The sequence below is a fragment of the Heterocephalus glaber genome, unplaced genomic scaffold (genome assembly GCF_053883595.1).
Source record: "Heterocephalus glaber isolate CG9 unplaced genomic scaffold, H.glaber_assembly_v1.0 deba00001608, whole genome shotgun sequence".
NCBI lineage: Eukaryota > Metazoa > Chordata > Mammalia > Rodentia > Bathyergidae > Heterocephalus > Heterocephalus glaber.
Genome location: NW_028258379.1, coordinates 39282675 through 39523982, shown reverse-complemented (window position 1 = coordinate 39523982; position 241308 = coordinate 39282675). Strand labels below are relative to the sequence as shown.

At 51.6% G+C, this 241308-nt stretch overlaps 6 protein-coding genes, 2 long non-coding RNA genes, 1 other non-coding gene and 1 pseudogene across 26 annotated transcripts; 4 read left to right on the top strand and 6 right to left on the bottom strand.

Moving 5' to 3' along the window:
• Window positions 1–2039: 2039 nt before the first annotated feature.
• On the bottom strand, window positions 2040–12324 carry LOC147822876 (uncharacterized). The gene is made up of 2 exons (XR_015445185.1): window positions 12129–12324; window positions 2040–10314 (listed from the first exon to the last, which is right to left on the bottom strand). It is a non-coding gene; the product is annotated as an uncharacterized LOC147822876 (long non-coding RNA).
• Window positions 12325–37758: 25434 nt separating this feature from the next.
• On the top strand, window positions 37759–39707 carry Ankrd9 (ankyrin repeat domain 9). The gene is made up of 3 exons (XM_004836922.4): window positions 37759–37820; window positions 38228–38305; window positions 38644–39707. The coding sequence occupies exon 3, from the start codon at window positions 38705–38707 to the stop codon at window positions 39629–39631; it is 927 nt and encodes a 308-aa protein (XP_004836979.1). The 5' UTR covers window positions 37759–37820; window positions 38228–38305; window positions 38644–38704; the 3' UTR covers window positions 39632–39707.
• A 2186-nt stretch (window positions 39708–41893) lies between these two features.
• Tecpr2 (tectonin beta-propeller repeat containing 2) lies at window positions 41894–117892 on the bottom strand. 6 transcript variants are annotated; one of them, XM_004836916.4, is made up of 20 exons: window positions 117763–117892; window positions 109412–109700; window positions 95840–95968; window positions 95294–95425; window positions 91381–91538; window positions 87815–88127; window positions 85329–85461; window positions 83851–84183; window positions 82207–83186; window positions 80697–80880; window positions 78036–78209; window positions 76134–76314; window positions 74823–74964; window positions 73221–73461; window positions 72439–72528; window positions 70812–71045; window positions 65410–65558; window positions 46039–46180; window positions 45465–45614; window positions 41894–45168 (listed from the first exon to the last, which is right to left on the bottom strand). In XM_004836916.4, exons 2-20 carry the CDS (start codon window positions 109682–109684, stop codon window positions 45014–45016), a joined length of 4293 nt encoding a protein of 1430 aa, XP_004836973.2. In that variant the 5' UTR covers window positions 109685–109700; window positions 117763–117892; the 3' UTR covers window positions 41894–45013. The 6 variants fall into 6 exon arrangements, 5 of the variants coding, with proteins under 5 accessions (XP_004836973.2, XP_004836974.2, XP_087051730.1 ...); XM_004836917.4 differs by having other exon boundaries at window positions 117461–117812; XM_087195604.1 differs by having other exon boundaries at window positions 87815–88095; window positions 117763–117785.
• Cinp (cyclin dependent kinase 2 interacting protein) lies at window positions 117874–123775 on the top strand. Its single transcript, XM_004836915.4, has 5 exons — window positions 117874–118011; window positions 119299–119467; window positions 122010–122139; window positions 122927–123056; window positions 123294–123775. Exons 1-5 carry the CDS (start codon window positions 118005–118007, stop codon window positions 123494–123496), a joined length of 639 nt encoding a protein of 212 aa, XP_004836972.1. The 5' UTR covers window positions 117874–118004; the 3' UTR covers window positions 123497–123775.
• On the bottom strand, window positions 120407–139091 carry Znf839 (zinc finger protein 839). Of its 4 annotated transcripts, none has more exons than XM_004836924.3 (8): window positions 138775–139090; window positions 133039–133794; window positions 130984–131190; window positions 128351–128443; window positions 127858–128007; window positions 127141–127269; window positions 126884–127013; window positions 120407–125951 (listed from the first exon to the last, which is right to left on the bottom strand). In XM_004836924.3, the coding sequence occupies exons 1-8, from the start codon at window positions 139048–139050 to the stop codon at window positions 125233–125235; spliced, it is 2460 nt and encodes an 819-aa protein (XP_004836981.2). In that variant the 5' UTR covers window positions 139051–139090; the 3' UTR covers window positions 120407–125232. The 4 variants fall into 4 exon arrangements, with proteins under 4 accessions (XP_004836981.2, XP_004836980.2, XP_021099669.2 ...); XM_004836923.3 differs by having other exon boundaries at window positions 127132–127269; window positions 138775–139089; XM_021244010.2 differs by lacking the exon at window positions 127141–127269 and having other exon boundaries at window positions 138775–139091.
• Window positions 139092–139257: 166 nt separating this feature from the next.
• LOC147822875 (U6 spliceosomal RNA) lies at window positions 139258–139323 on the bottom strand (annotated as a pseudogene).
• Window positions 139324–141902: 2579 nt separating this feature from the next.
• Trnai-aau (transfer RNA isoleucine (anticodon AAU)) lies at window positions 141903–141976 on the bottom strand. The gene has a single exon. It is a non-coding gene; the product is annotated as a tRNA-Ile (tRNA).
• A 15268-nt stretch (window positions 141977–157244) lies between these two features.
• Mok (MOK protein kinase) lies at window positions 157245–171956 on the top strand. Its single transcript, XM_021248183.2, is given in 11 exon segments — window positions 157245–157346; window positions 162411–162505; window positions 167959–168057; window positions 168171–168219; window positions 169004–169065; window positions 169067–169098; window positions 169101–169179; window positions 170158–170239; window positions 170241–170269; window positions 171312–171342; window positions 171344–171956. Coding segments are annotated over 11 exon segments (759 nt in total). The 5' UTR covers window positions 157245–157289; the 3' UTR covers window positions 171488–171956.
• Window positions 171957–172245: 289 nt separating this feature from the next.
• Window positions 172246–231897, bottom strand: Wdr20 (WD repeat domain 20). Of its 10 annotated transcripts, XM_004836926.4 has the most exons (4): window positions 231436–231741; window positions 191679–191861; window positions 188525–188617; window positions 172246–174144 (listed from the first exon to the last, which is right to left on the bottom strand). In XM_004836926.4, the coding sequence occupies exons 1-4, from the start codon at window positions 231682–231684 to the stop codon at window positions 172867–172869; spliced, it is 1803 nt and encodes a 600-aa protein (XP_004836983.2). In that variant the 5' UTR covers window positions 231685–231741; the 3' UTR covers window positions 172246–172866. The 10 variants fall into 10 exon arrangements, with proteins under 10 accessions (XP_004836983.2, XP_087051734.1, XP_004836985.2 ...); XM_087195608.1 differs by lacking the exons at window positions 188525–188617; window positions 231436–231741 and adding an exon at window positions 231874–231897; XM_004836928.4 differs by lacking the exon at window positions 188525–188617 and having other exon boundaries at window positions 231436–231740.
• On the top strand, window positions 174144–183027 carry LOC110345700 (uncharacterized). Its single transcript, XR_015445182.1, has 2 exons — window positions 174144–175316; window positions 175411–183027. It is a non-coding gene; the product is annotated as an uncharacterized LOC110345700 (long non-coding RNA).
• Window positions 231898–241308: the final 9411 nt, after the last annotated feature.

The following is a 241308-nucleotide window of genomic DNA, read 5'->3' as shown; positions in this document are numbered from 1 at the left end:
CTCCGCGTGCTGGGCGCGCGATGCGAGGGCGACTCCCGGCGAGGTCGGGACTACTTTCCCGCGCGCGGAGGACTACAGCCCGTTTGAATGGGCTCTATACAAAGACGGGAAACTAATTGGAGAAACTAATTGCGCCCCCGCCTTTCCCAGGGGACCCGGGGGTTCCGGGGACGGGGGCCGCGGAGCGCAGGGACGGGGCGCCCAGGGGACCGGGTCCCGGGGAAGACGGGCGGGGCGGGCTCGTCGGGGGGCAGGGAGGAGGGGGACGCCTCCCGCGAGCCCGGTGCGCCCCTCTGGGACGGCCCGCACCCCACGGACGCCTCGAGGATCTGGGCCCGGGGAACGGGGATGGGCCGACCCTGCCAAGGGACCCGGCTGACAGCTGCCGGGGGGGGGGGGGCGTCCCTGGAGCCCCCAGGCCGGCCCCACGGGAAGTCGTTTCTTCTGTCTTTTCTTTCTTGTTTCCTTTTTTCGCCGTGGATGGCTATTTTTCGTTCAGGTTATTTCAGGCCTGAGCTTCATATAGGAACGGTTTACACCCGCTCAGGCTGTAAATAGCTGTAGAGAGAAATCGGGAGTTTATGGTTTTAAAGCCTGAGTAAACAAACAGGGTTTTCTCTTCCACGTTTTCTGCAGCTCGAACCCGTCATTATTAACTTGAGTAAGTGACCTCCTCGCTTCTGCCTTAGTATAAGAAACAAGGCCCAGGAGCCCACTCAGGAGAGAAGCCCTCGCCCCGGCACGTTCGTGCGGGGGTTCTCCCAGGCTCCCCTCCAAAGGGCGCCTTGTCTCTGGAGAGCCTGACCGCTGCAGCTGTTCGCCCCCAGGGAGCTGGGGAGGGGGCACCCAGGGTGGGCCTGGCAGAGGCCTCCAGGCAGGGAGTGGAGTCCCACCGAGCTTGTGCCTGTCACCAAGATCTTCCCCAGACAGGAGACAAGGACCTATAGGAGCAGGAACAGGCAGGCCCACCACACACACAGTACCCGAGCTCAAGGCCACTTCCTGCTGGGTTAAGACTGTAGATGCTTCACTGGACCTCCCTCCCTCCCTCCCTTCTCCCTGCCCCCGGTGGTGCTGGGGATGAACCCAGGACCTTGTTCCTGCTCTTCCCCCAAGCTCCAACCCCAGACACCAACCAGCCTTTCATTTCTTTGAACAAATGCACACCTGACAGGCAGCTTAGCCAGCTCTAATTAGACGTCAGTGACTCGGAGACTGCATTAGGCTGTAAACTTTCAGCTTCCTCCTCCATGAAATACAGAAAATGGCACCTACTTCCTGACCCTGTGGATTTTTGTAGTCCACCTCCCCGACCTCTATCCTCTGTCATTGAGAACCCTAACCTGGAGGAAGCCCTATTTCCTGTTGCTGGGATGGGCGTCCACATGGCCCTGTGTGTGTGTGTGTGTGTGTGTGTGTGTGTGTGTGTTGGGACAGGCTCTAAATTGCCCAGTCTTGCCCCAGACTCGCAGTCCTGCCTCAGCATCCCCAGTAGCTGGGACACCAGGCAGGTGCCCTTGCTCCTGGCCACATGCGACCCACCCAGCAAACCTGGGACCACACCTTTGCGCTGGCACCCTAGGCTGCCCCAGCCCCACTTGGTTTCTATCTTCTCCCCTTGCTCCTGCTGCAGCCCCTCCACCAGTTCCCTGCCAGGCATCCTCCTCTCCCTTGGCCCCTCACTCCATTGCCCCACTGCCCTCCTGCCCATCATCTGCCCTCTGGGTCAGCGTTTTCCCTGGCTCCCAAGCTCCTCCCCTCCTCAGAGACCCATCTGCACCTGCTTCCCTCTCCCTCGTGAAGTGCCTCACCTCTGCTTGCTTACTGGGGTCACCCACAAATCCTGTGGGCCCCCCCTTGGTGGCACCAAGCCTCTCAGCAACACCTGAGTAGGCTGCCAGCAACTCCCTCCCTCTGGTCCCCAAGACCCCAGTCCCCCCTCCATTCCTGCCCCTCCACACACCTCTTGCCCCGGCTCCTTCACAGTCTCCACCGTTTCTGTTGTAGTCAGCAAGGGAATACATTAAATACAGGACACATAACTTACAAGGTTATTTTATGATAATTACCCAAAGAGTCAAATCCAAAGGAATGCAAGAGATTAACCACACACTAGAAGCCCAGAGGAGTCACCTGAGGGCCTGGATCCCAGCAGTTTCCCACACAAGTCCAGCTGAAGGCCTAGAGTCCAAGGCAATGTCCTCAAGTCCAGCCAGTGGCCTAGAGCCCATGGCAATGTCTCATGCTTGCGCGTATTGAGGCTCTGCACCTGGAAAGCTCAAAGGCCAGTGGTGGAAGCCAGGAAATCTATGATGGTGAGATGAAGGATTTCTGCCACCAAGCTGAAGGACCCACAGTGGAGCCAGGAAGTGATGCTCACGGTGAAGATCAGAGCTCCCCTGATGAGAACAGCAGCCATTCCCAGCGACAGTGAGGCCCCAAGCTCCTCCGATGAGAACATCCTAGTTTGCATCAGGAAAACCATCCGCAGCAAGCTTCTCCTAGCAAATCAACAGGGCATGATCTTCCCCTCCAGTTCTCTTTTTATGAATATTGTTAACAATCTTCAGGTGGATGCTCTACAGTGAGACCACGCTAATTCAGTTCAGCTGGGCAATACAAGTTGACCATTAGTCAATCCACCACACCCTCCTTCCACCCTGCAGTTGCTGGGTTCCTGCTCTGCCTTTACTCCTCTGTGCTGGGGGCATAGTTGTTGGGTGAGGAAAGGTTGGGCAGGTGGGTAAATGGGCAGGGATAAGTGCGCGGATGGGTGGATAGGTGGATGGACAGGTGGGTGGGTTAGGTAGGTGGATGAGTGGACAGGTGGGTAGGTGAATGGATGCATAACAGGGAATATAGGCTGCTGTGGGTGCTCAGCAGGGCCCCCTGGGGGAGGGTCTCTAGAACAAGTGAGGTCTAACAGCGGAGACACTGAACGCACTGTATAGGGAGGACGGACGGCTGGTCAGCCCAGCATCCTTCCAGAAGAAACACCCAGCCCCCTTCCTGGTGGCCAACTTCAAGGTCCTTGTTCCTGACCAGCTCACACCCCAGGCCCCTCTTCGGGGAGTGAGTCAGGCGTGGGCACTCGGCCCATACAGGCTTATTAAGGCTCTTTGGAGAACTCAGCAAAGTCCCTCCTGCTTCCGAGCTCAGGAGCTAGGAGTGGGAGAGCCTAGGGCCCCCAGAGCAGTACAGAGCACACTAGGCTTTCAGGCTCGAGGAGCCGGTGGAGGAGGAGGTCAGCTGGGAAGCAGAAGACTGGGGCCACCCCACCTCTTGCCCTCCCTGGATCAGGCCTGAGACCCTGGCCTCCAATCAGGTGCTTTGCGTTTCTGTGGGTACCGAAGAGTCCCAGGTGACACAGATGACTCAAGCCAGGGCCAGAGCCAGCAGGCGGGGGAGACAGCCTCTGGGGCCCAGTGGTAGCCGGGACCTGGGTGGTCAGGTGAATGGGCACTCTACCACTGAGCTGCAGCCCCAGCCATTTTTACTCTTTTTTTTTTTTTTTTTTTTTTTTTTTGGTATCAGGGATCGAACTTGGGTCCTTTTGCTTGCAGAGCAGGCGGCGGAACCACTGAACTAAATCCCCAGCCCTTCCCGGCCATTTTAAAAAATTGTTTATACAATTTTTGTGTCAGTACTGGACACAACCCAGGGCCTTCACACTGCGTTACAGCCCTGGGCCTTTTTTTTGAGGTTAGACCTGTATTGGAAATAAAGAGAAGGAAAAAAAGCTCCCGGTTTGTCCAGGATGGAAATCCAGAAAGTGGAATTTCCACGTGACCCTAGGTCCGGAACGTCTCGTGGATAAGTGGAGCGCAGGAACTGCTTGGTGGCTTAGTGGCACCTATCCCAGGGGCTCTGTGGGTTTACAGTGACCAAGTGGAGCACAGGTCCCTAACCCAGGTGCTCGGCATGTAGCCCTTTTTATTTCAAGACAGTCCAGCTAAATTGCTAAGTTGCCCGTGCAAGGCTCAAACTCACCATCCTCCTGCCTCGCTCCCCTGCAAGTGGCCAGGATTATAGGTGTGTGTGCCACAATAGCTCCACTGTGTACCTGCTTCTGCCCTTCGTACTGAGATGGCCTCTTAACAATCCCAGTGGTAGATACAGGCATCCAGCATCCCAGCTTGTACATAAGGAAACCAAGGCACCCAGAGGTGGCACTAGAGGTGGCCTGACCTGCTTGGAGTCTCGCACTTGGTGAGGGGAGCAGGGCACATCCAGCCACAGGCTCATGTCACCTCCTGCTCCACCCAGAGCCGCCCTGGGAATGCTGGGAACATGGGAGGCGAGGATGTGCACAAAGACCTTGTCTGGTTCTAAGCGTAGAATGTTAATTTGTATTACTCTCATTATTATTACGATTATTTTAGATAGCTTGTTAGGAAATTCACAGAACCAGGCATGGTGGTGCAGGCCTGTAATCCTAGTACTCAGGAAGGCTGAGGCAGGAGGATCCCAAATCCCATTCCAGCCTGGGCAACTTGGCAACTTAATGAGACTTTGTCTCAAAAATAAAAAGTGTAGAGCCGGGGATTTAGCTCAGTGATTCCACTGCCTGCCTCACAAGCACAAGGTCCCAAGTTCTATCCTCAGTACCAAAAAATAAAATAAAATAATAAAAATAAAACTGTAAAAAGGCCTGGGGTTTTACCTTAGTGTGAGGGCCCTGGATTCAACCCCCAGCATCTTCCCTCTAAAAAAATGAAAGAAAAGAAAATTCTGCTTGGCAAGGAATAGCTTCTCCAGGACTGAGGGAGGCAGAGGGAGAGCCGGGGCTGAGGGTAATGGACACAGAGCCCTGAGGTCATCCTGAGAGGGCCTGAGCCCTGAAGACTCTTTGAAAACCAAGGCCTCCACAGGAAATGTCGAGATCCCAGGAGTCCTTGCAGTGGGGTTTAGGGGGAGAATTCGGGGGTAATGCTAGCTTTCTCAAATTCACCTCTAACTGAAGTCTAGTATTTTCCTGTTAGGAAGGCAGGTGAGTTAAGCATCCCCTACAGCACTGCGCCTCATGGGGCAGGTGGAGATATCTCAGCCTGCATCTGCACCCCTCCACAGACCTGGGTGCTGCCGGAGCCCCGCTGCCTTGTTACTGGACATGTTAGCGACTCAACTCCTAACAGGAGTCACAGACCTAATGGTGAGAGTGAGAACCGTAAAGCACTTAGAAGAAAACCTCCGAGTCTTCATGACCTTGGGTTGCCGGTCTCATTCTGCCCTAAGCATAAAGAATAACAACGGCGACAACAGTAAGGTGAATTGGACTTCATAAAAATTAAAGAGTCAATCCTGGTGGCACACACCTGTAATCCTAGCACTCTAGGAGGCTGAGGCAGGCGGACTCCAAGACCCTGTCCCAAAACAAAAATAAAAAAGGGCTGGGGATGTAACCTAGTTCAATCCTCAGTACTGGAAAAAAAGCGAAGGAGGGAGAGAGGGAAGGAAAATGGGAGGCATTATTTGCAATATGTCTGATAAAGGACTTTAAGATGCATAAAGAGTTCTCACAGCTCAATAACAAATTAAGGCCCAGGCATGGTGGTGGCACACCTGTAATCCCTGCACTTGACAGGCTGAGGCAGGAAGATTGCCACAATTTCAAGGCCAGCCTGGGCTACATAGTGATTTCAAGCCTAGCTTGAACTGCATAGGGAGACCCTGTCTCAAAAAAAAGAAAAAGGGCCGGGGATTTAGCTCAGTGGTGCTGCCACCTGCCTTCCAAGCACAAGGTCCTGAGTTTGATCCCCAGTATAAAAAAAAAAGAAAAGTGATTCAGTTTTCAAGGGGGTGAAGTCTCTGAATTGACCTCTCCAAAGAAAACATAGACATGGCCAATAAAGATGTGTAAAGATCATTGACATGAGCCATCAGGGAAATACAAATCGAAATACAACAAGGAGCTGGAGCCCTGCTCGGGGCCAAATGCTTCTGTCCCCAAAGTTAGGGAGGCTGAGGCAGGAAGATCTGCACAACTTAGCAAGACTCTGTCTCAAAAAAAAGGGAAGGACTCTGGGGTGGTGGTGGGAATGTAGCTCAATGGTAGAGCAGCCTTGGGTTCAACCCCCCAGTACCACCAAAAGCAAAACAAACAACAAGCTTCAGGTGTAGTAACTCAGTAGCCAGGTGTGTGCCACCATGCTGAGGTGAAACTGTGGTATTAACCAAAGGCCGCATCTTGTACAAAGCCACTGACTGCACAGGAAAAGTCTGGCCCAGGATTGTGTGGACAGAAAGTAGGTCGGGTGGCCAGGGGCTGAGGGGTCAGGACCCAGGGCTGACCACTGAGAGGACCCCTCTGAGCTCAAGCCGAGCCCCGAGCCTCTCACTGAGCTGCTGTGCATTTCTGAAACTGATCATGGTGTGTGGTTGCACAGCTGGAGGACTGGGTATTGAACCTACGCCTTTGCACTGAGCTCCATCTCGGCCCTTTTTAAATTTTTTATTTTGAGATACTAAGTCACTAAGCTACTCAGTCTGGGCTCAAATTTGTGACCCTCCTGCCTCAGCCTCCCAGAGTGCTAGGATTATAGGTGTGAGCCACAATGCCTGCCTTGAGTTGCACACTTCAAGTGAATTGTGTGGCGTGTTCATTGTATCTCAACAAAGTTATTTAAGAGGCAGAGATGATTTGCAGAGGAGGTGGAAGAAGGCACCAGTGTGGGCTTTGTGCCTGCAGCTCTTTCCTGGCCTCCCTCACTGGCCTGGGAGAGGGGAGGGTGCTCCGGCTGCCTCCCGGGCCAGGCCTGGCTCTTCCCACTGCAGCACAGTGACCTGTGGTGGTGCCAAGCAGGTGGCATCCAAGCCCCTTTGCCCACTTTGGCCAGTTTTGACCGTGTCGGGTTTCCTGGCCCCACCCACCCCGCCCTTTGCTCCAGGAGGCCTCAGGGTGGTGCGGCTCTGCCAACCCGAGCTGAGTGGGAGGGATGCGCTGGGCCTGCTCCCACCCCGCTGCTGCCCCCTTTCTCTGCAGGACCTTGGAGTGCCTGTGACTGTTTCTCTAGGGAGGACTGGGGAGATGTCCATGGCCAGGGGATACCTGGGGACCCCAGGGAGACTCCAAAGGAGCCACAGGCTTGTGGGAGGACAGGGTCCCATCTCAGGCCGGAGGGCAGCCGGGGACAACTGCAAGGCGAAGAAGAGTGGCCCCCGCCCAGGGCCATCCCGGAGTCCCCACATTGGGCCGCCCTTCTTCTCGTCTCTTTTTTCCTCCCTTCATTGGTGGTTAAACCCAGGGTCTTCACACTGAACTGAACTTCCAAGTCTTTTTTTTTTCCTTTTTTAGGCAAGGTCTTGCTAAATTGCCCAGGATGGGCTGGAACTTGCAACCTTCCTGCCTCTGCCTCCCAGACGGCAGGGATTAAGCCTGGCAAAGCCTCACTCTTCTTGCAGAGGCCCTGGGGCGCTGGGCCTGGGTCCTGCTCCATGCCGCCTCCTGTGGGTGCCCTTCCCACCCTGCCTGCGGCTCCCTCTGTCTCCTCCCTGCCCAGCCTGGTGTCAGCACCTGGGGCCCAGCACTGCTCCACAGCACCACAAAGGCCCACTAAACCTCTTGGTGTGAGGTTTCAGGCGCGTGCTGCCTCGCCCGTGCCTGCCCCTTTTACAAGAGTGACACCTCCTTCCCCTCCCCAAGGCTGGATCAGAAAAGACACACCGAGCCAGGCACGGTACCACACGTCTATAATCCAGCACTTGGGAGGCTGAGGCAGAAGGATCGCCTTGAGTTCGAGGCCAGTCTGAGCTACAGAGTGAGTACAAGTTCAGCCTGAACCGCACAGCAAGACCTTGTCTAAAAAATAAATAAAAAGGCAAAGGAGCTACTGCCAGACGGACAGACAGAGGCCCCGGCGCAGGGCCCAGGACGCTCAGGTCGGGTCAATCACGGTGTGGGCGGAGGGGTCGCTGGGCACCTGGGAGGACGGCTGGGCTGCCCCTCCAGCTGGGGTGCAGGTCGTCATCGCCCAGGAAGCCGAGCCTCCACGCAGGTCGCCCCTGGCGCCCCGCACGTCCCTGACCTCCACGCAGGCCTTCCTGTCACCCTGCGCCGCGGGGGACCTTGCAGCGCTGTCCCTGCCGCCATCCCCCAGGCGCCCCACGCACCAGGGTCACTGCCTCCCGTCCCCCTTCAGCCCTCCCTCATGACGGTCCATCTCGGTCGGGGGAGCAGGCTCCGTGCTCTGGGCGCCCTGGCCTCGGGGGCTGGCGGATGGGGTGCAGGAGGGTGAGGCCTGACGCCCCCTCCCCTCTCTGCCCGCGTCTCTTCTCCTTGTGGGGCGGGGGCCTTGTGGGGCCCCTCAGCCACACACCCGGCATCTGCGAGGCTGGGGCCTTGGGCTGTGCCGGACGCCACTCACGAAGCCGGGCGGCCCGGGTCTCACCTCCTGCTCCTGCCCTGCCAGAGCCAAAACGGAAACGAAGGGGGGGAGGCAACGGGAGAGAGCAGCAGCCAGGCCTGAGAGCCGGACGTCAGGCGCCAGAGCTGACTCCAAGGGCAGAGGGGACCCCGGAAGTGTGAAGCTGCACAGCCCCGCGCCGTCCTCCAGAAGCTGCCCTCCATGTCCTTGCACCCTCACGACAGCCCGGGGAGGGGCGGACCTGCTCGGACAGCCACGGGCTAGGGCCTCAGAGCCAGTCAAATATGAAGGGACAAGGGCCAGGCGTGGTGGCACACACCTGCAATCCCAGCACTTGGGAGGCTGGGGCAGGAGGATGGCAAGTTTAGGTCCAGCCTGGGTAATTTAGCAGCTTAGTGAGACTCTGTCTTAAAATTTAAAAATTTTAGAAAGGGGCTAGAGATGTGGCTCAGTGTAAAGGCCCTGGGCCCAGGCCTCAGTACACTAAAATAAATAAATTTTGCCTTAAGTGAAAAGGCCCAGGCACGAGAACAAGTGAACTGGAGCACACACTGTCCCGACTCGGGTGAACCTTGGGAATGTCTGCCAAGTGGGGAAACCTGCCCAAAAGGTTGCACGGATGTGGTTCAGCCTACCACAGCCTACTGGGGGCGAATCCACAGAGGTGAAGAGTGGACCAGCACTGCCAGGTGCCGGGAGGCACGGAGTGGCGGCTCAGGGGCCCGAGGAGGTGGCACAAGGTGCCAACCCCTCTGGCGGCCAGATGGCATTGGGATGCATCAGCCTCAGGGTCCCCAGTGTTGGCTCCCCCATCTCAGCAGAACCCTGGTCTGCTCTGCACTCAGCCCTGCTGTGTCTCTGTGTGGCTGCTACCATGCCCCTGGCTCTGCCCTGAGTCATGGGCACTGAGGGAACAAGGTTAAAATGGAAACCAGGCCACAGCCTGCTAGGACCTGGTGGCCACTTGGCCTCTTGCTGGGCCTCTCCTCTCATGTTTCCACCCAGCTCCATCCCCATTGGCCTCTTACTGAGCCACAGTCACACTGAGCTACCTGACCCCAGGGCCCTTGCACCTGCTGTGCCTACCCCCAGCATGCCAGGAATGCACCTCCCTACAGGACCCTATCTGTCTTGTTCTCCAGAGTCAGAGTGCCTGGCACCCAGCAGCCTTCTTCACTCTCTCAGACAGGAGTAAGACTCTTCGGGGACCAAGTCTGGGCCTCGCTGTCCCACAGCTGTGACCAGAAGCCAGGTTCCCTCTGGGCCTGTCCCCATGCTCTCCAACCTCAGCTTGTGCTGTTACTTCCTTAGCATCCCCGATGCAGGCCGTGTGTTGCCGACCAGGCAAACGTTCAGAAATACCTTGACAATAATATTCTCCTGATCCCGAGGCCGTGGCAGATGCCAAAGACAAGATGGCTGCTCATCGGGCCTAGCATCTGGCTGTTCCGCTCACCCTGGTGTCTGGGCCACCGAGCAGAGTGGGGTCGAAAGGGGCAAGGAAACTTCCCCTGGCTCATCCCCCAACCTTCAGTGTTGCTGCCTTTGTGTTTGTTGTTTTTGTTCTTTGGTTTTTTGAGTCTGGTCTCACTACGTGGCCCAGGCTGGCCTCGAACTGTCCCCTGCCTGGGCCTCCTGCGCCTGGGATCACAGGCGTGCGCCACCACAGTGGCCCTGTGTTTTGCTTTCATTCTTTGATGTTTTGAGTCGGGGCCTCCTTGTGTGGCCAGGCCTTGACTCCCGTGATCAGCAGTCTGCTCCCCGCTTTTGGGGCCCCGCGTGATCCCTGAGCTGATGCCTCCGGAAGCCCCTTGCCCACCTCTGATGCACCCTTCGGGCGCTGTCTCTCAGAGCACTGACAAGAGGGATGCCGTGTCACCCACTGACAGAACGGAGGGCGACACAGACTCCTTCAGTAATGGTTGGAGACTTCGATATTCTCCTCGGGACCCTAGTGGACAGAAATATGAGATCTGAGATAAGTAAGGGAATAGAGAACTTAACACAATAAACCAATGCGATTTTTTTTTTCAAGACAGTTTCACTATGGCCTCAAATTCATAGTGACCCTCCTGCCTCAGCTTTCCGAGTGCTGAGACTACAGCCATCAGTCACCATACCCAGCAACTAAAGTGATCTCACACACATGTACAGAACAGGGTCCAACAACAATAACATCATCCTTCCCAAGTCCACACGGGATGTTCTCTGGGATGAAAAGTCTTCTGAGACTGAATTTCTAGCCTTTTTATTTGGAGACAAAGTCTTATTAGGTTGCCCAGGCTGCCCCTGAATTCCTGGGCTCAAGTGATTGTCCTGCCTCAGCCTTCCAAGTAGCTGATACTATAGACCTGCACCACTTTTTCCAGAAAGATCATAAGTTCAAGCCCAGCCTGGGAAGTGTAGTGAGACCCTGTCTCAAAGCTTAAAAAAAGAAAAAATAGGGCCCAGGATTTAGCTCAGTGGTTCCGCCGCCTGCCCAAGCACAAGGTCCCCAGTTCGATCCCCGGTACCAAAAAGAAAAAACAATAATAAAATAGTTTTTTTAAAAAAGTGAGGTGGGCCGAGGATTTAGCTCAGTGGCACTGAGCCTGCCTTGCAAGCACAAGGTCCTGAATTTGATCCCGGTACAAAAAAAAAGACTGAAGTTATGGCTCAGTAGTAGAGTTACCATGTACAGGGCCCTAGGTTCAATTCTCAGTACCAAAAAAAAAAAAAGATGAAAAGATTGTGGAAGTATTTCCTGGCTCCTAAAATAATTTTGCCGGGCACAGTGGTACCCACCTGTAATTCTAGCATTTAGAAGGCTGAGGTAGGAGGATTGCAAGTTCAAGTCCCACCTGGGCAGTTTATTTACACTCTATCCTAAAATTTTTAAAAATAAAGTAAAAAGACAGGGTTGTAGCTCAGTGGTAAGGCCTAGTACTGGGAAAAAAATTATTCTGAAAAAATGTCGAGAAAATGAGAAGACAAGTCACAGACTGGAAGAAAATATTTGCAAAAGACACAGCTGTTTTAAGAATGGGTCCAAAATACAAAAAGAACTCTTAAACCTCAACAACAAGCCAGGCACGGCAGTGTACAGCTACAATCCCAGCGCTCTGAGAGGCTGAGGCGGGAGGATCAAGGCAAGTTCGAGGCCAGCCTGGACTACACAGTGAGATAGTGTCTCAAAAAAGAAAGAGAAAGAAAGGAAGGAGGGAAGGAAGGAAGGAGGGAAGGAGGGAGGGAGGGAGGGAGGGAAGGAAGGAAGGAAGGAAGAAAGAAAGAAAGAAAGAAAACAACTCAATTTTTTAAATGGACCAGCTACTGAGAAGGCTGAGGCAGGAGGACTGCGAGTTTGAGGGCAGCCTGGGCAACCTTGTCTCAAAATCAAAAACAGACTGGGGATGTAGCTCAGTGCAAATGTCCTGGGTTCAAACCCCAGCACTCTTATAGAATAAATAAATAAATAAATAAATATTTTTAAAAGGCTGGGATGTACCAGAGGGTTCTGGGTTCAATCCCCCGTACTGCAAAAAGGGGGGGGGGGATACCTAACCAGGGACCTCAGCTAAGATGCACTGGGGGCAAACAGACACATGAAAAGCTTCGCCGAGTTATATAGGGCCTAGCTGTACAGTGTAGGCTGCTCCTGAACTCAGTGTGCAGCCCAGGCTGGCCTCACACTCCCACCGATCCTCCTGTCCCAGCCTCCAGAGCGCTATGATCACAGGTGTGCGGCACCAAGCCCGGCTAGAAGCACGAGGAAACTTGCACACGAACCTTCGAACACAGTATGCATCCAGATTTAATATGGAAGGAATCACACGTCACGTGAGGAACGGTCCCACAAAACCCGGAGGGCTCGGCCTTAGACAGAACGAGCTCTGTACGTCGGGCGTCAGGCTCGCGGCTGGCCCGGAAAAGCTGCAGGAGAGGCCAGAGGTCAGGGCAGCGACCGGAGAGGAGCCGGGGTGGGGGTGGGGGTGGGGGGTGGGGGGCCCCCGCACACGGCCCTCGGCCTTGACGCCCGCGTCCGGCCGCTCCGCCCAACGCGGGCCCAGCCAGCTGTCCCGCGGCGCCAGGCCTTGGCTCCCTGCAGGAAGGGGAGGCGCCTCGGACCCGGCCAGGAAGCTTGGATCCGTTTATTTTTGCTGGAGGAGGGAAGGAAAGGGAAGGACACAGACCCGGTGATCCGAAGGGAAACTGAGGCCGGCGGCAGGCTAGAGCCGCTCTGCCACCTGCTGTCTGAATTCACGCGCGACAGGACCGCGGGGGAGGGGCGTGGCCAGCTGGTGGGAGGGCGTGGCCGCGGGTGGGTGAGCCTAGGGCATTGTCGGGGAGCTGGGGCTGCGGCCCCGGGGCTCAGGGCTTCCGTGTTCAACCGGGAGCATTTATCACTGGGACTTAAATGATGTAAAGTCTACACAGTGAAAGTCACATTCACCGCTCGTCGGGGTGGTGGAGGCTCCAGCGAGGCACCTCGCCCCCACTCGCTCCTCCAGACCCGCACCCCAGGGGCCGCGCAGTTGCAGTTTCTGTGTCCGGGGGTGAGCGCGGGACCCAGACCCCGCAGGGTCGCTGGGCCTGCTCCGGGCCACGACCCCCGACGCTGCTCCCAGAAAAGGAGCCCCCCGGGATTCCGCACGATGCGCAAGGCGCAGAGTTTTAAAAGCCAAAGGCCCAGCCTCGTCTCCTCCCCACCATCCTCCCAGACAGCCCCCCTGGACTTGCTGGCTTCTGCGTCTTCGTTTTTAATTTACCAATTCTAACTGTTACTTATTTGCTTTCTCTTATAGAAAATGAGTTGAGTTTAGACAACATGTGTGACACAGGCCTGAAATCCCAGCACTCTGGGAGGCTGAGGCAGGAAGATTGAAAATTCCAGCCCAACCTGGGCACCTTAGCAATTTAATGAGACCCTGTCTCAAAATAAAAAAGGGGGCCAGGAATTTAGCTCAGTGTTTCCGACGCCTGTCTCAAACTAAAAAAGAGCTGGGTGTCCTGGCACACGCCTATAATCCCAGCACTTCAGAGCCTGAGGCAGGAAGATCCCCACAAGTTTGAGGCCAGCCAGGACTACTCAGTGAGTTCATAGCCACCTGGACTACATAGCAAGACCTTGTCTCAAACGAAAAAAAACCTAACAAACAATCAAAATGAAAAAGAGGGCTAGGGATGTAGCTAGTGTAAACTGGATCCAATCCCTAGCATCACACACACACACACACACACACACACACACACACACACACACAGAAAAGTAGAGAAAATGAGTCTCACCTTCCTACGTCCCTCCCTGTACCATACCACTCTCCCCTTCCTTATGAGTACTTAGCAAACTTTGGGTAAACCAGTACCCAGTTTGTCTGTCACTGTGATTACAGACACACTGTCCTCTACCAGGCCTCGTGATGCACCGTGGTCACGTTCCCACACAGAGTCTATATCTGCCTTTGTTTTGCATCCCTCGCTGCACTGGGCTGCTTTGAAAACGGCTCCCACAGACCCAGGCTCCTGCCGTGCACGCCCTTTTGAGGCCCCTTTCCTTTTCCTGTGGGAATGGCCCGAGAGTCACTGTCACTGACAAAATATGACGCAGTGGTGGAGTGTGTGTGGTTGTGGACATCAGACTGTGCCACCCATGAGCCCCTTCCATTACTAGCTTGGAAGAAGCTGCCGTAGTCAGGTGTGGTGGCGCAAACCTGTAATCCCAGCACTCAGGAGTCTAAGGCTAGCGTGGGCTACATAGTGAGTTCAAGGCCAGCCTGGACTACTCAGCAGACAGCTTCTCCCAGGAATCAACTGTAGGAGCTACAAACAGCTGTGGTAGGCAGGAAACCAAAGCCCTCCGTCCTATGAGGGAAAGGAACCACTTTCTGCCAATGACTTTAGTGAGCTCAGAAGCAGGTCCTTCCCCAGTCAAAGAGAGCTCAGCTTGGACTGAAGTCCCAGTGGCTTTGTGAGAAGCGAGCCAAAGGTCCAGCCAGGTGGTGCCCGCACTCCTGGCATGGAAACCGTGAGATGAACACAGCCCTGCTTGCTGTGCCACAGTGGCTAAGCCTAACGCAGCCTTCTCTGTGCCCATCTCCTCCTCCTCCCAGTGCCTGCGCCTTCGCTTCACCATTTCACCGCTGACCCAGTCTGACCCACAAACTTGCCTCCTGCACTAGTCCTTGTCGGTGGTATTCTGGGCCTAAGCACAGCTACCACGACCTGGGTCTCCTGTGCTTCTCTCTTGGGTTGGATCCCTGTTTCCTAGATCTCATATCTTTTTTTTAAAATGTATTTATTTATTTTTGAAGCAAAACCTTTATTGGTCCATTTTATGGGAATAGTTTTTTTTTTGTACCAGGGATCAAACTTGGGACCTTGCACTTTCGAGGCAGGCGGCAGGACCACAGAGCTGAATCCCCTGCAGTTTATTGGTATTTTAGATTTACATAATGATCACATTCATCACAGGGAATTTATTTATTTTTTGGTACCAGGGATCAAACTTGGGTCCTTGCGCTTGCACAGCAGGCGGCGAAACCCCTGAGCTAAATCCCCGGCCCCATCATAGGGAATTTGTTCTTGTACATGATATATCTTGCTGCTTCTTTTTTTCCCATTCCCCTCCCTCTTCAACCCCTTTCCCCTCCTTATTTACAAAAGCTTCATTTCCAATTTTCTTTTTCTATTCTCTTTTGTTTCTCTCCCCCTCCCTCCCTGTTCGTCTTATTTGAACATTTTCTTCCCATTTCCCAATGTCAATTATATATTTTGGTCCTTATTTCTACTTTTGGTTTCTCATACCAGAAAGACAAGGTAATATTTAAACGTGTGTCACTTAAGAGTATGGTCTCAAGGTGCATCTGTTTACCTATAAATGCCTGAAGCTCATCCTTCTTTATGGCAGAGTAGTACTCCATTGTATAAAAAAATCCACATATTCTTTATCCATTCATCAATTGATGGACATTTGGGCTGTTTCCAAGATTTAGCTACTACAAAGCGTGCTGCTATAAACATGGGTGTGCATATATCATTGTGGTATGATACTTTTAATTCTTTTGGGAAGATACCAAGAAGGGGACTAGCTGGGTCAAATGGAACCTCTAGTCCTTAGTATCAGGGATTGAACTCAGGACCTTGTGCTTTCAACAAAGGAGGCAGAACCACTGACCTAAATCCCTGGCCCTCTAGTTATAATTTTTTGAGGAATCTTCATACTGATTTCCACAGTGTTTGCACCTGACTACAATCCCACCAACAGTGGATAAGGGTTCCTTTTTCCCCCAAAGCCCTGTCAGCATTTATTATTGGTTGATTTCTTTTTTTGGGTTTTTTTTTGGTACTGGGGCTCAAACTCAGGACCTTGCGCTTGCAAGATATGCTCTTGGAATTTTGATTGGGATTCCATTAAGTGAATAACAATTTTGGAAGTATGGCCATTTTCACTGTATTGGTTCTTCTTACCTAAGAACCAGGGATGTCTTTCCATTTTCTGATATCCTCTTCAATCTCCTTTTTTCAGAGCACTGTAGTTTTCAATGTAAAGGTTTTTTACTTCCTTTATTAAATTGATTCCTAGATATTTCATTTTTTGGATGCTACTGTGAAAGGTGATGTTTCCCTAATTTCTCTCTCAGTGAGTTTGTTATTTGTGTACAGGAAGGCTATTGATTTTTGTGTGTTGCCTTTGTATCCAGTTACTTTACTGAATTTAGTTAGTAAATCTACAAAGCTTTTGGTGGAGTTTGGGGTCTTCTATGTAGAGTATCCTCTCATCCATAAATAATGACAATTTAACTTCCTCCTTTCCTATCCTTATTCCTTTTATTTCTTTCTCTTGTCTAATTGCTCTGGCTAGTGTTTCCAGAACTTTATTGAACAGGAGTGGTGACAGTGGACATCCTTGTCTTGTTCCTGACTTTAGAGTGAAAGCTTTTGGTTTTTGTCCATTTAGTGTGACGTTGGCTGTTGGGTTTGTCATAGATGGCTTTTTCAGATTGAGATAGAGACCATTTATTCCAATTTTCTGTTGGGTTTTTATGATGAATGGGTGTTGGACCTTGTCAAATGCCTTTTCTGCATCTATTGAGATGATCATAAGGTTTTTGTCCTTGGCTCTATTAATATAGTGTATTACATGTATTGACTTGTGTGTGTTGAACCCTGGATCCCAGGGATGAATCCTACTTGGTCATGGTGTATAAACTTCTTGATGATTTGCTGCATTCTGTTTGCCAGTATCTTATTGAGGATTTTTGCATCTATGTTCATTTTTTCGTTAGATCCTTCTCTGGTTTTAGAATCAGAGTAATGCTTGCTTCCAGGAATGAATTTGGGAGTATTGCTTCCCTTTCAATTTCATTAAAGAGTTTGAGAAGTTGTGGCAGTAGGTCTTCTCTAAATGTCATGTAGAATTCAGTAGTGAATCCATCAGGGCCTGGGATTTTCTTTGTTCGTAGTTTTTATATTATATCTTAAATTTCATTGACTGTTATTGGTTTATTTAGAATTTTTATATCTTCTTGTTTCAGCTTTGGTAATTCATATGTATCCAGGAATCTGTCCATTTCTTCTGTGTTTTCCATCACATTAGAATACAGGTTTTATAAGTAGGCATTGATCTGGATTTCTGCAGGATCTGTTGTGATTTCATCCTTTTAATTCCTAATTGCATGGATTGGAGTCTTTTCTCTTTTTTTTTGATAAGGTTGGCTAAGGGTTTGTCAATAATCTTTCAAAGAACCAACTCAATTCATTGATTCTTTGTACTATTTTCTTAGTCTCCACTCCATTAATTTCTGTTCTGATTTTTATAATTTCCTCCCTCATACAAATTTTGGGCTTGATTTGCTCTTCTTTTTCTAGAAGCTTGAGGTTAAACATTTGGTTGTTTATTTTAGCTCACTCTGTTTTTCTGATATGGGAATTCACCTCTATAAATTTCCCTTATAGGACTGCTTTCATTGTGTCCCATAAGCTCAGGTATGTTGTATTGGCATTATTGTTTAATTGTAGAAACTGTCTGATTTCTTCTTTAATTTCATCTATGACCCATTGGTAGTTCAGGAGGGTGTTATTTAATTTCCATGTTTTTATGAAGTTCTTGTGGTTTCTTTTGCCATTGATTTCCAGTTTCATTGCACTATGTTCTGCTAATATGCATGGGATAATTTCAGTTCCTTTCCATTTACTTAAGCATGTTCTATGAACTAATAGGTGGTCTATTTTGGAGAAAGTCCAATGTGCAATTGAGAAGAAAGTGTATTCTGACAGTGTGGGGTGGGACACTCTGTAGAGATCTACTAAGTCCATTTGTTCAAAAGTTTGGTTAAGCTCTGATATTTCTTTGTGGATTTTTTTGTCTAGTTGATCTGTCTATTTATGACAGTGGGGTATTGAGGTCCACCATTACAATTGTATTAGTATTTGGGCCAGGGATCTAGCTCAGTGGTTCTGTCACCTGCCTCACAAGTGCAAGGTCCCGAGTTCAATCCCTGGTACAAAAAAAAAATTGCACTGTATTAGTGCTTACTTTATTTTTCATGTCTGTTAATATTTGTTTTGTATAGTTTGGTACACTGGTATTTGGTGCACATATATTTATGATTGTTACCTCTTTCTCTTAGATTGTTCCCTTTACAAGGATGTAGTGACCTTCTTTGTCTCTCCTAATCAGCCTTGGCTTGAAACCCACTTTGTCTAAAAACAGAATAGCTATCCTTGCTTTTTTCTGGGTTCCTGTCACATGGAGTATTATTTTCCATCCTTTGACTTTCAGTCTATGAATTTCTTTTTTTTTTTTTTTTTATGATGGACTTGGGACCAAGGAGTGCCACTTTTTTTTTTTTTTTTTGGCACCGGGGATCGAACTTGGGACCTTGCGCTTGGGAGGCAGGTGGCAGAACCACTGAGCTAAATCCCCAGCCCTTTCTTCTTTTTTTTTTTTGTACCAGGGATCAAACTCGGAACCTTGTGCTCACAAGGCAGGCAGTGAAACCACTGAGCTAAATCCCCGGCCTGCCAGCCCTTTCTTTTCTTTTTTTTCCAGTACTGGGGATCAAACTCAGGATTTTGCACTTCCGAGGCAGGCATGGTGCCACTGAGCTAAATCCCCAGCCCATCAGGCTGTGAATTCTTTTTGAATTAAAATGTGTTTCTTGTATGCATCACATTGTTGGATATTGCTTCTTGATCCGTTCTGCCAATCTGTTTGATGGAGAATTGAGACCATTTGCATTGATGGTTATAACTGATATGTATTGGCTTATCCTTGTCATATTGTTTTCTTGATGTTAGTTCCCTGTCTTTCCCCTTTAATTGTTTGTCTTGCCTGGTAACTTCTTTCTATTGGTATTCTTCGAATTGTGGTCTTTGTTTTCTGTTTCTAAAATATCCTTTTGAAAAATTTTGTAGAGCCGGTTTGATGGTCATGAATTTCTTCATGTGTTCATTGTCATAGAAGTATCTTATTTGTCTATCAATTTTGAAAGATAGTTTTGCAGGGTACATCAATCTGGGTTGGAGGTTGTTTTCTTTTAGGGCTTGAAATACTTCACTCTGAGCTTTCCTTGACTTGAGAGTTTGTGTTGAGAGATCTGATGTGATTCTGGTGTGCTTTCCTTTATAGGTGATTTGTTTCTTTTCTCTAACAGCTTTTAGTATTCCATTCTTACATTGAATTTCTGGAATCTTGACTATTATATGTGTTGGTATAGATTTTTTTTTTTGGATCGTCGCTAATTGGAGTTCTAGATGTCTTGCTGATCTGTATGTTAAATTCTTTTTCCATGCTTTGGAAGTTTTCTGCCATTACCTCTATGAACAGGCTTTTTATGTTTTTAAGGTTTTTTTATGTTTTATGAGCACCATCTCCTGCTTTTTCATTGACTCTGATCAATCTTATGTTATTTTTCTTTGCATCAACTAGCAGCTGTTGGATCGATTTTTTGTGGTCCCTTGCTTTTTTTTTTTTTTTTTGGTACCAGGGATCAAACTCAGGTCCTTGCACTTGCGAGGCAGGCAGTGGAATCCCTGAGCTAAATTCCCAACCCTCCCTTGCTTTTTTTTTTTGGTACCAGGGATCAAACTTGGGTCTTTGGGCTTGACAGGCAATCGGCAGAACCACTAAGCCAAATCCCCGGCCCCTCCTTGATTTTTTTAAGAAATCTTTCTTTGGCTGGGGATTTAGCTCAGTGGTTTCCCTGCCTGCTGCACAAGTGCAAGGACCTGAGTTCGATCCCCAGTACCAAAAAAAAAAAAAAAAAGAAATCTTTCTTTTTATGATTGCTAACCATAATCCTGTCTTCCATATCTGATATTCTGTCCTCACATTGGCTCATTCTCTTGCATATATCCATATACTTTCTTTCTTTTGGTACCGGGGATCAAACTCGGGACCTTGCACTTCCAAGGCAGGCACCAGAACCACTGAGCTAAATCCCCAGCCCTCTTGCATATACTTTCAATGGAATTTTTTTTTTTTGTATCAGGGATCCAACTTGGGACCTTGTGCTTGCCAGGCAGGCAGGGAACCACTGAGCTAAATCCCCAGCCCTTCAATGGAATTTTTTCCTGGATATCTGTTTGAATCTGTTTCATGGATTCCATTTCTTTCCTATGTTGGGTGTTCATAGTTTCCATCATTTTCTTAAGCTCATCTATTTTTTTTTTCCTGTATCTGCTGTAGAGTCACTAATCACGTCTTTCATTATGGTCATCATCTCTGTAGTTATCTGAGAAATTATTTTTCATTTGATTTCTTCTAGAGCCTCATTCATTTGCTTTGTTACTTCCACTGTTACCACTCCAGAGGGTCCAAATGGGTGTATTTCGAATTGTTCCACTTCATTGCCCCCTGGGTTTGCCTTTGGTGAGCTGAAAGTTTGGGGTTGTATCTTGCTTAAATGTCTTCTCATTTTCTTTTTTCTTTTTTTAAGTTTAATTCCAGGGTTGATGCTTGTAAACTGTGTATGGCAAGTAGCTTTATTGCTAGTATTTAGAACCCTTAGGAAATGACTACTTCTCAGAGGTGTCTTCCAGGTGTAGCTGGCTTTGGGTTTTGAGTATGTCGCAAGATCCTACCTCTTCAATTTATTAGAGATGAGAAGTTGCTGCCTATTTGGCCTAGCCCCTGGTTCTTTGGCACTGGCCTATAGCATTGTTTATAACCCTTAGGCAATCTCAATTTTGTCAAGAAAAATACTCCGCCCTGATAGGGACTGTCATTTGACCCCATTATTGTAGCTTGCCAAGGGAACAGATCCTCCTGCCTCAGCCTTCTAGAGTGCCAGGATCACAGGAGTGGTCACCATGCCCAGGTTAAATGTCACAAAATTCAGAATGCCTGATGATCTTTAAAAATTGTTTTTGTTTATTTTTTAGAGAAAGGGTCTCACTATGCAGTCCAGACTGGCCTTGAACCCATGCAATCCTCTTTTCAATCTTGGTGTACCAGGAAGAACAACTGATTAGAACAGTTACAACACCTTGGCTAAAGTAGTACAATAAGCAATAACAATTGCATCAAACAGCCTAGAAAATGGCAAACTGTGGTAACTATTAATTTGCTACCTTTAACTGTATGAACTAGATTTGTGGTTATAGAACAAAAACTAAAACTAACCAGAAAATTGTATACAGTAAATATGCTCTCACTATGGCAATTTTACCCTCAGGGGAGAAAATTTAAAAGGGGTTAGGGGGCAAAATAGAGAAAGAGAAGAAGAAGAGATTAGAAACAAGGCTAGAGGACAAAGGAAGATTATGCAAACTTTGGGAAACTGGTAAAGACAGGAGGGAAAGAGAGACTGAAGACATAAAAACAAGAACAGAACAGAACAACAACAAAAAACTAGAAAGAATGTTCACACATATAAAAACAAGAACAATCAAGAAGAAAGAAAACAAACAAAAACAAGGGGAAAAAGAAGAAAAATTTTAAAATGTCCATTCAAGGTGTGTCTCTGCTGTCACTGGTAGACAAATTGGGCACACAGAGCCCAGATCTGTGTTGATTACTCCCAACAAGCCACCATAGGTTTACAGCAGGGTGGTGGATAATCCCAGCAAACCTGCACCTTTAGTTCTGAAGCTCAGTCTGGTTTCTGGCTGTGAGACTGGAACCCAATTTTTTCAGCCTGCAATAGTCTGAGTGCCTCCTGTTGGCTTGAACTCAGCTCCCTGTCAGCTTGAACTTGGCTCCTTGACCTCCTGTTGACTTGAACTCAGTCCTGCCTCACCCTGATGGAGCCAGCCTGCAGCTGCTCTGAATTCTGAGCTCAGTTTGCCCTCCTCAAGATGGCTACCAACTAATCACCCTCTCCTGGGGGACATTTGAACCCAAATAGCTCACCAGCCACTGCAGTTTGCCTTGTCCACTGCCCCATTCCACCGGTGCATTTCTCTGTGGAGGACTTGGGGTCATCAGTAATCGCTGTGTGTCTGCAGGTCCAAGCTGCTCTTCCATGCAGTGAGTCAGGGCTCAGGAAGAAAGCGCCCCTTGCCACTTCTTTTTCTTCATTGAAGTCTCTCTCCTTGCTCTTCCCTTGGGCTTCAATTCTTGTTTCAGATCCTTGCTGGGTCCCAGGGTCCCGCTTCCCTCCTTCTCTTCCTCACATTGCTATATTCCAGGGTCTGGACACCAAATCTCAGAGAGGCCATTTCTCTGCTGTGCACAACTCTGACATCTTCCCAGAAGTCCACTCACTTCTTTTTACAGTACTGGGATTGAACCCAGGGCCTTCTCACTGAGCTACATCCCTCACCCTTTTTTACTGTTTTGTTTTGTGTGTTCGAGACAAGGTCTTGCTATGTAATTCAGGCTGGCCTTGATCTCACAGTGATCCTCCTGTCCCAGCCCTCCTGCCTGCTAGGATTACAGGACTGTGCCAACATGTCTGGGCCTATTATCTTTGATTTTGTTCTTTGTTTATGCTTCACATTTCTCATATATGAGAAACTATGCCATATTTAAGCTTGGATGTCTGATTTATTTCACTTAACATTATATTTTCAGGGTCGGGGATTTAGCTCTGTGGTTCCACTGCCTGCCTTGCAAGCACAAGGACCCGAGTTCCATCCCCGGTACCAAAAAAATCAAAAACATTATATTTTCAAAGTGCATCCATTTTCCAATAAATGACTTACGTTTATCCTTCTTTAAGGCAGAGTAGTACTCTGTTGTGGGTAAATACCAAATTTACTTTCTCCATTCATCTGTTGATCGGCATGTAGGCTGCTTCCAAGATTTAGCTCTTATGGGTTGTGCTGCTATCAACACGGGTGTGCACTGATCACTGCAATCCTCTTGACACTTGGGAAACTACCCAGCAGGGAAGTAGCTGGGTCAAATGCAATTTCTAGCTTCATTTTTTTTGAGGAAGCTCCGCACTATTTCCATGGAGGCTGCACTACTCTGCACTCCCACCGACAGTGGAGAAGGGTCCTTTTCCCTGCACCTCCACCAGCATTTGTTATTCTTTGATTTCTTGGTGACTAATGAGATGGAATCTCAGTGGTTTGTCTCTTCCTTTCCTGTTGCCTATTTCCTTGTCCTTTAGCTCTGCTCTTTGTTTCCTCCCACTTATCTTGACTCTGATCTTTTTCACTCCCCCGCTGTGGCCTCGAACCCTCTCTGAGGACTCAGCACTTACCTCACTTCTCTCTTGCTCTCTTTTCACCCAGCTCCCATGCTCTGTGGTCCCACCCTTCTTTCCCATCAGAGCTTTTCCTGTTTCCAGTGACCTTTGGCTGTGGAGCACAAAGCAGCCTCCTGTGAGCCGGGCGACTGGAACCTCAGGCGGGGAAGGGCTCACTCTGGGTGAGGGTGCAGGGGTCAGGACAGCCTCGCTGGGGGAGTGGGGGTCACCAGGTCTGCCACGCCGAGCTGCAGGGGCTGGCGCAGCTCCTTCTCGCTGATGTTAGTTGGTGGCCGCAGGTGGCCCTGCCCACTGGGTCCTTTGCATCCTGGGAGACAGAAGCAGCCTCCGTCTGGGACTCAGAAGGAAGAATGAGGATCATGATGGGGAATTGTGAAATGACTCCGAGAGCAACTTGTCACTCTTTGTTTACCAAAGCGAGTCCTGTGGGTGTTGTGGCAAGGCCCACTGAGCACTGAGTCCCCATGGCAGGGGCTTTCCTGAGAGCCCTACTTTCCTGCCTAAGCATGCACTCTGGGTTCCCAAATGCCAGGAGCAACCGGGAAGGCCAGAGGGGCTGTGGCGAGGTGGCCCCAGCACCTTATCACAGCTCACTTCTGCCTCCCTGCCCAAGGCCCTGGCTCTGGAATCTCTGGAGATTCCACATCTCCTTCCCTGGGGACAGGGGTGGGACAGCACCATGTTGAAACCTGAGGAGTGGATGGCAGGGCCTGGCCTGGGAGGACTAGCAACAAATGACCTCAGGCTTTGCAGCTGAAGACAGTCACGTTCCTGCTGGGGGTGGGTCCCTTGCCCTGGGTCTCCCCAGGCTACAATGTCGCCCACCCAGTTCTCATCTGGAGGTTCAGCTGGGGCTTCCCAGCTCCTTCCACTGCGGCAGAACTGGTTTCTTTGTGGCTGTGTGACCAAGGGCCTGCAGCTGGAGGCCAGCAGAAGTGGACACCACGTGGGTCCCTTGGCAGGGCTCTTCCTGCCCCACCGGTCCTTCCCGTCCTCCGTCAGCCTTGGTGATGGCCCCGTGGTGCCCGTGGAACCATGCAGACTACACCAGCACCATGGAGTCCGCTGCTGGTTGTGAGTAACACCTGGGCCTAGCTGCACCCCAGCGGGGCAGGACCCCATGGTCACTGTGGGTGCTCACATAGTCCTCCTGTGATCAGCTGGTGCCAGGACCGGGTCCCCAGCACGCGGGCTTCGGGATGGACCATGGTGGCCTTGTCTCCTTCTCTGCAGACCCCCAACCGCTCCCCGGAAGCTGTCACCACCTCTGTCCATTCCTTTAATGTCTTGCTGTTTTCCTGACACTTTCAGAGGAAGCAGAGACAGCCTCCCTATCTGACAGGTCTGGGTTTGGATGCACCCTGCCCTGCCCTGCCCTGTCCCTGCCTGGCCACCAAGCCCCAGGGCCCTGGCCACTCCTGCACACACACCAGGCAGACAGCCACTGTCACAGCCTGTGGTGGGGACATGGGCTCTTCCTACTTCCATGTGGCACCCTCCCTGGTGACGCCTCCCTCGTGTGCCTGCCTGGGCCGCTCCCCCTAGAATCGGTCAGTGCTGGGCACCACCTGGGCCACCACCCAGGCTCTAACTGGGTCCTGCAGGCCTCTGCCAAAGGGGCATCACACCCACCTCCCAGCTGGTCGCCACTCAGCCGCGCCAGGCCAGGAAGCCTGGATGTAGCTTGGCATGGCAAACAGGATTCTTTACTTTTTTGTTTTGAGACAAGGTCTCACCACATACTTTAGTCTGGGCTTGAACTCACTGTGTAGCCCAGGCTGGCCTGGGACTCACAGCAATCCTCCTGCCTCAGCCTCCCAAGTGCTAGAATCGCAGGTGTGTACCACCATGTCCGGCGACGAGGTTCTTTCCAGGCTGGCAGCCACCCGAAGCCCTGCTCTGCTCCTCAGCGGCCAGGCAGGGACCCAGAGCTCTTGAGTGGCTCCAAATCTGCTGCGGGGTCTCCACTCCCTGGCTCATCCGAGGTCCCTCCCGGAGCCCAGACCTGCCGGGCCAATGGCAGGCGCCTCCTCGCCACTGTCCCCTCCACAGTACCATCCAGGCTCACCGGCCCCAGGGGCCCTTCCCTCCAGGTCTGGGGCACTGAGGCCCCTTGCAGCCCTGCCTGCCCCAGCCTGGCCAGGGCGGCCTTGGACTGCAGTGTCACAGACGTGGTCACAGAGACCCACCCCCGGCCTCTCAGACAGGATGGGGGGACCCAGAGAACAGGGCCAGGCCACCCTCTGCTCGTGTGGGGTCAGTGAGGCAAACCAGGTCCAGGGGCGCAGGGTCCCCAGGGCCTGAAGACTCTACGGCCGCTGGGCATGGCCAGTGCAGGGCCCACCCTCCCCCACTGAGCCAGGCACCGAGACACCAGGCAGTCCCTTCCGCACCCCAGGTGAGGTGGCCCTGGCACTGAGCGTCCCTGTCCCCACCTCCTGCACCCCTGTCCTTGGGACCCACGGGGATCTGCAGAGGGCCAGGCCAGGCTGGACAGCGGGGACAGCACGTGGCCCCAGGACGTCTGGTCGCAGTGTCTGTGCACAGGTGAGGAGAGCAAGGCTGGGGACAGCCTTGCTCTGAGCCCGGGGCGGTGCTGCAGCGGGTGGGGAGGACGGGATAGCAGGTAGCTGTGTGTCCTCCCCCACAGGCCCAGGGCGCTCAACAAGGGACCCACTGGGCTGGCAGGGTCACTTGGAGAAGTGGGCAGGGTGAGGGGGGGGGGTCCGTGCACAGGAAAGAGCACTGGGCTTAGCACTGCTCTGTAATCCCAGCACTCTGGGAAGCTGAGACAGGAGGATGGAAAGTTGGAGCCCAGCACAGGCAACTTATCAGGACCCTGTCTCAAAATTAAAAATAAAAAGGGCTGGGGACACGCCATTTGAAGGCCCAGTCCTTGGTTGGGGTTGGGGTGCACCTTTCTCTGGACCCTCTCGGCAGTGTGTCAGAGGGTCACTGTCCTTCCCCATCCCCCTCCTCCCAAGGCCAGGGCAGCCAGGCTCCGAGGGGAGGAGTTGGGCAGAGAAGGCCGAGGTGTTTGGGACAGCAGGGTCAGCCCCGGGCAGGCGGGGCTCCAGTCCCGCTGTCTCCCCAGGATGGGGGACCTCTGATCCCAAGCGTGCCGACTTCGTTCCAAGCCCGAGCCAGGTGGTGCCAACACCTGGCAGCCTCACAGGGGGCTGCCTGCGCTCTGGGCCCCTGGGCTTTGGGGCGTGGGTTCTGAGTGTTTTCCCTGGTGAGGGTGTCGCTGCTGGGCTTGGACAGTCAGGGCCCTCCAGAGGCCAGCAGTGCCACAGGCCTGGGGACCCAGCTGTGATCCAAGGTGCAGCTGGAGAAACTGAGGCCGGGACCCTGGCCGCTTGCGGGTCAGATGCAATGGGGCCAGGGAGGAGGCTCTGGGCACTGGCTGGGGAGACCTGAGGCACCAGGAGGGCAGAGAGGCCCGGGTGGGGCCACTGAGTGCGGAGTTGGCTGGGAAGAAACTGAATCCTGTGTTTCTAGGAGTGGGGGACTCTTGGTGCCCTCTGTGTGCACCCCTTCCCCCCAGTCTGCACCCTCAGGAGCTCTGGGACCTGTCAATCCCAGGGACTTGGGAGGCTGAGGCAGGAGGATTACAGCCTGGGCAATTTAGCAAGACCATGTCTCAAAATAAAAAATTAAAAAGGCCTAGGGAGGCAGGTGGCAATGAGGGGTCCACACAGGGTTTCCGGAAGGCGATGCCTTTGGGAGTGAAGGCCCAGCGCAGCCAGAGGTCAGGGCGCTGGCAGGGGCTCTGTGTGGGACTTGGGGGGTGCCACAGTCTCTCCAGCTGCTGGGCTTGTCTGGGGGCAGTGCCGTGGCCTCCCCCACCCTCCGTGCTGTGCCGCAGTGCCCAGCTCTGGGCCTATGATGACTCCTCCCACGTCCCCGCCCGCCCAGCACACAGCAAAGTCAGGGCTAGGTGTGGCTCTGGAGAGAGTTTACCTAGCATGTGTGAGGGCCTGGGTTCCAGCTCAAACTCACAAAAGCCAGAAACCAGCTAAAATTCACCTTGGGCTGTAGCTCAGAAGGGTTCAAGGCCTCTGGCGACAGGTGTTCCCCGTGTCCACTGACCACTGTGGCCACTATGGTGAGGCCCACCGGACACTTAGGGTTCACTGGATGTTCTGGTTTCATCTAAAGCTGCCTGCCTCGCAAACACAAGGTCCTGACTTCAATCCCCGGTACCAAAAAAAAAAAAAAGGAAATAAAATCGGAAGAAAAAATTGGACGTTAGGGTGAAGAAACTTTTTAATATGTAACCTTAATATGTTTGCCTTTATACTACTGCATCATGGAATAAAATTTTCCTTTTCCCATACTGGGGATTGAACCTAGGACCCGCACCTGCTAGGCAAGTTCCTCCACCACTGAGCCCATCCCCAGCCTTTTTCATTTATTTTCAGATGAGTCTCGCTAAGTTGCCCAGGCTGGCCTTGAATTTTCAACCCTCCTGCCTCAGCCTCCTCAGGGGTTGGGATTCCAACTAGGCACCACTGCACCCTGCAAAATCCTCACTTTTTGTTTTTAAATAGAGAAAGGGCCAGGGAGATACAGCCACTCATCCTCTGCAGCCCCGCAGGGTTTTAGCAGCTCCTGACTGTCCCCTCTGCCTTGGGGTGATGTGGGCCCTCCCTCCCCTCCAGGGGTCTCCGGTCACTGCATCCCATAGGAAGAGGGGAGGCAGCAGGCCAGACACCAGGGACCCTGCGGAGGGGACCCTGGCTGGAGACCTCTCTCCTCCTGCATAACAGTGATTCAGGCTGGGCTCCCTGGTCCACTGTGTCCTGCTGGGCGAGTCCAGAATGCCCTGCGGCAGAGGAGGGAGCGGGGCGGAGGGGAGGGGAGGGGAGGGGAGCGGCAGGGAGGAGGAGAGGCAGGCTGAGTGGAGTCTGGTGTCTGTCTGCACAGCCTTTACCCCTAAACGGGCCCTGGGTTCTGACCCAGCACCAACACGCGCCTCTCCCAGCCCCCAGCTGCCCGGCCCAGCCCGTCCCCACATTCCCCTTTACCCTGGGGCCGGCAGTGGGGAGGCTGAGTCACCCCTGGGACCTGGTGCCGCAGGGGAGCAGCTCAGCCTGGCACAGGGGTGAGAGCCCAGGCGCTCCCTGATGTCAGGCTCCAGAGATGAGAGTGGAGCTGCAGCCCCTCCCAGGCCCCTCAAGTGCTCTGGGGCTCCTACTCCCACTCTCCCGGACCACAGAGGAGCCCGGCCGGAGGCCAGGGTTTGTCCTTATGCATTTAAGGCTGGTCTTGAAGCCTTGAAGTTGGCCTGGCGGCATACACCTATGATCCCAGCACTCAGAAGGCTGAGGCAGGAGGATCACTTCTAGTTCAAGGCCAGCCTGAACTACATAGCGTGACCCTGACTCAAAAAAAACAAAAAAGAAAAGAAAGGGCTGCCCTTGAACTCACTGTCTCCCAGGCTGGCCTCCAATTTGTGGTGATCCCACTGCCTCAGCCTCCTGAGTGCAGGGCTTACAAGCGTGTGTCCCCAGGCTGGCTCAGGTGCCCCTTCTAACAAGGCACCCGGGACTTGGTGCCTGGGGGTCACAGTGCTGTGCTGGGGTGCCCACGGCCTGACAGCTCTGCCGCTGCCTCAGAGCTGCAGCGTGGCCCTCGGTGCTGTCCCAGCCTGGTTTGGGGCTGGGGGTCTTGCTGGCCAGCTGCGCAGCCCTGGGCTGTGGCACCTGTGCTCTGGCCCCACCCCACCCCGTGCCAGGTGCTCCCGCTGCCCTGCTCACCACCCATGGGCCTGTGCTCGTTAGCGGGAGTCAGCTGCGTCCCCGTCTGTAAGCACTCACTGGGGACTGGGGCACTTATCCCTCCCCCACCAGAGCTTCCCTTAAACAGCCCCCAGGCTCCTCCTGAATCTGGGAGGTTGGAGGCAGCAGCGCCCCTGTAAGCCCCCTGGAGGCCTCACCTGGCTTCTCAGAGTTCTGCTGACAAAGGCTCCTGTCCGATAGAACCCTCCCGCCCAGTCACTCCTGCTGTGACAGGGTCTCACTGGTAGCTCAGAGTCAGTCCTCCTACCTCAGCCTCCCGAGTGCTGGGATTATGGGCCAGTGCCACCAAGCCCAGCCCACTCATAATTCGGTAAGGACTGGCTCAGTCATTCCTAGCACACTTGCTGGGTTGTGGAACTGATGGTGCAGGTCAGGTTTACATCCTTTATGTCATCCCAAGCTCCTTGATTGCAGCCATCCATTCCTACACTGATCATTTTTGTGGTTGTTTTTGCTTTTTCGAGACCAGGTCTCTCACTATGTAGCCCAGGATGGCCTCAAACTTGGACAGATCCTCCTGCCTCCGCCTCCTGAGTGTGGTGACTACAGGAGTGCACCACCCTGCCCAGCCCAATCTGCTTGCTTTCTTTTTTTTTTTTTTCCGGTACCAGGGGATCGAACTTGGGTCCTTGAGCTTGGGAGGCAGACGGTGGAACCACTGAGCTAAATCCCCAGCCCCAATCTGCTCTCTGTACCTATAGATTTGCCTTTTCTGTGTGCTTCATGTAAACACAGCTGTATAATGTGCTGTCTTTGAATCAGTGTAACATTTTGGGGCTGCGTCTTCCAAGGCACACAATTAACTCCCATCTCGGGGGCTGCTATGGACAATGGTGCTATGAATGTTCATATGTGATTGTGTAGTAACATCTCAGAGTGCAATTGCTGGGTCCCATGTAGATTTAATAAACTGTCAAACCACACCAGGCGTGGTGGCGCACATGTGTGATCCCAGCACTTGGGAGGCTAAGGCAGGAGGATCACTATGAGTTCGAGGCCAACCTGGGCTACATAGTGAGTTCAAGCCCAGTCTGAACTGTCATGCCTGACCTGAGTGAGACCTCTCAGCAAACACGCAGCCCTCAGCAGACAACAGACCACTAAAGCACCACGCTGCCCTCAGTAAACAGAGCAGATGGCCATGCAGAACCTTGAGAACAGGATGTGCAGTCTCCCTGGCACCGAGAAGGCTGGTATTATCTGCACAGCTGCACAGACCATGCTGGGGACTTTGACCCCGCAGCATTCCACTACAGATGCCTTAGGATTATAACCCCATCCCCAAACCCTATAAAAACATAACTTGTCTCCCAGCTAGCTGCTGAAATCATTCACAATCTCAGCCTATCTGCATCCAGTCAGAGTAAGTCCAGCCTTTTGCTCACCTGAAGCTTGTGTCCAGGTACTCTCTTGTGCGCTGTTTGTAACATGAACTACATAGTGAGACCCTGTCTCAAAAAAAAAAAAAAAGAAAGAGGACCGGGGATTTAGCTCAGTGGTTCTGCTGCCTGCCTTGCAAGCGCAAGGTCCTGAGTTCAATCCCTGGTACCAAAAAAAAAAAAAAAAAAAAAAAAAAGACCAATCTGTACTACATAGCAAGAACTTGGCTCAAAAAGCCAGGAAAAACAGCCGTGTCAACTGTTTTCTGAACCCTTCTTTATTCTGTACTTCCAACACGGCCAACGAGTGGCCCAGGTCGTCCTATGCGGTGCGCAGCTGGGCCGCCTTTCATTTAGGGTGTTCTGACAGTTGCACGTCCACATCCCAGGAGGCCTTAACTTGCATTTCCCGGGGAACCAGTGACGCCTCCCGCGCGGTGCTGTGGGTAAAGCTTCTGTTCCAATCTTTTGCTTCTTTGAAAAATGGAGTTGTGGGTCTTCCTAAGCTTGAAAAATCCTTGCTGTATTCTGAATAGATGCCAAGGTTTTTTTGGTAGCGGGGATCGAACTGAGGACCTTGCAGTTTTGAGGCAGGCGCCGGCCGGAACCACTGTGCTAAATCCCTAGCCCTAGATGCCAAGATTTGCTCCCAGTCTTAGCTTTTCATTTTATCAGTTGGGTCTTTAACTTGAAGAGCCCCATGTGTCGGTCTCGTTCTCCCAGGATGATGACTTTGGTGTTGCACCTGTGTTCTCCGCAGTCCGGCGATCACACAGATTTTCTCCCAAGCTCCTTGGCAAACTCATCTCCTCTCCGACAGCTCTGCTTCCTCAGCGTCTTCTCCTCCTCAGGCGGCCTTTACTTCACTTCTGTTCCCTTTCAGCAGTGTCTTTTTTGTTGTTTTTGCTTCTAAGGCAGGCTCTAAATTGAGACTGGCCTCCGACTCAACATCCTGCTGCCTCAGCCTCCCATGTGCTGGGAAGACCGGCCTGTGCTTCCTTACCTGGCTTCAGCAATGCTTGGAAAATTCCCAAGTCACATCCCAGCCCCAAGGGCAGGAGGTCTGTGGGTGCTGTCCACTCATGGGCGCTGGGTGCCTGCAGCACAACCCCCACATGTTGTAAGCTGGTGCACACTAGCCTGATCGTGGTGTCCCTCATGTCACACTGGCCTTAGAGCAAGTCCAGGCCCCTGTGTGGTTCATCCCGGGCACTGCGAAGGTTTCACCCCAGAGCCTGCAGATAACTGACAGCTGCATGAGCGATCCCGCCAGCACCCAGGAGGCGGAGGGCCGCCTGCTCAAGCCAGGTGAGACGTTGGGAGGCATGGCTGTGCCAAGCCAGCGTGTGGGGTGCTTCTTACTCAGCACCAGGCACCTGACACAGCTGTGGGCATTTCATGTCTCTCAGACATAACAGCATGCAGCCCACCGCCCTAAGACCCTCCTGCTCCCTGCTGGCACCATCTAGCTGCTATCTATGTGTTTAATTTTGAGAGACTTGCTAAATTGTTCAGGCCGGGCTAGAATTTGTGATCCTCCCACTTCAGCCTCATGAGTGCTGGGCCTAGTCGTGCACCACCACACTGGGCTCAGTCCAGACCTCCTGAAGGGTGGGCGGGTCACCCAGTCACTCCTCCTGGGCCCGGGGGCCCCTCCCAGTGCAGCCCCTGTCCCCTCCACAGGGACCCTCAGGGAAGGCGTCGCAAACCCCAGAACCAAGCTCCCTGGAGGGCCAGGGCCGGCACCCTGGAGAGCCGGATGTTCCCGCTTGTCCTGGGGTTCCATGTGGGGGGTCTCGTGTCCCTGTATGGGGGGAGGGGGCGGAACGCGAGGCCCCCGGGCTGCGGTCTAGCAGCCCGCTTCTTGGCTGCTGCTCCTGGCCGCCAGGGGGCGGTGTCGCCGCGCAGGACCTGAGGGGACCCACCCCCTACCTCCGGCTTCAGTGTCCCCTCCCCGCACGCGAGGCAGGGAGACCCCGAGACGCGTGTTTTCCCCTCTGGCTCGCTTCAGTGCAAACCGTGGCTGTTTCTCCAGCACCAAGGGACCAGGGGAAGTGAGGTTGGGGCGCCGTGGGCGGCTCCTCTGCAGCCCTCCGCACCCTGGCCCGAGGTCCTCTCCTCCTCCCAGGCCTGGTCACCCAGCCAGCAGGGACCCCACCCGCGCCCGCCCACCTCCGCCTAGCTTAGTCACTACAGTTACGGGGTGACTCCACCTGCACCCCCACCCCGGGACGGGCCGTGCCTTTTCCGGGGAGCCGTGCCATGCCAAAGAGGCGGCACCCACAGGGACCCAGGCTGCAGGCTGAGGTTCTGGGGCCAAAAGGGCCTTCGTGTGGGGTCAGGCAGGGTGCAGAGAAGTCAGCGTGCTCAGGCCCTGGGCGGTGCAGCCCCGGGTTGGGCCTTTGGCTCAGGTCCCAGGGCTCTGACCAGTGATGGGGGACGGGGCCCCTCCTCCAGGAAGCCCCCCCCCCCCAGGTGCTCAGAGCCGGGTGGGCACCGACTCAGGTCTGGGACAGACCCTGCCCCTCCAGTGCCTGCTGCCGTCTCGGGGATGAACACAGGAGCGGAGCCTCCCTCCCAGGCGGGGGTGCTGTCCCTGCTCCAGCTGTGTCCCCTCCGGAGCCGTGGCGTCGTGATCTTGCTCCCCGGGCAGGGGAGATGCGTGTGTGGGGCATGGTCGGCCCCAGACGCTGTGCTTGGCAGCTCTGAGTCTGCGGGTTGGAAAGATGAGACACCAAGTGTCCGGTGTGAAAACCACCAGGCCGCAGCCTCTGTACAGACTCTGCGCCAGGGCGCCGTCTTCGGCGTAGTCTGTGTGTGGCTTCTAGGATTTGTAAAAATCATAGGTTTGGCACTATTTTTGTGGTACTGGGCACTGAACCCAGGGCCTCCAAACTGAGCTACATCCTTGGCCCTTTTTAAATTTTTTATTTTGAGGCAGGGTCTCGCCAAGGCATTAAGTTGCCCAGGCTGGGCTTGAACTTGCAATCTTCCTGCCTCAGCCTCCAGAGTGTTGGGATTACAGGCTTGCGCCACTACACATTCAGCCTTCACCTAGTTTTGTTCTGTCTTTTGCCTCAGTGGCAACTCCACCAGGCCAGAGAGACCAGTGGGGTAGGGTGGGGACGAGGGTGGGCAAGGGGGCACTGCATGCAGGGGGGGACAGGCTCTGCAGTGCCTGGCCAGGTTAGCTTGGCCTTGTGCAGCCAGGTGGCAGAAGGGCAGGGCCATGGGACAGCACAGCCTCTCTTGGCCCCTGACCACTTCCTGCTCTGGCCTGCAGGTCACTTCTGACTTCCGGAGCCCACCTGGTTCAGCTTGCAGGGAGCGGCTGGTACTCAGCAGGCAATCACACTGCCCACGGCCCACTGCTGGCCAGTAGCTGGGGAGGCAGAAGCCAGGACTGTGGCGCTGGCCAGACCTGGCCTCGGGCCCAGGAAGGGTCCCGGCCCTGCCGTGGCGCTGCAGGTCCCTGCCACCCTCCTGCCCAAAGTCGGACCTCTCAGTGCATGCACATGTGTGAGACCCACACCTGGACTCCTGCTCTCGCACACTGCACAGGCGCCTTGCAGGCTGGCCGAGAGCCCATGCATGCTCTGCACACACGTGTGAACACACACGTGCCCACACACGTTAGTTCCCTTCCACCCACTCTGCCCATCCTCCCCTGCTCTCCAGACAGGCTTCTCCCCAACGACCTTCATAGTGGATGTGGTGACCGACGCGTTGCCAGCTCTCTGGCCCAGCTGGCTGCCAGCCCTGACCTCGTCCTCCTCCTCAGCACCTTCGCCTCTGGCAGCTGTGCCTTTCTGGCCCCAGGGCCTCTCCCTTTGCCGGAAGTGCCGTGCTCCTGCTAGGGTGTCCTGGCTTCTCTGTCCTGCTGTCCCCTGCTCCAAGACCCTTCTTGTAGGAAGGCACACCTGCCCCTCGCCAGCCAGGCCTTGTCCCTCTGCACTGCCATGGATACCTGGCCCCCTCTCCCTCACCCCCCACTGCTCCCAACCTCTGGGTCTCAGGTGAAGTGGAGAAGCTGGGACACCCAGCCCCTCCTTGGCTCCACCACCATGAGGATCAGGGTGGCAGCAGGACTACCCTCCCGGGTCCCCTCGCTGCCACGGCTCCTGCCCTCACCTCCTTGATGCCCCAAGCAGCCCCCTGCTGGCTGGCTGGGACCCTTTGCCCCCCAGAGAGGCTCTCCTGGGGGAGGGGCCCGTGCCTTGGGCCAGGTCCCAGCAGGAGCACGGAGTGCCTGGCCAAAGGTCAAACCATGTCCCCGGACGGGAAGGTCCTCTGGCCACCTGGAGTCATCTGGTCCCCCACCCTGGCCCCAGCTGCCCTCTGCACCCCCAAGTGGAGCCTGCCCCTCGTGCTGTCCACACCACCCGGAAAGTGCTCTCTGGGGCACAGGTGTGAGCAGCGGTGTCCACTCCTGCCCGACCACGGCCAGCGCATGGGGCAGGCTCCAACCCTGTGTCTGTTTTGTGTGGCTGTAACACGGCTGGGGCTGGAGTTCAGAGGGAGCAGGATTTGCTTCTTACAGGTCAGGAGCAAGGGATGAGGGAGATGGAAGGGAAGGGGCGAGACTTGTCCTTCCCTCTGCCAGGGCAGAGCAGTCCCCGGCTGTCACCTCTCACTGCCGAAAGGTCCCCCAACACCACTGTCTCGGGGTTCAGTCTTCGGCACACAGACCCCGGGACGTTCCAGCCAAAGCAGTGACCGTGGTGGTCGTGGTCAGGGTCTCGTGGACTGTGGTGTTGGCATCGTGGCAGCTGCTGCCATGGCTGCGGAGAGCCACGCACAGGCAGTGCGGCTGGGGCAGAAGCCTGGCCTTGCCTCCGTCATTGCTTCCCCTGAACTTCGGGCTCCAGGCTGGACAGCATCCCACCCTCGGCCTCCAAGGCCAGCCCAGGCTCCTCCTGGCGCACCACCACCGGGCCGGGCTGACAGCGGCACCTGTCCCCTCCGGCTTCTCCTGCCCCGTCCAAGATGGGGTGGACAGGGTGCCACCTCCGGGATGTCCCGAGGGTATTGTCCTTCCCTTCCCCATCCCACTCAGAGGGGAGCGGATGGAGCTGGGAAACCGAGGCCTCAGGAGGGGAGAGGACGCCTCGAAGGCCGAGGCCCAGTGCCCTCGCACCCCGCCTCGGTGCTGGGAATTGGGAGGAACCACAGATCGGCCTGCACCTCGGCAGGCTGTGCGGCTCAGAGGTGCCCGGAGCACACACAGCAGGCCAGCCCAGCGAGACCGCGGCCACCGAGGAGCCAGGCAGTGTGGGTGTGCACAGGCGCGGGCGGGCGCAGGTGTGAGTGTGCACAGGCGTGGGCGTGCGCAGGTGTGCCCGGCACCCACACAGGAGGCTGTGCGGGCCCGGGTGTTGCTCTCCCTGCAGGCCTGGCTGGGGTGCGCAGGGCTTACCTGAGGGGCTGGACCGACCGCCGGCGTCAGAACCCGGGCCCTCGTTTGGTGAATGCCACTGTGCCCACCAGCGGGTGAGGTCCTTGTGTCTGTGACAGCAGAACTGAAAAGGTGAGGCCCTGAATGAATTTACAGGAAAAAGCTGTGACTGGGAAGGAGAGGAGTGCCCAGCTCTGCGGAGGATCAAGCTGCCCCGCCGAGGAAAAGGGCGGGAAAGGCGTGGAGGCCGCGGCGTGCGCACAGTGCTCAGACTGGCCTGGAGCGAACCAACAAGCCGTTCCCGGGCGGGGCCGGGCGGCCTCCGTTTCCCAGGAGGTGGCTGTCCTGCTGACACCCTGCAAATCTCCTACCCAGTACTTAGTCATAAAGGGGTGAAACAGGCTGGGCAAGGGAGGGCTAAGGAACCTCGTTCTGCCAACTACCATTAGTACTTAAAATTTTTTTTAATGAGGCAGACTCTAGCTTTGTAATTCAGGCTGGCTTGGAACTCACTACATGGCAATCGTCCTGCCTCAGCCTCCCGAGGGGGGGGATTACAGGCATGCACCCGGCCCCCAGCTCTACTCATTAGTACGTGTGCACAGTACACAATGATTACACTCATGAGGAGTTGGTACATGTGGAGAACGTATCTCAATTCTTCTCTCGTTCCCTCTCCTCACCTTGCTCTCTCCAATTTTTTCCCCAGTGCTGGGGATTGAACCCAGGGCCTCTGCACTGAGTGCCACCCCCTATCTTTTAATTTTTTAATTTGGAGACAAAGAGTCTTGCTAAATTTCCCAGGCTAGGATCGAATTTGCAAACCTCCTGCCTCAGCCTCCCCAGCACTGGGACTACAGGAACGCGGTGCCAGGACTGGCTGTCAAGGTTTCGACATTGTCTAAATGACTACGGCAGCCCTATCCAGTGGGGAGGGACTATCCCGGGGGTGTAAAGCAAAGGTCACCTTGTTGTTTCATCTTATCAAGCTTCTGTAGGCTCAAGAGGACAGGTTTTAGGAAAAGCTGATTTTACAGGGAAGCCCACCTGTAATTCCAGCACTCCAGAGGCTGAGGGAGGAGGATCGCTGCCAGTTTAAGGCCAGCATGGGCTAAACAAACAAAACAAACCAAACCAAACACCACTTTTAAGTCCCTGGGAAGAAAGCGCAAACCATGTTTTAATGAGTAGCTGTCCTCTGTCCCTTGGGTCTCTGGTCCCCGCGGAGCACGGTGGGGCTCTGTGCCACCCTGAGCCAGGATCTCCCAGCAGGCAAGGGCGTGGGGGGCCGAAACTACCCCTACTGTTGGTGGCTGTGGAGATTAGGAGAGATGAGCTGTTTGTTTTATTATTATTGGGGCTTTTGGGAACAGTCTCATTTTTCTGAGACGGGGTCTCGCTGTGTGGTTCAGGTTGGCCTTGAACTTGCGGTGATTCTCCTGCCTCAGCCTCCTGAGCGCTGGGATCTCAGGCTGACAGACATGGGCCTGAAGGTGTTCACACAGGGAGTGCGCGGTGCCTCTCCCCACCTGAGCCGCCTGTCCCTCGCGCTGTGGAGTCCTCGGAGCTGGGGCTCCCCTGGGCCTGGGTCACAGCTGCCCCTTCCCCGTCGCGCGCAGCTTCCCAAGGTCTTCGAGTCACGTCTACCCCGGGCCGTAGCTCTTGGGGCCACGAGGAAAGCCACGCACGGCGGACGGCAGGTCGTTTACACGCGCAAACGGACTCAGGCGGGACCGCAGCACCAGGAGCGTAGAGCCCAGATCTTCGCCGGGCCCAGCAGGGCCAGACCGGGGCGCGCGGAGCGCGCGACCGAGAGCTAGGCTTCCGGGAGCCCCGCCACCGAGACCACGCCCACAGCCCGGCCCCGCCACTCCACGCTCCGCCCGCGCAACCTCAAGTTTCTTCGAAGTTTTCCGCGGGTCCTGCGGGGGCCCCGCCCACCCACTCGTGACGTAACAATAGTGCACCGCGGCGACCAATGGGGAGCGGCAGGGGCCGGCGGCGCGGACCAATGGCGGAGGCGGACGGTCCCGCGGTCCTGCCCGGCCCCGACCGCACTGCGCCGCCCGCTGCCCGCCGCCGGCCGCCCGCCGGCTGCCCGCCGCCCAGCGACTCTGTCGCGGCGGCTCAGATCGCGGCTGCGGCGGGCGCGGGCGGCGCAGCTCCCTCCTGGCTGCCGTGGGACCTCACCTGCTCGCCCGCGGAGGACAGGGACGCCGGCCCGCAGCCCGGTCGGCCCCGCGGTGAGTCTCCCAGCCTGCGCCCGGCCCTCAGGTGCAGCCCGGGCCCCGCCGCCTGGGCACTGGCGCGGCCCCTCCCCGCGGCCGTGGCTGCCCGGTGACGCGGGGCAGCCGGACTTACGTAACCCGCGCCCCTCCCGGGTCCCGCACTGGCACCCGCGCCCGGACGGCGTGGGTGGCCGGGGGCGCGGCCGAGGCACCTCCGCCCCGCCCGCCCGCCGCTCGGGGGCCGACCCGGCCCCGGCCCCCGGCCGCGGGGGAGGCAGCGCCGGGCCGGGCTTGCGGGGAGCCCGGGCGGACTCGGGGCCGGCGCCTGACCTGGCACTGACCTTGGACGGACGGGCTTGGCCGTGCGCGAGGACGAGGGCGGTGCCTCGGCGGGCCCAGCTCACCTCCTGCCCGTCTTGCAGATGAGGACGCGGGGGCTCGGCGAGAGACTGTGAGCGCCCATCCCCGACCAGACCGCACCGCACCGCCGCAGGCAGCAGGTGGGAAGCAGCGTGTGCCCCCCGGCCCGGGAGAGTTCTGCGCCTCACTGGGGGTGGCGCTCGGGCGTGGGTTTGGTGGCAAGGTGGGCCCAGGCCTTTCTGCCCCTTCCTGGCACCTCTTCAGCTAGGGTGCGCCGAACTGTCCGGTTCGGAGACTGGAGGGCGCAGCCTAGGCAGAGCCGAGTGGGGCTTCTCTAGCAGGGGCGCTAGAGAGCAAGGCCGTCGGGGAGGGAGATCAGGTACGGCTCGATCAAGGGTGCTGGAACCGGAAGGCGGGTGCAAGGGTGCCCGGCAGCGCCCTCCCCACGCTGCGCCGCTCACGCCCCCTTCGCCCGCAGGTCGGTCGCTCCGAGGCGGATCCATGCCGTGACCGCGACACCCGGCCCCCAACCAGCCAGCATGCCGTGGGACGCGCTGCCCGGGAGCGGCGCTGACGGGGGCCCCGAGGGCGCGGGCGCGGCACGCTCGAGGGCGCAGAAGCAGTGCCGAAAGTCGTCGTTCGCCTTCTACCAGGCCGTCCGCGACCTGCTGCCCGTCTGGCTGCTCGAGGACATGCGCGCCAGCGAGGCCTTCCACTGGGACGAGCGTGGGCGCGCGGCCGCCTTCTCGCCGTCGGAGGCGCTGCTCTACGCCCTCGTGCACGACCACCAGGCCTACGCCCACCACCTGCTGGCCACCTTCCCGCGCCGCGCGCTCGCGCCGCCCAGCGCCGGCTTCCGCTGCTGCGCCATGCCCGGGCCGCACGTGGCGCTGGCCGTCCGCTACAACCGCGTGGGCATCCTGCGTCGCATCCTGCGCACCGTGCGAGACTTCCCGGCCGACGAGCGTGTGCGACTGCTAGACCGGCGCGGCTGTGGCCGCGTAGAGGGCGGTGGGACATCTCTGCACGTTGCCTGCGAGCTGGCGCGGCCCGAGTGCCTCTTCCTGCTGCTGGGCCACGGCGCCTCGCCGGGCCTGCGCGACGGCGGTGGTCTTACGCCGCTCGAGGTCCTGCTGCGCCAGCTGGGGCGCGACACGCCGGGTACTGCCGCCGCCGGGGAGCCGTGCCAGCGCCGCCTGCAGCTGCTCGACCTCCTGGTGCTGTACACCCCCGCTGGCGCCGCCGGCCAGGCCCGTCGAGAGCTGCTGGGCGACCGGCCGCGCTGGCAGCGGCTGCTGGGCGAGGACAAGTTCCAGTGGCTGGCGGGGCTGGCGCCGCCCTCGCTTTTTGTGCGCGCCATGCAGGTGCTGGTCACCGCTATCTCGCCCTGCCGCTTCCCCGAGGCCCTGGACGAGCTGCCTCTGCCGCCCTTCCTGCAGCCCCTGGACCTCACAGGCAAGGGCTAAGCCTCCATGGCCCGGGGCGGAGCTGGCTTCCAGAACGCTGTACCTGGCACTTTACATATATTGTCTCCGCAGAGGAGTCTGCCTCGTGTGTGTCGCGCGCTGCCCTCCCGCCCCGGCCCACAGGCACGGTTTCCTGGCCGCGCCTGCCAGGCCTGGGAAGGGCTGGGGAGGCTCAGCTGGGGACAAGGTGCAGAGCCCCGGAGGCCGTGGGGGGAGGTGGGCCCCAGGCTGGGTTCCCTGTACCCCAGGCCATGCTGCCCCCTTACGCCACACTTGGCCCTCCGGGGACTGGATTTGTCCCCGAGGCCCCCTTTTCTCCCCACCCACAGCCAGTTGGCAATGGGGGCTCCCTTTTCATTTGTCACTGCCCCTGCCGCAGTGCAGGTCCGGGCCCGTGAGCCCCACGCTGGAGTCGAGGGCCGCCTCGGTGGGCATTCGGTGGTCCATCCCCTGGAGAGCAGCTTCTGCAGGTGAAGATGCAGACCTGTGTCCCATCTCTGAGGACAGAGGGGCCCTGGCTGAGGATCCTCAGGCCAGGGAGCATGGCCAGGCTGCCCCACCTGGATTCCAGGGGTGTGTGTGAAATTCTACCTGCACTGGCCGGTGTGGGGCCGATGTCCTGCCAGGAGGGCAGGGCTGGCAGTGAGTGCATCTGCCCCAAGGGGGGGTGGACTCTGCAAAGGATGTGACCCCGCTGTGGGGCAGAATGTGGGGTGCTCAGACCCCCACACTGGTCCTAGCTCCAGGGTGGAGGGGCCTGCTGCGTCTCAGCCTTGGAACTTAGTGCAGAGGATACCAACAAGCTGGCGCCATCAGCCCCTCGTTGTCTTATGGGTGCTCCTGGTCTTCAGGCAGGGAGGGGACAGTAGCTCCTGGGGGCTGGGCCTGGGGAGGTCAAAGCCCAGTGGCTTTGCCTGGAAAGGTGGGTGCCTGTTGGGGTGCTGGCTCCCCCGATGCGAGCAGCTGCTTTTGTAGTGACAGCTTTGTGAGCCTCCTGGAATGCTGTGCAGGAAGTGGCAGTGCGGGTACCATGGGAAGGACACAGGAGTGGCCTGTGAGGTGGCCCCAGAGGGCGGTTAGGCTCGGGGTGGTAAGGAAGTGGCTGGGCAATAGCCAAGGGGACCACCTGAACATTGCTGAGTGACTTGGGGGCTCCCGGCTGGGCGGGCAGAGGCCAGGCCAGCATCCCCAGCGGGGCTGATGGCTGCGTGGCATGGGACGCCCGGCCCACAGTGGCCTCTGTGGGCGCAGGACCTGGAGGAGGTCCCAGCAGATAAGCAGGACCCTGGGTTATCTGGCGGTGGCGCCTGTGCAGGGGTGGGCGGTGGCTAATCGGTCAGGTCCTGTGACTCCAGGAAGGGCTGTGAGGACGCAGTGGCCCCCAGGCACTGAGTGAGCCTGACTGAGCCTTCAGGACACGGGGCAGACCCAGAAGAGCCAGCCGGGCCCTGCCCAGCCCTGCGTCCTGGCAGACAGCAGCTGGGCGGTGACCTTATCTTCGCAGGCAGAGGCCCCGCCCAGGACAGGCCGTGATTTCCCTGGGGAAGCACACTGGCTCTGTGTTCAGTGCAGAATGTTACCCACCTCTGTCCCAGATCCTCATGCCTCCTGCTCCCCAGGCCTCGAACCCCAGCCCACTAAGACTCAGGACCCGGGACCTTGGCCCAGTTCCTGGCTAGGAGGAGTGGAGGTTCCGCATGCCAACATGGTGCTGAGCCCAGCTCCCACTTGAGTATCTCCTGCCCTGCCCAGGGCTTTTCCTCCATCCCCTGCTGCAGGTAGGAGAGCTTTCCTCTGCAGACAGGTGGCCCCTGAGGCCTGGAAGGGGCCGCCCTGGGCAGTGACTGCCTTCACCCTGACCCCAACTTACTTGTGGGAAGCACAGGCCTGGAGTGTGGCCTTGGATGAGCTAGGACAAGGTGGGCACTGTAGCGGGAGCCAATACAACTCTGGTTGGCTGGGGGAAACAAACTGCTAGGTACTCTGGTTGTGTATGAACACACTCGGTTCTTGCCAGGCCTCTTACAGACCTCCAGCCAAGCTTAGGACTTGTCACCCTTCTGTAGGAGAAGTATTTTCTCATGTTTGAAAGCCCTGGGGAGTTAGCTCAGTGGTTCCACCACCTTCCTCACAAGCGTAAGGTCCTCAGTTTGATCCCCAGCACCAAAAAAAAAAAAGGCCCTTGTAAGGAGGACTGTCAAAGAAGTCTTTTGGTGTTTATCTTGTGATATTTGACTCAAGTAATGTTGATACTGTGGAAAGTTAGTGTTAGAAGTGAATTTTTAAAATGTAAATTTATTTTTGGAATAAATAAATTATTTACGTGGCTCAAAATTCAACAGATACGAAAAGGTGTATGCTTACAAGCAAACACCGTGACACCAGCTTCTTGTCCCAAGTGGAGGACCTGTTACCATGGCCCCTGGAACCATGGGAAGTTTCAAACCTGCCATGAGGCAGGACAAACACCTTCCCGGGTCCTGCGCGCAGTGCCTCTGGCACACAGCAGTGCCTGTGTCCCCTACCGAGACTTCCTGGGGACAGACTTCCAGGGTGGGGCTTGTGGCTTCTCCAGCGGGCTGCATGAGTGGGTCCCCTCCCACTCCATGGTCCCCATGTGGGTGCCAGGTGTCTGTGATGGTTGTGCAGTGTTTTTGCCTTTGTTCACACTTGCATCTCAGTGCCCTAAAATGCCCCTGTGCCAGTGCCAGATGTGCCCCCTCCCTGGAACCCTGGAGGTGAACATTTTAACCGCGCCAGGCCTAGAACCTGCCCCTGCAGGTCTGGGTGATTCAGAGGTGAACACGAACGCCACACTTGCACACGGTGCAGTGGATCAAATCTGGGGCTTGTGCACACTAGGCAGGTGTTCTGCCACTGACCGGCCTCCACAGGACCTCTGATCAGATCTGTATGGATTTTCAATTGCTTTCTCCAGCTTTTTGTTCTGAGACAAGGTCTTGCTATATAGTAGTTCAGGCTGCCCTTGAACTCATGGCGATCCTCCTGCCTCAGCCTCCCAAGTGCTAGGATGACAGGCCTGTGCTACCATGCCTGGCCCCATCAATTTTGAGTTCAGAAAGCTCCTGCCATCAGTAAGTCAGAGATGGCATGCCCCCAGTTTTAAATTTCTTGAATCCATTTCTATTCCTTTGCCCCCAGAAGCAAGCAGTGATGGCAGTAGCTGTGAAGTTGCCGCTCTGTCCACTGTGCTCCCTGCTGTCCGGTGAGACTCCTGTGGACCTCACCTGCGCAGTGTGGCCCTCGCCCACCTGGGGCTCCTGTCACTGGTCCTGCAGTGCTCACCTCCTGTGGTGTCACCCAGCAGCACAGGCCTGCAGTTCTTCGAAGCTGAGCTTCAGGTCCTGCGCCACCTGTGTCCCCAGGCAAGTGACACCACTTTTGAGTTGGGCTCAGCCCAGGGAGGTGCATGCAGCTTCGAGGCGCTGGCCACACATTCGCCTGGTCTGGGGCCCTCCTGCCTCTGCTGCACAGGAGAGCATCCAGGTGTGGACGCGGAGCACAGCAAGCTACGCCTTCAAGCCCTGGCCGAAGACAGTGTCTTGGTGCCGTGTGCTTACTCTGTTCCGGAGTGTCAACGAGTCCCATTTTAATCAGGTTTGCTCTCTTTCGTTTTCAGTACTGAGGATTAAACCCACGGCCTTTGTACTGAACAATATCCCCAGCCCTTTTTTAAACTGTGAGTTTAGGAAGCTCTTGCCATCAATGACTCAGAGATTGTCTCTTCCTCTAACTTTAAATTTCTTTAACCTGTCTGATACTGCTGTGCCCAAGCTGGGGTAAGACGTGTGATCTTGCCTCAGCCTCCCAGAGCGCTAGGATTGCAGGTGTGCACACCATGCCTGGCCCCTCAGGCTTCACGTCCTGTCGGCCTCACCGTCTCTTGACAAGGTCTGACGTTCCTCACTCAGGTCGCTGTGCAGGGCCTTGGATGTGACGCTTCAAACGCTGGTTCCCATAATGCACTTCCGGTATAGGTTTTGCTCACTGTACCTGCAGAGCTGCTCTTGGCTGTGGGGAGACAGCCTGTGCCCGCCGAGGGGTGCAGCACTGGTCAGGTCAAGGTCCCCAACTGGGCCCTCAGAGGGGGCTTCCTCCCAGCTCCGGGCCAGACTCACCCAGGTCTGGGAAAAGTCAAGTTTATTGCACATCTCAAAGCACAACTGAAGAAAACTGCACACTGCACTTAAGGTAAAAGGAGTTTAAAGAATCCACAGACTTGGCTTAATTGCACTAACGTCCCCGGGGCTGGGAGGGCAGAGCGCTGATGACTCCTGGGAGGGCTCTGTGGAGGTGCAGGGTGGCCTGAGCTGGCCGCCGCCTCTCACCCTCCCCTGCGTGGCTGGTGGCCCTGTCAGAGGCTGTGTGTTGCCACTGCCCGTGGCTGGGGCTCTGATGGCTCACCCAGCAGAAGCATCGAGTGTCGCCAGGCAGAGGTGGCTAAAAAAAGCAGCCTTGGCAGCCAGGACTGGCCCAGCCCCAGGCTGGGGCTTGAGTGCCAGAGGGCAGTGCCAGGGTGCGGACCCAAGGCCCCGAGGGCGGCAGGCTAGACAGGCGCAGGACAGAGCATGGGGAGAGACCAGAGGCCTCCTAACTTCCAGAAGATGTGTTTCTCTGTAAGATTCGATTTCAGATGAGGTATCTCACGTGGGTTTGTAATAAAACAAACACAAAGGCTATAGTCAGCAGTCCCGCTCGGAGGATGTCTGGCTTCATGAGGGCCACAGCGCACCAGTTCAGCCTCACTCCCACGGTGTTTCACAGCTCGTTGCCAGCCCGGCAGGGGTGTGTGACTCCTGTCCCTGGCACCCATAGCCCTGGTGGTGGGGCGGCAGGTGACAGAGGCATGTGGCACTGTGTTGTTGTACACAGCCCAGTGCCACAAATGTGGATGACCTGGTCCTGCCTGGCCCAGTGTGGAGTGTGCCAAGGTGCTGCATCTCAGGGAGGGACAGGGACCTGTGACGATGTCGGGAGTGCCGACCTGCACCCCCATCACCTGGCACTGCTGTCACAGTGTCCCTGCCCACAGCCCTAGATCCTCCTACCTTGGAGGCTCCCTCGTCTCCCACACTCGGGCTCAGGTGTGACCAGAGCCTGACTGCACGGGAGGGGCTATGCATGCAACCGGGCAGCAGCCCTGTCCCCACTTGGAGGCGACCTCGAAAGAGGCCACAGGTGCTGCCGCTGCAGTGACAGCTCTGGACACCCAGCTGAGGCCATGGGTTCTCGAACAGGACAGAGACAAGGTGGGTGACAAGAGTGGGTGCTGGTGCGGCCGGGTGTGGACAGGTGTCACCAGGCCAGCTCCCACGTGCCGTGGGGCCCAGCACTGGGGCCTCTCCTGGCCGGGTGCGGCCCTCAGATGACCTCCCACTCGTCCTCCAGGTCCTCAGGGTGAGGGGTGGCCGCCTGGCTGCTCCTCAGGGTGCCATGTGCGTGGCTGAATGTCCTCGTGAGCCGCTGGAGGAGGCGGCCGGGGGGGCCCACTGCCCACAGCTCGTCTGACGAGGTCACTGCAGGGACGACAGCCAGGCACAGCGCATGAACCAGACAGCTGGGGCAGGGCAGGTGCAAGGGTCTAGCTCCAGATTTGCATGTGGCCACACCCAGCCCTGGCCTTTCCCTACAACCTCCAAGCAGTGCACGCACCCCAACCCAGCCTAGAGCTTGCAGGGTCCCCCCACAGGTGGCCTTGCCTGGGCTCTGGCTCTGAGGCACAGGGCCATGTGGGGGCTGCTTTTGCACGAGCCCTGCTGAACTGGCCCAGGGTGCCCAGGGGATACACAGCCCGCCACACCCCAGCACCTGCCTGTGAAACACAACGCGTTTCCAGGGGTTTTCTTCCAGTAGTCGCCAGCAGGGTTTTTGTCTGTGACACCGTAGCGGCGGGCAAGGTCGCCATTGGGACAGCGGGCCCACACGGTCCTGGTACTCAGTGCCAGCTGGCAGGCCTGCAACCCTGTGGGCAGACGGCACCACTCAGCACCCAGCCCCCCCTGGAGTGCTGGGGTCACCAGGCTCATCCACAGCATAGCCTGTGGGACAGGGTGTCCTGTGCTGTGCGGCACTGGGGACCCATGCTCTGTTGGCAGGCGAGCCACACTGTGACAGCCACAGGCAGACACAGGTGCTAGGTGGCGTGCAACCATAATCCTGTAAAGCACGGGAGACCAGCTGCCTCAGTGAAACGGCACAAAGGAGACAAAGCCCGAGCAGGAAACAGTGGCAGTGGGGACAGGCTACCCGGCAGTCAACGGGGTCCTGGGGCTGCTGATCCAAACAGCTCCTCATGACTGGTGCCCCGCACAGGGGCTGCAGCCACCAACATGCTGCTGACATCATGGCAGTGTGAGGGACAGCGGGGTCAGCCAGGGCATCCCTACCTGGCACGTGTTCCCAGTCAGTGCCCACAGGCATCTCCTCGGTGATCCCGGTGCGGACATGCACATTCCACCTGCTGTCAAGTGCCCACAGCATCTGGTCGTTGGGACTGGCGTGGACGCTGACCAGGGTGACTCCGGTGGGCTGCAAGCAGGAAGGGGCTTTCCTCAGGGAGGGGGGGCGTGTCCAGGGCACCCAGGGGTGTCCATGGGGGGCAGGGTGGGCAGCTGGCCTCACAGGGTAATCTGTGCTGCCCCTGGCTCCCACCCGACACCTGATCACTGCGGCGGGAGGCAGAGGCAGGCAGAGCGCCTAGGTTATGGAGAAGACGTGCAAGGTGGGGCCCGAGCTACAGGGGACAGGAGTGGGCAGGGGAGGCACTGCCACCTGCCTGTGCACACTGCCCCCAATCCCAGGGGCTGTGACACCCCAGGGGACTCCTGTCTGCGCTGGGGCAGGCGACAGCCCGCTGCTGGCCCTGCCCTGCTCTGCAGTGGCCCTTCCACTTCTCACAGCTCCATCTGTCCTGTGGCCACCGGTCCTTGGCCGGATGAAGCCTCTGTACTCCAAGGGAGGCCGCCTGGGTCCCAGCCCTGGTTTCCAGCAGTGCTGGCAGCGACCGAAGCCCACTGTCTGCCTGACGCTTTCTCTCCTGGACTCAGATTCAGGGTCCGGCCCACAAGCCCCCCAGGCCACCCCATGCCGCTGTCACACCTGCTAGCCCCGACTCTCAGGCCCCAGGGCTAGAGAGCGGGTGAGTGTCCCCAGCTGGCCTCTGCCCCGTGCTGACCCAGAGACCCGAGGAAGCAGCGACACTGTCCCACTGCGTTTGAGGCAGCGGGAGGACTACAGAGAAGAGGAGGTGACACGGGAAGGGAGGCAATGGAGGAAGAGCCAGGGAGCCATGCGCTGCAGTGCCAGCCGGGTCCTCCTCTGTCCGCTGAAATGGCTCGGACACAGGAGATGCCATCTCCTTGCACTCCACCTCCCCACCCTCACTGGCCCCTGCCGGGTGCGGGGCCTGGCTCTGGCTGTGGTGGGACAGTCCCAGTGGCGCCCAGCGCCCACCTCTGTCCTGGCTCTCAGCCCGGCCCTGCCTGTGCTCCTCGCCAGCTCTGCCCACCCTCCCAGAACCATCTGGCCAGGGCCCTGTCACCCTCAAGCTCCATCCACTGGGCCCCCTGGGGCTTGGGACGCTGGGAAGAGGTGGGGCCACTGTGCCCAGGAAGTGTCAGTCTGGCCTGCACTGCTCTCGCCCAGCGGAAGGAGCACTTTCCACAGAGGAGGCCTCGTCTGCAGCCCCGAACACGGTCTTGCATGTGCAGCTTGCCGGGCTTTGGGGTCTGGGGCACCGTGAGGGGGACACTGAGAGGCAGGCAGCTCAGCCCCTGCCCCACTGCCCCGTCTGTCACAGGGGCGGCACATGTGGCGGGGGCAGCCTTGCCCAGGGCTGTTTCAAGGCTAGCGGGTGCTTGGCCTCCCAGTCAGCATACAGCACAGAGGGCACCAATCAGGCCGGAAGAGGAAGGGCATGCGTGCCCTTCCACACTTACTGGGTTCCAGCATTCCCAGACCGGGTTCCGTGGAACACCATGCCACCCCCATGCCCACTGCCGGGGCTCCTGTGGCCCAAGCTTGAGTGGCATCATCTCCTGGACACCTCTGCCCAGGGTCACTCACTCAACAAACACGAGGCACCTTCTGTCCCAGGCACTGGGGGCACCCGGATGCACACCAAACCCCTGCTTCCCCTGGGGAGTTATGGTCTGCTGGCAGGGAGAGGTGTGGCCAGGCAGACCCAGCCTGGGCAGGTCTGGGGTGGTGGGTGCCCAGGCAGAGGCCACAACAATCCCAGCTGGGCTGGTGCAACTCAGGGATGGGCACTTCAGGGCAGAGGGCCCCAGGGGCCAGGCTGAGGAGGCCACCACCGAAAAGCATTTTTAAAGATTTTAAGTAATTTTTAAATTTCTTTGGTGGTACTAAGGATTGAACCCAGGGAGCACTGAGCTACATCCCCAGACCTATCTTGAGACGTGCTCTTGCTAAGTTGCCTAGGCTGGCCTCAAACTTGAGATCCTCCTCCCTCAGCCTCCGGAGTAGGCAGTATTATAGGTGTGCTTCCATGCCTGCCTCAGATTTGCTTTTTTGTCCACTGATGCCGCTTATTTTTCAGGGAACACCAAAGTTAGGGCATCTACGTTGCTAGGCCTTTGTCTGAAGGCTCCTTCTGGTCTGTCCCTGAAGGCTGGGGCTGAACAGAGAAGCCCTAGACCAGTGGGAGGCTTCCAGCGGAGCAGGCACCAGTGACACACAGCAAGTGACTCCCGACGCCAGGTGATGACCGGGGACATCAGGGAGGGGACCCCAGAGCAGAACGGTCAGCACCCAGGGCCTGGAAGAGTGCCAGGTGGGGCTTCCCCTCGGGGTTGTGACAGGCCCGAGTACAGGGTACTTAGCATCACTATTACTTTTCACAAGTGCATGTGACTCTATAATTATAAGATTTCTAATTAAAGCAGCTAAAATTTTGGCTTATTCAAATTTAAAACTTCATAAAGGAATGAAGGATAGAACCTATCAAATGAGTAAAGTCGTTAAGGTTCAAGAATAATCTTGAAGCGTGAAAGATGTGGACAGCCCTGGTGATCTGGGCAGGAGTGGGTGGATGGACCGACAGACCCAGCTGGCTTCTAAGTGTCCTTTAAAGACAGATTGTGGAGGGCCGGGATTTAGCTCAGTGGCACCACACCTGCCTGGCTAAAGCGCAAGGTCATGAGTTCGAGCCCTGGTACCGAAAAAAAAAAAAAGTACAGATCTTGGAGTGGGTGGGCAGGAGCCAGGTGCCCTCTGGGAGCCCATGACTCGATGGCAGTGATGATCAAAGGTCCCGTGGGGAGAGACCATGCTGCCACGAGCTCACTGTCGGGGCTCACCTAAACCTCTGTAAGGAAGGAAGGCTGCAACTTGTCAAATGGCATAAATAAAGCTGTTAAGGTTCAAGAATAATTTGAGCGGCTTACTGAGACACCATCTCAAAAGGTAGAAGGGGCTGGGGTTGTAGCTCAGTGTGAAGGTCCTAGGTTCGACCCCTGCACTGAGGGAGAGAGGCAGAGACAGACAGAGATGGTGGCAGAGGGGCAGACGGACCAACCGCAGAGCTCTGTGGACTGCCTTTTCTCTCCCCTCCATTGTTGTCTCCTTTCTCCTTCTCTGCTTTATTCTTTGATCCACTTAAAGTGTATGAATCCTGACTATCAACTTAACTGGTGTGGGAGAGGCCCAGGAAGTCAATGGCCCACACTTCGGGCGTGTCTGGGTTGGTCTTGTCCCTGGCTCTTTCTGCTGTCTGCTTCCTGGCCTGCATGGCATGAGCAGCCGCCCCACCAGCCCTTCTGCCAGGCCTCCACTGGGAGCGGCCCATGTGGATGGAGCTGCAAGGTAAAATAAACCCTCTTTCTTTAGGCTGTGTATGAAGTGTTTTGTTCCAGCACCAGAAGCTAATACCGCACCGATGGTGGGTGTGCCCTCTTTCATTTGGCCTTTTCTGTTCTGTTTCCTCCTAGCAGACCTTCTTCCCAAATCTTAACTATTCCTCCTAACTTCAGATGAACTGGAAACCAGACACCAACACCAACAGACTCACATTCAAAGCCCGCTGACGTCTCCTGCACAGCCGTGCACCTGGTCTGAAGGTGACTGCAGAATCCAGCAGGGAAAACCCTGGCTACCTGCGGGAGCTGAGCTGAAAAGGCCGCTCGGGATGCTCCATCCATGCTCGGCAGGGGCTGCCAGAGCCCACAGCCTTTCTCTGGCTGCCCTGCAGAGCCACCACCAGTGCCTGTGGGTGACTGCTGTGACATGCGTGTGATGATGCACCTGTGTTTGCCACAGCTCACCACATGGCAGCTCCCACGTCGTCCCCAGTGGAGCCCCCTCGTGGCCCCTTCTGAGTGCACAGCCCTGCAGGGAGCGGTCCTGGCGAGGGGCTTTGGGCTGTGGACAGGGACAGCAGGGCCAGCCCTCCTCCTCTCCAGATTTGTGGGGGTTTTCTTTCTGCGGGAGCCTGGGATGAACCCAGGGCCTTGTGCCTGACAGGCGAGTGTTCAACCATGGAGCTGTGTGTCAGCCTTTGTGGCTCGCTATTGTCGCCAAGGGATTGTGGCATCGAGAAGGCATCTGCTGTGAAAAAGACTGAAGAGAGTCAAAAACCAGGCGGCCATGGAGGCCATGCAGGAAGAGAAAGCTCAGAAATGTCCGCGAGGAGGCAGGAGAGATGTGAAGCCGTGAAACAATGGTGGACTTTTAGAAACGGACTATGGGGAAGTCTGAGGAGTACAGGGAGAATGTCTTCTAGAAGGAAGGATAAAAGCACAGAGGGAAAATGGGGAAGGGGCTGGGGATTTAGCTCAGTGGCACTGTGCCTGCCTCACAGCCCAAGGTTGTGAATTCGATCCCTGGTACCAAAAAAGAAAATGAGGAAGAGGGGCTGGGGATTTAGCTCAGTGGTTCCACCGCCTGCCTTGCAAGTGCAAGGACCTAGGTTCAATCCCCGGTACCACAAAAAAAAAAAAAAAAAAGAAGAAGAAAATGGGGAAGAGAAGCAAAGTGGAGGCCTGGTTAGGAAGAACATACTGCAGAAGGAAGCATCCCAGCAAGAGCGAGAGAGCCAAGAGCCAGCAGAATGAGATGGGGCCCAGCAGAGAGACCAGACACCTCAACAGGACACAGGGCAGGTGACAGGGTGGGTCCCCGGGAAGAGCTCAGACAGCGCAAGTACCAAGGGTCTGGCGTCAGGATAGCCCAGGCTTCTTGGCAGCAATCTTGGTGGCCTGGAGACAATGGCGGAAGAACTTCAGAACTCGTAGAGGAAAATGAACTCAACTCAACTGCTCCTCCAAGCCAAGGCCAAGGGAGGGAAGACACAGGGGAAAGACTTTTCAGACGTGTAACACCTCCAGAACATGACCTTCCATGAACAAAGTGCAGGACAAACTCCTCCAAACCAACAGGAGCAGAGGAAGCCAGCAGCAGGAAAGGGGACCCGGCCACAAAGGGAGGGCACAGCAGAGAGACACCGAGAGGCCACCTCAGGCTGGTGGCTGGGCTGAGTGTGTGAAGCTGCTGAGAGCCAGCGGAGACAGCAAGGTGTCAGTCACTTCTGGGGAAGCGAGAGATGCACGGCAGGAAGCTGGACGTGTGGCTCATGCCCTGCCTCTGGGCTGAGTGTGTCCCTCCTCACTGGGTGCTGGCAGCGGGCAGCTCCGTGAGGGTGGAGCAGGGGAGGCACACAGTTGGAGAACAGGCTGCAGGAGCCCTGGATCCTCCTCCGCCAGCAGACTTCAACTAAGCGCACCGAGGACAGGGACCAAAGCCATGGTGGGGGCTCACTGTGCAGTTCCCGGAGCTGGGTGTCCTGTTTACCACAGGCTGCGTGTGAGACTCTGATATCACAAACAGTCACCAAGGTGCCCTGCTGACTTGGAATGTCCAGCCAGGGCAGAAGCCTGGATGGGGCTAATGAACTCCCCATCCACCCACCATGAGGATGAGACCCCGGCAGGGAAGTCAGGACCAGGGGGTTCAGGCAGCAGTCACTGGGTCACACAGGGAAGGGGAGCATTCGTTCTCATTCCCGCATTTGCAAGGAAGAGGCTCTGCCTGGAACAGAGCTGGCTGTGGGCCTGGGAATGCCACCTGCCACCTCCCTGGCTGCTCTGGCACCTATGGGCCCACCGGCTAGGGACGAGTCCCTTGCTGTGTCGTGGATACAAGTAGGGCTTGCCTAGCGGGGGCTGAGCAGTGATGGCAGTGCCACATGGCACAGACAGTGGCCTGGTCACCGAGAGGTGGGGATGATGGGGTCACGGAGCCAGGCCTGCTCCCAGTATGGATCAGCACTCTCTCTGCCCAGAACCAGCCCATGCGTGCCCTCCTTTGACTCCATGCCAGCCTTGTATCTCACAGATGTGCACCAGGCTCCAGAGCCTGTGGCAGTAGTGACCACGGACTCCTCAGCTCAAGTGAAGATTCCCTGCAGGGCCTCCAGGGAGCCTGCCAATTGTGGGCCTGGGTGCCCAGGGCTGAGGCAATGCCCTTTCCAATGGACCTGCACGCCTCTGGCCTGCTTCGCTCCCAAGCTCAGCTCCAGACAGGCACTCAGGTGCCTCTGGAGAGACAAGGGACAAGGGCTGTCACGGAGGCCACATGAGGCCCGACGTTGCCTGGCCGACAGGTGACAGGCGCTGCACGCACCCCAGTGGCAGTGGGGTGAAGTGCGTTCCCAGCTGTGGGCCCTGGACAAGCGGTGGACCCTTCCCCAGCGGTGGACCCTGCCCCTGCACTGGGTCCTCCTCACTCACACCCACTGATGAATCCTAAAAAGAAAACCAACCCCCCCAACTCTGCCCACTGGATGCCTAGATCCTTCTCTCTTTTGGACAGCATACTCCGGAGTCCTGTGCTCCCGAGCCTTTCAGGAGGTGCTGTTAAAAGTCAGTCCCTTGAGTCCAGGAAGCCCAGGTCTGCTGGAGTGCAGGACAGGCCTTCCTGCCCACAGCACCAGGGAGACTTTTTCCTGCTGGCAAACACCAGGCCAAACCCACTTCCTTGCTGGTCATTGAAAATGCCCACAGCTCCGCAAGGCCCTCCAAACTCCACTGTCCATAGCCCCGGGCCGGCCCAGGGCCTGTACTTCCCTTACAGCTGCTCCCATAACCTGCTGGCCCTCTTCTTTGATCACAGATCTTGACACAGCTACACCTTCTTTTTTTGACTGATTGAACCTGCACCTTCACATTGAGCTATATCCTCAACCCTTTTTTAATGTTTTATTTTGAGACAGGGTCTCACCAAGTTACTATGTTGACTAGGCTGGGCCTGAACTTTCCATCCTCCTGCCTCAGCCTCCAGAGTTGGGATTACAGGCCTGTACCACCACGCTGGCCGAGCTGCACACCCTGTTCTCTGCATGCCCAATACAAGGCACTTGGGGGTTCATGTAACTTGTGGCTTTGCAGATTCATAAATGCACAGGGAAAGCAGCTCCACAGAGACGCACATCTGCCACACAATAAATGCATCATTAAAAGTGCACAGTCCATGAATCGGCCTCCGTGTCAGAGCAGGATACCATGGCCATGTGGCCCTGGCCCTCGCTGCCCCATAGCCCGTTCTGTGACAGCTCTCACAGTCCACACCCACGAGTAAGTCACACAACACTCTTCCTCACTGCTTCCTGGCTGGCCCTGGGCTCAGCGCAGCCATTTCTCCCAGTACAGGCCACTTCCAGCCATGTTCTCCTGCAGGAATGGGAAAGGGGATGTTTACCCGAACCCCTGCGGTGGGCCCTGGTCTCCTGTGAGCCACAACAGCACACGGCAAATTAATAAAGACAGGAAATGAGACTCAGAGAAAAGGCTGGGTCTTGGGCCTGATCAGTGCTGCTCTAAACAGCAAAGACAAAGGCACTAGAGCTTGCCACTGTTTACTAGGTTCATAGAGAGTAACAGATGGCTCATGGTAGTGATAATCCTAAACTGATGAGGATTTTATAACTGGAGGAAGTATCAGATGACTTGGAGGGTGGTAGTAATCTTACAACGATGAGGATCTCATGATGATGAGGATCTTAGGTCCATGAGGGTGAGATGGATGTTAAACTGATAAGGAATTTGTCCCTCCCTAGGTGAAACCTTTCTCTTTTGTATTACTACTCAGTTCTCAAAGGCCCAGGATGTCTTCAGCTGATGTAATCATGAACTTGAGCATCACAGCACCACAGGACCATTGAGGCCTCAGCTGTGACCAGAGGCAAATGGAGCTATGTTTCTGCATGCCATAGCTAGCCCACAGGCAAGAAGACTAGGCCTCATACAGCCCTAATCATAATTTAATTGTGAAATGATTTTTTCCCAAAAAATTACGTAGAATGGCTCCCGATACCTCCTCTGCCCTGGCCAGGGCTTCTGGCCCCTCCTGGGTGCCCCGACCTGGCCACACTCACTGCTGCTCAGAGCTTCTGTCTTTCCGTTTCACTCTGGGTGGCTTTTACCACTGTGCCTCCAAGTTCATGATTCTTTCCTTGTATAATGCCTGTTCTGCCACTCATAATCCCATCCAGGTTATTTTTTCATGTCAGAGACTGAAGTTTTTATCCCTAGAAATGTAAGATTTCTGTGTCTCCCGTTTGCCTAACATGCTGGCTCCTGCTCCCAGCCCCTTGGACACACAAAGCTCTGACCTTCATTCTTTGCCACTTTCCTGCTTCTTTGCTCCCTTGGTAAATTTGGGTTGGGTGCCAGACAGTGAGAATTTACTTCGTCGGTGCTGGATGCTTTGTGATGTATGAATGCTCCTGAGCTGCATTCTGAGATACAGTCAATTCACAAAGGAATGGCTGGATCCTTCTGAGTCCTGGTTTTGGGCTCTGGTAGGCAGGACCAGAGCCGGACTTGGTACCAGGCTCGCTTTGCCCCATCACCCAGGAAAATACCTGGGGACTGACTGGAACTGACTTTGGGAGGAGGGTTTCCAACTTGGGCTGAGTTCTGGGAGCTGTTCCAGGCCTGTCTGGGCTCTGAGAAGCATTCCCTCTAATCCTGCTGGGGGCCCCCTCCTGGCCTCAGTGGTTCGGTCCAGGGGAGCCCCCTGCCAACCTCTGGTGTTCCCTTCCTGGATTCTTGGCTCTGTCCCCTCTGCTCAGAATGGCGGCTGGGCTCCGGCTCAGCCTGGGGCCTTCCTGCCTGCGCTGTGGCCTGAACATGATTTCAGGGTAGACAGTAAGACAAGTGTAGGGGTCCCCTCATTTGTTTCCTGTTTCACACTTCCCTGTCCTTTGCTGCCTGGTGTCCAATGTCTTGAAAAAAACCACTCTTTTCTTGGCTGGGATTTTAGTTGTTTTCAGCAGGGGTAAATCAGGTCCTCATTATTCTGTCTTGGCTAGAAGTGCAAGTTCATCTACCTAGCCTAAAACTTCATCCCTCTGTCCAAGTGACTGTCTCCTCTGTGTATGCAGATAATGCTGAGTGTCTTACATGTCATCTTTTTTTTTTTTTTGGTACCAGGGATTGAACTCAGGTCCTTTTGGTTTCGAGGCACGGGGTGGAACCACTGAGCTAAATCCTCGGCCCACATGTCATCTTTTAAAAGAGTGGCTCATGTTGGGTGTGTTAGCACACACCTGTAATCCTGGCTTCTCTAGAGGCTAAGGTAGGAAGATAGCAAGTTGGAGGCCAACCTGGGCAATTTAAGTAAGAGCCTATCTCAACGTAAAAAAATGAAATAAAAACTAAAAGGGCTGGAGGTGTAGCTCAGTGGTCACGTGCTTGCCTGGAATGTAAGGGGCTGGTGACTCACAGACACCAGCTACTAATCCTGCTAGAAGAACAACATGTCAACAAGACATCTAGAGCTCCTCCCCATTTATGGGTTGACACCCTAACCTAAGGACACAAAGAGAAGTGAGTCAGGATCCCTGGTGGAGGAAAATGAAGAGTTTGGTGGGGTGAGAAACTGTATTATCTTTAACTAAACCCCAGCTAGGAGGCCTTGCTCTGGGAGGTAACTTTTCTCTCTGTTTCATAAGGACAAACTTTTTTTTTGGTACAGGGGATTGAACTTGGGGCCTTGCGCTTTCAAGGCAGGCAGCAGAACCACTGAGCTAAATCCCTGTCCTGACAAAATGTATTTTGAAGGCATATTTTAGGTTTTTTTTAATGTTTGTGTTTTTTGCCATTCCAAATTGGTTGGGAAAGTTGTGAAAATACCTTAACATGTACTGTGAATTTTCTTTGTGCCAGGTACTTTACATACATTATTGAATCCCCTCCTCGCCTATTATGAAAATTATCACACATACAAAGCTGGAGGAGTTTTACAGGAGATTCCCATATACCCACTACCAGTAACATTCTACTGTGCTTCACTTTCATGAATCCGTCCACCTCCCATCCATCCACCCACCTCTCACCCATGCACCCATCTACCTTACTTCCAGTCACACTTCAAAGTTGCAGGCATCAGCACCCTTCTCCCCTAAATACTTCAACATGCAAATCCCTAAGTGAAGGTCCATATGTGCCTATCATTTTTCTTGAGGTGAAATTTATGTACAACAGATATGCAACTCCCAGGCTTGCTGTTCCAAGCCTGAACAAGGCCCCGAGCAGCAGCAGCGTCCCACCTGGCCAGCCATTCCGAGGTGAGCACGGGTCCAGTCTCCATCACAGCGATTCTCTCGGTCCTGCTCCAGAATCTCGAACACTTGGGGCATGTGGAGGAACCGTCTGCCTGTAGCTTCTTTCCCTTGGGGTGATGACTGTGAGCCTGTTCGCTCTGTTCTCTCTGGGTCATCTATTTATAGTGCCCACCATGGTCCTCCACCACCGACAAGGCCCAAGGTCATAGGGCAAGAGGGCAAGAGGCTCCATGGTGGCCTCTGCTGGGACCTGGTCCTGCCCTCCAACTCCCTGCCATGCCTGCCTCTGGCCAGCCCAGGTCCTAACAGCCTCCCTGCCCAGAGCAGAGGCGCAGGAGACACAACTCCCGCTTCCCCAGGGACAAAGCCCCAGCCCACCCTCCGGCCAGCCCCACCTCTGCCACCAGAGGTCCCTGCGCCTGGGCACTGAGTGCCACTGCTGCCCTGCCTGCTGGCCATGCCCACCCTGGTCAAGGTACTGGGGTCAGTGCTGCCAGGACAAAGCCCACAGAGCCGCAGGTGTGGGTCAGCTGGGAGGCACCCCTGCCTCTGCCCAGCATCATGCTCCGAGCTACCCTGCCCACATCAGGCCCCTGAACACTGAATGAGGGTGTCCCGGCCAGGCTGCACCGTCTGTGCACACATGTCAGATTTCAGATGCTCAGGACAGTCAGATGTTTCTGGTAATTGTGCGTGTGCTTCGGATCAAACCCAGGGCCTTGTATGCACTGAGTGTGCTCTGCCACTGAGCTGCACGCCCAGCCCCTCTTGCGCCATTTCATGCCATTGTGACTGCATGTTGAAATGATAATGTTCCGAGCGGGGTGTGGTGGTGCAGGCCTGTGATCCCAGCACTTGAGAGGCAGAGGCAGGAGAACTGCCATGAGTTAAAGGCCAGCCTGGGCTACCCAGCCAAACCTTGTCTCAAAAACAACAAAAAATGCAAACAAATGATAATATTTGTGCACCCCTGATTAAATGAGGTATATTATCAAGGCCAAGCACACCTGTGTCCTCTTACTAACAGAATGTCCTCTGTGGGGCTCCAGAGCTTCTGTCCCTCACTATGCCATGTCTGCACATGACAGGAACTCGGCAGCTCCTGGGACTGACTACAGGCAGGGTCACCTCCAGATGGCCACCCCACCCCAGATTCCTCCTCGCTGTGGGGCTCCGCTCTCACGTCAGTGCACAGGGGAGACCGAGCCCTGGCCTCTCGGGACCTCCAAGACCCTGCATGCCAGGACCCTCTGTCCTGTCCGCCTGGGGCTTGACCTGCCCGCCCTCAGCCTTCGCTCAGCACCGAATTGGGCCAGCTCCCTCCTCGCTGCGGGCACTGCCCACCCGGCCAGGCAGGGCCTCTCCCCAGCCTGTCCCTGCTGTATGTCAGCTGCCCTGCAGGTCACACACTGGTCTCAGGGCACCACACCACAGCCTCTGCACGAGCTGTTCCTCACAAGCGGCTTCTGGCTCCTCAGTGCCCTGTGAACTCCCCAGCCAGGGTGCTCAGTCCCTGCTAGGGCCTCAGGGTCACTGTCTGCCCCTCGTGCCATGTTTCCTGCCCAATGCACTCTAAGGACAGACAGCCTCAGGCCCCTCTAGCCCTGGTGGCATTCTCATCCCCATAGCCCCTGGAACTCTGCCCCCAGCTCGGGAAGCCCAGGGGCTAGAATTCTGCTTCAGAGTCAGTATGTGTGACTCCACAGTGGCCCGTGAGTGTCCCCAGAAAGGACAGCTTTTTTGTTTTTATTTTGAGACAGGGTCTTGCTTCTGTAGTTCAGGCTGACCTCAAACCCACTACATGTCCCAGGCTGGCCTCAAACTCTCAGCGATCCTCTTGCCTCAGGCTCACAAATGGTGGGATTACAGGGGTGCACCAGCATGCCCAAGTGGGATAGCTCTTGTGTCACTACCTCCTGCACTGTGGGCCTTGAGGATGAGGGCTGAGGAGTCCTGGCCAAGCCCTGGACTCCCAAGACCACAGCATTTGCCTCTTCAGCCCAGAAAGCGGCACCTCCGATTCTCTCACCGGGGCTAAATTCCTGTGTGGGGTGGCAGTGGCCAGGAAGATCAGCGGGGATTTAGATTCTACAGCCAGGAGCTCGAGGGCTGCACACTGAGCCACAAAAGTTAAGTCCTTTGGTGGCGTGGTGGCACCTGTAGTCCCAGCTACTTGAGAGGCAGGAGGATTGCTTGAGCCCAGGAGTTTCAGGCCAGCCTGGGCAGCATGGTGAGATTCTGTCTCAAACACAACTAAGCAGGGCCAGGGATTTAGCTCAGTGGTTCTGTTGCCTGCCTCGCAAGTGCAAGGTCCTCAGTTCAATCCCCAGTACCAAAAAAAACCAACAAAACAGCTAAGCAAGGCTGGGAGCTGTAGCTCAGTGGCAGAATACTTGCCTAGGGGTTATGTGGGCCTTGGGTGTGACTCCAGCACCATAAAAAGAATGAGAAAGAAAAAGATGCAAACTGGCTCTTTGAGCCGCCCGCAGGTCCCAGGAGCCATGGAGCCTGGTCTGGGCAGGGCCCACTGTCCCCAGTGCGCTGAAGGGCTCCATGCAGTCACCTCTAGTGGCATCATGGCCCAGCTGATCCTCACCAGCTCACCTGATCCCGTCCTGCTCACATCACTAACAAAGACTCCCAGGGCAGCCCCGTTTCAAACACTTCAATGCCAGCTGAGCTCCCTGCCACAGCCTCCACGCCAGGGTCCTCCCCCAGACAATGCCCTCATCAGGCAGAGTGCATGACGGCGCCAGTCCCCAGAGAAGGAGACGGCAGGAAGCAGGTGCCAAGGGTGAGAGAAGATAAGCACTGGTGACAGGAGAGGCAGTGCCTGTGCAGGGTGGCATCAAGGTGGCAAAGGAGGTGCCCGAGAAAGACAGGGTTTGCAAGGTCACTAAGTTGCCCAGACTGGCCTTAAACCAACAGCCCTCCAGCCTCAGCCCTGCACACAGCGCTCTGCTACCCAGCGCATCCTCCCGTGCCCAGGCCGGGGCACTATGACTGGTCACACCACAGCTGTGTGGCTCCAAGGTCGTGGCTCGCACACGGCAAGTCCTCAAACTGGAACAGCGCTCCGGGCTCGTGAGATGCCGAGCAGTTACAGATCCCCCAAACCCATCCACACATCAGCAGGTCTGAACACTGAGTCATTTGTTTTCAGTACTTTGTTGAAGCTTCACCCCAAAGCCACTAGGAGAGGAACGTTTTACCTGAGAATAGGAAACAAAAATAAACAGAGCAGCTGCTGCTTATCCAGCTGCAGGGCACCCATGTGCAGAGCCACCCTCCTTTGCCTGCAGAGACACGGCGTCAAGGCCACAGCGTCAGACATGGCCTGTTACTTCCTGCCATTCAGACTCAGCCACATCATTCTGCTCTCAAATCTTTTTCTGTTTTATTTTGGTGGCGCTGGAGGTGGAAGCCAAGCCCATGCTCTTCCAGGGCTCCACCCTCAGCCCCAAATCCTCCCCGCTCTGCGCCTCTCCTGGTACTGGGACGCATTTCCCTGGGACCCACAGGGAGTCCTGTGGGCTGCGCCCTGACACATCCCATGGCGCTCACTGAGCCCGAGACGAGCCACCCCCATATCCATGTCCCAGCTCTGCCACCCAAGCAGTGAGGCCTCCAGCAACTTTCTGAACCTCTCTGAGCTTCCAGATGGGACAGGAACAGCCACACGCCGCACTACCATGAGGACGGTGGGGAAAGCTATGCTTGAAGCACCTAAGCGGCACACGGTGAGCGTCCATTACAGCAGTCAGCCGCCAGGGCCCAGGGCCTGGGGGGCTCAGCACCCAGAGGTACCTAGGAATGGGCGGTGTGGGTCCAGGTCTGGGCAGGGGCTCACATGAGGGCTGTGACACTGGACACGATGCTGGATGTGACTCTGACCTGCTGTGAGTGCTAAGTGTCCTTGTCAAGCAGGGAGAAGCAGCCCTGGCTGTCCCACTCCCAGGGTGCAAAGACAGCACGGCGCAGGGGCAGGCAGGGCACAGCTCCCTTTCCCCAGTCCCTGCGGAACTGAGGTCACAAGCATCTCGGTCCACATCGCCGTGGAAGAGGGAGTTTCTTCTACAGCACACGAGAAGCTAACCGAAGCGGGGCAGAGCCACCTCAGACAGTGTGTAACAGCCCATTTAGCGGTGGCTGCTTTATCAGAGCTCCACTTCGAGGTCCTTTCCTGTGAATTTGTCCGACTCTGGCCACTTTCCTGGGCAAAGCTGTTGGTGACTGTAGGGAGAGGAGATTCTAGGCAAAGCCTGCCTCCCCCTCACCGCTCCTGCCTCAAGCTTATGCTAGGATCTCACTGGGGACAGCAATGGGACTGTGGGGTGGAGGCCGTGCTTGCTGTACCCGCATGGCCAGGCAGCACCCGCCCGCCTTGTGCCCACACCCTGGCAGCTCCGGCAGTGTTTGTTCTCTGGCACAACACAGCTTCAATCAGCACTTCACTCATCCTGGCCTGGCCTCGGGCCAGTCCAGCGGTACCACAGGTCTCCCATGGACACGGATAGCACAAACACTTCAAGGAGCTCTCAGAGTAATTTCACCCTTCTGCAAACCCCCGGGAACCAGAATGTGTGCGGGGAGTACTAGACTGGGAGCCAGGCACAGTGGCACAGGGCTGTTATCCCAGCTACTCAGGAGGCAGAGGCAGGAGAATCGCAAATTCAAGTCCTGCCTGGGCAACTGATACCCTGTCTCAAAAAAACAAAAATAGGGCTGGGGATTTAGCTCAATGGTTCCGAGGCAAGCCGCCTGCCTCACAAGCAAAAGGTTCCAAGTTTGATCCTTGGTACCAAAAACAAACAAACAAACAAACAAACAGGTAGGGATGTAGCTTAGGGATAGAGCACTCTGAATCTGATGCATGGTACCACTAAAAAAAGAAAACTGGATATAGATGAAATATAGGAGAACCACAGAGAAAATCAACAAACCCAAAAGATGGCTTTGGAGAAGATCAACAAAACTGACAAATCTTTGGCTGTACTTAGAAAAAGAGAGAAGACAATGATTGATTAAAGTCAGAAATAAGAGCGGACTTAACTACCAACCTTACAGAAATAAAAAAGCTTATGAGAATATTATAAACTGGATGCCAATAAATTAGGTAGCTTGGGGGGAATGAATCATTCCTAAAAACACAGAAACTGCTCAAATTGAGTCAGGAAGAAACCAAAAATTCTGAATAGACCCAGAACAATTCCGGATACTGAATTGTTAAAATGTAAGAAAGGAGAAGTTCCCCCAAAACCCCAGGCCCACAAGCCCACACTGTGAACCCTACAAACTCTTCACAAACTCTCCCCCAGAGCAGAAGAGGGAGCACGTGGCAGGCACTTCAAGCACCCACCATTACCTTGACAAGAAAAGAAAACCAAAGACCAAGATTCCTCATGAGCATGGACACAAAACCCTCAGCGACACTAGCAAACAGAACCTGCCATCCAGAGATGTGGTTCAACATTAAAAATCAACATAGTGCATGCTGACGAAGGAAGACCACAGGTCATCTCCACAGACCCAGATAAAGCAATCCTAGCCGGGTGTGGTGATACACCTGTGATCTAGCACTTGGAAGGCTGAGGCAAGAGGACTGCCACATGTTCGAGACCAGCCTGGGTTACAGTCAGTTCAAGGCCAGCCTGAACTACAGAGCAAAACCTTGTCTCAAAAAACAAAAAAGAAGTAAAATGATGTCCATGTGCAGATGTGATTTTGTATATGGAAAATCCTAAGAAATGTACAATGGACCCCTGACCTACAAACTCAATTCGTTCCGAGAGCTGGCTGTAACTCAGGTTGGTCAATGAAGGCTCGGGCCCCTCTACACAGCCTTCAGAGTCTCTCTCCTGTACACAGACAGATCTCAGTGTCCTTAGAGACACTGGCCCAGCATTTCTCAACCCCACACAGGAGAGGATGCTGTAATGTCCCTTCCAGAGCTCTCTAAGGGTTAAACCTTAGTCTTTCAGCCCCATGGTGAGGCAGGCGTCTATGCAGTACAGAGCTGCTCCGCAGCCCTATGAGAACCTGCCGTGCATCCGCCCATTGCATCCGCCCACTGTGTGCAGGGTTGGGATGGTTCACGAAGGGCGGCGACACCAGATACGAGAAAACTCAACCCCTTGGTCACCCAGTGGTCCAAGTCCATTGTGGGAAGAGACATCTTTTGGAACCCTGCCTTTGGCTAACGGAAATTACTGAACTCTCCCCCGCCTCGGCACATCAATAAAAACCTGCTGCTACTTTTGTTCTATGAGCAGCAGCTCAGTCCAAAATAAATAAATAAATAAATAAATAAACAAGTTTTGTAAGGTTGCAAGACACAGGATCAACATACAAAAATCAGCCAGGTGCGGGGTGTGTGTGTGTGTGTGTGTGTGTGTGTGCGTGCGTGTGTGTGTGTGTGTGTGTGTGCGCACACCCATAATCCCAGCACTTGGGAAGCTGAGGCAGGAGGATCACAAGTTCAAGGCCAGCCTGCCTGGACTACGGACTACGTAGTGAGACCCTGGCTCAAAAACAAACCAACAGCTCCAAACCAAAACAAAAAAACAAACCTAAAAAAATAAATAAAAACCAAAATCTATACTGTCAATGGACAATCTGAAAGTAACAATTCCATATTATTCCATGTTAGCATCCCAAAAAATACCTTAGGAGTCACTTTAACCAAAGTGTAAAACATATATTTTGAAAACTGTGAAACACTGCTGAGGGAAATTAAAGATGTAAATAAATGGAAAGGCAGCTCACAGACTGCAAGGGCCGGTCCCGGTTAGACGCCAACACTTTTCCCATCTGTGGTCAGGGCTTTTCCTGCTGAAATTCCAGTTGGCTTTTTCTTTTTCTTCAGAAATTAACAAATAGTTGAAAATTCACATGGTTATAGGAGGGACTATGAGTAGTCGAAACAATCTTGAAAAAGTTGAACTCTGATTTCCAGATTTCAAAATTATAACAAGGCTGAGCATGCAAGACAGTGCATACAGGTCACGGGGCAGAGCTAAGTGTGCAGGGACAAAGCCCTCTGCCTATGATCAACAGATGCTGACAAAAGTGTCAGGATAATTTAATGGGGAGGGAACAGTCTTTTCAATAAACAACATCAGTACAACTGATACCCATGAGTAAAGAATGAATCTGGGCACCTACCTCATAGCATAAACAACATTAACTCAAAATGCATAAAATATCTAAATGGAAGAATCAAAACTATAAAACTCCTAAAAACACACGTATACGTCTTTATGACACTGGATTAGGCAACAGTGCCTGCAATTCTGCTTGTAGGCATCAGCCTAACCGAATGGAAAACACGTCCTCCCAAGCACTTGTCCACAAATGCTCACAGCAGATTGCGAAGTGTCCTGAACACAGAAAAAAGCCACCTGTGCATCAGCTGCTAAATGAATAAATGTCCATGTAGCGTTATCAGGAACATTCCTTGTTAGAGCAACGAGGAGTGGATATGTAGGTGCCACAGCATGGACGAAACTCTGAATACACAGTGCTCAGAAAGGGGCCAGATAAAGAAGGTCACATATTGTGGGACTTCGTTTATAGGAAGTGTGCAATAGGAAATCCATGAACAGAAACTAGGTCAGGGCCATGCAGGGCTGTGATGCCCTCAGGGCAGGGTCTCTCTTCTGTGTGATGAAACTGTTCCAACCCCAGGCAGTGGAGTCTATCACACAGCTGGGGACTGAACCCAGGGACTCGTTCACACTGGGCACGTGGGCTCCCTGGACCACGTGGCGAGGCACTTACTTATCCCTCCTTCCTTCCTCAGGAGGGCTCTGGGGCCGGTAGAGGGTCATCCGTGTGCTAGCTTGCTTTCACTGTCACTGCACAACTGCTGCTGACAAGGTCGGTGACCCTCTCATGCCTGGTGACACACTGCCACGTGTGTGGGTCGCAGTTCCTGACACATGACCACAGGGACAGTGCTTCATAATCCACAGAGTGCTGTGCTCGCCCTCCTGTAACTCGAAGAGGAGGCCCCAGCTGTGGCCACACCCACTGGTGCATGGCTTCCTTGGCACTTAGGCCAGATTTTTTATTTGTTTTTTGAAACAGGGTCTGGCTATGTTGCCTAGGCTGGCTTCCAACTCCTGGGCTTAAGAGATCCTCCTGGCTCAGCCTCAGAGTAGCTGGGACTGCGCATATGTGTCACATGCCTGATGGTGTCACCATAGGTGCACAGATGCACCTCGTGTCCCTCCACCTCTGCGGCCTCGTCCTCACCCCCCAAATGGACAGTTGGGAGCACAGGCATTTACCCCGCTCTAGGTCGCCTTCCTGCTCCCCTGCAGGGGGACCTCACACTGCCACTGCCACCTCCACACGTGGCAGTTGCACAGCTTCTCCAATAGTCACAGCTGGGGAGTAGCAGGAGTGTGAGCAGAAGGCTCTCACGAAGCCACAGCCCCGGTCACAGACTCCAGTGGGACACGCAAGCCTAGGAGCCACACCCACAGGTCTCCAGAGGCATCTGTTTGTTTGTTTAAGTAAACTCTACCTCTTTTTCCTTTTTTGGTACGGGGATCCACCTCAGGACCTTGCACTTGCGGCAGGCGGCAGCACCACTGAGCTACATCCCTGGCCCTGCAGAGGCATCTGAACCGTGCAGAAACCAGACCTCTGCTTGAGATCTGTGGACGGAAATCCAGCAGGGGCAGTGCAGAGGTGAGCAGCAGCTCGGAGGAAGCAGACACTCTGACGCCTAGAGAGGCGCTCATGGGACACTGACAAGACACACGTCTGCCACATTTTAGCTCACTTGTGCCTTCTTCACACCTTTGAATGTTCTTTGATTTTTCTTTTTCAAATTATTTTTTGAGTTCCTATAGAACCTAGGCTGCCCTCAAACTCCTGAGCCTCCTGCCTCAGCCTCCCGGCATTTTGGGATTATGGACAAGTGCCATCATACCCACCTGGTATTGTTTGATTTGGAAAAAAATAAGGTTCATTTTGAAAAAAGTCATATGTAAATATTTTTACTTTCAGATGGAGAAACTCAAGCGTTTACTCCAACGATCCTTAACAATTGGTTCAGATTCCGGCCCTGGGAGTGGCCCTGTGCTGGGGCCTGAGGGGTGGCCGCGGGCCTCTGCCCAGCATCCACACCCTCGAAGCTCCTGCTGTACCTCTGGGGAACGTCACCTACCTGGACGGGCGGCTCGATGGTGATCCAGGCTGGGAGCATCAGGCTGGGATTCAGAGGCTGGGTCCCGACCCGGAAGTAAACTCCGCCCCTGGAATCACAGGCCCAGATGTGCTGGTTCCCACACGCCAAGCTGGTCAGCTTTACGGCTCCTACAGACAAATGCAGGAAAGGAACCTACACTGTAACTACATTCTTGAAGTTTAATTTGAACTTAGGGGAGGCTGTGCTGGCCACTGACCCTGGCAGTGCTGCTGACGAGCAGTAGTCCATCTGTGGTGGGTGTGCACCTGGCCAGGGGTGAGAGCACGCAGGCAGGGAGTCGTGAAGGTCTCTAGCTGCTCTGCCACCTCCCTGGCGCCACCTGGTGCCTCCTATGCTGTGGGCAGAGTAGTCACCCGTGCCCGGAGCATGAGGTGGGATGCATGTCTCAGCCCGGGCCCCACATTGGCTCTGCCTGACAGGCCACTGCTCCTGGTCAGGTGTGGACTTGGGGCAGGACTCCCTGTACTGATGATCTTGGGCCCGATGAAAATTAAGATGAACTAAGATCACTTTATATTTTTGTTAATTAATCCTAAGATGAAAAGATACAGGAAGAGACTTCAAAGAAGAGAAATTAAAGGCTGGTGAGTAGCTCAGTGCTAGCTATCTGGGAGGTGCACAGAGCCGAGGTCCCATGCCCAGCAAGCCCTGCCTCAAACAAAAAGAAAGGAAAAGAAATTGCATTTGGTAATAGCCTGCCTCGCAAAAGCACCACAGCTGATGGCTCCTCAGGAGGACAAGCTCTCAGCAACTCCCTTCCACACCCTCCTTTACACCCTGCAGCAGTGGCGCCGGCAGGGTTATCATTATCATCATTATCATTGTGTCTGGTTTACACAGTGGCCACCAGGCCCAGCCCTGGAGCGGCTTGGCAGGGGCCCAGCCTGGAGGCACAGTCTGGACATCAGGTTTGAGCCTGGGTCAGCCCGGCTCCTCTGACGGGCAAGGCTGACAGACTGCAAATCCCAGTCAGGGTTCACGTCCCATTGCCTTTGGTGAGTACATCTCCCAGAGCAACTCATCCTGGTTCCCTCTGGTCCCCTCCTGTCAATGGCCTCTGCCCTGAGCTGATGCGACACTGACTCCCGCCAGCAGAGGGGAGGCCCGTCATCCTGAAGGTTCCCCACACGGGATTGGAGTACAGTGTCCCCTGGTGGCTGAGCCCCACGCCACCGCACGGACATGCCACGCTTGGTGCCTCCGCCATCTGTGAGCTCTTTCCACTCCCTGCTCTCAGGGGTGAAGCTGCTGTGGGATTCTTGGTGAACACGCACTGTGTGGACATTCAGGGTGCTGGCCCATGTGCACAGCAGCAGGGCCTGGGGGGGGCGCCTTTCCAGCAGCATGAAGTCACATCTTGTCACAGCTTTAGCGCCTCTTTCTCCACTAGCAAATGCCGCTGCGACTGCTTTCCTCTGCCTGTGAGGGACCCGCACGCATCTTCTATGCGGCATCTGGTCACCTCTTCTGCCACTTTGAAAACGGAACTGTCCTCCAATTAGACAAGAGTTGGAGGGATTCTTTCTGCATTCTGTCCAATCCGGGGCTTGCATTTTCATTTTCTTTTTTTTTTTTTTTTGGTACTGGGGATCGAACTCGGGACCTTGTGCTTGCGAGGCAGGCGGCAGAACCACTGAGCTAAATCCCCAGCCGAACATTTTCATTTTCTTAACTGCTTTTTGATGAGAAACTGTTTTGATGGGTCGTTTTAACTTTGGGGCACAGCCAGAAGGTGGTGTGAGCCAGGTGCAGGGGTGTACACCTGGAACCCAGCACTCTGGGAGGCCAAGGCAGGAGGACTGCAACTGTAAGCCCAGCTGGGAAGCTTAGCCACACCGAGCAAGACCCTGCCTCAACCTCAAAATAAAAAGGGCTGGGGTATAGCTCAGTGGTAGAGAGCCAGTCCCTCACTCAATCTCCAGTACCAGGAACAAAAGCATACAAGAGGAAAGATGTAGGTACAAGTCCTTCCTTCCTCCTTGTCTCCTTCCTCCCCTCCCCTCTTTAGCAGTACTGGGGATTGAGCCCAGGGACCCCTCCCTGAGCTACACTCCCAGCCCTTTTTATTTTGAGGCAGGATCTCACTAAGTCACTAAGTTGCCTGGACTTTGGTCAAATTTGCAATCTTCCTGACTCAGCTTCTTCGTGCTGGGACTACAGGTGTGCATCACCATGTCCCACTGTATGCAAGTGTGGTGAAGAACGTACACAGGTTCGGTAAGGGCATATACCTGAAGAGCAGGGCTCTGGGATTACAGGTGTGTGCCACCACCCCAAGCCGGGACGGCCAGACTGGATGCTTTTGTCCAGTCCCTAAGGATGATGACTCCTGTCACGCTCAGATTTTCGGCACCTCCTCCTGCCTCGATCTTGCACAGGACGTCTTACTGGGAGCCGACACAGCCTCCGGAAGTCTGCACTACAGAAGCAAAGACTGGTACCAGCGGAGACAAAGCGCCTTTGGCAGGAAACTCCAGCAGAAGCTGAGACACAACGGTGCCTAACAGGCACCTTTACGCGGAGTCTTCATCCTGCCTGGATGCAGGGAAGCCGTCAAGCACGCTAACGGTCACTCAGTGACAGGGACACGCTGGCTCCACCCCTCAGCAGGACCTGGGGGGGTCACACATCCATTGTGACCCCGCCAGTTCTGAACCGAAGAGCAAGGCCAAGGGCAGGAAGCTTCACCAGGGGCTTTTGAGGAGTTCTTCCCATGCTTCACCAGCCTGCTCACAGGGATGCAGCATGGCCTGCTCCCGCCCCAGGCCCTCTGTATCCAGCGGGGTGAGTGACTCTGGCAGCGGGCTATGAGGGGCAATGTCTGTCACCTTGGGGCCTTGTTAGCTCCTCGCTCCTGCAGCACAAGCTCGTGGCGCCACCTCAGAGGGGAGCAGGTGCAATCAGGTGTTGCCTGGGGAACCCACCCTGCATGTCCCCAAGTTTCAGTGGCTGTGACACATCATCTGGGAAGAGCCGCTTATAGGAGAAAAGGTTATTTTGGTCCTGGCTTCAGTCCAGTCAGCTGGCTCCATGGCTTCCAGGCCCAAGGCAAGGCAGGAGCATCATGGCGGAGGCAGGAGGGTGTGGAAGAGGATAGCTGCTCACCTCATGGTGGCCAGGAAGCACAGAGGCCACCAAGAGCCTGGGAGGAGGGGCCCAGAGACAGGAGTGGTCTTCAAAGCCTCACCCTGGTGCCCCGCCCCATCCAGCAATGCCCCACTGCCTGAGTTTCCATCTCCTCCCAATAATGCCATCAAATGACGAATCTACCAATGGATCCACCACCAAGGACATCAGAGCCCCCCTTGGGCAATCATGAGGCCACCTCTGAATACTGCTGCGCTTAGGACCGAGTCTACAACCCCAGAAGCCTTTCCAAGGCCTCGACCCCAGCCATAAAACCCTAGAAGATGATGCGACTGTCCTGTGGGAGGCCACCGATGTCCTGGGCTTGTCACTAAAGTGTAACCTCACAGAATGATAGGCACACTGACATTTCTCTGCCTTTGCTTGGTGTTTTTGTTTCTACTGTTAAAAAAAAAAGGTTTTAAATTACTTTATTCAACAAAGCAGACATTTCCCCTCTATGATTACTTTTTAAATATCTGTTTTAGAACAAAAAATAGCATTTACTTGGTGCTTTATTTATAAAACACCATTCTACATAAATTACTATACAAGCCTATTTGCTACCTAGAGGCATAAACTAACACTGAATATTTCTTTGTTACATGCTGTGATCAGATGAATTAAACTACAGATGACATCAGTTTGTTAAACAGTCCAATGCCCGACATAATGCATATTTATACACACTGGGAAATGAAAAGTTATGAGCATCTTAAAAATCTGCTAAATGAGGCATATTTTCTTAAAAAAAAACCACGATTATAATAAATCACTGCTGAATTCCATATTCAATCTTTACAACTGAGTTCAGTAGCCAGCTATTAATTAATTGAAGCATTCCTTTCATTTAATTTTAAAGCAGCATTTGACTTAGTTATTTGTGTAGAACGCTGTCCTGGCCACACCAGCCGCAGGTCGTTTGGTCAGCCATGGTCAGGGATGGGGCCAGAGGGGAAATGGTCCCGGAAAGCAAGAAGGGGGCCGACCAGAGGACCGAAAGATGGGCGTGGGGCCCAACACAGAAGGAAACCCCAGTTGTGGCACAGGGTTTGAGTCTACGGTAGAGGGCACAGTGGGACGCCATCCAGCCCCTCTCTCCCCCAGCAGCCACAGAAAGCTGCTACTGGCCAAGCAGCTCAGCACTGCCAGCCTGGCCCGGGGGCTCCGAGTGGTGCCTGAGTTACGGGTGGAGGGACACCAAGACAGGAGGGGCCGGAGTAGGGGGCACAGCCAGGCCTCCCTCTCACTCTGTCGTTTTACTGTGAACACATCTGGTTGAGTTCTCACACATTAAACAGTTGTCTGAGTCAAGCTCATGAAATACTGGTCATCAGTGGGTTGGTTTGGTTTTTTTTTTTTTTTTTGGTACCGGGGCTCGAACTCGGGTCCTTGCGCTTGTGCAGCAGGCAGCGAAACCACTGAGCTAAATCCCCGGCCTGCTTTGGTTTTTTGAGACAGGGTCTCACTATACAGTCCAGACTGGCCTTGAACTCACTACATATCCAGCCTATCCTTGAACTTGCAGCAATCCCCCTACCTCAGCCTCCTAAGTGCTAGCATTATAGGTGTGCACCCAGCTTGGCTGTCAGTGAATCACATGGGAAACCCTAACGGAACTGCTGCGAGTTGAAGGCTCTCCTGGCCCTGGGAGCTGCCTGCTGTGGCCTGCGGCTTCAGACAAACCACACCGGAGCCCCACATCCACCGAGGGTTTACCCAATGTTGTGGGGCGAGTGTACCATTTCTTGGACTATGAATGAATTATTCCCAGATGGCGCCACACTGCTAAGCCTGCGCTCGCTCTGGGGGAGATGGAGAGGTGAGCAGTCACCAGCAGCACAGAACTGGCCGAGCAAGCGCCCACAGTCCCAGCACGAGCGGCTCCCCACACTGGGTGTGGGGACACGAGGTGCTGAGCCAGTCCTGAGGCTACCGAGTCTTCAGATTTAAAGATTTAAAGGTTACAGGGCTCTGTCCCACTCAGACGGACAGAGGCAGCTGCACTAGGGGTCCCTCATGCAACTCCTGGACAGCCGCAGATACCCCGGGTCCTGAAAACCCTGCAGGCCCCATGGCACGGGAAGGGAAGCTCCTTTAAGAGGAGGTGCATTTAGCCTGGGAGTGGCCATTCAGGCTCCAGAAATGCAGCCACTGACATCATGATCTTGAAAGTCGCCCATCTGTCAGGGACACCCTGACGCACCCCAGGGCAGTGTGACCCCATGCCCTACCTAGCTGGGAGAGGTCCAGCTTCGTCCAGTGCATGCCGGTGGGGCAGCTCTTGGACAGCGTGCGGATGAACACCTGCCCGAGGCTGTCCAGGGCCCACAGCGCATCCTGGCAGGCGGCGTAGGCGCACATCTCGGCGTCGGGCGGCAGCTGCACTGTGGATGGCCGGCATTGCACGCTCTGGGCGCTGACGCTGCACAGGTCCTTGCTGCTCTGGCACAGCCACAGGGAGCTCCCTGCGGAAGAGCACTGTTTGTCACGGCACCACCTGCACTGAGCTGCAGCAGCCTGTGCTTCAGGCAGACACCTGGCGTGGCCACAGACGCCAGCTGCTCCTCGCCAGTCCCCACATGGGGGCCCACGACCAAGCCAAGGCAGGGAAAGAAGTGGCAAGAGGGCTGGGGAGACGTCGTGAAGGCCACAGTGCTGGCTTGGTGACTCAACCTCCTACTTACGTCAGGCTGGGAGTTTTACACAGAGGCCTCAGGGAAGTCTTTGTGCAGAACCCTAAACTTCACCAAGAGGAAAGGACTGCTACTCTGTTCCTGGGGAAGCTGGGGTCGGCCCCTCCTTGGCAGGTCACACCACAGCGCCCCGTTGGCTGAGCACCAGGGCTGGCAGCAGGCTGCCGGAGAGAGCCTGCTCTTCCCATCCTCGCCTCAGAGTCCCCCTCTCCCGTCCCTTCACAACTTTAGTAGAATCCTCAGGGCTAGGAGGAGAATCATTTAAAACGCAAACAACCCTTGGGAACTTCAAACCCTGGTTACAGTATGTAATCCAAGACATTATCTCAAAATTGTGGCCAGATGCACTTTGGGATTTAAGCTTCTGCATGCCGAGTCCCTCAGGGGAAAGTCTGCCGAAGTGGAGGCAGTGAGATGCCTGCAGCACCCTGCCCGTCAGCACCACAGGGTGGGTCACACACAGAACGTGGCCTCCCGTCACTGCAAGGCAGGTGTCACTTCCAAATGCACCTGGGTGAATCTCAGGAAACAGCCAAGTACAGAGGTTCCTGGCAGAACTGTGGTCCAGATGAGCTATGGTTAAGTGAGCACTGTTCTGGGCATGTCCCGATTGCTGGGGACTGGCAGCTGAGCTAAGCAGGCTGCTTTCTCTCCTCACAGACTTCCCAGCATCACCTAGATTAACCTGCAGTGTGGTTCTAGGCGGAGGCTCCGGCCTCTTCCCAGCCAGGTCACCTAACATCCCACATCCCAGCTACTGGGGTGCCAGTACTGCCTCTTCTGACTGCAAAGCCCCGTCCTTGTCCTGAGGGGCTGTGGACTCTGCACAGGGGACAGTGGGGACTCAGGTGAGTCAGAGGCTGCCAGCAGCCAGCATAAGAATTCTCTGGGGCAAGTGGGAGGGTGCCCAAGAAGCTATGGCCCTGCAGTTGCCCCTGGAGGTCACGGTGGCTAGCAGTCCCTTCCTCCAGGGACACCCTGCCTCAGGGCAGCTCCACACCCCATCCTCGCCTACCCACTGCAGTGGCCCAGCCTGCAGGGCAGCTGGCCAGGGTGCTACCATGTCCCCCAGGCGGAGGGCTACACTGCCGTGTCCTGAAACCCACCAGGCCACAGGCAGTCCGCAGCCTGAATGTTCAACCCTACACAGCGAGCACGGACCAACCTTCCTTGGTGGGAGCCGCAGAAGCCAGCACAAAGGCCCATTTTGTCGCAGACGCTGTCCCCCGGGGAACGACATTACTCCAGTAGGTGCCTGGAGAGAATGACGAGGGAGGGTGAGTGAAGGGAAGAAAGCAATGGTAACACTTCAGAGTCTCGCTCCGGACCACAGCTGGCCTTTGGAGCCTGGCACAGCAGAGCTGGTGTCCCTCAGTAGGCGCGGCCTGTCACCCGCAGCTGCGGGCACCGTCTGCAGTGCACCGTGCAGGGCAGGGGCGGCTCCGGGGAACTCAGAAACCAGGGTTCCCTCACAGAAATAAACCCCAGCTCATTCTTGGACCTGGCCATGCCTTGCTTGTTCTACAGTGGCCATAATTTTCCCTCCAGGAAATGGGACTCTTTCTTCACACTGGGCTCTGTGGGCCTGGTGGATGTTTTGCACTTATATGTAAAATTATGACAAATAAGCTCCATTTGCTTTTCTTCTACCATAATTGGTTCCCACAGGAAGCTGACTATACATTCTCTAGATGCCAGGCCCAAGCCTCGGGAATGGCAGGTTAGAAAGGAAAAGGGAGCGAGAATGATCACGAAGCAGAGAATGTCCCCACTACAGGCGCTTCTGCCCACCAGCACGATGCGATCTTTTCAAGCCGAGATCTTGAAAGCACTCCTTTAAATGTTGAGTGAGGCCCTGGGTTTAATCCTGAACACTGCTAAAACTAAAATAAAATAATAAAACAAAGCTGTCCATAAGCCACGATGAAGTCAAAAACCTTCACCCACCTATGAGACTTCCCTTGGCGACATGGAACTCGTTCTTGCCTGAGGAGATCCAGACGCCGCTGCTGTTCACCCCCAGCAGGCTGGGCTGGCACTGAAGCTGCTGGGACCAGAATGCCATGCGCAGTTTGTCCGCCACCTTCTCCACGGGCGCTTGGGCCGCTGTGGCCACCGAGTGCGTGGCATGGATGATGGTCTGGAATAAGCTGCACTGGTCAAACACCACGTAGTCGGTGATGCTCACCTGCAGGGAGCAGATGAGCAGAGGCCTCTCGGTCAGCGAGGCAGGAAAGGCACTGCCACACCCACAGCCCTGGGTCTCCAGTGACAGAGCAACAGAGCGACCAAGCAAACGAAAGGCCACTGTCATAGAAGTCAGTAGTTCCATGCACAGACACTGCCTGCCTGGCCTGCGGAAGGACTCACAGGAGGGCCCAGAGGCTCCAGACCACAGCAGTCCTCCTGAGGTCTCCTCGGCCTGGGAGCCAGCGTGCGCTCCAGCAGCACTGCTGTATGGTAGGCAGCTCAGGCAGCTGGGTCCTTCCCCAGGACTGTGCTGCACATGTCACTCATCTAACCGGGTAGCGGACACAGCTGAGGCCACAGGCCACCTCTGTGACAGACTCGGTCCCCACACCCGGATGTGCAGGCTGGCAGAGAGGAGGCTTAGTAGTCAACCCAATGCTGGCCCCAGCACTACAGGGAGACCACTCTCAGGGGACTGAAATAACTGCTCCACATTCCTCAGGTGGCTGTCAACTTAAACCTCCCTGAAGTACAATGCCAAAATGGTGCCTAGTTTCTTCTTGATACAGAAACAGAACTTGGGGTATACGGGGTTATAAGTACACAGACGGGATTTTAAAGTCTCTTGTGTAACTTCACCAGATAATACCTGCGTGTCAATCAGAGATACTTATGTTTGATACAAGTGTTCATCGACACAACTTATTTTCTCAGATGCAGCACAACCAATGGAAGACAAACCTCAAAGAGGCAGGCCTGAGGAGACAAAAAACCTGGACTACAGAGACAGGAAACGGAAGACGTCGCGAAACTCACAGTAGTCAGAGCAACCCCAAGCCACTGTGGAGGTGAGCCACTAAGGTGACATTGGTGGGGAGAGGAATGCACATGCTCCTGGAAAACCCATCCAGGCCACTGGGTAGGACTAGGCCACACAGAACGAGCCTGTGGATGGTCCTGTCACACAGGGAATTCTCCTTTGTGGAGACACCCTCATGCGAGGCCTCTCAAGCACAGGGAGATGGGGAGATGTTACTGTGGGTTGGGTTTGCGAACCTAGAGTCTGTCCAGTCTCTTTAGAGCAGGCTGCTCAGAAGGAAACACCATCATCGCCAGAGGGCACTGGTACCCAGCCTGTATGACACAAGCCCAAGTACCACCACAGGAAATGCAAAGGCAGTCTGCACGGGCACGGTTTAGGCAAAGAAATCTCTGCAAGCTCCTTCCTATGAAAAGGCCTTAACTCTGAAAGTCTAACCCGGCACAGAGTGGACATGAGCACTGCTGATCGACTCAGTCCTTGAAGGAGGCAGAGGGGCAGAAAGGAGGACAGCGCCTCTGCAGGGGGCCGGCACCTACCTGCCACCAGTGGTCATCGTCTCCTTGCGGCTTCTTGGGCACCACGCCGGTCCTGAACCACAGCTTTCCCCGGATGTCCAGCGCCCAGAGGGTGTGCTGGTCCCCGAGAGTGATGCAGACAGGCTCCAGGGCTTGCTTTTCACTGGAAAAACCAGGAGAGCATGGAGTCAGCCCCAGTGTCACCCGCCAGTGTTGCTGGTGACTTGGCCAGAGAGGCTTGGCCGGCACTTGGGACCAGGCTGGCAAACACCAAGGAGGAGGCGTGGTCTAGTCACACTGCGGGGCAGTGTAGATGACCCAGGCGTGTGGCAGCTTGTCAAAGACTGAGTGCAGGCTGGGAAGGTGAGGACCGGTTCCAAGACAAAAGGAGGAGGTGCTGAAAGCATCCCGGCCCACACGTGAGCCCACCTCTCCACTGCCTCCTTCCCCAAGGAAGTGGCTGCACACTCCCCGCACACCAGGCTGTGCCAGGCAGCTGTCCCCAGGGAGACACTACCTCTGTTTGCCCTACTCCTGCCCTGTCCAGGCATCCTCAGTTTAGAGGCTCCATGTAGTACTCGGGCAGCTACCTCCCCACATGCTCCATGTCTTGCCCAGGACTCTCTGTACTCCCTGCACTGCCAGTTAGGAGGTACTCCCTAGCCCAGCAGTCTGTGAAGTAGGCTGAGTTTCAGCCATCCTGGTCCCCAAGCCCAGCGCGGGTCTCCCTGAAGGCTCAAGACTGCTACATTCAAACCAAGATCAAAATCATCCAGATCTGATTTTTCTAAGGACCTTTTTTTCCTTTGTACTGGGGATTGAACCCAGGCCCTTCACACTGAGCTACATTCCCAGCCCTTTTTATTTTGATACAGGGTCTCACTAAGTTGCCAAAGCTGGGCTCAAACTCATGATCTTCCTGCCTTAACCTCCCAGAGTGCTGGGATTACTGACAGGTGTCACTCCATCTGCCTAAAGACTAAATCTTAAAACGGTAGAAAGTAAACTAATAAATTACAGTTCAGATAACAATTCCAACTGAGTAGGATGAACACACAAAAAGTACCCACACCCAACCCATCTCAGACCCTGGATGGAACTCAGTGACTGAGCACAGGTGCTCTGAATGGAGGCCACTATGAGAAGGGTGACCGAAGCACTGGGGTTGCTCAAGGGCCCCACGGGCAGGCTGCAGGCAGAGGTGCCCCAGGGCCCCGGCCGGCTACAGGTCAGCTGGGTCACCTCGAGCGCTCTTCTCCCTTGGACCTCTGGGGCTGGAGGAGAGTCAAGGTGACTGCACGGGGAGGAGGAGCAGACAGGCCGGACGCATACCTGACGATGTCACATGTCCACTGCTCCCCCTCGGGGCAGAAGCTGCTCACGCCCTCGCGGTACAGCAGGGCCCTCTGCTCTGTCAGCGCCCACACCACGCAGTTCCGGGCAGCGATCTGGGCCAGCGGGTAGGGACAGTCAACCTTCCCAGCGCGGGCGCAGGGGCGATCCACGCTGAGGCCTGCGGCAAGGGAGGAGCCGAGACTGTCACGTCCTCCTCCCCTCCGGCACCAGTGCTTCCGGCTGTGTGTGTGTGATTTGTTATGTTCTTTCTCAAGGAGCGCCTTTTCTTTTTACAGTTCAGTCAACACAGAAAGGTTAGATTGCGCTTCACCATGAGGCCTGTCTAAGGCGCTCTCAGACACCGCAAACCAAAGGAACACAGTGCAGATGCCCTGCTGTCCTGGGGGTTGAGGCTCCGAGGGTGGACAGGGAAGCCCAGGCACAGAGTCACCCAGCCGCTGTGGGGCCTCCCCTCGCCTGCCCTTGTAGGGTCGGGTCCCACTGTGAATGCCAACTCCTGGCTTCTTGCTGGCACACTGCAAGGCTGTGGGTCCCAGGCCCCTGTCCAGGGCTCTTTCTCCTGCCACCTTTGGCCTCTCAGTAATGTGTCTGAATGAGCTCAAAAGCCACTCCGAAGGCAGAGGGCTGGCAAACCCTGTGTCCCACAGCCTCAGCCTGCCTGAGGCCTCTGCTGTATCACAGAGCACCCAGGGCACTCTCCATTAATGGGAGTCACCTGCAGGACCACACCCACCAGCACGCACTGGGGACTGAACCCCGGGCCTCTGACTGAGCTATATTCCAGCCCTACTTTATGTTTTCTTTATTTTGAGACAGGGTCTTGTTGGTCACTAAATTGCCCAGGCTGAATTCACACTTGCAATCCCCCTGCCTCAGCCTCCCAAGCTGGAGTTGAAGGCCTTCTTATTACACATCCTGGGGCGGGCCCCAGAGACTCCTGATAGCAGGCCTTGGAGGGCCTGGCTCGCCTGAAGCCATTCATCCTAGTGGGAGGGGACGCTCCTTATCCTGGGCCAACAGCATGCGCTCTCCTACATGCACATCCAGTGTCCTGGGCACTGGAGGTACAGGGGCTCGGGGTGCTCTCTTCACTTAAGGAAGACTCAGGACCCAAGGAGGACCCAAGAGCCTGGACCAGCACTTGGTTCACCAGGTGGCCGGGCTGCCCATTGCCCACTGAGCATACTGCAGGCTGGGCACAGGGGCAGAGGAGCAGGCATGCTCACTCTCCAGGGCCAGGCCCAATGGCAGCCACCAGAGACCTCAGCATGCGCCCTGTCAGCAGTACTGAATGGCGGAAGAGAGCACGGCACATAAACCTTGGGGCCCTGGCAGCCCAGGCAGGACTCCTGCCCTGTCCTTCCCAGCGAGGACGGATACACACAAACATGGACGTTCATTACAGCTTATTTCTTAAATAAACAAGTCCCACTGTGCCACTTCTAGCAGCTAAAGGTTTCCCTAAGGGTGGTTTCCCTAAGGGTAGTTTCCCAGGACAAGTTAACTGCCATCGAGAACAAATTACTTCTCATTTTTTCCGACCCACATGTAAATGTGTACCCGGGAGCTGGGCTTTGACCCAGCTGAAGAAAACCCAGTCACCTGGGGAAAGGGCTCTGAGGGCCCTTCTGTCATCCTCACCTGCACCGCTGGACATTGAAGGGTGTGTGACGTTCAGTGCTGAGCCACGAGGAGAAGGAGGTTCTGCTCTGCACCCTACTAAAAGGTCCTAGGGATTCTTACTCTAAATTTGGTCCAGCCCCAATCTGCACCAGCAGCAGAGAGCTGCTAATAATTCCACATACTCATTCTAGAAATGTTTTACTGAAATCATCTCGAGCCTCTGAAGCGAGTGCCTGTGAGTGTGGTGCTTCTCACCTGTCTGCAGGTACACGTCACCATTGGTCCTGATGATCCAGGCCGTGTCGTCGCTCAGGGACACGAACACGGCCTGGGGCAGTGCTTCATACCAGTGCCGCTTGCCCTTGATGGTAACTTTCCCACACGCGAAAGCACGGTTGGACTTCTGCTCGATCTTCCAGAGCAGGGCTCCTGGGGAAACAAACCTTCACTCACTGCAGGACAAGCGTCAGAGTTGCTGTACAGAGACCTGCATCCTGTGCAAGAGATTTCCAAACACACCTGCTGCTTCCACGCCAGCGGGGGCAGAGGTCTGAGCTTCCGCCACCACCCACGCTGTTCGGGGTCAGTGCCACTCACCTCGGCACCCTCCAAGCCCCATCGCTGCCTCACAGGACTGAGCCAAGGCTGGAGGTCCGAAGAGGTATGCTGCACCTGGGCTGCCACATCGCCCACTCTCACAGCAGGGGCACAAGAAGAGCAGTGGCATTAAAGGTCTGAAGAGTTGTTTTGGTTTTTTGAGACAAGGTCTTGCTATTCAGGCTGGCCTGAACTCACAGGATCCTCCTGCCTTAACTTCCGGAGTGCTGAGATTACAGGCTACACCCTGCTACAGGCGAGGGTCTAAACAACATGCTGTTGTACAGCTAGCACCCAGGGAGCATCTGAGGGAGGGCTTCCTTCCAGGAACCAAAGGGAAGGGCTACATCTGGGCCAGCCAAAGGCAGAGATGCACAAAAGGGACACACCTGGGAGTTTTTCACGCAGAAAGGGATTCTGACCAACAGATGAAGAAGGAAGTCAGAGGACACAGCAGGTGGTAGGTGTGGCCCAGGCCCAGATGGGAGGGCGAAGCAGCAGCAGACGACCCAGGGTGAGCAGGGGCGGCCTAGACAGTCTGTCAGGCTGCTGTGCCCAGGGCACCCCTGAATGTCACAGGGCTCTGGTGCCCCTGGAAGCTGATCAGGACACTGAGCTCAGGCAGAGATCTCCACCCAGGGCAGCAGGAGCACACAGTGCTTACTACAACCAGGAGAGCACCAGCTTCTGAATGGCTGGGGGACAAAGCCACAGGTGATAGCAAAGACAGGAAAACTCAATCCAAGATGCCAGCTAATAGGTGGACTGCTACCTCAGCCAGTCTCGTGAGAAAAGTAGCTTTCAAGCAAGCAGTGAAAGCAAGCAGAATAGTGCAGAACCAACTAGTGACAGGGAAGAGGGTGATTAAGGGCCATTCACAGTGGAGTTAGAGAGGACGGATCCAAGCGCAGACTCAGATCCCGCCAGCTTCTGTGCTTGTGTCCTCACAAGGAACTGTGTTCTCAAGGTCCAACACACATGGAAACACACACATACGTGCACGTGCACACACACACACACACACACACACACGCACACACACACGCTTCTGGTCTACTTGCCCCGCCACCCTGGAAAAAAGAAAAGCGGCCAGCACTAAGGAAAAGCAATCTGGGCATGGTGACACACACCCGTGACCCCAAAACTCTGACAGGCTGAGGCAGGAGGATTAAAAGTCTGAGTGCCAGAAGAGGCAGAAGTGCTTTCTACACTCTACAATAAGCTGAGTGTGTTGTATGAAGAGTACAGTACTCATACTGCAGGATTTAAATACCACTTGATAATGAGGTTTTGTGGGGAAGCTATGCAATTGTACAATGGAATCACATTTGAAAGGATGCCTTGTCCAGTAGTTCAGTGTTTTATGTACTATATCATAATGTCCTAATAAATCTTTTTTTATAAAAAACACCTTAAAAACTTAGTGAGACCTTGTCTCAAAATAAGAGAGGTGGTGGCACCACGCCTGCCTCACAAGCACAAGGTCCTAGTTCAATCCCCGGTACCAAAAATAAATAAATAAATAAATAAATAAATAAATAAATAAATAAATAAATAAATAAATAAGAGAGGTGAAGGGAGGGCAGGGGAAGGGAAAAAAATAAGAACCAAGATACATCATGTAAAGGTACAAGATCCCAGTGATGAATGTGACTGTATTGTATCCCTAAACTGTACCAATAAACTTAATGAAAAAAAAAATAGAGGCCTGGGGGTATAGCTCGCTGGTGGGGTGCCTGGGTTTGATCCCCAGGACTATTAAAAAGAAACTAAAAGAGAAAGGAAGGCAGGCAGAGACGGACAGAAGGATGGAGGGATGGAGGGAAGGAGGGCGAGGAAAGAAAATAAAGACCGAAGGAGCAAATGCAGATTTGGACAGAAAAGGAGGGGTTTCAGGAAGTATTGCTGCGACCCCTGAAGCACTTAATGACGCTGTGCTCAGGAAGAGTGTTCCCTTCCGCATCTGGGCATACATCAGTCACCCAGAGCCCGCAGCTCATTGAAGGCTTTCTAGAAGGGAAGCTGAGCCATTGGAGTGCACCCCGCATGTGCCCAGGCCAGGCCTCCTGAGTTCAGCAGCTCCAGAGACAACAACAAACAGAAGTACATTTTTAGAAAAGCAGAGTACGTTAGTATCACTAAAGACCCTCACTATTCAAACTATCATATGGTTTACAGAAATACCTTCATGTGCTCTCACAATTAATAAAATCTCCAAACTCTAACTGAATAGCTGTGATCCTCCTAAGTGGGGTGGAAGGGAGCGACTCTGGCACCTTGGGCTCCATCCCAGATCCCAGTGCCCGACTGGAGGCCCACCTGAAGGCGACACCGCCACCTGCTGGACAGTGTCTTCGAACTTCTGCCAGCGCAGCCCGGCCCCCGGCAGCGCGCTGCAGAACAGGCCACCCTTGTAGTCCAGGCACCAGACGTACTTCTCAGAGACTGCCAGGCTGAGGATGCCGTAGCCAGGGCCGGAGTAGCCCATCCAGCTCTCTGCAAACTGACAGAACAAGGATGCAGCGTGAGCCCGACGAGGGGGACAGGGCTGTGCTTGTGGTACTGTCACCCCAAAAGCCAGCAGTGGGAACAACTGGCTGAAAGGGTCTGGCGGAGCCACACAGGCTCATCCCGAACTTGGCCCTGCTCAGAGCCTGCTGGCCGGCACTGCTGGCTCCCAGGAAGACCTGTGACCTGCCACGCTCTGACATCCTTCCTGCACAACTCTCAGCGCCACAGGCCAAGGACCTGGCTCTCTCGACCTGGCTCCGAGCCCCGAGTGCAGGCCTACATGGCTACCTTCAGCGCTGTGGCACAGACAGAGCCTGGGCAGCGGCTGGGAGCCAGGGGAAGAGCAGTGTGGGCCAGAAGCCCATTTGCCAAGTGAGCAGCAGCATGGTGGACTTTGGAGGCCCCATGGGTGGAACAGGCTCTGGGCCTGCTCTGATCTCCACTCTCCATGGGGCCTGTGGACTCACGGACCTGCTGTGCCTCTGTCCCCCTTGGGAAGTGGTCAAGGGCCCCCGGTTTTGCCTTAGAAGAAGCATGCTGGCCTCCTGACATGCACAGCACATCCCTGCACACGGCGAAGCGGACAGGCTGCGCTGTCAGCACCAGGCACCCCGTAGCCGTGTGGGGAAAGAAAAGGTGTAGTTTGGAAACCAAGTGCATCTCACTGTAACAACATACTACAGAGAGCAAGCACCTTTAGAAAATTATTCTCTAACATAAAACGTCCCCACACAGTCAGTAACCCCTCCTTGTTCCCCGGTCTGGGCACACACGGGGACTGGCCACCGTAGGGTCATGGTGGGGCAGCAGCTGTCACAGCCGCAGGTCCCGGCACCATCTCCATCCACCACACCAGGTACCCTGCCCAGGGGCGCACAGCAAGGTGCTGCCTTGCACCACAGCGGCCACTGAGTGGGGCCAGTAGCTCAGGAGCCTGCTCTGGAAATCCCCCCAACCCAGACTTCAGAAGGTCTTTGGCCTGCCAGTTGGCAACAGGAGTATGAATGCTTTCTATACAAAGGGAAATAATCGGTCTTGCCAAGAAATCTTTAAGAACAAGAGAAGTGTGCCAGGCAACAGGGCAAGCCTATAATCCCAGCAACTCAGGGAGGCTGAGGCAGGAGGATCACAACTTTGAGTCCTGTCTGCACAATTTAGCAAGACCCTGTCTCAAAATAAAAAATGAAAAGAGCAGCGGATGTCGCTCAATGATAGAGCACCCCTGAGTCCAACCCCAAGTACTGCCCAAAAAAAGAAGGCAGAAAAGGACAGTGAGCCTTGGTTGTTATGGACCCCGCCCGACCATCCCACCACTCACCTGATCCGACTTGAGCAGGGTGGGGTCGTCTGTCCCTGGCTGGCTCAGGTCCTGCAGGGAGCAACCCGCTCTGAGCTCTGTCACACTAGTCTCTGAGGAGGAAGACGGCAGTCCGTGGGCGTAGATGTCCTCCTCATCGCTGGATGTCAAGCCTGGGTCCTGGGAAGGCGGCTCGAGCCAAGGCTCGTGGGTGCTGACCGCCGAGGAGGTCATCAGGGGAGTCACCAGGGTCCCCTCGCCACCCCTGTCACCTTTGGAAGTGGCCATTTCCTTCTCCCCTGTGTCACTGTCAGAGACAGCAGGCCAGGGGTCTGCGCTGAGGTGGTCGGGGCCATCCTGTTCTTTGCTGGCCCGCTCCGTGCCCTCTATAGTCAGGATCTCTGACAGCCACTGTGCTGCCGCTGGGGCGCAGCTGGAGCTGGGAGTCGCCATGAGCAAGTCCAGGAGCGGGGGTTCTGGAGAGGGGCTCTGGGGGCCCTTGGCCTCCACGTCCTCCCCTTCGGGGGTCTGGACAGAGCTGGCCTGGCCTGGGCAGAGCACTCGCCCGGGGCTGGGCTCAGTGTTCACAGGAACAGGATGTTCTTTGTGTCCTTGGTCACTTCCACCTTCCACACCGTCCCTTGGGAGCAAGGGCAACATCAACACCCCAGGGAGCGGCGCCAGCTTGCACGCAAGGTGACACTGTGGAAGTTCAGTGGCAACGTCGTCTTCATCCAGTACATCAGGGACAGATTCAGGCACCTCCAGGACACTAAACGTTTCAGCATCATTATTTTCCAGCAAGACACCATTCACCTCGCTGCCTCCAAGGCTGGTTTCCCGGTCGGGTGACTCCGTGCTCAGCTGGTCCACACTGCTGCCCAGGATACTTGAGGCCACCGACAGCTGGTCTATGCTCAGAGACCTTGGGCTGCCACCAGGGAGCTCAGAGCAGGGAGTCAGCTCCAGGGAGCTGGGACCAGCATCACTGCTTCTACCTTCTAATTCAAAAGGAGAACACTCAGGGAGAGCCGACTACAGAACAGCCAGAGACAACCAGAAACAAAGTTTTCCTCCAGGAAAAAATACTTTAAATTAAAGAATAAGCCTCTTAAGTAATAACAGTCCTGATTTGGAGATGTTCCATAGGACAGAAGGATCATGAGGTGAGGGAAGGGGCAGAGAGCAGGCCAGGCTTACAACACCATTAAGTGCTAGAGGGTCTGGTCACGGGCTCCTGGCATGCGGTCCTGACCTCAGCCACAGGCCCAACAGGCACGAAAAGAGGTGCAGGGTTTAAGAGGTCCATGTCAAGCCCAAGACTGGTGACAGACTGGTGCTAATGTGAAATGTCCCAGCCACACCGGCATCAATCTCCCTCCCCCTGGGCCACGGCCCGCCTCGGGCTGCAGAATCTCGGGCCTAGAACATGGTCCCCAGGGAGAAGCCAACATCTTAACTAAACAGTGAAAACAAAACCCGGCCCCCGGTGTGGACACTCGCACCTTCCAGAGCTGCCTTGTCCACGTATGCATGTGTGTGCTCTTGTGTGCACGCATGTTTTCTGCCAGCATATGGAACATCCTGCGGGGAGGCTCCCCAGGGAGGCCGTCGCTGCCTTTCCTGAGCCTGCAGACATGCGTGCCCACCCAGGGACAGACATACCTGGCTTCTTCTTCCTCCTCCTCCTCTTCACCCTGATGGGCTTCACGACCAGCTCCTGCTCGAAGTCCTCCAAGCTGATGGCACTAAATCTCTGTTGGGTGGGCTGGCCACCCTTGCTGGGCTCCGGGGCGGCTGGGGGCTCAGGCGGCAACAGGCTGGAGCCGCTGTCGGTGGAGGCGAGTGAGCTGCTCCTGCTCCGGGGCTCGCTGGCTGCCGAGCTGGCCAGGGAGGAGCCTCTGAGCTTCGTCTCCAAGGCAGCCACCCCTGGGGGCTTCTCCGGACACTGAGCATGGACATGTTCGGGACGTCTCACCACCTCCAGGCCATCCCTTGCTGAGAGAGAAGATTCCGGTAAACACTGCTGCCTGAGAGGGTTTGCTGCCTAGGAACCAGCCTCTGGCCTGAGGAACCAGGCAGCTCTGCATCCACAGGCACCCAGGGTATGCAGAATGACAGGCGACTGCACATGGCTCTGTTCAAAAGGAAGCTCGTGTACTAGAAGGAAGCTCGCTACACTACTGCCACTTTCTCCTGAGCCAGCAGTAAGGGAAACCCACCAAGTACGTGGCATTTCTTACTTCAACTCACAAATTCTTCTTTTTTGTGTACCAGGGATCGAACTCAGGACCTGGCACTTGTGCAGCAGGTGGCAGCACCTCTGAGCTAAATCCCAGCCTCACAAATTCTTCATCTTAAAAAAGTCTGTACTATTTAACTATATATCATACTTAGACCATGCCCTGAATGTACCTTAGTTTGACTCAGAGGACATTTGAAAAATACATGTGCACTGATAACCAAGATTCCTGAAGTTCAGGGCAGGATGTCATCTCCCGATGGAACGAACTCCACATAGAGAAGGAGCTGCAGGTCAGTGCCAGCATGCACACAAAGCAAAGCCCGGGCAGCAGAACACAGGTCCCTACACCTGACCCAAGACCCAGAGTGGCGAGTGTCCCCCTCAGGGGGCCCACGCCTCAGACCGGCCCTCAGCACCAGCCGCTCTCGTTACTCGGCATCTGCTGGGTGCCAGGCACCAATGTCCCCCAGGGTCATTCGTTATGCACAAGGAGTGGGAGCTACTCAGGGTGACTTGTTAGAGACAGCACAATCTCATGGTCTAGAGCCACACAGCCTGAGATGGCAGCCATCCGCCATGGGCAGCTATTTACACTCAGATTAGTTACAAGTACACAAAATGTAAACTTCAGGCGCTCAGTGACCCTCCCCACCTGCGAGGTGGGGCAGACTTGGAGCAGTGCTCGCTGCACGGAGTCCTAGACAGCAGTGGCCTCGAGCCTCTCCTGTAAGCCACACGGTCCCCAGCACTGAAATCTGGGACTATGTGAATTACCGACAAAAATATGCGCTTGAAGTTGCCACAGCTGAGCCAGCAAAATCATGAGAAGCCCAACTCCAAACTGCAGAGCGCCACTCTGCCCTTCAGGTGCACGGCACACTTTAAAATCATTACAAACCTACTGACGCTAGTCCTTCAGGCCTGCTCGAAATTCTAATGATGTTCCTATCTCCCTTCAAGAAGAAGATTTCATTTTCTGTGCAGGAAACAGACACAATATCACCAGATCCTTCCAAACCAGCAATGGTGGCCTGTCAAGACAGATAAATAAATAAAAATTTCAAAATTAGGTAACAGTAACAGTTTAAAGCATAAAAAAGCACGTGTAAGAACCCAAACGAGTCAAATGACAGCTACCACTTTGTTATGACAACTGTCTGGGAAAAAAAATTTTTAAGGTGCTGGGAATTGAACCCAAGAGTGCTCTACCACTGAGCTACATCCCCAGCCCTTTTTATTCAGAGACAAGGTCTCCCTAGGTTGCCCAGGCTGGACTGTGACTTGTGATGGCCACTGTTTCAGCCTCCCGGGTAGCTGGGATTAGAGGTGCGTGTCACTGCGCCCAGCTCTGAAGATTGGGCCCTTTTTTTCGGTACAGTGGATTGAACTCAGTCTTTGCTCTGAGCCATATACTCAGCCCTTTTCTGAGACAAGGTCTTGCTAAGCTCCCCAGGCTGGGCTCAAACTTGCCATCTTTCTGCTTCAGCCTCCCAGAGTGCTGAGATTAAGGCCTGTGCCACCATGCCCAGCTGAAAACTCTTAAAGAGTAACTCAACCCCAAGTCAGGTGCTACCCGACAGACGTACACCTTAGCAGTCAGGGGCCGGGACCAGGTGGGCAGAGCTTCTCTCCATGCCTCAGCCGCTCAGCTGCCCACTCCTGTGACCTGGATCTCATCCTCTTAGCAAGGGCCCTCTGCCACTGGTGGCTGCCTGTCTGTCACCTGTCTGCCTCCTGCCTGGCAGGGCTTCACATGCACTGATGGTGCCAGTCCAAGCCCAGGCCATTCCTCCATGTCCCATGTGTCCGGCACATGCTTTTCTCTCTGCTCAGATTCCACTCCAGTCCTGGGAGACTTCCAGTTTGACTCAGACACCACCTCCTCAGGTCGTGACTCTGGACAGTTGTTGCTTTTCAGCCAACAGTCCAAGTAATAGACTGGTTGGCTGTGTAAGATAAGGGGCCTATCCCCCCTGCTAATTTTCAGGCAGCCCAGCAGATGGCTGGAAGCAGGACCTTGGCTTCTGAGAGGGGGGAGGCGCAGACCTGCTCCGGGCCATCCTATCTCAGCCCTGCCTGGGAATGAAGTTAATTATGCCTACGGGCAAAGCTCAGGCTAAGTGCTCAGGTGACAAGGGCTGGTATGAGATTACCGACTATCCTGATGCCACTAATTAATGAGCTAGCGCCAAAGGAGCCCGGGGAAGGAAGAGAAGTTACCCATAATTGGCAAAGAGAACAAAACTGCCTTCCGAAACATCCCTCATCGAAGACATGAACGAAGAGCTAGGAGGTGACCCCCTTCCCCAATACCACCACCCCATTTCACTGGTCAGGAAGCCAAGCTCAGGCGGGCGAGGGTCTGCAGGGCAAGAGGCTTGAGGGTCAGTTTTTTACCAAACCAGCATCACCAGGCTGGGTTGATGGCCACCATTAAGGGGTGCTGATGGGGAGCAGATGACTTCATTTCTGCTGACTGCACCTGGTGAGAAAGCCCTTCACTTCCCCCAGCGTGGCTCTGCCGTCCTGCGGGGTCACAGTGGAGCTCACAGGATCTGCCAACCTGGAGTGTGGGTGACTTCTGGGAGTGAGGCAGGCAAAAGCTTTGCTCTTAGGAAAAGAAGAAACTGAAAGAACTGCTGTGTTTAATGCCCTAAACTGTCTCTGTGATCTTTTACCATCTTGATCCAAACAGAAATTGTTTCCCTCCATGATTTAATAATGCTAGAAAGTGACCTCATAGGTCATTAAGTTGAAAAGAAAAACCCTGGCAGAATAACAGGACTTCATGAGGGTAAGAACAAGGGTAAAAGAGAGGACAGGTGGAGGGAGACCCTGCCCTGCCTGGGGACAGTCCCGCTTGAGTTTGCACTGCATGCTACACTGTGGTTTGGGATCAGGGAAGGCCCAGCCCAGGGCTGTCACTCAGTAGTGGAACGTGTGCTTAGGCAGTACCACAAGGCCCTGGGTTCCGTTCCAAGCACTGGGAAAACAAAGAAAAAAGAAGGAACACGGCCCAGACAGCCTATAAGGAATGAGTTTAACTTGGTACTTCACACAAAACCTACACATCATTCTTTCTTTTTTTTTTTTTTTTTTGGTACCGGGGATTGAACTCTGAACCTTGCGCTTGCGAGCCAGGCGGTGGAACCACTGAGCTACAGCCCCAGCCCTACACATCATTTCTTGGCAGGATAAACGTGAGAGTGAATTTCAAAAGCAAATTATTTTTTCAAATCCACAAAAATGACCAAACAAATCTTCGTTCCATTCCCTGGACCAGCACAAAGGTCAGGGTTGGCACTGGGGTCAGGTCTGTTCCCCAGGGACCAGAGGCGGGACATGCTCCCTGGGCAGACCCCCAACACCTACGCCACCACACACCTGGCTCACAGTGTCCAGAAGGTAGATGCTGTACTCGTTCCAGCTCAGCACCCAGCCCTCCCGGAAGAAGCAGGACACCAGCCCAAGGTGCTTCTCGGGCGAGCCGCAGCCCCCCCTGTCCTCGGGCTCCACACGAGGGTACAGCTCGAAGGGCGTGACCCCGCCCGCAAAGACGTCCTTCAGGATGAAGGTGGCTTGCACAGTGCCGTGCGCATCAGCCTTCCACAGCCGCAGCCCAGGCCGGGACGCATACAGGGTGAGGTCGCTCTGCTTGCACAGTCCTGGTATAAAACAAGCACCAAATTTCCCAGTACTAAAATCAGGAGAAAAAAGAAAGAAAAAACCAGGCATGGACTGATTTATAGTAACGTAGCTGCCAACCCCTGCTAGTAACAACAAGAATCTGGATAACTGCCCCCTCTTTCCTGCTGCTTAATTTCTGGTCAACTGGCCACACCGCCATCCCGTGCCCATGGAAGCCCTGCCGGGCAGTGCGCAACCCGAGTGGAGGAGGCCTGCTGCAGCCCCGTGCCTCCCTCCTCCGGGCCCATCAGCACACTCCCGAGGCAGCATCCCAGCCCAGCCCGCTCTCCGCTCTCTGCTCTCTGCTCTGCCCTCCAGGCTGACTGCCATGGCCACCCCAGTGTGCTGAATCATGGCAATGTCTGCACTGCTGCCTCTCAGCGCTTCCCCAAAGCTGCCAGAGCTTCCTCTCTGGTCCCCGGGCTTGGTCTCTTTTTCAATTTAAAATTATGAAATATCTGGGCTGGGGATTTAGCTCAGTGGTTTCACTGCTTGCTGTGCAACCGCAAGGATCTGAGTTCGATCCCCAGTACCAAAAAAAAAATTATGAAATATCTGACATGTGCAAAAGAATATATGTAACAGAAGTTACAAAGCCTAGCGGGATGCCTGGGCATGCACCCATCCCCCGCGTAGGAAGTGAGTCCTCCGCCACACTTCCCACCCACCTGGCCACTGCGCCCAGGCTGAACTGCTGTGTGCTGCTTCTTGCTCTTGCTACTCGCTTAGTCACATTTCTACACATCCCTAGACACTGTGCAATTTAGTACCATCTTTCACTTTCTAAAAGAGAGAGTGACACCATTTGTATACTTCTGCAAGTTGCTTTCTCCATTTAACACTGTTTTTAAGATTTATCCTTGATAAAAAGAAGCTGGAGCACTTGCTCGCTGGCACTGCTGGATCATATTCCACAGCATATTTACCCTCATCAAAGGCATCTGAGATGCAGCCTCCCTCTGTGGTTGCAGGGCTCAGGTGGGGACTGAGCATGTCCCCACCCCTCCCTGTTAGTCGTGGCTGTTTTTTCACTATTTTGAACAATGTGCCATGAGTGCCCTGGCACATATGTCCTAGCACATGGGCGTTAGGGGCAGCCAAGGATATTTCCAGAGTGGAACTGCTGGTTTTCAACCAAGAGCATATTCAACAATTCCAGGCTTTCTTCCAACCCCACACCCCAGGAAATCTGGGTCTCAGGTCGGGTCCCACATCTGTGTCAACGCTCCAGCGTCCGCCAGAGTTCCAAAGGAAGAGGTTCAGTGGACCCTGGCCCTCGCTGACTCCTTCTCTAACCGTGTGTCAGACCCTCGAAGGCAGGAAGAGCACTGTTAGAGTGAGACCCGCCACTGAAGAGCTACCCATCAGGTTCACCTCCCGGTCTGTGAATGTGCCGGGGACCCCAGCTCAGGGCGGAAGTGAGGATGGGAGGGAAATGCAGGGACAGCACAGCAAGTGGCACTGGCGCCCACCCATCACTCCGCAGGAGCCGCCCGGCCCCAGACCGGACCGTCAGAGGCTCAGAGGCTCAGAGGCTGAGAGGCCCGCTCCTATGGCACCCAGCAGCCCCACAGGCCCACCAGGAGTTGGGCAGGCATAGGTGGGGACCTCTCTGCCTGTCGCTATCTTCCTAGGCGGCAGTGCCTCAGTGACTAAATCCCTCTAGATAAGTCCAAGGAGGACATCGCCTATCAAGTTCAGCTCGGGAGCAAAGATCACCAGGCCACCCTACAAGGCATTATTCTGTCCTGGTTGTTTTGCAGTACGAGCGGAGCGACGAGACTCAGGAGTGGTCTACCACCGAGCTCCACCCCTAGCCCTTTTTAGAGTTTATTTTGGAGGGGTTCTTGCCAGGTCGCCAGGCTGGGCTCCAATTTGCAGTCCTCCTGCCCCAGCCCGAGTGCTGGGACTGTTTACAGGTGAGTCCCAGCCCGTCCGGCCCCAGAGGAGGTGACCCTGCAGCTTCAGGGACTGATGGCTGCCTTCAGGGGCTCGCTCAGGAGGGGACAGGAGAGGACTCCACACAGGGCCACAGGGATTCTGAGGCAGCTCAGCACCTTTCCCTCCTGCCTTCCAGGCATGCCAATTTCTGCCTGGTGATGTTTTTCCAGTACTAGGAACCGAGCCCAGGGTCTTCGCACTGAGATACATTCCCAGCCATTTTTCAGTCTAAGATAGGGTCTTGCCAAGTTGTCTAGGCTGGGCTGGGACCTGTGCTCTTCCTGCCTCAGCCTCCCAGAGTGCTGGGATTGTAAGTGGATGCCACAATGCCTGGCTTGGTGACCCAATTTTTAGATTTCTTCCTTTTTATAAGCCCTCTTACATTCTAGTCACTTCTGTCGAGGTCTGCTTGCCTTACATAACTGTAAGGGTGCCTGGCACACTGGACACTTAGGCTGAGGAAGGCCTGACCACGCCATGCCCAGGAGAGGTTCCCCGAATTTCCCAGGACACCGCGCCAGAGGCCCGGAGGCGGGGTCTGAGGAGCGACGCTGGGTGTGGCCCTGGGTAAAAGTAACCGGCTCTGCTCTCGCCCATGCTGCCACCCAGCAGACACAGCGAGGCAAGGCACTGCCAGGCGGGCCAGGCAGTAAGGCCTGGGGAGTCGACCTGCTCCACTCGGCATCCTGACCGACAGGGAGACTGCGGTCACAGACTGCTGACAACTCAGTGAGGCATTGTAGGCCACAGAAGCAGGGGGAGGTGACCTCTCTAAGGGCTGAGGACTCATGCAGAAGGAAGAATAAAGCACTGTGATGCTGTCCAGCACATCACATGGGGACAGCAGGGACACCCTGGTGAGCTCACCCCCTTCCCTCCCCTGGCACCACCAGCCCAAGGCTTCGCCACACTGGCCCTCTCCCTGCTCCCCGTGCTTTGGCCCAGTGCTGCCTGCCCCATCCATGAGGCCTAGCAGGGAGGACAGGGACGGGAGCCCTCGGCCCCCACCAGCCTCGGCCTCACCTGTGCCAGTCATGGCTCCCCACCCTTCCCACTCCTGCTCCTTCTGTCTCCCTTCCCCACCGTCCCCAGCAGGCTGGTGGTAGAGGGCGACAGCGGTATTCCGGGCACTGTGGAGGGGTCTGCCTGGGAGTGACACAGGTACAGGCCCCAGAGAGGACCACTGCACCTGTGGGTCCCAACGGCTCCTCACCACGGGAGCAGCCGTGGCCTGCAGCTGGCACACGGGAGGTCAAGGGGGCCTTCCAGCTGCTCGGTCCCACAGCCCGGGCCGGAGCGAGCTGAGTACGCGCACAACTCACCTCTTCCTTGCTTGTGTCCCGATCTGCCGGACAGACCTCTCCTCGGTGTAGAAGAGAAGACTCCTCTGCAGGGTGGACACAAGCAGCACCTTCTGGCTGTAATCCAGCTGCACGATGGACGCCGGCTCCTCCAGCACCAGGAGCGAGTTGCAGAGCCCCTGCAGAGACCGGAAGCTGCCTGTGAGCTGCCTGCTTTCCTTCGCCAGGCTCAGGTGAGCCCATGGCAGGATATTTGGGAGCCCCCACCACGCTACTTCAGGTTTCACAAGGGTCAGTTAATGGTGTGAGTCACTTCCCTTAAAATGGTCTCAGTAAATAGTTCAAAGAACCCATAAGATCTAAACCGAAACATGTCACGCCATGCATGCTGCTTATTCTACTATAAAACCCAGTGAAAGGGGACTTTCTACCAATTACTGTGACAGTGATCAGCTCTCCTGCTACTGTCCCCAACACAATGCATGCAAGGCCATCCGAGCTCATGGTCATCCTGCTAGATGAAAGGGGCACAGGACAGGGGAAGCTAGGGAGAAGTCAACCCGGCACTAAATACATAAGGCGGTATAAGCACAAAACAACCACCATGCATAAGGTGAATTCTAGCAGGCATTTTACTACTGACACAAACTAGTTTTCATGGCATCAAACACTGGCTTCTGTAAATCACTCTTCCCCTGAAGTAGTTTTTTTGACTAAGAAATATTCCTGCAATCCAGGCATGGTGGTGGAAGCGTGTAATCCCAGAACTTTGGGAGGCTGAGGCAGGAGGACTGCAAGTTTGAGCCCAGCTTGGGTGACCTAGCAACTTAGTGAGATTCTATCCCAAAATAAAAAATAAAAAATAAAAAAGTACTGGAGATGTACACAGAGAGAAGGCCCCGGCTCCAATCCTCAGTACAAGAAGAGGGCTGCAATATTTGGGGGCTAGGGGAGACTGTGGACAGATTTATTGGCAAAATTTACAGACAGTAAAGTTCCTCATTTTCAGGTATACGACTCTACGGTTTCTGACAAACGTGTAGTTACATAACCACCACTGCACTCGTGACGAGAAAGCTGAGCCCCCAGAGGAGGTTGAAGGAAGCTGTCCTTCCCCATGAAGCTCTTCAGAAAGCAGCTTTTCCATTTTTAACACAGCTCGCGATGAGCTGAGACTGCATTTTACAGCAATGGGCAACATGCTCATCTGCTGCAGCCTCCTTTGGTGCCCAGGTTCTGGTACTTCCCAGTGCTCACAGCCAGCTGCTTCCTCTCGGGAGCGGCGGGCAGGCACGGTGGGGAGGGATCCTGATGCCCCACCTGCCTGCAGGTCCGAGGCCCTCTCTAGGCAACACCAGGCTAGAATTATTTTCATAATCACCCTAAGATGCTGTCTGCCCTTTGTGCCAATGGGGCAGGGGCTAGAGCGGCACCATGCCCTTCACACCACCCCCCTGCATGGTAAAACTGGGCTTCAATGAAGAATCCTCTGATGCAAAGAAACGTGACCTCACTGAGTCTCCACCCTCAGGACAGAGATTCTGCTGTGATGTGATACACCGGGACGCATACATGCAGCCCTGCAGCGTGCTGAGCCATACTAGTTTTCTTGAGGAAAAGCCCCGAGCCTCCCTGCAGCTGGGAGGCGAGCCAGCTGCCTTCTTCACAGAGCACCATTTTGACTTGAAATACTGTAATTATTCAAACTTGGGTATCTGGCAGACATTTAAGAAAAGGCGAGCCTATCTTTTGAGGAAAACAAATAGTACTTGTTATTTCCAAGTGAGGATAAAGTCTTGAAACATCTTTCTGTCTTGTGAACTGGACAAAGTGGATGGTAATGTGTAAAATACAGGATCCCTGGGCATGGTAGCACACCACGCTTGTGGGAGACTGAGGCAGGAAGATCGCTGTGAGTTTGAGCCAGCCTGGGCTACACAGTGAGTTCAAGGGCAGCCTGGAATACATACCGAGACCCTGTCTCAAAAAGCCAAACACAAAAAACAACAACAAAAAACCCAGTGTGTCAACACCAGGAAGGTGCACGTCATCCCACGTTATAAGGACAGAAATCACACCCAGGGAAAAGGTCCCAAGTTCAAGGCAGGCTGGGAGGGGAGCTTGCCCCTGTGGCGTCAGGCTCCACAGTATATGGCAGCCACCATGTGTCATTTTTAGCTGTCACCTTCAAGGAAACCACCTTTTGTCACAATTCTCCTCCTATGTTCCCCAACGTGTCTTTGTGAGGCCAGATTTTAACCATGACACATGCAGCACCCTGTCTTCTGGTAAGCCAAATGTTTTTTCCTTCCTTCCTTTTTTCTTTCTTTTTTTTTTTTTTTGGCACTGGAGATTGAACCCAGAGCCTTCACCCTGAGCTACATCCCCAGCCCTTTTTTAAATTTTTAAGACAGGGTCTCATTAATTTGCCCAGGCTGGGCCTGAACTTGGATCCTCCTGCTTCAGCCTCCCAGAATGCTAGGATTGCAGGTGTGCGTCACCATGCCTAGCTACCAGGCATCAGAGAGATCTGTAAAAATATAAAGCGATGCCACTCTTCTCATTCGTTTTTCTTTTTTTGGTACTGGGGATCGAACTTGGGACCTTGTGCTTGCAAGGCAGGCAGTGGAACCACTGAGCTAAATCCCCAGCCCAATTTTTTGGTTTTTTTTGGTACTGGGGATTGAACTCGGGTCCTTGCGCTTGTGCAGCAGGTGGCGAAACCACTGAGCTAAATTCCCGGCCCCCTCATTCGTTTTTTAAACAGGTATTTTCATTGTTAAAAAGGTATCTATGCTAATATATAATGGATTGATTATCGCAAATTACAATTAATATTTTACAATTCCTGCGTTTGAATTTCCAGCATGGTAGACTTGATGCAACCCACACAACCAAAGCTCTCAGGCACCACCTTTCTAAGTGCACTGGGAGGCCAGATCAGGAGTTAGGGACTGGGCTAGAGAGCTCAATGCAACCGTGCTAAGCCAGAGGGCGAGGGCGCGCTGGGTGCTAGCTGGTCAGTCACTGAGCGGCACGGAACGATGAAATGCAGGCATCGCAAAGCCAGGGGCTGGGGCAGAGCGGGATGTGCGCAGTGCCCAGCCGGCTTCGGCTTGGAGACCCGGGGTGAGGGTTGTGGGAAATAGTGGCCGCCAGGCGGCGCTGCTGCTCCTCCTGCCCTGCCCTGTGAAGGCCCTGACCCTTGGCCGCCCCTGCGCTGCCCTGCTCTGCGTTCCCTCCCGCCGCTATGGGTCAGTTGTGACCATGAGTTCTCTATCCCCTGGGACACCATCCTCTGTCCAGGGGGAGGACTGAAAGATGGTCCGCTTCGCTTCTGCTCATCTCTCAAACAATCGGGAAGGACAATAGCGTCTTCTCTTTTCTAAGCAGTGGCAGTAAGAATAGCAAAGTGAAAAGCGAGTGTTTCACATAAGGGTTAAGTGCTAGATTCAGCCAGGTGTGGTGGCACTCGAGCGTAATCCCAGCACTCTGGGAGGCTGAGGCAGAAGGATCACAAGTTCAAGCCCAGCCTGGGCAACTCTGCAGCTCAGTGCAAAAGCCCTGGGCTCAATTCCCAGTACTTAAAAAAAAAAAAAAAAAAGCTAGATACGTCTGTGCTGATTTGAATATTCACAATGTACACATGTATCAGGACATCACATGGTAACCCTTAAGGATGTACAATTTTTATATATCAGGGAAAGTTTAAAAATAAAGTGAATGCTGTAGCAGGCCAACTCTTGAGTCAAAGAAATAGGAACTTACAAAGATTTGGAAAAGATCAGGAAAGAAAATGTTGCAAATAATAGATGCGAAGAAAAAGGAGCTATGATCAAGAACACAAACCAACTATAAAGCTCAACTACAATCCTGAATATAATCATTCCACTGTACGTGGGAGGGGCCCACAGCAACCCCGTGAGCGCGTTACCTGGTCCAGATCCAGAAAGGAATACACGATCTTCCCTCGGTCATCTCCCGAGAACAGTTTCATCCCATTGGGGCTCCAGGCCAGTGCCGTGATGCTGTTTCTGTGCACCCCGGTGACGTCAAATCTCCGAAGCTACCAGCAGGCGATGAAACAAAGGCGAGGCAAGTGTGAGCGCTGGGGCTCGGGCTGTGGGGCGACCACTCCATCTGCCCGCCTGGGACCCACAGAGAGGACACCCAGGGTGTCCCCAGGCCCCGCGTGCTTTATGCCGAGGGTCCACACAGGAACAAAAGTGCTGCCTGATTAGAAACAGCACAGAATTATACTTTTCCAAGCATACATTTGCTAGGCATGTGAGGGTTTCAATTTAAAACCCATGAGAGCTGGGCATGGTGGCGAGCACCAGTTATCCCTGAACTCGGGAGGCTGAAGCAGGAGGATCTTTGTGAGTTTGAGGCCAGCTTGGGCTACACAGAAAGACCTTGTCTCAAAAAACACAACCACAACAAATCCACATGGAATCTGCTGAGTCCAGTAAGTGCCTACCTGCTTGTTCCTCCCTGGCAGTGCGGACACGAGTTGGAACACTGCGACCCTCCCAGAGGCGGTGCCGGCTGCCACCAGGTCATCGAAGCAGCTCAGCAGCTTCACCACGGTGATGGGTTCCGTCTTCCCCTGAAGGACCAAACAGTCAAAGCGGGTTCATCGGGAGGCCGCCACACTGTCCCGATGGAAACAAGGACGACAACACCAGGAGGAAAGCGTCACTGGCCCGGCCCGTGGACTCCTAGCTGGAAACATGCCAGCTGGGAGGATCAGCAGCTCTGGGGAGACCTCTCCTCGCCAGGGTTCCTGACCTTCTTCTAAAATTCCATTACAATAGAACATACAATCACCACATTAACTTTTTTTAAAATGGTACTGATGATTGAACCCAGGACCTTCATACTCTGCTACAACCCCAGCCCTTTATTTTCTGAGACAGGGTTTTACTGAGCCACCAAGTTCCCCAGCTGGGCTTGAACTTGAGATCCTCCTGCTTCAGCCTCCTGAGTGCTGGGTTTATGGGCAAGCACTACACGCCCCAGCTTACCACACCGGTCACTTTTTAGTATACATTTCAGTACTCACAATGCTGTGCGACCACTACCACCATCCATCTCCAAAACTTTTCATCTTGGAAATGGGGACTTCCAACCCATTAAACAACGGCCCCTGTTCTCTCTTCCCTGGCCCCGGCCACCTCCCTCACCCTCCATGGCCTCATGCTCACGCGGGAGCCCTCTTTTTTCTTTTGGTTCCGGGGCTTAAACTCACAACCTCGGGCTTGTGAGGCAGGCTCGGTGCCACTGAGCTAAATCACCGGCCTTTTTGGGAGGGCTCTTTTCTCTGACTGGCTCAGTTCTCGGGACACAGTGTCCTCGGGCTTGGGACGGATGCTGTCACACAGCTCAGGTCTCCCTCACCAGGAGGGCACAGTGCCGATCGTCAGAGGTGTGTGACCACGGGTCGCTGCCGAACTGAAAGCATTCACTCAAGTCCACGATGTCTCTTCACAGTCCTGGGCCGCTTCTCTCCGGTCTGTGTTCACAGATGGATCTGCCAACTAGTCCTCTTTATCTGCGGCACTGGGGAGCGAAGGAGGGCCCTCTCCCAGAGCCATACCCCGGCTCTTTTAATTTTCTTTTTGAGACAGGGTTTCACCATATTGCCCAGGCTGGCCTGAAACTCTGACCCTCCTGCCTCAGCCTCTCAAGTAGCTGGGATTACAGGTGTGCACCACCACACTCAGCTTTATTTTTAATTTTTGAGAATCATCAATTTCTTTTTTTTTCTTTTTTTTGGTACCGGTGATCGAACTCGGGACCTTGCGCTTGCGAGGCAGGCACTGGAACCACTGAGCTAAATCCCCAGCCCCTAGAATCATCAATTTCTTTTTTTTTTGGTACAGGGGATCGAACTCGGGTCCTTATGCTTGCAAGGCAGGCAGTGGAACCACTGAGCTAAATCCCCAGCCCAAAATGTTCTCTCTGCAACTTGGACCCATAACTGCTTGTTGTTGTTGTTTTGTTTTGTTTTGTTTTGGTATCGGGTATCGAACTCGGGACCTTGCGCTTGCGAGGCAGGTGGCGGAACCACTGAGCTAAATCCCCAGCCCTTGATAGTGACTTTTGAAGAACACATTTTTAAAATTTTCATGAAGTTCAATTTATTTTTTCTTTTTGCTTGTGCCTGTGACATTGTATCTAAGAAATCATTGCCAAATCCAACATATACACTTTTGTCCTAAACTTTCATATGCTTAAGTCATTGATTCACTTCAGTTTTTATTATAGCGTTAGACAGACATTCATTACTTCTCATGCAGATATCCGGTTTCCCAGCACTCCTGTTGGAAAGACTGTCGTCTGCCCGTTGAAAAGCACTCCCACTCCCACCAGGCATCACTCGGCCACATCTGAGGGCTTGTTTCTGGGCCTGCTCTTCACTCGCTTGGTCTGCATGGACTATCTTTTTTTTGGTACCTGGGATCAAACTTGGGTCCTTGCACTTGTGAGGCAGGCGATGGAAGGAACCACTGGGCTAAATCCCCGGCCCACGCATGGACTATCTTTATGCCAGTCTCACACTGCGTGCAGTGAGTTTTAAATTCAGTATATGTGACATCTCTGGCTTTATTCTTTTTCAAGGTTGTCCTGGATAATTGGGACCCATTGTCCGTTGAGACTGCATACAAATTTTAGGGTGGGTTCTTCTATTGCTGCAAACAACTGTTGAGGTTTTCAAGGATCTCTATTGAATGAGTCGATCATGCATAATACGGGCTTTTTTTTTTTCTGGTACCAGGGATTGAACTCGGGAACTTGCGCTTGCGCAGCAGGCGCCAGAACCACTGAGCTAAATCCCCAGCCCTAGTATGGGCATCTTAACACTACCATGTCCGCTACTCCAAGAACACAGGTGTGTCCACTCACTCACGCATAAGCCTTTCATCTTCTTAGTTCATTCTGCAGTGTACTATTCTTTTTGATGCAACTTTAAGTTGTTTCCTTAGCTTCAGGTTGTTCATATTTAGTGCTTAGAAATACTTAATTATAAATACTTAATTTTGAGTTGTCTTTGTGTGCTGCTACCATGCGAAGTTATCAGCTGGAACAAAAATTTAGGGTGGACTATTTAAGGCTTTCTCTACATAAGATCATGTCATCTGCAGAGAGAGAGAGAGACAGAGAGAGAGAGAGAGTTGCTTTACTTCTTCTTTCCAATGGTGGCAGCTTTTATTTCCTTTTCTTGTCTAGTTTCTCGGGCTAGAACTTCCAGCCTGGGCTGAACAGAGGGAGAAGGGCAGGCCTCCTTACCTGTCCCTGAGCTCGGGAGACCTTCCAGCTCCCCACTGACTATGGTGCTCACTGTGAGCTTTTCCCACCGGCTCTAGTTATGTTGAGGCATAGGTTTCGTGTATCATACAGGCAGTGAACTCACCAAAGGCTTTTCCTGTGCTAACCGAGTTGGCTGTGTGATTCTCCCGCTTCGTTTTTTTGTATGTTTGCTTTTTGGTATCGGGGATTGAACTTGGGACCTTGCACTTGCGAGGCAGGCAGCAGAGCCACTGAGCTAAATCTCTGGCCCTCTCCCCCTTCGTTCTGATAACACAGTTGACCGCAGTGACTTTTGCATGTTGAACCAACCTGCATCCCAGGAATAAATCCCACTTTGGTCGGGTGGATAAGCCTGTCAATCTGCTGCTGAATTCAGTCACTAGGATCTTGTTCAGGGTTTTTGCATCAGTGCTTGTAAGGTACATATTCATTAGAGTTTTCTTGTGGTGCTTTTGTCTGGCTTTATCAAAGTAATTCTGGCCTCACAGAATGAGTTAGGAAATCAGAAAGGGGCCAAGGGATGGAGGGAAGGAAGGGGAGGGGACATGAAGTAAGACAAGTGCTGCCTTTTAGCACCCTGAATCCATTAGCCAGACTTCCCAGCCTCGTATTTCTGCTGAGAAACCTGCTTATCACTTTCCTGAAGTCCCCTGTACATGAAAGTCATTTCTCTCCTTGCTTTCAAGCCTTTCTCTGCCTCTGGCTCCTGAAAGCGTCATTAGAATACGCTTGGTGTGGGTTTGAGTTCACTTTACTTGGACGCCTCTAATTGTGCCCTCGTCATATTTGGGAAGTTTTCCGTCATTATTTCCCCAACTGCTCTGTCTCCTGTAACTCCCACAAAACTGTGTCCCCACATGACTGACGAGCCCCACAGGTCCCCACGCTGGGTCCACTTCTCGTCAAATGTATTTCTCCATCTTCCTCAGACCTGATCATTTCAGTTGTCCTATTTTGTAAGCTCATGGATTCTGTCTTTTGCCTGGTCAATTCCACCTTTGAAGCCCTCTTGTGAATTTTAAATTGCAGTTACTGTACTTCCCATTCTTCCTTCAGTCTTCTGAGCACCTTAGACTGCTGTTTTAATCCCTGTCCAGCAGGTCCACTACCTGGCCTTTACCGGGGAGTCAGCAGCTTCCCGTCTGGATGGGCCATGGCCCCATTCCGTGTGCCTGGGTTGGCTCTGTGGCTGAATACTGGACATCCCAGTCCAACAAGGAGGCCCTTCCGTGAAGCAATTCCTTCCTTCCCCAGAGCGTGCCAGGTCTCCTTAGTACTTGCTGTTTTTGCTTCTGGGTTACCGTAGGCTGGCTGTGCCGAGCAGCAGCCTGGGGTATAAACATAAGGTTTTCATGGGTCTTTTCTGAGTTGACACCTTTTCCTGGCCAGGTAGAGTCACCTTCTAACTTCCCCCTTACATGCAGCTGTTTTTCAATGTCCTATTCTTTAATGTCTGGTTCCCAAAGGGGGAAAAGGAGTAAAATGAAGGGGAAAAGAGGTGCTGGCTCTTTAGGTGCCCGAGAAGTCACTCGGGCTGGAGGGCGGGGAGGTGTGACCAGCCGCTTGCTCGCATTCCATCCATGTGACCAGAACAACAACCAGGCCCAAGACCCCAAAGGCTGCAGGAAGTTCCTGGAACAGGTGCACGGCCACCCTCTGAGGGCACCAGCTGGGGTGTGCCAAGCTCACACGGGCCTTTGTGGGCAAACAGTTGGCATCCAAGCCTTCCTGAGACGTCACAGAACTCCACACCTGCTGCTACCTCAGACAGCTTCCACCAGGCACGGAAACAGTCCCTGTTCCTTCCTAGCCCATCCTCCCAGAATCCTCTCCTTCCTCTCCAGGACTGCAATCTTCAAAATGACAAAACTGTTAAGATCTCCTTTCTAATGAAACAAATGATAATTAATCAACCAAGCCCTTAAGAAAGAACTAAAAATCATCACCAAGAACGGTGCTTCATAAATAACAAAACAAACCCTAAACCCACTTGACAGCCTGGAGTCAGAAGAGCCATGCCCAGCCTCATCCTCCCATCTCGGGCACAGGAGGAGACAGTGAGGAGAGGCTTGCGGTCTGCAGTCGCCTGTCTCTGGGGCTGGGTGGACATTAACTAGACAACACAACTGTGACTCACAAACTACATACGGGCACATTTCAGTTCTCAGACCCACAGCCGTATTAAATGATACCAACCCAAGCACCTGCACGAGACAGGCAGGCTTCCAGACCATCTGAGTGATCGTTTTTTATTTTGAAATCATTCACTCAGAAAAATGACATGACTGTTTGGACCTTGCTAAGGTGCACTGCCATCCCCCATGAACCACTTCCATCTCTGATGTAGTCAACTTGGTTCTGGTACCAACTGAACTGCTGTTGCTACAGAAACTGAAGTAGGTCACAGCTGGCCTCTGATGGCTGAGCTGGAGCCCAGAACAGCACACGAGAAGCCGCCTGCAGCAGCAGGATGAGGACAGGCTCACGTGCCCCTGGGGCATGACAGCTTCCAGGTGTCTTCCCAGGCTAGAAATACACCCAGCGCTGGGCACAGTACTAGTGGCGAGAGCTGGATCTAAGTGACAGGAAGAAGCAGGGGATCCTGTGCCAATTCTTGGTTTGCTGTGCCATGGTCAGGGCTTGTGACTGCCCTGCTCAGGAGGACGTGGGGAGTGGGCATCGGGAGACCAGCCTGGGCCGCTGCACTGGCCCTGGCCCAGGCCAGCAGAGCGGGCACAGAGGCAGGCAGGCCACGACCAAGGAAGTCCGCGGAGACCACGTCAGAGCTGACAGCAGGAGCAGGAGCAGCAGAGCAGCTCCGCGTTCCTGAGCCTTTCCCGTGTCAGGCACTCACTGACACTCGGCCTGCGGCCCTGAACCTCAGCAAGACGTACGGCCAGTGCTGAAGTGGCCCTGGGTGTGCACCAGTCGGTGAGCAGAGGCCCAGGGATCTGTCCACACACACACTGCAAGACCAAGTCAGGACACACACAGCTTGGGCTTCCTCCGTGAACGAGCACATGAGGCTTGCAGAGAAAGGACGACGACGAGGGCCCTGTGATGGTGAGAGCTGGAACCTGGACCAATTGTACCATCAGCGGGATGGGCGTAGTAAGTCTCAGCTATGCAGGCCTAACATGATGGCATGGGGCTGAGAAGAGGGTATTCTCGCTGTAAAAACCACATCAGATGCCAGGCATGGTGGTCCACATTGGTAATCCCAGCACTCGGGAGGCTGAGGCAGGAGGACTGCCAGTTCAAGGCTAGCCAGGGCTACAGAGGGAGACCCTGACTCAAAAACCAAAAAAACACAATTCCCCTCCCAAAAAAACCCCAAATACACCAATCCAATATTGCTCTTCATACAAGTGTACAAATAAGAGATAGACTTTAAAATATCAACTAGGCCGTTTAAAGACTTGCTACAGTTTAAAATAAGGTGCAATGAAATAGGGTTCAACAGTTAAGCGTTTCCTGATGGCTTCACTGTTCTTGGGAGGATCAAAATCGAGTACGTGATCTTCGGTGAGGTCTCAGGTCTCGAAAGAGGAGCAGGAGCTGCCCACAGGCCAAGGACAAAGCAGGATGGCACCGGCACCATGTGGGCCGGTGGTCACAGGGAGGCCTCTGTCCACTCTCGGGCCGGGAGGACAAACTGCTACTTGGGAGTGCCAGCAGCCACGTACAAGGGCCTCCTCACAGTCGTGCACACGAGTGTGCATCGTGTCACGTGACAACCCACAGGACACACGGCCGCCAGACAAGACAAACTTGAGACGCACCCACATCCCCATCCACCCTGTACAGGGCTGAGAGCCGCACCCACTGAGGCTGCCTAGCCGCCCCACAGCCCACTTGGGGTGGGCTGTCCCCTGCCTGTACTGGCAGCTGCGCCCCGTGCACGGGGACCCAAGCCCCGCAGTGCTCAGCTTTCCCAGCACAGCTCAGCCTGGTGACACCACATGGTGGGCCGGGCTGAGAGCAGTCTTGTCAGCATGCTGCTGCTCCTCAGCCCAGGGAGGCCTGCACCACGGGGCAGAGAGAGGCAGGCTCCACGCCAGCTTGTCCTCTGCTGTGACGTCACAGTCACAGCCAGCGTGCTCAGAGTCAGCCTGCCAAGGGGCACTGGTCTCAGAGGTCTCCCGGCCAGGCTGTGGCTTGGCCTGGTCTGTAGCAGAGCAAGTGACACAGAGACTAGTGACCCTCTTCCTCTGTCACCTTCTCTTCTTTTCAAATACAGGGACAGTTCTGTCTTATTCTGGCCTGGGATATATTCTTCTGCCTCTTTAAAACAACTTTAGGGGCCTGGGATGTAGCTCAGTGACACAGCATCTGCCTGGCAAGCTCAAGGTCCTGAGTTCGATCCCCAGTACCAATAAATAAATAAATAAACAAACAAATATATATATATATATATATATATATAAAACTTTGGATGGTGGCACCAGCCCCAGTACTCTGGGAGGGTGAGGCAGGACAATCTCAAATTCAAGGCCAGCCTGGACTACATAGCGAGACCCTGTCTCAAACCAAAAAAGACAACTCTGCCCATCTCAGATCCCCTTTACTGTGTGTTTAATCCCCCTGCCTTCCTCATTTCCCATAACCTAGGGGGCAGGTATTATTGCTCTCCTGGTAGCAACATAAACTTCCTCAAATGGAACGCCAGTAACCAAAAACTTCAAGGAAAAAAGTCTTTTACTTCAAAGGTGCCAGGAATCCTTTTCTGGATAAACGTCTCCTGCTAGATTGGCATTCGGTGAACCTTGAGCTCCCTGGCAGGCAGCTCCGCCTCTATACCAAGACAAACACATCAGAAAGAAGTGCTCTTTGTGAGTGGGGCCATGGGAACCGTGAGGCTAACAAAGCTTCCTTTATGAGCGCCTGAGGCCGGCCAAGGTTAGTTAACCTTGGGCAGGAATTTCCAGCAACCAAACAACCAGGGGGTTGGGGGGCACGCTTAGAGAAACAGGGGGGCCAGATCGGCACTGGCACAGGCTGGTTCACTGTTTTCCTTCTTTACCTCCAAAGAAAATCCACATGACCCTAACCACCTGAGGGTTACAGGAAGTCGCCTGCTTTTCTGCAGTCAGCAGATGGAGTGGGGACATAGCTAGGAGCTGGATCTTCAGGAGGAGAAGAGCCAGCAGGTGTCAGCAGGGAGAGCTGGAACACTTCGCTTCTCCCATGCTCTACTCAGAGCCACATCTGCCACCCCATACCTTCACAGTGAGGACCAAATAACCTCGGAAGTCAGGAAGGGATTCCGCTTTCCTCTTTCTCCTCTATTCACATCCAACTGTTCCACTATTTATTGGGAAGGATAGCAGAGTAGAGGGTGAGCAACCCTAGCCCAAAACCCAAAGGCCAACATGATGCTCAAGAAGTTTGGAATTTCTTCAAAGAACTAGGGCTGGAGGTCCCATTTGACCCAGCTGTTCCCCTGCTGGGTATTTTCCCAAAAGAATTAAAAGAATCATACCACAGTGATATATGTGCACCCATGTTTATAGCGGCACAGTTTGTAATAGCTAAAACTTGGAAACAGCCCAAGTGCCCATCAACTGGAAACTGGATAAAGAAGAATGTGGTTTTTCTTTATAAAATGTAGTACTACTCAGCCATAAAGAACGAGAAACTAGAGTCATTTATAGCTAAATGGATGCATATTGAGGCCATACTCTTAAGTGAAATAAATAGGACACACATGTGTAAATACCGAATAGTTTCACTAGTGTGAGAAACTGAGAGTGTAAATAAGGACTAAAAGGATTAATAACTAATAATTGATACTTTGAAATAGGAAAAGGTGCAGAGGGGTAGGGGTGGTGGGAGGAGAAGGGGAAAGGAAAGAATGGAAAGGAAAAATTATGAGAAAAGAAAAAAAATGGAAACAAAGTATGTAAATAGGGAAGGGCTTAGGGGTGAAGGGTGGACAGGTAATGGGGAAAAAATGAGAACCAAGATACATCATGTACAGGTACAAGCACCCAAATATAAATGTAAATGTATTGTATACCTAAAATGTACCAATAAAAGAATTTAAGAAAAAAAAAAAAGAAGTTTGGGATTTCTGACAAGCTGAGGCAGGAGGACTGCAAGATCTAGGCCAGGCTGGATAACTTACTGACACTATCTCAAAATTTTAAAATAAACAAAAATAAATGGGCCTGGGGCTGCAGCTCCGTGGTAGAGCACTTGTAGAGCATGTGCAAAGCCCTGGCTTTGGTTCCCTGTACCCTAACTCCAAAAGTATTTTTTTTTGGTACCAGGGATCGAACTTGGGTCCTTGGGCTTGCACAGCAGGCGGCAAAACCACTGAGCTAAATCCCTGGCCCCCGCAAAATTATTTTTCACAGTGAGTCACTGTCAGAAGCATCTGAAAGCCAAATTCCTAGGAACCAATAAAATGAAGCAATGAATGCAAAGAAGGACACCAGTGAGACTCGACTTGGTGAAGCTACCAACATAACAGCACAGTAGCTGTCAGTGGCTGCTCTTCCCTAGACCTGAGAGATACTTGCTGCGGGGGGGGGGGTGCGGATTAGGCAGACGAACCTTTTGTTTTGGTTTGGTTTTGGGTTTTTTTTGTACCGGGGATCGAACTCGGGACCTTGCGCTTGCAAGGTAGGCACCGGAAGGGCAGATGAACCTTTGGCTGACACGGCAAGAAAGAAAATTCATTTCTGTCTTTTTATTTTTTGGCGGTACCAGGGATCAAATTCAGGACCTTGTGCCAGGCAGGTGCAGTGCCACTGAGCTACATCCCCGGCCCTGTATCACTTTTATAAATGTACTGGGTTTCAGTGATTCCCTACCTAGGTATCTTCCCCAGAGAGCTTAAGACATCATACCACAGTGATACATGCATACCGATGTTTGTCGCGGCACAGCTCATAATAGCCAAGTCCTGGGAGCAGTCTGTGCACCGATAGAGAAAACGTGGTATCTATATATAATGGAATACTACTGGGCTATAAAGAATGACACATTTGAGACATTTACAGGAAAATGGATGCACCTGGAAAACATAATGTTGTGTGAAATAAACCAGACACACAAGCTTAAATACCACATGGTATCTCTCATTTGAGAGAGGCAAAGCAGAAGCAGAGAAAATGATAAGGGATGGAGAGAGGGGACAAGGGGACGGGTCCTTGCAATAGGGAAGTGGACCAAGGGAGGAGGGAAAGGGGAAAGAAGAAGAAGAAAGATGTGCCGTGCACAGGAGCCTAATAACCCCAATTAATGTAAACACTATGCCGGAACACGAGCTGAGACAAATGATATCAAGAGGAATGAAAATGGGAGGGGGGCACTGGAGGAGGAGGAGGAGGGAGGGCCTTAAAAAAGAAAGAAATGAGCTCTAACGTAACGTGCACATGTAACCACTCCCCCAGAGGACTGCAAACTACAGGAACTGCAAACGCGTACAAATGAAATTTTTAAAAAATGTCCCAGGTTTAAGCAGGTAAGGTGGCATCTACCTAGACTCCCAGCTGCTCAGGAGGCTGAGGCGGGAGGATGCTGTGGGCCCATGACTGGAGGGCAACACAACCAGCCCCCATCTGAAAACGAACCCCTAGGTGTGAGCCGAAGAAACACCACTGACTCGCCGAAGCATGACTCCAGAAGCGCTGCCAGGCTGGGGCCTCTCCTTCCTCCACAGGAATCCTCTGCAGAGAGGTCACCTGGCCTGCCAGCCCCACCTTCTCCAGCCCTGCCCGGCTCCCTGTCACCCTGCAGCACCCCTGCTGCACTGCGCAGCCTCCTCCAGTCTGCACCCTGAGCACTTCCACTGTGCAGACCGACTGTCCTCACCCATCTCCCTCACAGGGCCACCACGCAGTCCCCAGGGTAAAAATTACCAGGAGAGAAACATTCTAGAGCAATCAGAACATGGAGGCAGCCACAGTAGCACAACTAACACCCTCAGGAAAGGGGGCTCCACAGCTGCTGCAGAAAGGGCACAATGAGGGACTCGGGGCAACTCAGCCCTCACTGCAGCACGGTTCCCTTCTTCACACACCGCCCTGCCCGCCACACCTTTCGTACTGTTTTTCTGGCTCTCTCAGCAGCCTCGGGGCTTGTGAGTGGCATGGCTAAGGAAAGAGATCTCATCATTTATTCAGAACGCAGTGCGGCTTGGAGGCGCAGGCCTGTAATCCCAGCGCTGGGGGGAGGCGGAGGAGAAGGGTCTCCTGCGCGGAGGCCAGCTTGGAACAGATTCGGTCTCAACACAAGACAGAAGAAGAAAAGGCCGCAGGTCAAGTTATCTTTTGGGTTCGTTTTCCACTCGTTCTCACCCTTGTACTTGCCATGTTTATCACACTTTTGTGCTTGCTGTTGGCTCCCTGCCACATCCCCGTGCTTTTGGCAGAGGCAGGAAGAACTGCCTGTGTTTCCATCTGCCTGTGCCGCGCCCGCGCCCTTCTGTGGGAGAAGAAAGGCTCCCAAAGCGCTGTTCCTGAGAACGTGTGCTGGGCTATATTTACCACTTTCTTCTTCAGGAACATAACTTTGTTTTAAGCATGACTTTCAGCCATGCGATGCACAGATTCGAGGGCAAACTTTTATTTTTTCTTTCCTGCCTGTGACATTGCAGATTTGCCCAAAGTTAATGAGAGATGCATCTGTGGACGCTCCAGAGACCACAAGTCCGATCTGCTGTCCTCCAACCCCAGGCCCAAGGGTGGCCCGGCCCCGCCTCCCCACAGGAGTGAGCATGGGGCACCTGCAGCGGGGCTCTCATTGGTGCTTTCTCTGCACACTCTGGTGGTGGCTGTGCACGCACATGTGTGTGTGCATGCATGTGTGCACATGCACACTCGTGCTGTGGACAGAACCTGTGCCCTGTGCACACCAGGCCAGCTCTCTACCACGATGCTACACACCCAGCCCTGGTTTCTTCATCTGTAAACCGTGTAAATCATGCCCAGTGAGTCCAAGACCCAGCCAGCTCTGATGATAAAAATGGTTATTACAGTGTAATAGTTAATTATACCTGCAGGGTCTGATACCTGTGTGCTCTATGCATTAACACAACTACCACTGTTCACGGTTTGCTTTGAGGCGGTTTCACTACGTTCTTGGGTTTTCCCTTGTTTTGTGGCACCAGAGACGGAAGCCAGGACTCAATCGCTGAACCCAACCCCAGCTCGGCAATGGCTGCAGCAGCTCCTGGTACCTGAGGAAGCGTCCACTTCGTCTTCTCTCTCACAGCTACTCTCACAGGACAGTACAGGACCCTGCTGGACAATCTCTTTCCCAGGCTCAAAACTTACCACTGCCTTGCAGCCCCATGGTTTCTGACGGGAAGTCTGCACTCATCAAATCCTGGTGCCCCTGCACGGAACATGCTGGTTTTCTCTAGCTACATTTCAGACTTTGTCCTTGTCCTTCTCAGGTTGATTATGTCTCTGAGCATGGATTTCTCTTGTTTGTTCTGCTGGGGTTCACTGTTGGAGTCTTAAGTCTTCCTTGTTAGCTGAGGTATTTGAGAGATCTCAGCTCTATTACATTCATTACTACAGCTTACAGCTTAATTGTGTAATGATCTTAAGTGTTGGGGAAATTTGATCAGTTAAATCCATGAAATCTTAAAGAAAAAGAAAAGCAACAGTTTTAATTGGGAGCCAGGGTCTCGCTATGTAGTTCAGGCTGGCCTTGAACTTGTGGTGATCCTCCTGCCTCAGCCTCCAGAGTTCTGGGATTACAGGTGTGTGCCACCACATCTGGCAAGAAAAACTAACTTTAAAGCCAGGTGTACATCCCTGCAATCCCATGTACTGGGGAGGCTGAGGCCCAAAGATCACAACTTCAAGGCCAGCTGAAGCTGTTTAGTGATGCCCTATCTCAAAAGAAAGCATAAGGCGGCTGCGGATGTAGCCCAGCGGCATAGCGCTTGCCAAGCATGTGTCAGGCCCTGAGGTCAGTCCTCAGCACTACGAAAGGAAAGGAAAGTTAAGTTCAAATATCAAAACTTTAATTTTCATTGACTGTGTTTTAAAACACAAGTGTTGCTGGGCATGGTGGTGCACACTTGTAATCCCAGCACCAGGAAGGCTGAGGCAGGAGGATCACAATGAGTTCAAGGCCAGCCTGGACTACACTGTGAGACCAGATCTCAAAAAACAAAATAAAACAAAAAAACTCCAAGTGTTTTGTGTTCTCCTCAATGCGAAAGCCCACTGTCCACAGCCAGAAGAGGCCACAAGGCCACAGGGTAGAGGCCAACCATGGCCACCTCTGAACCCCACCACCGGCACCCGCTCATATAGAAGTACAGATCTGACCAAGCTTGGCTGCCAGCCACACCGTGGCCCAACGATATAGCTGCCCTCATCCATAGCACCCAGGCATCCAGCAGCAGCTGTGACGAGGTCTCTAGGCTGCAGGCGCCTTACTCAAGGTGAGCGTGACTTTGGCCATTCTCCCACACTGAGCTAGATCCTCTGTCGCCATCCCAGGAGCACACCAGAGAGCACTCCAGTCATCAAGGCACTCGGAGACACAACACTTAGCAAACAAACACCTTTTCCAGAGTTCTCTAGCAAGTGTTAATCACTAAAACACTCTTTAAAAGTGACGTGAGACCTTTGGAGACAGGAAAAAATCTGAAACACACAGCATTTTCAGTCACACCCCACCTGGCGAATGCGTCACTGAGTGTGGTCACAGTGAGGCCGGAAGTCGGGAACCTCACCTGGGACAAGGCACCCGCAGTGGCAGGACTCACCTCAAAGTTGTACTTCCTCATGTGGCTGAGGCGGCGGCAGTACAGGTAGAGCATGCCGATGCTGCTGCCCACCGCGATGTAGTCCCCATTGGCGTCGAGCGCCGTGAGGTAGACCACCAGGGAGCGGAAGCCCTTCTGCACCTTGGCGGGGATGGCGTTGAGGAGATGGTACAGTGGACAGAACTCTCGGAAGGTCACGGGATCTGGCATCGACGCCATGCCACGGTTTCCACACACAGTCTTCCAGCAGGAGAGGGGGTGTGTGCTCCTCATCCAGGGAAAGCTGGGGCTGCAGAACAAAGCATTACAATCCTTCAGTGCCCAGCCATGCCACCAAGAGGTGATGTTTAACAGTGAGAAGGCTGCCAGGCATGTCAGCATGTGCCTACAATTCCAGTGTTCTGGAGGCTGAGGCAGGAGGCCGCTGAGAGCTCAAGGCCAGCCTGAACCACAGAATCTGGCTCAAAAAAGAACAACAAAAAGGGCCACGGATTTAGCTCAGTGGTTCCGGCGCCTGCCACGCTAGCCCAAGGTCCCAAGTTCAATCCCTGGTACCAAAAAAAAAAGAACAACAAAAAGAGAAAAACCTAACTAACATATCCCTCTTTTAGCAGAACGGAAGCTCCAGAAGGCTCAGAAGTTGGCCAAAAGCTGCACAATTTCAGTGCCCAGTGCCACAGAAACCTGGACCGTGTGTGCTGGTCCTGCCCAGACCACAAACTGACAACTTCCTCAGAGCCAGGGAGATCCCAGCTTCAGAACCCCTGAATTACACAGGTGCTCCACAAACGTGGGCGAGGGCCCCAATGCAGCCCACAGCACACACACAGTGGCTGCCAGGAGCCCAGGGCACTGTGGACCAGCTCCAAGGGAGACCACTGCTCACCACGAGGCCACCACACCCACAGACAGAAGCACTGCGGCCAAGATGGTGACAGCCACACTGCTCCTCAATAGCAACGCTCTTAGCACCCTGGTTCATGAATTCCTCCCACAGAACCCATGGAGGAGGCTCCATGGCTGTCCCCATGTCACACAGGAGACTGTCCCCACTTGGACCACCCCTTCCATCTTCCAAACAGGACAGACAGTAGCAAAGGCTCTGTTGCCCACGTACACAACCACACGTTGATGCGACAGCACTTATTTAATTTAAAGCAGTGTTTTCTTTGTTCAACAGTTATAAGTGCTCACTATAGGAAACTTGCTAACACAGTATAGAAAAGTCCAAAGCTGGGCATAGTGGCGCACGCCTGTGATCCCAGAACTCGGGAGCTGAGGCAGGAGAGTCCCTCTGAGTTCAAGGCCACCCTGGGCCACACAGTGAGACCCTGTTTCAAGAAACCACAAAGAGGGCCGGGGATTTAGTTCAGTGGTGCCGCCACCTGCCTCACAAGCACAAGGTCCTGAGTTCAATCCCCGGTACCAAAAAAGAAACCACAAAGAAAAGTACAAAATAGAGGTCATTCATAATCCATCATACAGATGTGCCATGTCGCTATGCTATGTCACCATGCTGTGTGGAGATCCGATATATAAACAGCTATAGATGTGTGTATATACACACACACAGAGCTTTTCACTTAATAAGTCAGGAGCATTTTCCACATCATTATTATTAAATATTCCCTAGAACAGTGATGGGGAGCCTTTCAGAGCTTTCAGTGATAACAGTCGCGTGCCACAGGTTCACCACCACTGTCCTCGAACATGATTTTTAACTACAGAAAACATCAAAGAATGCACTGTAGGGACAAACTAAACCTTTCCCAGCCAAAATGTTTTGACTGCACCATCATAAACACCAGAGACACAGGCCCAGGGTCTTCTCGGGGTGCGGCAACAGGTGAAGATGCTGAGATGTTGCGTGTCTTCTAAGGGCCGTCCAGTGGCTACACCGACCAACGCTGCCCTCGCGTGTGAGCACCTGGGGAGCAGGCTCCGGGTGGCTCAGTGGGCCCGTGCGTGACTGCGTGTGTCTGGGGCTCAGTGTTCTGAGGCCCGCGCCCCCGCCCAGGGTCTGCCTGGGAGGAAGACTGAGGCCACCTCCCAGCAAGATGTGTCTGTGGTCCCAGCACTCAGGAGGCTGTGGCAGGAGGACTGTCATGAGTTCAAGTCCAGTCTGGGCTACATAGCAAGATCTTGCCTCAAAAAACAAAACAAGGAAACTTAAGAAGCAGCACACAGGGAAAATAATGCAAAAATTAAAAAATTTAAAAAAACAAGGGCTGGGGATTTAGCTCAGTGGTTCCACCACCTGCCTCGAAAGTGCAAGGTCCTGAGTTCGATCCCCAGTACCAAAAAAAAAAACAGGCCACAGGGAGAGAAGGCTGAGGTGCTGCCTCCTGCCTTGGGCTAGGCCTGTGAGAAACACTTCAGACAACAAACACTCCCCCGGAGACGGAGCCTCCGCCCCTTCTGTGGCCAGTTCTCACACAGCCTCCTGGGCTCCACTCCAAGGCACCACCGCCATCAAGCTGGCCCTGTCCCCCACAGAAAAGCAGCACTGCAACAGGAAGAGGGCCTGGGAGTGAAAAAGCCCTGGCTCCAATGCCAGTGCTATCCTACGCTCTCTGTGGGGCCTGGGAAAATCACTAACCGCTCTCAATCTCCATTACCCATCTGAAGTAAAACCCACATTCCTAGGCGTTTACACAGGGTAAATGGCTAATGTCTAGAAACACTTAGCCTTCCTGCCATTTGTGCGTGTGTGCCATATATTTTTTTAAACAAGGCCTTGGTAAATTTCCCAGCCTGGACTCAAACTTGTGATCCTCCTGCCTTAGCCTCCTAGACTGTTGGGATTATAGCCATGCACCACCACGCCTAGCTTAGCCTTGTACCTTTGCCATTTTGCTTTATGTCGTGTTGTGCTTTTTTTTTTTCATTTGTTTGTGTCTACTTTATTCAACATTGTTTGACTACTTGATACATCATAGAAACTATCCAGGGGCAGGCTATGTAAGGGTGATCAGGACACTGTCCTGGACCCGAAGGAGGAAACATCAGGTAAGAATCAGTAGTGTCTGGGAACCTTCCTACCACTGATGCTGTGCTCATGGCAGACACTGATAATCAACCATGGCACTTGCCCGTTATTTTAGGTTTGTTTTGTTTTTTTTGGTACCAGAGATCGAACTTGGGTCCTTCCGCTTGCAAGGCAGGTGACAGAACCACTGAGCTAAATCCCCGGCCCTCTTGCCCGTTATTGACCATAGACTCAACATCACAATCCATTTCAACCCAGTGCTCTAAACAGCCACTATCGGTGGGTTGGATCCAATACATGAGATGAAATGTATCTGCCATGCTCCAAGTCAGACCTAAATAGAAGATGGAAATAGAGTGATGGCTTATCCTAGGTAGACTCTTTTTGGCAAAATTTTGGTTTGTACACTTCTTGACTAGTGGTATCTGAAGTTTATGCATCATTATAACCAGCACTTATCATGCCAGACACCATCCTAAAAGAGTTCACGCAGTGACTCGTAGAATCCTAATGACAAATGTACTGGGTCAGTACTTCCCTTTTCCTGTGTTTCAAAAAGAGGAAACGTATGCACAGCAAAAATATATTTATACACATATATACATATATACCTGCGTACACATATGTATACATATAAAGAATCTGCCACCAAATGTATAGATCAGGAAAAGAAAAACTTGTATAAATATTTTAATACTAAATTCATTGAGACACCATGAGATAGATACAAGTTTCCTCTGGCCTCTAAAAATACAAGAGGTGCTCAACGTGGTGGCCGTGAGCTTCCAGACATTTTTTAGTATGGTGAGCTGCTGCATATATATTTGGCAGACTCTCTGTATATACATATACGTTTATATATACATATATATGTAAGTCACAGTCTCACAACTTTTCCATAAGGAAATCATGGTAGCTCCTCCTTTCAACAGAAAAAATCCATGATTCTCCTGCCTGAAATAATACAGCCCTTACATCCACATAACCAGGTCCCCATGATATCTGAAGAGGATATTATGAGATCTCTGATGACAGAGGCTCCATTGCCAACCCTCTGCCTCAGGGACAGCCATCTGCTGGCAGGATGTCCTCCTGCTCTGTGTGACAAGGAACTATTTGATATTCAGTGTGAGGGCACCAGAGACAATCTATATACTATATTTTTGTTTTGTTTTTAGATGAAAAATAGAGAAACTCGAAATGTCCCAATAGCTCACACTCCACTTTAGGGTCGGTGTTAATTTAACCAGTTGTGAGACTTTGACTTACATATATACATGCCTGGTTTTGTGACAGGGTGTCAGCTCACTCTGTAGCCCAGGCTAACCTTGAACTCACAGTGATCCGCCTGTCTCGGCCTCCCAGGCCTCCAGAATGCTGGGATTACAGGTGTGCACCGACATGCCTGGCTGTATCTGTCTTTTCTTTTTGCAATAAAAAGGCAAGCACTCCATTGATGCTGAAGTTTCTCAGCAGACACAATCAAGATCTCGCAATTGTGTTTTCTTCATTTAAAAATTCATTCCCACCCTCCACTGTTCCTTTGCACAAATAACTCTCAATAGGAAAAGCTGTCCTCGGTCACAACGTGGATTGCTGTCTTAAGCAAGGAGATCCTCGGTTCCCACTCCTCTAAAGGAACACTTGGGAAAGCTAAGGGTTAGGAAAGGCTGCTGGTGTCTTATTTCTCGAGCCAACTCCAAAACCAACCCTTTGCAGCTGCAGCTTCAGGGATGCGGGCCCCTCGCCCCTCGCCACAGCCCCTATTTTGGAGATCACCAGTCTCTGGATCCTCTCGTCATCAGTTAGGGGCTCGGGGCCAGTGGAGCAGAATGACACCCCTAAGCCACCCTTTCGCCAGCCGCACATCTCTTCATATCGGGGTGAGGGGAGGAGAACTGCCTGTCTAAAGAGAGAACAGGTTCACTCTCATCCTAAGGGCTCTGCTCCTCCCCACCTCACCCAGGGGAGACCGAGAGTGACAACAGCAAGGCCCTGAGACTCGCCAGGACCGATCCCCTCTCAAGATACTGGGCCTGCCACGGACCCCGGGTGCCCACTGTATTCGGGGCACAAAGGGCAAGAGGCACCAGCTGCTAGCCACGGCCCTGGGAGGGGGAGAAGCCCTCACCTGGCCTGGCCCACTCCACATTCTCGGGTTCGCTCCGCTGTGACAGTGGTGAGGGACCCTGCCTGGGGCAGGACCAGACCAGGGCCACTCTGCCCCAAGCCGCGTTGGCCATGCTCAGGGGTTCACAGCTGGCAGGACCCGGAGCTGCTGGGAGCCACCATCTTCCTCCACTCAAACGCCCCTGTGTCTTTTACACAGCTGCTGGGGCCACACTGTCCAGGCTAGAAGAGAGGCATCGTCCCCAATTCCTTCTTCCCCTCCATTCAATCACCAGGTCTCTTCATTTTAGTCCCCAGTGCAGTGATGACAAACCTTTTAGAGACCGAGCACCCAAACTGCAACCCAAACCCACTTATTTATCGAAAAGTGCCAACACTGCAATCAAACCTGAAAACTGAGGTGTCAGCTTAGGAAAAACAACTCATACATTAGCATCTTTTGTCTTCAAAGGAAAACAAATCACAAGTGTACCATAGGTTCATCACCACTGCCCTGATGCCTCCCACGTCCCCACACCACTGACCTCCCATGGCTCAGGCCACCATCACTGCCACCCCGACCTCTCCCAGGCGCCTGACCCAGCTGCATCACTGGCTCCCTCCCCTCTCATCTGCTTGGCAAACAGACACTTCCCCTGTGACGCCCCAGATGCCAAGGCGGACACCGCTCACCTCCTGGCCTCTCCTTGCTCTGCTCTCACCTCCCTCGAGCACTGGCTCAGGCCACTTCCTGTCACTCAGAGCACCTCAGCCTGAGCAATCGAGGAAGAATGAAGGCTTTTCAGCTCTCAGCTGGACAGCGGCCAAAGCCCTGAAGCCTTCTCACCCTACCGAGACTGCAGACCCCCCAGGTAGCACAAGGCGCTGAGGACCAGGCTGGGCAAACCAACCACCTCCAGCTTCTCAGCCCTGCACATGAAGCCACTAATCCACTCTTAGAGCTCCGCCCCCATGAACACATCTAACCCTTAAGATCTTGTGAAGGTCCCCTGTCCAAACACTTACCATGACTCCGGGCTACATTTCCAATACAAGATTCTGGGACATAGCCAACCACTGCAGAACTTTCTTATCTGCCAGCTGGTAAGATCCCCTAGAAGCCAGCAGAAGTACTGAGCACTCCACACTCAGCTACTGTTATTTCCTCTTCTAAAGTCGCTTTCCTAGATGGACCTGGTGGCACACACCCGTAATTGCAACACTCAGGAGACTGAGGCACAAGGATCAAAGCTTTGAACCCAGCCTGGGCAATTTAGCAACTTAGGGCTGGGGATTTAGCTCAGTGGTTCCGGCGCCTGCCTCACAAGCGCAAGGTCCCGAGTTCAATCCCCAGTACCAAAAAAAAATTAAAAAAAAAAAAAATTTAGCAACTTGAGACCCCATTTCCTCAAAGTATCTCTGTCAAATTGACAATTTCCAAAACTTAACCTGATTTGATGCTGTTCACTGACAGCTCCACAATCCCCATATGGGAGGCGCCCCGGGATTGCAGTCAAGCTAGAAGGGGCCCAGGGAGACCACCTGTGCCCAGCGGGTGCACCATTCTGACTGGACAAGTTGATTATTTGTGGCGGCTACAGGGTGTCAGTGGGTATTCTGCAAGGTCTGGGTCCCTAGAGCTTTCTCTTTGGCACAACTGTGATACTACTACCCGAAGTAACTGCTCGGGGTGCAGGGAGCGAGTGCAGGGTTGCCCTGGCCAGGCACCAGCTTGGATTACAAACTGTCCCGGGGTGGGGGCGTAGCTCAGTGGTAGAGTTTGCCCAGCACCATAAGGCCCTGAGTTCCAGTTCCAGGAAGCACAAAACAGAAAACAAAACCCTGTCACAGTTCTACAGTAGTAACACATAACCAAATTTTGAAGGGAAAGTGTTGATCAGCTAGGCATGGTACACTCCTGTACTCCCAGCACTTGGGAGGCAGAGGCAGGAGGATGGCCGCAAGTTCAAGGCCAGCCCGGGCAACACTGGTGAGTTCAAGGCTAGCCTGAACTAAATATAAATATATTTATATAAAATATAAACAAAGAGCAAAATAAAAGATAATAAGGAGCTGGGAGACAGATCTTTCTCAAAAGGGGAAGAGGATGAAGAGGTGGAGGGAAGGAAGGTAGAGAGCAAAGGGCAGATGAGGAAAGGAAGGTGTGTTATGTACATGTAAACACACAAGGAATGTCAACATTATGTGCTGCAAACATGGACTAATACAAAAACAGACCGGGGGCGGGGATTTAGTTTAGAGGTGCCACAGCCTGCCCCGCAAGCGCAAGGACCCAAGTTCGATCCCCCGTACCAAAAAAAAAAACCCAAAAAGACGCAGAGGGACAGAGAGACTGCAGCTCAGAAGACCAGGACTTCATGGCGACAAGGGACTCCAGTGGCTTCACTGCCAGATTCTGCCACGCCTGGGATCTGGGCTTGAAGATTTCCCAGAACTCCCTTACTTGAGATTTCTAAAATCCTGGCTGCCGGGAAGAAGACACGCCAAGCGCGACTGACCACCCTGGTAGACCAGGAAAGGGTGCGCCTAGGCTGATGCCCCACATCCCGCCAACAAATAGAACAGAATAAAATTCTGAACCTCAGTGAAAAAGAGGAAAGACAAAGAGCAGGGAAGAGAAGAGGAAGGAGAAACTGAAGTCATGCGAAGTCAGGATACTAAGCAGCGACTAGGGCAGGGAGCGGGTGACATCCACGCAGGCGACCCCTTCCTCGGGACCGAGGGCCTGCCAACTCCACAGCACTGGCCGCCTGGCCCTCCGCGCCTGGGGAGGCCGGCATCCCCCCATCTTCCCCCGCGGCGGGGGTGGTCCGAACGTGACCCAGAGCGCCCAAAATCTGACTCTTGCTCCCATTCCGCCTCCTAGGCCGTGCAGCAGGCCTGACGGGGTCGCTCACTTGTCCACTTCAGGACACTTTCTGGACACCCACCGGTGTCGAGGCCCGCGGCGGACGGATGTGGGGGATCGAGACCCGGAGGTCGGGACGGGACGCACCGTCGTCGGCGGAGCCGCCCGCACTGGCCAGCGGGGGCGGGATGCAAGGGTGGGGCCGCCAGAGAGGGGCGAGGACCCGGGCGGGGTCGGGGCCAGCGAGCCGCGGGGCATCTGGTGGGTGGCCTCCGGGGTCCGCCTCTGCGCCGCGGGCCGGCAGCGGGGACGGCGGAGCCTCTGGCGCCAAGGCGAGGGCAGGGTGGCCGGGGATGGCACGGGGCCGGGCGTCGCCGCACTCACCTCCCGCGCAGCCCCTCCAGACTCGTCCGCCCCGCCGGCCAGGGAGGCGGGGATGGACGCGGGGCCGCGGGGGCAGCTGGGAGCCCGTTCCCTGGCAACGGGGCCGGCTGGGCCAGCGGCGAACGACTCCGCCGCGGGCTAGAGCGGCCGAGTCGCAAGAGTTGGCAACCGGGGCGTAGCGGAAATGAGGTTGAGCTTCCGGGGGCGGGGCCTCAAGTCTTCCCGGGTTATCTGAGGACCGCATGGAGGGTACGTGAGAGGGTCTGGTTTCCCCGGGCGTGTGGGCTGAGGGTCTTACCGCCTTACCTGGGCGCTGGCCAAGACCGTGAGCCCCCGGGTTCGATGCTGTCGCCCTGTGCCCCGCGCGGGCTCTCCAGTCGGGCCGGGATCCAGTCCGTGTGGCCGAGACGTGTGGAATGACAACTAAACGGGATGGTGTATGCAGTGTGTCAGCGATCTGACGCTCAAATTGTAATTCCTGCCGGGCGTCGTGGCTCACGCCTGTAATCCCAACACTCGGGAGGCTGAGGCAGGAGGATTGCTGAGTTTGAAGCCAGCCTGGGGCTGCATAGTGAGTTCAAAGCCGGGCTGAACTACATAGCAAGACCCTGACTTACAAACAACAAAAATTGTAATTCCTTTTTTTTAAATTCTTTTTGGTACTAGGGATCAAACTCAGGACCTTGCGCTTGCGAGCCAGGTGCGGTGCCACTGAGCTAAATCCCCGGCCCTGTAATTCCTTTTTGAGACAGGATCTTGCAAAGTTGCAAAGTCACTAAATTGCCCAGGCTGGGGTCGAATTTGCCATTCTTCTGCCACAGTTTCCCAGTGCTGGGATTACAGACCTCCATCACCATGCCCGACTTCAAATTGTAATTGTCGCCCTTATGAATTAGCATAATGGAGCAGTTGGTGCCAAGCTTTGCATGTCCAGCCCCTCCAGAATCCTTTCCCTGAATTCCCTCAGTCAGGAGGAGCCGATGTGGAGCTTGCTTCTGATGAAAGCTGCTCCTCAGTGAGTGTCACCTTGTGCCCAGCAGTGTCTTGAGTGCTTGGACTGAGTCAGATCATGGAGCTGCACAGTGATCCTGAGCAGTGAGAATGACTGATTACTTGTCTTTCCCTGCCACCCAGGGAGCTGTTTCTGATTCCTAATGCATGCTGGGTATGGGGTAGACAGGAGCACATGATGAATCAGATGTGATCCTCACCCTCAGGAGCCCCTACTAGGGAGGAGAAACCTCTGCATGCCTGTAATCCCAGCACTCCTGAGGCTGAGGCAGGAGGATTGCTATGAGTTCAGAGCCAGCCCGGGTTACATATTGAGGCCCTGCCCCCCCAAGTAAAAACCAAATTAATTAATAAATAATAAAAAATTAAAATTATCTTTGTCTAGTTTCAGGAACTTTCACTTTCTTCCAGCCCTTCTAGTTTGTGGCACCGGATGCAGAATTTCCAACTTCCTGTGGAGGGGCATTTGCCCTCTGGCTCTGACGAGTGCTCCATAAAAATCCTATTTCTCTTACTCCCTATCAGCAAAGACTCTTGGAGATACAGCACCCCGAAAGCCTGTCTTAGCTGTCAGTGCAAGAAAAATTAAGGACAACGCAGCCGATTGGCACAATTTAATCCTGAAATGGGAAGCCCTGAATGATGCAGGTTTCACCACTGCAAACAGAATTGCCAACCTGAAAATCACCTTACTGTAAGTCACTCCAAGGCCTCCGGCTGAGACTGTCCCCTCTGTGATGGGGCTCAAACCTTATGGGAGGCTTTTAGGGTGAGGACTTGATGTTAATAAATTTAAGAAAAAAAAATAGCAAGCCAAAAAAGTGGTGAGATCGGGCTGGGAATTTAGCTCAGTGGTTTCACCACCTTCTGCACAAGCGCAAGGACCTGAGTTTGATCCCCGGTACCAAAAAAAAAAAAAAAAGTGGTGAGATGATATGCAGAAGTATGAACTGTGTGCGGACGTTTTAAATACAAAATCATGCAACATATTATTCATGGCCACATCAGTGTATAAATTTATAAAATAGACTGGAAGGACACAGACTCAACCGTGATACTGGTGGCTTCTACGAAGAATGGGTGTTGGGGGTAGCCAATGGGACTTCGTGTTCATACGTTGCTTACAGTATTTCTTTTTTTTTTGGTACCAGGGGTTGAACTTGGGTCCTTCCGTTTGTGAGGCAGGTGCCGGAACCACTGAGCTAAACAGTATTTCTTTTTTTTAAACTTATTTTTATTTTGTTTTTTGAAACTGGGTCTCTGTTGCCCAAGTTAGTTTTGAGCTCCTGGGCTCATGTGATCCTCCTGGCTCAGCCTCTCAAGCACCTTAGAGTACTGATGTGTGCCACAGCACCTAGATCATTTTATTTCTTTTTTTTTCTTTTAATTTTTATTTTGTGGGCCAGGGATTTAGCTCAGTGGTTCTGCCACCTGTCTAGCAAGCGCAAGGTCCCAAGTTCAATCCCCGGTACCAAAAAAACAAAAACAAAAAACAATTAATTAATTTTTATTTTGTGAGGCAGGGTCTTGCTATGTAGTTCATCTTGGCTTTGAATTCACTATGCAGCCCAGGCTGGTCTCAAACTCCCACCAATCCTAACAGCCTCCCAAGTGCTAGGATGACAGTCGTGTGCCACCATGCCTGGCATAGATCATTTTATTTCTTGTCAATTTTCTTTTCTTTTTTTTTTTTTTTTTGCGAGGCAGGTGGCGGAACCACTGAGCTAACTCCCCAGCCCACATCATTTTATTTCTTAAAAAAGACAAGGGAATTAGGAAAAACACTTGGCAGCTGTCAGGTCCAAGTGAGGCTTTGCCTTATTGCCTTTGCATTTTCCTGTGTGTGCTGTGTATGTAAGCTTCTCAAAGTCACAGCAGAAGTACACAGATACCCTTCAGCTTGCCTGTCCACCGGCAGCAATAGCTCCCTGGCCTTAGCCCTGGTTCTCCGGAATCCCCTCCAACACAGTTGCCTGTTTGGGGCAATCCCACTCAGCAAGTTCCGGAAACAGCTCCTGCTTTACTACTTAAGTGTCTTCTGATATTTTGTATTTTCTTCTTTTTTGGTGTTTTTGTTTTAGACAGGGTCTTGTGTAGTCCAGGCCGGCCTTGAACTCATGGCAGTTCTCCTGCCTCAGCCTCCTAAGTGCTGGGCATTTCTTTTCTTCTTTCGTTTTTGGTACCAGAGATTGAACTCGGAACCTTGCCCTTGCAAGGCAGGCAGTGGAACCACTGAGCTAAATCCCCGGCCCTCTTTCTTTTCTTTTTTTCTTTTTTTGAGACACAGTCTTGCCATGTGCTTTAGGCTGACTTCAAACTTGAAGTGGTCCTCCTGCCTCAGCCTCCCCCTCCATCCCTGGCTCTACTCTATTTTCATGTTTAATTTTTTTCTTATTATTAATTGTGACCCCACTTGATTAATTCATTCCCAAGGGAGTGTTAGCTTTCCATTACTGTGACAAATACCTGCTATGGATCACCAGGAAAAGAGGAACAGGTTATTGTGGCTTCCAGTCTTCCAGTCCATGGCCCCATTGCTCCTGGGCATGTGTGAGGCCACGTTTCTGGGTGGCATCTCCTGGCTGCAATGGCAGGCGGGGCCAAGTGCCCCTCTAGGCCACACCTACACAGGACCAGGCACTTCCCTGGGCCCTGCCTCTCAGAGGTTCCACCCCTTCCTGTGCACAAGGCTGGGCCAAGGCTTTAATATCCAGGCCTGGGCAAAGGGTCATGGCCTTTGTTGGTTTGAAAACCTTCACAGAGCATGAGCTCCCTGAGGAGCTGAGTCGCATCTTGTTCCGCTTTGTACACCCAGCACCAGCCTTACGGCAAGGACGCTGACTAATTCTAGTGCAACCCTGAGTGACCAGCATGGTATGTAGCTCAGTGGTCAAGCGCTTGCTAGCATGTTTAAGGCCCTGTGTTTAATCCACAGTACCCGCGGGAGGCTGAAGCAGGAAGATTGCTGCAAGTTCGAGGCCAGCCTTAACTGCACAGTAAAACCCTGTCTCAAAAAACAAAAAAATCCACAGTACCATAAAAAATTTTTGCATGACCAGTGGACACATTCATCGTACATATAAATAATAACTATCCTTGTGCTGTAATGGCACAAAACAACAGTGTTGGTGCAAGGTGCCTGGCATAGACGTGTGGGTGGTGAGTTTTCTAGGATTTATTTTAAGGAAATGAGCAGAGCTGAGTAGTCCGTCCCCATTGTCCTCTGCGTTGTCCAGGAGTAAAGACGAGGCAGAACTGGAGAGCAGCAGCCCAGCCTCCGGGGAAGAGGAAGAAAAGACGCACCCAGACTACGACAAGGAGCTCGAGACGCTGTGTGAGGAGCTGCAGACCACCTTAGAGGGGCTGGTGAGGCCTAGAGACACCAGCTGCCTGTGGCCACTGTCCCCGCGCCCCACAGACCTGTGTGGGGTTTGCTTTACTCCCAGCACATTCAGCGCCTTGGCGACCCTTTCCTTCCCCAGCTTCCTCCAGCCGTCTCTTCCTATCCTCCCCCCACAAGTCCTTTTTGTTGTTGTTTCTCTTTTGGAGAGGGGTTGAGACAGGGTCTCACTGTACAGCCCAGGCAGGCTTGAACTCCTGGTGATCCCCCTGCCTCGGGTTCCCAGGGTGCCTGGATTACAGGTAGGTACCACCATGCATGGCTACCCCACAAATCTTGATGCCCTTAAGGTGCTGTCCTGGACCCTTCTTCCTGCCCTGAGCATTGTCCAGGCCACTTTCACTTACTTCTGGGGTCACAGAGCTAAAATGGGAGCCCAGCTTGGAAACTGTACAAGGGGCTTCGTGAGCTCTTCCCCAGCACCGGGAGCCCGGGCTGAGGACCAGAGCTGTCCACGGCTGAAACCACATTTGTCCAGCTCCCACCCCTCTCCCTGGACACTGGTGTCTGCAGAGCTAATGGCGTTCAGTTTTGCAATTTTAGCCTCAACAGACGTGGACTTCTTAGCTTTGAAATCTTAAAGTTATTGGAGCCAGGGATTTAGCTCAGTGGCACTGTGCCTGCCTCACAAGCACAAAGTCCTGAGTTCAATCCCCAGTACCAAAAAAAAAGCAAAAAGAAATCTTACAGTTATCGAATATGAGACTGGAGATTTCAAATAATATTCTTACATTCAAATTAATATCTTTTCAGACCAAAATACAGGTGAAAATGGAAAAGCTGTCTTCAACCACCAAGGGAATCTGTGAGCTAGAAAATTACTACTACGGGGAGGAGAACAGACGGCCCCCTCTGTTCCACACCTGGCCCACAGCCCACTTTTGTAAGTAGCTCTTTGGAGCTGATGTTCTGAAGGACAGAAGTTAGAGCATTCGTTATCATTTAGATCAGGGACTTAGGAAAGAAGATGGGGGGCTGCTTCACACTTCCACTGGGCGTGGTGACACATGCTTATAATCCTAGCACTTAGGAGGCTGAGGCAGGAGGATCAGCGGAGTTCAAGGCCAGCCTGGGGTCCATAGTGAGTTGCAGTGTTTCCTCATGCCCCTGCGTGTTTCAGATGAGGTTTCAAGCAAGCTCTCCAACATGTATGGGCGGGAGCTGCTCCTGAAGCGCACGGTGGGTGCCGAGCTGGCCCACTCCGCGGACCGAGACCTGATCCTGAGCTACCTGTCCATGTGGCTGCACCAGCCCTATGTGGAGCGTGAGGGCAGGCTTCTCCTGGAGAGCATGCTGCTGGAGACGGGCCACCGCTCGCTGTGACCTCGAGCCCAGACCTTCACTCTTGCCTGAGCCCCTGCCGGCCCACGTGAGGTCCCCACGGCCACTTCAGGCACACGGACCCCACTGCGACCTCTGCTGGTCACCCGTACCTGCTGGACGCTGCCTGCTGGGAGCCCCTCTTGGGGACAGAACGATGGGGGATCTCGCTTGTGTCACTGAGTGTACACTCGTGTGGAAGCTCCTCCCTTCAAGCTTTACTGTATCCCCACCTATATTTAAATTTTTATGAGAATATATTAGTTCTGTAATTACAAATAACGTGTGGAGTCTGGTAGAGTGGCATCCTGGAGATGAAAGCCACCTCCCCACAATGGCCATGGTGTGCGCGCTGAGGGGGCGGCAGGCCAGGAGCTCTGTGCGACCTTGTGACACTGAATAAACACAGTGTGGGAGCTGGGGATGGAACCCAGGGCCTTGAGTACTCCAGGCAAATGCTGTGCCACTGAGCAACATCCCTAGCCCTTTCAAATGAGCTTTTGTGCCATTTTAGCATTCTGACATTTAGCCATGAACACGCTACTTAGCTAAGTTCATCAAGACCTTCGTTGGTGGTACCGGGTGTTGAACTCAAGAGATGCTGTGCCACGGAGTTACATCCCCAGGCCTTTCTGACTCAGGGTCTCAGGAGGTTGCCCAGGCTGGCCTGGAACATGTGACCCTCCTGCCTCAGCCTGCTGAGTAGCTGGGACACCGGGTGTGTACCACCACACCCAGCTCATCCAGGCAAGCAGACAGCTCAGGGCAGCGCCTCTGCTTTGTCCTTTTCCAGATGAGGAAATGCCCAGGGCCAGGCATGCATGGCCCAAGGCTCTGCTGCTAATTGGCAGTGGTGGGTGCGCTTCCTTTGGTACGTGGACTCCTGTGCCCATGGGTGCAGCCTTAGCTTCTGCTTTCTCTCCTCCCCCTCCTACTACAAGCTCAGCCCTGTGCTCAGAACAAAGGCCTCAAACCCAAATCAAAACTTCTGCAGAGACCCCAGGACCAGAGGGAAGACATCTAGCTCAGCAGACCCGTGGAGCAAAGAGCATAGACATGTGCATGTCACAGGAGCACAGCCTGGGCTTCGTGTATGGGTGATTTCCTCCCCAGAGAAAGCAATCCAAGGGACTCCAGGCTGTGGGACCGGTATAGCCCGGTAACACAGAAACTACGGCTCCAAAGAACAAATACTTGCGGAGAAACAAAACAGCCTCAAAAGAAGACTACAAGCCGGGCCTGGTGGTGCACACCTGTAATCCCAGCACTTGGGAGACTGAGGCTGGAGGATTGCCCCAAGCCAGGGGGCCAGCCTGGGCTACATAGCTCAAGGCCAACCTGAAGTACATATTGAGACTCTGTCAAAAAAAACCCCAAAAACCTGACTGACAAATATACTGTCAAAATACTGAGTTTTTCCTGAGCTCCAGCTCCCTATAGACCCCAGTAAGTCACCCCACCATTGCTCCAAAGGGGCACACCCTACCAGATTAGGGTATCTAATTGTTTTTGGAGACAGGGACTCCCTAAGTAGTTCAGGCCGGCCTTGAAGTCATGGTGATCCTCCTCCCCCAGCCTCCTAAGTGCTGGGATTACAGGCACTTAGGGATTACGCGCCTGGCCCTAGACGTTACTCTATATACCCAAGGCTCATCTGTGTCAGGGTTAACATTAGGAAACACTGCTGCCCACCATGGACTCCGGATAAAGCACAGATACAGGCCACGCCTCTGCTGGCCTCACTGGGAGGGCTCTGCCTGCACAGGGAGGGGGGTGCCCACCCCTACGAGGGGGGTACCTTCTAGGGGCCCGACATGCAGGCCCCGCCCTGCTATGCCAGTCACTAAGACAGCACTCTCTGGGGTCACTACAGAACCGGCATGGGGCAGGAGGAGCCCATCAGCAGCCTGGATGAAGATCTGCTCCTGGGCCTCAAACAACACCTCTGGGGACCCATTTGTGATTTCAAAACCCACGGCATCCCTGACAGCAACCACATGTTCCAGGCCTCCCTGGCCCAGGTGCACTTCCATCCCTCTGAGGAGCTGCTGCAGGTCCTGGGCGTGGCTTCCTGTAGTTAATGGCAACCCAGCTGGGTCAGTCCTGCCAGCACAGCCCTCTGGCCTGATGTCCATGGCCGCAATCTCGAATGGTGGGGCCATGGGCCCAGCGCCCGGCCTCCCTGGCTCTGCACTTGCAGCTTCTGGTGATGGGGTGCTGCAGACTCCTGGACTCCCGGGGGTGGCCCCGCTGTCGGGATCACTCTCCTTGGGCTCTCTAAGCTGGGCACAGGGAGCTGGTCCACAGCTGTCCCCACACAGGACAGCAGGCCCTGCAGACCCACATCTGGCTTCGGAGTCAGCACATACTTTAAGCTGCGGACCTGGGTGTGACACACTTAGGTCACCATTGGAAACTGTCATCCTGCGGCTGCCTTCAGAACGGGGAGGGGTGAAACCTAAACAGATCAGAAAAACAGGTAAGCATATGTGTGGTGTGTAACAGTCTATTCAGCTCACAGTGAGCTGGTCCAAATCAAATTTCATAGATTCACAAAGGCAGGTTTTGTCTTAGAAATGTGTCCCAGCTGGGTGTGGTAGCACATGCCTGTCATCTCCACTCAGGAGGCTGAGGGAGGAGGATCACCATGAGTTTGAGGCCAGCTTGGGCTACATAGTTCAAAACCAGCCTGGACTACACAGTGAGGCCCTATTTCAAACAAAGTGTCCCAAGAGGGGCCGGGGATTTAGCTCAGTGGTCCTGGTGCCTGCCTTGCAAGTACAAGGTCCTGAGTTCGATCCCTGGTACCAAAAAACAAAGTATCCCGAGAGCCAGTCAGTAGTGTGCTTTTATTCTGTCACTGAATGAACAGCCAGTGGCTAAGCTGAAGAGCAAGAGTGACCACTAAGCTTCTGAGGGTGGATGAAGCTAAGGAGGAAATGCCCGGGAGGCTGCCACGTCCAAGCAGAGCCAGAGCCATCACCACCCTGGCGCACCTGCCTTCCCAGGGTGGGGAGTTCTGAACTCCTGCTTCACTTGGAGCCCTCAGCCCAAGCAGGGGACCGGGCCTTGACGAAGCCACACAGGCTGGGGAGCCATGGCCAGTACCAAATGTGTGTGGGGACTGGTGACAGCATCTCGGGCCAGAAGAAAGGCCAGGAGGTGCCCTGTTTTCCTGTCTGACTTGGCCGTCAGAGCCAGGTCTCCTGAAAGCCACACAGCGGACTTGGTGTCCTTGGGGTCAGCTCTGCCAACCTCCAGGGGCCCTCGGGTGCAGACTGCTCCCCATAGGGTGACTCCTCCCTCTAAGGGGACCCAGGCCTGAGGGCTCAGGGCTGAACACGGGAGACAGGCTCCCCACCCTGCGAGGGCACGTCTGCGCTGCATTACCCTCACTGGCAGTGGGCACACCCGGCTCAGGGATCTCCCAGGCTGCACCATGGGCAGCAGGGTGCTCAGGGCTGCCCGAGGGCAGAGGTGCTTGCTGGGGCTTCCGTGCTGCAGGCACTTCCTGTGCAGCCTGTAGAAAGAGACACGCACTGAGACCAGACCCAAGGCACCCCACTCCTGTCCCCACCCCGGAGACCAATAGGAACCCCAACACCACCAGACAGCTGCCCACTCACAGCCTTGCCCACCTCACACGCCCCCTGCCAACTGCCGGCTTCCTCAGGCCTCGGCCCGGCCCTCCCCAGACTGTGGCACTGGGCTCCAGTGTAGTCTGGGTGTGCTTCTGTCTTCCTCAGGAATTCTGTGATTCCTAAGGACTCAGCCACCTGAAGAGAAAGAAGCTGGTAGACAGGAGCTTGCCAGTTGGGGCCTAGTGACACACACCTGTAATCCCAGCACTCAAGAGGCTGAGGCAGGGTGATTGCCATGAGTTCAAGGCCAGCTTGGACTACATTGTGAGATCCTGTCTCAAAACACAAACGACAACAAAGCCAACAAAGTTTGAGCCTGGCCTGGGGAATTTGGCAACTTACCAAGACCCAGTCTCAAAGAGAAAAAAAAGGCCAGAGATGGAGCTGAACACAAAGGCCTTCGGCTCAATGCCCAGTGCCAAAACACAGCAACAGCAGCAAAACCGCACGATTGACAGCTGCTGGCCCTGCACGCCTACCCCAGTATGGAACAAAGAGAAAAGCAGCCCCAGCCTCAGCCCCCATCATCACGGAGGAAATGACAGTGGGGTTTTCACTCGCTTTGTGGGTATCTGCATTTGGGGGTTTTCAGGTGAAGCACTTATCATTTCTATATTAAAGAAACCAACACTGCACTTGTAGGGGAAGCCATGCGCGGGGACTGAAGCCGTCGCTATGAAAGCGCCCCCACCCCCACCCCCCAGCCCGAGCGCGAGGCGTCACCTGAGGGGCGCTGACTTCCAGGGGGTCTGGAGAAGCAGGGCCCGCCCGGCTGAGGTGCTCCTCACACATGGCCTTGACCCTGCGGTGCAGCTCTTCGAACTCCTTATACACGGCCGGGAAGTGGGGCTGCCCTGCACGGCCCTCCTTGGTCTTCTCGAGGACGAGGACGGGGAACAAGAAGAGCTCACACCTAGGGCAGTGACACTGACACGGGGGAAAGGGAGGAGCACGGGTCCCTGCACCCACGCGCTCGGCCTGGCAGGGAGTCCTCCTTCCACAGGAAGACAGGCAGCGGCCAGGGAGGCAGAGGCTGCCGTGGAGGTGGCCTTGGACGGGGTGGGGCCAGGAGGGCTGCTGCTCCCCAACACTGACCACAGCCCGGCGCCCAAGAGACCTCCATCGCCCTGCCGTGGGCCCGTCCTGGGGAAGTGATGCTGGTCCAGACCCTGCATGCTGCGGCTGCCCATGTGGCTGCAGACCCTGGAAGACTCACCTTCGCCAGGAGAAACTCGTAGACAGTCACCACCTGCGCCAGCTGGGGCAGCACCAGCTCCACCAGGTCCTCTGGGCCGCACTGCTGGAGCGACTGCCAAAGAAAGTGTTCACCACCTTCAGGATGCAAGACAAAGTTCCCCGAAACTCAGCAACCAACTCAAAACCTTCTGTTTGGTTTTGTTTTAGATTTGGTTTGGTTTGGTTTGGTTTGGTTTGTATAGTTATTTTGAGACAGGGCCTCACTATGTAGTTCAGGTTGGCGTTGAACCACTATGTAGCCCAGGTGGACTCAGACTCTTTGCGATCCTCCTGCCTCAGCCTTCTGAGTGCTGGGATACAGGCATGCACCCCCACGCCCGGTTAACAGTCTGCTTTATTAAGAAATTCACTTATAGGGCCAGGGATTTAGGTCAGTATTTCTGCTGCCTGCCTCGCAAGTGCAAGGGCCGGAGTTCAATCCCCGGTGCCAAAAAGAAAAAAAAAAAAGAAATTCACTTGTTCACCCATGAACAAAGAACCACAGTCAGTTCCAGGTTCTAAGTCTGAGTACTGAGTACAGTGCTGCTTACCAGCCCTGCAAGGAGGACATGGCCAGAGGAAACATGAGTGCTCCCTGCAGGGCTCCCTGACATATGCAGGGGACTCAGTCCAAGGAGTCAGGAGCTGCAGCATCAGAGGCATGTGCCAAGTTACAGAGGTGCCCTGTGGGCCTGGGGCCAGAAGCAGAGGCAGCAGCAACTGGAAGGGCCTGGCTGGGTTTCCTTCCAGAGGTGGCAGGGGAGGGGCTCAGGGCAGCCCCTAGGTGGTGGCTCAGGGATGCAGCTGGGCTGGAGGCCCTGCATGTGCCTCAGCAGAGTGCACCAAGGGACCAGCTGGAGGGGATGAGGACCTAGCTAATGACGGGTGTGGGTGGAAGAGAGGGCTGAGCAGCCGCAGGCCTGAAAAGGGGCGAGTAAAGAGGAAAGTAGTAAGAAAGCCGGGTGCAGTGGCTCATCCCTGTAATCCCAGCATTCAGGAGGCTGAGGCAGGAGGATCCCTGAGAGTTGGGAGGCCAGCCTGTCCTACATAGAGGAGTGCCCTCTACAACACAGTGGAAAGTCAGCCTGTGAGCCCCTCCGACATGGAAGGGCTCGTGGCAGCCCTGGGTGGTTTCGAGGAAGTGAGCAGAGCTCCAGAGGGGTCCGGCCCGGAAGTACAGTGTGGAGTCTGCAGTGGGCAGAAGGTGTGGGCAGCCAGGCGAGGAGCAGCTCAGCCAGGGACAGGCACAGGGAGATTCCGAGGCCTGGCTCGGGCCGAGTGGACTGATACTTCGGGCACCTGGTAGATACTGAATTCACACCCGCTTCCTGGAAATCCTCCTCCAGGTGGACAATGTCTCGGCCGCTCTGTGGACGGCAGCCATTGCCATCATGCTGGCAGTGTCACTGCCCAGAGCTGCTGTGTACAGAGGGCCGTCCTCACCTCTCCAGCGCCCTGCCACCCCTTCCCAACGGACGGACACCAAACAACTTGGACCCCAATTCCCCACCCACCTCCCATCTTCAGGGGCCCCCCTGTGGCAGCTGTCCCTCTGCCAGGCGGGACAGTGATGTCCATGGGAGCGTGGTGCAGAGGCCGTGGACTGGGGCAGCCTGAGCTGCCTGCCAGGCAGCGAGAAATCCGGGCCCTGTTTTCAACACCGGCCAATGATGCCAGGTGAAGCCGCCAGTCGCCCACTGCTGAAAATTGATCCCCAAGGGCATCCCGGTGCAGCCCCAGCAGGAGCGAAGCAACTCCCCAGGGTTCCTCTGCTGGTGGAATGCGCAGCATTGCTCAAGGACTCTCAGGAAACCACTTCCGCTCGGAAACCCACTTCCCGCGCCCGGCCCTCGCCTGCCACTCTGGCCAGCTGTCACTGACGTGTCCCCCAACTCCGACCTGCTGCTAAGATTTACCTGGGTAGGACACTTGGCCTCACATGCGAAAGGCCCGGGCTCCACCCTGCACTCAACAGAAAGTAAAAGATACTCACCTGGCTGTGGCCAGCCAAACATATTCTAGCCAAACAGTTTGGGTATATTTAGGATTCCATTCTTTGTAATCAATCCAGTTTAAAAATGATTTTTTTTTAAGGTCTCACTGTGTAGCCCAGGCTGGCCTCGAACTCATAGCGCTCCTTCTGCCTGGAGCACTAGGATTATAGGTGTGCCTCACTATGCCCAGCATCCAGTTAAATTCGAATGGAGATGAGAGGGTTGTAAACCTAAAACCTACTTTATAAACCGTGCAGCTTTTTACAGAAAAGGAAGAAGCCCTTTCTGTTTTCTAAATGCTTCCATGTACACCTGGTCATAACTGCCCCAAACTCACAAAGGCAAGCATTTCTGGGAGCTGCGTGCCATTCTGCGGCCATTTTAAACAGGTAAATGTACACCTTGTGTCAGATAATACTTCGCAGCCTAGGCTGGCCTAGAACTCACTCTGTAGCTCCAGGCTGGAGCTCCTCCTGCCTCAGCCTCCAGAGCACTGGGGTTCCAGGAGTGCACCACCACACCCGACTCTGGCAGGCTGTCTTAAATTCAGAGAGCTGACAACGAATTGCCACCTCCCATGCCACAGAAGCTTCCTGGGCAGAGCGTAAGGGCCACTTACCTCCTGCAGCCGGGCTCTGCTCCTGCAGGTGCTGGGCCCTGCAGCCACAGCTTGCCCTCCACTCGGCTGGGCTGCCCCGCTCCGGATGATGGCTGTGCCTGACTCTGCCGGGCCCTCGGCATCTCCACGTGGAAAACCCAGAGCTGAGTGACTTTTGTTGTCTTGCTCCAGCACCATCGCCTCCACACCCTCTGTGCACTGAGCGTTCTAGATCATGTTTTACACCCAAAGAAACCAAAGCAAAATAATCATGCTCTCTAAGCTACCAGGAAAGCCTTAATCCAGAAATAAGTCAAGGGAAGAATTTGCTCTTTTTTTTGCTTAGCCATACTGACAATTGAACCAAGCAGTCTATTACTCAGCTGCATCCCCAACCCTTTTTATTTTTATTTTGAGACAGGGTCTCACTAAGTTGCCCGGTTTGTCCTCAAACTTATGATTCTCCTGCCTCAGCCTCCAAGTAGCCTGAATTACAGGCAAGTGCCAGCACGCTTGGCCAATTATTTCTTCTTCGACTCAGACTCTTAACTACAATCAGTTGCATCTTAAACTTTCCCAGCACAGTACCCCTTTGGACAACAGATGATTATTAGCAAGCCAGCAGGTCTCAGCTAACAAACTAACCCCTGAGATGCTGATCAAAATGAAATATGAATTCCTCCGATGTGACCAACACCTTAAAAACCAACCTGGTCACCAAATATAGTGGAGCACACCTATAATCCTAGCACTCAGGAGGCTGAGTCAGGCACATTGCCAGAGTTTGGGGGCAACCTAGTTTACTTAGTGAGTTCAAGGCCAGCCTGAACTCTATAGCAAGACCCTGTCTCAAAAAACAAAACAAAACACAACAAAATTAACCTGGTGACTGGAGATGTAGCTCAGGGTTAGAGTACATGCTTAGGGCTGGGGATTTAGCTCAGTGGTTCTGCTGCCTGCCTCAAAAGTGCAAGGTCCCAAGTTTGATCCCCGGTACCAAAAATAAATACATAAATAAATAAATAAAGTAAAATAAAAGACGGGCTGGGCATGTAGGTTAATGCAAAGGCCCTGCATTCCATCCCCAGTACTGGGGGTGGGAGGAGCCGCTAACCAATCCTCTTGTAGTGCACAGCATGCCTGAGTTTTCACACCTTTAGGCAAGATGTTTCCCCTGAAGTTTCTGTTGACATGTTACTTGTCTCATGTGGAAAAAAAGGTCCCTAACACTGGAATAAAAAGGCACACAGAATAGGGGGAAATACTTGCAAATCAAATCTTATAAAGGATTAATATCTGAAATATATAGACAAACTCAGTAACAATAAAGAATGTTGGGCCGGGGATTTAGCTCAGTGGTTCTGCTGCCTGCCTCACAAGCGCAAGGACCCGAGTTTGATCCCCAGTACCAAAAAAAAAAAAAGAAAGACAACAGATCCTTGTGCTTGTGGGGCAGGCAGCGGAACCACTGAGCTAAGTCCTCAGCCCTCATTTTGTTTTTTTGAAACAGGGTCTCGCTATGTAGTGCATGCTGGCCTTGAACTCTATGTGAAAAACACATAGTATGTGTTTTTTTTTTTCTTCTGGTACCGGGGATGGAACTCAGGACCTTGCACTTGTGAGGCAGCCGCGCTGCCACTGAGCTATATCCCCGGCCCCTGAACTCACTATGTAGCCCAGGCTGGCTGATCCTCCTGCCTCAGCCTTCCTTTCGAGTGCTCCAATTACAGGTCTGTGCAACCACACCAGGCTAACATCTTTTAATCATCAAAAAACCATTGGGCAAATGTTCCTGTGGCACTGGAAGCGCTGAACGGGCAGAGTTGCGACTGTACCAATGCCCAATGCCTGGGAAGTGGCATTAGCCATACTGACCAGGTCTAAAGGGCTGGTGGCTACGTGCCGGCTACGTGCCACCCACTGAGGCCAGGGCAGAGGACGCACGTGTCCTAGTCTGCCTGCCAGCAGTGTAGACATAGTGGGCCCTGGTCCCATGATGATGACCTGGTCCTGCACCTCATCAGGGAGGGCAGAGAGGGGCAGGGACAGGGCACTGACACCAGACAGAAGTGTTACCTGCGGGCCGCCCTGTGCTGTCTCTGCCCTGTCCTGGCAGGGTGCAAGCAGTGTGGGCGGCTCTAGGGAGGCCAGACGCCCAGTGCTGGCCTCCGTGTGCCCCTTCTCGGGGAACGGTGCAGGCTGCAGTGAGCTATGGCCTGGGTTCAGCCTCCAGTGCCGGGCCAGCCCACCCTGCCCAATGTAGGCCTTGTCACAGGTGGGGCATCGGAAGGCCCGGGGCTGCAGGGCACAGCTGGTGGCAGCGAACAGCGCCTGTGGGTCCTGCTGCTCCTCCTCGTCCCCAGCACTCAGCTCTGAGTAGTCATCTGAGTCCGATGGCCGCCCGTCCGCCAGGTCCTCCGTCTTGATGAATTTATAGTCTTTGGCTTTGTACTTGGGAGGCCGGGATACCCGTCCAGAACGCGTTTTCACCTTCAGAGACTTTTTAAGCTTCTTGACCCTCTCTGTGTGCCAGCCAGCCGGGGACGAATGTGCTGAGCCTGACGCAGCAGGTGGCCCCGAGGGCGGGTCAGAGGCTGGCAGAGGGGTTGGTGTGGTGCCCAGGCCACCTGGGGCAGGTGCGGCCTTCGCCCTCTTGGCTGGCACAGGTCCCCCAGGAGCCACAGGCTGCACCCCAAGCCCTACTGGGCTGGGCCGGCTCCCGGGCAATGGGCGCTGTCCTCCGGTCTGGGGTCGGATGGTGGCCAGTGGGCGCACTGGCCTCTCATGACCTTTATCTCCAGATGTCACCCTGACACAAATGGCTTCCAGTTGCTTCAATACGGAAAGAGAAAAGCAGGAGAGAGAAAGAAGCATTATGTTGCCAGTATCTCTGCAATTTGCCCTCACAGCAAACCATGGTTGGGATTGTTCTAAGTTGTACGTCTTATATACAACTATTTCTGTAATTATGTCTACTGCTAATAGTGCTGCTTTTCTTTTTGCTTGCTTGTTTGAGATGAGGTCTCACTATGTAGCCCTGGCTGGCCTAGAACTCATAGCAATCCTCCTGCCTCAGCCTCCCAAGTGCTAGGATAACAGGTTCCCAGCTAGACTGCTGTTTTTCAAACCTTTCTGACCATAGACATAGGAATACATATTACATCCAACAGTATGCATGTGCTGAACCACTTGGAGGTATGAATGAAATAAAAAGTTCATGAACTACAGGTGCAGTGATTTTGGTCTGTAATCCCAGCACTCTAAAAAGTCAAAGCAGGAGGATCACAAGTTTGAGCCCAGCCTGGACAATTTAGCAAGACCCTCCCTCAAAAAAAAAGAAAAGAAAAGAAAAGAAATTTCCAAGGATTTAGTGGTTCCACCACCTGCCTCACAAGCGCAAGGTCCCGAATTCCATCCCTGGTACCAAAAAAAAATTCAAAAAGGGCTGGGGATGGAGCTCAATGAGGAGGATATGGGTTCTAAACCTGACTGAAAACACTCGTTGTAATCTATGAGCCTGACCTCATGACTTAAGAAACAACACCTGCTTTAGTTTTACCCAGGTGTTTTCACTTAGACTCCTCAGTTCTGTGCTCTAAGTTGGAGTCAATTCAATATGTGAGCTCATTTTTAAAATTTTTTCTTTTCTTTCTTTTCTTTTTTTTTTTTTGGTACCGGGAATCAAACTCGGGACCTTGCGCTTGCAAGGCAGGACTGGAACCACTGAACTAAATCCCTGGCCCGCTTTTCTTTTTTTTCAATACTGCAGATTGAACCCAGAGCCTTTCTTTGCACTGTGCCACATCCCCAGCCCTTTTTATTTTTATTTGTGAGACCGGGCCTCACTGAATTGCCCATGCTGAGGTTGAACCTGCAATCCTCCTGTTTCCCAGAGTGCTATAATTCCAAGCATGCACCACCATGCCCAGCTGCGAAAAAAGTATTTAATGAAATTCTGGGGGGAAAAATAAAAGTAAATTTTCAAAACTAAAAAAGCCACGAAGAACAACCTAACTGGGTCTGCACCGCCCGCCTCAGCACGGGCAGCACCTGAGCTGGTGAAGCCCTCTGACATCCCCCGCCTCCACACCTTCCCTTTCTCCAAGCCGAAGCTGCTACTATCATTCCAGTGTGTTTTAGCGTTTACATTGCACAGAGACAAGCCTGAAACTAGCACTGCGTTTGGGCGTGCCTCCAACTTTATACACGTGTGACCCTGGGCATCCCAAGTCTTCGTTCCTGACTCTGCCCTGGGAAATGCACTTCTGGGGGCACCGTCCTCCTGGTGGGGCAGCTGGCTGATAACCCTGTCCTGATGGTGTGCGCCACGCCTCGCAGGTGTGCACACCCTGAGTTTCTCCAGGGACACACACTGCAGAGTGGGGCTGCGTATGTCCAGGTTCTTGTTAAAAATATCTAGTAGGTACAGTGGTATCCCCCATTAGTCCCAGCACTCTGGGAGGCTGAGGCAGGAGGATCACAAGTTCAAGCCCAGCCTGGGCAACTTAGTGACTTAGCAAGACCCTGGCTCAAAATAAAATGAAATAAAAGAGCTCAATATGCTGCTCAGTGTGAAGGCCTGGGTTCAATCTCTGCTATTTTAAAAAATAGGGAAAATAAAAATATACAACAAATTGTCAGGCATGGAGGCTGGCTCCTGTAATCCCAACACTTGGGAAGCTGAGGCAGGAGGATTGCTGAGTTTGAGGCCAGCCTAGGGTACCTAGTAGGTTCAAGACTAGTGTGAACTACATAGTGAGACACTGTCTCAAAAAAAAAAAAAAAACCCTAACAAATTAAATACATGTGCTTTTTGACCTAGCAATTCCACCTTTAGGATTCCATTTTTTAAAAAAACGCACTCATGCCGAGCATTGGTGGTTCACCCCTGTAATCCCAGCACTCACGAGGCTGAGGCAGGAGGATCACTGTGAGTCTGAGGCCAGCCTGGGTATGTAGTGAGCTCAAGGGCAGCAAGAACCACAAAGTGCAGTGGACCCTCGAGGTGCAACTGGCCTGACATTCAAGCAACCTTGGATACGACCAGAATTTTAGTTTTAACTTATGAACAGTCTTGAGTTATAACTTGAATGCCAGCCGCTTATGCTTCCGGATGGTTGCAGGTACAGATTTAACCCTTAAAGAGTTGTGGAAGGAACATTACAGCATCCTCTCCTGCGTGGGGTTAACTGAGAAATCCCGGGCCAGTGTCTCTCTAAGGACAGAGATCTGCCTGTGTACAGGAGAGTACAGGAGAATCCGAAGGTTGTGTACAGGAGCCTGAGCCTTCATTGACCAACTTGAGTTACAACCAGCCCTCAAAATGAATTGAGCTCGTAAGTCAAGAGTCCACTGTAAGGACTTGTCTCAAAAAATAAAAACGTAAATGAAACCCACAAGTGCGATGAGAGTAAGAAAGCCTGGGGGACAGGATTCCCAGAAGAGCTAATCTCTGAGGAGGGCTTTGCAGGCTGCAGAACCTTTGCCAAGTGAGAAAGGGGTCTCTGGGGGTTAGCATAAGGGAACCATGAGCCAGTACAGGCTGCACGACGGAGGTCCCATGTCGGTGGAAATGTTCCTGCGGGGCCAGGATGGGGACGGCAGGGACAGTGACTCCCACACTCTGACCCACGTCAGGCCCACAGTGAAGCGCTGAGGCCCCTGCCCAGAGCCCCGCCTCTCCTATCCTCTCCTGCAGTCTCAGTTCAAATGCACCCTCTGCACCTTATTCAAATACCACCTCTCCAGCACAGGTTTCAGATCCCTGCACCAAACATCCTCTCCCTTTCTGTAAAGGCAGCCAGTCCTCCAGCTGTCTGATGTTGATTAGCTCTCTGGGTCAGCCCTTACTTCCTGTCCACAAGCTCCTGAGTGACAAGTGTAGGTCTGCTTTGCCTGCTGGCCTCCATGGCACGCCTGAGGCTGGAAGCGTATTAGCAAAATGGGCCCCCAAAGGGACATTACTGTGTGTGCAAGTAGAGTTTACACCTTTTGCCACCAGACTGGCTGCAGAGGTCAGGCTATCATGTGGACTGACCTGGATTAGGTCTGTTTCTACTGGATGGGAATATGTTATTGCTGGAATCTTTCTGAAGCTGCTACGCCAAATGCAAGAAGATGCTGCCATGGGTATGGTGAGGACAAAGGCTCCTGAGTGTAGCCACACCTGCAGGACCGTGGGCAGAATCACCCTCTCTCTCCAAGCCTTTCCCCACTTGGAAAATGCTGGTACAAAAGCCCTACTGACAGGCCAGGGATTTAGCTCAGCGGTTCCACCACCTGCCTCAAAAGCTTAAGGTCCCGAGTTTGATCCCCGGTACAAAAAAAAAAGCACTATTGACTGCTGGGAACAGTGCTCAGCCACAGTGGCCAGGAAGGAGCTCTGCAGACAGCAGCAGCCACAGGACAGTGCCCCACACTCTTCTGACAGGACCTGCAGTGCACAGCAGTGGGGGAGGCACCTGGCTCTTCAGCAGGGAACCATCCAGAGGCTGAGTGGCCTAAAGCTATGGCCCTAGGAAGTGTAGCATTGGGGCAGAACCATATTCATCTTTCTTACTTTTACAAGACAGCTCTCCACTCATTTTCCCCCCTTTTTCATTGTATTGGGGAATAAACCCTGGGCCTTTGTGCTGAGCTATATCCTCAGTCCTTTTTATTTTGAGATAGGGTCTCACTAAGTTGCCCAGGCTTGGCTCAAACTCATGATTTTTCCTGCCTCGGCCTCCCAGAATGTTAGGATGGCAAGCATGCACCACCATGCCTGGCCAGCTCTCCAGTCTTGATGGTCAACTGAGTACAAGGCTGTGTAGCCAAAATCACTCGGTCAATATCCCATTTCTTCCAGTGGAAGAAGTTTTCTGTTGGTGGTGATTTTTTTGTTTGTTTTTGTGGTACTGAGGGATCAAACCTAAGGCCTTTGCACTGAGCTATATCTCCAGCTCTTTTATTTCTTTTGAGACAGATTTTTGCAAAGTCACTAAGCCACCCAGACTGGGCTGGAACTTGTGATCCTCCTGCCTCATCCTCCCTAAGTGCTGGGGTTACAGGTACACTGCCATCATACTCAGCTAGAAGCTCTTTTCTTTTGGCAATTTTAGGATGAGAAGTCTTTTGTCATTTGCAACCCAGAGCGAAAAGGACGTGATTTCACACAGATGTGTAGGACCTTGAGCTTCAGAGGCTACCTGGACCCCTAGTGTGGGAGGCCACGCCCTAGTGTCAACTACCCCAGAGGCCAAGAGCTGTGTGACCCGGGAAAGACACCTGGTGAGAGTGGCTGTCCCAGAGCGCGTTCATGAGTCTCGTGCTCTAAGCTGTACCGCACACTGTGCTGGGCACTGGGGTCACAAATCACAGCCACTGCCACTGGGGGTGCTACCGCTGCAAATTACTGGAATATGTGCTCGATTTTGTCCTGAGTCTGCCTTGGCACTCGCTGCGCTTCTCATCCCACGAGCGCTCTGCGTGGTTTCCTTTAGTGTATCCAGGTCTGGGCTGCCGCGTCAGGCCAGGGACACGCACTGGGCAGCAGCCCCATCACCCCCAGATCTGCCTTATGTTCTTCATCGCGTGTGCCAGCTGCATCCCTGCCTCTGGGGCAGTCCCGGACGCAGTGGGCGCTCAATAAATGCTGCATGGACCAAGGCCGTAGGAAGAGCAAAGCGAGGCGATCAGGGACCACGGAGCTCGGCTCGGGTCGCCCTTGCTCTAAAGCGGCGACAGGACCTCTCAGCCGAGTCTCCCCGAGGCCGACGAGCCCGCCCCGGCCCCCTCCGGGCCTCAGTTTCCCTCCGACCCCCGGCGCCTCACCTGGGGCGGCAGCAGGCGCGGCGGGAGCGGGGGTTCGGCACCCGGAGGCCGCTGAAGGGCGGCCAGCTGGGCCACGTCCCGCAGCCGCCGCGCCGCGTCCTGCAGTACGAAGGGCGGCGGCGGCTGCGCCCTCGTCACCTGCTCTAGCACCCGCTGCAGCTGCTCGGGGCCCAGTGGGGCCACGTGCGCCGCGCTGCGGCCCTGGCCGGGGGGAGCCCGGCCGCCGCCGCCGCCGTGCTCGCTGCCGCCCTCGGTCCCCGGCTCCGCGTCCGCCATGGAGGCCGAAGCGGGGACTCGAACCTGGGTTGCGGAGCGACGGCGCGGCCAATGCGCATCACGTGAGAAAGGGGCGGGCTACGAGTGCCCAGCAGGCCAAGATACCTCGGGAGGCTCCTGACCGCGCCCTGCCCTGCTCCCCAAGGACTGAGTCAGACGAGTGACCCGGCCTTGTTTTTTGTTTTTTTCTTTTTCTTTTTTTTTTTTTTTTTAACGGAACGCTTCACGAATTTGCGTGTCATCCTTGCGCAGGGGCCATGCTAATCTTCTCTAAGCGAGCACCCAGCCTTGGTTTTTAATTCCCCCATGTCACCTCCTCCGGGAGCTGTCCTGGATTTCCCAGGCAGAGGTCTTCGAGATTCCAGAGCCTCTGGCCAAACGCCTACCCCATTCCAATGTTGTCAATGTCGTTCTGCAAGATTTGTGGATTCCTGCCCCCTCCCCCGCTGTAAATCTAACAGATTGAAGCAGGGAACCAAAGTTTACGTTTGTTTGTTTGTTTGTTATTTGAGCCAGGGTCGTGCTAAATTTCCCAGGCTGCCCTCAAATTTGTAATCCTCTTGCCTCAGCCTCCTGAATAGGTGGGATTACATACATGCCCAGTTTCTTCTCCTTTTCCTTTTTTTTTTCTTCTAATTTTGAAAGAAAGCCCTCTGGCCCTCCATCCTCAGATGTCCCCTCTGACCCTTAAGCCTAGAATCACTCCTACCATCTGGTCCATGGTACCCTGTTACTATCTTTTTGACCTCGTAGAGAGGAAAATACCTTTCTTTGAATGACAGCCTTCAAATTAAACTGACTGAAGACAGAGTCGCAAGAGAAAAGACACAATTTAGTATTTTTATTCACGTACATAAAAGTGTACTTTTTTTTTTTTCTTTTTTTGGTACCAGGGATCAAACTCAGGACCTTGTGCTTTCGAGGTAGGCAGCAGAACCACTGAGCTAAATCCCCGGTCCCACATACATAAAAAAGTTCACAGAAAAATATGACTCAAGAGGTGGTTAGAATTTGGGGTTTTGTTATAACTGTCCCCCACCCCACCCCCTGGTGCTGGGGATCGAACAGGGGGATGCAATCATCAAGCCACCTTTCCAGCCTCTCTTACTTGGAGACACTGTCTTGCTTGATTGTCCAGGCTGGCCTAGAACTTGTGATCCTCCTGCCTCAGGCTCCTGAGTAGCTGGGGTTACAGGCAGGCCCCACCATAAGCTGCTGTAATAAGCATTTTAATAGAAGAGGGAGGGGAAAGGATTGTGCAGAGACCGGAGAGCTGATGATTCTGTGGCAGTGTTTGTGTAGACTTGGTGCTGACTTCTCCAACCCAGAGATCCAAGTCAACTTTCCTAGCTGCTCTCAGGAGGGATCTGTGATAGCTGAGTTCTGCTGACTCATTCGGGAGGCTCTGCTTTCTGGCAGATGTGGGATTTCAGGTGCTCCAACACCTTCAGCTCAAAATAATCTTTATGCCACCACATAGCATTTCCATGGCTCGGCAGTGCACTTGGAACATGATCAAGTTCAGGACAACTGTGGGCTGAGGGCCACATCTGTCCTGCAGCCCCCAGCTGTGTCCTGGCACACACATCCCAAGGCGTGATGCACAGGGATGGGTCGTGTGGGTCTTTTCCAGGTGCAGCAGCACGGGGCTCTTCTCATGCCTTGGTGTCTGAAAACAGCCCCCTGCACGCTGAGTGCTGACTTGGCAATGGCTTGAGCCTGTGGCTGGGCTGGAGCTGCTACTGACTTAGGGAAGACAGCATGGGATGAAGGATCAGAGACCTTTCCACAGCGCCCGGACGGATGCTGATGCAAAACGACCTTGAGCCTAGAAAGCTTCGGTCAGACCCTGTCCTACCTGGGCCTGGGCCTGCAGCGGGACTCAGCCACTGCCCTTGAGGTGCAAAACGCAGAGCCAAGAGGAGCAAATGTGAAGCCTGAGACCTCTCTGGAAAGAAAAGAACAGCAGGAAAAGGAGGGAGGCTTCCAGACGCCTGGGCAGCCAGAGGCCTCACTCCACACAAATATCCCAACCAACCCCTGTAATTCCAGCACTCTGGGAGGCCGAGGTGGGAGGATTGCAAGTTCAAGCCCAGTCTGAGCAATTTGAGATTTAGCAAAACCCTGTCTCATAATAAAAAAAAAAAAAGTAGGGAAAAAAATTTTTTTTAATTAAGCCAGTGTGGGGCTGGGGATTTAGCTCAGTGGTTCTGCCACCTGCCTCAAAAGCACAAGGACCCGTGTTCGATCCCTGGTACCAAAGAAAAAAAAATTAAGCCAGTGTGGTGGCACACATCTGTGATCCCAGCACTAGGTAGGGTGAAGCAGGAGGATCACCTCCAGTTCTAGGCCAGCCTGGGCTACACTGTGAGACATTATCTCAAAAATAAAATAAAATTTTAAAAGGGCTGGGGATGTAGGAGCTGGTGTGGAGGTGCACACCTGTAATCCCAGGAGTCTGGGAGGCTGAGGTGGGAGAATCACAAATTGAAGCCCAACCCGTGTGATTTAGCGTGGACTGATGTCACTCCAGCCCTGGACTGCCACCTCTGAGGATTGCGCCAACACCAAGGTCGCCGATGGGGACCCCAGGCGTTGCCCTCTGGAAAGAAATGCCTTGGTTGTGCGGCAACTCCCTCACGGCTGGAGCCTCCGGGAGCGTCAAGCCTATTGTACGACCCTCATATGTCCTGAAACGGACGGCATGGGGACAGCGCCTCCCTGTGGGCGCCTGGAGCGACTTCTGAGAGAGTCCAGAGAGGCTTGTCCGTACGCCGCTCGTGCCCCCCCAAAGACTTTCTTTTTTAATGTTACAAAATGAATTTTTTGGGAGAAAAAAAGGGAAATATTCGTGGCCCGTACGGGGATCGAACCCGCGACCTTGGCGTTATTAGCACCACGCTCTAACCAACTGAGCTAACCGGCCGCCGAGAGTACCGCCCGCGGGATCTCCTGTGAGCTGCTCCAGCTGCGCCTGCAGTCTTCCTCCGGGTTCGCTCCGTGGCCGGCGCAGCCGCAGACACCGGCTGCAGGAGGCGGAGCGGGCGGCTTCCTCTGAGCCCGGCTGTCCCAGAAAGCCTCGGGCGAGGCTGCTGCGCTGTCTCCTCCGTGATCCGTTTTCCCGCCTCGGCCTCCCTCCTGCCATCCCGTCCGCCTAGAGATGTCCGGAGGTCTCTCGTGGGTCCGCGCTCTTTAGGGAAAGCCCTTTTCACCCTGTTTTGGTTTGTTTTGTTTGATTGACTGATTTTTTATTTTTTTGCCACTACTCCAAACCTCCCTTTTTTAATGTTTAATTTTTTATAGTGAGAATTGAAGCTAGGGCCTTTGCACTGAGCTACATCCCCACCCCTTTCTCTATGTTTGAGTCTAGGGCTCGCTAAGTCACTAAGTTGCCCAGGCTGGGCTGGAACTTGTGATCCTCTTGCCTCAGCCTCGCATCATCTGTGGACGCTAGGTCCTCCCTTCTGGACGGGGAGAAGCACCAGGGGCTCACCTTCGACCCCCGCTTGCTCTTCAGCCCGAACGGCGCGCAGATTTCCCGGCTTGGGCAAGGGCACCACAGGCGCGTGCGCGGCGGGCGGCGGGGAGGGCGAAAGGGGCGGAGAGTCCGGCGGGTGGTCGCGGTGCGGGGACGGAGGCGGGAAGCCCTCGCGCTCGGCGCCCTCGGCCCCCTCATTCCAAGAGGGTGCAGGGTGCAGGGTGCGGTGCCCTCACGGGCCTCTTTGTGAAGCAGAGTGTGTAAAGGTTGCCAGAAGGACAAACAAGTAAAATGCTTTCTACAGTGGTTGGAATAAAAATTGGGACGAATGGGGCCCAGAAAGCAGAGAACTCAAACATGTGGACAGCAGCCCAGGGAAAAAGCAGAACCCAAGGGCAATCAGGAGCAATCGCAGAGGGGATGACGAGAGGGGCTGCGCCAGGAAAGAAGACACCTGGCCCTCTCCAGAAAAATGTTGAAGTGTAAACAAAAAAGAAGACGCAGAAAGCCGTGGGAACAGAGATGGTGGCGTTGCTGGGGACACCTCAGCCTCCTGCGGGGAGAGGGCCCGGCAGGCCCTGCTGTTGAACATAAAGAAACATTTGTGAACCAGGGCAAAGTTAAAGTAACGATCCCTGAAGAGCTAAAACCGTGGCTTGTTTTTTAAAATAAATTTTAATTTATTTTATCCCGTTGCCCCCTCCAGCCCCCTCCCCTCCCTGTGTACAAAAGCTTTGTTTTCATTTTTTCCTTCTATTTTCACTTCTCTTCTGGTCCCCTCCTTCCTGTCCCCGTGGCTTGTTGATGACTGGGACTTAATTAACAGGCAGAAGCAGTTCTTCTATCTTCCTGCCGAGAAGAATGTGGATTCCGTTCTACAGGACTCTGAAAGTTATAAGCAAATCTCAAGGAAACGTGGGTAGTAAGGAGTACACTGTTCATGAGGCTGTAGCATGGATGAAAGAATACTTACACGTGGGGCTGAGATCTGAGAGGCCCCGGGGTCACCCCGATGCGCCACATCCCTGGTACAGAGCCGGCATCTACTGAGTCTATCTGTATGGACTGGAGCGATGTTGGCCATACACCTCCGCATGAGAAGATCTTATGATTTCCTCAAGTATCGGGGACGAATTCGGCAGCTCTGTTTGGTGCTGGTGATCACGAAGTGGCCCCTCCTGAATGTGGCTGCAGCACAGTGTGAGGCACCCTCACCCGCACCCGGATCTCCGTCAACACGTTTTTGTTCCTAGCCCTCTTGTACAAATGATGTAGTTTGAAGATGTTAGTGTTTAGCAGAGTTGATGTTTGTTTTGTTTGATTTTAAACAGAAAATAAAACGGGTTACAGCTCCTTTTTTCCCTTTTTGTTTTCATTTCAGAGTTACTACCAGTGTGTTCAGTGATGGACAACAAAGAGACATGGTGTAGAGTGTTGTATTGCCTAGTTGACAAAACTGCTTTTGAATGGTTGTGGTTCTATTCCTTTGACACTACACACTTTTATCTGATTTTTTTTTTTTTTTTTTTGGTACCGGAGATCGAACTCAGGTCCTTGCATTTGCACAGCAGGTGGCGAAAACACTGAGGTAAATCCCTGGCCCTCTGCTTCCTTTTTTTTTTTTTCTTTTTTAATGGTGCTTAGACAGCCCTTTGCAAGTCATCCATGTTGTTCCTTAGGCATTTTATCTTTGCTTAAATTGTTAAAGAATGGTGAATTGGGGGCCGGGGATTTAGCTCAGTTGTTCCCCTGCCTGCCTCAAAAGCAGAAGGACCCAAGTTCTATCCCTGGTACCAAAAAAAAAAAAAGAATGGTGAATTGTTTTATAGTTTTTGTATTCGTGTCTAATGGATGTTTTAACATGACAGATGAATACATTGTGTAGCTGCAGTTTTCTGAAAAAGTCAGACTTTTAGGAATTGTTTTTCAGATCTTCAGTGAATTTTTTTCTTTAAATTTAAATAAATAAATAAATATGTGGATACTGTAGCAGACATCCTTGCCCAGTACTAGCAGGCTATGAGTGGCTCATGCTTCTTGCTTTCTCTAATTAAGCTATATTGTTTTGTATCAGGAGTCAGACTGAAGCCCACGTGACTCACATGGGCTTGTCAGCTAGCAGAGTTGGGCGACTATTGCTCCTTTGCTAATGGCTGTCACTGAGGCCTAAGTCCTGGTCTGTGAAGTGCCAGGGCTCTGCTGAGTTGCGCGCAGCTGAGGTCAGTGTGACCCTAATTAAAATCCTTTCCCCTGAATTATGGCTTCTCACTGACTAGATGGGTTGCTTGCTAATTGCACCCAGTTCCAGTACCTGCTTGTTCTATGCAAGCAAGACAATCAGTGCTTCCTCCCTTACAGCCCTGCCTGGCGCCATCACGCCAGTCAGAAGTATTTCACTAGATGGCTTCAAAGCATACCTGGCTCCCTGTTCTTTCCCATGTTTATATTTAATACATACTGGATGTGCTTGGGAGCCTTTGTCTTTGCTGCCATCAACCGCACTGATCAGGTCCCAAGACCCAGCTTCTCTCTAAGTTTCATTTCCTGTCTTTATTCTTTAATTATCTTTGTGCTGTCGAGGCTCACAGGAGGGCAGGTCCCACCACAGGGGTTCTGGCTATGTCTCCTTCCCTGTCCCCTATAGGATACCAGTCTGACTGGTTCTGGTGACCTATTTCAACTTAGTTACCTCTGTAAACATTTGGTTTCTCATTCAAGTATGGTGACCAAATACCTGAAAAAACCAACCTAGAGGGAAGACCCAGGCTTATGGTAGGGAGGGTTCAGTCCACGGTCAATGGGCTGCTTGGCTTTAGGCCTGCACCAGGAAGGAAGACCATGGTGGGAGAGCATGGGGGAAGTGAAGAGGCAGGAAGGAGGTGCCAGATACGGTCTCCAAGTTCATGCCCTGTGATTCACCTGCCAACAATGATATCTTCAACACAATATGTCTTCAGGAGAAAGTTGCTTTTTGTTTGTTTTTTTGTGGTACTGGAGATTGACCCCAGAGCCTTTGGACTGAGCTACATCTCCAGCCCTTTTGATTTTATCTTTTGAGATCTTACTAAGTTGCCCAGCCCAGATTGGCCTCAAACTTGTGCTCTTCCTGCTTCAGCCTCCTGAGTAGCTGGGATAACAGGCTTGGGGCACCATGCCATTTGGACTGTTTTGTTGTCGTTACACTTGGGGTTGTTTCCTTTTGTTTTGTTTTGAGAGATGGTCTCCCTGTGTGGTCCAGGGTGGCTTTGAACTCTTGAGTCCCTCAGCCTCCCCTGTGCCAAAGTCACAGCCTCATTTGCTTGTTTTGTTTTGCAGTTGGGAGCCACTGCTCCAGAGAACTTCCTCCCCTCATGCTGTCACCTGTCCAGCCCTCCAGGCCTGCAGCCTGGTCCATCCTGGCTGGCTTCACCATCGTCCTGGAAACCCCATTCCTCCTCCTCTGTTCCATCCCATGCTCCAATCCCAGGTTTTGGCCTCTCTTTTGAATCTTTTGCTTGGGTTCCAGGACCCGTTAGTGGCCACCTGGAAAAGCTCATGGGAATTCGAGTCCTTGCAGGTCTGCATCCACCCCCTGCTCTCACACATGGCTGAGGTTGGAGAGCTCTAGCACAGAGGTCACTGTCCCTCAGCACTTTTAAGGATACACCCTTCTGCCTCCTATGTCCCCTCCAGTCAGAAGTCCTGCGCCATGCTGGATCCCAGTCTCTGGTGTGATTATCTTTGCTCTTTTAGCTCCTTCAGGAACTTCTCCCTCTTGCTTCCTCTCCATGGGAGGACATGTGCTTTCTGTGCCCATGCTCAGTAGACAGCAGTGCCGACACAGGGAGGTGTGCAGTGAGTATTAGTTGAGTATACGTTAAATCCATCGTGCTGGACAAGGCGGGCCTCTTCGATGCGGAAAGGTGCCATGTAACCAGGGTTCCGGGATGCTGTGGCTCCTCCCTGAGATTCCCGGTTCCTGTTGTCCTGAATAAAGAACTGGACAAGACACACACAAACGGTAGCGAGGTTTTACATTTATTAAAAGTACGAAAAGAGGCCGGGGATTTAGCTCAGTGCTTTCGCCGCCTGCTGCGCAAGCTCAAGGACCCGAGTTCGATCCCCAGTACCAAAAAAAAAAAGTTCGAAAAGAAGCATATTCTGCAGAGTGAGCCCAGGCCACCCTGAAAGAGCACAAGGACTACGAGGTTAACAGTCGCCATCTTTTGTATCCCTCACGCTTCCGGCTGATGTCATATCTAGGCCGTCCTATCAAAAACTTGCTTGGTCTCACGTCAGAGGACTTGAAGATAGCACTTTCTGATTGGTCCCAGGTGCAGGGTTTGGGCGCTGCTTTTCTGCGCATGTGTCCTAGAGCCTCTGGTTGACAGGGCACGCCCACTTGCCCCGCTGGCTGGCCAGGCCCCAGCCTCCTGCGACACCCATCGGTTCAGGAAACTTTGTAGTGAAGAACATTCCTGATGGAGGCTTGACCATCTCCTTTGCTCTCTCTTTTCTTTTTCTGGGACACTGTTTTGCAGAGCTGATGCTTTGATTGTCACCTCTCCTCTGTGGTCCATTCCTGTCTTTTGTCAATGTCCCAAACAATATTCTTGAGCTACTTTCCAACCTGCTCTTAATGTTTTGAGTTAGACTTGGGACAAAGGATGGGACGGGGCCGAGCACACAGATACAGAGAGAGAACACCTTCGATAGTGAAGCTGAATTCCTGCTTGTTGATGGGCGGGGGCAGAAAAAGAAAAAGAAAAACAAAAACAAAAAAACCAGAAAGGAAGTGCTTTGTTGTACAATAATTACTGCATCAAAACAGTTAGACAATACAAAAGAAAAAGAGACAAACAGAAGGTTTTTCAGATGTTGCTTCTAATTTGCTACAACAAACCAGTTGGTTCCAGGGACAAATTGATTTTAAAAATACCCTTCCTTAAAGCACAGACACTGTTGAAAAGCTTGGAAAAGTCTCTCTGGGATGTGACAGGGCTGTCCAAACCCAGGGCCCCTACACCAGCAGGGGGTGACTCTGGCAAAGCATTTACCTCTCTGGGTCTCCATCCACTGGGTTTGGCAACCCAGGTCTGCTGTCTAATTGTGGCAAAGAGTAAAGTTTGGCCTGGATCTTCACCAGTCATTTAAAAAATGTTATTTAGGGCCAGGGATTTAGCTCAGTGGTTTCGCTGCCTGCTGTGCAAGCGCAAGGACCTGAGTTCAATCCCCGGTACCAAAAAATTTTTTTTTAAAAAAGTTATATATTTCCTCATTGAGACAGGTACATGCTGCGCAGTTCATGCCAGCCTTGAACTCACTGTGTAGCCCAGGTGGCCCTCAAACACACAGCACTCCTCCTGCCTCAGCCTCACAAGTGCTGGGGTCACAAGTGTGTGCCACCATGCCCAGTTCTCATTAGTCTTATCATTATTTATTTTTTTTTTTTTTGGTACCAGGGATCGGACTCGGGTCCTTGCGCTTGCGAGGCAGGCAGCAGAACCACTGAGCTAAATCCCTGGCCCCAGTATGTTTTTTGTTTTTTTTCTTTTTGGTACCAGGGATCGAACTCTCATTAGTCTTTTAAAATCAGGCTTGAGCCGGGTTTCGTGGCCTGCGCCCGTCATATCAGGTTTCGAGAAGGCTGAGTGTAGTAGAATTGTCCTCTGATCCCTCCCCAAAGCGGGTCCATCTCATCGTGGGCCCCTGTTTAGCTGTCCAGTGGCCCCTGCCAGACTGCAGCACAACACAGTCACCCACCCCGTGGCTGGACAGCGCTCACCAAGACCCTGGGGTCCCCTTAAGGACGGCTGGGAGGGGCGCACACCAGCCTTCCCTGGGGACCATCTTCCCTTTGTCTCAGCTTTGGCCGTTTTCATTAGAGCCTGGTGAAGCCAGTAGTCTGGCACAGGGAGTTGATGACTTCAGCATTGCAGCCGGAAGTTGCCCTCGTTTCCTTGCCAAGCTCCACTCATGCCTGGTGTTCTTCAGGCCCTGGGCGCCCTCTCGGTTCTGAAGAAGATGCTTCTTTTACCTCCCTCAGAAGTTCACACAATGCTGAGGCAGGAGGGTCGCTCTGCTCATGAGCTTGACCAGCTTAGGCAGTGTGATGAGCCCTTGTCTCCAGAAAATACATAAATAAAACAAAATAAACCAGGCATGCCCTAGACAGAAAGGAAGGACAGAGCAGGTGATGAGGGATGGTCTGTTTTTATGCAACAAATATCTATTGAGTACTTGCTCTGAGCCAGGGCCTGTTAGACCTCGGGCAAAAACCAAGCAGCATTCGCATAGTGTACCAGGGGCAGCTCACTGAGTCTTCACCAAGACCCTTGCAGTGACTCTGTCTTTCTCTCTCCTTCTCTCCTCTCCTCTCTCTCTTTCTCTCTCTTTTTCTTTTCTTTGTACTGCAGACTGAACCCAGGGCCTGTGTACCTAGCTACATCCTCATCCCTTTTATTATTATTTACTTTTGAGACAGAGTGGCTAAGTTGCCCAGACTGAGCTCAGATGTAAGAAGATCCTCCTCACTCAGCCTCCCAGAATGCCAAGATTACAGGTGTGTCACCATGCCCAGCCTATTGTAATTATTTTTGAATCTTGAACCATATGAGTGCATGGTCCGCTTACAATGTACATTGAAAGCACGTAGAGAGAGCTGTGTTCCCTGGTGGTTAAGCCCTTGCCCGGCATGCTTCAGACCCCTGGGTGCAGTCCCCAGCCCCACACACACCAACATTATTTGGGGAGGACGTAATAACCTAAACGAAAACCAACATAGAATGGAAACAGCTCTTGTGCATAGGGAGGGAGGGGGCTTGAGGAGGGGAATGGGATAAAATAAAATAAAATTTATTAATAAAAAAAAGAGAAAGAAAACCAGTGTGGGCATAGAAGGTTGAGAGGGAGAGAAGGCAGAAGCATGGCATGGGAAGACAGCAGAGACTGAAGATTTCCCATGGAGGGGGACTGTATGGGAGTCAGAAATCTGGAGTCATCTTTACCTGTTTTGTTGTTTTTGTTTTGGGACAGGGCCTCACAATGTAGCCCTGGCTGGCTTCAAACTCACAGAGATCCTCCTGCCTCAGTCTCCCCAGTGCTGGGATTGCTGGTGTGGGCCACCACACCCCACTGGACTCATAGTGAGTGGTTGGTGTTTGGGAGACTTGGCCTCCTCCTTGGCTGGAAGAGGGAGGCTGGGGCAGCAAGAGGTGAGGAAGGGGGCCAGGGGTTTAGCTCAGTGGTTTCGCTACTTGCTGTGCAAGCGCAAGGACCTGAGTTCGATCCCTGGTATCAAAAAAAAAAAAAAAAAAGTGAGGCGAGGAGGGTGGGTATGTGGCGAGTGACATGGTGTTGCAGGGGCACTGGGCTGTCCCTTGGCTTTGCTTTGGCTGAGGTGGGAGCCAGGGGACTGCAGATCTGTGTGAAAGACTGCAAGGCTAGCTTTGCGAGCACTAAGGGCTCATTTGTGTGAGGAGGAGCGATGTGTTGTCCATTTCAAGCCCCTCAGATTGTTTAGCTGCAGTTTCTCATTGATCTATAAGAACTCTTTTATATGTTAAGAAAGTTGACCTTAGTATCATTTTTTTGCACTTCTTATTTGTCTTTTGAGTTTTTTATTTTCAAAAAATAAAATCCGGACAAATTTAGTTTCAGATCTAATTGGCTTTTACTCAAGATTCACGAATTGGTGCAGGTCTTGGAGAAGAGGACCGAGCAGGGTAGAGATGTGGCTTCCTAAGGTGGCAGCAGGAAAACAGAGCAATAGAAAGAGGCTGACTGGTTAGCATCAGGTTACTTAAGGTACTTTTCTGGGTAGGCGTTAACCCAGAGGCACTGTCATTACTCGGACTCAAGTGGACTGGAATCTGTTGTTTTAGGAAGCACTGGTCTGTTTTGGGGTCTTCCTGCTTTCCTAGTGTTTCAGTTTGATTCTGTGGCATTTAGCATGGATGGGCTCCAGTTTGGTTTGATCTGGTCCACTGAGCCCTAGTGCAGGAGCCCAGCCCAAAACAATACCCCGCCATGTAACGCTGGTGTTATTACTGGTATGTTTGAGTCAGGGTTTTGCTATATACTCCAGACTGACCTTGGTCTTGCTTTGTAGCCCAGGTTGGCCTCATACTCCTCCCTCAGCCTTCTGAGTACTAGGAATATTTTTCTAACTACAAAGAAATTTTAAATTTCTTTTTGTTATATTTCAAGTCTTTTTCTGAATGGTTTCTTAATCTTACTAGATAATATCCAGTGTCCCTGTAAGTGTGGAGAAAGAGAATTTATGTCTACTTTGCTGGTAGACCATCGTTGGAGAGCAAATCACATACGTACTTTTGTGTGTATTCAAGAGCATTCTTTTCTTTTCTTTTTTTTTTTTTTTTAACTCACTGGCCTTGAACCTTCAGCAATCCTCCCACCTCAGCATACAGAGTGATGGGACAACAGGTATGTGCCACCATGCCTGGCCTCTAGAGCATTCTTGAAGAGTGATTTAATATCAATTTACATTTAAATAGTAGGTGCCTTTTAACCTATCAGTTCCTAAAGAAACAATCATACAGAAGCTCAAAGATACCCATAAGGATATTTTCTGAAGTCTTGCTCATAACACTAAAAAAAGCAGGAAGTATCTTCATGGAATGGCTTAAAAAATGATCCCATGGGGCTGGGGATATGGCTCAGTGGTAGAGCTCTTGCCTTGCATGCACAAGGCACCACACACACACACACACACAAAAACACACACACACACAAAGTAATATTATATGGTCATTAAAAAGTATAGAGCAGATCTGTGTGTGCTAATATTAAAAGATGGCTATGATAATCTTATGTGAAAGAAGCAAATTGTAGAAGAATATCTATGCTCTTCAAGTACAGATTAGTGCAAATACACAGAAATTCTGAAATGGTATCACCCAACTATTTCCAATTAACTTTTTTTTTTTTTTGAGGCAGGGTTTCCCTTTGTAGTTTCACTATATAGCCCAGGCTGACCTTGAACTTTTGGCAGTCCTCCTGCTTCAGTCTCCCGAGGGCTGGGATTACAGCGGTGCATCACCACACCGGGCTCTCCAGTTAACTTTTCTGAGGGAGAATGAGAAGAAAAGAACTTGAAAGGATTATTTCAAATTTCACACGTCTTCTCCTTTCCTTCCTTTTCTTCTACTCCTCCTATAGTAAACACGTTTAACTTTTTTACCCTAGAAAAAAGAAAAAAAAAAAAAGAGGGATACCCAATCTCACCAAGTTGTAAGGAAACCAAATTAATGACCGTTTACTTCCTTTACTGCCAGATCTGAAGCCCCGGACCATGGTCTGGCTCTCACATCGCATTTGCGATACAGTAGTTCGTTCATTCATTCATTCATTCATTCATTCGACTTTACACTAGAAAGTAAGTCTCAAGAAGCCAAGAACCTTGTCACACTCTTCTTTATATCCCCAATGTCTTCACCAGTGCCTGGGGCAACAAATGTTTGCTGATGGAAAAAAAAAAGCTTAAAACTTTAGAGGGGAATCTCTAAGTAGCAGACTGGTGGCGCTCAACTGCTGCAGGAGACGAGGGACAGTTGTCAAGCAGTGTGACACCTCAAGAGCCAATAAAACCTCAAGGCTATTGTCTGGGCTTAGGCTCCAATCACTAAATTCCCAGTACAGCTGGGAAAGCCAATCTGTTCGCCTACCCTTAAAGGCCGGAAATTGTATTTAGAGTTGAAGTGGTGAAAGGTTGCTTAGCAACAAGGCAGAAGACGCGGGCTGCACGGTGCAGGCGTACACGGGCAGGGGCTGTGCGCACGCGCGGCCCGCGGCCGCCTACGTGCAGCTGGCTCTGACGGTTGCTAGGGTGACAGGAATACAATATGGCGGTGGGCCCCTTCAGGCTCTCTGGTGGAGGTACCGCTGCGGGGGTCCCCAGCCCCACTTCCCGCCCTTTCTTTCCAGTCCAGGGTCAGCGAGGCGTTATCGCCAGCGCCTGCATCCGGGATGAAGAGTGAGTGGTCCGGGAGGGGCGGGGACCGCGGGGCGCGGGGCGCCCGGAGTCCGCTCGGCCGCCTGCGGGCCGGGGTCACACGCCCAGTTCGGGAGTGGTGATTTTTCTTTTCTTTAGTGTTGCACTGACAAATTCTTTTCCTGAACATTCGGCGCTCAGTGGTGAGCGCTCGCAGTGTGACTCGCTGCCCTGGCTGTGCGCTTTTTGTTATATTTTGGATCAAGCAGTCGTGGTTTCATAGAACTTGGAAGCAACCTTTAGGACATTAAAAACGGTTATTGAAAAAAAACCCCAAAAACCGGTTATTGAGAGTTGGGGACTGAGGTAGTCAGCCTAGAAAAAGTAACTGGTAACAAATTTCACCTGCGATTGGATCTATGGCTGTGAATCCCAGCGCAGCCAACTAGCGCGTAGTTGTGGTTTATGGTTGTAGCCAGAGGTTTAGAAAATCCCAGCCTACCGGGTTCTGGAAAGATTATGTTAGGAATGGGCTGGGGATTTAGTTCAGTGGTTCTGGCGCCTGCCTTGCAAGCGCAAGGTCCCAAGTTCAATCCCCGGTACCAAAAAAAAAAAAAAAAAATTATGTTAGGTGTAGTTGTGATGCTAAATGCACCCTGTATCCTAACTGTCATTTGCTCATTTGTTTATACTATAAATTTCATAACATATTTAAAATAATTCATTTGTTTAGCCTTTACATTTTTATTTTCTCCTGTTGGATGATATGTTTACATGTGTATCTTTTTTCATTAACACAAAGCTGTAGTTGGAATACAAGGTCTAGTAAAAGCTTTGCACTTCGTAAGGACATATTTTGTACCTTGACCCATTTTTTTTTCCCCAAGTATTTATTTTGAAAATTTTCACATGTATAGAAGAGTTGTAAGAAGAGTATTACATTGAATACTTATATTGAATATTTATAAAGCCTTCAACTTGATGCAGCATTTTGTCATTTTTTTTTTCAGTACTGGGGATGGAACCTAGGAGTGCACTACTACCGAGCTACATCTTTATAATTTTGAAAGGATGTCACTAATTAGTCCAGGCAGACCTTGAACTTATGACCCTCTTGCCTCAGCCTCCCAAGTAGCTAGAACTGCATGAGTATGCCATCATGCTGGCCTTACTTTTGTGTGCCCACTTTTGCTCTGGTTTTTTCTTTATATATATTGATTTATTTTCACCGACCTTTTCAGAGTTAATTGTAGACATGACACTTCACTAATAGCTAAGGAAGTGTCTTTATATAGCCATATATTAGTGTATTACTCCTCTGTTAATATACATCACCCAGTAACATTTCACATACTCTTATATTTAGGAAATTTGACATTGCTGCAATTCTGTTATTTAATATGTAGTCTGTATTTCAGTCTTTCCATTTATTCTAATAACATCTTTATAGGGGTTTTTATTTTTTCTAGGATCCAATCAAAAGTCACAGATTGAATTCTATTGCCATATTGTTTTATCTCCTTTAGTCTGATACAGTGTGCCTCTTGCCTCATGTGTCTTTCATGACAATGACATTGTTAAAGAATCCAGGCCAGGTATTTTGCAGAATATCTCCCAGTTTACGTTTGTCTGATTATTTCTTTCTGATTAGGGCTTTAGAAAAAAATTTTTTTTGAGACAAGGTCTCGCTGTGTAATCCAGGCTGGCCTTGAACTCACTCTAGCCCAGGCTGGCCTCTAACTCCCGACCCTCTTCTAGCCTCTGCCTCCCAAGTGTGCCAGCACACCCAACTGATTAGTTTTAGTTTGTATATTTTTGTGGGGAATAGATCAGGTGATGTGTCCCTGTCACTGTCCCTTTACAGAGTGCCACTGTCAGCGCATCACAGTCTGGGTGGAGTTGGATCATGGCTCTGGCACCCTTCAAGCTCCACTCCTTAGAGGCGACCGCACACTTTCCATTGTGTCTCACTGTGTGTGTCTGTGTAAATGCGTGTGTCTCAGGGAGGGGGAGTGTGAAGAAAGAAGTGGGGATATCATGCACAGGTACCAGTTCCCTATAATGAGCGCTATCATTGTGTATATCTAAAATGTACCAATAAATGTTTTTTAACAAATAAATTTTATTTTATCTCATTCACCCCTCAACCCCTCCCCTCCCTATGTACAGAAGCTTTGTTTCCATTTTTTCCCTTGTTTTCACTTTTTTTCTTGTCCCTTCCTCCCTTTCTCCCTTCCTCCTCCCTTGTTAAGATTCGTGTGTGTGTCTCTTACAGATGTAGTTTTTTAAAATAAATTTTATTTTTCAATAAATGTTTTGCTATAAAAAGAGAAAATGAGGGCTGGGGATTTAGTTCAGTGCTGCCTCACAAGTGCAAGGTCCTCCTGAGTTCAATCCCTGGTACAAAAGAAAACCAGAGGCCCATAACCTTACCTGTTAGAGCTACTGCTGTGTGTGTGTTTGTAATCTGAACATTAGGACAAGTCAAGGACCTGTCTGTGCCATATTTTTAAAAATGTATAATATATTCCATTATATTAATAAGTGATACCTGATTGATAAACCATATTTAATGATCCATTTCCCTGTTGGTGGGCATTTGCAGTATCAGTTTTTCCCTATTAAGTAATAAACTAAAATTTTTTTTCTGATGAAGAATTTAATTTCAAAATATATAAATAACACTTACAAATCAATAATAAGACAATCCAAATAAAAGAATGTGTAAAAGGTCTTAGCAGACTCACCACTGACAACAGAGGAATGAACTAAAATGTTTTTAAATTTTAAATTTATTTTTATTGTTTTTTTAAAAAATTTTTTAAAATTTAAATTTAAATTTTTTAATGCTGCAATAACATGTACACCGAGAAAGCGTTTTTATGTAAGTTCTAGAATTGGAGTTGCTGAGGCAAGAGTGTGCATTTACAGCCCTGTGCTCCGAAGGCTGCCTCAGTCTACACTTTCAGTGACAGTGAGTGAGAGTATACCAGAGAGTTTCAGTGTAATCCCAAACATCCCCATATCATTCCATTCCTCCTGGAAATACCTCTGTAAACCCCACCCCACCCCCGCCTTTGAGACAGGGTCTTGCTATGTAGTCCAGGCTGGCCTCGAACTCACAGTGATCCTCTTGCCTCAGCCTCCCAAGTACTGGATTATAGGCATGCGCCATCCCACCCCCTGGCTACCTCTGTATGTCTTGCTAATAGATAATAATCTTTTTTTTGTATCAGGGATCAAACTCAGGGCCTTGTGCTTGAAAGGCAGGCAGCAACACTACTGAGCTAAATCCCCAGCCCAATAACTCTTCTTTTTCTTTCTTTCTTTTTCCTTTTTCGTTTGAAACAGGGTCTTGTTTTGTTGTCAAGTTGGCCTTCAACTCCTGGGCTCAGGCAGGCTTCCTACATCAGCCTCCTGGCCTTCTGAATGGCTTGAAATTATAGGTATACACCTTGCTTTGGGCTTTTTTCTTTTTTAAACATAACCATTAGCCCTTCGAAAGAAAGTAGTATCTTCCTACAGTTGGTTTGTTTAAATGAGAATTTGGACAAGGTGTTCAAAACGTACGTGTCTGAATGGTGTGAGGACCCCCTCCCTCAGGGCTGAACTGTAGAAAGCCTGCTGTCTTGGTCGCTTTCTGGTTGCTGGGACCGAATACTGTGCCTGACACTGCAGCTTAAGGGAGGACACGGTTGGTCAGTGCCAAGGCAGGATGCCTGGCGCGGGCATGGTGGAGCTGCTCACAGAAGGGAGGAACTGGGCGCGGGAGAAAGCTTCCAAGCCAGGCCAGGCCAGGCCCTCCCTCCTGCTGCACAGACTGCTCCCCAGAGCCGGGCTCCTGGGCTCATCTGGATCTGAAGTGACACTCTCTGTGTTGCTGTGCAGGCCAGGCCTGCAGGTGAGGGCACCTGGCTCTGGGCTGCCCTGCAGCAGGGCCCCTCCTGTTGCTCTGTTCCGACTGCAGCTTCTGGTCAGGTCCTCCGCACCTGCTGCCCAGCCTGCCTGCCTTTCTCACAGCTTCACCCCGGGCTGCTCCGTCTCAGTTCACCTGAGCTTCTGTCTCGCTCTCGGCTGCCTCTTGAGATCTTTGGTCATCCTGGTTTCATGGTTTTGGTTTTTGCAGCACTGGGAGCAGAACCCAGGCAACTTACGTTGCTCACAGCCCTGAGTCCAGGCTGTTTGTCCCACTGAGCTGGATGCCCTCTGCCCGGGTTCTCACTGTTGTGTTCCCTGTTATTGAGCTGCAGGACTACCCCAGCCCCTATTCCTTCCATGATGGCTCGAAAAGCGGCCTGTGCCTGTTTTTATCCTGAAGTCCCTGGGAAGGGGGGGGTTGGGCCAGGGCCACTGGCGGGCTGTGACCCTCCATTTGCGACAGGTAGCTGTCTCCGCTGCAGTTGGTCCTCGCAGTAGCCTCCTGCCTGCCCCCTGCCACCTCGATGCTTAGCCAGTGCTGCAGAAGTGTGGGGTTTAGCCGGGAGTGGTGGTGCACACTGTGATGCCAGCACTCAGGAGGCCACCACAGGAGGATGGCCGGGAGTCCCAGTCCAGTGTGGGCTACATAGTGAGACCTTGTATTAAAAAAAGAAGTTTAGGGTTTTATTCGCAGCGTTAGCTACACGGTACTTATTGTGTCAGGGTTTGGCAGGAGAACAGACACAATGCGACGGCTGCCCAGTCTGAAGCCCACGATGATGGCGGCCTCTGCACCCGTTCCTGCAAGTTGTCCTGCACAGTGCACAGGTAATGCTTACTTAATACTGTTTCCTTCTAGACTACAAAGCACTCAGCAAGATAGGAGAGGGGACATTTTCTGAAGTCCTAAAGATGCAGAGCCTGCTCGATGGGGGATTCTACACCTGTAAACAGATGAAGCAGCACTTCATAGGTGGGCAGGCGGAGCAGGCGCAGCAGGGTGCTTGATGTCAGTGGGAATAAACTACTGTTTAATTCTGTGCAACGTACAGTCACATTTCCCTGCGTGGTGAGGATTAGGGGCTAATGTTATGTTTTGGGGTTTTTTGTACTTTTAAATTTTTATTTTTATTTTTTTCTGGTACCAGCGATCAAACTCAGGATCTTGCACTTACTAGGCAGGTGTGGCACCACAGGGCTACATTCCTGGCCTCCTTTTTTTTTTTTTTTAAGTTTTTGGTACCAGCGATCGAACTCAGGACCTTGCTCTTGGGAGGCAGGCAGTGGAATCACTGAGCTAAATCCCCGGCCCTATTGATATAATTTTGATATACTTGAAGATCACATCACAGGGATAGTACCTGTACATAATTCTTTTTTTCTTATTCCCCTCCCTTCAGCCTTTCTTCCCCTCCTTTACAAAAGCTTTGTTTCTATTTTTTCCTTCTATTCTCTTTCCCATTCCTTTTTTTTTTTTTTTTTTGATACTGGGGATTGAACTCAGGACCTTGTGCTTGTGAGGCAGGCAGCGGAACCACTGAGCTAAATCCCCAGCCCTTCTATTCTCTTTTCCTTTTCCCTTCTTTCCCTTCTCACTCTCCCCTCCCTGGTCCTCCTTCCCATTTGAACATTTTCTTCCTACTTCCCAATATTTGTCACCCATTTTGATCCTTATTTGTGCTTTTGATTTCTTAAACGAGAGAAACAATTCAGTATTTAAACAGGTGTTGTGTGACTTATTTCATTTAGAAGTATGGTCTTAAGGGACATCCATTTACCTAAAAATATCTCAAGTTTATCCTTCTTTATGGGAGAGTAGTACTCCATTGTATACAAAAACCACATTTTCTTTATCCATTCATCCAGTGATGGGCATCTGGGCTGTTTCTAAGATTTATTTTGTTATATTTATTTGTTTATTTATTATTGGCTTTTTGAAACAGGATCTGACTATGTAATTCTGGCTGGCCTTGAACTCACTAGCCCAGGCTGGCCTTTAATTCATGGTGATCCTCCTGCCTCAGCCTCCTGAGTGCTGGGTTTAGAGGTGTGGGCCACCACGCCTGGCAGTTTTCAAGACTTAGCTATTACTAATTGTGCTGCCATAAACATGGGTGTGCAAATACTGCTGTGGTATGATGGGCTTTTAACTCTTTCAGGAAAATGCCAAGAATGGGAATAGTTGGGTCAAGTGGAACCCCCAGTTTCAGTTTTCTGAGGAATCTCCACACTGATTTCCACAGTGGTTGTACCAATTTACACTCCTACCAGTAGTGGAGAAGGGTTCCTTTTTCCCCTGTACCCCTGGCAGCATTTGTTATTGATTCTTGATGACAGCCATTCTTTCTAGAATGAGGTGGAATTTCACTGTTGTATTTCTCGAATGGCCAGTGATGTTGAGTATTTTTTCATATTTTTATTTGTCATTTATATTTCTTCATGAGAAGTGTCTATTCATTTCAGATACCTGTTTTTGGATTGGGTCTTTAAATTAAGGGGGTCTGATGGTTTTTTAGTTCTTTATATACTCTAGATATTAGTTCTTTGTCTGAGCAATAGCTGGCAAAAAAACTTTTGCCACTCTGTGGGTTGTCTCTTCACTCTGTTGGTGGTTTCTCTGTGCAAAGCTTTTTAATGAGATGAGGTCCCAGTTGTTGATTCTTTGTAATATTTCCTGTGCAATCAGGGTTTTGTTCATAAAGTCTTTGCCTACACCTATGTCTTCAAGCGTTTTACTTATTTTGTCTTCCAACAGATTAAGTGTTTCTGTTTTAATATTTAGATCTTTGATCCATTTGATTTTGCTTCAGTGCCTGGTGAGAGTTATGGGTCTAGGTTTAATCTTCGGCATGTGGAAAGCCAGTTTTCCCAGACCCATTTATTAAGGAGCCTATCTTTTTTCCAGTGAAGGTATTTGGCCCCTTTGTCAAAGATAAGGTCACTAAATGCATTTGGAGTTGTGTCTGCATCTTCTGATCTGTTCCATTGATCTGCAGGTCTGGTTTCTTTATTGTTTTGTTTTGTTTGCCAGTAGCATGCTGCTTTTATCAGTAGCTTTGTAGTATAATTTTAAGTCGGAGATTGTGATGCCCCCTGCCTTGTCCTTGTTGCCCAGAAACGCTTTCACTATTCTAGGTCTGTTCTGGTTCAGATGAATTTCAGGATTGTTTTCTCTAGTCCTGTGAGATATGATATTGGTATTTTAATTAGGATTTCATTAAATTTATATAACAGTTTTGGAAGTATGTCATTTTTACTATATTAATTCTTCCCTACCCAAGAACAAGGGATATCTTTCCATTTTATGATATCTTCTTCAATCCCATTTTTCAGAGTACTGTAATTTTCAATGTAAAGGTCTTATGCTTCCTTCGTTAGATTGATTTCTAAGTAATTCATTTTTCTTGATGCTATTCTGAAAGGTATTGTTTTCCTAATTTCTCTCTCAGTGAGTTTGTTATTTATGTAAAGGAAGGCTATTGATTTTTTTTTTTGGTACTGGGGATCAAACTCGGGTCCTTGCACTTGCAGGGTAGGCGGCGGAACCATTGAGCTAAATCCCTGGCCCAGCTATTGATTTTTGAGTGTTGACTTTTTTTTTGGTACTGGGGATTGAACTTGGGACCTTGTGCTTGCGAGGCAGGTGGCAGAGCCACTGAGCTAAAAATCCCTGGCCCCTGTCTTTGTATCCTATTATACTACTGAATTTGGTTATTCTATCTCGGAGTCTTTTGGTGGAGTTTTTGGGGTCTTCTATGTAGAGTATCATGTCATCCAGAAATAATGATAGTTTAAATTCTTCCTTTCCTATCTTTATTCCTTTTATTTCTTTTTCTTATCTAATTGCTGTGGCTAATGTTTCTAGAACTGTATTGAACAGGAGTGGTGACAGTGAACATCCATGTCTTATTCATGATTTTAGTGTGAAGGATTTCAGTTTTTGTCTATTTACTATGATATTGGCTATTGGTTTGTTATAGATGGCTTTTATCAGATTGAGATAAATATCCTCTATTCCAATTTTCTGTAGGGATTTTATTATGAATGAGTGTTGGACTTCGTCACATGCTTTTTCTGCATCTATTGAGTTGATCATGTGGTATTTGTCCTTGGCTCTGCTAATGTGGCATACTACATTTATTGATTTCACTATGTTGAGCCATCCTTGCATTGCTGGGATGAATCCTGCTTGGTCATGGTGTACAGTCTTCTTGATGATTTGCTGCATTCTATTTGCCAGTATCTTATTGAGGATTTTCATGTCTATGTTTGTTTATTAGGGAGATTGGCCTGTGGTTCTTTTTTGAGGCGGGTGGTTTGGTACTGGGGATCAAACTCAGGACTTTGTGCTTGCGAGGCTGGCAATGGAACTGCTGAGCTAAATCCCCAACCCTTGTATCTCTTTTTTTGGTTGGATCTTTCTCTGGTTTTGGTTTACTATCAGAGTAATGCTTGGTTCTAGGGCTTCTGACTAGAGCCTGCCACTAGCACCCTGTCTCTCATTTGTGATGGCTGCACCTGTCCCTAGACAATGTCACATGTCCCTGGAGGGCAGAGTCCTTCCCAGGAGAGAACCCTTGGCCACAGCATGCTACAAGGAGAGGCCTGCCAGTCACCCGGCAGGGTGGCCTCATCCAGCGCCTGCGAGCTCAGCAGGCTTGGGGCCATGCAGGGGTCCTGGTGGCCTCTTCCCTGGGGTTTCAGTCACAGAGGCTCTGTCCTGGGTGCAGGAGTGCCCACAGTCTTTGCTCTGCCTGTCCAGGCTGTCTGCTCTCTGCCCACAGCAGATCCATTTCCCAGCCTCACTCCTTGGGGACCAGACCCATAGGGTATCAACTAGATCATGAAGAAAATATCTTGGGCCAACAGATTGGGAACTCCTAGTTTAAATCAAGCTGTTTTCTTGGCTTTGTAGTTTCTAAGTTTGCATTTCTGAGAAGGTTGAGCGCCCACTGAACTGTGGCTTTCCAGTTCGCAGGGACCATGGGCCTATTCCTCAGGGTGTGCCATGTGGGGACACCACAGAAGTCCTGTCCTGGCTCCGCACCATGGGCCAGGGCGCTGCAAGCAGCATAACAACCCAGCAGGTCCCCAGTGGCGCCTGTCACAGCAGCCGGGCCATGATGGTTGCTCCATGTCACACGGCTCTTGGGCTAGGTGACGGGCAGCTGCTATCTGCTGCCCAGTGTGTCCCCAGCCTCCCGAGGCTCTGCGCTCTGGCCAAGCACTGGCCCTGTCTTTCCTCTTGGGTGTTGCCCTGTGGGAGCAGTCACCTGTCCTGCCGTGAGGGAGGATGTGGGTGGATTGTGAGTGACGTGAGGTGCACACCTGCACACCCAAGAGTCCTGCTAATCTCATCGCAGGGAGGACGCCTTCCAGCCACTCCCCAGCCCGCCACTGGAGTGTGGGAGCTCGTGTAGGCCGGGTCCTTCTGTGGACAGCTCCATGCAGCTTAGTGAACTCTTGGACTTACAGGAAGAGAATATAAACAAAACTGTAGTGATGTGCAGTAATGTAGCCAGACTGTGCTCTGGATGCCCGACAGAACACTGAGGCCTCTGCATGTTAAAAGAACAGAATCCTAGGGGCCGGGGATTTAGCTCAGTGGTTCCACCATCTGCCTTGAAAGAGGAAGGACCAGACTTCAATCCCCAGTACCAGAAAAAAAAGAACAGAATCCTGCTGCTGGGCGTGGTGGCGCACACCTATGATCCCAGCACTTGGGAGGCTGAGGCAGGGGGATCTCAGGTCCAAACCCAGCCTAAGCAAATTAGTGACTTAGTGAGGTCCTATCTCAAAATAAGAAACACAAGGAAGGGCTGGGAATATAGCTCAGTACAAAGGCCCTGGGTTCAATCCCCAGTACCGCAAATAAACCTTTAACCTCAATTTCTGGTGGGAAAAATGAACCCTAATCAACTGGCTCAAAATTTGTGAATTTAAAGATTCTGATAATGGATAATGAATATGATTCGATAACCCGGATTTTGAGGTAGACCTGCACTGTGAATCAGCCGTCTGTTTTTACTGCACCCCAGTGTGGAACAAGTGAACAGTGTGCGGGAGATACAAGCTCTGAGACGCCTGAACCCACACCCGAACATCCTCACGCTGCGCAAGGTGGTTTTGTGAGTGAATCTGGGGCGTCGCAGTTTCCTGACTTGGAAGATTGGATGACAACTACTAGATCTCTTTTTAGGAAAAACATGTAGACATTTTTTTTTTTTTTTTTTTTTTTGTGCCTGGGGATCAAACTCAGGACCTTGCGCTTGCGAGGCAGGCGCCGACATTTTTTTTTTTGGTACCATGGATTGAACTTGGGACCTTGCACTTTCGAGGCAGGTGGCAGAACCACTGAGCTAAATCCCTGGCCCCATGTAGACATTTTAAATAATTGCTTTGTGCCTCAGAGAGCAACAGCTTTCATTTCATTTTAATTTTTTAAGATAGGGTCTCACTGTGTAGTCCGGTCTAGCTTTGAACTCACCCTGTGGCCCAGGCAGGCTTGAACCCAGTGATCCTCCTGCCTCAGCCTCCTGGCTGCTGAGTTTACAGTCATATGCCGCTGCGCTGGGCTTCATTTTTTTCTTCTGTCACATTTGTACTTGGACAGATGTGTGCCTGCACCCTGTGGAAATGCCTTCCTGTAGGTGGCCTGTGTCCCGGAAGCAGGGTTTGGCTCCTGTAGCCTGGCTGAAACACTGTGGCCTTGCGTGTGAATCACAGGTGCCTGGGAGGGCAGGGTTCAGGGCCTTGTGCCACCCCGTCCTCACCGTTGACTGTGTTGCAGGGGATTCTCTTTGTGGCCCACTGGCAGAGTACGTTTGCAGACCTTTCAAGAAGGCCTGCACTCTGGGAGGCTGAGGCAGGAGGATCACAAGTTGGAGCCCAATCAGGGAAACTTAGTGAGACCTTGTCTCTACGCACACAAAATTTTTTTTAAGGGCTGGGGATGTAAATGAGTGCAGAGTTCCTGTGTTCAATCTACATTAGCCACCCCGCCCCCCAAAAAGGAGGAGGTAGAAGCACGCCTGTCCTCTGGGTTCCCCCGGCCTGGCAGCCTTCTCCCTGCAGCTCTGCGCTGGCCTCCTGACCTCCCCAGGGCTCTCTGTGTGGGCTGGGGAGTGGAATGCAGATAAAGGAAAACCAAATGTGCAGCCATGGAACATGACTTAGAGTCAGTTTTCTTTGTTGTTTTGCTTAGCCAACTCTCTTTTTTTTTTTGTCTCTCTTCTAGTAGTTAATTTCATATTTTTATTTAATTTTATATTTTCAAACATCTCTTTAAAGAAGGTCATGGCCAGCACTCAGGAGGCTGAGGCAGGAAAGTTGCTACAAGTTCAAGGCCAACCTGAATTTAGTGAGATCCTGTCTTAAAAAAAGAAGCAAAACAAAGCAAAAGGTTTTTAAAATAGTGCTTAAAGTAGGGTTTTCTAGCATTTTAAATTAATTTTAGCTGAAATATTGATTGAAGATAAAAGCCTCTATTGTTTTATGACCGTGCCCTCTTTGTCCGTTGTAGGAGTGCCGTGCATTTACCAGAATTGCCTACGAATGAATTACATATTTGACTGTATTTTTATGATTAAGGTGAGGAAAAAATGTTTTAAAATCCTGCTTTCTTCTTCAGTGACAGAATCTGGTTCTCTTGCACTAACGTGAACTTATGGACATGAATATTTATGAGCTCACACGAGGTACGTAGAACATTTGGGAAGCCCAAGGTCCTCTCTGAAGCTTGTACTTCACAAATGCTTCGTCATAGCTCTCAAAACCACACATCATCATAGTGCAGTGACCTGTACACAACACGGCACAGAGCTGGGTGTGGTGGTGCACACTTGTGATCCCAGCACTGGGAAGGCTGAGGCAGGAGGATCACCGTGTGGTCAAAGCCAGTCCGGGCTACATAGTGAGACCCTGTCTCAAAAAACCCCATCCCTCCAAAACAAACAAAACACAAATTCCAAACAGAAAAAAGCTGAAAACCCTCCACAAAGCTGTACTGTCTGAAACATTGGATGAGACTACCGAGCTGTGGGAATTCTGGCTGAGAAGCTACTTTTGTGGTTGAAGATATTTACAAGTCCAGGTGTTATTGTTTTCATGAAGTGGCAACATGGAAAACAGCAGCCTATCAAAACTAATGCACAGTTATCCCTCAGCATCCTTGGGGTAGCATCTGGGAACCCCAGAGAGCCAAAATTTGAGGGTGTTCAAGCTGCTGATGTAAAATGGCACAGTGCTGCATGTAGCCGTGCACAACCTATGGCATGTTTTGTGGCATCTCTGGTGTGTGTAGGACCACAGAGAGTGTAGGTGCCGGGAAACAGTTATTCTGCTGTTGCTGGCGAGGTGGCGCACACCTGCAATCCCAGCACCTGGGAGGCGGAACAGGGAGGATCCCCAGAGCTCAAGGCCGGCCTGGGCCACATAGCGAGACCCTGCCTGGGAACAAACAAACAAAACATAGTTGATATGCAATATTTTTCAGGAAATGATGAGAAGGAAAAAGTGCCAACACGTTGAGTATAGACACAACTAAAAGACTTCAAACTGAAGTTGAAGTCAAAGATGCAGAACACGGAGCAGGCTTTATTTTATTACGTGATTTAAATATGTGATAGTACATTATTAGCAGTATGAGAGGCAAGTCTGAAAAAAGTTCCAGGGTATGAGTTGGTCAGAACTGTGGGTCTCTGTCAGAAGATAGGACCGGCCTTGTGTTTGGGAGCGAGCGGGTGGTGGTTCTTACACGTGACAAGCCCCTGCGCCCACCAGCCCTCCACCAGCTCCTCAGAAGCGCAGGCTGCAGACTCAGCACCCTGTTTCTCAGTCAGGACTGAGAGGTTGCAACAGGGTGGCAGCAGGGAGGGCACAGACTGCAGATGCAGAACACAGCACAGATAAGCGGAGCAGACAGCACCCTGGAGGTCAGAGAGTACAGGAGGGGAGAAATGCTCACAATTCCTGTTTAGGCTGGGTGTGCACCTGTAATCCCAGCACTTGGGAGGCTGAAGCAAGAGGATCACGAGTTTGAGGCCAGCCTGGACAACATACTTCAGCCTTGTTGCAATTTTTAGAAATCCTGTTTAGCATGGTTACAACAGAAAAGGGTTTTATGTTCAGGAGTAAACTTCATCGACCTGGTGTCTTGTTCCAAACAGTCTGGACAGATGAGGTGACCCTCTGTAGCAGTGCATGGGGGGGACCTCTGGCACCGCGCCACAGCGGGCTGTTTGTGTCGTTGAAAGCTCTGAAAGGTTCTCCATGGCTGCTGTAGAGTCAGCTCTTCAGCCTGTGCGTGTCCTCTGGGGTGCAGAGCGAGTGCAGGCATGAGGCGGAAGTGCAGCAGGAAGCGGGCTGCTGGGCGAGTTTCTCGTCCAGCGGGTGACAGACGCCGAGGGCTGAGGACCCCAGGCTGACGTGGCCTTCTGCAAGGGCAGGAAAGGGGTCTGGATGGAACACAGCAGGGACGAGAGACACGGCTCCCACCACCTAGGCTCCTGGGGAGGGGACTCAGGAGAGCTGTCCTCGCCGAAGCCACAGCTGTGCCAGTCCAGGTGCGGGTGGCCTGAAGTGAGCCATGATACTGGCGCATGAGCCAAATTGGAAAAAGTAAAGGCAACTTGGTCTGATTGTCAATTCCAACCAGCATTTCGGCCCAGCCCGCACATAACTCAGGCTCCATGCCTTATTACCAAGCAACATAATGATTTCGCAAACACTGCTGTGTGAGAAAATTCAGTTGTTTTTGTTTTGTTTTGGTACTAGGGACTGAACCAAGGGCCTGCACACTAAGCAACATGCACAGGGTTTCACTAAGTTGCCCAGGCTGGGCTTGAACTTGCAGACCTCCTGCCTCAACCTCCCGGGTGCTGGGAATATAGGCATGCACTACCAGGGCTGGCTAATTCAGTTGTGTTTTTATATTTCATCAGATCCGACCCACTGACTCTAAGAGGCACCTTTCTTTTTATGTACCAGCAGGAAAGAAGGAATGTTACCCATTGACCTAAGATGCGAAGCTTTATTACTTAGCTGTGAATTTTATCCTCATCAGGAGTTCTCTGTTTTCCCCATGCACTTCGCATACACAGGAAGGAAGTGGAGTTCTGTGTGTCCCAGCGCTGGGCATTGGGCTGGGTGGGACCGAGTTCCATGCCGTTCTCCGCTGAGACTCTGGCCTGCAGGGGCAGCGCTTCTGTCCCCAAGCGCTGGCAGTGGCCGGCTCTGCTCAGGCCCAGGCTGCTCTCTGGGGCAGTGAGCCTGGCGGGCGCCTCTGGGCCGAGCAGGAGAGCCAGGCTTTGGTGGGGACAGAGTCCCAAAGCACTGGGTGGCAGATATGCCACTGTGACACAGCACTGCGTTCACTCGATGGACCAGCGCTCACCACCCAGCTATATCCGCAGGCCTTTTCTCTTTATTTATTTTGAGACAGGCTCTAAGTTTCCCAGGCTGGCCTTGAACTTGTGATCCTCCTGTCCCAGCCTTCAGAGGAGCTAGAAGCAGAGGCATGTGCTACTGCACCCAGCAAAATCTGAATACTGTTACTGGTATTATATACCACATTTTGTGGAGTTGTTGTTTTTTGAGATAGGGTCTCGCTGTGTAGCCCAGCCTGGTTCCGAGTTCAATCCCAGGCACCAAAAAAACAAAACAAAAAATAAAAAAAATAAAAAAAATTTTTTTTAATTAAAAAGGGCTGGGGATGTAGCTCAGTGTGAAGGCCCTGGGTTCAGTCCCTAGCACTGCAAAAAATGAAACGAAGCTAAGAACACTGAGCTCTGAATGGAGCCAGGGAGCTGTGCCCTGCTCCTGCACACAGGGCTGAGAGTCCCAGGACATAACAGGAAGCCCTGGGGAGACGGGCCGGCTGCCCTGAGCATGGCGTGGCACTGCCGCAAGGCATTGTCTGTGGGGACTGAGCTGAACAGGCATCTGCTGTGAAGCAAGGTGGTGTGGCTGGAGCTTTATAATCCCAGCACCCAGGAGGCTGAGGCAGAAGGATCACCGTGAGTTCCAGGCCGGTTGGGCTACATAGTGAGACCCTGTCTAGAAAAACAAATAAATAAAGGGAAGATGGTGTGAACTGTGGAATCCAAAGCAAGCAGAGGGACTTGTGTTGAACCATAATCTCTCTCCTTGAAAATGGAAATCTCCAAAGCTGGCCACCATGGCCCATGCCTGTAACAACGCAGCTACTTAGGAGGCTGAGGCAGGAGGGTCACTTCAGCCCAGAAGTCTGAGATCAGCCAGGGCAATGTAGAAGACCTCATCTCAAGATAAGTACAGTGAAGAGCTCCTCATAGGTAGGAAGCCTGAGAAGACCAGGCTTTAGGTGGCTTCTTGTGTTCTCGGCCAGCATGGTGTTCAGTGTCCCGAGGCCCAGCTGCCAGATGACAGAGTTTAGGGGAAGCCGCGCCAGTGTGCAGGGCTCCAGCGGCGGGCTCTGCAGAGGCACTCCAAACTCCTGGGCTCATCTTAGACGGCTTTCTGCCAGAACTTAGGTCTCCTGCATCATCACATTAGGGGTGTGTGCTCAGATGGGGCGGCAGCCCTGGTAACCATGCCCCACTCCCTTGGAGGCACTGGGAGAAGACACTCAATTCTCTGAGAGGAAGGTCATGCACTACATGTACCAGCTGTGCAAGTCCCTAGACCACATGCACAGATGTGGGCCGGGCTCTCGGCGGGGCGGGGGTTGGGGGGGGCGTGCTGGGAGGGCAGCTCAGACGTGAACTCTGTGTGGGGAGCTGCAGGCGTTCTACTCTCCCTCTGTACCCACTGCAGAAATGGGATATTTCACCGAGACGTGAGGCCGGAAAACATCCTGGTAAAGGTAAGAATTTACAGGGAAGCCCGATGTCGAGTAAACGTGGCTAGGACACCTTTCTCCCTGGGTGAGCTTGCAGTCCCCGGTAGCTGGACAGCCTGTTTCTGGTAGGTTTTTCCCCTTCAAGGTTAGAAAAGGTTTACTTAAGAAATGTCATCATGGGCCGGGGATTTAGTTCCACCACTTCCTTTGCAAGCACAAGGACCCAAGTTCGATCCCTGGCACCAAAAAAAAAAAAAAAGAAATGTCATCAGTGAGCTGGGGATGTGGCTCAGTGACACTGTATCTGCCTGGCAGTACAAGGTCCTGAGTTCGATTCCCGGTACCAAAAAAAAAAGAAATGTCATCAGCATCCTGTCCACCAGCGGGAGCGTGCTGTCCCCTCTCACACTGGAGGCGGAAACTCGGCCTGTCCAGGTTACCATGCTCGAGGCAGGATTGGGTCGTACACCACAGCTGAGTGTGCCACTTCAAAGCTACCTGTGTACCCATGTGTGAAGTGCCATGGGCCGAGTCCCGGCGCCTGTCTGAGGCCACATGGCGGAGAGCACGTGTGGCCTGAGCTGTGGCCTTGGAGCCCAGCGACACTGAGGGGCTGTCCAGGCCGGCACCAGGATGTGGCCTTGCACACCCGTGGCCAGTGGGAGATAGCTCAGCCCTAGCCGGAGCGTGGATGCACCCCCATCCTGGGCAGGCCCTTCAGCCCGCACAGCCAGCCGCTCGTGCCAGTGCTTGGGCTCATTCATTGACAGCAGCTGTGGACTGAGATGCCGTTCGCCCGCTCTTGCAGCAGGGAGTCCTGAAACTCGGGGACTTCGGGTCCTGCTGCAGTGTCTACTCCACTCAGCTGTACAGAGTACATCTCCACCCGCTGGTACCAAGCCCCCAGTGCCTGCTCACTGACGACTTCTACACCTCCAAGATGAACCTGTGGAGTGCAGCCTGCATCTTCTATGAGATCGCCAGGTACGAGCCAGCCCTGCTCTGTCTGTCCCCTGGTGAGGCCACCCTCCGCCTGTGGTCTCAGTCCCCCGGGGTCTGGTTCCTTCTGGTTTTTAATCCAACAGGTTAACTTCTCATAAATCTTCCTTGTGTGCTTTGCCCGTGGAGCCGGCAGGCCTTGGCAGTGTGTGGTCCTCTCTGTTGGGCCTGATAATGAGAGTGACAGATGGACAGATAGGTCCCAGGGAGAGTGGCGGCCTCCAGCCACCTCTGAGGCCTGCCCAGGCCGTGAGAGGCCTTCCCCCCAGGTTGAGGACAAGGGGCTTTGGGAGCAGGCCTGGCCCCCTTGGTCCCCCAGGCGTTCCTGAGTGTGATGATCTCCCTGAAATGGTGAGGACAGGCCGTCCAGCCCTGCTGTTCAGCATACCGCTACAGAGACAGCCCTGATGTTCAGGACCCAGGCCTCCGACCTGACACTCTGATGATTTGTCACTCTGCTGAGTGGCGACTTCCCCGAAGCCCGAGGCACCAGCAGACAGTGTTCACTCACCAAAGCCCTGGAGCTAGCCAGGAAGGGCGCCAGGACTCCCTTCTAGGACCGTGCTGCTGCCTCGGTCCGTGCCGCTGCCTATTCTCTGTGCGCCCACCCTCAGCCTATTCTCTCTCCTGTCACCAGCCAGGCGCCAGCCGGGCCACTGCCAGAGCCAAATTTTGAGCTCTGCTTGGTGGTGTGCAATGCGTGTGGCATTTCTATCCAGCTCTAAAATCTCTTACAAGTCTGTCCTTGAGGCCTGGCCTGACCCCAAACCTGGCTGCACAGCTCTGCTGGGAGCCGGAGGCTGCTGCAGTTGCCTGGTGTGGTCACCAACAGGTCACCCTCAGGGGCAGAGGGCACCCGGGTGGGGGCAGAGCCACAGAGTCCCAGCCCCCGGGTGGCTGCAGGGCAAGGACACACCAGGAGAACCCCAAACGGAACTGAGCGCCTGCCCCTGTCACCCCCAGCCCACAGCCCCTCTTCCCTGGGGTGAAGGAACTGGACCAGATCTCAAAGATCCATGACATCATCGGCACGCCCGCCCGCCCCAAAGACCCTTACCAAGTTCAAACAGGAAGTGTGGGGCCTCAAGAGCTCGCCCTGGCCAGACTGGAGCAGGGCGAGCTGTCCTGGCGCCCTCAGCAGTTCACTGGGCCCAGCTGGCTACAAGGGGGCTGCCCGGGCCCGAGCCAGCTCGTGTGACTGAATCCAGGGTCTTTGCACTGAACTACATCCCCAGCCCTTTTTATTTCATTTTGAGACAAGATCTCACTAAGCTAAGTTGCCCAGCCTGGGCTTGAATTTAGGATCCTCCTGCCTCAGCCTCCAGAGTGTGGGATTGTAGGTGTGCACTGCCATGCCTGCCAAAGCTTGTGTCTTCGAGGTCAGCCGAGTGCACTCTTCATGAGCAGCACAGAAAGTCCTTGGCATTTCCCTGGGGCCCTGGGACTTGGGTTTTGTCCCCAGAATTTCACCTAGCACTTGAGAAGCTTGGGTGGGAAGCCCTCCCCGGCAGGGGCCGCACAGGAGGATGGTGCACCACCCCGGCTTCTGCAGGCCAAAGGGACCCCAGCAGCCCTGGGGCCCTGGGAGGATGCAGATCATAGCCATTCTGGGCTTCGGGGTGTTTTGGTTGTTCTCCTTTTCTTCAGCTTTCTCCTTCTCAGATGAGAAGGAAATATTAATCCTTTACAGGAAAGGTGGTTTTCTCAAGTTTATAACACAAAGGATTCCATGTACACCTTCCCCAGTTTTTAAATTTTATTTTGAGACAGGGTCTTACTAAGTCGCCCAGGGTGGGCTTGAACTTGCAATCCTCCTGCCTCAGCCTTTGGAGTAGCTGGGACTACAGGTGCGGCGCAGTGCTTTGAAGGAGACTGTTTCAGAGCATGTTGAGGCTCAGCAGCAGTAAGCAGGCGGTGCATGTGTCCCTGCCTGCCCCTGCCTGCCCCTGCGTCCCGGCCCCATCCACTCCAGGCTGCTGTCCCATCGTGCTTGCATGGGCAGGGCCTGCCCGTAGCAGATCAGGAACTGTTCCCGCCCACAGGTCCCTTCAAGGCAGGTGGTGATGGCGCAAGCTCCGGACGGTGCATGATCGTTTACCACTGGGCTTTCAATGCAGGTCAAGAGCTATGAGTTTTGATTTTCCTTTTAAAAAAGGGATCAGGAATTCCTCTGACAGCCAGTTTATCCCCGAAGTGCCTCTGTCTCCTGCATGCAGTGATGGCCTATGACGCGGACGAGTGCATCGCTGCCCACCAGGCCCTGCAGCACCCGTGCTTCCAGGAGCAGAGGTAGGGTCCCCGTGCTCTCCCATGCGGGCAGGACCTGAGGGCAGGATGGGTGAGGAGGGCTGGGTGGCTGCTGGGCGATGCCAGGGCTACCACGGGAGCGGCGACTGAGGGGCTGGCTGGAAGCCGCTGTGCCCGGTGTGGACTGCGCGTGTAAGCACTGTGCCGAGACCCTCCGGTTCTGTCCTTTGCCCGTGCACGGGCAATGTGGCCGTGGCAGTTGGTCCCGGGAGGTGCTGCAGGCCCAGCAGCCTAGACACCAGGAAGCGTACTGTAGGCCAGTGTCCATTCGTCACCACAGGGTCTCCTTACAAAGGCGTGCGAAACAGAAAAGTCCCCTCAGTGCTCAGAGCGAGTTAATAAACAGCACAGCTCTCACCTGGACACCGAGAGCCCCAAGAAGCCTCTCGAGTCATCTGCTGAGAGCTGAGAGTGCTGGGATTCGAGGGCCTGCGGCCCCTGCAGAGGAGGGGTCCAGCGCCAGGCCGCCAGCATCCCCGGCAGGGTCAGCCTGGCCTCGCCGCTGCCGCCCTCAGAGAGGCGGCGGAGCTGTGTTGGGCTCAGGCCTGCCGGCCCGAAACACAAAACAAAACAAAGGAAATCTCCTGCTCCTGTGGGAAGGAACACAAGGCAAGTGCGCATGGCACACGAGTCGGTGTGCGTGCGTGTGTGCGGAGGCAACTCTGACAGCCGCGCCGGCCCGGCCAGCTCTGGTCACATGAACGGTTCTGTGCACAGAGTCTCAATCAGAGTCCTGCAGACTGCTTCTTTGGAAAAAGATGTTTATTAAACAATTTTAATTGTCATAAAATGACTAAAATGGGTTTTAAAAATTAAGGCTCTTCTCTTTCTGTGGATTGCCAGAACAATGTAAAAATAATATCATCAACCCTGCCCGACGCTTTGTTCCTAAAGTTAAATTTCATAGATTCCTAAACATTTTATGATTAAGATACAAAATTGGACTATAAATGACAATTAATGGCCATCTGTACTGAACACACTCTCTGATCTGGTGTACAATATTCTAGTTGAGTGGTTAAGAAAAATATTCCAGTTAAAGCATCAATTTAAGTTCAGCGTTTGAAGTCATTGCTCCCCATGGTCATGATTCCCTAAACTGCAGGATCGCTACCCAGGGCTCTACGGGCTCCCTGGAGGGTGACGGACTCGGCTGGCAATTAGTTTGATTATATAGTTTTAAATGCTCTAAGGTGAATTATCAAATGACTCGGAATTACATGGCATGCAGTATCCAAAATTATGGCTCTGATGCATTTAGATTTACATTAAGAGTAAGAAGTGTCATTCACATTCATTGTACACCCCGCCCCTCCCGCAAGAAAAGAAATCACTACCTATTCAAGTTCTAGATCTGGTGCAGCATTAAGGGTTAAAACTTACCACTTTACCAGGCCTTCCCCATGTGCAAATAAATCCCTCCTGACAAGCAGTGACTATACAGTCTTCAAGAAAAATTAACACGGTCAGTCTTTCGTGTGCTATCTTTTTACAGATCAGTGGCTCTAACAAGGGAACGTCTTCCATCCGGGGACACAGGGGCGTCCCTAGAGTTTTGGCCGAGTCTGTTTTGGTTTTGGTAACGAGGTTCAGTTTGTCACTGCTCTTGCTGGAAATGTGCCCCATGCTGTGGTTCCGCTTGTGGTCTTTCTCGTGGTGCCTCTCCTTCCGGTCGTGCAGCGAGAGGGTGGCGAACTTGCTGACCCCGGATGCGATGGCCCCGTCCATGACACTGCTTTTGCTGCCAGCGTTCGAGACAGCCGCATGAGGGAGGCTGTTGGACCGCGGCAGCGGTGGGGGCACAGAGTTCCCGGGCGTTGTGACGCTGTTCCCGTTGCTCCCGGCAGGGGGACTTGTGGCATTCATGACGTTGGTGTGTGTCCTTGCTCTCGAGAGTGGCTGGTGGGGGAAAAGGATGTCTTCCGTAAGGTCCCACAAGCACAGCTGTGTGTCCTGGCCCACCGAGCCAAACCGATAGGTGACACTGACGGGGCGGCTGTCAGTAGAGTTCCGCTTGGACAGCCGCGACTGCGTGCTATTGGCTCGATCTCTGCCAAAATGAAGAAGGTCCTGGAAGTCCTCGTCACTGCCGCTAAACTCCATGGGGTCGCTCTCTTCTACGCTAGTGGTGTAGGGATCGAACGCCACAACGCTGACCCAGGACTTGTGCCCGTGGCCTCTCGCTATCACTCGGCAGTCCACGAAAGACCAGACTGTCACCAAGTCGTCCTCCCCGCCCGTCACAATGTACTTGCCGTCCGGGCTCCAGCACACACACAGCAAGCCCCCAAAGTAGCTTTTCATCGTACCATGGAGCTCCACGGAGTCGAAGTTGAACACCCGCAGAAACCCGTCCTGGCTCACGCACGCCAAGAACTTGCCATCTGGGGAGAAAGCAAACTCGTTGAGGGCCCCCTCGCCCACCGTCCACTTAAGGAGAGGGTTCCTCGTGGATTTGCTCTTGCAAGTGTGCACGGCAAAGCTCTCTCCCTGCTTCAGGAGCTGGTAGTGGGGGGCTGTGGTGCCACAAGTGTGCTCCACATTATACAAGTACATGTTCCCACTCGAATGGGCTACTAGGAAAAGGCTTTCCGAGCCGGGCACCCATTTGACACAGGTTACGCGTGCCTTGTCTATTAGTCTCTGTGAAGACAAAGGAGAAGAGGTTATCACAAGGGAGCAGTGGAAGGCTCTTCTCTGCCAGCAAGAACACTGCCGGCCTCAGGGGACGTCCACCCAGGCAGCCATCTGCGTCCTGGGTGGCCAGGCAGCCAGGAGTCTGGCCCTGCACAACTGCATTCTAGAGCTGCGGCCGGGGGCCGAGCCACCGGCCATCACCGTGGGCCTCCTCCTCTGCGCCAAGCATCACGCTGGGTGCCGGGTGCCCTGGCGCCTTTCTACAGAGGAGCACCCCAACCTGCGGGCGCTGCAGCTCTGCCGGCTTTCTCTCTGTGCTGTCACTATGGGTCCTGCACTGCTCTGGCTGCTCCAGGGCGGAAGGCAACTCTGCAGCCTCTGCCTGCCACGTACAGGGCTGGTGGGGCTCACTGAGGCGCCCCGCTCGGCTGCACTGGCCTCATGCACCTCTGCATGGATTTCTTCCAGGCCTGGGTGGCTGATTAGCCCGCTGTCGCTGTGCCTCACTCCTGGCCCCACCCTGGCTGCTGCCCTCACAGGCCTGCGGCAGTATCTGGTCAGGAAGGGGGAACCACCCGTGCCCTGTGGCGGGAGGGACCAGGCACAGCGGCCTCCGCCAGGCTGATCCCTGTCTGTGCTGCCTGGTCTCGGACCTTCACCAGGACTCGCCAGCACCGAGTCCCTGCCCGGGAACTCCCCTACCAACGCTGCCACATACCGTCCCGGCTTCACCCAAACAGCCCCCAGGACACACTGAAGGGGACGCCGCCAAGCTGTCTGAGGCCAGTGTCTGCTACGTGTGCTTCTTCACACAAAGGAGGTGGCTGACTTGTTACAGGAGGGAGAAGAAACTAATGAGCCAAGTAAGCTCCGTGCATGAATCTGGGAGCTCAGAAAGCAGGTAGGAAACAAATGGCCCCAGACGGGGAAGACGCACCCAGGGCTCGGGCTGTGTGAGTCAGGAGAAGGTCACTGCGGCAGGGACCACTGCTTACTGCCACAGAAGGGCAGGTCCGGGCTCTTACATTCACAGGCACCGCCCTTGGGGACACAGCCAACACTGCCACCTGCTGCCTCTTCCTCTGCTCCCACTGACCTACCTACAGAAGGCGCCAGCCAGCACAATGCAGCACCGCCTGCCAGGGTTCCCGGGAGGCCTCACAGGGAGCAGCCCACAGGTACAGCAGGGCTGGGTCGGGCTCTGGGGAGGTGGGGAGCCCGGTCCCCATGAGAGCTCTTGGCAGCATGCACTCAGCTGTCGCACCCTGCCAGGTGGCCGTGTCGCAGGGGGTCCCCGATCTCCCGCCAGGCCTCTCGGGTGGCTGAAGAGCAGCTGCTGCCCCTGGCCTTGTACCTCTCACTCAGCAGAACCAACCAAGACCCAAGTTTCCAAGATCCCTTCCCTGTTACTCTACTGAGTGCAGAAAATGTTAAGGACATAAAAACTCCCAGCAGTATGGCTAGAAGTGAATTTTATTTTGCACCTTTAAAAAAAGCGCAAAACAATAAATTCCATTCAGACTCAAAAACAAATCCTGTCAAGTCAAAACCATGTTCCTCTGCCATGGTGAGATGTGCAGAGTGTTTCAGTGAAGTAGTTGTCACTGTGACGACATGGGTACGCTAAAAAAGCTTCCCTGGCCAGGGATTTAGCTCAGTGGTTCCGCTGTCTGCCTTGCAAGCACAAAGTCCCAAGTTCAATCCCCGGTACCAAAAAATAAATAAATAAAAATAAAAAGCTTCCTTCCCAATGGAAGAGCAGCATGGCGGGCACCGGGCAGAGCCTGCGCTGCTTACTGCAGCACTGCTGGGCCGTCTGTCAGCCTCCAGCGCGCTGTCCGGGGCCGCTGTGCGAGTGACTGCAGACCAGGGCGCAAGACCCTGAGCCGTGCTGGTGGAGACGGTTTCACACCTGCCTGCCCCACTCAGGGGAACAGAACAGGTCTCAGGCACCAGGCACAGGGCAGCCGGCAGTGCAACGCCCATCTGAGCACAAGCTCTGGGTGCTGGGCACGGCCGGCTGCTCCACACTCGCCCTCTGACTCTCCGGACTGCCCTGTAGGTGGGTCTGGGCTGAGGCGAGCAGGTGGCGCCCCCGTAATTCACTGTCCTCCCACACCGTCAGCAGCACTGGGGAAGTCAGCCCGTCCCCTCCCTGCTCACGCTGCGCACTCACCTCCACTCCCCTCCTCCATAGTACGGGCCCCCTCGTGCAGCTGCAAGGCTAAGCAGGAGTTTACTGTGAAGACTGCCCCTGGGCGACATGCAGGTAAAAGCCAGCAACCTCAAGCCAGGGCAGAGCTCACAGGTCTGGGGAGCTCGGCTGCAGGCTCCATGCCCTGGCAGACAGCTGGGTCACTCCTTAAGACAGTGCCAGCCACCTCCCTGGAACCGCTCCTGTTCCCTCTGGCCAGATGGCAGCCTGCTTCTCCTGGGGAAGGTGGTGCTACTGCCCGAGACCCAGGAGGAGAGCAGCCGGTGAGGCTTCAGAGGCTGCCCAGCATCCCATTCATTCGCCCGGGCTGGCTTGCCTGTGACACGCCAGGCACTGGGCCCTGGCACCAACAACAGCTCTGTTCCCGAAGCAGGAAACCCGTGTGTGTGCTGGGGGAGGAAGCTGCCGCCAGGAGGCTGAGAAAGGGCTTCTTTCCAGCGGGAACAGCCACATGGAGACAAGGGCCAGACAGCAGCCGAGACAGACGCATCTGGGGATGGGTTTCCGCAGAGAGGACAGGCTCAGGGCCAGGGCCTGTCCTTCAAACCAAGACACAGAAATACCTGGAACTTGCTATTCAATTACAACCAAGTCTGCAGCATAGGCTATATTTTTGTGCCTGAAAATGTCTAGTTAAAAAAAGGGCTCCCCTTAGCGCCCAGTGCTAAGCAACAGGACCTCCTGTCAGATGTGACCTCTGTCCGGAAGGGTGCTGTGAAGACCTCGGTCAAACCCGAGCCCTCTCGGCTGGGGATGCAGCTCAGCAGCGGGACAGCACCTGCCAAGCAGCCCTGGGCTCCATGCCTGTCCCTCGAGGCTCTGGCAGACAGAGGCGGGTGGATGTGAGGGGAGAGGCCACGGGGGTTGGGACACGACACAGGGCCTGAAGTCCTGCATGCCTGAGATGGACTGCATGTGAAACACAGGCTGGCCCTGAGGCCTGTGCGTGGACAAAGAGGGCCGGCCCACTCCCCAACACCTCCACGCAGCTGCTTGCTGAGGTGGTGATGCACACACTGCATACAATCAAATGTATCCTCTCCCGAGTGCATCTGCGCTCACTCCGTCTGTCTACTGGCAGTGCAACAGACAGTGAGGCACCAAGGGCCTCTTTTTGTTTCCTTTTCTATCTTGCAAAGTAGTGGGGTCAACCCTTGCACTGAGCTGTATCTCTAGCCCTTCATGTTTTAAATTTTGAGTCTTGCTAAGTTGCCCAGGCTGGGCTCAAACTTGCAGTCCTTCTGCCTCAGTGTCGAAGAGTTCTGGGATCACCAGCCTGTGTCACCACGCCCGACTGGTGCCAAAGGCTTCTGAACAGAGAAGTAGCGGGAGAGATGCCCTAGCAGTAGGGACGGAACGGGCGAGGGACTGGTTAGGGAGCTAAGACAACATTCCGGGCCATGAACAGAGTTGGCCCACTGTGTGGCTGTGGTGGGGCGGCGGCAGCAGGGGAGGGGAGGCACAGCAGTGTGTAAAACCCCAGGTTCTGCCCAGGAGGCAGCCAGGAAGGCCGCTCTGCAGCCAAGGAAAACAACCAGGAAAGCAAGTGAGGCAGCCACGAACCCCAAGACCCAGCTCTAGGGCCCCTGAGCTCTCCACAGAAGAAGGCGCAGTGAGGAAGGCGGAAATCAGAGGTCGGTTCAGTTCGGCAGTGGCTGGAGGGAGAGGAGGCAGAAGCAGCGGCGCTGCGCGGGCAAGTGAGCCTCCACTCCTGCAGGCGCAAGGTGTCCAGAGCGGTTTTGTGGGCAGCCCTGAGGCAGAGGGCAAGGGGAACAGAGCTGCCTCGGAGAGGGTACAGCACCAGGCTGAGGGTGGGTCAGGCGGCATGCACAGGCGAGGCGAGTGAGCACACGGAAGTCCTGAGGGGAAGGAGGGGAGGAGGCTGGAGGGAGTGGAGGGCCTGGGGAGCCCACTGCAGCCCCTCAGGATGCAGCAAGGCAGAGGCTGTCACTGACTGGTGCGGCCAGGCACCTGCCCAAGTGCCCAGAACCCATCTCAATAACCACTTCCGTAAAAGCAAGCAACAAACCCAACTAAACATAAAGAGCCTTAAACCACAACACAATGTCCACAGGACATTTCTGCTGTGCCAAGATGCCTCCTCCCGGGCCGTTCTCAGGTGGGGAGCTGGCCCTCCGGCACCGGTCTCCCCCAAGTCCTCAGCCAAAGCCTCCTTGCTTCCTGCTTCTGGAAGGCAAATAAATGGACCTGGTTCAGATGTGGATGGAAAGAAAACCCCCGAGTCAATGAGAACACCATACTCGACAGGACCAGCAGACAAGACACCCTGCAGGCACCACGCTTGTTAGAAGGAAACAGGAAGATAAAGCACAGGAAGTGCCACAGCTATACATAGGCCCAGTTTGGACCAAAGCTTCCTGAAGAACTTCACTTTGCTTTCCTTGCTTCTATCAACACAACAAGCAGGAAAGACTTCTTTGGTGAGAGGGGCATGGAGATGCATTTGACAGTGCGGATGCTAAATTACAACAGAAATACTAAAGCAAATGGCTGAAAAACCACGGCAGCTGCTGGAAAGGCCTTAACGTGACCACAGGCAAAAATGGCAACTGGAGGCTTCAATCTTGCAGAGTCTGAGGGCCACCGCCTCTCCCAGGAAGTATCAGGGAAGGGCATTTCAGAGCCATGTAAGAAAGGATCCAGCATCATTTTTGCCAATGTTAAAACTTTAAGGAGTAGATCACTGGGTACTCATTTCCTTTGTTTAAAAAAGGCAACAAAAGGGCCGGGGATTTAGCTCAGTGGTTCCACCACCTGCCTCACAAGCGCAAGGTCCCGAGTTCAATCCCCAGTACCAAAAAAAAAAAAAAAAAAAGCAACAAAACCCAAAGCAGCAGAATTCACAGCGATCTTCCCCTCTCTCCTGGCCCAGCCAGCCCTCTCCTCCCTCCTGCCCTTCAGCGAGACTGGAGCTGAAGGTCTCATCACCTGTCAGCAAGGACAAGACAAGACGACAAGTCCTCTGAGATTTCACACTTTACCACATTCAAAGGACAACCTGAAAGTCCCATGAAGCGAGCACTCTGTGACAGGTGGTGGACATCGTGTGGAAAACACCCTGTGTGAGTCCTCCTCCCCGCCCGTAGCCACCCAGTCATACAGAAAGCAAACTTCTAGCCCCGTGGTGCTTCCTATAGAGCAGCCTGATGAGCGAGGCGGCTCCGTGTCCGAGGCCCGGCAGACACTTCCCAGAGTGTAAGTACCGAGCTCCCACAGACAGAGCTGCCAACCCACACAGAGCTCGACTCAGGAGCTGAGGGCTCAGCCCTGGGGAGCTAGAAAGGACCTGAGCTGATGGGCCAGGCTCGAAGAGGCGCTGCTGGGCCTCATCTCAAATATAAGTGAGGAAGGAAGGAAAGAAGGACTGGGCTGCAGCCAGGGCAAAAAGCCCTGAGTTCACTCCCTACTGCTGCAGGATCGCTAACTTGGGAGCCAGTCTGTGTTCCTGCTCTACTCCCTGGGCCCACAGCTCCCATCCAGCAGGCCCTTCGGGCCAGTGCCCCGGCCAGCCCTCCCTTCCCTTGGCCCTCTCAGTTCCCAGGGGTCAGGGAGCAAGCAGAACTGTGAAGGGGTTAAGACACTTGCTCACATCAAAGAGGAAACAAGGGCCGGGGATTTAGCTCAGTGGTTTCACCACTGGCTGCGCAAGCGCAAGGACCCGAGTTCGATCCCCCGTACCAAAAAAAAAGAGCAAACGAGCAGGAGCTGGATTTGAACTCCCACGGACAGAGTCCGGAGTCCAGGTGTGCAACTGAGGCAGGAGCTAATGGGACTCTCGTCGGGGCAGCCGCCTCTGCTGCTGTGTCTGCCCAGTGTTTCCTCTAACAACTCTGAGCCTGAAACTGACCCACATGTGGCCTCCTGTGTGCAGCGTCCCCTCGAGTGAGGCCAGCTGCAGGCTTCCTCCAGAGCCCCAACTCTAGTCAGCTGCACACCTGACTGGTGGGGCAGGCGGGGGCTCGAGGGCTTCCATCGGGACCCACTCACCGAAGCTTCAGCCCTCCTGCCTGCCTGGTGCCTCGCAGGCTAGTCCCTGGTGGCTGCCTCTCCTGCGCCCCGCCCCGGCTCCCTGGCTCTCGAGTCTGGCTTCCTTTTCTCCCCTTCCTCCTTTCCCTCGCCCCTGCTGGCACCTACAGGTTCTGGGTTTTGTTTAACTTTGCGGTATTAACTAGCAGGGATCAAATAAAGTAGTAGTCAAAGAAGCCACAATGTTAGGAAAAAACCCATTAAGATTTTCCTAAGAATGAAAACCATGTGGGTGTGGCTGCGTGCACCTGTGATCCCAGCACTGGGAGGCTGAGGCAGAGCCCATGTCAAACAATGAGCAGGGTGGGGCTGCTGCTGACCATACGCCCTAGGGAGAATTCTAACCAAGGTACCTGAAAGTGCACTCTGATTTAATGTAACTGTTTGATGTGTTTTATATGTTTTTTGGTCCCTTAGTCTGTGTTTATAATAACTGACTTGGTAAAGATAAAAGAAATCGGATGACTGGCAACCACAATCCCACTGAAAACTTAATTCAGTTCCTGAAAGTAACTTCCTCTAGGGCACTACAATGCCTTCACTTCTTTCTTTCTGTTTGAGCTCATCCCATCTGGAGAGGGGTCAGAGGCTGTCTCCAGAGAGCTAATCTAATGAGCTCACAGAGCAGTCATGTAGTTTAGCAGGGAAGACCTCCCTCTGCATGGCCGGTCTGGTGGATCCTGGTAAAAGGAGTCTGGCACACTGCCATGGGCTCCATCATCTGCATGATTACATGGAGCCTGGCAACTTCTCTTCCAACTGTCTAGGTGGGACCTCCAAAATGACATGGGGACACCTGTAACCCCAACATGCTAGATGTCAGACATGTGGAGTTCCTGTTCCCCGAAGTCCAGGAATGAATTCTAAGGAACAATGGAGGTTAAGAGTGGGAAAATGTATTGGGAATAGGAATAGCTCCTGAGAGATAGGAGGGGTCCTGAATGGGTTGTCCTAGCTCATCCCACTCTTAATTTTCCTTTCTTTTGGTTTTGTACACATATAATTCTTAGATTGCACTGTAAGTTAAAGAGGGGCTTCTGTTTCTCATTTTTTTCCCGTTTTACAGAAAAATTGGGTAAGCAGTTATTTAAGTGTTAACAAACTCACTTGGACACAGAAAAAGGGAGAAAGTCTCCTAGGTGGGGTGGGGCCCTGGGCCCGAGGGACAAAACTCCCTTGGCTAACACGCAGCTGGCCTGAACCGAGCGCTGTGTCCTCCACAGCGGGCAAAGCCGCTGCTCTCCCGTCTCTGCCTCCGGGCTCTCGCCACCCAATGGGGCCACTTGGGACAAGCTCAAAGGGCGACAGCCTGGCGTTTCCACTGGCAACTCACTCACAGCCACAAGCCTACAACAGTCCAGGAGTCCCCTGTGGTAGGTACTGCCTGGCCCATGGAATCAAAATTACATTAACAACTAAAATGGGTAAGTTAATACACATTACACAAATGTTTAGAATGAAACACTGGAATCTGTAAGTTAAAATGTTAAAGCATCAAATGTTAAATATAAATTCAAGTACTCTTGGCTTCTTAAAAACTATAAATATATCTGAGTATATAAATATGTTTTTAAAAATTATTGGTAGATAAAAATGCAGTTTAAGACTACTTTCTTCCTGGGTTTTCAATTAAAAATAAGGTTGACTGGGCTGGGGATTTAGCTCAGTGGTTCTGCCACCTGCCTCGAAAGCGCAAAGTCCTGAGTTTGATCCCCAGTACCAAAAAAAAAGGTTGATGAAAGTAATTTTATAGGCCGGGGATTTAGCTCAGTGGTTTCGGCACCTGCTGAGCAAGCACAAGGACCCAAGTTTGATCCTGGTACCAAAAAAAAAAAAAAAAAGTAATTTTATAAGGATATTCCAAACTGTAAATTTAAAAAGCTGCTGGGGCCAGGGATTTAGCTCAGTGGTTCCGCCGCCTACCTCGTAAGCCCAAGGTCCCCAGTTCAATCCCTAGTACCAAAAATAAAATAAAATAAAAAGCTGCTAAGGGTAAAAGGAAACCAAGTAACTAGGAGAGAAGAAAATATAAAAAAAGTTAGAGGGGTATATTTTTTTGGTTAAAAAAAGAATAAGATGTTTGGGATGAGAAAAGATTTGCATGATAAAGTAGCATTTCTGTCCAAATGACTACACATAGTTCCAGGTTGTAAAACATCCAACCAAGTCACAAAGGGTTGTAGGATCAAATGTTATAAAAATTCTTGTAAAGTGATTAAATTGGCTTTAATTAAAAATTATCTAAAGGGTTTCCTAAAATCAGAATTCAGTACACTGATATGAAACTAAAATCTAATTTTCTATGTCCAAAGCAATGAGGCTTTTGTGAAATAATGACCTACCCTTAATAAATAGCATTTACGGAAACTGGATTAAAAATAAAGATTTTGTGCAAGGTATAGTGGCACACATTCATAATCCCTGCACTATGGGAGGCTGAACCAGGCAAGAAGATCTAAAACTTGAGCCCAGCCTGGGGAAATTAGCAATTTAGTGAGAGCCTTTCTTAAAAAGAAATTTTAAAAGGTCTTAGGATGTAGCTCAGTGTGAAGGCCCTAGGTTTAATCCCCAATACCACCACCACCACCTCTTTAAAAAAAAAAAAAAAAAAAAAAAAAGGATTTATTTATTTACACAATACTGGTGATTGAACCCAGAGCCTTTTTGCGCTGCACTACATCCCCAGCCCTTTTTGTTTTGGTTTTTTACTTTTTCTGTTTTTTCCTATTGATTGAGACAGGGTTTCACTATGCAGTTCAGGCTGGCCTTGTACTCACAGCAATTCTCCTGCCTCAGCCTCCTGAGTGCCGGGATTACAGGTGTGCACCGCTACACTGGCATTTATTAGTACATCTGTGTATATATGTTTACATTCTTTGTAGGGAGCTGGCACTTGTACATACACATCTTAATTCCTTTTCTCCCCCCCCCCCACACCATGAGACAATTTCTTGTGTTTTCTGTTAGGCTTTTGATTGCCTAGGAAACCATGTTTTAGGAGTCAACGTTTAAGTGTCCATCTGTGGCAAGATCTCTTAAATGACAACTTCCTAACTGTGCTTAAAGCTGACCTGGAGCTCTGGCTAAGTAAACAGCATTATGTTAGGGTGCTATACTTGACACCCTACATACCTTGACTGGTGATATATATATACATCTCAGGCTGAAAGGTACGTGAGCTAATGCGTATGCAGTAACCAGTGGGTGCTCTCTTGCACAACATGTTCTGTGTCTGGACCTTGAATATATGAAACAGTCAGTAAAACTTCTGGGATTTCTGCTGTCTGTATTCAATACCACTGAACGAAAACACCCTTAAGTCATTCACTCCTGACATTACAACCTGGCCTGCTTCGATTTGCTTTGACCAAGTAAGCATGTTGTTATTGTACATGAGACACACTCACCTTAGGTAGCAATCTCTGGTCATTAGCACTTCCCCTCAACTTGTGGAGAAGGTCTATTACTATCCTTTGATTTCTGTTAGTGCTGCTAACCTGTACAGACCTGTTGAAAGATTCTAAATTTTACCTCAAAAGTAGAAGTTTAGCCAGGTGTGCAAGCACACAACCACGTCTAAAAAAACAAGAACACAGGTTAAAATATATACGTACACACCAAAATTCTGCTCCCTCTCTCCCTTCTGAGTTCTCTGTAACTGTGATGGTAATCGGCCTAGGCTCCTCTGGATGTTCAGTGCACTTATTCCCCAAGCCTTCAAAACTGTAAACACCTTCCCATGCCGATGCCTTTCAAGCTGGAGCAGCTGGCAGTGACAAGCCTCCTCAGGGTTCCCTGGCTCGCTGGTTGTACTGCAGTGGGAATCCAAATGTCTGCAGAGGGTTGAGGAGGACAGAGCCTCACAAAGTGGGTGACCTAAGACACTCAGACAGCGAAGGGTGCTACACTGTTTTACCACTTGCTGAACTTCCCGAGCTGCTTCTGCAAAGCATCTGCAATCAGATGGGTGGCAAGGACCTAACAAGGACTCCCAGATGCAGCTTTCAGAGCTATTATGCAAATGAGATGTTTCACGCTTGCTGGTTTTGTTTCACGCTTTCCTTGTACGTGTTAACACTGCAGGGGCACTGCCTCCTGACTGTCACACAAGCCCTCACCCAGCACAGGGCTCCGGGCGCACTGTGCATCTCAGTGAGTCTCCAAGTCCAGGAGAAGCTACCTGGCCAGGGCCAGGACTCACTGCTCACCTCGAGAATGGTGGGACTGCTCTTCGAGGTGTCCAACCCCAAGACTTGGAGAACAAAACCAAGAAGGATAAACGGGCTAATGAGCAGCCATCTGTCCCTTCCCCATGGTCAGCCAGGATCCAGGAGACATGGGGCCTTTCTAAGGGCACCTGCGACTCCAGTGAGTCATCTGAGCTCCCCATCAGGGAGAGAAAGGGCCCTCGATGACGAGCCAGCCAGTGTGGCTTCTCCAAATGGCAGGGCACTGCACCGGGGAATGTCACAGTCCTTCCAGAGAAAGCCAAGCACTCAGTGAGACCCTGACCCTGACCCCTCCCATCAGAGGACAGAACTGAAGAGGCAAAAATCCTAAAGCAGCCAAGACGTTCTTCACAAGAGCCCCAGATCAACTGCTGAGGAGCCGTGACTGATCTTAACAGTATAGAGGAGAAAGGTGATTTTGGCTGATGTGAGTCACCTACTGCTTTTCTAACACTCAGCAGGATAGTGTAAGCAGAGAACTGACGGCAACAACAAAGACCCCAAACAGACAGCTGGACCGTATGGAAAAGGCATCAGCTGTCTTAAGAGCTGCTCAAAATAAAAGGCACCGGTGGCCGAAATGCACACAGAGAGAAGCTAGGCTCCTGTGCTCTGCACCACTCCTGTGGCACCCCAGCCCACACAGGGCTGCGCTTCCCGGGACAGATGTGATTCCTCACACAGAGACGTGACACTTGAACTCCCTCGGGCAGTGAGTCTGCTCCCATGACCTGAGCTGGGGCCCTCGGGGTGACTCCGGCGCCACACTGGGAGGGTCTGGGGACAGCAGAGCTGCCCAAGCAGAGGCCCTCGTCCCCCTCAGCACTGACTCCAGAACTTCTGGGGCAAACATAGGTCATGTTGCTTCCCCGCCTCCATTGCTATCCCAGCAGACCCGTTAGGAACTCCATTTCCTCACACTCTTGTCTCCTGGAAGAATCAGGACTCTGGAGGCACTGGCCTGAGTGACTGCCCTCACACAGGGTCCCACCTCGGGTCCCAGTGCCAGAAACGGGGGGAGAGGTCTGCATTCACTAGGAGTGCAGTCCCTTCCTCATGCCCTGTGCTGTACCTCTAAACTGGGGAATGTACCTATGTGCCCGTGCAGGCCTGCGAGCCAGGATGAAACTCCACCTTGTTCTACTGTGGGTTTGCATTCGGTTTTGTTTGGGATGGGGTCTCAATATGTAGTTCAAGCTGGCCTTAAACTCCCAGCGATCCTCCTGCCTCAGCCTCCTGGGATTAAAAATGTGTGCCACCACTGGGTTAACATCTAGGAACCAGGTCTTCCCTGTCTTTTCCAAATTTGGTGTGGCATAAAATCACACAGATCATTTTGACTTGGGCATTTGAAAGTCATTTTTGGTATATATTTGATTCTGTTGTAAAATGTATTTTACCATCCCATCAGTTTGTGGGTATGTAAATGTTACATCTTTTGCTTTAACTGCGACTATAAATATCTGCTTTGAAAAAGTTACTATCTTATGCTAAAAGCTAGTTGTCTCCACAGTTTAAATATAATTTTTAAGGCACTTGTTTTAAATTTCTCTCTACCACAACCAGTTTAGCACTAAGGATTATTTTAAGAATGTAATACTTGACCACATATAGCATTTCTTAAAATTGAGCGTTACTTCTAATAGTTGGCATGTAATACAAGTGTAACAAAACCACCTCTGACCTACAAGATTGCCCATTTTATCTTTGTCATTTGGCCATTAGCTGGGGAAGTTTTCTATATATTATTACATAGCATTACACATTTATGTCTATTTTAACATTAACTTCTAAAGAAATTTTTTCTAAGACAATTTGTTTCAAGGCAATTTTCTTTTTTAGTCTGCCAAAGATAAACAATAGGATTTTGTGTATTCAGTGTATGCTTTTTCCTTCACATAGAATTTTGAAATTATTGGGGTTTTTTTTGTTTTTTCTAGTACCAGCAATTGAACTCAGGACCTTGCGCTTGCCAGGCAGGCATGTTGCTACTGCGGTAAATCCCTGGCCCTACTGTTTTCATTCTGTATACTGCACATTTCCATGATCATTGCTGCTTGCTTTATGAACTGGCCTTCTCAATGCTTGATGATTTTTTAAAAGGTGTTATACTTGACTCAGGAAAATAATGTTACTGTAAATTTTTACTCCTTATTTGAATACTATAGTTATAGCAATTTGTTAAGTTGCTATATTCAAAACAAATGTGGATTTAATATTGGTTCTTCATCTATAAATTTTATAACAATTTAATACAGGTTAATGCTTAGCCAATACTAAGAAATTAAATATAGTTGATACAGTAGATGATACAGATTACATGTGGACCCTCAGGCACCTTAACAACTTGGACAAAAAAGAACCAAATGGCAAGAGTATAATGAATTCTCAGGTAGAATGTTATTCGGTTATGAAACATCTATTTTGAATTTGTAAATATTTTAAATGTTTCACATGCCTGGTATCCCAGCACTCAGGAGGCTGAGGAAGGAGGATTGCGGGGAGTTCCAGCCCAGGCTGGGCTACATATTGAGTTCAAGGGCAGTCTGAACTACATAGTGAGACTTTGTCTCAAAAAAAAAAAAAAAAGTGTTTCATTAAGGCATGTAATAAATTATTCTTTGAAACATGTTGGGTAAAATGAAAATTTAAAGCCATAATGGTAAAAGATGACATACTGACTGCAAAACAAATAACATTATTTTTTGTATTTTTCATAGTACAGTTTTTGGTTTTTGTTTTGGTCCTGGGGATCGAACTCGGGTCCTTGTGCTTGCTCAGCAGATGGTGAAACCACTGAGCTAAATCCCCGGGCCCTATAGTACAGTTTTTTATAATTTTCTAACAATGCAACAAAACCACTGAACTTGTATATCCATGTCCTATTAAAACCATGTTTCAGTAAATAAATAAAGGGCTGGGGATTTAGCTCAGTGGCAATGCACCTGCCTCACAAGCACAAGGCCCTGAGTTCAATCCCTGGTACCAGAAAAAATTAATAAAATAAAAGCTACCCTCCTGATCTTAACTGCTTTCTACCTCTCCCAGCCGCACTCACTGCAATTTTACTAATTGTATTTGACTGGTGCTTATTTAATTTGGCCCATGCTTGTTTAATTTTTTTAAGTCTGTCTTCCAGGTGATTGCGATTCCATTCAAGTCATGGTCATGCACAGCTTCTGTCCTACACCTGTACCTGATGCCAGCAGCACAGCACCTGATGCCGCCGCCAGACCTAGGTCAAATGTGGGGTGTTCTAGTCCCCCACAAGCAAGGTGGCAGCAGCTCTAAGAGACAGGCCACTGTCCTCCAGCCCCTCTTCGCTGAAGGAAGACGGAATCCCTGGGCGGGGCCATAAGGTGGGGAGCAAGTGGAAAGTTCAAGTAGGTTAAATCATTTGTTCAGAGCTAACCAGCAAACGAGCCACAGAGACAGCTCTGAATGCATGATTGGTGTGGAACCAAGGCAGGGGCTACGGGACTCTGGGGTAGCCGCTGGGGTGAAAGGCACGAGCAGCTAAGACTCCATCAGTGGGGCAGCCACCTCTGTCAATGTCTGTTTCTTCCCCATAACAGAAGTTTCAGTAGCCACTGCCCGCACTGGCTGGACACCCCCTCCCACTTGTCTCTGGCCTGGAGCCCTCGGCCCTGTCCGCAGTCAGCACCCCGCTGGGCAGCTCAGCCTGCTTCCCCTCCCAGACAGCGGTGCTGCCATTACGGGCATCAGCACGTGGGTGGCGCTGTTACCTCCCCTCTCGTGTCCTTCCGTCCCTGAGAGGGTGACAGGAGGGCAAGCCACATCTGCCACTGCAGGAGCAGGGCTGAGTAGGTGGTGGTGGACTCGCCGAATGGAGGGAGGGAATGGCGGCACCCTAGGCCAAGCCCTCAGCTCTCACCTGGACAGTTACCAGGGCCTCCTCACTCTTCTTGCTACCTTCACTCTCTCTTCCTTCATTCCAATCCACCTTCCACAAGTGCTGACAAGAGCTCTAGAAAACACATGTGAGCCTGTCACTCCCTTGATTAAGAGGCCAAAGTCCCCCCAGCCTCCAGTGTTAGGTCCACAGTGTTCAGCAGGACAATCTGGTTCTGATTCACCTCTCCTGCGTTTACTCCTCCACTCCAAGCACCGCACCCGAGATTCGGCCACGCTGTTACCTGATGCTCCACTGAACACCAGGTAGGTTCCTTCATCTTTTATTGGTTTTTGTTTTTTTCTTTGGGTAACTGAGATCAAACTCAGGACCTTGCGCTTGTGGGGCAGGTGCAGTGCCACTGAGCTACATCCCCAGCCCAGAGCGTTTGGGGTTTTTTTGGTATCGGGGATTGAATCCAGGTCCTTGCGCTTGCGAGGCAGGTGGTGGAACCACTGAGCTAAATCCCCAGCCTCTCAGCTTTTGTTTTTTAAAACAGAATCTGACTATGTAGCCCAGGCTGGCCTCAATCTCGAGATCCTACTGCTTCAGCCTCCCATACCTCCCTTTATGGGTAAGTGCCACCGCGTGCTGGCTTGTTTCCTCCAGCAGTAAAAGCCTCTCTACCTTTTTCCTGCTCCTATAAATACCCTTCCAGACCCAGATCAGATGGCACCTGCTAAAAGCACTTCTTGAACTTCCCCCACTAAGCTAAACTTTTTTGTTTGTTTTATTTTGGTACCAGGGATTGAATACCAGGGCCTTCTCGCTGAGCTGCATCCCCAGCCTTCTTCCATTTTTCATTTTGAGACAGGGTCTTGCTAAGTTGCTGAGTTGCCCAGGTGGGCTTGAACTTGTGATCCTCCTGCCTCAGCCTCCCAGTGCTGGGACTTCAGGTGTGCGCTACAGCTCCTGGCTTCCAACTTAAAAAAAAAATTTCATGTCTGATCCACACCGTGTGACAGCACCGGTGCCACTGCTGTCCCTGTCCACCCCTAAAATACTAGGATGCTCAGGCCAGCCCAGCCACCACATGTGCAGGCGAGGCTTAGGGCGACAATGAGGTGGAGCTTGAGAACTAACCTCTCCTCCCACCCATACCACCTTGCTAAGTGACCCAGAGAGCGCACTTACCTTCTCTGATGCACTCACCGCCCACCCTCCCACACACAAGCACTCTGACACCCAAACACTCAAACCGGTGCAAAGCACTACATGATAACTTCTTTGAACACCACTCCTGGCCCCTGGGGAACACAACCCGGTGACCCTCGCTCTTGGACGTCCTGACCAGACTGACGAAAATGAATCCACACAACCAAAGGATGTCCTTTCTGTGCAGGTCAACCAATGTTAGCCTCCAACTGTAAATACCAACCTGGTATGGAAACCTACACAGTGCTGCCAGTGCGGAAAGCCATCCTTCAGATAAATGAGAAGGGAGTACGCGATGACTCATGCTTCAGTCCTGAGATGGAGGCTTGCAGCTGCACCAGGGCAGGCCTGCTTCTGGCTGCTCTTGGGGACCCGTCCCCAGCCTCGACACAAACCTTTCTTGTTCTCTGAGTGGCATTCTGTGCCATCCCCAGCCAGAACTCCTCTGATCTTGTTTACCAACAGCCGGGCACATGGTTCCAGCCCCATCCCCTCTGTCACTTTCCTCTACCCAAACACAAACCAAACCTACAGGACTCCAAACTCACCAAGTCTGCTGACAGTGCAGAGAAGGCTGACTCTGTGCCTCCCCTTCAGCTACTTAGGAATCATTACCTCAGATGTTTATAAAATTTATGGATAATATGTTTCCTGCTTAGGTGCTTTTAAAAAGGGGAAATGGGGTTAAAGACTCTTCCTCCTGACGCCTGCCTCACAAGAGCAAGGTCTCAAGTTCGATCCCCAGTACCAAAAAAAACACCTCTTCCTCTACAGTCTGTCAGTCCAGATGGCCAGTTCTGTGTGTACTCTAGAAAAGACAGCTTCTCCAAAAGATTTCACAGATCTACTGACAGGGCCGAGCAGGAGCACATGGGCGGATACGGACACGTGTGGACAGCGCATTCCGTGACTGCAAAAGAACCAGAATTTTAGCTACAGTCTGTCACATTTGGGGAATATTCTTCCCCAAACAAAATCATTTCTTACAAAGTAGAATCTGTAACATGTAATGTGTTTCTGTTCCAGTTAATGCCATCAAAACCATGCCAAGGGCAGGGGATTTGGTTCAGTGGTTCTGGCGTGTGGCCTGCCTCGCAAGTGCAAGGTCCCGAGTTCAATCTCCGGTACAAAAAAAAACCCATGCCAAAATGCAAAGCCGCTCGTCCTGACGGAACGCTTGCACTGAGGGCTGAGGAACAGGAGGGCTTGGAGCCTAGGGCTAGCCCAGCACGCCTACCGCATTTGCACCTTCTGCAAGGTGAGCCATACTGCAAGGCGAAAGGGCATCACGTGCGTCAGGGCAACGCCTGGAGTAGAGGGCTCAATGGGCTTCCCGACTCCACTCCACTCAGCTACCACATGTGCCAAGCCTCACAGTCCTGACCCCTTCCTGAACAGGCACGGCAGAGAGCTCAGAGTGAAAGACAAGATGCTGAACCCCGTGCAAACCACCGGACAGGCGGGCAGAGGCCACATCGTGTCCTTCACTTTTAAGTGCAGGACTTCTAAATGTCAAAGGCGATACTATGGCAAATATTTTTCAAGAGCAAAAGAATCACCCCTCAGGGAAACGCCCATGGGGCAAACATGCAAAAGCTTTAACTGAAATGTCACTAAGTTCTCCAATATGCGTGAGTTTTCTGGTGACCTGAACAAGGTTCTGAGTTCTCCATTTTCTTCTTTAAATGATACATACCAAATGACTGCGCCGTGCCTATCTCCATTACAGAAGAGTTTTAAAGCCCCTGCTGTGAAAACCTGAGCATGCCCCACAAAAATGCACAAAACAGTTACCCCACAGAGAACAGGAAAAAGTCACAAATTAATTCACCACATTTAAGCCTGGATAATACTAGGGAGGACAGCTGAAAAACGTTTACAAATGGGCTTAGCCTGAAGTGTAAAGAAGGCCCACTCCCCTGGGTAAGCCCGTACACACTCGGAAAGGGATTCTTAACAGCTAAGACAGGGTGCTACTTACTTCCTCATTAAATAGTTTGCTAGTTTCTTTTTTGATTGGGTCTATAAGCTGGACTTGGCCTGCAGAAAAGCCCACTAGGAGAGAGACACTCTCTGCTGTGGCTGTTAGGTGGTTGAAGTCATGACAAGTAGGCTGTGTTCCTTTGTATATCCTTTTATCTATTGGTTTACTCAAGTCAGCAGCCTAGAGGAGAAAGAGAAAAATACACACAGTGAACAGCACGTTGAGGCGACAAATCTACGTTACTCTATTTTACACTCCGTATGATGCTCAATCTTAAAAACAAAGTTACTGAAAATATTGCTTCAGTTGTTAAGTCATCTAACATTTTATAAAAGTACTTTCACTTATCTTAGCCAAAGAGATACTGTTAAGACTATCCATAACATATTGACTCATAACTTGTTTCCGGAATGTATTTTTCTTCAAATGTATGTAACAAGAACACCTAAGGCTTCAAGAGGAAAAAATCTTTGAGATACTAAATTCAGTATTTTTCAAATCCATTTCAAGAAATTTTGAAGTTATTGTGGTTTTTGAGATAAGGTCTTGCTATGTAGTCTAGGCTAGCCTTGGACTCACTGTATGGCTCAGGCTGGTCTCTACTTTGTGATCCTCCTGCCTCAGTCTCCCATGTGCTAGGACAAGCATGTACAACCCACCTAGCCACCACCACAGTTTTTAACAGAGTAACTGTAACCACATAAAAGCCCAGCTTTCACCCCAGAATAGTGGCGCATGCCTATAATTCTAGCACTCTGGGAGGGTGAGGCAGGAGTATCACCAAGTTGAGCCCAGGCTAGGTAACTTAGACTCTGTCTTAAAATAAAAAGTAAAGAGGGGCCGGGGATTTAGCTCCGTGGGTCCACCACCTGCCTTGAAAGCACAAGGTCCCGAGTTCGATCCCCGGTACCAAAAAACGAAACAAAAGGGCTGGAGATGTAGCTCAGTGAGTATGTCCTGGGTTCAATCCCCCCTACTACACACACAAAAAGGAAAAAATAACAGGTCCGCTGTCATACACATCTACAGCACCTGAATGCCCACTGGGGGCCCAGTGGTCCTAAAGATGTGGGCTCCAGACCAGCAGTGGCATCCCTGGAACCTCAGAAATGCAGGTGCCCGGGCCCCAGCTCAGCTCCACTGTGGGAAACTGGGGCAGCCAGGGCTGGGTCTAAAGAGCGCCTCTTAGCCATGGCGACGCCCACTCAGGCTGAGCTGCTGCTGGCCCTCAGAGTGGCGCCCTCCTGCCTCTGCTCTGGGGCACACTGCCTCGCCTCTCCTCCCCACAGGAGCCCGCAGTGGGAGTGAGGTTCTCCCGGCTCACGGGTCAGGGCGGTGGCTGTAAAGTGGACAGGGAGAACATGCACCCAGCGCATGCACCCCTGAGTCTAAAGCGAGTGGCTTCTGACTTGGGTTCAGAGTGCTTTTCCAGCGTGCCCCACGGCCTTTCTCAAGAATTGTTTCTTCCTGAGAAATGCTGTGCGCTACCTTGCCTGCCTGCAGCCTGCTGCGCCCTCATCCGCTCTGCTCGTGTCTGAGGGCCACAGGTGGAGACAACTAGCACCACAGTCCCTGTCCCTGAAGGGTGCCCTCCTGCATGCCACTAGGGGTCACAACGCCATCACCCTCCATGAGCCCCTAAAGATTGCTGCCTGGCAGAGACCTGTGACACCCGACAATCTAATGCTTCACTTTCAAGGACAATATGAGCAGAAAGAAGGCCTGCGGTTCCACGTGTCCACGTAAACTCAAAACTAGAGCCTCTGAAAGTCTAGACCTGAGTGGGTCTGAGCCCGAGAAGCAGCGGCGGGTCTCCTCTGCCCAACTCAAGGAACAGAACGGAGCCGTGAGAGCACAGAAACAAAGCGCCTTGAGAATGAAACCTAAGTACAAAGCCAGAGGCGTCCTTCCCAACTACAGGAAAGAGCAGAAGGGTGGCGGGTGGGGAGTAGGCTGGCACGGGAGGAGGAGGAGCAGCACGCACACGGCATCTCATCTCAGCACAAGGGAGACACCGGGAAAGTAAAAACAGCCCTGAAGGTAAAACAACAAACAACTGGCAGCGAGAGAACAAAACTCGACTTAGAAATACGAGCAATTAAATTATTACATAATCACTATGTCAGCATATGCAACTCTCGAGGCTTTTTACAGAGTTCGACAGAATTTTTCCCTCAAAAGATATAACTAAGATTACACACTGAAATATAAAAACCAATCCAAAGGCTAGACAAAAATTAACAAAAAAATTCTAATATAATTTAAATGAACAAAACACTGCACACAACAGAGAAGGAAAAGCAACTCTTCCCACATATCGTTACCACAGATCCCATTTGGCAGGGTCCTCTCCTCGGCTCTCTGTCTGCTCCTATCACATCCCTGCCCCAGTACGGAACTTTACGAAAAGATGGCAAGTATTTTAAGCACCCTGCCTACAATTATTTTGACGCCTTGACCGGATCACCATCCCGAAGCGCCTGTTCACTGGCCAGAGCAGCGTCTTCCCTCCTAGACCCCTCACAGGTCAGGGTCACTCCGCCCACAGTACAGAGCTCAGATGCCCCCCCGAGACTGACAGGCAGTCCTGTACCTGTACCCCTGATGACAAAAAAGAGCACTTGTATTCTGCATGTCTTCCCCATTTCTCCTAGTAATTCTTTTATTTTATAAAAGTGTCAATCCAGATAGAGCAAAACATTTTACAGCTGAGCCATCAACACTATTGTGAGGAACAGCACCCTCAGACAGAAAAGTACAGTGGGCCCAAGGGTCCCTGAGGAGCCGACTCCCACCCACCTCCGGTCCACTGAGCCCTCTCTCACCCAGGCCACCCTGAGCTGGACACTCATCCCCCAGTAATCCCTGTCGCTCTCCGAAGGAGATGCCACTGTCATTTCGAGGGAAGGGATCCAGGACCCACGCTGCACTCGGGCCGGTCCACAGACGGGTCGGCCCTGTGCTGCCCTGAGGCCTCCACAGGCCATGTCCCCGCTCCTCTGCCGGCGTCCCAGGCTCACTCAGCCAGCTCGGCTCCCCAGGTCAGTATTTAATACTTAAGATGACTCCGAATGCTTTATGTTAACCAGTTAGACAAAATTCTAATAAAGTTCCTTCAAAAAGAACTTCATTGGGGCCAGGGATTTAGCTCAGTGGTTTTGCTGCCTGCTGAGCAGGCGCAAGGATCTGAGTTCAATGCCCGGTACCAAAAAAAAAGAACTTCATTAAACAGTTAACAACTGTATTGTTCTACAAAATTAGCTTTAGTGGATTTTTCATGCTTTCAGATTTTTTTATAAAAATCCTTGCATCCTCATTACTGTCAATCATCTGAGCTCATAAACATGAACTTGTAGAGCCGGGGATTTAGCTCAGTGGTTCCAATGCCTGCCTCGAAAGCTCAAGGTCCGGAGTTCGATCCCCAGTACCAAAAAAAAAAAAACCAAAACATGAACTTGTAGCAGGGCCAATTTGTTAAAAATTCATACCAACTTTTAGAATTAGGTCACATTTGTATCCAGCTCCAGCAGAGAGAGTAGCCAGTATGTCAGACACACAATACTTGTTGATATAATGATGTCACAATTATTCCTGAATTTTTTCAATGGTAAGATTAAATTATATAATCACGTTCTTGAGTTTTCCATAGTTACTGATTACAAATAATTTGTCAGTAGCTCATGTTTGGTTCTCAGTCTGGTTGAAAATTTTAAATGATGGTTTATAAATTCCTACCAGAGAAACAGAACTGATGACAAAAAGGCCTCAATCAACAAGGAAATGTTTCTAGCGCAGTCACTGCCTCTCTTCTTAGAAGACCCTTTTTGAGTCCTTTTCATGATGAAGTCTGATGAGCACAGAGCCCATGAGTACTGAGGGGATTCTCTTTGCAGCACCCCTGGAGTCTGCAGGTGCTGAGGCCCTGACCCTTCCCGGGGCTCTGCGAAAGCAGCAGGAGTGTGGAGGAGGCGCTGGGGCGCGGAGGCTCCCTCAGCAGGGCGTGGACCTGTGCTCATGGGAACCTGCTACCAACCACTGCTGAGTGCCCAGAAACATTTGATGTGGCAAGAAAAATACCAGACTTTTTCTGAGGAATGCATGTCGAAGTCGAGTGTGGTAGTGCATGCCTTTAATCCCAACAGTGGAGAGGCTGAGGCAGGAGGATCGCTGCCACTAATTAGAGGCCAGTCTGTGCTATACAGAGAATTCAAGGCCAGCCTGAACTATAATGTGAGACCCTATCTCAAAAAAAATAAAAATAAAAAAATAAATTAAAAAAATATATATAGATAAAAAAGAACACATGCCATATGATTTTAGACAGATTCTAAATGTTATTAGGGAGCAGTGTAGGTAATAAAAGGTGGCCTCACTCCCTATCCGAGTGTCACCTCAGGGACAGTCTTTTTGCCGGAAAAAAGTACAATGTCCAGGAGCTGGGGATTTAGCTCAGTGGTTCCGCCGACTGCCTCGCAAGCACACTCTCCCCCTCAGTGCTCACCTCCCATCTGAAGGCCCTCCCCAGCTGCACACTTGCGTTCAGCTGGGTCCCCTGAAGGCAGCCCCTGCCCACATGACAGCGTCACACCCTCCTTTGGCCTGGCCTGGCCCTCCCTCCCTAGCTACCCTCTCACCTTAACCCTAACCCACCCAGTCTGTGCCCCAGTTTTCTTCCACCCACTGGACCACATCCAGTTCATCCCACACATCTGCCAGACGCGTCTTCAGGAAGCCCTTGCTGTCTCCCACGCACAAGATCCAGGGCTCGGTAGGGCCCACAGCGGTGCCCTTGGACCTCACAACCCCTGCTCTACATGTTACCCTGAAGGCTCTGGGCTGTGCTCTCACCTGCCTGCCCTTCCTTATGTTCCTCCTTTCACCTACAAACCTTCCCATGGATTCTGCTCACCCTGGCACGAATGTCGCCTGACATCCCCAGGTGTGACATTCTTCCGGTCACCCTTCCCAGAGTGGCCATCACCGTGGGGCACACTCCTGGCTGTGACGGTCTAACTATGTTCCATATTGCGAAAGTCTGGTTCCTTTTAAAAACAGAAGAACAGGAGGCTGTGGAGTCACCGACAGCCTGAGCATATCACTCAGGAATCACAGGCACAGTCCAAGTGGCACCAAAGGCTGCCATGATGCCACTAAGAGGGTCAGAGGGGAACTAACTGATGGAGTGCTCACGTCTCAGACGGCCAAAACAGAGCAAAAGCGATCAAGGCATTACTTCCTGGGCCACAAAGGATCACTTTCTCTGAGAAAAGGTGAACTATAGGGCCCTATTTTTTTTTCTTCCAATACAGGAAATCAAATTCAGGACTCAGAACCACCCGGCTACATCCCCGGCCCTTAGGGTCCTATTTTAAAACTTGAGATCTTTAAAAAAACACCTGCAGTCAGTCTGTCCTCCAGTTTTCCTGGGGGCACACAGTCCAGTTGGGCTCCAGCTCAGCTCAGCTCGGGGCTTCCAGGGCCCTTAGACACAAGTGCACAACCCAGCCTGAGGCTGGAAAGAGCCTGCGAGCCTCAGGAGGGAGTGAGGAGACGCTCAGCACACACAGCTGGGCACAGCCCTCCAACTTCAATTTCCTTCAACAGAGTGGGGAGTAACTGGGTCTAATGACAAAAATAGCACGGTTTCAAACACCTTCACTGCCTCCTTTTAGGTACTAAGTTTCTCACTTAAGTGATGATGACCTGTGGGCTGGGGATGTGGCTCAGTGACAGGGCACTGGCCAAGTACGCGGGTGGCCCTGGGTTCAAGTCCTAGCATTGCAAAACCCAATGTCAATTCCACATTCCAGCTCACCTGCCCTTTTCAAAGGAGAAGCAAGAGCTAGCTGATCTAGTGCAACCCTCACCTGAGCCATCTTTCTCCCACAGTCCCCTCAATTCAATAGTGAGGTCCAAAACTCTGTCATGAACACCAACTAAACAGAGTGCACACACCTGTGCAGTTTCAGAGTTTCAAAGGGGTAGAAACTTGTCCATCTTATTCACCACTCTACCCCCTAACAGTGAGCCTGGCACACGGAAGGCATCACTGAGTGAGTATCCATCATAGAAAGAAAACAGTCCTGAAGACGGAAAGAAAAAAAAATAAAAAGAAGCAAAAGAGAGACCAAACTCCCACCAGCAAAGAATGCCATCCACAGCAGCAGAGCACCTTCACACGCAGCTTTCCCCGTGACAAGCTGGTGCACCCAGAACCACTGCAGACTCCATGTCACAAACAGGGAAACTGAGTCAGGCATGGAGACGAACTCAGAGGTGAAGGCTGCTCCTCCCCCCTCGAGCAGGCTGGAGGAGGCAGCCCCTGAACCGAATTGCTGGATGACTTCAATGCGCTGCTTGCTCAAGTGGGAAGCAGAGACTCAGCCTTGCTCCACCTGGCCTAGATTTCAGATCGACGTGCTCCGAGCAGCCCCTCTCAGAGCTGCTTAATAAGACTGTCTTACACATGCTGGAAATTCTCACCTTCAAATATCTTAAACATAAATAAGGAAAAAATAGGATATTTATTTCTGCCCTCAATTTCCTGGAGGAAGACGAGAGCAGCAGAAGCTCATTTCAGAATCCAATATAATTTTTCAGAACTAGACAGCAGCTCCTGTTCTTCGTCCCCAACCGTGCGCGACCCACACCCCCTGGCATTCCAGATCGCTCTCCTCACTGAAGACAAACCCCAACGAGTCACTTGACAGGCGTGATGGGCTCTGCCACGACAGCGACAGCAACAGCGCCAAAGCCTGAGCATGCAGATCCACATTCCAAGCCAGGAGGGGGAGGGAGCCAGGCAGCGGCTGGTCTGACAGAGGCAAATACTGATGTGTGATACAGGGAACATCACCCTTATGCCACCCCAAAAGGGAAGAGGGGCACGGGCCCAAGACACACCACCATGCACCCGGGCCCAGCACTGCCAGGCAAGGCCCTCTGAGGACCCGCGTCACTTCAGTCGCTGCGTGGCATTTTCCCCAGGCAACCTGTCACTTCTACACTGTTACCATGTAAAACCCACTCCTCTTCCTTCAGAGTAGGTTTTGAAATGAACTGAAGCTGCTAACCTGCAACACGTCTGCCATCGCCTCATTTCTGACGTGCACCCAGGTTTGGGTTCCGTCTCTATCCAGGCGAGTCACCCCAAGTGGCTGTCCTGGCACTTCACTGAGGCTAATGAAATACCCATTTCTTCATTAAAGAACAACTATGAACACTAGATAAGTTCAACTTGCACACATTCTAACACCAGATCTCATCACATTAAAACGCTATCATATTCAAACGACCTATTTTCATTAAAGCCTTCTGTTCAACAGGCAGAGATATACAGCCCTATTCCAAAGGGAATACCAATATCTCAAATGGAAGAAAAGGTAAGATGCTTTTATTTCTCCAAAAGATACTCATTTTATTTTACTTTTCTCATTTTAAACTTTTAAGAAAATAATTTTTCTAAGGCTTCCCCAGAAAAAGGTGGGAGGAGGGAAAATTCTGAGCACTTTTCAAGGTGTTCAAAGTGACACTGGTGAACTGAAGGTCATTATAAGGGAGTGAGTAGTTCCTACATCCTGCTAACTACTTATACTGTTTTTCCTGACCATCAGACAATTCTTGAGTTTATGTTTGGCAAATCACATGATTTTTTCCTGGAGACAGGGCCTCACTATGTTGCCCAGACTGGCCTCAAACTCACTATGCTCCTGCCTCTGCTTCCCTAGTAGCTAAGATCACAGGCAGGCACCACGTGCCCAGACCCATAAAGAGTTCTGGTCTTCCACTTTGAGCTTCTGAGGAACATAAGGTGGTGTGTGTGTGTGTGTGTGTGTGTGTGTGTGTGTGTGTGTGTGTGTGTGTGTGTGTGTGTGTGTGTGTGTGTGTGTGTGTAGGAGCTCCCGTCCTAGGTGGGAGATGCCCTGCACCCCAGTTGTGCCAAGGCCCCACCCACCCCCACTTCCCACCCTGCCCAGAGCGAGCCAGGGTGAAGTGAGATCTGCAGAGGCCGAGGCCGCCAGCGCTGAAGAGCTGAGGACGGCGCTGTAAGCTCCTGAGCCGCCACACCCGCTCCCATCACCCGACTTTGGCCTGAGCAATGAACTGGGGAACAAACTGACACGATTTGTACTGGCAACTTTCCATCAAATGACAGCATTTTGGACCTACTATACTACAGTCTTGTCAAAAAGGAAGTGAGAGGGCTAGGAGTGAGAGTGCACTAAAATATCTTACATATTAATAGCATCAGCCACTAAAACAAGCAGCCAAAATATTCGATTCGGCCTCTAATTCAAATAAAAACAATCTGATGCAGCCAGGCCTCGGGAAAGACAGCAGCCTCAAATCAGAGAGAGTAACAGAGCTGTTCGTCCACCACCACCACCACCACCACCACCACCACCACCACCACGAGGAGAGGCTGTGACATCTCCTGTCTGAAGCCCGCTGCAAGAGTTTATCAGCCAAACTATGCACCCACCGCGCTTGGGAGGTTAGTCACTGTCACACAAGACTTCCCTTTCCAGCCACTTCCAGGCCACTCACATACTGCCAACCTTTTTCCTATCAGATGAACACCACCTTTCTAGATACTGAAATTGAGCAGACCAGACTGGGACACGGAATGTGACTACCACTAACAGGTAAAGTAGTGGCACAAGTTATAATCCCAGCACTCAGGAGGCTTTGGCAGGAGGATCACAAGTTTGAGGCTACACAGCAAATTCCAACCCAGTCTAGATCGTCTACAGAGCAAGACCCTGTCCCAAAAAAAGGCAAAGCAAAGAGACTACCACTAGCCAAAATCAGACAAATTTAAACAATAGAACAATAAGACAAAATTTTCATGGAACGAAATAAGAAGCTGAGTTAGGCATCAGGGAACAAGGCCCTGGGTTTGATTCCCAGCACCCCTCCAAAGTAAAAAACTGAGTTTGTACCAACACCAGTAAATAGAGCAGCCAGCCTACATTATAGCACTGATGTCGCTGGACAGGGAGGAAGCAGAGGCTTTCTCACTGTGTCAGACTAACACCAGTAAGTAAAGAAGGGAGGGATAATGCAATCTAACTGGTTTCAGTGTTTTCCCATAGCCATTCCATATACTGAAGCGGCTGTCTTCTTTCCAGTGAATATTTTGGCTTCTTTGTCCAGCATCAGATGGGTTTCTTGTGTCCTCTCTTTGTCCCACTGGTCTGCGTGACTGTTTCTGTGCCAGTACCATGCTGTTTTTGTCACTGTGGCTCTGGAGTGTAATTTGAAATCTGCCACTGCTTCGCCTCCAGCCTTGCTCTTGTTGCTTAGGACTGCTTTGGCTATTCCGAGTCTTTTGTGCTGCCATATGAATTTTAGAACTGTTTTCTCTAGTTCCATGAAGAAGGCCATTGGTATTTTGATGGGGACTGCATTGAATCTGTGACCCCTTTTGTTGACTCAGCTGGATATGGTGGTGCAATGCCTGTAATCCCAGCTATTCAGGAGCCTGAGGCAGGAGGATCACCTAACTTTGAGACCAGCCTGGGTTACACAGTCAATAAATACAAGGCCAGCCTAACCCTGTTTGTAGGTGGGTAGGCAGGCAGGTAGGTGGGTGGGTGGGTGAAAGAACGGTTGGACAGGCAGGCAGGCAGAGCTGGGAAGGTAACTAAGTGGAAGAGTGCTTGCCTATCAGGCCCAAGGCCCTGGGCTCAATCCTTTGGGGGGGCGTACATTCAGCCCCCCAAAATTACTAATAGGTGCTAAAGCCAGGGGGCAAAAATTTTATGGGAAACATATACACAATCTCAAAATATCCCCCAACATATCAAATAAAAAGAGGAAAGTGGGACTTACCAATGGATTAATTTAGCAAACTCAACCTTAACTCGAACCCAATCAGTATTCCCATTACCAGGACTGACTGGGACAAACCAGCATCCCGTGCCTCCTGAGGTACTGCCTGGAAAAGTACATATCCCTTCTGTGGTATTATACCTTAAGTGCAGGCCATGAACTCAATCACAAAAAAATAAGACAAATCCAAGTGGAAAGATACTCTAAAAATAACTGTCTGAATCCTCTAAAAAGGTCAAGGTGATGAAGAGAAAGAAAGGAGAAGAGCTCCGGACTGAAGGAGAGCAAAGACTGTGCCTGACTGTCCAGAGTGACAGCTCTGGGCCAGATCCAAGCTCTAGGGAAAGGATGACAAGAAGGGTGCACAAACTGCGGATGTGGGACAAGCAATGCGCCCCTGCTTTCCGGTTCTGATAATGGACCAAGTCCCTGTTCTAAACAGAAAGTGAAGCTCAGGGCTGGTGGCGAAGCTCAGGGTGGAGTGCTTGCCTAAGCTTGTACGAGGTTCTGGGTTCCATCCCCAGCATGGCAAGAAACAGAACGATGAATAAATACGTAAATATAAATAAGTGACTGAAGTTTACACAGCCAAAATGGACATGATGTCTACACATTATTCCCATCTCAAATGATACCAATCCCATGGACACAGGGGAGGGGCACCAATGATAAAACAAATGGGTCAATGTTAAGTACTTGATCAAGTCAGGTAATGTCCCATGGGAGTTCTTTGTACTATTCTTGTAACTTTTCTCCAACTGTGAAATTATATCAACATATGGGGCTGAGCTGTAGCTCAATGGAAGAAGACTTCCCTTGTACATATAAGGCCCTGGATTTGATCCCCAGCACTGCCAAAAAAAGAGTTAGAAATTAAATAATAAAAAGATCCTTAGAAGCTAGGGTAAATGGTTCAGGGCCGGGTGGCCTATGCTGAACACTTGGGTACCAGCCCGTGGCTCTCTCAGGAGGAAGAAGTTAGGCTGCTGAGGGCAGGCCCTGCAGGGAGGGGACATTGGGGCACCCTCCCGGCCACCACTGGGAGATGGACAAGCTTCCTCCCCACGTACACAAAGCAACAGCACCAAGTGACTATGGACTGAAACCATGAGCCAAAATAAGCCTTTCTTCTTACAAACTGATTTTTCAGGTATTTTGTCTTAGCAACAGAAAGCTGACTGGCACAATCAAGAAATCAACTTAAAGAATATTTATGAGCCGGGTGTGGTGGCACATACCTGTAATCCTAGCACACTGGGAGGCTGAGGCAGGAGGATCAAAACTTTGAGCCCAGCCTGGGCCACTTACCAAGACCCTGTCTCAAAATAAAAAATAAAAAAGACTGACGATGTAGTTAAGCACAAAGGCCCCGAGTTCAACCCCCAAGACTACAAGATAGAGAATATATATTTATAAATTTATCAAGGAATAGACTGGCCATGTAAATTTCTGTACATAAGAATGTGGTTTTATTACCAAAAATAGTCCACGTGTCACAGAAAAAAAAATACAGAAAATATGATGCTTTAGATTTCTTTTAAAATAATCCAGTGGGGATCAGATAATAAGAGAAATGATACTGGCCTTATGTCAGTAACTGCTGAGGTACATGGAGTCTACCATATCATTCTCTGCATTCTTCTGTCAGTTGGGAAATTTCTACAATTAAAAAAGTATGTTTGAAACCCACTTTCTGGGACCCCTCCTATCTCTCTCAGGAGCTGTCTCTCCTTCAATAAAATTTGCTACTCTTAAAAGAAAAAGTACTGGGGGCCAGGGATTTTAGCTCAATGGTTCCGTCGCCTGCTTCCCAAGCATAAGGTCCCAAGTTCGATTCCCAGTACCAAAAAAAAAAAATTTAAAAAAAGAAACAAACAAAAAGTATTGGGCTGGGGATTTAGCTCAGTGGTTTCACCGCCTGCTGTGCAAGCGCAAGGACCTGAGTTTGATCCCTGGTACCAAAAAAAGAAAAAAGAGAAAGTATTATTGTTTTGCCATACAGTTATGCCTATGTATATATTTGGTTCAAAGAAAACAGTTTGAAAACATAGTCCCTCAAATATTATCATTAGCCAGGCATGGTGGCTCAGGCCTATAATCCCAGCACTTGGGAGGCTGAGCCAGGAGGATCACTGGGAGTGAGGCCAGCCTGGGATCACAGTGAGCCAGGACTATATAGAAAGGTCTCATCTCAAAAGCAAAAAAACCTAAAAATTCACCATAAAAGAAAATCTTCCGTTAAGGAAGACAAACACATGAGCAAGGCTGATTTATCACCAACAGGTGATGATCTACTTTCAACAGGCTGGTCACTTTCACAGCTAGACCTACTCGTTGTGGTTTGTTTTGTTTTGGCATCAATGATGTCAGTAGAGAAAGGCCGGGAGAGTTTCTATTTTTATTCAAGTTTTGCTTTCTTATTAGTACATTTGCAGTAGGTAACGATCGCACTCGTGTGAGGCCAGCCTCCTACGGAAGCCACTTGCTCAGGTGGTGGCTGAGGCAGCCTCGGCTGCCCCATTGCCTGGCTCCTCACACAGCACCGCCGGGTGGCGATGGTCACCGTATGCCCTCCTTGGCTCTGCGGGCAGATAAGGGCCAACTTTCCCCAGAGTCCTCGCTGGGAATCTGATCCACTCCCAGTTTATTACTGTAATCTTCCTCTGATCTCTGGCTATACCACTCTGCACGCGACCAATCTCACCTATTTTTCTTCTAATATAGGTGTGAAATGGAAATCCATGGTCAGGGATTTAGCTCAGTGGCACCGCCCCACCTCGCAAGTGTAAGGTCCTGAGTTCAATCCCTGATACTGAGGGGAAAAAAAAAGAAAGAAAGAAATAGGAATCCATGTCTTATTCACAAGAACTGAACTGAGATTTATCATTCAGGTGGTGCTGGGGATTGAACCCAGGGTCTTGTGCATGCTAGGCAGCCACTCTCCAAGGAGTGATATCCCTGTCGTTCATTTTATGCTCTTCTAAAGATTCTAGAAAAACTGAATCCTAAATTATCCTTTTCTTTGGGGAGTTTTATTTTTTTTGGTACCGGGGATTGAACTTGGCACCTTGCGCTTGCATGGAGGGTGCCAGAACCACTAAGCTAAATACCTGGCCCCTGGGGAGGTGTTTTGAGGCAGGTGCTTGCTATGTAGCTTGGGCTGACCTCAAACTTGTGGCAATCCTCCTGCCTCAGCCACTTTAGTACTAGGATTACAGGTAATATGCTACCATGCCTAGCCTTAATTATTCTTAATCCAGAATAGCTAAAAGGGTTACACAGTGCAAATTGTTTTTAAGTATTCAGTAAGACTTTAGCATTTAAAAGTTAAAGTTTTGGGCTAGCGATTTAGCTCGGTGGTTGCAGCGTCTGCCTCAAAAGCGCAAGGTCCCAAGTTTGATCCCCGGTACCAAAAGTAAATAAATAAATAAATAAAAGTTAAAGTTTTGAGGATGAAGTAGAAATACAGTAACAGGCTGTAGAGGAAAGGCGAGGGACAGCCCGGTATTTATAATGTAGGTTAGCAGGCCACCCGCTTAGCGCTGAGACGTTCTTGCCCATCACCCACTCCGTTTGCAAAGCCACAGAGAAGGGGTGGATTAAGCAGCAAGTGAAGAGCACTGGAAGACCAGTATATACAAGGTCTTCTCAGAATGCAGACAATACAAACCTGACTTCAGGGAGTCAGAGGCAGGCACGCAAATGGAACAGGAGCGGCACTTTCACACCACAAGTCACTGTAATCAAGGGACTGCGACCTAGAGCACAGAGGGCCTGAAATCATACAGCAGCCACACCACTAACCCTGCAGCTCTGGGCTCACTCCCTGGCCAGCACCTCATCAGTGACCTCTGAGAGGCTCTGCAGCAATAGCCCAGAGTCCACCTCTCAGCCCCTCTCCTGCCACTGTGACCTTGGTCTCCATCAGAGTAACACCAGTTGTCAGAACTTATAACTATATTATTCTTTTTGGGGGGGGGGGTGGTTATAGGAATTGAACTCGGGACCTTGCACTTGTGAGGCAGGCAGCAGAACCAATGAGTTACATTACATCCCTGGCCCATAACTATATTATTCTAACTCAGTAAAGACACACAGAAGATTCAAAAAACTCCAATTTGAGGAGAGTGAAGCGCTCAGGCATGCTCCAGCTGCAGTCGCACAGCACCGAGAAGAGAGAAGTGGGGCACGTGCCTCTGGGTGACTCAAAGTCCTCAGACTAGCTGTCCTGACAACTAAGGCCAAGCTCACCTCCACACCTCTCTCCAAAGCTCCTACCTACCTTCCAGAAAATAACCCCTCCACTATTCTCCCCAATGAAATTCTGGCCAATGGGGATGAATTTGAAACTTGTGCATGCAAATATAAAAAGGACAGCCAGGTGTGGTGGCACACATCTGTAATCCCCGCACGGGGGAGGCTGAAACAGTAGGATCCTGAGTTCCACAGCAGCCTGGGCTACACTTAAAGTGTCCCAGGCTAGTCAAGACTACAACAGTAAAATCTTATCTAAAAAGAAAGGGAAAAAATTGGGGAGGTGGTGAACAGGACAGGGTCTCGCTATGTAGTTCAGCCTGGCCCTGAACGTGTGGCCATCCTCCTGCCTCAGCCTACCCTGTGCGGGGATTACAGGCATGCACCAGCAGGCCTGGCCAAAAAGAAACTTTTTTAAATACTAAAAGGATGGCAGAAACAAGAGGCAATTTTAAGCCAGGCTGCACAGATACAGAACACTAAGGAACACAGCCCAGCAGCTCTGCTTGGGGCACCTCTAGTTAAGACAAAGGCTAAGGTTCCAGACACCAGAGGGTCCTATAAGCAGACTTTGTGGTTACAAACCAAAAAGCAGCCTTTCCGGTGTTGTGCGAAGACCTCCGACTGCTCGCCAGGCAGATTGCTGCAGAAGGTTTGTCTTCCAACGTGAAGAGGCACCAATAACACCATGGCCCCAGCAAGTCCAAGCATTCGGGCCGTTCTCATAAACTTCAGGGGCCCCGTGCCAGGTGTATGAGTGACAGGCTCACAAGAGCACAAGGGAGGGGCAGCACAACAAAGGCACGGCCAGCCAGGACTGTCCATCGCGGGGTCACCTGCCTTCCCCACAGATGGCGCTCAGCCAGCCAAGTCCCATTATCTACATTTTCCTGAGTAAGCTCACACATCAGCCCCATTCTCCACACAGGTCCTGACTTGGAGGAACAAATGTAACGGAGGTATATACTCTGAGGCCCACCACGTTAAGGTGGAGGCTGTGGCTGAGGCCTACAGCTCGCTGCGGACCAGCTGTGGAGCTGCACTGGGAACCTGAACAGACAGCAGGCTGCACTCTACACCACTGTTTCCATAACGTGGGAAACCAGCACACGCAGCTCTGGCAGCTGAAAGTGGTTAAAACAGCAGAAGCGATTAGAGCCAAGCCTGGTACGAGCTGTTACAGGCTGAATACCCCATATCCCAAATGCCCAGTAAACACAAGGGTTTCAGATTTTGGCATATTACATAGACTTTAGCAGCTGAGCTTCCCTAATTGGAAAACCTAAAATGCTTCACTGCATACTTTTTTTTTTTGGTACCGGGGATTGAACTCGGGACCTTTCGGTTATGAGCCAGGTGCCGGAACCACTGAGCTAAAATCCCTGGCCCACACTGCATACTTTTTGAATGTTTTGTTGAGGCTGGTTTCAGGTTTGGGATTAGATACAACCTGCATCATGCATCATTAAGTAAATAACATAAATTTGCATTTGTTCACAGTGCTCAAAGGAAAAATTAAAGAGACTGAGCATGGAAACAAAAACATTAGCTTCTCTATTTAGTTGCCTGTTAAGAACTGTGTGTGGGTCCAGGATTTAGCTCAGTGGTTCCACCGCCTGCCTTGCAAGTGCAAGGTCCCGAGTTCGATTGCCAGTACCAAGGGGTTTGATCGCTGGTATCAAAAAAAAAAACTGTGTATGCATACAAGTATGTTTGGGAATCTGAACCTGGGAAGTGGAGGAGGCTCAAAGTTAAACCAGGAAAATTACTTTTCTAACCAATTTAGATTTCACTAATTCTTTTTTTTTTTTTTTGGTACGGGGATTGAACTCAGGTTCTTGAACTTGCGAGGCGGGCAGCAGAACCACTGAGCTAAATCCTTGGCCCCAAGATTTCACTAATTCTTAAAAACTATAAAATAAATTCAGAGGTCAGCGTTGTGTAGCACACCAATTTACCCATCAGTGAAGTACAAGTTAATTTCTGAGACAAAAATACTGAGGAAGTGTTGCCATCCAGGTGCCACCACATGGACAGAAACTCTGCATTCTGAGAGGCTGAGGCAGGAGGATCAGAAGTTGAAGGCCAGCCTGGACAACTTAGCATCTCAGCGATCCTGTGTCAAAATAAGAAAAATATTAAGAAGGTGGGGCTGTAGTTCAGTGCAAAGGCTCTGGATTCAATCCTCAGTACTGCCAGAAAAAAAAAAAAAAAAAAAAGGAGCCCCAGAGCTTCATTTCCACAAGTTCCAGGGCAATGCAGATGCTGCTGGCCAGGGACCACTCCTGTGAACCTCGCTGTGAGGAGAGAGAAAGGAGTACAGACAGGGTCCATTCCTACGAGGAACGCACTGGGGACCTGGAAGACACATCTACAAAGCCATTCACAGTCCTCAAACCGGGCCACCTGTGGAAAGGTTCAAATTCTTATAAAAAATGGGAGGCCAAGGTCCAGGGATACCAGCCCTGAGCAGGCTGTGACACACACTGCTACTTTCAAAGTACCTAGAGCCTGGCACTTTTTGCCAGGAGAAAGGGCAGAGGCGTACAGGCTCCTCAGGGAGCTGCAGGCACTGACCAGGTGCAGGAAACCTGGGGACACAGAGCCAAGCCTGGCTTTGACCATGATGGCTGTTACTCAGGTGCTACTGGGTGTTAATCAAGAAAAACAGGACCGGGGATTTAGCTCAGTGGTTCCGCCACCTGCCTGGCAAGCACTAGGTCCCAAGTTCAATCCCCGGTACCAAAAAACAAAAAACTGGTACAGGACTGGACAACTCACAGAAAGTACAAATGTGGCCTTCAAGTATATGAAATAAACCTTACGTCTTGGCATAAGAAATAAGGCGAAGTCCAGTGACACACCATTTCCATCTGTCAAACTGCCAAAGACCACATAGTAGCTGTGCCTACTGCAAAAGCTGGCCCGACCTCCAGAAGCACTAGCTGTGTCTGTCTGGCCGACAAGTGTACGTCTTTGACTCAGTAATCCACGCAGAGCACCTGACTCCTCAGAGAGCAGCAATGTGAGGAAACAACGTCCATGGTTATTTAAAGCAACACAGTTTGTAACAGCCAAATACTGGCAATGACTTCAGTGGCCATCAAAGGGAGAATTTCAGGGAGTTCACATACTAGGACACTGCGCTGCCCTCAATAAAGAACCTTTGGTGCGCTGAGCGAAGCACGATCTCCAAAGCACAGTCTACAACAAAATCAGCATGGCGCAAAAAGTGCTAAGAGGGCCTCTGCACCGTGAGTGTGTGCTGCACCACGGCCTCCTGGAAACCTACAGGAGACTCTTAACTCTGGCCACTTCTGAGGAAGGGAACCTGTGTGTGTGCTGTACACTGTGAACCATGTGAATGAATTTATTATCTATTTTAAAAAATGAAACAGACCCATGAGAAGTCAAAATCCCTATGTCCTACACCTTCTAAGCCACCTAAGGCGACTTCTTTCCCTATCCACTCAACCGCTGTTCACTGAATTTTACTATTTTAGACGCTGAGGTCTCAACAATAAGGACTGATAAATCTCTCCTCTGAGGAAGTTTAGGAAGGGCACACCCAGGAAACAGGACTTGAATAAATGTCAGGAGAGTAAACACCATGAAGAAAAAATCAGCCAAGAAAGGGGAGTGCAGGGACTGAGGTGAAAGGGCGACACAGTCTCCTTCTGGGGAAGCAGAGAACAGCAAGGAGCAAGTTCTAGGGAGAGAGGGGCTGGGCCAGTGGTGGTGAACCTACGGCCGGTGCTGCAGAGGGCTGTCTGTATCACTGAGGGTTCGCCATCTCTGGATCAGGCTCGGAGGTAAGTGGGTTGGTGCAGCTCCTTCCCACGGGATGAAGGAGAAAGGGCAGGAGTAGCAGCAACTCCAGGCAAGGAAATCTACACAGAAGAATTCATGGTGAGAAGTTTAAGGCTTCTTAGAGGAATTATAAGGCAGCCAGGGAGTTAGAGAGAGAGGGAAGGGAAGAGAGGGTGATAAAGCAGCAAGGGCTAATTCATGCAGATCCTGGTAAGCCCTGTTATTAACCCTGTTTTTCAAGCTAAAAGCAACAGGAAGCACTGAAGGATTTCTAGCCTGGGAATGACAATCAGATTTAGACTCACCTCTTTTTTTGAGACTAGGGATAGAACTCAGGGCCTTCATGCTGAGCTACCTCCCCAATGCTTTTTGAATCTTCTATTTTCAAGTGGGGTCTCCTTAAATCACCAAGTTGTCCAGACTGATCTTGGATTTGCAATCCTCCTGCTTCAGCCTCCCAGAATACTGGGATTACTGGCCAACAGCAGGATAAGATTCCCACTTTGTAAAGATCATTCATTCTGACTGGAGGGAGCGAGAGCGGACTAGGAGACTAGGCAGAGGTGAGGCTGCCTGGGTGAGATGAGTGAGGGCAGAAAGCGGAGCGGATGTACCCAAGCACACTTTGGAGATGAAATCAACAGCAACTGTTGAGGAAAAGTAGAGAGGGAGAGGCACAGGAACAGGGACTCTCACAGAGACAGTGAACAGAACACACTGAAGAGGGCTGGGTGCAGGGGCACAGGCCTGTGATCCCAGCACCTGGGGAGGCTAAGACAAGGACCACAGGCTCGGGTCTCACCTGGCAACTCAGGGAGACTCTCCCTAAAGAGAGTAAAATTAAGAAGGATGGGGATGTAGCTCAGTGGTGAGCACTCCCAGTAGCCCTCCTAAAGCAAAACTACACAGGTAAGCTGAAAATAAGGGACATAAAGCCGTTCTAAGCAAATAGTCACCAAATAAAAGAGAATTTAGGGCAAAAATATAGACTGGTACAATAGACTGACACAAAAACTGACAATTCTAAATTTAATATGAAGCCAAATTGACAAAACAAGAAATTTCCAAGAATCTAGTGAGTTGTTTTGAAACATGAGATAAATAAGGCAGTCATAAAAATCAGCAGTAATGGAGAATATGAAGAGCATTACAATTTTGATGAAACGCACACAGGCCATCCTGACCCTAATAAACAGGATACATATTCTTTTAGAAACACACAGACATTCTAATGAGGTCACAAAGAAATTATCATCCCAGTTCAAATAACTGATATTATAAAAACAGCCTCCATGACCATGGCTGCAAATAGGTCAATCAATATTTAAGAAGCTAAACAACCTAAATAGAAACTAAAAACCGCCTACTTAGGGCTGGGGATTTAGCTCAGTGGTTCCACTGCCTGCCTTGCAAGCCCAAGGACCTGAGTTTGATCCCCGGTACCAAAAAAAACCAACAAAAAACCTCTGCCTACTTAGAGCCACGCCTGATCCTAAGTTTGAGGCCTGGTCTCCAAAGCCAAAATCAAAAGTCTACTCAAGAACTCAAGAGTTAAAGAGAGAATAAAAATAAAAGTGGGCTGGGGATTTAGCTCAGTGGCACTGGACCTGCCTGGCAAGCACAAGGTCCTGAGTTCGATCCCCGGTACTGCCAAAAAATAAATTTAAAAAAAAAAAAAAAGGAATGGGGTACTGGGGCTACAGCTGAGTGTCAAGAACCTGGGTTCAATCCCCATACTGCAAATACTAGTATTTATTATTACTGCAATTCTAAAAGCTGGGGATGTAGCTCACTCAGTGGTAGAGTATCCCTGGATTGAATTCTCAGGGCTGCTAAAACAAAAAGGAAGGCAGGAAGGAGGGAGGGAGGGGGAGGAAGGGAAGGAAGGAGGGAAGGAAAGAAAACTTATGCTTTTCACTTAATAAGCTAGAAAAAGAACAGATTACAGTACACCTAAAGGAAACGGAATGGAAATAAAAAGAACATACTAACAAAACAGAAAATGAAAGAATGATAGTTTCTTTGGGAAAAAATGTTAAGTAGCAAACTGTAAGTCTACTCAGCAAAAAATTAAAACATAGGGCCGGGGATTTAGCTCAGTGGTTTCGGCACCTGCCTCACAAACACAAGGTCCCAAGTTTGATCCCTGATACCCAAAGTATAAAAAATAAAAAATTTTTAAAAAGGGCCAGGGATTTAGCTCAGTAGTTTTGTCACCTGCTGCGCAAGCGCAAGGACCCAAGTTCGCTCTCTGGTACCAAAAATTAAAATTAAAATTAAAAACTAAAACATAAATGAAGGGGCAAATTGGGGCAGGTCACAGGCTGCAGAGGGGAAGGGCAGCTGCAGGCCAATGCAGAGGTGGCCACAGCCAGGCTGGGGACAGATGGGCCAGGAAGCAGAAGGCACAAGAGGAGCTGAGAAGGAACTGGCAAAGTCACTCTTGAGGAAGAGCTAGTGACTAAGAGCTTTGCTGGCACGAATGTTACTTTCAGTTTTAACTGCCCTGATTTGTGTTCTCACAGGAATACTCACTGGGTTAATTTACTGCAAAACTACTTTTACCCGGGTGGGGAAAAGAAAAGGCATAAACAATTTTAGGAACAAAGGGGAAATATAATTCCAGATACAGTAGTGATGAGGGAAATGACCAAAGGAGTCAGAACTGAATCATTAGCTGGGCGTGGTGGCGCACACCTGTGACCTCAGCACTAGGGAGACTGAGACAGGAGCATCTCCATGAGTTCAAGGTCAGCCTGGACTACACAGTGACTTTAAGTCCAGCCTGACCTACACAGCAAGAACCTATCTCAAAAAACACAAAACAAAACAAAAACAAATTTGAGCCTTTAAGGAAACGCCAATAGTTAAAAACTAGCCAGAGAGGCGCTGGGATTTAGCTCAGTGGCACCACGTGTGCCTGGAAATCACAAGGCCTTGAGTTTGATTCCCGGTACCAAACAAAACAGCCAGGTATGGTGGCACTCACCTGGACTCCCAGCTATCCAGAAGCTGAGGTGGGAGAATCTCAAATTCAAGGCCAGCCTGAACAACTCAGCAAGACCTTGTCTCTGAGGCCAGAGGGGATGAGTGGCAACTGGGAATGCGAGAAAGAGCACACAAAGGAGGTGAGGTATAGGCTGCCAGAGAGATGGGTGATGGTAGAGAGCCAGGACGGAAGTATAGAGACCAGAGGAGTCTCAATAAAGGATGCTCACTGGTGTTGAGCACTGCTGAGTGGCCACAAAAGGTATGGCCCATGGCGTCCAATGGTTCTGCGAAACCACCGTCCTAAAGAACTGGCGGTGAGAGACAGGGCTGTGCTGCGGGGAAGGAAAACTGTTCCTGTCTGAGTTTAGATGGGGCTGGTGTACTGGGACCTTAAGTGTCGCTAAGGGAGAGATTGGACGGGGGGGGGGGGGGACGGACCCTAGGGCAGCCACGGAACCCACAAATCAAGCACCCCAGGGGCTGGATGGTCATGCCCGGGAGATGAAACCACCCAAGACGATGGCAGGAGCTGCAGTGGGGGGGCAGGACGGGGCAGGCAGTGGCCTGCACATGCAGAGAAGACCAGGAAGTCAGTGTGTGACCACCCGGCAGGGAAGGCGCACGTGCAAGGGGAAGGGGTGTGGCCGCTGCAGGCAGACCGCAGCCACCCTGCAAGGCCCCCCAGCTCAGCCTGTGTCCTCCAGCTGCTGCACGCCAAGGACACCCGGAAGACATCTGCCGCTGCCTCATAAACTGACCTCACACTGGCCTCAGTCTTGCTCACTACGTGTTCACTCATTCCGGAATCCAAAGGAGAAAAGGAGCAATGTACAGAGTTGAGCGATTCTATAATTAAAAGAAAAGAAGTGACAGGGACCGCAGCAAACCCCCTTCCTTCTGAACAGAGAGCGTGTGCATTTCTTTACAAGGCTCCAGGATGAGGAACATACAGATTCCAGGTGCAGCCTGCATGGTGCACGGAAGGCACTGCGCACCTTCCTCCTCGGTGGGGCCAGAGGATTCTCAGCACAGAGTCAGGCTACAACTCATCTCTAAAAGCCTCTTGACCGGGGCAAAGGCGCTGGCAAGCCTGCCTCTGTGGACTCAGGAACCCACACAGACCACAGCTGGTTGAAGAAAGGATTCTGAAAGATTACCCAGTTTATTCTAGTGAGTCCTTAGAGGACCATAATTTTGACCAATTCATTCATTTAAAAACGAACACAATGTGTCTACTATGTACAGGCACTGGATGGATATGGATACATAACACAGGCTTCAGCCCTCCAGATTTACAGTTTAGAAGGGGAAGCAGATTCAAACAAAGAATTTCAAGTGTATGAAGAGGCGGGAGAATATTCACAGTGAACGGAAGAGCAGAGAAAGGACTGGCTGGAGGAATGGGCCCGCACTGTGCAGCCACACCTGGCACGCCTATCACAGTGAGTACGTTCCTGTGCGCGCATCTCCTCGCCCAGGCTGTTCCTGACACGTGGCCTTGGCTATCTGTCCTGCCCTGCAGGTCCACACTCACACCCGCTCACACTCTGGTCTCCTCAGCCACCCCCATGGGACAGCCAGGTCAGTCATGCACTCCTGTCCCTCGGCTGCAGGCCCGGCTGACGATCCAGGTTGGAGCCAGGGGTCAAACAAGGTTTCCTGGGGGCTGCGGTGACAGCCTTCCTCTGAGGGACTCTGGAAGGGCCGCTCCTTCTCGGACTGGCTCCTGCCTCTCCCCCAGGCCCACCTGCTCCACGGTGACACCTAACCTGGGTGTAGCACCCACAACTGGCTGTCAGGCTGCAAAGCAGAACCAAGAGAGCCAGCAAAGTGAAGCTCACACCACATACAATCAATTCATGCTGACGGGATTTTCAGCTGCAGAAACCAATGCCTAACCTTTAAAAGCTAAGCTCCTTTGAACGCGTTTCCTGTTACTTGCAAACTAAAGCATTTCGAACATTATAAAGTACCCAGGGCGTGCTAAATCCCAAACCCAAGAGTGAGTCAGTGCAGCGACATTTTTGTAGCACATTCAGATGTCCATCCCTTGCTTCCAGAAAGTCTTTGTTAAACTTAGTTACCAAATATTAAAACGTAAATCTGTTGCCCCTTATTTAAACCTTGGAGACTGGCAACTGGTTGAACTGGTTAACTGAGGCTCAAAATCTACGAAAATTTATAAAAGAAAATGTAGAAATTTGCAAACTTAACCACAAAAGATATGAAAACTCCTAATGGCAAAACCAAACACACACACACACACACACACACACACACACAAACACACAATCAAAGTTAGAAAACAAATGGCAAATTAGGAAGAAAAGCATCTCCAATTCATATCACAGACAAAAATGCTAATCTTCTAATACAGAAACAGCCCTTAAAAACCCACAATCCAATGGGGGTGAGGAATGTGAAACCGTTTAAAGAAACACAGTTCACTCTTAAATACACGGGAAGATGCTCAACCTCAGTCGCCATGTGGGAAAACAAAGCAATTCACTGACAATCGGGCATAACAGCACACCTGTAATCCCCCTACTCGGGGATGCTGAGGCAGGAGGATCAAATACTCCAGCCCAAGGGGCAGGGATTTAGCTTAGTAGTTCCAGCACCTGCCCTGCAAGCGCAAGGTCCCGAGTTCGATCCCTGGTACCAAAAAAAAAAAAAAAATACTCCAGCCCAGCTTGGGCAATTTATCAACTTAGTGAGACCTGTCTCAAACAAAATTTTTCAAGGCTAGGGATGTGGCTCAGTGCGAAGACCTTGGGTTCAATCCCCAATACCACAAAAAATAACAAAAATTAAACATCTCACTGATTGCTCACAGTTCACATCAAATGCACAATTCTGACAACAGTCCAGACAATGCTACAGAAGAACAAGCAACTCTCGGGCACAGAGGAATAAAATTAGTACAACACTACAGAAGACAACTTGCCAAGTTGCTCAAGCAGAACTCTAAACTTGCAATCCTCCTGCCTCAGCCTCCCAAAGTGCTGGGGTTACAGGCACACACCACCATGTCCAGTTCCCTAATTTATTGGGGTTTTATTGTACTGGGGATCAAACTTAGGACCTTGTGCTTTCAAGGCAGGCATGCTGCCACTGTGCTAAATCCCTGGCCCTAATTTGTTTTTAAAGAGATGAACAATCAAGGTCAGGCATTGTGGCACACATCTGTAATCCCACCACTCTGGAGGCTGAGGCTGGAGGATCTCCATGAGTTCAAGGCCACCCTGGGCCACAAAGTGAGTTCAAGGCCAGCCTGAACTACAGAGGGAGACCCTGTCTCAAAAACAACCAAAAATTAAAATAAGAGATTAACAATCAAGATTCACCTATTTCTCAGGAGGTTGAGGGAAACTGAATTTAAGGTTACATGAACACAGCATCAAGGCTCTGTCTGAGAAAAATAGTTATCTGGTTAAATAAATTACAGTACACATATAGCAAGGAGAAGAAAGCAACTATAAGAAAGTGTGAAGAAGCCCTCTTTCACATACAGGAAAAGATTTCTACTACATATCATTAACCAGAAAAAAATAAAATCAAAACAGCATCCCTACTACGCTTTCGCCTCCTCAAATTTCTGCTCAAATGTTCTGCTGGCCCCCTGAAAACAGAAACGCACACTAAAAGCTAAGCAATCATCTGTATTAAGAAGATGGGAACTGGGAGGGGAGAAGGACAACATGGACTAAAGCCCTGCTCCATATTCCACACAATTAAAATTTTTTAAAGATTTAAAGCCAGGGCCAGGGATTTAGCTCAGTGGTTTCGCCGCCTGCTGCGCAAATGCAAGGACCCAAGTTCAATCCCCAGTACCAAAAAAAATTTAAAGCCAATCTCTCAACTAGATTATGATGACAGTTGTATAAGCTGGAAAATTCACTAAAACTGACTGACCGGTAGCCCTCAACTGGACGGCAGGGCACAATGACTGACTGGACTAAGTTAACCAAGGCAGTCTCAGGCCAGCGGGCTTTAGCGTAGTCAGTCTGGGGCTCAGGGCCATGGAGACAGCAGCTCAACAGCCAGGGCAACAGCCAGAGAACTAAGTGGGGTCAGGAAACAGGGGAAGCTGGTGTGCAGGAGAGGAGGCAAAAGGAGCTCTAGGCCAACAGGTGGGGGTGGCTCTTCTGCAGAGGGCGGGCAGAGTCACAGAGGCTGGCAGGTGCTGAGGAGAGACTGTGCAGTTCCCTTCTGACTGCTTTTTTTTTGGAGACAGGGTCTCACTGTGTAGCCCAGGCTGGCCTCAAACTTGTGGTGATCCTCCTGTCTCAGCCTCCTGAATGCTAGGATTATAGCCATGCACCACCATGCCCAACTTTTTTTTTTTTTTTTTGGTACCAGGGATCGAACTCAGGTCCTTGCGCTTGCGCAGCAGGAGGCAAAACCACTGAGCTAAATCCCCGGCCCCCCATGCCCAACTTTTAACTACATCTTTTTTTTTTCCTTCTTTTTCTTCTGACTGCTTAATGTGCTCAGAGAAAGAAGGCCATCAACTATAAGAAAGGATAGGGAAGGAGGTTACTGAAGGTTTGCAGCCCTGTCCAAGTCACGGTCCCGAACAGCAGAGGCCAGTCGGCAGGGCAGCATGCTCTCCAGGCACAGCCATAGCAGCACACAGGCGGGGGGCACCGAGGAGGCAGTGGACAGCCAGGGTTAAGAGGAGGGTGTGCGCGAGCTGGGCTTGATGAGCACTCATGGCAGAGATGAGAGTGATGTCAGGAAGGGGGCCCTGGGCAGGAGCCAAAGCAGAGAGAAGAAGAGGGGAGACCACGCCTGAGCAGGGCAAGCGTGCACTGACAGCCTGGGCCCTGGAGGAGGAGCACACGCTGCTAATACAGTGTCTTGCTCAGCAGTGAGGACCCAGAGAAAGAAAACACACTGTCGGAAAATCTTTCTTAAAAAATCACACCAAAAATTCTACAAGAAGCGAGGATATAGCCAACTTTTAAATGACCACCGCTAAGGGAGCTGGGCATGATGGTGGACACCTGTAATCCCAACACCAATAGGCTGAGGCAGGAGGATTACCATCAGTTTGAGGCCAGCCTGGGCTCCATAATGACAGCCTATCTCAAAAATACCCTTAAATAAATAATAAAATAAAAAGTAAAAGACTACCACTAAGAAATATAACCTGCCCTCCCCCAAACACGCAAAGCTTCCACCTCCCAGTGCAGCTTGGCTCCACAATCCTCAATCTTGGGCTTCTAGTCCTCTTGGTTTGAAATCCTGTCCTCCTTCAGTCAAAAAACCATCAGACCAGTATTTAATGTCAGTGCTTTGTTTGGAAACAGGTCTTGCTATACACCCCAGATGGCCTCTAACTCACAATCCTCCTGTCTCAGCCTCCTGAGTGCTGGGTTTGCAGCCGTGCATTACCATGCTGGCTCAAACGCCACCTTGTTAAAGCCTCTCTAAATTCCCACTGCAGCCGAGACAAAGCCACTTTACAATGTGATCACCTGTTACATGAGTCAGAGGAGTGCAAGAGCCCTTCCGTGGAGCAGTTTCTGTATCCCTCGCTCTAAGCAGGGCAGCACTGGGAAATGGCCCGGCAACCTACAAGGCTACACAATCAACTCCTGAGTGAAAAGCACCACAAGGACCACAGGCCTCTTGGTGGAGGGCAGCTCACGTAAAAGACTCGAGAAGGCAGTCAGCTTCCTACATTCAATCACATATGTGACACCGGAGAAGGGGGGCCAAGACTTCTCTTAATCAGGGTGCTTGGACTACTTAGAGTGTTTCTGAAAACAAAAGATTACATAAGAAATCCCTACTAAAGTACAGTTATGCCACATCAAACAAGTACAAATTTCTATAAGCTTCTTTATTACAAACTGAATAACAAGATCCGGGGCAGAGCTACTGTCTGCTATGATCTCAAAGTAGTGATGAGTGTAACCAATACCTGAAATACAAGCAGGATCACAATGTACTCTGGATGCGTTGGGACTGCCCCGCGTGGGCACACCTGCCACTACTATGACTGGCTGCCTACATTCATTACAGAGGGACTCGTTACTTTCGTTAGAAGTCAGTGAAACGCAAGATGTAAAATCGTTTCCCACCGTGCTGACAACAGCCCCTAAATCCCACTGAGGCTTAGCAAGGAGCCCCAGTAAGGAACTGCGGTCTAAGGCACAGAAGCGGTGTGCACACCCCCACAAGGGTGAGGAGCTCCACTCCGGAGTGTCTGCCCTTCCCCACATCTCTTCCCTACCACCCTGCCCTCCCTGCAAGCCGCAAGCCCCCGACTGAGTCTGAGAGGCTGCTCCGCTTTCCCAGCTCCTCTCTTAGCCCTTCTGAGTCACAGTCAAACAGGAGAATGAGTCTGTCTTGGTCATCTCCCTTCCTTCCTCCCTCCCTCGTCACTGGGACACAATACCCGACACTTGCAACTTAAAGGAGAGGTTTACTTCGGCTCACATTTTAACTTTCAGTCCGTATTCAGCAGCCTTAAACACATAACTATGGTGGAGGAAACTGCTTGACTCCTGGTGCACAGGAAGCAGAGAGCCCAGGAAGGAGGGGAAGCGAGATACAGCCTCTGGGTCACGCCACAGTGCCCCACCTCTCCAGCCAGACCACACTAACAGCCAGCCAGTTTCGAACCCCATAATCCACGTAGGTCCAGACATAGGAGACTCCAGGCGCCGTGTCAGAGCTAAGCCATAAGTCAGCCAAGCCTTAGGTGTACTCTCCCATAACCAAAAAAATATCTTACATGCAGATTACCTTGCCATTGTTAAAAAGAGCTTTTTACACAAGTAATTTAACCCTAGACAAACAATGGCTAGGCAATGTGGCACATGCCTATAATCCCAGCTCCTAAGAGGCTGAGGCAGGAGAATTCTAAGTTTGTAGCCAGTCTGGGCAACTCAATGAGGCACTATCTCCAAACAAAAAGGGCCGTGGGTGCAGACCAGCAGTGGACTGCTCATCTAACATGCATAAGCCCGCATCCCGCCAAAAGAAAAAAAAGTGAGATAATAAGCAGGACAGATGCTCTCATCACTGTGAGAAGAGGAAAAGGAAGGGGAAGGGGAGGAGGAGGAGGAGAAGAAAAGAAGGAAGAAGAGGGAGGAGGTAGAGAGAGAAGGGGGGAGGAAGGAGGAAGAAATAAAATAATTCCATCTCAGCTTCGGAGGTTAAGCAACATGGTCAAGGACTCAGAGCACCCTACAAGGACAAAATATGCATCGCTGGAAGAGTCTAACCTTCAAGAAGGCTCCAAATATAAGCTGGACTATTTAAAATTCTTAGAACTAGCAGGATGCCACACTCTGGGAAGCTGCAGCAATAGGATCACAAGTCTGAGCCCAGACTGGGCAACTTAGTGACCAAGCAAGACCCTGTCTGAAACTAAAAAATAAAAAAAGAGTTGGGGGTACAGCTCTGAACAAGTCATGGGTCCAATCTCCAGTGCCCAAAAAAAGCTAAATTAAAGGCCACCCCTGGGATGGCAGCATCAGGGTCAGCAGAGCATCAGTCAGCACCGCAGACAGGCAAAGCTCTCGGACGAGCACTGACCCTGCCACTGTCACGCACATCTCGTCTCTCCATGACACAGGAGCAATGGTGACTGCCTGGCCTAACCTATAAACTCCACTAAGACGGTCTATGCCAATGCTTCACAAACTGTGAAACTATCATTCTCACCAATAATGAAAGGCAGTAGACAAAGTGCAACACAGCGTTCATTCATTCAACAAATCTTTCAGTACCAGCAAGGTGTCTCCTTTAGTGCTGAACTGAGGTACAGTGACAACCGAGGCAGAAAAGGCCCTGCACTCAAGTAGCCCATATTCAGTAAGGACAGAGGAAAACTGGCAACAACCCCGAGGAAGCTTGAAAACTAGTCTCAGGTGGTCTGTTACTACGGCATGGCCTCAAAACGCTAAGATGAAACCCAGTCACTGATGACATTAGGAGCTGGGGCTTTGGGGAGATGAGTAGGTCATGAGTGTGCACACCTGCAATCCCAGCACCCGGGAGGCTGGGGCAGGAGGATCAAGAGTTTAAGGCCAGCCTGGGCTACACAGAAGTTCAAGGCCAGACTGGGTTACACAGTGAGCCCCTGACTCAAAAGGGAGGGAGAGAGGGAGGAGAAGGGAAAGGGGGAGGGGAGGGAGGAAAGGGGGACAGGGGAGGGGGAGGAGCTCAGAAGGCTGCCTCATCACTCCCACCCTGTGAGGACCCGGCAACCCTGCTCTATCCCTCCTCAGCACCTCCAGGGAAGTCTACCTCTTCTCAGCAACTGAAAGGACAGTACATGCTGTCATCTCTCTTCTGCCATCCCCCACTCTGGAAGGAATCAGCATCCCATCAGCCAGACCCTGCTGCCTGGAAATACAGTACAAGTATTTCGTTTTTGACAGAAAAACTGCACAGGAGGCCTAGTCAGCAGCCTTGGGTTCAACGCCAGGCTCCCGAGTGAGTAACTGTGAACAAGTTGTAATCTCTCCAATTGTCAAAAGAATCTTCCTCCAGCTGGGTGTGCTGCTACACACCTGTAATATTTGGGAGGCTGAGGCAGGAATACCACAAGTTCAAGGCCTGCCTAAACTACACATCAAGACCCTGTTTCAAAATAAAACCCCCTCCCAAAGGACTGCTCTGAGGAGCAGGTGAAAAAGCTATGAGATATGAAAGTCTATGCGCCATGCTGGGTGTGGTGATGCACACCTGTAACTCCAGCTGCTCACAAGGCCGAGGCAGGAGGATTGAGATTTTAAGACCAGCCTGAGCATCTCAAACCTGTCTCAAAAAGAATTGGGGAGGGCTAGGGATGGAGCTCAGTGCTCTCAGAGTTTGATTCCCTCACCGGCCGTACGTGGGGTGGTGCTCCAGCTACCCTGGCTTACCTGCCCCTTGCACCCTGGATGGTAGGTACTTTAAGCAGTAAACCGAGGCTGTGTCTCATCTGTCCTCAAGTCCACAGGGCCAACAAATGCTGGCTGAGTGAACAAGCCACTGATCACTCTCCAGGCCCAGGAACCCCTTGCCAGCAGAGATTCTTTCTCAACCATAGTGTCCAGTGGCCACTCATTATTGAGCGGTGTGTGGAAAGCACACTCCGAGGTTAGACGACAATCCTCTCGAGGTCAAGCATTGGCTGGGGTTTCTTTGATGTCTGCTTTTCACACAAAAACCCCTACCATACTTAGTAAATGAAATATTAAGGCCAGATCGAGCCTCTGAAATGGAGATCAAAGTAAATAAAGACAGTAAGCACGTGCTCTATGATCACGGCATAAAAAGCACGAGAGGGAGCTGGTTGTGAGTCAACTGAATGAAACAGCTTCTGGTCAGGGGAGCAGACCTCCAGGGACAGCCAAGCTGTCAGAGTGCTCCCTCTTGCTGGACAGCTCGCGTCTGTGTTTTTCCTGTACTGGGGACTGGACGTCCACAGGGGCGCACACAAGCTAGACAATCGTTCTCTACTAAGCTACCTGTCCACCCTTTTTAGATTTGTTTTATTTTGAGACAGGGTCTCACTGAATTGCCCAGGCTGGCCTTAAATTGGGATCATCCTGCCTCAAGATCCCAAGTAGCCGGGATTACAACTGTCTGCCACCAAGCCCTAGCTATTCTTACTTTTTAAATATTAAAAACTGCATAAGCCAGGCTTAGTGGAGCACACCTGTAATCCCAGCACTCGGAAGGCTGAGGCAGGAGGACTGCTTTGAGTTCAAGGCTAGCCTGGGCTACAGAGTGAGGCCCATCTCAAAAAAATAAAGGAATAAAATAAAAACTGCACAAATTTCTTCCTCATGAAAGTAAAATCTATACATTCAAGCACATTTTCTACAGCTACAAAATAAAGTGTAACAAACTTGGCATGTTTTGAGCATAATATACCTACTTTTTAAAAAATCTACATCACTAAACAGAATAACAATGCAAAATATTACTTAATTTACAAATTACACCCAATCAGCAGAAAAGCTGTTTAATTGAGAACAATGCTGAAACTTCAGAGCAACTGCCAACTAAAGTTCAATCAGAAGTGATCATAAAGCATTTGTGAAATTAGAAATATAAGGAAACAAGTTTAAAAATTTATAAAAATGTAACCTGTACATAACATTTTAGGGCAGATTACCTATTTGAAACCTAACCCAAAATTATTCTACTAGGCAGAGAAATGCTTCTTTACCTCATTCCTTAAATCTGCTTGATACTTATACCTCTTAGGCCACATGTGGAACACACACCTTCTACTTTATATTACAATCATTAATACAAAAATACAAACTCTTTTAAAGACAGGAAGTGTGCCTTTTGTTTTGTTTTGGTCTTTTGTTTTGAGACTGGGTCTCCCTGAATAGCCCAGGCTGGCCTCGAACTCACAGTGATCCTCCTGCCTCAGCCTCCTGAGTGCTGGGATCACAGGTGCACCATCATGCCCAGCACAGAAATGTGTCTTACTCCACCTTCAAGTCATCCAAGATACAGTAGCATCTTGTACATAATAAATCCTAAATACACGGTTCTTGAGTTATTTTTTTAAAAGCAAGACATACCTTATACTCTACTATAAAAAAATGCCAAATGTTCAGAAGACAAGGTAACGTCCCTGACGTTCTCAGATAACTTATTGGATTTGTTTTGTTTTTCGTGGTACTAGGGTTGAACTCAGGGGCTTGTGCATTCTAGGCACACATTCTCCCACTGAGCTACATCCTCAGTCTTTGTTTTTTATTTTGAAACAGTCTCTAACTTACCCAGACCAGACTTGACTTCTGACCCTCCTGACTTCGAGCCCCAAGTGGCTAAGGTCACAGGCTCTACGGATAACAACCAGGACCAATTTATATTTCTGTACAAACTAACAGTGAAAAACAATATTACTCTCTAAGGCTGGGCATGGTGGCTCCCACTTATAATCCCAGCTACTCAGGAAGCTAAGACCAGCCTTGACTACATAGCAAGACCCTATCTCAAATAAATAAATAAATAAATAAATAAATGTAAAAATTAAAATTAAAAAATTAAAAATAAAAGGACATGAAAGCCCTGGTTTCCATTTCCAGTATCACCCCACCCCAATTTTTTTCTTCACCCATATACTCAAACCAGTCAATGATAGTCACTGTGTTTTCTTTTTTTTTTAGCCTTAAAAACTTTTTACTATGGAAAATTCCAAACACACTCAATAGTAGAAATAGCCTTACAAACTTGCTGGTCTTGATTTGATGAAGCCCTGTCTCTACCACTCAGCTTCAACAGCCACCAACCCCAGCCCACCCATTTCTCTCTATTAGGCCTTATTTCGAAGAAATTCTTGCTCACATTTTCTACCAACCATAATACCACTCAAGTCACTAGGCTAGCTCAGTTCAGTAAACACAGACAAGTTCCTGAGGGCAAAGGCCTTCTCTACACTGGGCCTCTGGAATAGTACCAGTGAGCACTTGCTGAAAGCTAATGTTCAGGGCCATCTTACACCTTCACGGACACTTTCTGTACGCATCTTACAATGCTCACCTTCACCCATGGAGTTTCTCAAAACCTCACTACTGACTCCTGCAAGGGCAAGAGAAGGAAAGTGAAAAATCAAAGTATTTCCTGCCCTGTGTGGTGGCACACACCTATAATCCCAACAACTCAGGAGGCTGAGGCAAGAGGATCACAAGGTCAAGGCCAGCCTGGACAATTTAGCAAGATCCTGTCTCAAAGTAAAATAAAAAGGGATGAGGATGTAGCTCAGCATTCCCTGGGTTCAATCCCCAGGACAGCCAAAAAACCAAAAAAGTATCTCCCACCTTAAGTGATCATGAAGATGGTGTTCCCTTAGGATATAAGATTCCAAAGTCAAATAAGTAAATCTTATCAATATTTCACCAGTCAGTAAGTTAGCTCTTAATGGAAAAGAAACAGGTTCCAGTCATTCAACAATCCCACATGGGCCCAAATACATTAAGTACAAGATTTCTCAAAGTCAATCTGACATAAAGTTTTAGACTTCTAAGCCTCTTTCTAAATTATAAATGGGGGTGGGGTGAGGCAGGGATTTAGCTCAGTGGCACAGCACCTGCCTCGAAAGCGCAAGGTCCTGAGTTAAATCCCTGGTACTGCAAAAAAAAATTTATAAATGGGGATCAGAGAGGTGTGAAAATTACTAATGGGAAGAAGGGTGTGAACATGAACTTCTCTGAAGCAGTCCTGCATCTAAAACCAGTCTGTGGAAAAAACCTTCAAAAGGCATCGAGGCTAGGCATGGTGGTGCGCTCCTATAATTTCAGTACTCTGGGAAGCTGAGGCAGGAGGATCACAATTACAAGCCTGGCAACTTATTGAGGCCCTGTCTCACCAAAAAAAAAAAAACCAAAAAACAACTAGGCCGGGGATTTAGCTCAGTGGTTTGGCCGCCTGCTGCACAAGTGCAAGGACCTGAGTTCGATCCCTGGTACCAAAAAAAAAAAAAGTTAAAAAGGCCTGAAGATGTAGCTCAGTGCAAAGGCCCTGGGTTCAATCCCCAGTCTCTCCCCTCCAAAAAAAGGGCATCTAGGGCCGAGAATTTAGCTCAGTGGTTCCGCTGCCTGCCTCACAAGTGGAAGGACTCGAGTTTGATCCCCGGTACCAAAAAAAGGGCATCTAGTTCACCCTCCCATGTCACCCACAGGTGGTCCTGCAGTTTTTGACAGAGAGAACGTTTCGCCTAAGAGAATGCTCATTCTTTCCCAAGTCAACTTTCCTCTGTAACATGGCTCTAAAAATATCCTAGATGCTATCAAGTGATTCTTCTTCCGGCCCCAACTTCATCTCAGCATGATTAGGTATGGAGCTTTTCTACCATCAAGACCACCGGAGCAGCCAAGCACAACAGCGTATGCCTGTGATCCCAGCTATGGGGGACCTGAGGCCAGCATGGGCCAGGCCAGCAGGACCTTGTCTCAAAAGAAAACGTAAAAGGTCCCGGCATGCAGCTCAGACGGAGAGCACTGGGCTCCACCCAACATCAGGAGAAATCAGTCTTTCACTGCTTTCCCAGGCACCTGCCCTGCCAATTCAGACTCATAAAGTGGGCAATGAACTCAGGACATGAAGGCATCCCCACTAGAAAGATGAGCTTATTTTCATGAGACACAGTGAACAGAGAATCATACAACTTTTGGAGTTGAAAAGTCCTTAGAACCACTTACTCCGCTAGCCACCAGCCCGGGAACGCACATATTTCACCTGATCCCAGTGCTCCGAGAGCTGCTGCTGGAGGGCTCGAGGTCAGGAGTTTGAGATCAGCCTGGCCAACACGGTGAGGCCCCTACCTCAACAGTAAATGAAAATAAGGCTGCTCTCCACCTATTGTGGGAATTGTTTCAGTAACATCTCTGAGCAGTGCATTTGTGGTCTGGAAACTTATATGGGGCAGAGACAGGGAGTATGGTTCTTTGGTTTGAATGTTAAGTAATTCTCACCACAGGTTTAAAAGCTGTTTGTCACGACATGAATCTTGCAAGTAATAAACATTGTCTGACAAAAGTAGATCAAAAGTATCTGTGCCATTCAGTTATTTTCCATTACTTCACTGACTCCTGCTATACAATTTCACAATTTTGAGAAAGTTCTATTTTTTACCAATTAACAGTATTTTTTTAATGTTTTCAAAAAGATGTGTGCTGGGCCAGGGATTTAGCTCAGTGGTTCCACCACCTGCCTTGAAAGCACAAGGTCCTGAGTTCAATCCCTGGTATCAAAAAAAAAAAAAAGATGTGTGCTACATGCCAGTGTGGTGGTGCATGCCTGTAATCCCAGCACTCGGGAGGCTGTGGCAGAAAGATCACGGTGAGCTGGAAGCCAGTCTGGGCTACAGAGTGAGTTCAAAGCCAGCCTGAACTACATAGTGAAACCTTGTCTCCAAAAAAAAAAAAAGTAAAAGTAAAATAAACCCAGAGCTGGGTGTGGTGGTGCATGCTTGTAATCCCAGCATTTAGGAGGCTGAGGCAGGAGGATCACTGAGAGTTTGAGGCAAGCCTGGGCAATTTAGCAAGATCAAGTCCAACCTGAACTACAAAGCAAGACCGTCTCAAAAAACAAAAACAATAACCCTTCCAAAAAAGATATATGCTACAAAAAAAAAAAATCCGAGTTACTTCTGGGTCCAAACTGAATGGTTTTTCAGCTTTTTAAAGATCTTTTTAAAGTAAAGCATAGTTGGACACAGCTTTATTCACTCACTCAACAGAAGGTAAAGTCCTGACTCCGTGGAACACTATAGTGGACACTACAAAGACAGAGGGGAGAAAAAAGACTCCATCCCTATTCTAAAGGTGCTCTGCTTACTGAAAAGATGATCATCTCAGAGAAATACAAACTGAGAGCTGAGAGAACCTGTGATGGGCACACTGACCCAGCCTGGACATGCTCAGAAGGGCTTTCTGACAACACAGCAGTCAAGTTGGGGTCTGCATGGAGCTCACTCACATGTCTAGGAAGAGCTCTCCAAAAAAGCAGCAAACTGGCCTGGGAGCCCCAGCACCTTCAGGGCTTTCATCCTCAAATGACCTCTTTTTTTTTTTTTTTTAGGATAACAAGCTATGCTATGAAAATGGTAAAGGCTAGTAGTTCTAAATTCTGGGTAGGGTGGGAAGCATGGTCTTCCTCACCTCTGAGAACCCCACATCACCAGGCATAGTAACAGCTGTATGATCGGAGCTATTCAAGGCTTCACTGAAATGATTAGTGTCAGTAAATGTGGTTTATTTTTTATTTTTATTTTTTGGAGACAGGGTCTTGCTACGTAGTTCAGCCTGGCCTTGAACTCACTTATGTAGCCCAGGCTGGCCTCAAACTGGAGGCAATCCTCCTGCCTCAGCCTCCCAAGTGCTGAGACTACAGGTGTGTGCCAGCATGCCCAGCTAGTGACAGTATTAATGTTCAAATTATTTTATGTTAAGTCAAATAAATTCACAAAACTACATCTCATGCAAGGAACCCCACTCTGAATTTCAATTGTGAAAAGACGCCTTTATCTTCCCCACAGGGGTACACAGTGAGACATGCTATAGCAAAATGCTGGGGGAAATTCTGGTACTGTGACCAAAAGGCAGAATCAGTACCTTCTTTTTTATTTAGGTACTAGGGATTGAACCCAGGGCCTCTGCATTGAGATATATCCTCAGCCCATTTTTTAATTTTTTGAGACAAGGTCTCAGTAAGTTGCCAAGCTGGGCTCAAACTCATGATCTTCCTGCCTCAGCCTCCTGAGTGCTGAGATTACAGGCCTACACCATCCATCCTGGTGGAATCAGTATCTTCTGATTAAAACACTTCTTTAGATCAGTTTGTGCTTCATTTTCCTCACAATAAGAAAAACCTATGACAGGTTTGGGGGGGGGGGTGCTGCTGCATATACAGTGTTGATGTGACTTTTAGAACTTTAATAACAAACGATCACTCAGCACATATGCAGTAGGTTTGCCACCCCGGCAAATATTGTACTCTAAGGTCCTTTGGAGCTCTAGACACTGACCCCCACATGTGCTAAAAGGGCCAAGATGACACTCCTGGGGTCGCCGGCAGACCATCTCGCATCTACTCCACTCCCACAGGACCCTCAGGAAAGACCTATTTTACACACACACACATTTCAGTTGAATCTAAATTTCATCCAAATTAGAGCTCCTAAGTGACCTGAACAATTGCTGTAAAACTATGCACCTTGAAAAAGAGAATGAAAGCCAAACCAAAAAAAAGTCAATATAACCAAAAAAGACTATCTACTAACCCTCCAAATTTAGTTTCATAAATAATTTGCTGTTTTAAAATCAGAAAACAGTCACAAAAGTAACCACTTATACCCAGGAATGATAACTGCAAACTCACTGATGGAAATTACAATGGTTATTAGATTTAAGTGTTGGCCACATAACACCAATGTATCTATAAGATACTGCCCTATGAAAATGAAATTTTACCAAAAAATTAAAGTGCTCAAATTGTACAGATAAAGGCAATTTAATTTACATAGTTCAGATTTGTCTTGTTTGAAAAAATTTTTTGATGTAGTTTTGAAAAGCTATTAGTTTTACTCTTCAATGAACAGTGTCTCGCTAAAAGAGAACACTATTACAGATTCTTCCAGGTGAGTGACCTAGGTTTTTGTTGCTGTTGTTGTTTTGGTTGGGTTTTGTTTTATTTTGTTTTGGAGACAAGGTCTCACTCTGTAGTTCAGGCTGGCTTTGAACTCACTATACAGCTCAGGATGGCCTGAATTCCCAGCATTTCTTCTGCCTCAGCCTCCAGAGTGCTGGGGTCACAGGTATGTGCCAACATGTCCTGCAAGTGACCTTTTTTAATGATGCAAACCAGGACTACCAGATCCAAATGAGGTTTGCCGTGAGAATACAGTGGATCCTTGACTTACAAACTCGATCGGTTCCCAAGGGTGGTTGGAACTAAGTCAGTACAGCTGAGATCTGGATGTTTACCTGGGTACCCGCTATAGATAACAAGAGGCAGATGAATCTTCATTAACCTAATTAACCCCAGTTGTTCATATGTCAGGCCAGTCATAACTTGAGGGTCCACTGTACTTCAGAAGGTTTTTTTTTGGTACCGGGGATTAAACTCAGGACCTTGTGCTTTCGAGGCAGGCAGTGGAACCACTGAGCTAAATCCCAGCCCTATACTTCAGTAGTTTGCTGGCACACACCCCAGAATCCAGCACTGTGGGAGGTTGAGTCAGGAGGACTACAAACTCAAGTCCAACCTAGGCCACCTGGTGACTTAGTGAGACCCTGTCTCAAAAAAAAAAGCTGGGAATGTAGTTCAATGAGAGGGCCCTAGGTTCAATCCTCAGAACAGGAAGGAAGGAAGGAAATAACCTTTCAGGGATAGGGCTGTACTTCAGCAGTAGGGCGGCACAGGCCTACCATTCAAGAGGCCTTGGGTTCAATCTCCAGCATCACACATGAGCCAGGGTTTCATTATGTATGTAGTCCAGGCTGCCCTTGAATTCACAATGATCCTCCTGCCTCAGCCCAGACTGCTCAGATTGCAGGGGTGTACCACCAAACCCAGCTTAAAAAAAAAATCTTAAAGTAATGTTTGCACTTGTAAATGCTAATGTTAGTGAATTTAGTTTTTAACCACATTGTGGTTTACGTAAACATAAATCCTAAAACTGATTTTTGGCGGAAAAAATAAAACCTGATCTTTTCAGTCCTAGCCTAAACGTCAAGATGGCAGCTTTCCATTCGACAATTACTTAATGCCTTTTTTTTGTGTGGTGGTGGTACCACTGAGCTACAACACCAGTCCTTTTTACTTTTTATTTTGAGTCAGGATCTTGCTAAGTTCCCCATGTTACCCTTGAACTTGAGATCCACTTGCCTCAGCCTCCAGAGTAGTTGGCATGCACCACTGCACCTAATGTTTGTTTTAGCTATATTTTACATCTACTGAGTGTTTCAAAGCTTTAAAATCCACTGCAGTTATTACATTATTAATTACAACATGTGCACTGCAATATTCCCTTTTCAAAGACCTGCAAATTATAGTTAAATAACTTATCCAAGGTCACCCAACAAATAAGCCTGTGACACAGTTGGGAGCAGCACTAAAATTACAGCTCCCAGGCAACTAACTACTACACTTTCCCAATTCCAAAAAAGAGAGGAAAAGTCAAGCGATTTAGTATCAGAAACCTCTAATAACATGCCCCAAGTGTAAGTATCAGTCAGTGTACTTATTCTAATAAACGCGAATAAGGATTCACCTTGAATGAAAGAAATAACTCGCTAACATTTTAGATACCTTTTGTCACAAGCAGAAACACTGTACTGCATCTGTATATGTGACATTCTAGAGGCTGCCCGCTCTTCATCATGTAATTTATTTTCACACTGAGCATTTATAAATTAATCTGTTACCACCTTGCCCCATCCTGAGGTGCTAATTCCCTTGTTTTCCTAAGAGTCAAGTCAAAGACCACCACCTCAAAAAGTGGGCAGTTCTCTCAACATAGTTACATCGCCAAAGAAAGAAAAGCTCTAATAAGTTGCTACTTTTAGAGAAATATCTTAAAACATGACTACATGCTTCACAGAATTACCAAGGTCGACCGCCAAGCCGAGGAGGAGGGTTTCTTTAAAGTAGCTTTTAAGGTATGTCCTTCCCTCTTTGGGACACAGCCTGACTTGTCGGACAAGATTCATCCGGCACGCTCACGCAGCGCCCAGAGAAGCAGCTCAGCCCGCTGGAAACATTATTTCCACTTCCCGGCTCTGGTACTCAGCCCTCGCAGGCTGCAAGGGAAAGGAGGACCCTCTTTCTGTCTTTCGGCAAAAGGTTCCCTTCGCGGAGCATTTTGGAAACACAAAGTACCAACCAGAAGGAGAGGCTCTGGAAGTGTCAGTGCGGCAGCAGGTGGAGTGGCCCTGCGTGCCGAGCCGGTCCCGGCTGACCCAGTCTCGGTCCTCCGCCTCCCAGCCCCGGGTCCGCCTTACGGACCTTTTTGAGCCACCTTGCACCCTGATCTCCAGCCCAGAACGAGATTCCCACCCTCCCGGGAGCCGACGAGCCGGCCGCGGCACCTCTTCCGGGGACCCGCAGGCCCGCTCCCGGCCGTGTCACAGCCTGCCGGACCCTGCCCGAGGACAGGGCCCCGGCTCCCTCGGGCCTCCCGGCAGGAACCCCGCACGCCGCGGCCCCCGCCCCGCCCCGCCCCGCCGCCGCCCTCCACAGCCCCTTCCTCAGAGCACCCGGCGGAGTTGCCGGCCCACTCAAAAGTGCGAGCGGCGGCCAGCCCACCGGTCACCCTGGGCCCGCTGTCACCGCCCCGCTCCCCGCCTCCGGCCCCGCCGCTGGCGGACCCCGGTGACGCTCGCGTCGGTACCTTGCGGACCCCCTTGTAGATATAGAAGTAGAGCTCCCGGCCCACATTGAAGCAGAGGCGGTCGCCGTTGCCAGACTGGTCGTTGAGGTTTACGAAGGAGACGCGGACAGGGTTGGATCCCTGTGAGTTGAAGGGCACCCGGTTGGGCCGGCTGTACTCCGAATGCTGCAGCTGCTTGTACAGACCTTCCCGGGTGGTGAATTGGGTCTTAATCTCGTTCATCTCCTTCCCTCCTCCCTCCGTCGCCATCTTGGAAAGCAGCGTTCATCCTGCCCTAAGTGCCCGGATCACGCCCACCGCGCAGGCGCCGTCCCCGGCGCTCGCTCTTCCCCCCCCCGCCCCTCCCCCTGGTCCCGCCCACCCTCGATCCGGCCGGGGAAGGCGGGCTGAGGGGAAGGGGCGGGCTTGTTTACGCCCGGACTGCGCACGCGTACTCACCTGGCGCGCCGCCTACACGCACGGAGGGTTCTCGGGCTCCTCTCGCGGGCGATCGTGCTGTCTGGCCGTTCCGGGGTCGCGAGGGTTGGGACGGACCCGGGCGGCCTCCTCCGCGGTGCCCACCGCGGCCTTGCCGCCTGAGGCGCGCCGGGCCGGGCCGGAGCCTCGAGTCCGGTTCTGAGGAATCGCACTGCGCTTTCTAAGGCGGGGCGGGGAGGAGGAGACTGCGCGAGCTGCAGGGTTTCAACATCACTGTAGTTTCCAAAAGGCAGAGACGAGAACCCTCAAGACACCAGGATGTGTTCTCACGTTAGTCCCAGTCTCCTGTAAGTGTTATTTTGCGTCAAAAGTATGTATTTATAACGATCACCTGGGTGAACAGTAACGTCCTGAGTGATTGAAAAAGTAATTCGGCTGTTGTTCCTAGTTACGGAGAGGAGGGAAGATAATACTTTTGGGGGGAGGACCCTCATCAAGCAAAAGTTAAAAGAAAAAATTGTATTGGCTCTATACACCTCAAGCATTCTATCAAGGTATCATCCTCTTGGGGTAGGCGTGGTGGCACCCACTTGTAATCCCAGCCCTCGGGAGGCTGAGGCAGGAGGATTACCATGAGTTCGAGGCCAGCCTGGACTACATAGCAAGACCGTGTCTCCAAAAATAAATAAAAATTTAAAGTTGTATGCTCTATAAATTCCTTTGTGTGTGTGTGTGTGTGGTGGTGGTGGTGGTGGTGGTGGTACTGGGCATCGAACCCAGGACCTTCACATTAAACCCCTACATCCCCAGTACTGTTTGTTTCTTTGTTTTGAGTCAGAATCTCAGTCTCCCAGGCTGGGGTGGAATTTGCAGTCCTCCTACCTCAGCTTCCCAGAGTGCTGGGATTACAGGTGTGCACCACCACACCCAGAAATTCAACATCTTATTATCGTTACATTAATAATAGGCTCTTTGTGTTATCCACAGCCTTTTGATAATTTCAGTTTTCAGTACCTTTCTCTTGTAATTTTTATCCCCTCACACTCAAGGATTCAATAAATAAGACCCAAATCTGTACAGCTGAGTCCAACCTGACTTTCAATTTCACACCAGATGCGTATTTCAGTCTAAATGAATTAGTGCTATTTAAAACTTAGGGCACCTGTAATCAATCCTAGCACTTGGGAGGCTGAGACTAGAGAATCACCATAGGTTTGAGGTCAGCCAGCACTGTATAGCAAAAACCGGTCTCAAAAAAAAAACCCAAATAAATAGATAAATAAATAAAACTTGAGCTCAGCACAGTGATGCACACCTGTAACCTCAGCACTCAGGAGCCTGAGGCAGGAGGATTACTGCAAATTTGAGGCAAGCCTAAACTACATAGCAAGACCTTGTCTCAAAAACTGAAAAAAAAATTTTAAAAAGCAAAGCAAAACTTGAACTGAGCCAAGTATGGTGGCGCGTGCCTGTAGTACTAACACTCTGGGAGGCTGGGGCAGGAAGATCCAAATCCAGCCCAAAATGAGCAATTTGGTGACTTGGGCCCTGTCTCAAAATAAAAGGTCTGGGAATGTAGCTTAGCAAAAACAAAATTAGATAAAACTTAAATTGGGGCTGGGGTGTAGCTCAGTGGTAGAGCACTTGACTAGCCATCCATGAGATCCTGGGTTCAATTCCCAGGACCACAACATAAATAAATAATTTGAATCATCATAATGGTTTTCTGAATTATTTCCTTAGTATCACTTTTACTCTCAGCTTTCTTCCTCTATGCCTCTTCCAAGTTAATTTTCTTAAAATAGTGATTTTAACATTATATTCTTAGACCAGGGATTTAGCTCAGTGGCAATGCTCCTGCCTCTCAAGTGCAAGGTCCTGAGTTCCATCTCCAGTACAAAAAAAACCAAAACACATTATATTCTTTTTCCCAATAACCTGGAATATCTGCATTATTTGTTATACACCAGCAATTCTCAGTCTGTTCCTTAGAAATTGTCCATTCTAATCAATCTGTTCTATCACCATTGGCTTTGTCCCTCACTTGAAAAGTCCTTTTCCTCTTACATTCATAGGCTGCTGTGGTGTGTGTGTGTGTGATTGGGGAGTGAACCCAGGGCAAATTACCCATACCAGCTCATACTTGTGATCCTCCTGCTTCAGCCTCCCGGAGTGGTGGGATTACAGGCCTGCACCACCACTCCTGGTTTAAGGACTTTTTCTTTTTTTTTTTTTTTGGTAAAGGGGATTGAACTTGGGTCCTTGCACTTGCAAGGCAGGCAGTGGAACCACTGAGCTAAATCCCTGGCCCTATTAAGGATCTTTTTAAGGTCATCAAATACAGCACATTCAGCCAGCACATACAATGTGGCACTATGCTAATACTTACATATTCTTGCCTTTTACATAGACCCTGATGTGCTCACCATGTGCAAGGACCTGGGTTCAATCCAGTCCCCAGCACCACACACACACATAGCTGGGGCATGGTGGCCCTCACCTATAATCCCAGCACTGGGAGCCTGAGGCCAGAGGAGCCCAGTGAGTTTGAAGCCAACCTGGCACTGTGAGACTCTTTCAAAAAAACCAGAAAACAGGATTTATCTCAGTGGCACCTTGAAAGGTCATGAGTTGGATCCCTGGTACCAAAACAACAACAACCACAAGAGAATCCATTGTCACAAAACTGATACTGTCACAACCAATTGAATTATTTAGAATATCTTAGAACTGAACCGTAATTAGGACCTCACTTTTTGCACTGAGAACCTTTGCTCGCCTTGTTTTGTCATTGTTAAACTCCTCAAGTAGGAAGTAAGCTACAGCTTATCTAAGCAGCCCAACAAATAGTGTGAGTTTCTACAAAAAAAAAAAAAAAGTGTGAGTTTTATCTTTGTGGAGATTACAACAAAGACTTTCAGGCTTAATGCCCTTAAACAAGAAGCAGAGAGGAGGTTGAAGAACTAGTGTGCTGTATGTAAAGAAAGATTATGAGCCAGGTGAAGTGGTGCATGTCTGTAATCCCAGCACTCAGGAGGTTGAGGCAAGAGGATTCCCTTGAGTTTAAGACCAGCCTGGGCTACGTAGTAACACCCTGTCTCAAAGAACCAAATGGAAAGAAGAAAGATTTTTCACTTGGGTGTGGTCAGTAGTACCTCCCCACAACTCTGGAGAGGCTCAGAAACCTTCTTGGCTGTTGAGAAGCAGCCACCAAAGCTGATCCCCAGCCATAGAATGCTGGGAAGTTGTATTTGGGGGTCTGTGGAAGGAAGGAAGATGCATTCGTTAATTTAAAACTTCACTGGACTCTGTGAAGAAAAAAAAAACTTCATTGGAAAGGGGTGTAGCTCAGGTGGAATGCTTGCTTAGCAAAGTGTGCAGGCATTGAGTTCAATCCCCAGAAATTTTTCAGCCAGCCCTGGTGATGATGCACATCAGTAATCCCAATTATTCGGGAAGCTGAGGCAGAAGGATCCCAAGTTTGACAGCATCTCAGGATGAAAGGATGGGCCCAGTCCCCAGTACTGCAGTGTAAAATCACTGTAGGAGTTTCCAGTGCAAAGGCTCCACCTAAGACGGGGGAGGGGGGGGGTGTCCTCCTGGAGGCCTGTCGTCCCCTGGACCTTACGGAGAACCATTCCTGCAGAATCAGAATCCCCGAGTGCTGCTAGGTGCACAGCGAGCGCTCCACTCACACTGACTGCCACCTGGGCCTGGCGCGTTGCTCTCCACCTTCCTGTTTCTGCTCCTTCATCTCCTCTCCCTGCCGCTTCCTGCGCAGGGGACTGCACTTCCTCCTACCTTCCTCCTACCTATCCTACCTATCCTACCAGGGGTCCCCGAGGGGAGCAGAAGGCCGCTCATCCTCAGACCCCGAGTCCCCTGCGCTGGCTGCGCGCTTGGCTCTGCATGTTCATCCCTCGGCTTTTGGCCAAAAGGCTACTTTCCCCGCCTCAAATCTAAGTCAAGTCCCAGATTTCTCATCGCACTGTTATTTCCTTCATTGCGCTTGCCACGCTTTCTAAGAGTGTTTACTCAGCCTCTGGGAGAGCAGAGTCTCGCTCCCCACTCGGGGCTAGGCGGGGCCTGCGGTGGTCACTTCCCTTGCAGAGTTCCACACCTTATGTTAATGCTTACTCTGGGACACTGCTGTCCCGTCCCCCTGGACTGCTGGCCACACATGACCGCAGCACACATAACTTGAAAGGTGCCCATTTGTGCTTGCTTTTCTCGAAGCTCACTCCCAGGTGAAACCCTGCCATGAGTCACAAGACTGGTGCTTTTTTTTGCCAGCAGTACTGAGGATTGAACCTCGAGCCTTCATACTGAGCCACATCCCTAGCCCATTTTTAAAAATTTTGAGACATTGTCTTGCAAAGTCTCCAAATTGCACTGGCTAGACTCAAACTTGGCAATCCTCCTTCCTCAGCCTCCCAAGTGCTGGGATCACAGGTGTGCGTCACCACATCCAGCTCATTACTTTTTTAACATGAAAAAATTAATTGATGTTTGAATATTAATTTTATAACCTGCTACCCTATTCATTTTGTTGGTACTGGGAATTGAACTCAGGGCCTCCCACTTGCCAGGCAGGGGTGGTGCTGCTCAGCTACATCCCCACCCCTGCCCTATTCTTTTGTCTTAGTGTTTTGAACAGTTTTTCAGTTCATACTTAGGTTCCCCAGCATACAATCATATAGTATATAAATAAGGATTATCTGTTTTTAAACTTTAATATACTACACTGGCCAGTATTTCCAACACAATATTAAATAATGGAGTCACGAAGCCAGGCATGGTGGTGCACGCCTGTAATCTCAGCACTCAGGAGGCTGAGGCAGGAGGATCATCCTGAGTTCAAAGCCAGCCTGAACTACATAGTGAGACCCAGTCTCAAAAGAAATGAGGTCCAGCCAGGGATTTAGCTCAGTGGTTCCGGCACCTGCCTCAAAAGTGCAAGGTCCCGAGTTCGATCCCCGGTACCAAAAAAAAAAAAAAGAAGAAGAAGAAGTGAGGTCCTGACCTAGACTCACTTCCCATTTTTTTTTTTTTTTTTTTTTTGGTACAGGGATCGAATTCAGGTCCTTGTGCTTGCTCAGCAGGCAGTGAAACCACTGAGCTAAATCCCTGGCCCTACTTCCCATCTTTTGACCAGAAGTCCAGTGCTCTTTTTTTGGATACATATTCAATCCACTAAATAGTTACTGATCACCAACTATAAAGCATTGTTCTAGATATGAAAGCATGGTTAAAAAAATAAGCCAGCCATGGTGGCACATGCCTGTAATCCCAGCACTTAGGGAGGCTGAGGCAGGAGGATTGCAAGTTTGAGTCCCTCCTGGGGAACTTAGTGAGACTGTGTCAAAATTTTAAAATGTTGCCGCCTGCCTGGCAAGTGCAAGGTCCTGAGTTCAATCCCCAATGCCAAAATTTAAAAAATTTTTAAAAAACAAGTAAAAGGAGTGGAGATGTAACTTAGTACTAGAGTTCAGAAAGGTAATATACCCCACCTCCCTTGCAAGAGCAAGGTCCTGGTACCAAAAAAAAAAAAAAAAAAAAAAAAAATTCCAAAAAGGTAATAGAAAAAATATCCCACTCTCAGTAACAAGTTAGCAGGTTGGGAGGGCCAGGGATTTAGCTCAGTGGCTCCGACACCTGCCTCACAAGCACGAGGTTCCAAGTTCAATCCCCCGTACCAAAAAAGATAGCAGGTTGAGGATGTAGCTCACTGACAGAATGCTTGCCTAGTGTGCGCCAGGGCCTGGTTTCAATCCCCAGTAGTGAAAAAAAAATACATACAGAATAAAAAGAATGAATTAACTAGCCAGGCGTAGTGGCACATGTCTATAACCCTAGTACTCGGGAGGCTAAGGGAAGGAAGATTGCTGCAAGTTCAAGGCCAGCTTGGGCTGCATGCTGAGTTCAAGGCCAGCCAGAACTAAGTAGGGAGACTCTGCCTCAAGAATTAAAAAAAGGAAAAAAGCAGCAAGTTAACTCATAATTACCGGTCACATCCTACCACAGAAGGCCTGTAACCTCTTTGACTTCAGTGTGAATAGCACCTCCTAGGGCTGAGCCACACAGTGTCCGAATATATTTAGACAGTTTTCACGGACTTCTCGAATATAAAACTAGGTAGGAAGCCCAGTGTGGTGGCACATACCTGCAATCCCAGCACTCAGAAGGCTGAGGCAGGAGGACCTCAAGTTTGAAGTCAGCCTGAGTTACATAGAGAATTCAAGCCTGGCCTATACGGTGAGACCTTTTCTCAAAAACAAAAAAGAGGGCTGGGGATTTAGCTCAGTGGCGCCGTCGCCTGCCTCACAAGCACAAGGTCCCGAGTTCAATCCCCGGTACTGAAGAAAAAAAAAAAAGGATGTATGATAGAGATGCTGGGATTAAAAGGTATTGCAACAACCAGCTAGTCATTTATAGTAAAATATAGATTCCTGGAGCCGGGTATTTAGTTCAATGGTTCTGGTGCCTGCCCCGAAAGTACAAGATCCCAAGTTCGATCCCTGGTACAAAAAATAAATAAATAAATAAATAAAAAGACAACAAACTTGGAAAAATATTTGTAACATGACAGGATAATATCACTAATAATAAATACTCATTGATCAATCAAAAAGAAAAAAACCCACTAGAAAATAAACGGAAAGGACATAAGCAAGCAGTTCACATAAGTTACATTTATTAGACTTCTGGTTTTTGATTCTGAGCTCATTGTCCTGCCCAAAAAGAGCTTCCCCACACCAACATGTTCAATAGGTCTAATAATAAAAGAAACATTTGCTGAGTCCCGGTGTCGTGGCACATGCCTGTGGTCCCAGCAGTCAGGAGGCTGAGGCTGGAGGGTCCCTCAAGGCCCAGAGCCAGGGATGTAGCTCAGTGGTAGAGCACTTGCCTGGGATCTCAAGGCCCTGGGTTCAGTCCTCCCCACTGAAGGAGTCTGTTATGGATGTGTCTGGATGCCCCCCCAGAGCCCCATGCAGTCAGGGCTTCTTCAGAGGTGGCTGGATCTACAGTGTGTGATGCTGGAATTAAGGGCGTGTGATTACTAAATCCATCCACTGATTGGTTTGGCACTGAACTAATCCCAGTAATCTGGATAAAACAAAAGGGGCAGAAAGGCGCTGTCATTTTCCCTTGTTGCTTTTGTTACCTTCTGGCCACTGGGAATGGTTTCTCCTCTACAAGTCTGGTCTGCCTCACCACCCTCCTTGGAGCCAGCCAACTATGGTCTGAAACCCCTGCAAACTGTGAGCTAAATAACCCTTTCCTCCTTTAACTCTGGGTGTCCAGTATTTTGTTTCAGCAAAAGAAAAGTAACTAAGACAACAATCAGTATGTTTTATGTTTACAAACTACACCTAGTTAACAGACTCGATGAAAATCCCCGCTTACAACACCAAGGAATAAACAGAGGGGAGATGTCGAAGGGCCATGGGAGACCTTTATGGTAAAGCTGTAAAATACTCCAAGACTCAGAGAACAGCTGAGCACATGGAAAGCACGCCTCATTCTGGAATGACTCAACAGCTAATGGGCACTAGCTCTTCCTACAGTAACAACAAGCTCAAAAAAAAAAAAAGCTCAGTGGGCCGGGTGGGGGAGGGCTTTTCTAGCGTGCACAAGGCCCAGCATTTGATCCGCAGCACTGAAATATTATTATGTGATTTCAATACACTCCAAAATAAGCTTGCAAACTAGGCAGGATGCTTTCTTTCTTTCTTTTTTTTTTTTTTGAGACAGGGTCTCCCTATGTAGCCCAGGCTAGCCTTGAACTCCTACCTCAGCCTCTCAAAGTACAAGTTTCAAAGAACAAGTTCAAAAAGTAAAAAGAATTAGGAAAAGTCAAAGAAACAGAAGAATGAATCAGCTCTATGAATATTGAAAGACAAAATTAAGACAGTGTGATTCAAGCATATGATTAGATCAACAGAACAAAACAGGAACAGGAGTCCAGCCAGGGATTTAGCTCAGTGGTTCCACCGCCTGCTTCAAAAGTGCAAGGACCAGAGTTCAATCCCAGGTACCAAAAAAAAAAAAAAAAAAAAAAACAGGAGTCCAAATAAACTCGAATATACACAAGAGTTGTTTTTTTTTTCCCCTGGTACCAGGGATTGAACTCAGGAACTTTCAAGGCAGGTGTGGCGCCACTGAGCTAAATCCCCATACTCTACACAAGAGTATACATTTTTTCAAATGTTACTTAAAAACTGTAGGCAAAGTTGAGTGTTCAATAAATAGGATTAGGGTAACTGGGTAGCCAGATGGGAAAATGGATGAAAGATTAAAATTTTAAAAACAGGGCTGGGGATTTAGCTCAGTGGTTCTGTTGCTTGCCTTGCAAGTGCAAGGACCCGAGTTCGATCCCTGGTACCAAAAAAAAAAAAAAATTTTAAAAACAAAAAGTAAGTCAGGGATGGTAGCACAAGCCTGTAATGCTAGCACTTGGGAGGCTGAGGCAGGAGGATTGCCATGACTCTGAGGCCACCCTGGACTACACAGTGAGTTCAAGGCCACCCAGAACTTCACAGTGAGATTCTATCTTAAAAAATTTTTTTAAAGTGCCGGGGTTAGAGGGGCCGGGGATTTAGCTCAGTGGTTCTGCCACCTGCCTCGAAAGCACAAGGTCCTGAGTTTGATCCCCAGTATCAAAAAAAACAAAACAAGTGCTAGGGTTTAGCTCAGTGGCAAGGTCCTGAGTTTGATCCCTAGTACCAAAAAAATTTTTTTAATTAAAAATAAAAATTTAAAAAAGTAAATTTGGCATGGTGCCACAAGCCTGTAAGCCTAGCACTCTGGGAGGCTGAGACAGGAGGATCACTTGAGCTCAGGAGTTAGAGGCCAGCCTGGCCCACATAATGAGATTGTCTGAATAAATAATTTTCAAAAATTTTTTCTGATACAGCACTATAAGCAAAATCAGCAAACAACACAATGGAAAAGAATAAAGTTCTTCTAGGGTGACAGTTAATCGGCCTTTTCCACTGGATTGGCTTGAGCGACCTAGGAGATAAAGCAGATGGTGGCTGAAGACAGCACCTCACTCTCGTGGCTGTGTCTGCGTAGGAGCAGGTGACATGGGACCATACCTGGTGGCCTCCTGCCACATTTCTGCCCTGCAACAGCCACTAGACTGGAACCACAAGCTGAGGTAAATCAAACTTTTCCTCTCTGAAGTGGTGAGTGTCGGGCCTTTGGTCCCAGCGGTGGACACCGGAAATCAACAAGACTGACCCCTCACAGCACAGGAGATGAGCGGACTCCAGAGGCAAAACAAAACCTGATGCCTCTCAACCCCCAACACATGCTCACACTCAGGAACACCAACGAAACCTGGGCCTGGTGGTGCATGCCTGTAATCCCAGCACTGAGGAGGCTGAGGCAGGAGGGTCACTCTGAGTTCGAGGCCAGCCTGGGCTAAAAGGTGAGTTCAAGGCCAGCCTG

What these genes read in the sequence shown, in the direction of transcription:
- Ankrd9 (XM_004836922.4), top strand. Translation starts at nt 38,705, where the DNA reads ATGCCGTGGGACGCGCTGCCCGGGAGCGGCGCTGACGGGGGCCCCGAG.
- Cinp (XM_004836915.4), top strand. An exon ending in AGACCACCTTAGAGGGGCTG is followed by an intron (nt 122,140 to 122,926) that starts GTGAGGCCTAGA and finishes ATATCTTTTCAG; the next exon opens with ACCAAAATACAGGTGAAAAT. An exon ending in CTGGCCCACAGCCCACTTTT is followed by an intron (nt 123,057 to 123,293) that starts GTAAGTAGCTCT and finishes TGCGTGTTTCAG; the next exon opens with ATGAGGTTTCAAGCAAGCTC.
- Tecpr2 (XM_004836917.4), bottom strand. Translation starts at nt 117,636, where the DNA reads ATGCCCCGCGGCTCGCTGGCCCCGACCCCGCCCGGGTCCTCGCCCCTC. An exon ending in GGTGGCGGTGTCGCCTTCAG is followed by an intron (nt 78,210 to 80,696) that starts GTGGGCCTCCAG and finishes TTGTTTCCCCAG; the next exon opens with GAGCCCTGCTCTGGAAGATC. An exon ending in AAACGCGTTGTGTTTCACAG is followed by an intron (nt 45,169 to 45,464) that starts GCAGGTGCTGGG and finishes TCGTCCCTGCAG; the next exon opens with TGACCTCGTCAGACGAGCTG.
- Wdr20 (XM_004836926.4), bottom strand. Translation starts at nt 231,684, where the DNA reads ATGGCGACGGAGGGAGGAGGGAAGGAGATGAACGAGATTAAGACCCAA. An exon ending in TCTACAAGGGGGTCCGCAAG is followed by an intron (nt 191,862 to 231,435) that starts GTACCGACGCGA and finishes TTTCTCCTCTAG; the next exon opens with GCTGCTGACTTGAGTAAACC. An exon ending in GCAAACTATTTAATGAGGAA is followed by an intron (nt 188,618 to 191,678) that starts GTAAGTAGCACC and finishes TGTGTTTTCTAG; the next exon opens with AGCTCTTGTCAGCACTTGTG.
- Znf839 (XM_004836923.3), bottom strand. Translation starts at nt 139,050, where the DNA reads ATGGCGGACGCGGAGCCGGGGACCGAGGGCGGCAGCGAGCACGGCGGC. An exon ending in CAGCACAGGGCGGCCCGCAG is followed by an intron (nt 131,191 to 133,038) that starts GTAACACTTCTG and finishes AACATGATCTAG; the next exon opens with AACGCTCAGTGCACAGAGGG. An exon ending in GCAGAGCCCGGCTGCAGGAG is followed by an intron (nt 128,444 to 130,983) that starts GTAAGTGGCCCT and finishes TTTCTTTGGCAG; the next exon opens with TCGCTCCAGCAGTGCGGCCC.